This window comes from Sciurus carolinensis, chromosome 5, assembly GCF_902686445.1.
Source record: "Sciurus carolinensis chromosome 5, mSciCar1.2, whole genome shotgun sequence".
Taxonomy (NCBI): domain Eukaryota; kingdom Metazoa; phylum Chordata; class Mammalia; order Rodentia; family Sciuridae; genus Sciurus; species Sciurus carolinensis.
In genome coordinates this window covers 37,447,185-37,713,699 of record NC_062217.1, presented here as the reverse complement: position 1 = coordinate 37,713,699, position 266,515 = coordinate 37,447,185, and the positions used below count along the sequence as shown (strand labels likewise).

At 39.5% G+C, this 266,515-nt stretch overlaps 3 protein-coding genes and 1 pseudogene across 4 annotated transcripts; 2 read left to right on the top strand and 2 right to left on the bottom strand.

The window, feature by feature from the left end:
* The first annotated feature begins 23,976 nt into the window (after positions 1–23,976).
* On the top strand, positions 23,977–80,053 carry Fam124a (family with sequence similarity 124 member A). The gene is made up of 4 exons (XM_047554141.1): positions 23,977–24,256; positions 32,212–32,243; positions 54,786–55,519; positions 78,071–80,053. Exons 1-4 carry the CDS (start codon positions 24,189–24,191, stop codon positions 78,875–78,877), a joined length of 1,641 nt encoding a protein of 546 aa, XP_047410097.1. The 5' UTR covers positions 23,977–24,188; the 3' UTR covers positions 78,878–80,053.
* A 29,761-nt stretch (positions 80,054–109,814) lies between these two features.
* Positions 109,815–110,759, bottom strand: LOC124985554 (keratin, type II cytoskeletal 8-like; annotated as a pseudogene).
* Positions 110,760–150,065: 39,306 nt separating this feature from the next.
* Positions 150,066–180,717, top strand: Serpine3 (serpin family E member 3). Its single transcript, XM_047552293.1, has 9 exons — positions 150,066–150,126; positions 151,383–151,664; positions 157,048–157,293; positions 159,233–159,430; positions 161,547–161,745; positions 170,820–170,920; positions 176,923–177,009; positions 177,480–177,563; positions 180,236–180,717. Exons 2-9 carry the CDS (start codon positions 151,406–151,408, stop codon positions 180,277–180,279), a joined length of 1,218 nt encoding a protein of 405 aa, XP_047408249.1. The 5' UTR covers positions 150,066–150,126; positions 151,383–151,405; the 3' UTR covers positions 180,280–180,717.
* Positions 180,718–181,582: 865 nt separating this feature from the next.
* On the bottom strand, positions 181,583–266,110 carry Ints6 (integrator complex subunit 6). Of its 2 annotated transcripts, XM_047552291.1 has the most exons (18): positions 265,484–266,110; positions 265,035–265,112; positions 264,078–264,227; positions 243,039–243,128; positions 210,554–210,737; positions 205,676–205,801; positions 204,037–204,191; positions 199,861–200,013; positions 199,600–199,732; positions 198,243–198,337; positions 196,021–196,131; positions 194,837–195,052; positions 191,788–191,914; positions 190,872–191,014; positions 190,002–190,233; positions 185,435–185,803; positions 183,832–183,925; positions 181,583–181,925 (listed from the first exon to the last, which is right to left on the bottom strand). In XM_047552291.1, the coding sequence occupies exons 1-18, from the start codon at positions 265,592–265,594 to the stop codon at positions 181,832–181,834; spliced, it is 2,661 nt and encodes an 886-aa protein (XP_047408247.1). In that variant the 5' UTR covers positions 265,595–266,110; the 3' UTR covers positions 181,583–181,831. The 2 variants fall into 2 exon arrangements, with proteins under 2 accessions (XP_047408247.1, XP_047408248.1); XM_047552292.1 differs by lacking the exons at positions 243,039–243,128; positions 264,078–264,227; positions 265,035–265,112; positions 265,484–266,110 and adding an exon at positions 232,879–233,012.
* Positions 266,111–266,515: the final 405 nt, after the last annotated feature.

Sequence of the window (266,515 nt, the reverse complement as noted above, 5' to 3'; positions counted from 1 at the left end):
ACTCAAAGTGTGTTCTGAGGATGAGCAGCCTTGGCATCTGCTGAGAGATTTTAGGAATGGCCAACAGAACTGGTTCCCCTTTTCTCCATTCCTATTAACCAATCTGCTGACTTCTATTTAATTAAGAACATTATGTGGTACACTTAAATTCTATTTATTCTTCCTCTGTAACTTACATCAGATTTCAAATCCTGCCCTTAGATCACAAGAAAAAAAAAAAAAAAAAAAAGGTCAAACATTGTTTAGATTTAGTTTTCTATATTTAGATTTTTATATGACATAGTTATTGTACATATTCATAGGGGTACAATGCAATGTTTGGGTACATGTAGGCAATGTGCAATGATCAAACATTTATCATTTGCGTGGCAAAAGCATTCCAAATCCTCTCTTCTAACTATTCTGAGACATACAATAAATTTTTGTTAACTTTAGTCACACAGCCTCAGAACTTCTTAAAGGTCCCCTTGGATGTCATGTGGGCTTTATTTTCAGAAAAGTGTTCCCCACAGGCCTCACCATGGGAGGGTCCTGAGCACCGTCTCTCCTCCCGTGTGTCCTGCCCTTTGCTTCTTCCCCAAGTTTTGCTTCCAAAGCTGTTTGATCTTAGCTGTGACATCCTCATTCATCTCCTGCCACCTCACTTTTTAAAAAATACTTCTTTGACAGACTTTCTGGGCTCTTTTCCACCTTTCATCTCCTTTCCTGACCAGCTTTAATTTTGGATACCATGGAGGCCCCATTCTCTGTAGGCTCCCAGTCTAGCTGCAATGATCTATTCCAACTTCTCAATTTCATTTCATGGGAAGTGCCTGCCAGTATCCACTTTCCTGGCTATGCCTACCTGACTTCAAAATGTCTGACTAGGAGGGGAAATTCATCAATCGTGGGGACATTTCATCTTTCCACTGCTGATGCCTGGTGGCACCCAAACCACCTTCCTAAGGACCTTGGATTTTCCACTTTCCATCTGGGTATTTTAAAGATACATATATGAGGCAGATTGAAAATGCTAAAGCAGAGGTCCCCGTGTCAAAATGATAGTGGTAATGAGCAAGCAATGACAGAGCAGGATTTTTATGAATGAATTTGGCCTCAGTTTCTCCATTTCCTCAGTTCCTAAAATATCACTGCCATTCTCTTTCATGTCTCCCATGATCAGCCCCTGGACCACACCATCATCAGGAATCATCCACCTCCAACACCCTGAGTGCCCATTTCCTACTATCCAATCCAAAATCTTTTACCTGTCACCCTCACTCATGCCTGTTGACCTTGCTCCAGACCCAACACACCAGAACATGAGCTCAGCCTTTTAGCAGTTCCCACAGGAAATGAAATTACCTAGGAATGCCATCATTTCTGAGATCACTAATGAAGATTTGCAGAATCACAGAGAGAGGTCACGTCATACACTGTGTTACTGCTCTCCTCAGTCCAGATCTCCCCCAAGAGCTGTTCTCTCCACACTCCTCACCCACAGACTCCACTCTCAAACATTCCTTCTGTTCCCATCCCTTATGCAAGTCTTCTCCCATCAAAACCTATGTTAATATCTAATATGCTGGAACATTTCAGAAACACAAGAAAACATGTGAGTAAGAGATAAGACCAAACAGAAAAGAACATGGAGCAATTGATCCAAAGGAAGAGGGTTTGAGAATGAATCCACTTGAAATCCAGGTGCATAAGCACTGTTTATACCTTGACACCAAAGCTTTCTGAGGATGTACGTGAAAGAAAATCACAAGACAATCTAAGAAACACAGATAGAAAATTCCTAATCAAATACTATCCAATAGAATTCAGAGATACATATAAAGTATAATACATAACAGTCAAATATGGCCTACTGCAAGAATGTCAGGCACCACACAAATACAGAAAGACAAAACAAACTAACAAAAATACTATATCTGAAGAGATATGGGGGAAAGTTTTGTTAACATTTGACATGGTAGTACAAAAACTCTTAGTAGACTAGGGGTAGAAGACAGTGTCTCTAACTTAATAAAAAGTCTCTATAAACATCAAAACTAACACTGAAACACCAAAAGTTTATGCTTTGATATGAAGAACAAGAATACCAGCCAGTACCATTTCAATTCAATACTTCACTGAAGGTTCTAGCAAGTACAGAAGTCAAAACAAGAAAAGGATTATAAATTAAGGACTCAAGGGGAAAAATTATTTGAGAATAATTTGAGAATTATTTGAGAATGATTTGTGTAGAAATGTGTAGAATGATTGTGTGTAGAAAGTCCCAAATAATCTACAGAGAGATGATTAGAACTAATAATAAGTAAGTGTAACATAAAAATCAATATGCAAAAATCAATAGCACTTCACAGAACTAGAAAAAAACAGTCCTAAATTCATTTGGAAGAATTGAAGACCCAGAAGTGCCAAAGCAATCGTGAGCAAGAAGAGCAACACTGGAGGCATCATAAAACCTCATCTCAAAATATACAGCGTGGTAATGGCAACAAAAACTGCACGGTGTTGGCACCAAAACATACATGTAAACAAATGGAATAGACTAGAAGGTTCGGAGACAAATCCTCATAGATAATCCATCAGATACCCAACAAAGATGGCAAAAATATATGTTGGAGAAAAGATGCCCTTTTTAACAAATGGTGTGGGAAAACTGGATATCCATATGTAGAAGAATGAAAGTATCTTTTACCCTTTACAAAAGTCAATTCAAAGTGGATCAAAGATCTAGGAATTAGACCAGAAAACTTGCAACTGCTAGAAGAAAATGACCCAATTCTCCAACACATCGGTGCAGACACCCACTTCCTTAACAAGACCTCTAAAGCTTAAGAAATACAACCAAGAGTCAATAAGTGGGACACCATCAAATTAAAAAACTTCTGACAACAAAGGAAACAATTAAGAATGCAAAGAGAGACTACAAACTGGAAGAAAATCTTTGCCAGCTACTCCTCTGACAGGGGGTTAATACCCAGAATATAAAAAGAACTCATAAAGCTTAACACCAAAATAACAGATAACCCAATCCATAAATGGGCAAAATAACTAAATAGACATTTCTCAAAGGAAGAAATACAAATGACCAACAAATATATGAAAAAATATTCAATATCCCTAGCAATCAGGAAAATGCAAATCAAAACTACATCAAAATTTCATCTCATTCCACTTAGAAGGTCATTCATCAAGAATACGGATATTAATAAATGTTGGTGAGGATGTAGGGAGAAAGGTACACTATATATTGTTGGTGGTTGGCAGATTAGTACAACCTCTCTTGAAAGCAGTATGGAGATTCCCCAAAAGCTAGGCATGGACCTACCATATAACCCAGCTATCCCACTCATTGGTACTTATACTGAAGAACTAAAATCAGCTTACTATAGCAATACAGGCATATCAGTGTTTCTAACAGCACAATTCACAATAACCAAGTGTGGAATCAGCCTAGGTACCCTTCAACAGATGAATGGATAAAGAAAATGTGGTATATCCACACAATTGAGGATTTTTTTTTTCACAATTGAATTTTATTCAGACATAAAAGAAGAGTGGAATTATGGTATTGGCTGGTAAATGGATAGAACTGAAGAATATCATGATAAGTGAAATAAGCCAGACTCAGAAAGTCAAGGATCAAATGTTTTCTCTTGTATCCAGAAGTTAGAGCAAAATAAGGAGGAAAAGTTGGGGGGTGGGGTGTTAATGATAACAGAAGATCAGTGAAGGAAAGAAGGGGATTTAGTGGGAGGAACTGGAGAATGAAATTGACCAAATTACGTTACGTACATATATAAATATATCACGGTAAATCTCACCTTTATGTATATCTATAAAACACAAATTTAAAAAACAATAAATAAATAGAAGGAAGAGCACTACAGTGTGAGAAAGGGAAGAGCAGGAGGCAGGAAGGGAGGGAAAGAGGAAATACAGGGAACTGAAACAGCAAATTACATTCCATGCATATATGATCATGTCAAAAAGAACCCCACTATTAAATATAACTTTAATGTAGTAATAAAAATATTTTTTAAAAATCAATCACATTTGGCCATCTTGCTGTGTCAAAAAACAAAGAAGCACTTAAAGACCAAAGGGACAAATCAGAGGGACACAGGAGGCAGCTGACAAAAATTTGAGACAACATGAGCCTTGAAAATAATAATGACAATAATGAAATGAAAAGGATTTAGTAAAAATCTGTGAGCTCGATGTGTGTGTGAGAGAAAGACATGCACATGCACACACACAAAGAGAGGAGAGACTTAATGATAAAACCGCCTGCAAGGCTCACCCGGAAGCTGGCAGGGAACATGGTGGGGGCACTGCTGGGAAATCCCTTTGTAGATGCTGCTAAGCTCTTTGAGAAATTACCCTCAAGGCTGCTGTTGCAGCTTGCTGGGTGTGCATACCACTGCGTACCACTGGGGCAGGATGAGAAGAAAACACTGGAAGTCCTGCATGCACTGGGCAGCAATGAAGGTTTACAGTGTTAAGCCTCCAGGGGCAATAAGAGTAAGTGGGCCAACCCAAGGGGGACAAGAGGGACGTACAAATGACTGTGATGGTAGAAGCCAAACACCATGTTGATCTTGATTTATTAGGAAAACACTTTCCAACACAAAGGACTAACTTGTGAATCCCTCAATGCACTTATTTACTTAAAATGAATGTCATTTATCACGTTGCCTTCTGAAAATATCTGAAGCTATTAATTAAAACCTAGGTAAAACATCCTCATTAAAAATAACCAGGAAAATCAGGTGCATGACTGGCACCCAGCAGTTTGGGAGGCTGGAGCAGGAGGATTGAAGGTTCACAGCCAGCCTCAGCAACTTATCGAGTACCTAAGCAACTCAGTGAAACCCTGTCTCTAAGTAAAATACTGAAAAAAAAGGGCTGGGGATGTGACTCAGTGGTAAAGCACCCCTTGGTTCAATCCTCTGGCACCAAAAAAATAAATAAGTAAATAAAAAACAGGAAAAAAATATTTTTAAGAGAGAAGCGCAGATGTTATTTGAATAAATTGGTCACTGTAGTTGATGACACCATCTATTGCCAAGACTCTTGGCAGCTCATGTGGTGAAAAGCATGTGTCCCCTGCTTCCCCACAGGCCAGTGACCAGAGGACAGGTCAGTCAGAGGGGGCTTGCTGCTGAGGTCCCCAGGCAGATGCAACTTCTTTTATATCCTTGGGCCTCCTTTTTCTTCTACAAAGGTAGTGAGAATCACCAGATGACATTAAGGTCATTTTTAGTTCTAGATGATTGCAATTCATCCTTGATTGTGATCTATATTTTTCAATGTCCCAGTTCCTTGGGAGAAGATTTGGTTTTTCCTGGAATTGGTTTGTAGGGGGAATTTGTCATTCTTTATACGAAGAGCATCAGGTAACTCAACTTACAATGCACTTCCTACAGTTTTGCAAAGAATACAGAAATGTGCATTACAATGCTTTCTTTATATCTTCCTTCTGTAAAACTTAAGGACAAAAAAATCTGAAAGTTCGTTGCAGTAGTACTTAAAGATGCGACCTGAAAATTTTTAAAAACAGCGGGGTGGGGCGGGGAGAGGTAAGCTTCCTGGCATCAAATAAGGAGGAAAATGAACAATACCTACCAAGACATAATAAAGATAGGTGCTAAAGACTGTTTTAAACCCAGATTTTCTCAAAACTTTTCATTTGCATCAAACCAATTCATGCCTAATATAACTAGTGTTCTGAATAACTCACTTTACAAAATGCTAATGCTCCATTTCTCTTTGGAGCATTATGTTCAAGAGCTTTGACTGTAAAAGTTGCCTCCACCTTCCTATCCTCCCACTCCAATGGGACTTGTGGTTTCTCCACTCTAACGAAACAATGCTGATCGACATCTACCTTCATGCTCTCCACCCCATGGATTCGTGTCTGGGCCCATCCTCCCCAACCAATGAGCTGAATCCAGCAAGGGCTGCTCCTGCATTCTGCAAGCAAGTGCTTCTCTGAGAATTCATCCCAGTGTTGTAGATTTTTCTCTTCTACCACTGACCTACTTTGCATTCTCTTCTCCTTTTGCCCGTTAGACTTCTAGGTGGGACTATTTCTCTGTGTACTAGTTCTCATTTCTTCCCCGCTCCCCTAATCTTTGCCTTTCCCACAGTGTTAAAGACCATCTTTTGCACTGATGGTTCCACAAATTTATATCTGGTCCTGCCCTCTTTATCATAGCCTGCTCCCCTTCTCTCTATGTCCCTAGATTACACTTCATGATTTCCCACTTGTTTTAGACTTGCTGCCTCCTGTTCCTAAGACACTCTTCCCATGACTCTTTCTTATTGCTTTATTTGACATCTTAGGTGTAACTTCTTCAGAAAGGCTGTCTCTGATCCTCCCACCTAGCATGTGCATCCTGCCAATCATTCTCAGTCATATACCCTATTGATTCCCTGTGTGTACCTGTTACAAGCTGTCAGCATTTTGCTTATTTATTTGTTACTTTGTTGGTTAGTTGTCTTGCAAGCAGGAAGAATGCAGGACCATTTCTGTCTGTTCTTCCAAGTAACTGGCACAGGGCCAGGATCACAGCAGGTGCCTGATAAACTTGTTGAATGGATGAATGAATGTTGTTCTTTATTTCTTAAGTTAATAGAGTCCTCTTGCACTGTTTTATTGTTGTTGTTGTTGTTGTGTGTGTGTTTTGTTTTTTTTTTTTTTTTTTTTTTGTGATCTAAGCCAAAGAACAAACAATTGAGAAAATACTTAACAGAGCTCTAGATGCTTCTCTGAAGGATCGAATCCTCAAGGGAGGTTTGGGGAAGAACTAGATAGGGATCAATTCCCAGCATACTTTGAAGAGTTCCCTACATATCAGTTGTGCCACATATTTTTCCAAAGATGGTCACAAAAATACTTCCCATTCTACATAACTCTTCTTACAATGTGACTTTGATACTACTTCTTTCAACAAGTGGGGGTCTATATCATACCCTTCTTGAATCTGGGCAAGCTTGTAACTCCAGCTGAAATGATACTGTGTCTTACAAATTGCCTTGAGCAAAAAACAAACAAGAAACAAGGTTGCATCATAAAAGGCAATACTCCTTCCGCTTGGTTCTCTAGGGCAGCCTGTTTCTGCAGAGCAGCTGTAGGCAGAAGCCATGTTTAGATGTTCTGGTCAGCAGCCTCAGATGTGGTCCAGACAAAGCCAGTATCAACACCAGGCATGTGCATGAGGAAGTTTCTAGATAAATAAGGTCCTCCTTTTATCAAGTGGACTCCAGCCTCTGAGTTTTCTAATTGAAATCCTTATCACATCGCAGAGGTAAGCTATCCATAGATTTCTTCCATCCAAATTCTTGACCCACAAAATCTGCAAGCATAATTAAAAAAAAAAAAAAAATTGAGATTGATGTTTGGGGTTTTGTTGGAAGTATCTAAAACTCCACTGTTCTTTATTGCTATTTATAAAAGATTTCCAAGCTCTCAGTAGCAACTAGACAAGTAGCAATATTGACATAATTAAAAATTTGCAGCAAGACCTGAGTGTGCAGCAGTGCTCTCGGGTCAGGCCACGGTGGGAACATCCACATGATGGAAATGGACAAACACTACAAACCATGGTCTCCCTGTCCCCCTGCTATCCAGAGAATTGGCTTACCAGCATGCCACTCAAAATATGTGGCTTCAACACTTGATAATATTTTTGCCTTATTGCAAAAAAGGTGGGGTTTCGGAGTTTGGCTTTATCAACAGTTGCTCCACCAGATGGGTTTAAGGACTTTCTCAGAGCTACTCACAAGGCTGAGACTTTTTGTTTGATTCCTCTGCTCTTGGTATTCTCTTCAGGAACTTATGCATGAACTGTCCCAACCTTGCAGTGTCCCTGACACAAGGTCATAGGCAGAGGTGGAACAAGCCCAGATGTTCCACAAGGGGCTGAATGTCCCCATAATTACCCAGGAAAGAGGGATTTTTTCCCCTCTCTTGACTTAATGTGTGTCCATGAAAAGCTCCCCTGCTGGCCACAGCTGGGCCACCAAAAGCATGGCCACCAGGTTGAGCCCTGCTGTGGATGCAGATGGTGAGGCACAGCAGGTGCCCCATATTCCTCTCTGCAGTGACTGAGGGCCACACATGAGACAGACATGCTCAAAAGGAAGAATCAGGCCTGTGAATTGAGCCTTTCATAAAGCCTTGTGGAATCGAATCATTAAGTCAATCTCCTAGCGCGTAAGTGGTACTTTCTGCTGCCACTTTAATAAATTACATCTCCAGTGTATTATTTGCATAGCTATTAAATATCTTTGTTATTAGGATAGGAAATTGGGCGGCAAGGGAAGAAGAATCAAGCTGTACGTTAGTCTAACACAGAGGGAATGGGTTTTTGTTCATTTAAACTAGAGTTTGGGGAAGAAACATTTTAAACTCATTAGCATTCTGCTTCTAGCAATTTATTGTACAAATGCATTTAGATATGGACAAATTAGCACACAGTTACCATAAGGATGTTCATCAAAGTATTGATTGAGTACATCAACAGGTTACTGGTTTAAAATGTGGCAATCCATTCAAAGAAATATTTAAAAGAAATATTTTTTAAGAAGAGGCAGAAAACATTTTAAATGTTCTCACCACCAAAACAAAAATGTATTTGAGGGAACAGATGTCAGTTAGCTTGATTTAATCATGCCACAAGTATGTATGTATGTATGTATGTATATAGTAATGTTACTTTATACTCCATAAATATACAGTTATAATTTGTCAATATATAATAAAATTTAAAAAGGAAGCAGATCTATATGTATTCATATAGGAACAACTCTAAAATACATTAAGTGAAAAGATCAAGGCAAAAAGCCCAGGCACATTGCAAATGAGTGAAAAAGAATATATTCATATATGTAAATATATGTGTGGAAAATATCTAGAAGAATACAAAAGAAACTGCTGGAGGGAGTAAGCAAGTGGAATAAGAAGCTTGTAGTGGAAAAGAGTCCTACTTTGTGTTATATAAGGTTCTGCACTATTTGAAATGTTTTACCATAAGCGTGTATTTTAAGCTGAACAAATCACATCACCAACACATAATAACATAGTGTAACAAAAGAACATAATTTGTGCTAAAAGATCGAAATACTTTTAGACCATTTTGTCCTCTTCACTTGTATTGTCTTTGAGACAACATCTTGTTAACCAGTTCACCCCTACCCTAAGTAGCTCACAGAGGCATTTTTCCAAATAAAGATTAAGTCTGTTTTGTTTGTCTCTTTAGCAGAAAGGACAGGATGATTCAAAATTTTGCACCCCCTGGAACAAAATGGGGGCAAATGAACATTTGTGTCAGCTGGTGGCTAGTTCTAGTTCTGTAAAAATAATAATAATAATAATAATAATAATAATAATAATAAAGTGGGAGAGGGAAGGGGAAGTGTAAGTTTTAAAAAGTGGTAAGGGAAGGTTTTGTTGATAAGCTGATATTTGAGTAGAGCATAGAGCAAAGCAAAGCATGAGGCGACCAGGTGGAGGAGATTTCCCGGCAAATGAGTAGCCAGTACACAGGCCCTGCAGAAAAGGATGCTTGATCCAACAATGTGCTGGATTATTTTAAAGTTTCCATTCAAATGTGCACAGATCATCCCTGAGCTTGACACAAGACTTCAATATAATAGATGTGATCTACTTCATCATTTTGTTCATTGCTAAGGTTAAAGACATTAACCAAAAGGGAAAGAAAAACAATCTTACAATCTCGAGCAGATGGGGATTACTGTTCTAAAGGAACTGGATTAGGTTTCAAGGAGTAGTCCAAAAGAATTGGGGTGACGGGCCCGTGAAAGTCAGGGTGATTCCTCTGAGATTGGACATTGCTTCTTAATCAAAGGAAGAATTTGCTGATGACCCCAGGTAAAAAGACGTGACCTAGTCTTCTTTTCTAGGCACTATGCCAAGAAGGATCCCATTCCGCTCCTGCCTAATGGAGTCATCTCTCAGTCCATACACCCATATTCAGCTTCACATTGTTTAACTCTCAAGTCTGATTTGAGTCTGCAGCCCCCTAGCCTGAAATCAAGAAGTCTCTCAGGCTGCAGTTGTAGCTTAGTGGCAGAGTGCTCGCCTAGCATGTTTAGGCACTGGGTTCAATCCTCAGCACCACATAAAAATAAATTTCAAAAAATAAAGAGATTGTGTCCATATATGTGTGTGTGTGTGTTTTTTTTTTTTTAAAGAAGTCTCTCTACCACCTGGTTCTCTGCATCTCTGATCATGGGACCAGCTTCTACAGTCATTGTGACATCACCTGTCCCACTTTCCCAGCAAGGCTACTTTGTAGGTCTCATCCTACTTAACCTCTGCATAACACTTGACCAACCCCTTTCCCCCAACTCTTGCCTGTTTGGCTGTCATGACATGGTTCCACTGCCTTCGAGAGTCCTTTCCTAGTACCCTGCTTCCTGTACTCCTCCCTTAAATGGTCATGTTCCCAGGGTCTGTTTTTACTCTCCTCTCTCCTCCTGGCACTGGCTCTCACTTAGATGCTTCTAAACATTCTCCCAGCGTTAACTCATTGAAAGTTGGGCTATTTCCATCCCTACCTCATAGCCACTGCCATTGCAACTTATAAATAGTGTCACGGGCTGAGTGTTAAGCTGAAAAGCAATAACCCAGGAGATAATGTTAGCCATATATAGAAGGAAATACAGAGATTGTGTATGAAAAACAAAATTGATGCAATTTGTGTTTGCCCAAACTAGACTGACCAGACCTCGCAGAGCAACAATTAGAGTGGGATCTTTAACTAAGAAAGCTGGAATCTGAGTATAGTTTGCTCCTCCTGGAGAAAGACTTCAATGGAAGATGTGGTCAGTAGGTAGCCTAGAGAAAGAGTTGTGGGCCACACTGTCCACATGTCCAATGTACAGACCAGAAGAGAGAGAGAAGGCCATGTAGACTAATCCAAGAGCTCACATCTATCTATAGATCACCTGAAGTCAGGAACCTAAAACCATGGTACTTAAGAGAAGAGTCTCATTTTTTGAGTATGTGGGTAAGAAAGAAAAAACTTAAAAGGCACCAACATCCCAGTCTCTACCCAGATCCTGGGGTAGGACCCCTCCCTGGGTACATGCATCTCTCTCCTCAAGCAAAGTGTGGTTGACTGCAGATATTGTGTTGTTGGCTTCTCCTGGGACCAAGGATCATGAACTTAGGACACATTCCCTTCCAGGGAGAGCAAAAGGAAGTGGTCATCCTTGGAGACTGTGAACTAAGGAATCCCATCACCTCAATTCCAATCTAGCTCAGCCATTTTCTTGGCTATGTGCTTTAGCAAGTTACCTGCCTTGCTATCCATCAATTTCTGATTTGAGAATTGTGGGTAAAGCATCTAACTCACAAGGGTTTGAGGAGTCAATGAGTTAACATAGTTAAAGGATGCAAAACAACTTCTGAACCATGGTTAAGTTCTCAAAATTATCATAACGACAGAGGTGGGACAGGAGGGACAGCACAAATCTTAATAGTTCTCAGCTTAGAACTTTCATAGTGTTTCTTCAAATTTATGCTCATTAGAGCAGGGTTGACTTCTCACTGAGTCTTCTCCCCCAATGCAGCTGCATTGGGAGCCTGGTGCTTACCCCTCTTCATTTTTATTTTTTCTAATACTTAAACAGAAGAGAAGAATCAGATGACTATTTGCTAAAACTGTTCTATCTTCCTCAGGGCAAAGAGTTTAATAAATTAGAACGTTCTTCCAGCTGGTTCCTGTTTAGAGTACAAAGTTACCATGTGAATTATGATATAGTTCGAGCTAACTATTTCCGTCTAAGTGCTAAGCGTTTCCATAGCCTTGTGTTCTCCTTTTTGCTCTTTATTTCTTGTTCTGTTGTGTTTTTTGTGAAGGACCAAAATCATTTGTAGAAAAAAGAAATTCCTCATATAGTAGTCAAAACTGCTTCACTGTTTTTATCCTAACTTCAAGATCAGCTAAGTACACAGAATTCCAAACCACAGTCACAACAAGAACTGGAACTATGTGCTGGAATATTCCAGACCAATCATTCAATAAAGATTGTTCACTTCACTTCCTTAGCTTGGATTCTATGTTCACCAAGAAACCCTCTGTTTAACATTTGTCTTTCAAGAATTTGTCTTTAGGCAGAGAACATCTTAAGTGGTGAACTTAAGTCTTTGGGAAAATTCCATAGCTGCATTTCTTACTATAAATTAATGAATTGGCATATTGATTGTATATCAATCTTTTGTGACTTAAAAACATACAAATTAGCCCTTAAAAAACTGATTAAATCTAGGACTTTTGTAAGTTAGAATTTCCAGTTCTTTATAATCTCTTAAATGCTATAGTAACCACCCAGCTGTGCTTATGTGAGGCTCTGACTTCAGAACCTGCTATGTAGCATCTTCTCTTGGGTTCCTAATTACTACTGCAACTACCATATTCACATCTCTGTTACAAATTGTGTCCCTCCCAAATCCATGTTGAAATCTGAGTTGGTGATAATATTTGGAAGTGGGAACTTGGGTGGTAATTAGATCATGAGGGGAGAGTCTCATGAATAGGATTGGTGCCTTCCTAAGGAGAGATCAGAGAACCACATTGCTCTCTTTCTGCCACATAGAGATACAGCAAGAATTTGGCTGAGTGCAATCTAGAAGAGGGTCCTCACCAGAACCCAACAATGCTGCTACCTTGATCTAGGAGTTTCAGCCACCAGAACTGCAAAAGATGAATTTCTATTGTTTCTAAGTCATTTAGCTTATGGTGTTTTGTTATAGCAGCCCTAATGAAGACAATCTCCTACTGGGAATTTTATCTGCAACTGCCAAGTAGACTCTACTTGAATGACCCACACGTATTTCAGATTTAGTTTTTCTGACATAATGCAGTGCCTTGCAAGAGCATTCTTCCTTCTACTCCTAGAGGGGTTGGGAGATCATGGAAAGACCAAGAGGAGCAGCAGCAAGATCTGATTGGCATTTCTCCACCTTTTGTAGAGATAGGCTATTAGAGAGCCAGGATGGATGAAGGGTGCTAGTTAGGAGATTCCTGCAAGTCATCCAGGTGAGCAAGGACATTGGCCTAGACTAAGTGGGTGGCATTGGAAATGGAGAGAAAGGGACAACTCAAGTGATGTTTATGAGGTAAAATGACTGGATATGAAAGTGTAAGAAATGGAGATACCAAAGATGATTCCCTGGCTTCTGGTGGAGAGTGAAGTTATTTACTCAGAAAATGGGGAGAAACAGCTGATTTGGGGAAAGAAATCATAGTTACTGTTTGGGACATGATATATTTGGTACATCTCTGAGACACCCATGCAAAAGTGCTTTGAAGGGAATTAGACTTAGGATTGAAGTTCAGCTGGGAGAAATAGCCAAAGATATGAACGTAGATGTCAACATGTTGATGGTACTTATAGTCATGAGAATGTATAGACCACGAAGAAAACAAGTGAAGAATGAGAAGGGCAGGGGACAGGGACTAGAACAGAGACACTCTAAGACTAGAATTCAGACTTATCTGTAACATCTAGCAAAGGAATGTGAGAAACAGTACCCATTCAAGCAGATGTCATGAATGCCAAGGAAAGGGAGTACTCTAGGGAGGAGGGCATGCTGCTGGTGTGGGCTGCTGAGAGGTCAAGTTGAAGTTTCTACCTTCTTTCTCTTGGGAAAAAATATATGATGGACTGGGCATATGTTTATTTAAAAAGTCCTCTGGAAATGCAGTGTGATTTTCAGTTATATTTAATAAAGAAATTCTGCAAAAATAATTTATGCAGCACCAAAAGGGAGAATTGAAGAAAAGCACATAATTGTTCATCCAGAAATGTGTCATTCCAATGCCAGATATTTGAATGTTTTCAAATATCTCAGTGTTTGGCATCATGTAAACCAAACGAGCAGATGTTTAGCAGCTTTTATTCCCCTATGAATCATCCTGATATTTAACATCAAGTACAAAACAACCTAAAACTTTCCATAGTTCCTTGATCCATATTCCCACCTTTGTAACTTAAAGCCAGGGCTTGCACCTTGATCTTTTTGGTTTATGCACTGTTGGTTTCTTAAATCACTTAGAACATCATATGTCAGCATTCCAAAACTCACAGATAAAACATCACATGTGTTCCCTCACACCATGAATTCAAATCCAGATAAATGTTGAGTCAGTAGCATAAGCCCTCCCAGATCCACATATTGGGCTTTGCCTGTTTCCAAGGTGACGAAGTTCTGCAGCTAGTTACTATTCCAAAGCACACAGCCAGATTCCCATCACTATGATATATTCCATTTTCTATTCAATTTCATCCCCAGGAGAAAACTCAGGGTTATATGGAATTGCACAGTTAGACTTGCCCTTCTGTCAAACATTAATAGGATCATGGAATCATAATGCAGAATGAGACCTGGGGAACTCATGGAATCAATCTGTTCCCCTTCAGCAGGAGGACATTTAACCTAACCCTAAGAAACTGAGGAATACCCCTTTTTAAAAGACAATCTTTCTCCCCTTCTCCCCTCCAGAAGAGAAGATTCTACAATCTCCAACAAACAATCCCAGTGATTTTCAACCTCTACCCTGTGAGCACCCTGGGGTGATCAGGCACCAACAACCATCACATTTGGAGATTGTCAGTTCCAAATAGACTGGGAAGAAAGTGACCTAATTCACCTAAAGATGACTCAGATATAATACTTTGAATTCTGGAAAATATTATGAAAAAGCAAAAGCATCAAAGTACAGCCAGTTCACAATATAATGTTTTCCAGATTTGATTACTCATGCCTGGAAGAGTCCAGAGGTCACCCAGTGTCCACTTGGGTCAGTTCTCGAGGGGTTGTGGGAATTAATTGTTGTCACTCAGTGTCCCCTTTCTTCATGTCTCTTCCAGTAAATCTCCCAGTGGGAAGAAGCAATGGTTTGAAGAGTCTGATATGCCATGTATTCTGCCTTGCCTGTGATGAGCACTTCAATACAATTGTCTTTTTAAAAAAGAGTGAACATCTTTGGAAATTTTCCTAGTTTCCTTCAAGAAATTAGAAGAGGCATCAGAATGTTTACAGCCCATATGATCAATTCCTCTTTCAGCAAAGTGCCTACTGTGTGCTAGACTGGGTGTTGGGTGCGAGGCATGGAAACATTTGTTGGGATAACATCCATTTGACAGGCACCATGTTAGACAATGAAGTTTCAGTGATAACAGCATAGTCTGGTCTTCATGCAGCTTACAATTGAGACATGGAAGGAGGAAATGATCAAAGAATCACACAAACAAATATAAAATGATGACTTTATAGAAGTCCTCAGAATGCTTAAAATACAGGGATTTATTTAGTCAGGGAGGAAAAAAATGATTGAAAGGTGATTGGATAACCAAGTGGGAGGGAACCAGGTAAAGATGGGCCAGGAAGAGTATTCTCGGTACAGTAACTGGCAAATGCAAAGGCCCTGTTCATGGAGTAGAGACACACTTGGACCTTTGGAGAACTAGAGAAGGTCCTTATAGTTGGAGCACAGAAAATATGGAAAGAATGAGGTAGTGCTCCCGAGGGGCAGGACACCTGGCCAGAGGTTGGGTATATTCTGGTCTCCATTCTGAAAGATACTGCAATCCTTTCAGTTATGGAGGGGATGACATGGCTAGATCTGTCTTCCAGGAACAAAGAGCCTTTTCTCCGGCTATGGTATGGCGAATGGCAGAATGGAAAGAGTCAGGAATGGAAGTGGGAAGCCATTTGAGAGATGAATGCAATAAGCTGATCTGGAGAGCAGAGAATGGGCTAAGATGATGGAAAAGTGGGATTGAAAACAAGAGAAAAATTTTAGGGCACACCTAGGAAGCAGGAAAGACTGGAGTTGGCAATGAACTGATAAGTGGCTAAAGAAGAAAGAGTTTCCAAAATAAATGACCTAGATCACTGACTTCATACTAGGACTGATGGTGGCAATGCTCATGGAGATAAAGAACAGAAAATCATGAATGGGGTGGGGTGGAGGTGAAGGGGGGTGGTGATCATGAGTTTGGTTCTTATGACTTAAATTGGAAGTGCCCATAAGATAAGAAGATAGTAAGACCACAGTTCTGAGGCATAGAGGAGATGCTAGAGAGTCACGTTGGGAGTCACATGTGCATCAGAAATCATGGGCCAGCAAGAGTGTGCTGAGGTAGGAGAGAGACAGGTCTAAGAACGAACCTCAAGGATTCAGTCCATAACACTGTGTAGAGAAGGCCGCATGGGAGACACCACAGACACCACCAGAGGAGTGGGACAAAAATCGTGGGTCTTTATACCCTGGAACCAGAGGAAGACACCATCCCAAGAAGGAGGGAGAGGTCAACAATGTCTAAGAAAACTGTACCTCACCTGTAATGAAAAAGAAATAGAGGTTATTTTACAGCTTAATAAATTTTTACTGGTGCATTATGGTTATGTATAATAGTGGAATTCATTATGCCATATTCATATCTAGCATAATTGATTGATCTCATTCCCTTGAAAATAGAAATTAGAAATACAGACAACACTTTCACAAAATTTGTGGTGTAGTAGTAGCTGGTGAAAGAAGACACAAAGTTAAAAACCTTCATTTTTCCCTTTGGAAATAAAAAATTGAGTGCTTTTAAACACTGACAGGAGAGATGCCACGGAAGGTGGAAGATACACAGAGAGGAGGGGCACAACAGTTGGGCAATGTTTCTGAGGACAAAGGGCACAGGAGCTTTCCGTGAGCAGATTTTATTTTGAAGGTAGTTATGGTGGGGTGAGGGTTGACAAGGTCAAGTTCTCAGATCACATTAAAAACACAATTGTGAGAGCAAGTGGCATCATTGCCAGCACTGGGGAACCCCAAAGAAATGGTCAGTTGTCATTGCCACCCTAAGGACAGCCATTCTAGCTAGGGCACTGACTACTTACTGGTCAACCAGTGAAGTGGCTGTCTGAGGCTAAGACTTGCCTCTGTACCCCAGCAAGCCCAACCAGAGAGGCAACCTCTTCATTCAGTGGCCCATAAGACTTGTAAACCCACACCTCAGAAAAGGGCTCTGGACTCCCAGACAAGACTGGCAAGAGGTCAGCAAACAAGGTGAGTAAATCAATAAGTGATATGATAAAGTTATAGTTCACTGTTCACAGTTACAGGGGAATGAAACTCCCTCGGTAAAGAAAAATTATCACATCACTTTCAAACTGTCTACTCTTAAAACTCTTGAATAGAGTTGGCAGTTCCTCGGGGGTAAGATGGTGTCCTTTTTATGTGTGTCCCCAGTGCCTGGGACAGAGTAGTTGATGAACCAGGAGGAACAGGGTCCATTTCAGGAATAGGAGGGGGCTAGAGAGAAGAACCAGGAAGTATCTGAAGGCTGTGCTGTGGGGTAACAGCTCCTGAGGCCACAGTAAAAGACAGTTCAGTGTGGCTTCACTCTGAGAGGCTTAAACAGAGGTCTTCATGAAGTCAAGGAACAGGTGAGGAGACAGAAATGAGAGTAGGAAGGACTGGCACTGGTGGCTGTGGTTTGTATCTCAGAGCTTCAAACTGCATAGCTTGAGCAGGTGCAAAACGAAGACAAGAACTGAGGTGGACAGGAAGATCCTAAGGCAAAGGTCACGGTCTTCCTTGAGCCAGACAGAGGACCCAGGACACCTGCAAGATCATTGCACCAGCAGTGCTGAGAAGTGGTGCTGGGAAAGGCTGAGCAGTAGAAACTCAGAGAGGTGCCTGCCCTTCACCCCTGTCTCTTGGGTAACTCTATTCACTCATTAAAACTCAACTCATGTTATCTATTTGAGGAAATATTTTCCCATTGCTTCATCTTCTCCCTTCCTACCCTCCTCAGGGAGTATTGCTTTCCTCCTCCACTGGGTCTCAAAGGATCTCATATATGTTTCTGGACTGAGTTGAACACACTGCTGTCATAACATTAATTACATTGTACTGAGGTTTGGGAGTAACTTGCCTGGAGCTCCCATCCATGATAGTCAGGGTTCAAGGTCATGGTCTCTACCTAATTTGGACCAGATCCAGCAGGATACACAGGTTAGTATAATGTTGAGGAGTGAGCTCATGAGTGCATGGCATTCATGTGGAGAGGGCCAAAGAGCCATGGGACAGTCAGATGCAGAAGCTGATAGAGGTCATGGAGAACTACTGAGACTTGAAAACTGGCTACAGAGTAAAATTACAGCACCTAATACTTTCCATGTGTTAGGCACAATCTCAGTTCTCTGTATGCAGTAATTGCTCAGTCCTCACAAAGACCTTAGTATGCCTGTGATATGAACAAGGAAACCAAGTCTCAGATTCCAAACCTAGTCAAGTGATAGAGGGAGGATTCTGACTTGGGTGGTCTGACTGGAGGCAAAGCTCACAGTCCTCCATGTTGCAAGCTATTGCCTCCCACATGAAACAGCTACAAAAGCCATGTTGTAGACTGAATTGTGTCCCCCAAAATTCTACATACAGGTCCTAATCCCCCAGAATGTGATTGTATATGGAAATACTGCCTTTAAAGAAATGACTGAGTTAAAATGAGGGCATTAGAATAACCCAAATCCAATCTGACGGTGTCTAGAAGAGAAAAAATTGAACACAGAGAGACACTGGAGATATACATGCAGAGGAAAAGACCAAGCAAGGACACAGGGAGAAAGTGGACATCGATAAGCCAAAAGGAAAGGCCTAAGAAGAAACCAACCTTGATCTTGGATGTCTGACCTCCAGAACTGTCAGACAATATTAGGGTTAATGAAAACACTCAGGCTGTGGTGTTTGCTGGGGTGGCCCTACCAGGGTAAGACACAGGCAACTGAACCTTGGAACCTCTGTGGGTCCTTGGAAGGAAGGGTGAGCATGGGGGGGGCGGGGGCGCTGAAGCTTTCCACGTCTAGGTCTTTAGCACCACTGTAAGTAGGTGGCTCAGTACAATCCCCAGGAGGCACATCTATCCTCACAGGGGTCTGGAGGCCAGCACCTTGGTCTAGAGTTTCCTTCACATTCTTAAATTTCCACGGCCCTTTTCCAGAAGCCTTTCACTTTCCCCTCTCATTTTGCACCCCCCAGGCTGGCAGTTGGGAGTCGCTGTGGCTGGATGGGAGGGTGTCTGGCTGAACCCCAGATCGCACCCGCCGAACTTCGGGCCGAGAGCTTGAGAGACTCTAGGGGGGACCACTATTTCTGTTCTCCCTCATCAAAGTGAAGTCATATTTTAATGGGATTATTTTCCAACTCAACAGTTTATCTTTCGTTTCATGTATCCTTTTGCCATCTGGTCCCCTTATGCTTGTATGTGGGGCTAGTGGCTTTCTTTGTCTACGTAGATTTGTCAATAGTTTATAATTTTTCTTGTCATGATCATAATATTTATTTTTCACATCTGACACTTTTCTGGAGAGTTGGAAGAAAGTGATTTTTTTTTTCATGTCTCTAACCTGAAGTTTTTGTTTCTGGGGAATCTTTAAAAATTAATTAATTAATTAAAATTAATGAACAGAATTTTCCAAACCAATATGTTCTCCAGTTCTCTTTGCTGCTGGATAAGCTAAGTGTGTATTTTATTTAAAGGACTGTATCTGAGCAAGCTGGCCTTAAAACCAAGGGTACTGAGTCACACTGTGGAAGTGACCTAGCTTCTCTCTACCTTGGAAATTCAAATGCAGGCCAATCCCATTTCCTGGAAATTTTTATGTCTGATTTCAGTCTCTTGATACGGATTTTTTATCTTAAAGACATGGTGAAGCTGTGGTTGAGAACTTTGTCTCCCTCCCAATTACTTCCTACCTTCTTAATTACGAATTTCTCTCTTTCATCAGCAAAGTTGATGCCCTTTACCATTTTGAGCTTATTTCTCCAGTAAAATGCTTTGATATTCTGGCCCTACTCTGGCTCATGGTATTATGCAACTGTCAGGGTGCTTCAAGGAGCCATCTAAAACAGGCTAAGCTTGGTGGGAAGGCCAGCCATGCCCTCAGACCATGGGACATGATCAACTGCCTTCTCTGACCTCAAGAACCCCCAGATGACCAGGAACTAACTCTGGCAGCTCCCCAATGTCTCTCCACATCAGTCACTGCCTGGCACACTGAGTATACAATAAATAGATGGATGAATGGCCTTGTTTTCTAAAACAACAACATAAGCAATAATATCAGTGGAGAAAGAAAAGAGCAGTATGGGTGAAATACAACATCAGAGTGATGCTCAGAACTTTCTAAGAAAAAAAGAAATTTTTAAAAATCAATAACATTTTGCATTCATAAGCAATCATGGTTTCAAAAGGGATTCAAATCTCCTTTTATTCATATTAATGACCTCATTTTAAGGACAATGGAAGCCTCACAAGATATTTATGAGAGTTAAAGAGATCATGTGTGTAAAATCCCTAGCACAATGGTTGACATTCAAAGTAGTCTATGATAATTCAGGTCCAGAAGTCAGGTTTTATGTTTGCTGGTCTGTCACCCTTCTTGCCAAACTTCAGTGCTCTCCCAGAACTGTCCTCAGGCTCAGATGGAACACCTCTAGAGCATCAGACAGGGTACCCAAATTAGATCAGTGACACTCCTCTGTCCCCATCTTACAGGGCAAAGGAAGGGGGTATTACATCTCCATGTTTAGAAGATCAGCACTAAATAGCATGAATATAGAGCATAGGAACCATGTAAAGGTTATGGGTTAAATACTCTGTGCTGATCAATGTAAGGTTCTTATACTGGTTATCTGTGGAGAGCTTTATACCAAAAATATAATAAAGCAAGGTTACCAAGACCTAGGAACTAAAGCGGAAGCCCATGTATAACTAGAACACAGTGACACTATTCAAGCTTCAATTCCAGGTAAGACATCACCAGTTGCCATCCAACAGCTATGCCAATGATACATCCCTCCTCCCTCCGCCATGGAGAAGGGGAACCTGACTTAATGCGTCATTTTGAGATGTGGTGCAGGGTCAGGTCTGATATTTTGCTGGACATTGAAAGAGACTGAAATCACTTAAGTAGCATCTCATTTCCCAAGGCCTTTCTTCCCTAGCCTTTCCCTTAGTGCCATCTTCCTGAGGGTACAATTGGCATACCCACTAGCCCTACAAGTGGATGGTGTTAGGATTTAGATACGAGGTGTTCCCCAAAAGCTCAAGCATGAGACAATGCAGGAAAGTTTAATGGTGAAATGATTGGGTTATGAGAGCCTTAAACTAATCAGCGGATTAATCCACTGGCATGGATTAACTGAGTAGGAATGGTGTAACTAGAATAAGTAGGTCAGTGGAGGGGGGGGGGTTTGGAGTTTATATTTTGTCTCCGGGTGAACAGAGTTTCCTGGATGTCAAGTCCTGAGCTACTTTCCTCCTCCACACCCTTCCACCATGATGTTCTGCCTCACCTTGGGCCCAGAGCTATACAGTCAGATGACTGCAGAGTGAATCTCCGAAATCTTGAGCCAAGTAAACTTTTCCTCCTCTACATTGTTCTTGTCAGGTCTTTTGATCATAGTGATGGAAAAAGCTGACTCAAACAGGTGGTGTGGACTCCATCCACATTAAATGGACCACGTGGTTCCCCTACTTACTGCTCAGGTGATCTAAGAGAAGGCACTTGAACTCAAAGGGTTTAGTGTCCTTCACTATAAACTGGAAAAGTAAACTTCACAGAACTTCACCAAGATTCAAGTGAGATACATGTTTTAAAAGTATAGAAAAAATATGAAAAGGCAGAATCCATGTGGCCCTGAGGATAGCACGAAAGTAGAATGTTCGCTCTACTTACCACTTAGGCCACTTGTATCTCTCCCTTCAATATGAATTCATCAGCATTTCATTTATCCTTCTACTTTCCAAATAAGTTATAAGGATGTACTGGTGACTTCCTGGAAGTGACACACTTATGTTGGATTCTCACCGTTGCCTGTGCAATCTTACACAGCTCCAGTCACTTGGTTTTCCTTCACTTCCCCCCAGCTGAATTCTCAGTGCCCATGGTGCTTCGCACCTGCCTGTCTCTCTACCTGGACTGCCATCCTCACTCCATATTCTCATTCAGGGTTGCTTCCCTTTCACACCTGGATGCTCTGAGAACTGTTCCAGATGCTGGGATGTAGCAATAAACAAAGACCACTGAGCTCTCTTGGAGCTGGGGTAGGTGTGGGGAGGTAAGAGCAGGCGATCGGTAAATATATCTATCATCCACCAGGTACTGATGGGGTTATGAGAAAGAGCAGAATGTTGTGATGAAGGATAGTCAGGAAGGATTCTCTGATGAGGGGCCATATGAACAGAGCCTTAAGGGAAAAGTGGAGTCTGGCAGAAAATCTGAGAGAAAGTGTTCCAAGGAGAAGGAACAAAAGTGCAAAATTCCTGGGGCTTAGAGGGCTCAAACGAATAACCCTTCCTGAGAGAACTTTCCCTGACACACAATTTAAATTCTGTTCTCTCTTGTTTGGGAAATAATCATTGAATGAATTGATAACTTAAAAATGATTACTGATGATACCATGCTATATACCATCCATAATGTTCTTTGCCATTTTGAGAATTTTCTTTTAGGAATCAGTGCATGGAAATGGGGGGAATCCCACTTAAGGAACTATTCCTTTTTTTCAGCCAATGAGCACCACTCGAGTATCTTCTACATGTTTCTGAAATAGGTGCAAGGAATTTTAGACTCAGTAAGGCCTACATAGATTTGGGGTTGGGATATTAACCTGTGCTTTTTCCTGATGATGAGATTGAATTTCTATTCTGTTTTTTGTTAATTAGATTAATCTTTTGTGTAATTTACCTGAAATAAGAATCAGGAAGAGGTGATATTTCTGTAGATAAGTAGGAAGGAAGAGTAGGAGGGAAGGAGAAAGGAAGAGAGGAAAGAGACTACATTCCTCTTCCAGGTAGCATTCATCACCCCGTGTGACCCTGCTTTGCAAGCTGAGAGTGTGAATGCACCCAGCTTGTGCTGCCTGGTGCTTGATGTGCATAGGAAACACGCTAAGTGTTCTACAGACATTATCCCATGTCATTCACCAACAGAGATACAGGGTAGACAGCAATAACCCTATCTTACAGATGAGGCAAGTAAGATTCAAAGAGGTTAAATAACTTGCCTTAGAATAAAGAAGTGAGTGTCTTCCAATGGCTTGAATAGGGCTGCCAGAATTAAATCTGAGACTTGCAGGCTGCCACTTTCAACCACCCCACCAACTTGCCTCCACCTCAGCTAAGAGGAGGTGATGGTTAACCCAGAATGAGGTGCTGAGGGGCCACTTCACAACATCCATTACCCTCTTGCTGCTTCAATCCCTGAATGCAGGTTCATTCAATGCTCCTTACTGTTATTTTCCAAAGGCTCTTTTTAATAACAAAGGAATTCAGGACACCTATTGTAAGCTGCAAGTTGGGTGGTGAGAAGCCACTCAGACCCGCGATGGGAAAGGTGATAATAAATTCAGCGTTGGCAATTCTGAAGCAACTAAAATAAAACACCCAGGTGTTTGAACTGGTCCCAAAAGAGAAACAGATCCCTCCCCGCCTTCACCTTGCAGTCGGGAATTTCTCCATGCTGTGCAGCGCCAGGGTTGGAGAACCTCAGGCAATCCCTGGGACTCTGGATTCCCCCCCCCAGTGGCGCAGGGGACACCCCCGCGCCACCTTCCGCAAGCGGTCACATACCACAAACGGGTACGTGCGCCCAGCACAAACACGAGCATATGCAACTGTAAATACGCACCACACCCCAGCACATAAAGACACGCGACATTACACTTCTTCCCCACTCAATCGCTCGCACCACACACAAACTAGCGAAACGCCAGGGTTCACATGCGCTCGTGCACACGAATCCGTGCACACACGCTCACCCCCGTTCACACCCATCCTGACACACACACTCGCCCCGTACCACCCTCGCGCGCGCGCGCGCGGTTTCCTGGTGCACACGCACACACCCTAGCGCTCACCCGAGCGCCCCGCTCACACACGCTCGCACGGCCGAGCGGCGAGGGGCGGGGCGGGTGCGGCCGCTGGTGCCCGGCCGGGCGCTGCCGGGAGAGGGCGCGGCGAGGGGACCGCTGCTAGAGCCCGAGTTGTTTGCTGGAGCCGGGACCCGGAGACGCTTCCCGGGAGCGGGGCCGGCTGGAGCCGGGCTGCGCTGGGCTGGGTGGCCTGGAGCGAGCGCGGCCGGGTGGCGCGCCATGGACGCGAAGGTGGGCGGCGGCGGCGAGGAGGAGGAGTGCGTGGACTCGGGCGCCGAGACCGGAGGGTGAGCCGGGCCACGGGCGGGGGTGTTTTCTGAGTTGCGGTGGCTCCTCGGCCGCCTGGGACCCTCCTGATCCCCAGGGCGGAGCCGGCGCCGCTGCAGTGGCACAGAGGCGCAGCACCGCGACCCCGGGAATACTCTAGGGGCTGAGGGGGGCGGGGGACCAGCCCCTCCGGGTCGCCCCGGGGAGTAGAGCCCCGAGGTCCTTGGCTGCCGGGACAGGGCGGGTCCCACCTCAGGGGCTGGAAAGTGGTAGGACCTGAGGTTCAGTGTAATCCCATCGCAGTCCCACTTGCCCTCCGCCATCACGTGAGTGCTAGGCCGATGCAGTGTCCCTTTACCATCATCGTTAAAGACACTAAATAAAGATGCGCTTGCACTTGTTTCAACCTTCGGGGAGGACTTTCCTCCTGTAACTCCGGAGCCCCAGGAGTGCTGCTCTGAAGATGGGGGACCGCAGGAAGAGGGTGGGACGCCCGGCAGGCACCGAAGTCTTTCAGAAGTCAGCTAAAAGGATGGCATTTCTCACTTTACGACTTTAGTGTGGGACTTCATTCTATGCTGCTGAGGCTGCCTCCTCGACTTCCGCCAGCCTCCCACCCCGAACTTCCTCGCCTCTCAGGGCACCTGCCCCAGCAGGACCGTTTTCCCGGGTACCGGCGCAAAGGAGGAGGGGCTGTTATCTGACCCTGCTTGTTTGCAAAAAAAAAAAAAAAAAGGTCCTATTCGCTTCAACGAATTCAAATAATTAGCGCGAACCTTTGGAGACTTAATTAGTCCTCTGCCGACAGCACTGTTTTCCTGAATGGGACAAAAGGCCATTTCGGGGATGAATGTCCTTGTAATGGCCTCCACCCAGCCCCTATCTCTTGAGGATTTTCTCGTGCAGTCAGCGCAGAGTGCAGGATGCAAGTGCTGACCCGGGAGGAAAGGGTGTCTTTTCCTATCTGGAGTAACCGTGGAAGAGGGCAGGAGCTGCCCAGGCTACCGAAAGCCACATTCCTGAAAGGTCAGGGAGGTTTCAAGCTAATCTCAGTGTTTGGCAACCTTGTGAGGGCAGGAAGAGTGTGGGTCCAAAATGGACTGGGACTTCTGACCTGACTCCCACACAGTCCTTCCTGCTGTCAACCCCACCCTTCCTTACAGCCCCCTGACCACCCCTCGCCCAAATCTGGGACTTTACAGCTTCTCTGCAATGAGCTTTCCTGTTATCCTAATTTGGAATCACCCATGGTGGAGTAACCCAATTACTTTTTCTTACACTTTGCATAGATGGCATTTATCAACTTTATTTATTTGGAGGTGCTGGGGATCAAACCCAGAGCCTTGCTATGCTAGGTAAGCCCTCTACCACTGAGCCACAGTCACATCCTCAGCATTTATTATCAACTTTAATGGAAGAACCTTGACTTCCTCCACCCCTGAACCTTGAATGAAGGAAACAAAGCAGGATGGACGTGCTACTTTGTAGCTGAGTTAAACAAAGTTCATTTTCAATTTTACCTAAAACAGACCTTGAAAAAGTTTCCAAGGGCTCTGCCTTAGAGAAGGGGGAGAAAGCCCTGATCCAGGGGGTGACATCACCCCAGGAACCGGAACCAGGCATCAGCCTGACAACTGCCAGAACTCCTGGGAGGGGACACTGATCATGCTGACCAGAGCTTCTATTCTCTGCCTCTGTTACTACAAAGTATGGCTGTAACAGGACAGAATTGTTTAAAGCATCCTTACTGCATTGCTAGCATCCTTAAGCTAAAAATAAAGATAAAATGGCATGTTAAATAATAGAGTTGCAGTGCCTGCTCAATAGTCTTGTGCTTGCCATATATTTCTATATCTCTTGAATTGTTTCTAGTTTTCCAACTTTTCTGGAGCTTGCCCCGCCCCATTCTCTATCCAGCCTTCCTGTAGCGACCCGTGGAGACTGAGTATAAAATACGTGGAAAGCACCCAGTCTATGTTTGCTTTCACTATTATTTTTAAAACAAATCTGATCTTGTCTCGCTCCCAAACTTTTATGACTATTCTGTCAAGTGCAAGAATTTAACATGGCCAATAAACATGATGTTATGGAGTTCCTCCTTTCACTAGCCCCGTTTCTCTACACGTCCTTTACACCTGCACCTCGCCACATGTGTCAGGCTTTTCTGCAGCCTTGCCTTTGTCAAGCTGTCCTCTCTGCCAGCTGTGCCCTTTCTTCCTGGCATGCCTGTCCGTCTGGTGAAACTCTACCCTTCTTTTAAGACACAGCTCAAGTGACACATCCTTATGACAGAGATCCTTAATTTGGGGTCCACCAGTTGCTTCAAGTTGTGTGCAAAATAATGCAGCTTGCAAATGTTTATGAGAAGTTAGTTTTTATCCAATCCTCTAGGTAGCTGGTGGTCCCTTCCAAATCACGTTTGGACACAGTATGAGATGTTTCTTGTTCAACTCGGGTCTGAAGTCTTGAGAGATAGCCAAGTAAAAATGATGAGTGAGCAGTGTGGGTGGACTCAAGGAAGAAGAGGTCCACATGATGACATGACCTCTGGGAACTGTCTACCAAACACTGGGAGAGATTCAATCAACTCAAGGTCAGCAGGAACATCATTTAGCATTTACTAAGTGCCACCTACTGTTCTAAGGCTCTAAGTGTTTCATTGGCTCATTGACTTCTGTGACAACTCAGTGCCTCGGGTGGCCTTTAAGACTAGCCTTGAGAAACCACAGTGTTTAAATGTCAGGTACAGGAGAATGAGCTGGAAGGAACCCAAGAAAGAGTCTGCAGGAAATAAAAGAAGAATGTGATATCCTAGAAGCCAAGGGAAGTTTGAGTTTTGGAGAAAGGAAGGAGAGATCAGCTGTGCTACTAAGTCAAGATGTGAAGTGTCTTTAGATTAGTGGAGAGAAAGAAGTGGATATTTGACAATAGGATGGTCGAGGCAGAAGCCAGAGTAGAGTGACACCAGAAGGGAGTCGAAGATGAGGAAAAGGTGACAGTTAGAGCCATTCATCTGGAAAAGAGAGGCAGTAGAGGGTAGAGTGAGGCGAGGGGGGGACTCCCTCAACACAGGACCTAATTGGACAACTGTTGGTGGTTTCTCAAGTCTGGTCATAAAGAACCCACCGCACTGGGTTGTCACATGATTCAAAGAACTGACATGGGGATACCATAAAAAAAGGAAAGGATAAAGACATAGTAGAAAAGATGATTCTGTGTAATGTCAGCTTTCTGAAGAGGAGGAGGCAAGCAGTCTTCAGACCTCAGGGGGATGGATGGGCTTTGAGTCTGAGGGGCCCACCTCCCCTTACCAGCAGAGGGAGGGAAGGGAAGATGGGGTTTCCAGTCAGCGTAAATGCTGCCCACCACACATACAGAATGATGGAGACTTGAAATCATTCAGGCAGCGTTGAGGGAGGGTCAGTTGCGATGAGTAATTATATATTTACAGAGACAGGGATGAATTTGTTATTTATTTTTCTCTGGCCATGCTGAATGACGGAGAAACCCAGGGTCAGGTAGAGAGAGCTGGGGCTGTTTGGAATCATCACAAATTGGGGGTAGGGACATTGTTGCTAGGTGGCTGAGAACAAAACAGGAACAACAGACTTAGGGTATTGACTAAGATAATGGTAGGTCCTATTTATCAGAGCAAAGACAGTTCCAAGCAACTTTGTGAGTCCACTGGCAGTGACTGTGCTGGTCACTTTGCAAGTTAAATTACAAGAGCGCCTGCCCATGTTGAAATCCTAGATCCTCTACTTAGGAATCATGGAACCTTGAGCAGGTTACTTAACCTTTCTCTGTCCTCATTTTCTCACTCTGTGCTGTAGGGGCAGTGATAAGACCTCTTTCATTGGGTTGTTGTGAGGATTAAAGCCCTAAGACCAATGCCTGAAATAAATCAACCTCAGTCCACAATTATTTCTTATTATGTTATTATTATTGTCATAGAGAGTACTCCAAATGGTAAAACTAGAGTCTTATGTAATAATGGTGAACTCAAGATCATATATTCTTTATACTCATCTCAGTAGATGTTCTGATGCTTTAAATACCTTAAGCAATTTGATCATCATTCAGACTATTCAACAGACTGCAGGGTGTGCCTCAGTATTATCATTATTACTGTTTTTCAGAAGGCACATGACTCTCTAATGACTTGAATTGAAGCCTGGGTCTCTAGCATGCTTCCCATCTAGTGACTTTGCTTCTTAAGGAAGCTGTTTGACCTGTTTTAATTAATTTTTGTTTTCTGCTCTTTTTATTTTGCTTGGAAGGCCGCCTTTGCTATCTGACCCACCTAAAGCAGATGAAGACTAAAAGCCAACACTTGTCTTCTTTCGTGGTGATTGATGTCACTTTGAAACTGAAACTGAAAGCAAGGCTTGTGCTTCTGTGTACTTTGTTTGAAAGAACTGGCACATCAGCTGCAGATGGTGTAAGCCAGCTTCAGAAACAGAATCCCTTAATCAAGGGACAGGCAGTTCCTTGTAAATCCAAATAAAAGTCAGTGCTTTCTGATGACTTTCATTAGTCATGTCTCCAGGATTTGGCCTCGAAGCTGCTTTCTCACATGTGACCATACCCAGTGGATTATTTTCATTCAGGAGTTTGGTCTGGCACTAATGAACTTCCACTTCTGTGTCAGCTGTCACTGAGCTTCTGATCCATGGCAAGGTCATACCAGGCCCTGCCTCTTTGGTGACCTTCAACTCATACTTCACTGTAACTTAAGAGATTTTTAAAAATCCATCAGTTGGGAGTTTAAACACAGAATGGGAAAAAATTGGTGGAATAAATTTTAAAATGGGAAAGTTCTTAGGCCAAAATTTTCCTGGGAAAGAAAATTTAAGAAGATACCATTTTATAAAATTAATATGTGTTTAAATTGGCAAGTAGGCTGTTAACAGAGATAAACTACCATAAGTACAAAAAGTCTTTACACATATTTTCTACATGTATAATCATAATTGAAAAAACAATCAAGGGACCACATCTTAACCTTTTATTATTGCCACAGATATTAAATATTTGGAAATGCATCTCTATGTATTAGGTGTGAGAAACTATATAATTTTTGTATTATTGTGCCTATCTATATCATGTGTTCAGAAATTTCTCATCTTAAAATTCATGAATTCACCTTTCATGCTTCATTGTGGCAGGCTTGAATGTCATATGCAGAGCTAGCCAGGTAAATTCTCGTGATGTGAGAACAATAAACAAATCTTAAGGCAGGTACTCAAATGCTCTTCCTTCCCACCCTAAAATGTTGGGGAGTACAAACATTTGTATCTTGGTCAGATATCTGGTTGTCCTCTGAATTTACTTGCATCTATTTATGCACACAATTGTTGTAAGCTTTACAATTTGTCTTTTCCTGGCAGTATTTCCAGTAAAATGATCTGTCGGGGTTATTTGGAATATATTTTAAGAGCTATGAAAGTTTTCATATCTGGACTTAATCTGTATTCCCACTCATGGTAATTCTAAGGATAAGAAAAGAAATATAAAACTATATTCATAAATATCATTGTGCTTTGTAAAAGTGGACAATCTGGAACAATCATATAGCTAATAAAAGGGAAATGGCTGAATAAATTATAGAACATTACTTCCTCTAAAATGATAATTACAGGAGCTTTGTAGCACCATGGTGGGGTGGTGTTAATTGAAAAGAGCAGTTCAAAATCATCTCCATCATTATAGAAACTGTACAAATTACATCAACTTAGGATCGGAGGCTAAGAAGCAACACAAGGGTTCAGGTGACTCTTTTCCCTTTGCTTTCTGTTTTGGTAGTGGACAGGGATTGAAGTTAGGCTGCGGAGCTGGGCAGAGACCGTCTATCATGGACTGAGGGGTTTGTGTTTTAACTAGCTTGAATTTGATCCAGTGAAAGACACCACAATCAGATTTGTGCTTTGCAAAGATTGACTGCTGTATGGGGAAGGAATTGGAGCAGATGAGGGACTGTGGATGACTGACCAATTGGCGTGCCTAACCCAAGCAGTACCTTTCATCCCAAGAGATGTGGGGGGATTCTTGGAGGGGCATTAGTTATGCTAGCACTGGTCCTAAAATACTACCACTGCACTTTAAGATTCTTGAACTACGTTTCCAGTGTAAATTTCATTCTGCATACATATCCATCTGTATGCAGATCTTTAAAACGTCTGCATATGTGAATCCCATCTGCTTCAGGAGTATTTGGAAAATCCTAGCTGAAAAGACTGACACATTTTTAATACAAGAGAAATAGTAATATTGCACATTCTTATTACATGTTGTATTTGGAGGATAGTCATGAAATTTCTTTAAAGTCTGGCCATCTTAAGATGATCATATTGCAACAGAATGGTTTTGCTGTTGCATCTACCACAGTGGATGTTTTGTTGGGCATTCACAGCATTGCTCCCTAGTTCCATTGCTAAGTATTGTCTGAAAGCTCATTTATGCCCTGCCTCCTTCCAGAAAGAATTTAAAGTGCCAGTGCTGGGGTTACAAATGCTGGGTTTCAGGAGGTTGCTGATCACTGATGCTTCCGTTCCCCCTGAGCAGGCGTGTCTCCATGCCCAGGCCAAGCTATCCTGCTTTCCAGCTCATCCCCCGCCACCCACCCTGCACACTCAGTCCAAACCCTTAACAGTCCGCACTTCCTGTCTCCTTACAAATAGTACCTCATTTGCTTTTCACTTAACCAATTAAAAACTGAATTATATAGGTGCAAATGCAGTTTGTAATATATAAAGGGATATGCAAATGTTAGTGGTTGTTATTCTTTCCAGTTTTAAAATTCAATGATTCTATGACTACTAAAATATTTCATTTGAAAAAGAAAACCACATGCTGTTTTTCTCCCATTTGGCTCCTCTATAATAAATCAGTGCATCATTTGGTCTGAGAGATGCAGATTATTTTCACCAGTAAGAGGCATACTTCTTGTGATTTTTTTTTTTTTTTTTAAGTTTTGTATGTACTTTCTTAATGTGGTCAGAAGCTCAGTGGAAGGAAAATTGGATGATTCAAGAAAAGCAACATGAGTCTAAGGAAATAAAAGGAGTGTATATCTATAAAATTAAACATAATTAAGCAGTTTATTTGCATAACTATGTCCCCTCTCTACCCCGGGCAGAATAAATCCCTATGCGCTTAAGTGATTAATTTCCTACTGAGAATAACTATGGGGCACTGGGGGGAGAAAAGAAACAGCTTTTACACCAAATTCCTTGCCAGAGAGGGAAGTCTTAACAGCCACGCAAGTAGGGCAGAAATTTAGCAGAGATTAAGCAAGGCAGATCCTTGGCCAGATTCCCATTCTCATAGCGGCTCAATGCCAGCCGCGGATTTTTCAGGATAAAAATCCAAATGGGCCATTCACAGAGCCCTTACTCTGCCTTTCCCCTTCCCCACCACAGCCCATGTCTGGTTACTCTAAGATTCAGCAGGATTTCTTCTCAGTGGAACTGAAATCCATGGAAGCATCCCTGTGTCTTTGGTTCTGTGGGCAACTTGGTGGCCAAGGTTCTGTCCTCTCCCATGGGGATCCTTGGCTGACATCAGCAAATGAACACTCCCCACAGCGTGGGGGAACATTCAAAGGTGCTCATCTGCCGTATGTCAGTCTCTGGGGGGTTGTAAATCTGCTGAAAACTTTGGACCCTTCTCCCCAGAAAAACAAACCATCTGAAAATTTGCCAGCAAATTAAGAGGGTCCCACAGTATCATCGGAGGAATCCACAGAGCGCATATGAAGGACCCCCAATTTCTCAAGTGCCTCCAAAGTTTTGCTTTCAAATTCAGACATAACTTTAGTTTGCACAGAACAAACTTGAGCACTGTAGTTTTCAATAGTGACATTTCTTTACCAGTCAAATGATATTCCACACTGTTGAAACTTGTAGCTTGAATAAGTCATGCAGATAAGAAAAATGACATGTATTCCTACTAATACTGAGCCCTTGTGTTTCAGGTCTGACTACAGCCACCTGTCCTCCACCAGTAGTAAGTATCTTTTAAATGTCTTTCAACATTGTGTTGACAATCCCGGTCAGGGTCAGTGCCACAGAGGACTCTATGCAGTACATGTTTAATAGGAAGTAACGACCAACAAAGGGATCCTGTAAAGAACAATATAGGAAGCTCGAACCCTGGGAGTGGAGGCTTTTCCTGGAGAATTTGATCATACCTTGCTTTCAGTACCAGGTATGCCTCTCCTGCCCCTACAGAAACTCAGCCTGAAGGATGTGCCCCAGGCTTTATCAGCTGCTTACAGATGCTTCTAGGAGCATCTTCCCAGAGGAGCTTTAACTCATCCATTGGACACCCATCCATTCAGTACCTGCTTCCCACAGACTAACAGAGAGCTTGAAGCACAGGCAACTTGCAGCACAGCCGTTGCTCCTTTGGGCTGCTCTAACGGATCTCTTGGCAAATGTCTTCCCTTGTATTTCTGCCTCTGCAGGCAAATGTCACCTTTCCCAATACAGAGATGTCTACCTCTGACAAAAATCCTGCCACGTATGTTACCACCAACACCAGCATAGGCTATTGTTAGGTGATTTATCTCTCATTTCTCCACTTCAATGTGGCTAAAGGAATGTAGACATTTTATCAAACCATCTTTCTGTATTTGTAATTCCTGCCTTACAAGTATCATTATATATGGTAAAAATGATTGTGAATATGCTTATAAAGATGCTCTGAACATTTTAAAAGGTGTTTATATTTAATATTAAAGTACAAGTAAATGTATTCATGAGAAATGATGCCTAATGTCTATAAAGAACTTATAGTGATTAAAATCACTACATCAAAGTCATTCAGATCAACCCAACCCTTACTTTAAAATTTAAAATTTTTTTTAAAATAAGAGCCTTGATTTTTTTTTTAAATCAGTAAATACTGACTCGTTCTGCCCTGTCTCACTGTCCTGTTAAACTCTCAATTCTGAATAGTTCCCCAGTGAAGAGACACTTAATTGGATTATTCTATTTATTGATGTTCTGGCTTAGTTTCCCTTCACAATAAGGGACTGTGGGAAAGCTGCATGTCTGGAATTGTAATTTAGTGTCAAATTATATTTAGTTATTAGTATAACTGCAGTGAGCAATTTCTGATCATTTTTAGCCAACCAGAGACCCAACATTGCCCCATAGTTATTAAGAACCGTTAGTAATCATGAAAACAATGCTCCAGTGACTTGCGCTCATCCCCCAGAGCTTTTTTGTTCCTGAAATCAGAGACAGCCTCTTGAACTCTCTCTCTCCCTACTGCCATTTTCATTCCACTTAGTTTGGCCCAGAGGCTACATTTCTTTAAGAATGATTTTTCTAAAACACTTGCATGAAGCCTTTGCTCAGTTCATAGCTCTCAAATCAGTCCTCTGGGTCACAACAAAGCACCTCTCTAGTCAGCAAAACTGGTAATTTGGTTTGGGATGTTTTCCTCCAGTTATTTTAATTGCAGTCTGAGTTGGAATCCGTCTTAGTATAGCTGGGATCAATACCCTGTTATTGCTCTTCCTTTTTTCTTTAAATATTCACTGGTTGTAGTTCCCACCTCCTTTTTCAGAAATGGGACTTCTTGGTGACTGTGTATGTGTGAGTGTATGTGTGTGTGTGTGTGTGTGTGTGTGTGTATTTCAGTTAGGAAATGTATTTGATTACAAGTACAACCAAAAAATGGTTAAACAAGTAGGGATTTGTTTTCCTTTATGATTAAAAAAAAAAACAACAACAATATACTGAGGTAGTGCAGGTCTGGTGTGGAAGTTCCTCCAGTCATTCTGCTACACCACTCTCAGCTTTGGGCTTCCATCCTCAGGGTTGCCTCAGAGTTACAATAAGGCTGCCTGCACAATAGCCATTACATCCTTTTCTCAGCAGGAAGAAAGAAAAAGGAAGCTCAGAGAGCACTTGCCAGCTGGGTCATCCCCATTTTTAAGGAATTTTTCCAAAGACTCTACCCAGCAGTTACTCTTATCTCTTTGGACTAGATCTTGGTTACGTGTTTATCTCTAGTTACAAGGGGTTCTGAAGAACATTGTTTTCCATGACTGCATTGTTCCTCCCCAGGCATTTCAGTTAGTAAAGAAGGAGGGTAGATACTGCTGGGTCTTGCCTGCCTCAGCACCAGCCAGGAGCATAAATCCTGTCCCTACCCGCATGCAAGAGAAAACCCTTTGAGCAATCAGTGGAATATAACAGAGGAAACTTTCTGAAAAGAAAAAAAAATTAAATCTGGAGTCTTCTATCCACCCTTTAAAACATAGATTTGGCCATGCTGCAATAATATAAGAAGTATTTTCCAAGTAGATTGTTAAAATAACATTTCACCACAAACTGGATGATCGTACTCAAGGGTCTGAGTAGGGAAAGGGTGATAAGTTTGCATTTGTCCTGAAGGACACCAGTGCAAGGCCACTCTTCTGCATGACCAGCAGGGTTGAGGACCGCCCTGCAGCTGCAGGGTCACAGACCCTATTTGTTAGTCCAGGAACAGCACCTGCATCTCATTCTCTTCCCACCTCCAGTATCAACCTCTCTCAATGGAATGCTCTATTTCCGAATGATTCCTGGTTCCTGGTGGGGATTTAGGCATCGATGCTAATCATTTCTTACTAGAAAATGGATTTTACTATGTCTGTGAGGGGTTCTTACTCAACATTCCCTTACCTGTTTGTGCTTGAGAGCTCACAGGAGCTTCCTGGGGTCGCCAGCCTCAGTACTGAACTTGATGCCTATTTTTCTGCAGCTGGGTTTTCATTACTAGGAATTTCCTTGAGAGCTGCCTGCAGAGAACACCAGTCACTCTGTTTAGTTCTTTTCCTTCAGAGGGCAGGAAGGCTGCTTCTCATGCTGCCTGCCCTGACAGGAGAAAAAGAAAGGTCATTTCTAAGACAGAGGTACAGAACAGTGGTGTGGTGAGATGTTATAAGTTCTCACCCCTCAGGAAAATAGAAGGAAGACCAGTAGAGTAGAGGAAAGGGACCAAGGGGAGGGAGGAAGAGAGGGAAAGGGGAGGTACTGGGGAATGATATGGGCCAAATTATTTTGTTGCATTGTGTTCATATATGAATATGTAACAATGAATTCCACGATTATGTGTAACTATAATATACCAGTAAAAAATATGAAAAAAAATGTAAGTTCTGGGTCTGGTTTAACCATAAGTTATCCACATGCTTTCTGTCTTAGTCCATTTTCTTTTGTTATAACAAAATGCCTGAGACTGGTCACTTTATAAAGAAGAGGGGTTTATTTAGCTCATGGTTTGGGGGACTCAAGAGCATGCATCGGTATCCATTTGGCTTGGCAACATCCTCATATGACATTGCAGTGATGCATGTGGAAGAAATTGGCTGGTGAGGCAGGACCCAGAGGGCAGGATGTTGCTCTTTAGTAGCATCCCACAACTGGGGAACTAACTGGGGTGCCACAAGAAGTACATTAATCCCTTCTGAGCATAGCACCCCCAATGACCTGTTTACCTCCCAGTAGGCTCCTCCCTTAAAGTCCTACCACCTTCCTCATCCCCACACTGGGGACCAGGCCTCCTGCACGTGAACCCTGAGGTTTGCTCCCTACCAAGGGTAACCATAGCACCCTCTTTGGGTCTCTTTTTCCTCCTTTGTTGAATGAGGTGGTTGGACAGGATGCCTCTAAGGACCCTCCAGAAGCTCTAGGATGCTAAGATATGAACATCTTAGAAGAAAGAAGGGAAAAGAAAGAGGAGAGGGTGGAGAAGTCAGTACCTTCTCTCTTTCTTTGTTCTCTCTTGAATAAGAACCTGGAGGGCTGAGCCTCCTTTCCAGTGGCCTCTCATGCTCCGCCCTGAGCACTGCTAAGAACCCATCAGAGCTTCTCTGCTCTGTGAGCTGCCTGAGTCAGTGATGGTAGAGACAGGAGTTAAGATACAGCGGCTGCTTTTTGTCCCCTACCCCTCCAAGAAATGCCTGGGTCTAGAGCAGAAGAGGGCACGTGGATGGTTGGGCATCATTCTCTTCCTCAGCCTCACTGATCCTGGAATCCCACTTCTACTGCCTGCGTCCTCTGTCACTTGCTATCCAACTCTGGTGGGAGTGGCTGAGGCGCTTGGTTTTGTTTGGGTAAACTCTTTCCAGGTACAATTGGTCCATTTGCCTTTCTCAGATTACCAGAGAAATCAGGCTTTTCCTTTACACCTCCTGAAGAGCTAAACATACTGTTGGCACCCTGGAGTTCTCAGTAAGTCATGCTGTGTCCTAAGGAAGATGAGTTTAATTTATACTTCCAGAATTTTAGGTTGCTGTTCCAGAAATCCGGTGAGAAGATCATCAAGCCATAATACACAATTTGCATTATTAAGTGATTTGAATAAAAGGGGAACTTGTATAAGTAGGATGAAAGAAAAACAATAATTATGCCAACAAAAAATGTCAAAAGAATGCCACATAAGGGCTGGGGCAGTAGCTCAGTGATACAGGGCTTGCTTGCATGCATGAGGCACTGGGTTCGATCCTCAGCACCACATAAAAATAAATAAAACAAATGAATGAATATATTTTAAAAAGAATACCACATAATACTAATGAAATTCCCATCATGTGTGATTGACTATTTTCATTTAAATAAAGATTGTAATTAGATTGGAGAATTACTCTTAGAAGATGCCAGGAGCTCAAACATTTTTAGGACTGTATCACATGTCTTAAGGATATCTAGCCCCAGAATAATGCTGAGAAGATATCATCAAAGAATGAATAGTTCTATCTGAGGCTGTTCGGAAGGAACCTTTTCTACTTGTCCTAATTTCAGTCCTAAAATGGTTCCACCTCAAAACTCAGGACAGTCATTACTTCTCTACCTGGCACCTTACAAACTGCTGGTGACAACAGAAATGCCTTGTGGTTTTCTTTCTTTATACTGAAACTGGAGTTTCTGTACTGCTACTGGCAAGTGGGGCTGCACAAGCCGCAGACCTCTGCAGCTGAGAAACACGTTGCAGCCCTTCATGGTGGGCTCTGCCCTCCAGTGTTGCAGCAGACCCCAGAAGCTCCAATTTCTTCCTTCTGTGTTCTTGTCTCATGAATTTGAAGAACAAAATCCACAGACAAAGACAAGTGAGTGTAAGTAGGATTTATTAAAGTGTGAAAAGCAGCAGAACTCCCACAGGGTAAGAGGAGACCCAGCAAGGCTTGCCCACTGTGTGTGCTAATCTAGTTTGTGTAGCACTGGAGTCGATGCTGGTGGTTCCAATTTATGCTAATGCATTTGGCTAACCCTGTAATCTCATTCAGGAGAGCCTCACTTCCATTTTCCCACCAGTTACAGGGAAGCCAGAGGTTGAGATCATGGAATTGTGAATGCTTAGGGGTTCAGGAGCCATGGGTGCTATGCAGAGCAGGCCAATGCCCACCAGTCCAGGCTGCTGCAGTGCACAGGTTGGTGTGCCCTAGCTGGCCTGGTGGGCTCCACACAGCTGTGGACCCATGTCACTGTCCACACTCCAGGCCTGCTTGATCCACCTCTCCACAGCTCCAGGAAAACAACTTGGCTTCAGTACTTCTCAAAGTACAAATGGAAGCTGGGCATGGGGGGATACACCTGTAATCCCAGCTACTTGGAAGGCTGAGGCAGGAGGGTACAAGTGCAAGACCAGCCTGGGCAACTTAGCAAGACCCTGTCTCAAAATAAAATATAAAAAGGATTGCGGCTATAGCTCAGTTGCAATGCACCTCAGGGGATTCAGTCCCCAGTACCAAAAACAAAACCCCCGCAGATTGTCAAAGATGAGTTTAATTGATACAGAGGGTGTCTCCCAGCCTCTGTCTGGGCAATGTTCTGAGGAGTTCTATAATCTGTGGAAATTAGGGAGGAGTAGCCATGAACTTTGCTGATTTGAGCCCAGAAACATGTAATAAACTTAAAAAAAAAAAAAAAAAAAAAAAAAAAACAGAGCAAGAGTCTCTGAATTTGTTCTTCAACCTGCCTGGACCTCAAATTCTTTCTCTCCTCTCTTTTTTCCTTAGCTTTCTTTTCCCAACTTCCCGATCTGTCCTTCCAGTGACTCAGGCCCTATTCCCTGCTCATGTCCTCACTGCTGCCCCAGAGCTTCCGTGGGCTATAGATCCAATGAAGTCCTACCCTATGGCTTTCTTGGGGCTGCCATGTCTGTGAACTGCCCTTGAGGTCAGCTCCAAATAGGCCCAGTTGTGCTCTGGGCCTCTGGACACACTCATCTCAAGGAAAAAGGATCAAGTGGATCACAGGTATTTTTCAAATTGGAGAATCCAGGCATCCCAGCTGGTGGTGAGGTCCTGTAACTGGTTTAGAGCTTGTCAGTTCTTTGTCTCTGCTGTGTCTGGGAAAATACCTCATCGCTTTCTGGGGTCTCTCTTCTTGCAGGCATATCCTTCCACTTAAATGCTGTTCTCTCTTTAGTTTCTCACTAGTTTCAACTCTTCTTACAGTTTCAGGACACTGAGGTAGCATATGTTTGATCTCTGGCATTGGCCACATTTGTGCAACTCCTCAGTGTTTGAAGAGAAAGATGAGCACATTGTGGTGTAATTAGGAGTTTGAAAAGCAGCACACTAAGACACAATTGCATACTGTAGAACGTATCACAAATTGGGGAGTATTTGAACAGATGTGATCTGTTTCCAAGTCCAAAAGCTAAGCACAGTCTTGGTTTAATGAAATATGTATTATTTTCCTTCTGTTTTCATTATAGAAGATGATAACTTATTGACAGATTTTGCTCGCTTTGGAGCCAATTTTGATCATGTCTCCTGAAAAGGAAGATCAGTGTTTTGGGGGCAGTTTAATTTTGATTCATTTGTAAATGTTACAATCTTCATTTTTTCCTTCTGTGGACAATACGTTCTCCCATATGGTTCTCAGAATGAACATTCTTTTAGAATCTTATTCCATAAGATCTAGGCAAAGCTCAAATCTTTTCATTAATCTTCATGAAGAACAATTGTAACCATTGAGCTAGCTTAATTTGGTGGTTAGCATGGAGTTGGCAATGTGCTCAAGCTTTAACTAAAAACTCTACCTACTCCATCTGCAGCTTCACACCCCTGCTGCAGTAAAAGCAAAGTCACCAGTGTTTTCTAAATCAGAACATAGCCTTCTAGAGAAAGTTACTGGTGGAGAATCTCAGTTCAGCTCTCTCACTGCTTTCATTCATTTTCCTACTTCCTTGGTTTCCAAAAGGCTTATTAATAATACTAATGATGTTGTTTTTGTCAACTTTTTCATTGCTGTGACTAAAGGACCCGACCAGAACAACTGTTGAGGAGGAAAAAGTTAGGGCTCACGGTCTCAGAGGTCTCTATCCATAGAAGGCCAGCTCCATTCCTTAGGGCTTGAGGTGAGGCTGAATATCATGGCAGAAGAGTGTGGCAGAGGAAAGCAGCTCACGTGGTGATCAGCAAGCAGAGAAAAAGGTCTCCACTTGCCAGATACAAATATATATGCCAAAGCCACGTCCCCAATTCCCACCTCCTCCAGCCACACCCTATCACTTCAGTTACCACTCAGTTAATCCCTATCAAGGGATTATTCACTGACTGGGTTAAGACTCTTACGACCCAATCCTTTCTCCTCTGAACCTTTCTGCATTGTCTCACACATGAGCTTTTGGGGGATACCTCACATCCAAACCATAACATTCCGTCCCTGGCTCCCAAAAGCTCACAGTCATCTGGCAATACAAAATACATTTAGTCTACTTCCAAGAGTCCCCATAGTCTCAACAGTTCCAAGATTGCTCCAAGTTCAAGTCCAGAGTCTTCTTTGAGGCTCATGGCAATCTCACATTGTGAGCTCCTATAAAATTACAAGCAGTCTTCAAGTATCCAATATATAATGGTACAGAGTAAACATTTACATTCACAAAGTTAGAGGCATAGAAAGAAGGGATAGGACCAAAGCAAGACCAAAGTCCAACTGGCAAACAAGTCCTGTAGCTCCATGTCTGGCTTCTGGGGCACATGGCATCCTGATGTTCTCTCCAAAGGGCTTGTGTAGCTCCATCCCTGTGGCCTTGTTTGTTGCAACCCAAGTGGCCTTTATGTTGGCTTGTCTCTGCTCGATTCCTGCAACTTTCCTAGGATGATGTCCCGTGTTGATATTTCTTAATCACGGGGTCTACACTGCAGCGTCAGCTTCCTCCTCACATCTCCACGCTTTGACTTCCCAGGGGGTGCCCACAGGGACTCTGAGCCTGCTACACTTTGCCTGGCCTCCCAGGCCTTCCTCTGAAATCTTGGTGGAAGCCTCCCTGAACCCCTAACTCCAACATCCTGCAATCCTGCAGAAGCAGCGCCACATGGTTCACGCCAAGGTCTGCTGCCATCTTGAGCAGTAACCAAGCCTCCAGGGATCCTTGTTGCAGCAGCTTCTGAGTTTCTGGGTGACTGAGCATGTTGAAAAACTTCCTAGGCCCCCTTGTGTAAGAAGGATTCCCCACTGGTCTCTTCTCAAGAGAATTTTTACTTTTACTCCCTTGTGTCTGAGTTGAGTGAGACTCCTGAGATGCCCTCAAGACACCTTTCTTATTGTCTCTGGGCAAAGCCTTTAGCATTTCTTTAAGGGCACTAATGTCTTTAAAAACTGCAACTTCTTTAGTCCCAGTTTTACTCCTGCCTTTAAAGTTTTTCAAATATTTCTGCTCTGCTTTCTACCCTGGAATATCATAATAAATTTGGCTAAATGCTACCAGCAATAACCATGCCACCATCTGAATGCTATGCTGCCTAGACATTTCTTCTGTCAGATTAAGAAGTCCATAACTTTTAAAATCAGCTTCACAGAAAGTCTCAAGACCCCTGAAGAATGCAGACAACTTCTTGGCTAGAACATAACAGGAATGGCCTTTAGCCCAATTATCAATAGTGTATTCCTTTTTCTCTAAACCCTCTAGAGCCCTGTCTTCACTATTCACAGTCCTATTGGCATTGTGGTCTTCTGAGCTTCCACCACAATCAGCCATTAAGCTTCATACAACAATATAAAGCATTTCCAGCGTGTACTGCTAAGCATCTCAAAATTCCTCCCACCAATTCCAAAAAACTCCAAATGCTTATGAACCACATGGTCAGGTTAGTCACAGCAATGACCCTACTTCTAGGTACCAATTTTTGTTTTAGTCAACTTTTTCACTGTTGTGACTAAATGACCCAACCAGCACAACTGTAGAGGAGGAAAAGTTTATTTGAGGGCTCACAGTTTCAGAGGCCTCCATCCGTGGAAGGCTGCCTCCATTCCTCAGGGCTTGAAGTGAGGCAGAACATCATGGCAGAAGAGTGTGGCAGAGGGAAGCAGCTCACATGGTGATCAGAAAGCAGAGAGATGGCTCCACTTGCCCATATTCAAATATATACCCCAAAGACATGCCCTAATTCCCACCTCCTTCAGCCATACCCTACCACTTCAATTACCAACTCTGTTAATCCTTATCAGATTGGGTTAAGACTCTCACGACCCAATCGTTTCTCCTCTGAACCTTCTTTCATTGTCTCACATGTGAGCTTTTGGGGGACACCTCACATCCAAACCACAACAGATATCGTTTGACATGCTGTTATAAACCCAAAAGTTGACATGAAACAAATTTAAGCATTGGGGAGATGATATATATTTATTTCCACGTGGAGGAGAATCATAGGCTTCAAACTCCACAGAGTTGAGTATGCAACCTTTGGCAAATGAGCCCCAAATATGAAGTATTTCCATTTTTATTGTGTTTAAGGTCATGTTCTAGCACAGCAGTCATGTCCACATGCAGCATTATTCCAAAAAGATTCAGGGTGAGCTGCACAGCTAGAATGGCTCTGCGGTCCTAGATAGGGCTCTCTATGAGTGGCTGGGTATTGGACAATGGAGTCAGTGAAAACATGCTCCATCTTAATATATGGCCATGGCTACAGTAGACCAGTGGGAAACCATAAGATGCAGTGCACATGGACAGATCAATCTGATTTCCTTATCCAGTCTGCCCTCCAAAGTGACTATGGGATTAAAAATTTTACTTAGAAGTTTCTATTGTATTTCTTGGTCTGGGCATCTGGAGAGCTACAGCTGCTGTGCTATAGCTGAGTGGGAGAGCACCTTTAGGGCTGCTTCTTCCCACACCCGAGAACAATGGCCGCACTCCAGCTTGCCCTAACCAGGGAAAAGGAATCTGCCAGAGGCAGCTCTTCCTATGACCCCACATATTGAGGCCTTCTGCTACAAGGATGGCTTCGGGTTCCTGGACCTTCCTGTTAGGAATGGAGCCATATAACATGTAATTGTATGTGACACTAATAAAATAAAAAGGCCACAGGCCTGGATGCACCATTTGTGGCAGGTCTGGGTATTGCAACCACTCAAGAGGAGGCTTATCTGCAGCCTCAGTACCACAGAACACCAACAGATGCGGACTGGGATATCCCACTGGTCTCACATTTTGTCAACTGCCCAGAGAAGGTGTTCTTAGCATGGAAGAACACATAAAATTACCAAACTAGAAAACTTGCTGCTCAGAATGTGGTCCATGGGCCACCACATAACAGAGAAATGCAGAATCCTGGGTCCCACCCCTGAGTTAGGTGAATTGTATACAATAAAAGTTCGAGGAGTCCTGAACCAGCCTATCTCCTCATTAAGCAAAACTGCTCTTCAATCATCCCTGAAGTATGTGGCTTATCCAAATTTCTTACAGTTAGATTCTAATTTAATGGTATAAACTATGGACTCTAGGATCTGTATAACATCTGGATGGGAGTTTCTCATTTGATAAATATTTGAATTGTTTTATTAATAATTTTAGAAGAAAAAATTATGTTCCTTCACTAAGTATGATTTGTTTAAAACATGGAACATGTCTCTTATATTTAGGGACTTTTGAGAAGCAGGGGGCAGTGTTACTTGTAGGATCATGGAAGTTGCAATGAGATAAATGAAACAACAAGGCCAAAACTGTTTGTGCATTTAGACTGTGATTTGATGGTTTAGGGTCTATATTTTTCCTGAATGGAAGCCTGAAAAGCTAGACAATATTACTGTTTGACAGTTGATAAGAAAAAAAGCAATAACCAAAGATAGGCATCAGGAAATCAAAGGGCGAGGACAATATACCACACAGACAACCCCTTTGATGTTTTGCTACATTGACATCCGTTTCCAAAAAAAATATGGTGTAGTTCTTCTGGCTTCAAAGATAAGTTTTAATTGCGTAACTTCGACTACACAGAAGGTGTCGATTATTACCCAGGATATGAAAGAAAAATGGAGACAGATTCTCCTGACTTCATTTTCCCTGAGGAGTTGAAGTGCCACTTCAGAGACATCTGGTTTACCTGGGCAGTCAGTCCCCCAAGGGAGGGAACAAGGGAGACAACAGAGTGAGTAGCTGCCACCACACCTGCCCTCAATGTATCTGGTGCATTTCTTAATTTTAGAGCAATTTTTATTACCCAAATAATACATGGTAACTCTAGAAAATTCAGAAAATGCAAATTGACAAAGATAAAAACTCACCCAGAAACAACCATTATTCATAATTTGGTGTCTGCCTTAATAGATTTTTTTTCTGGGCATCTGTATTCCCATAGATATATTCATCATTACCCAAGTGGCATTTCATGCATTTTATAGTCTAATTTTCTCACCAGCTATATTGCAAGCATCTTTACATGTCAGAAAACTTACTTGTGCAGCTGTGTGTCTGGAGTATTGTGTTTCTGCACCATAGAAACTGGTGTAGGTCATATGGGCTCTATTCAGTCTTTCACTAGTACAAACACTATTGCCAAGAATATCTTTGTACTGAGTCTTTGTGAACATCCTTCATTATTAAGATAAACTTCTACAAGTGAAATTGCTGGGCTAAAAAGATAAGCAGTTGGTAAAGCCTCTGATATTTTCCAAAAGTGCCATTTTACTCTCCCATTGATGGATGAGCATGCTATTAATGAAATTAATGCTATTAATGAGCATGTGATTTAATGAAAAAAGGAGATATGCATGTGTATGTGTGTGTATATATGTGTGTGCATGTGTATTTCATATATATATACCTCATGTATATTTCATATATATAATACACAATATATATATGCTATATATAATGGACAGAATTGCTCCTCTGTGGAAAGTTAAGAACAGGGAGACTCTCAGGGCTTGGAGATCCTCAGGTTGAAGTCATTTTCCTTTCTCTCACTGACAGTACGACTTCACTCCCAATCCCACCTCAGGCAGCAGTAATGGCCATCGCAAAACCATCAGCACTCTGCACAGCCTTTATAGGAAGTGTTTCCACACCAGCAGTTTTTATCTTTATTCAGTATCTATACTGCTGTCTTTAATGTCTGATGGAATAATAAGTTGGGAGTATTTGGAGAATATTATGCAAAAAGACAGATCATAACCACTAAGGGCTTCCAATATTTTTAAAAATATTTTAGTTGTAGGTGGACAAAAACCTTTATTTTATTTAATTCATTTTTATGTGATGCTGAGGGTTGAACCCAGTGCCTTATACGTGCCAGGCAAGTGCTCTACCAATGAGCCACAACCCCAGCCCCCATGGACTTCCAATATTCAGAATAGATTAATAATGCTAAGAGGATTCCATCAGTCTCCTTCCACCTTTCTTTTCTCTTTCTGCGTATTTATTAAACTGCTATTTTGTACAACATAGTGGTTATGGAAGGGAAGGAATGTTCTCTCTGTGTTCACTCCCCCTCTTATTTTTATCTCACCCTAACATCTTCTGACATTATTATGAGCTCATAAAGGTAGTGAGGTTGAGCTGTTCAACCTGTGTTTAGAAGACTGATTTTCCTTTTGTGTAGTAAGAATAGTCACAAGAAGTCTGTTATAGGGAGAATTGGGCTTTCTCTGCGATTTCATGGTTCATCTGCCATTGCCTCAGTCTTGAGGCGGAAATGTGTGGGTCAGAGATCACCTGGACTGGGTTCTAAGGTCTATGCTATGTCACCATCAGTTGGTGTCTCCAAAAGCCTCTCTATTGCAATAGAGAGCCTTACCCTTGGGACTGTTTTCTCTGCTGCGAGTTCAAAGAAATAACTTCCAAAACCTGATTACTGGGTTTATCTTTCCCATTTTCCCTGAAACAGTGGACAGTCAGACCACTACAAGTAGAGGGTCACAGGGAGTGGAAACTTTCCTAGGAAAAGGGAAAGCTTTTGAAGTATCTCTACATTTCAAACTGTATCATTTGGAACTTACTCACCTTGGTGTTTTTCTTTAATCTGTCGTATGTGAATGCCTTGCCTTCTCAGGTAGTAAACTGTCCAGGATGTATCTCCTCCTACTTTGTGATCCTTGGAACCTTTAGCAGGATTAGGCAGCTTAGGGCTGGGTAGCTGAGATATGAAGGTCAGAGCCCCAAAGTAGGAGCTGGGAGATGGTCTACATTGGCTGTTGGCTAAATGGCCAACTTGGGCAAGCTGCCTAACTTCATGTGTAAACCAGGGGCCTGAGTGAGAAGTCTCACCTGTCTTTAACTTTCTAGTCATATCCAGTAAGCTTGCTCTTCAAGTGGACCCAAAAGTACATATTTTCTAAGGAGACTTAGCAACAAGGACAAGGGACATGCAGGATCATATTCAAATTGGCAAAGCATTTGAATATCCCACTGAATTTTAGGCCAAAAAAGTGAGTTCCCAGTTCCATTTCCTACATTACTAGTTTAATCATAGGCGAAGCCAATACCTGATTTCATTATTGATTTTTCTGCTATAGCATCCAGGATGTATCTTATTAGCACAGACATAATGTCTTTTCTTAGAACAGATGTAATAGATAATCATTGTTTGGTCTGATTTCTCAACATTCTGCCAGAATAAATTCCTTTTAAAAATAAGTCTTCATTAATATAATTGGTAGGATTCTCCACCTACCTCTAGTGTAAGACCCAGAGGTCTGGAGCGTGCTCCCTGATGAATAAATCCCTGGGAGAGGTTGCGGTTAACATCCTCTCTTCTTTTGTCTCTTGTTTTGTTTGGGAAGATTTATCATATTTCTTAAAACAAAATGAATAGTAATTCCAGTCCTGTTGTTTCCAAGCCCTGCTGTGTCACCTCCACATCTACAGGATTGTATTGAGATCTGGACTTTCTCGGGATGACTCTGCTACCAAAGAAAATGACAAGCACATAATGTGGTTCAGAAAGAATTAAGACCACTGAGCAGAAGAAAGGACCTGTGTAAAATGCCATGGCTTTATCAGGCCTTTCAAGCCCTTAAGTTTTTATACAAACGGGTCTTAGAACATCACTCAGCCTGGGACCTTGGTGTATCTCAGACCTGTGTTATCATCTCAGAAACCTTCAAAATCATTATAGTCCTAAGGACTTACACAAATAGGCTAGATATGTTTTTAAGTGTTTCCAGCAGAATTTGTTACAGACTCATTATATGTGAATCTTCTGGTCCTCTCGCAGAATCCATGTCAAGCGAAGTCAGAATTTAAAGTGTCTTTGCTGTATCTCTGATTGGTGTCTAGCTTTTGCTTCCCCTTCCTCCTCTCATCAGGAGTGTATTTCAGGAGTCGGGACCTGATGGACGTTTAAATGTGCCTCGAAAGTGAAATGGATGGTCCACCTCCGAGTGGAAGAAAACACAGGTCTCTAAAGTCCACCTTACCCTCTGTATTATGTCTTCCTTAATAATGTCCTGGTTTTGGAATGTGCTCAGGGATATGAATCAGACAGCCAGGTTCCTGTTGTGCTTCTGCAACAGATGATGAAAATGGAGAGCAAATAGCTGCAGTTATGGCAAAGCATCCTGCTTACAAAAAGCTTGAAAGGGCCCAAGCATCAGAAAGATCCTGTAGTGTTCTGTTCTGCCAAATGGAAATCCCGGTTTTGGTTTAACCATTTCAGTCAACATTCTACTTGCCAGTATGCAAAAGATCCGGAAATTCAGTCCAAGGGAGGAGAATCTTATTACCCATGTTATAAACCTAACGTGGATCCCCTGTCAGAGAGACCCTGTATGTCACCTCACTGCCACCACATCCCCAGTTCCTAACACTGCTCCTAATGCTGCTAGATCTGGCCTTGGGACCAGCCTTGCCACTTGCACAACCCAAATTTGCAGGCTGACCAACCACCTTGTCTAATTATAAAACTACAAAAATTTAAGAAAATCTGATAGTTTATCTTAAATCTTGGTGGGGTATGGGAATTGCCTACAATTTTCTCATTAGTTCCAAGGTTCAAAGGGCTTTAAAAAAGAATTGAAAAAAGCAAGGAAGGCAGGGTATTCATGGCATTCCAGATGAATAGACTCTCCCAGGAAGGATTTTGGAAGGCCCTTCCTGAGGGCATTTATTTCTGGCATTCTGGCTCAATGGAGGGTGAGGGTGAGGTGGCCCTCTGTGGATCTTGTGCTTCTTGTCCCTCTGGAGTCTTTCCCTCCTGTCTTCTGATCTGATCTTGATTCACAGGGCCAGCCTGCACATGTCTTGGCTGTGTGTCTGATCCCCCTCCCCCAGCTCACCTGGGTCTTCTGCCACCAGAACTTGTGGGTCTGGTTGGCAGGCCAGTATCCAAGGCCTGGGAGCTATTCAGCCACAGGGAGCAGGGCTTTAGAAATGCAAATAGAGGGTTTATTCACCCTCATGCGTGTGAAGTTACAGGGCCTCAATCTAGGATCTAGGACCAGCTCCCCTAAGCCAGACGGCCCCTAGACACTGGGCATGCCCTTGTGCAGGGTCTGGCAGCCTGGAGCTCATGCAGCACTGAGGTGTTAGCAGTAGTTTGGGCACTGGAAAGCTGTGTGGCCATCTATTCAGTGGAGGGTAGATGGTTATGGCTGCTGCCTTGGAAACATCTCATTCTACCTACATTGAACAGGCATTGGCTTAGTGAAGTATCTATAGCCACCCAACTTCATCTTATATATTTGTATTTTGTCTGTCTCCCCCACTAGATTATAAACCCTACGAAGGCAGAGGCTGTTTTATTCACCATTGTATCCCATAGTGCCTGGCACATGGTATGTGCTCAATAAACATGCCTTGATTAAATAAATCATTGCAACTGATTTGCAAAGCATCAGTGACAAACTGGGTTAAGAGGACAGTGATATCAATAGTTGCTTAAAGATTCTGGAAAGGTAGCTGAACTTGTCATATCCTGAGACAAGTTCAGGCAATCTCTTTGGAATGAGAGACCTTGACCTTCAACTGGACCTGCCTGCTATCGGGCAACAGGTGCTTTAGGGACAAAGCAGTTTGCCAGTTCTAGGAGGTGGACCAGTCTGGGAGGTACCAGATGGCAGGAGACAGTGCAGGTCCCAGGCTGCAGAAGATGGTGGTGTGGGGCCCTGGTGCAGGCAGTGCAGAGATTACCAGGTAGCAGTCTGTCGTTCAGAAGGGCCGTGATCCCCTGCCCTCTCCTCCATAACTTTCAAGTGTAGGATGCCCACCTAAGTGAAATGGTCCATCTGTTCACAGCAGAATCATTCACCCAAGTTGGCTGAAGGAGCAGAACCATAGGTGCAGAGCCCCAGCAAAGCAAGCTAAGGTTTGGAGGAAAAAAAAAAAAAACTGACAGGTTAATTTTAAGGATGGTGAGGTTGGGAGGTGACAGAGCGTGCCGCAGGAGTTGGGGAGAGATTTGGAGTTCATACAGATTTGGGGTTCAGGCAGCCCCTTCTCTAGCCAAATGGCCTGGAGCAATTCAGCTAACATTTCAGCTGCAAAATGGAGAGACTATGCCTCTATCATAGCATTGTTTCAAAGATTAAATGAGATAATGTATGTGAAGCATTTAAGACAGTACCTGGCAGATAATAAGATTTAATGAATGTTTGATATTGTCTACACTTTTTTTCTGTTGCTAAATTTAGGTGGCCAAAAAGATGTACGGGGAAGGATGAAAATATGACAAATACCCAGGTTCTCTGTGTACTTTCTGCCTCATAGAAGGCATGATCTTGTGCTGCTTTCCTTAAAGTTATTTTTGTTTTACATTCACAAAGGAAATTCTATGTGTCAATCACATGAGAGGCTTCCTCCTCCTTTTGGAAAATGCACACTAATTTGAAAGCCTGGTTGATACCGTGTGATTGGCTCCCATGCTCTAGCTGGCAGTGGGCAGGTCCTACCTGCTGCCGGTCCCTGTCTGGCCTGTTTTTCCCTGACTGAACAGGTGTTCTCTGAGGTCTCTGGAGAGGACAGGTAATAGATATGATAAAGGCAGAGTGCATCCCATGGATGTGTTGTCTCTGCTTCTCCGGGGAGGCCTAGAGGCTTTTCATGACAATTAATTATTCACATTTTTTCTCCTTCCCCTCAAATACTTGGTTTCCCATCCAGCTCCACAGAGGCAGATTTCCCTGGGGTGTGTGTAACCCTAGCACCCGATGACAGTTTGGAGCTGCTTTCTGTGGTTCTTTGAGTCTGTGTGCTTCAGGGTCACATGCAGTGGCCAGAGCATACTAATGCCACTGCCCATTCTCCTTAGCTCTCCTGGGGCAGGATTTTAGCCCCGTCCATCTCCCTGATCCACATGGTCGGGAGGAGATCGGGTCTTGCTTCTCCTTGCCTGCTTGTTCTTGGCTGCATCCAGGGCCGCCAGGCACACCGGGGCCTGATGGAATGCCTTGCAGCCCATCCCCTGTGCCGAGGCCGGGCATCCTGCCCTTTTGCTGAGCTGTAAACACTCACTCATCCATGCAGGCTTCACCATGGCCTTTGTTACTGCTCTCCGGGAAACCTTTGTGTGACTGCTAGAGGTGGCGCAAGGCTGAGCGCCCTGACAACTCTGTTTGGGAGATTCAGACACCCCCTCCCCCGGGGCCTCTTTACACCCAGGCCTCTCCCGCCCCTGGCAGCGGGCTTTCTCAGGGTCAGTGTTCTGCTTTTCTTTCCCCAGCGCGCCCACTGTGCTGCTGGCCTGTTTGAGCTGCCCTGGAGGGCAGTGCTGAGATCAAAAGACTTGGGCATGTGCCAGCAGGGAGGCAGCTTCTGGCCCTCAGAGACCCAGGAACAGAAGAAAGAGATGTTAATGAGTGTCCAAGACATGAAGCTATTGGCTGGTGGCTGGGAAGGCGGCCAATAGAAGGAGGTGGGAGAGTCATGAAGAGGGGCAAGGTGGGAGTAGTGTGGCCAGAGGGTGAGTGGCAGCTGGTCATTCTGCTAAGAAATAGATCTAGCAGAAAGAACGGGACTATGGGACCCACAGATCTTGGTGCTGCAGAGAGTATCCAGCTACTTCTTACTTCTGTGACTTCATGTCTTTGTGCCTAAATTTCCTGTTCTTTAAGATGGGGACAATAATAACACCCCCTTCCAGAGTTTTTGCAAGGATTAAAAAAGCTCATGTGTGTAGAACACCAGGAAAATATACTTGTTAGCAAACATGTCACTCTAGGTCCCTGACTGCATGCACACCCTGTGGGCGGGTCAGGATCTTACAGGGACCTGACCTGATGCTCCCAAGAACTCTTTTCCCAATACTCCTTTACTCCACATATCTTTTTGTCTCATAGAATTCATTCATCTGTCATTTTCTCAAGCAAATTTCTTCATCTTCAGATTGCACAAAGCCTTTCTGTCCCTTTACATTGGTTGATATTTACCAATGACAGGTCTCCAGTATTGAGAGTTCAGGGCCTCATGGAAAAGGGAATCTACCTGTTAGTGATGGTGGCACCTTCTTCCTTTAATGGAGTTACTGACGGGGGGAAATTTCCTTGGTTAGTCTGGTCACTACTCTTGCTTCCACTGTACTGCTGATGGTGGGGTTAATGTTCAATGAAATGGAAAGAAGCCAGGCAGGCAGGAAGAGCCAGCAAAGGGCCAGGTAATCCCTGCGTTTCGATTGTTCCCTAAGCCATTGTGATGGATTTTCAAGACACATTAATATGGGGGCACGCAATTCCCAGATAACTGTATAAGAGCAAGAATATGATCTAACAGTCCTTCCTTAAATTCAGTCCATCACCTCAGCAACACAAAGGTCTAATTGCCAAAATCCTGGAAGTTATCCACACATCTCAAGCCAAGTGGCCAGAATGGGACTCCTCTTTCCTGTGCGTCTGCCTCTGTTTCCTCTCTCAGTGATCACATCCGATCAATTACTTAGCCAGAATCATCACAGGACATTCCTCTCCTCCCTTTTCTGGGATTCCATCCCCAAGCCTGGGGGCTCCAGGACCTGCCACATGGGCCTCCAAAATGGTCTGTAACTCTGTGCCTCTTCTATTTGGCTACTGATTCTGTCTGCATCCGCAAAAATGCTCTGTAACATCCACCCCCTGCCCCAACTCACGCCTTGGAACAAGTCATCTGCTGTTCCTTATGCATCTTGGGTCAGTGAATCTAGACCAGACTGAGCCGGGTGACTCTTACCACATCTCTGAGTGTCTGCACGTCGTGGGATCGAGACTGGGCTTAGCGAGGTGACCACTCCAGGTGTGTCTCGTCCTCCTCAACCAGCAGGCCAACCCGAGCATGTTCTTGGAGAAGCGTCAGAAGCACAGGAGGTCAGCCAAAACATGTCACGACTCACTTTCTGCTCGCCAGACCTAAGCATGTAGCCTAGTCCCAGGTTAGAGTGGGGAGGAACACCTCACATATTTAGCAGGAGGACCTACAAAGCCACGTGACCAACAGCAGACATACAGGTGGGACAGAAAGCTCAGGCCAACAGTGTGGACTGTGGCCAGGACTTGGTCATTCCTTCTCTGGACCCTTTACTAATCCCTTAGCTCCTTATTTCATCTGTAGTTAACCTCCTCCCTGACTTGATCCTGACATCCCTGTACTGAAACCTTCCGTCAGGGACCAAACCGAGCTGACGCCCATACAACTTGGCTCCAGCCCATTTTTCCAGTTGCATCTGTCGCCATGTTTCAGAAGGACTCGCCACCCCCTTCCAAATGTGCTTGTGTCTTTTGTACAGTTGTGTGCCTTCATAAACAGTCTCCCTCTTCCCACGGGAATCTCTCCCACATTTGAGGTTATTCTAAGTGAGATGCCATTTACCCTTCAAGATCCAGTTCACAGGGTGCCCTCTTCAGAAAGCCTCTGTCAGAGTCGCATCATCATGCTTGTACCTAACGCGTATGAATTCTTTCCCAGAGAGAGGGAAGGAGAAAGAGGGACAGTTGAAATAATTCCCCTGCCACTGTATGCTATGATTCTGAGAAAACTGGGACTTTAGTCATCCTTAGGTTCCAGAAGGCTCTCAGCTCCCAAAAGCCTCTTGTGGAGGGAAGGAGGGCTTGGTTTGCTTAGTGCAGGGTCTGTTCTGTTATACGTGGCTCTGCAGCAAGCTGGCTACTTCATCTGGTGTTCAACCAAAGAAACATCTGCACATCTGGCTGTGTTATCTTGTTGTAGATCAGTACCATCCAAAACTTCATTGGAAGTTCAGGGGATTTTCAGTGGTGATATTGCCCTATAGATAGTCCTTATCTCATATTGATTTCAGAGTCTGACTCCTGTCCCAAGATGCTATTCTATTGCATTCCTTATTGGCATATGTCAGAGTGAATTTTAATCTTTTAGGTTTGTTTCCCACTTAAATAATGAAGTTCTCACCTGCAGCTTATGGTTGTTTTCAAGTGCTGCTGCCTGGGGTGGTGCAAGTTGCACACTGCACAATTCTAAGGTAGCATGTTTGTGCCAGAATCTACATAAACAGACTCCCTGCTGGTTCCCAGTGGTGCCAGCTTCCTTGTATCCCTAGGGCCTTGTACATATTGATTGCTCAAAAAATGTGTGAATAAGTGAGTGAGAAAGAAGGTAACAACAAAAGGAAGTATTTTCAAGTGAAATATTTAACAGGATGAAAATTCAGACATATTTGATCCTACAAAATCAAAGCCCTGTTATTGCAGGTGCACATGGACTCAAGCCCATTCATAATATCTTGTTTACCTCCCACGCACACACACAAAAAACCTTTGATCCTGTGAATGGATTGAGGTTTACAGTTCCTAAACGCATATCACACTTACCAGACATTACTGACCACTGGTTACTCTCTGCCTAACATCCCTTGTGGACATTATCAGGCAGATGAGTGAAGACAGGTCTAGATAACAGATAATCACAATTGGCCTAAAGATATCTTCATTGCTCTTAGATTTTGATCAAAAAAATTTATATAAATGTATGCAAAATGTATGTAAAAAGGCAAAGAAGAGCATCTTTTGACAGAGCAAGCTTTTTCCAGGTATAATTATCTGAGTTAGGAATGTGCCACTCTGGCCAGCACTATGTCACCCCATGGGAAAGTGTCGCCACATTATACTGTCAGCCTCACACTTGCATTGGATGCTTCCAGCTATCCTGACGGAGGACAGAGGAAGGTAGCTGACCCATTCAGAATGTACGAGGCTCTGAGGAGACGTGGTCCAATAAGAGGCCCTGAAGACAGCCTGACCTGGGTGCTACTGGTCTCCTCCTGCTCCCCACCCCTAACCACTGCCCCAGTGAGCTGTGACAGACAGCACGGACACGGCACTTGTCCCCTGGGTGTTCTTCCCCTCCAATGGGGGAGCATGGACAGGACACCTTATCTGCCAGACCTCGACCTAGCTAGTGATTGGAGTATACTCCAGGAGGGCAAGCACATGTCTCTCTTGTCCTCTTCTGTATGCCCTGTGCCTTACTCAGTGCTAGGCATAGAGGAAGGAGCCCCTAAGAGTCTGTTAAGTGAATGAACAAAAAACCAAGGAAATAACCAAACCAGGGAAGTGCCGTGGTACTAGAAATAGTTTAGTTAGCTTGTGTATCACAAAAGAATACCAACAAGAAAAGCTTGGAGGAGGAAAAGTGTATTTGGGGTTCACCGTTTCAGAGGTCTCAGTCCATAAATGGCCAATTCCATGACCCAGGACCCAAGGTGAAGCAGCACATCATGGTGGAAGGGACCAGCAGAGGAAAGCTGCTCAGCTGGTGTCAGAATCAGAAAGCAGAGACAGGGAGGGGAGAGAGGTCACAGGGAATCTGTACCCTTCTGGGGCACACCCCCAGTGACCCACCTACGCCCCAGTCACACCCCACCTGCCTGTTGTTACCACCCAGTCCATTCAAAGAGGGATGGTCAGATTGGGTTACAGCTCTCACAATCCAGTCATACTCCTGCATTAACACAGGAGCGTTTGGGGCTCACCTTATCCAAACCATAACCATTTACAGGGGAAGGCATTACGTTTATTTTAGGAAATACCAAATGGCCTGCAGGTGATGGTACCCCAGCCTCTTCTCTTTGGACTTGTTATCCCTTTCAAATCCGCAGAGCCTTGACTGTTAACCCACAGAAAGTGCACCAAGCTGATGAAGTACAGGACCCCAAGGTTTCCTTAAGACTCTCCAGCTTGGAAACCATTCCTGGCAATAGCCCTTTCTCTCTGGATGCTAGGATGCTGCCCTAGTAGTTTTTTGCATGTGAACTTGGGATCAGAAAGTCATAGATCGAAGATTCAGTTGAGTTAGAATTTTAGCTTCTCTTCCTGCCAAGATGGAACCCTAACGGAATAATCATGTTCATTTACTCATTCATTCTTGTATGTGTGCTCCCAGGTGAGCTTTCTGTGGAAGAGGCACAAGACCCTTTCCTGGTTAGCATCCACATCATCGCAGACCCTGGGGAGTCCCAGCCGCTGCAGGAGGCCATCGACAAGGTGTTGGCATGGATCCACCCAGACCTTCCGCTCTTCCGGGTGTCTGAGAGGCGGGTTGGTCGGCGGCGGAGGAAGTCCCCCAAGGGGGCTCAGCCAGCGCTGGCGGTGGTGCTGTTCCTGCAGGAGGAGTATGGCGAGGAGCAGATCCTGCAGCTCCACCGCATGCTGCAGCGGCCTCCCTGGCGCCACCACCACACGGAACGTGTGCACGGCAGGTTCCTGCCCTACCTGCCCTGCAGCCAGGACTTCTTCACGCTGGCCCCCGGGACCCCGCTGTGGGCCATCCGACCCGTGCACTACGGCAAGGAGATCGTGCGCTTCACCATCTACTGTCGCCACGACAGCTACGCCGACAGCCTCCAGTTCTACGAGCTGATCCTGCGCCGGAGCCCCAGCCAGAGGAAAGCGGACTTCTGCATCTTCCCCATTTTCTCCAATCTGGATGTAGACATCCAGTTCTCCCTGAAAAGACTGCCCTGTGACCAGAACCCGGTGCCCACCGACTCCTCTGTGCTGGAGTTCCGGGTCAAGGACATAGGCGAGCTGGTCCCTCTCCTACCCAACCCCTGCAGCCCCATCAGTGAGGGTCGCTGGCAGACCGAGGACCACGATGGCAACAAGATCCTTCTGCAGGTACCCGGGGAGCTCTGTCTGTGTGTCTGTCTGTCAGAACTGTGAAATAAATCAGTCAGTTCTGCCACAACCCCTGGTGCCTGTTAAAGAGCCAGGAATTAGGGACAAGGAGAAAGCAGTAGTTGTCTGTCTGTCCCAGACCCCATGACAATGTCTCCACACTTCATCCAAACAAAAGAGGAGGATGAAAACCTCTTCCCACTGTCTCTTTTCATTCTGCTGCAATGTACATGCCTCAGTGAACGCCCAGTTCTCCTAGGTACCTCCTCCGTTGCCCTCTGAGCACCCACTAAATGCTCCTGGCTCCAGGAGAATGTCACAAGAGCCTCTAACCTGGGGAACTTGCTATTAAAGGTTTCTGAATCTATTCCTTCACCTTTGGGGAGTCTGTACCAATGTAATCTTCACTCTGAAAAAGGAACTTCAGGAAAGCTCACGTGCTTGATAATTGTGAAGTACATGACATTGCATGCAGAAGACATCTGTTCCCTTCCTCTGTCACCTCCCCTGCCTTCTCCCCTTCCACCCTCTACTGCTGGCAGTAGTTGTTAAAATTCTGTGCTCCTGTGAAAAATGACTTCCTTCTCAACATTGGAGGTGTAAGTAATGCCTTTGGAGTTCCTGCATTCGCTCAGCTAGGGAGGGTTGAGTGAACACATTTAAGGACAGGAGATTGGCCCAGTTCTTCCATGGCCAGCATCTTGGTGGCACTACTGGCCACCTTTCTCCTCTCATCCTTTCAGTGGGTATTCCAAATTCATTAGAGCAAATTGATTACATTCAATAATGCAAAATTCAGCCTAGAAATTAAAGAACTTCCTATATCTGGCCTACCTGATATAGGCTCTTTCCAACTTAGGCCATTCCTGAATTAATAGGTAAGGCAGTTCCAGGCCCATAGGGCTCTGAAAAACCTGAAAAACCTCTGAAAAACCTCTACCTCTGTCATCTGGTTTTCATGCTTCTCTATCTGAAAAGAGAAAGCTGATAGCCACTTGGGGGACATTGCCTTCAGAGGTGCTGGTGCAGGTAGTGGAATCACAGGTGGTTTCATGGTATGCATGAGAACTATACTCCTCATGGCATGAGATGCAATGAGAATTTGGCACATGTCAGATAACTGGTCCAAAATGCAGCCAAGGCACATTGCTCAAGTCAGAAGGGTCACTTTGACCAAGAACGGTGGCACACACCCATAGTCCCAGCTAATCAGGAGGCTGAGGCAGAAGAATCACTTGAGCCCAGGAATTCAAGGTCAGCCTGGGCAACTTGGCAAGACTCTAGCTTTTAAAAAAAAAAAAGTTACCTTGAGATATTCACCTTTTATAGGAATCAGATAATTTTCAGACTTCCTTTTGAAGAAACTAAGTAATGTTGCTTTATTATTGAGTAAACTGAATTCTAGCATTGGATCTATAATCCCCTTTGAAATGTGAGAAAATTTTTCATTTGCACTCACAGACTGCCAATTCCTTATGCAAAATATAATACAGTAACACCAAGTAAAAGTTAATGAGATGCAAAGGATTATGTTTATACTAAAAGACCAAAATGAATGTGATTATTCCTGAAGTGATTCCTCCCTTTGTGTAGTAATGGGAGGGCTTTTTTCTCTTGATCCTTCTAATAACATAAATGAAAGAACAAAGTAGGGAAACTTGGCCTGAGCTCAGCTAGAGGAAACAATGAAAGAATATTTCAAAGAAAATCTGTGCATTTAAATGGCTATACAGGTGCAGGCTTTTGAAGTTAGGAGGATTGGTCAGAAAGTAAGAAAAAAGATTGGTATCTTGGGATTTGGGAATGCAGACCTTTATTCAATGTAGTAGTATGTTGAGTGGTAGTATGTCAGATTAACATGAACAGAAATAACAAATAGCCTCCTCACAGTTCTTGATAATGGCCATTAGAAGAGGCTGCTGTTCATTTGCATGGCTACAGAGAGCAGCCTTCTGTTTTACCATGGGATATACACATATCCATCTCCTTAAGTTACTTTTCAAAGTAAAAAACTTATATTTCAGTCTCCAGCAAAGTTAAGCTATGTAGGTCATGGGGTCAGGCCAGTCAATACCTCTTTATCCATGTTTTCTTTAGCACACTATGTTCCCTAAGTCTATTTTCAATTATAATGTTTAAGATAAAATTTTTGTTCAATTGGATACAGTTATACACTGAAAAAAATCTCGATTGAGTAGTTTTTCATTGCTTTGTTAAAATCTAAATTGCGTTTTACTTTCTTACCTGGCTGCATTAACTTTACATTCCATATAGTACCAGAGACCTTGTCCTCCCCTTTTAATTTTTGTGAAAGAGAAAAGCTGAGATGCTTTTTCTGGAAGCTGTTCAGTCTCTCATAAGAACTAGGAGATGCCTTTTACTAAGATCAGATAAGAGGGAGAAAGCTGTTCTTCTGAAACTCATCTCTCCTTCCTTCTTAGTGTTCCCCAGTCCAGAGGGAAGGCCGGGAGGCAGTGGGGAGTCCCTGGCCTCATCACTTGTCTGATATCCATCTGGAAAGTGCATCTTAGAAATTTGCATTGATGCTTGATGATACTGAACTACAGCTATGTGGAGTCAAAGACTGTAATGAATCTTTCCACCTCCCCTACGACTGAACCAGTGTTATACTTTGAACCCAATAGGTTCTCTTTTTATGTTTTTGTTTTCTTTTGATTGAAGACAATAAATAATACACATACTAAAAAGTGCACAAGTCATAAACATACAGCTCAATGAATTTTCACAAACTGATTTGTACAGGCAGCACAAAGTTAAAGAAAAAGAACAGACACTGAAACAGAAGAAAAGGCCTCTTTCCCTACTCCTGGGCCTCCCTGCCCTTGAATGAACTATGTTATTACTCTACAATATGCAAAAGGGAGAAGTAGAAGTATCTAATTTTCTAAAAAACTTGGGAATGAATGTCTTTTTTTTTTGTATTTATATGTAGATCTCACACTTTAAAAGAGATTTAAGATGGCTGATAAAAATATATGCTAAACAAAAAGATGAATAAAAACAAATACAGAAGAACTTGAAGTAAAGGCCAAATGTCAATAAGAAAAACCCAGTGTGATATCCAAAATGCATGTCATTTCCTATATATTTTCTAGAGTCAGGCCCTTCAATGGTAGCCACAAACTACATGTGGCCACTGGAATTTAAATTTTAAGTTAAATTTAAAATGCCATTCCTTAGTCACGTTAGACACATTTCAACTGTTCAGCAGCCACATGTGGCTAATGGCTACCATATTGAATAGTACAGATACAGAAAATTTCCAACATGACAGAAAATTCTGTTTGAGAGTGTTTTTTCATAAAATAGGCTCCAAATTTGACTTGGAGTTTTCTAGTAATGAAGCAAAATGGGAAATCATCGATGATGTGATGCAGAGTCCATAAGGGAAAAAAAAAAATCAACCCATTTAGATGTACAAGCATCTCTGGTTCTGGGTCCTGGAAGCCAAGTCCCCGTATTTTTTCATGTCCATAGTGGTGCCAACAGCCTTTCCTCAACTGCTCCTCTAAAATCACCACAGCAGTGGCTCATGAAACTCTATGTGTTGCCCCAGGGCAGACCAGGGCAAGTGCAATTCATAAAAGCCACTGCACAGAGAGAGCCTGGGCTAAACAAGGTAGTACTTGTCTGTAGCTCCGGGTGACTTTGCCAAGTCCCAGAGGAAGGAATGCATACTCAGATAATTCCCCAAAGTTTGTTTCCAAGCTAGCAAGTAACAATTAGTTTGCCTTTCTGTTCTCAACCAAGTGCCTGGAGAACACCTGTCCCCTGCAGGTAAAGGACAGTCAGATGTACTGTAACTTATTCAAGCTGAGTTGTGTACTGTCACCCCCTTGGGATCTCTGAAAAGCCTGACAAGGACACAACTCAAATGAAAGTCCACTCACTGCCACGAGAGTTCATAAACAGGGCCAGAGTTCTCCTTAAGAAGCAATTCCAGGGAACTGGAGACTATTGTGCTAAGTGAAATAAGCCACTCTCAAAAAACCAAAGGCTGAATGTTCTCTCTGGTATGTGGATGCTAATTCACTATAAGGTGTGTATGTGTGAGGAAAGGGAGAATAGAAGTACTTTGGATTAAACAAAGGATGAAGGGAAAGGAGTGGAATGGGAATAGAAAAGATAGTAGAATGAATTGGGCATTACTATCCTATGTACATATATGATTATATGACCAATGTAACTCTAAATCATGTACAATCAGAAGAATGAGATATTATACTCCATATATATATACATATATATGTATATAGTATATCAAAATACATTCTACTCTCATGTATAACTAATTAGAACAGATAAAACAATTTTTTTAAAAAAGAAGCCATTCTGGGTCTATTCAAGCTAGACAAAAGCACAGCTGAGGACCCAAAGCTCAAGTCCACAGTGAGGGAAAGACTTCAAATTTAGGCTGGAAAATCTTGAAAGCAGACTGTTCAGATAAGCAGGGTCATTAGTAATGACCCTAAGTCCCATGGAATACTCTGTAGAAGACAGTCATTGCTGCTCTCAGTCTCCTCCTAAGGCAAAAGGAGAAATTAGCTTCAACAGAAATGTTTCAAGTCTGATTTAAAAGGGAAGATGTCTTGACACCAGGACTTAATCACCAATGGAAACGAGCTGCTAGATAGAGTCACAGGACTGTCTCCAAGATCTAGAAGAGAGTTTCTAAGATCTCATCCCTGTCAGCTGATTTACTCTTCTTTAGGCACCAAGGCAATTGACTGGACAATCCACTCTGGAATACCGGGGACACCAGTTCTGTGAGGACAGAGAGACAGATGGCATTGAGAATGTGATGCAAGGCTGGGGTGGGCTCTAGAGATTTATTCTTTTGATTTTTAATCATGGTAAAATACACACATACATACAATCACAGTGGTAAATAGAATTTATCACTGTGGCTAATTTTAAGCCTACAGTGCTGCGCAGTCAGTACATCACATTGTTGTGCATCCATCACCATCTCCACCTCCAGAATGTCTTCATCTCAGAAAATCCAGAGTCTGTCCCCATTAACCACTCTCCATCTCCCCATTCCCCAGCAACCCCCATTCTATTTTTCTATCTTCATGATTTTGACTACTGTGTCAGGCAGTTTTTCATTGCTGTGACAAAAATACCTGATAAGAACAACCTAGAGTGGGAAAAAGTATAGTTGGAACTCACAGCTTCAGAGGTTCAGTCTGTGCTTGGCCAACTCTGTTGTTCTGGGCTTGAGGGGGAGGCAGGGTGTGGTGGAGGAAGCTGTCCATTCATGGCAGCCAGGAACAGGAAGCAGAGAGAGAGGAAGGGAGGGAAACAGGGACAGACACAGTTCCCAAGGCCACCGTCCCCAGTGACCTACATCCTCTAGCCATACCCCACCTGCCTACAGTTACCACCCAGTAGTCCATTCAACTCTCAAAGGATTAATCCACCTCTGAACTTTGTTGTATTAGGGATCATGCTTTCAAAATTTCAGGGAGACACCCCTGATCCAAACCATAACAACTCTCTGAATGCCTCAAATAAGTGAAATCATATAGTCTTCGTATTTTGGTGACTGCCTTATTTCACCTTTGAGGATATTTAGCATCATGTCCTCAAAGTTTATCCGTGTCAGAATTCCCTTCCTTTGTAAGGCTCAGTAGTATTCCATTGTATGCATCTGTCACATTTTGTTTATTCATCCATCAGTGGACACTTGGGTTGCTCCCACCTATTGGCTATTGTAAATAATGCCACTGTGAACATAGTGCACCAATATCTCTTTGAGTCCCTGCTTCTACTTCTTTGGGGTGTACACCCAGAAGTGGAATCGCAAGATAGTATGGTAATCGTTCTTAATTTTTGGAGGAGCGGATCTGCCGTACTCTTTCCCTTAGTAACTGCACCATTTTACTCTCCCACCAACACTGCACAAAGGTGAGGCTTGTTTTTCAGGGAAATAGAGAAAGATTTGCTATTAGGCAAAGCACATGGTTTTCGCACAGAGGTGACAGTGGGTGGAAAGACTAGAGTGAACACTGAGTGAGGCGTATCGGACTGTGCTTCACCCTGCGCACTCCAGGTCTAGACAGGCTATATGCATCACACAAAAGCCACATCATGATCAAGACTTTCCAAGGGCTTCCCGGGGCCCCTGCCACGGATCTTCCCCCAGGCCTAAGTTTCCATCAGCTAGCTGGTAGCTGCTGACCTCTGTGGCTTCATTCATCTCCTTCACTCCCCCTCGCTCACTGTCCTCCTTCCACATGGGCCCCAGTGCAAGCCAGTAGTAGTTCCAGTGTAGCTAAGGCCTTGATGTTATGCAACTGAAATGAGTAAAATATGGGGAAAGAATTGAGAGTAATGAATACTGGCCCACAGAAGGACTGTCAAGAATTTACTGCTGTTGTCATCATCATCATCACCACCTTTATCAGAGCTTCTAACCACCTGCCCCAGGCCGCAGAGCTAATCATGACCCAGTAAGAATTCAAATGCACAGAGACAACTCCACCATTGCTGAATTCAGTGACCCGCCTAGGGCTCCCAACATCAGGGGCCTCACTCCAGACCACAGAAAAGCACCTTCCCATCTGAGATGAGAATTTGAGATGCTTGATGGGCACCTGTGAACGTGTGCCCATCTCAGTCACATACATGGGATTTATAACATTCTTGGAAAGGTGCCACAAATTACTTTCAAGTGGTTCAGCAAAAAAAAAAAAAAAAAAGCATAGGTTTCTATTATGTATACATATTCTCCTCTGTCTACATATAGATAAATGATAATATATATGTACCTGTGTAGGTTGAAATAAGAGAACATAGCTGGGCATGGTGTCACATGCCTGTAATTCCAGGGAATTGGGAAACTGAAGCAGGAGGATGGCAATTGAGGCCAGCCTCAGCAACTTAACAAGGCTCTGTCTCAAAATAAAAAAATAAAAAGGACTGCGAATATAGTTCAGTGGTAAACCACCCATGGGTTCAATCCCCAATACCAGTGAACAAAAATAATTTTATATAGATGATAGATATAGGGATGTTTCTTGCTTTGTTCTTTCAACCTTTGTGGATATTTGAAAAGTTTTATAATAAATACTGGAACAAAGAGTGCATATTTTCAAATATTTTTAGGGTATAGTTTTGGGGACCTTTCACCTATGGAGCCCACTGACTAGACATTGCCAAATTTTTATTTAGAATTTATAAAAGCTATCATATGCTGGGTAAATATAAAACAATTTTTCTCCACTCCTAAGATAAATACCTAAAGCTGTACTTTTAAGGACCACACTGTCCATCCCCAAAGCCAATTCAGTGATGCTGTAAGAATGTATGAGCAGGTGTTAGTTTATGGCAGAACTCGACATCTAAATCTTAGAAGGTGATGAGGCCCCTTATGAGCCACGTAGACCAGTGGCTTGCTAATAACAATGCTGCGAATTTATAGCCACTGTAAAAATGTCTATAAGTAGGAGCAGAAGTGGCAAGTGCAAAAAGATTGAGCATGTCACTCTAAAAGGCATGCCACCTACTTTTGGTCAGGGGGGTGCCGGGGAGGGACCTGCCTCTCATGTGGCTGTGTGCCTTGTCACATAGGGCTCTGGCTGCCACCATGCACACTGCCCACGTACTGACTTAGGAACAAGAAAAGTCCTGCCATGGCATCTGCTACTGTAATTAATCCTTATGGCAGTTGCTGGCATCACACAGACCTGTAATATTTAGGTCATGAGGAATTTATATCATGCCTAAATTTAACCAGTTCTTCACTCAGCCAATTTATAGAGTGCCTGCTCTGCACCAGGCACTGTAAGCTCAGGATACAGCACACACAGAAGTCCCTGCCTTGGTGAAATCATATTCTAACAGGAAGAAGCAGATAATACAAAAGAGACATAACAAAAACCATGTAGTACATTGGGAGGTGCTGTGGGAGAAAATAGGTTCAATCAACTTTCTAAAATGTGCAGGGTGAAGCCCATCAAGTGTTGATCAAAACACTTGATTAAGCCATCCACACCTAAAAATTTTTAGTTACTTTAATCAAGGAAGAATTGTCCTCATACAGGTTGAGATTCCCTGATAACACAAGCCAGAAACTTCTGCCAACATGTAGATTAACCTCCTTTGGAGGAAAGTCCATATTAATATTCATATTCACTCCTTTTGCATATAATATATGGATGTATGACATATTATTTTGAAATTCCAAAATGTAGGTCCTTTTTATCTAATCCTACTGTATTGCTTATCTGGAATGTTTGTTGTAGGAATTGCAAATAGCTTTTTATCCCTTGAACCACTAAAAAGAAGAATTACTTTCTGAGATTGAGAAGCCAAGGAAATACCTTGAGCTACAAGAGCTGAGTTCACGCCTACATTAGGCTGTTGGCCTGTTCATTTCCTATTGATTACCAAGCAATTAGCTTTCACTGGTTTCTTGTCACATAGCTTTCATAGAAGTAAGATTTTTTTAAGTGTTCTTCTCTTCTGATTTCAAAGACACCCATACAGTATAAATGATGAATATAATTTAGCTGTTGATAAGAAACAGCTAGTGTTGAACCATCTAAACCATAGTCTGAGTGTAAAGGCGAAGTTGCCTTTCTCTTACTGTTCAGTGCTGGTCAGCTTCATATTGTGGCCAACCAAGTTATCCCCTTCCCAGCAGTCCTCCAGTAAGAGTACCCTTCCCCCATTCCTGGAGCTACAGCCAACATGCCATATTGGAATGGCCAATCCTGCCTCCCTGGCTGTAGTTGATGTACCCAGACTATCTGTGCACCCAGTGTCAGGTTGGTATTGAGAACTGATACTGGGAAAGAAAAAGTTGTTCTCCCTCCTGATGGCTAAAGTTCCAACATGTAAAGCTTGGGAGTGGTCTGCAGCTGTGGTTTCCATCAGGAAGGGGAAACCATCCCGTATTGAGAGAGAGGAGTGGCACTGGCCTGCAGGGAGAAAGCCAGAGAAGGGAAAGAAGGCAATGCATGCATCTGAACCTTCAGCTCCACCTATCCTGTGGCCTGGTTGCAATTCAGCAGCATGGGCGTCTCCTCAGTGTTGCTGTAATTTAATTTAATGGACACTAAATCTCCCTTGTTAAAGGTATGTGTTGAGTTTCTGTCTTTGATAACCACCAGAGTAGTATACTTGATCTGGAGTGGACAGAATTCAGTGCTGATCTCCATCCTTTATCTGTAAGAAAGAATAATGAAAACAGTTGAAGGAATAATAAACAGGGTAAGGAGGAAGTTTTCAGGGCTCAATCATCTTTAAATAAACAGTTTTACCACTTTCTCTTAGTGTTATAATAAGGTCTTTAGTCTCCTTTTCACCAGAGGAAATGTGGTTAAGTCAGAACTAATCATTTCTCTGTTAGACACAGCTTCAGGCTGCTACTGTGCTACTGGTGTGACCACCTTCCACTGTGTGTCTGTTCAGAAGGGAGAGTCCAGTTGACTTAGCCCAGTTTTAACTGCTTTCCCTTAGATCAGGTGTCCACCCTTGACTTGGTCACTTAGCTGGCAGGAGCAGAATGGTGTAGCATAAACATGTGAAACTAGGTCCTCAGGAGGAAGCAGACTCTTTGGAGACTTATGGACCTATTAGTGGTCACAAGAGGACATCATATTGTAGGGCCATGGAAACCAGTAAAGGAAATTACTAAGATCCCCTTCAGTCTAAAGGGATTAGCTGAGTTATGAGTAGTTGTATCATCTCTTCACTAATCCTGCTCCTCCTTCCAGTTGCCCAGCTGAACTGGAGGGCCCTCCTTTAGTACCATGTTTGAGTGGAACATTTCAAATAGTTGGGCCTTCCAGGTTCAACTCCATCTTTCTCTTCCAGTAACCCAAGAACACCTGGTTATCAGAGGACTGCAGAGGTAGAAAAGTCTTCAGAGAAATGTAGAATCCAACTGAATCCTCCTTTAAATGTTAAATATCTTAGGAGAAAAACACTGAGAACCAATGGAGCAGTAAAATGAGCCACAATCTGAGAGAGGCTTGCAGAAGTCTATCAATAGAGAGAAATTAGATAATGATTAAAGTCCAGAGAGATGGGCCAAGGGAACAATCCCTTTAAATTCTGGAATCCTTGTTATGGCAACCTTAGCAGAGGATTACCTTATCTCTCCTTCTCTGGACACCTCCCAGCCAAAATCACTGTCCAGATGAACCTTAGTCAGCTAGAAAAGCAACCCCAAACTGTTTGGAATGACATAATTGTCTCCTCAGTGAACACTTTTCTAATCCCCCCCCACCAAAAAAATGTATAACTAAGACTATTAGTACTGTAGTAAACAAAACTTACAATATAAACGTTTATGTGTTAGGTTAAAAATTGATTTGTCCAGGTTTAATATTAAGAATTTGTTGTTTTAGAGAAGTTGACCTCTAAAATAAGGTTGTTATTCCAATTTTCAAATGTAGTTTAGAATTGATTTAGATTTGTACTTTTAAGTTGAGGGCTATAAGAGATAGAAGAGGGATTTTAGCCAATTTGTAACACTGAAATATTAAGAGAATTTAATGACCACTTGCTTATATGTTTAATTGATTAGATTTATAAGAGTCATTTAAGTATTTCACAAGTTGTGTTTATTAATGAGACCTTCTTAGAAAGAAAGTCAAGGAGCTTGGTGTGCAGCTCAGAGGTAGAACACGAGGTCCTGTGTTCAATCCCCAGCAATGCAGAGAAAGAGAAAAAAATCGATACACTAAATATATAAATGCAATTTAAGATGTTGAAGGAAATTAATTAAGCTACAGAAGCTCCTTTAAAAATAATTATTAGGACTGGGATTGTGGTTCAGTGCTTAGGCCATGAGTTTGATCCCCAGCACTATTAAAAAAAAAAAATTAATTGTTCATATCTGCTAGATTGAAAAGAATAATGAGATTTATGAGTTGCTCAAATCAGTAAAATAGACTTGAAGTTGATAACTAAGTGAATATTATTATTATTATTATTATTATAATTATTATTTATGGTTCTGGGCATCAAATCCAGGACCTCATGCATGCTAGGCAAACAATCTACCATTGAAATGCATTCCCAGTCCTGAATATTAATTTTTTTAAAAGTAACTTTTGGATTTTTTTCTGTACACAAAGGCAGATCAGAAACCCTACATTGACATTCCAGAATTTTAACTGACTATGTAGACCCTCATCCTGAGTAATGGAAGATTAATTTAATCTAGCCAGAACTAGTCCATGTACAATTGGGGCTGGTCCCCAAGACTGTAGAAGTTCCAAGGACCTGACTATGGAACAGGGAGAGTTAAGGATGAGCTCTGGGGGCCCATTCTAATCCAGTGTTCCCAGAGAGATCCTGTTATACTCATATTCTGTGGAAATGGGGATCTGGCCTCGTGAAGGTCTTCTGCAACTCCAGGGTGGGCCTAACCTGAATTAGGGACCCCAGACTCAGATTTGTTCTCCAGCCCTCATGTCCCCCCTAGGTTAAAGTGGTTGGTACTTCAGGCAACTGGCCGGCTGACCATATGTCAGGTTGTTGCCATAACTGAAAATGTAAACCTGAGATAACTCATTGTTTATGTTACATTCACATTACAGAGACACTCACATCCCACCTGTCCTTGGTAAAGATGCTTCATTAATGGACATCATTGAACACGTGTCAAATTCTCCCTTGTCTTTGGGTCCTTCGGTTCCTGCCTCTGTGTCTTCAACAGTAATCCCTTCAAAAATGGGATTTTGAAACTATTTTTACTTAATTTTTTACTTGCTTTTTACCATCCCAGAAAGCCCTCACAGAATTCTTAGCCACGAGAGATCAGGACATAGTAAGGACTATTGCTTTGTGAATAACAGTGTGCTTGCTTCTTATTAACCTGGGACACTTTGAGGTGCTGGCCTGAATTCTGTTTGCTGAGTAGAGGTATTGTCCTTAGGAGACCAATCTCAACACTCAACACTTCCCCCAGTTGGGGAAGTTTTATGGAAGAGATTAAATCTGTCTTTGCTGTTTAGAATCTACAATGGCAATGACATCCCTGTTTTGATCTTTTGTTCAGCCTGGGCCTTTGTTCTGTGGGCCATCAGTTGATCTCTTCTGATGTAGGCAGCCTTGTGTTTCTGGTATACACATTACAAATATATTCACTCATTCTGTTTTAACAGATAATACTGTTAACAGATAATACTGCAAAAGCAAGCTTCTATAAGCCATAGAAATGGGCAGAACTGATGAGGATTCAAGGCTAAAGAGCAAGTTTTGTTATGGAAACAGACTTGCAGATAAGAACAAAGTAAAAAAATTTATTGACAGGGAAACACGGCTGTGGAAACTCATTCTCTGGAATTTCCATTATCTGTATCATTTTCCATACAGAGGTTAATTGGGAAGACAAGTTCAGTATACTTTAGCCAAAATAATTGTATGAAAAAAGGAAGAAAGTAAATGAATTAACATAGACAAGGCAAATATTTATTTTTTTAAAATATTTTTCTTGTTATCAATGGACATTTATTTAATTAGTTTATTTTTTTGTGTGGTGCTGAGAATTGAACCCAGTACCTCACACATGCTTGGCAAGTGCTCTACCACTGAACCACAACCCCAGCCCCAAGGCAAATATTTCTTTATGCTGACTTTGCCTCTCCCAAATCACACAAGGCATGGTTTTCTTTCTTTTTTTTAACTTTTTTTTTTTTAATTGTAAACAAATGGGTTGCAACTTGTTTCTCTGGTTGTACATGAAGTAGAGGCATACCATTTGTGTAATCATACATTTACATAGGGCAATGCTGTTTGATTTATTCTGTTGTTTTTTCCTACCCCCCAACCCCTCCCACCCCTCCCACCCCTCTTTTCCCTCTATATAGTCACTCCTTCCTCCATTCTTGTCTCCCTCCCACCCCTCATTATGTATCATCATCCGCTTATCAGCGAGCAAGGCATGGTTTTCTGAGTCTCAGTCTTCACAGTCTTCCAGAAGCACAGATTTGTAGAGCTGGAAGATTGCAAGACACAGAAAGCAATCAAGTTCTGAAGCATGCATAGTCATGAAAATATGTACTCATTCAAAACATCCTAATTTCAGTGGCCGTAAAGATAGAGATAGGCTCTTGAATAAGGGAGAAGGAGAGAGGCTTGGCCTAAGGAAAAAATCAGAAAGTTGGCCCAAAGCAGAAGTCCCTGTTTTGTCTGGACATTAAACTTACCTGCCTGGGACCCACCCACAGTTTTGGTTTCCTTTGCTCTGGAGTGGGGTATTTTTTCATTGCTTTCCAGATGATTCTTAGGGACAACCAGGATTCAAAGCACTGGCTCATGTTACAAAATATATTCTGCTCTCAATTCTTTTCCTCTTGGTACATTTTCATGACAACCTCAGTCCTGAGGTCTCTCTGTCAGTGTCTTTTCTGACAAATATATGTGTATTCACTGATTCAGAAAACGATGGGGGTGGTCACCCTGAGGGTGGTGGGAAGGGGACGGAGATGAACAGATATCATGAAAGCAGTGATATAAACTTGCTAAGTCCAGTGAAACATATTGAAGATGTTTTAGTAGACCTTGGTGGGAGCTCAATTTGAGTGTGGTTCCTCCTCTGATATGCTCAGCTGGCTCAGCCTTTCAATAGTACTATCTTTGAATTTTGATCACCCTTTTTGACAACTCGGTTGTCACTGAATTAATGGTTGGAGTCCAGGCCAAAAAGTAAAAAATAATATGTGTCCCACACTTGAGGTTCAGAGAAGCTCTTCCCACCAGACCAGTTTCTTCCTTCTCAAAGGCAGGCAGGGCAACCCAGTTTAGTAGGACCAGACCTCCTTCCAGCTCCATGTGAGGTGCTGGGGGCATGTGAGGACGGGAGGGTGATTCAGCAAATGCACATCTCCCCTGCTCCCTAGAAGAGCAGAAGCAGTTCTACTTCCGGGATCTCTGTGCTTCACCAGCCCAACCTTCTCCATGGCTGGCTTTGAGAGCACCTGCCCTGGCAGAAGATTGAGGGAGTCCCCTCAGGAAGAACTGGCAGGCTAGTGGCTACCATCTGTGCAGACACTGAACACTTCCTTCATTGCCCAGAGTTCTCTTAACTGAGCTGCTCGAAGAAATAAGACTCAGGGGTAAGGGTAGAACCATTTTCCTCCCCCAGTAGAAGTTTCATAGAACTACTTTGTTTTTAAAACTCTGTTTATGGATCAGTTTATAAAAATAAAAATTAGGTTTTAAAAATAATAGGAGGCATTCCCATAAACTTTGACCCCTGAGTTTATGCAAGGGCATTACAATTCCATAATACAAAAGGTTAGCAGCAATTCCCACTCTGGGGAGTCTGCACCTGTCTCCCACCTGGAAACACATCTGGAGACATTTTTTGGTTGTTGCAGCCTGGAGGTGGGGCGCTACTGGTCACTAGTGGGTAGAGGCAGGACAGCCATCCACAGCAAAGAACTGTCCAGCCTAAGATATCAGTTATGCTGGGCTAGAGAAACGCTGGGTTAAACTGAATCTCTACGATTCCAGCCAGGCTCCCAGATGTACATTTGTGTAATTTTTTTTAACTTAAAAAAAAATAATTCTTTGGCCTGGAATATAGTAATTAGTTAAAGTTCAATTCTACAAGTCAAAATTATACCCTCACCGAAATAGCAAACAAAAATGAAGGAGACGTTATCTGGAGTATTCACACCCAAAATACCCTTTCTCTTGATTATTGTTCAAATAAAGAACCAGATTTTCACCTGAGTTATTACTTATCATTTCAGGTAGCTAGGTCTAGGATCCAGTCATTGAATTGTGTCAAATATTTCTTTTGAAATTTCTTAAAATCAGTGATATTTAATGAAATTCTGGTGATCTTTTGTCCATATAAAAATCAGTTCTGTCTAGTCCTGGTGGGCAGTGGGCAGGGTAAATCACAAATCTTACTGACAAAATCCAGAGGAAAACGCAGAACTCGCACAAAGAGAAAGACTTGTATCTGGGCATGGTGCTCTTTCTCAAGTCTTCTCTTTCTGTTTGACAGATTCTGTCATTAGATCTGTTGGCTGCAGATGCCAGTGCTCAGACATGACCTTGATTTCACTGTTGTTCCTCTTCGACAGCCAGCTCTGTATTATATTGTGCATCGATAGCCTGGTTGGCTTCTAGCTCTTCTAGTCCCTTTCTACTTAGTGTCTCCTAAGAGCCACTCCTGATATTTCACAAAGTGGGTCCCTAAGGCACCCCTCAGGTATTTCTTAACTAGAAAAATCGCTCTTTATCATTTGATATTGCTGTCGTTCATAATACCAGAGTGCTCAAGATGTTTTTCCTACAAAACCAAATATCTGTTGCTACTTATGATATATGATATAGATGTAGATGTTTATACATATATAAATCACCTTAAAATTTCCTTGATAACAAGCACCATATATTTGTATATAATATATTTGTAATTCATTTGGCAGGAATTTATTCAATACCTGTTATGTGTAAATATGAATATTTGTTTTAATTCCCATGTAATTGCAGGTGCCAGAGGTCAATTAACCCAGCTTCTAAAAACCTCATAGCACTAAATGAAGTTTTCCCAATTTACCTAGTTCCTCTAAATATGCAAATGTACATTTCTGAAAAATGTCTTGTTTATTTATTGTAGGTGATTTGTAAGTTCAAGTTCAAATGAGGATGACAGAGACTTAAAAAATAATGCTTTAAAAAATTGATGCATAATTCTCTCTCCTCCATGTGGTAGTCCAGAGTCCTCAGGGATCCAGGCACTTTTTCACTTAGTCCTTCACCCCTATTCAGTTAGGCTACTAGATGGAGTAGCAAGGAATTCTTAAAACAGCACAAGTGCCAGCCTTGGAAGGAAAAAAAGGCAAATTACATTATTACATCCACCCAAAGAAACCAATAAGAGAATAAAAAGGTAAGCTACAGACTGGATAATTATATTTGCAATGCACACAGTTAAGAGGTACTGAATTCAGAATATGTATAAAGAGCAAATACTTCACTAAAGAGGGTATCCAGATGGCCAAGAAACAGAAAGATGTTCCTTGCCATCAGTCATGAGGGAAATGCTCAGACCATGATAAAAAAAAAAAATACCACCAGAATGGTTAAAATTAGAAAGAACAACAATACCAAATCTTGGTGAGAGTATAGAACAACTGAAATGTTTACCAATTCTGGGCAGAATTATACGTTGATCCCATCAGTTTGTTTGTTTTGGTGGTGCTAGGGGTTGAACCCAGTGGTGCTCTACCACTGACCTATATCCCCAACCCTTTTTATTTTTTTATTTGAGGCAAGATCTCATCAAGTTGCAGAGTCTGGCCTCAAATGTCCAATCCTCCTGTCTCAGCCTCCCAAGTTACTGGGATTATAGGCGTGGGGGTCTCTCAGCCACATCCCATGTGGATGAGAAAAGGGTTAACTGCCAGAGGATGTTGTTGGCTATAAATCACTCAATTACCCATAAACTTATCTAATCAATAAACACACGAGAGCCAATACTCTTTTTTTTTTTTTTTTTTGCGGCGCTGGGGATTGAACCCAGGGCCTTGTGCTTGCGAGGCAGGCACTCTACCAACTGAGCCACATCCCCAGCCCCCCAATACTCTTTTTAAATGAGAGGGGGCGTGACGGTTCTGGCCATACCAGCTCTGGCCTCTAACAACATGGAGTCTCCCAACTCTCTTTTATTTATAACACGCAAGTAAAGGGGGCCAAGACTGGGAGGAGTTTCTTCTGTGATGGACAGGATAGGGTGGAGTTAGGGGAGCCACTTTCTTAGGGGGACTATGGCAGAAGCAGACAGGGAACCACTCCCACAGTGCCACATCCCCCCGACAGTCTGCCAGTTCCGGGAAGTCAGTCCTCTGGGTCATGAGGCTCAGCTTAGTCTGATTCTGCAAGGTAAGAATGGTTTCCCACATACGGGTGTGGACCACCACACCTGACTTGGAAATATTTGAAGGCATCTATCTGTCAAAGCTAAAATATGCTTACTCTATGCCTAGAAATTCCACTTTTCGGTGTGCCCAAGAGGAAGAAGTTAGATTTTAGAAAGATCACTTCAGAGAGCTGCAGTGTGGAATGAGGGAGGCTCTGGGACTCTTGGCAGAAAGCCAGTCGGGATGGGTGACTATCACTCTACTGTCATTTTACCAATTGTGGAATATACTTTTCTGATGCCCTAAATTATACTACTGCCTGCCATTCTATGACAGATGGAATTGGCACATTGCTCTAACTGATGGATCTGAGGCAAAGGGGAAGGGAGGGTGGGCAGAGGACAGGCCAAGATTGCCAAGAATCCCTTGGCCAATCTTCATATCATCTATTTAAAACCATCACTGATTTTACAAAATGTGCACAGGCTCTGTTCACTTAAAGTCGCCTGAGAGGAAAACCTCTCAATCCTCCTCCTCTCTTTCTGCTGACCATTCAAAACAGACAACAAAGACTTCTTTCTTGGACAGTATCCTCAGCAAAGTGAAAGGAGAGGCAAAATATGAGGCTTTTCTTTGAAGCAAAAATCTGATTTCTCATGTGAACCCATTGCCCAATTTCCTTGAGATAGCCTCTGATTGTTATCATTCCTTTGGGTTAAAGGTCCATTACTGGTTCATTAGACATCAGACAGGGTCACCAGTCAAGTTTCTGCCAAGGACAGATCAGGAAATGGCCTTAGAAAGAGGAGGAGTGAGGCTAAAGGAGAACTCCTTGACCTTGAATAATGAGACACTGCAAGGGTTACTGAGAAGAGGCAGAATCACATTTACTGGGAATATTAGAAGAAACGATTCTACCCACATGCCAAGGAATGAGCCTCTTGACATCCGGATCCTTGAGAAAGATGCTTTGGCTCAGTGGACCCCTGCAGATCTCTTCACATCCCCAACCTCAGACTACCTATGCTCAAAGTTACAGGGAAAGTTCAAGGACCCACCCTGAATCCCACTTTTCTAGTGATGTGAAGAACATAATCAGATCTTCCTGGCTGGTTGCCCAAAACAGATTAATTTTAATGTAATGCTATCCCGTTACTTTGAGAAAGTTCCTTAAATAGCAATAAAGACAACATCTGGTTTCCAGTGAGGCAGCTAGCCTGCACTGCTTTGCAGAGAACGATAGGGAGCCTATGTCATGGCCATTGTCGTCACCCCTTGGAGGAACTCAGGAGGGCAGTCCCAAGAGCTGGAAGCCACAATGTCACCATGAGAGGGCCCAAAGAGGTCTCTCCAGAGGCAGAGAAGATCTCTACTCAGATCTTCAGGTTCTTGAACATGTCACAGAAATAAATTTAAGGACATGTCAGGTTTTAGCAAAAAAAAAAAAAAAAAAGCTTTATTAGACAGCAAAAGGTAGCAGTAAGCATTCGCAGGGCACAAGGTGGGCTATCTAAAGAGCAAGATACCACCGCCAGGGCTTGAAGTTCAAGTTTTTTTCAGGGTCCATAACTAGTTGGAATATACCCACAGGGGCTGGGCTTTCCTCGGGATTGGGAAATATTAAGCAAGATGGTATTTCTCCATTAAGGGATCTGGTCTGGCACGTAGGTGTCAGCTCCCAATGTCTCTGGCAGTTGGGTCGTAGTTTCTTGGTTGTGAATCTGGTGACTGAGCCAGAAGGTCATGGTCTGATCCAATGTTAGCCCCTAGCTTCACTAGGTTAATGGTCTCTTCCTATCCTTGAATGCTTCTTTGTTCATTTCATGAATTGGGCACAAGTCTCCCATTCCATGTTCCAACTGGGACATTTCTCCTTTACACACTCAGTGTTCTCTCCATATTCCTAAATATCGATCAGTGTGAGCAAGATACAGGTTCTTGTTTCATTGCAAGGGTTCATTGGGGGAGAGTCTCTGGAAACATCTACTATGATTCATTCTTAGCCTGTAGTGTTTCTGCTTAAGCAGACAAGAGAGACAGGAAACAAAGCCAATGCCAGGAGATGGCGTATAAAGAATCTCTGTCCTTTGCACATGCCAGTTTTCTTTAGGTCAGATAAGACCACACTTGTAGAAGTTAATACCCTACTGCCACTGGACAGAGCCAGGGAATACCACCAAGTCAGCTCCAGGCAGATCCAGCAGGTGCATCAGCCCTGGACCCAGATGGAGGTGGGGGAGGGAGGCTCTGAGTCTCCTCCCCACAGTTGCTGCCCCAGAACACCCAGTATTACCCACAACATGGTGCCAGCCCCAAACTCCACCCACCCAGCAGGCACCTCCGTGCATCTGGGCATCCCCCAGTGAAAAAGACCAGGTACCATCTCTCTTCAAAGCAGTAGAATACAGGGTTCCTCTGGATGCCTGTCTTCCTCATGCAGTGAAAAAAAGAATACAGGTGGGTTTCTGTTAAACAATCATCATCAGAAAAATCACCGCTAAGCCACCGGGTATTTGTCTGCAGTCAGTCATGCCTAAAGCCACTGTGCTTGGCAGTGGAAAGATTTGGGAGCTGATATCATGGCCATGCTGTTATCCCTTGGAGGAGCTCAGGAGGGCAGCCCCCGAGAGCTGGAAGTCCCATTGTGACCATGAGGGAACCCGAGGAGCTCTTAGAATCAGAATAGACCTCTACTCAAAGCTTCCAGGCTCTTGAACATGTCAAAGGAAAGAGTTTAAGGGAATGTCAGGTTTTAGCAAAGAGAGAAAGAGTTTTATTAGACAACAAAAGGTAAAGATTCCCTAGCAGTCCCTTGCATGGAAACCTTGACCTTTCGAGTTTCATGAAGCAGGACCCACAGAGGCTTCCTTCTTCATGCAGACTCAGGCTGCTCACAGCCTCACCAAGAGCAGGTTCTGTAATAAGACTAAAGATGGAAGTCACAAGGTGGAACATACTTATGGATTAGAAAATGATACTGGGAGCCCAGGAGAATGGATCTTTGGGAAAAATTAGCCATTCTAGTTAATAAACATTGCCCCTCCCCGCCCCAGAAGCCGTCTCCATCCACAAGAACTTCCTTCTCTCAACAGCTTCACCCCTTATTTTCTCTTATTCAGCCAGACTCAAATGATGGAGGAAACCAGTTTGTATCTCTAACAGCCACCCAGCTGTGATACCTCTTGGCACATCTGGGCCTTCTGGGGCTGCTCCTTACCCTGTTACAAAGAAGCCACTCTCCATTCTATACTTAAGCTCCTGTTATGGGCCAAGCACTAGGCAAAGTGTGTGCTGAGCAGGATCTCCCTTGCAGAGCCCAGAGCCTTGCAGAGCAGGACAGTACCTTCACAGGGCTGGGTTGGGAGTCTCAGGGACAATGGAGCACCAAGTGACAAGCTGGTGAGAAAGTCATACCCAAACAGGTCTCATCTCTACCCAAACCTTCCCATCACTTATTCAGTAAGGCTCCCAGGCCCAGAAAGTCTGGAGCTGCTCCAGATTGAAGCTCCATGGTAACCATGGCCCGTGGAGTGAGAAGACACACACCTTGCCCAGCACCTGCCCTAAAAGCATTTTCCATCATCTTATTTAAGGTCCATAATTCACATTATCAAAAATCTTAATTCTCTTTGTGTTTCACTTCTTAAGCTGCCCTTAGGAGAACGACTTGGGAATTTCAGTCTGCTAAGCAGAGCCTGAAGGGAAGGGCTGGTATCCGCAAGATATGAGGATAAAAAAACAAAAATACAAACAGTGCAGAGACTGAGGATCAAGAGTACCAGGCAGCGAATTCATAGCAAATGCTGAACATCTAATTCCATGACTGAGAAGGATCTCATGTAAATAACTGCAAATGTGGCTTATTTGTCTCAAATCTGAAGGAAAGATGTCTGCACGCTTTCTAAGTGGTATCCCTGTTTCCACGCTTATCTCCATCCAACCCATTCTCCTCCACCTGCTCCGTGCCACCATCTTGCTATAAAGCCTTCAGGATTTGAAGTGCAGGTTTATGGTATTTGCATGTGATCCAGGATCCATATGGTTCGAGAGCCATGACTTACTCCTCTTGCTTTTTTGGAGTCCCCTCTTGCTCTGGTTCATGCCCTCAGCCCCTGCTCAGGTGCTTCTAGGCCTAAGTGCCCTTCTGTACACACACTGCTTTTCATGCACCTGGACTCCAACCAAACCAAACTGTTGCTGCCTCTACAGGCCCCTCATTTGCCTGCCAACCCCCAGCCTCAGTTGCCAAGCCCAGTACACACCTTCTCCACTCATGCCATCCTCTAGGACCACAGCTGCCCACCCTCGAAGACTCACATGCAAGGCCACCTCTCCTGAAGAGAGCCATGTCCCACTGGATAGGTGTGATCTCAGTGCCCCCTTATGGTTCCTATCATTGCATTCTGTAGTCTCAACTATGTCTTTTTGTCTCTGATCCTTTCAATGAAGTATACATTTCATATGGTCAAAAATAGAATGTTTCTCGTTGTATTTTCCCCTCCTTTACCTGTAACAGAGCTAAATTTCCTTTATGACTATGAGAAAACCAGTTCCTGTGAAGGCCGTTATCTCAGTCTGATAAATAGTCACTCGAAGGAAATAGCCCTTCTAGTAAACTCCAGTCAGACCCTTTTTGTTACTTCAGGGATTCATAAATCAGATGGTTCTGTACTAAATAAAGCCAGACCTTCTGTCCTTGAACCCATTATTTAATTGAAATTTGCATCATGAGGTTGGCTGTAGGCTTGGACACAGACCAGAGGGAGGATTTCAGAGAAGCAGAACAGGTGGAAATGTGCACTGGAAGAGAGAAGCCCAGTTCTATGCAGCAGAAGCAGGTTTCTATGAGCCGCAGTGCAGGCAGCGGGGAGGGCTGAGTACTACAGGAGGTGGGGTGAGGTGTTAGAGGGCAAAACTATTTGCCCAACTGAACATCCTCAGGATTCATCAGTAGTTAGCAATTCTCTTAACCTGTACCTAATTCCTGGAAGGAAAAATATAGGGAGGAATCAGTAGTTCCTAACAGCAAGGAAGTAAATGCTGATCTCCTGATTGCCCCGCACTCATGGTGGAGTGAGTGTCCTGAACCGTGGGAATGCGTGTCCTCGCATTGTGTCCTGAAATCCAGTCTCATGTCAACGTGATCAGAAATTGTCTGTGCACAACCCATCCAGACCACTTCCATATGGTGGTGATGCTTTGGTGGGATAGACGCATAAACCCTGCACACACTCTTTCTGCATTTCATGGTAATTGTTAGCTCCATTCACACACAAAGCCTGGCCCTTATTCCTTTTTTTTTTTTTTTTTTTTTTTTTTTTTTTTTGCGGTGCTGGGGATCGAACCCAGGGCCTTGTCCTTGCGAGGCAGGCACTCTACCGACTGAGCTATCTCCCCAGCCCCCCTTATTCCTTTTGCTGGTTTGTTGGGCACTTCCCGTGAGTACTTCAAGAGGTATTATTTCCTATTTTGAAGAGGACTAGCTGCAACTAGTGGGTGCATTTGGTCTGCCTAAGGCTCCTCAGAACTTTGCTGCCTTTGTCTTTGAATTTGGAGAACGAAAGTTCTGGTAATGCTGTATTGCAGAGATGTTGCTGGAAATTTTCAAGGATTAGACAGTGTGTTTCATGCTGTGTTTCACAGCGCATCCCTGTCTTTACTAACAAGATATGCCCTCTGTCCTCCACAGGCACAGAGGGTGCACAAGAAGTTTCCCAAACCCAGCAGAGCACGCTGCTCCTCCGAGAAGAAAGCTCATTCCATTCCTTCACCAAGCGCCACTGTACCGAGCCATACACCAAGTGGCAGCCAACCGTCCCTGCATGACAACTGGTTCCTGGGGCCTGGCCAGACAGGCCTGCCTAGTGGGTACCAGCAAGAATTTGCCAGACAAACCAGCAGCACCCCCAGCGCCCCCTGGTCTTTCCAGAGAAGCAAGTCTTTGTTTTGTCTGCCCACAGGAGGCCCCTCCCCAGCCTCCTCAGCCGAACCACAGTGGTTTTCAAACACAGATCCACCAGGGCACAGGCCATCGAACTGTAGGCATAGCCACCTCCTCTCCATTGATGACTTAGAGGGGGCCCAGGAGACAGATGTGGACACAGGCCTGCGACTGTCTTCCTCTGACCTGTCGGTGGTCTCTGCGTATTCTGCACCCAGTAGGTTCTGCAGCACACTGGAAACATCCCTCCCCTCTGAAAGATGCAGCAGCCACTGGTCAACACGCAAGGGTCCCAGAGAAGGTCCACTGCCTGCCGTCAGCGGGATGGCCACAGAGGCCTCCTGGGCTTCCCTCCCTTTCTTCACCAAAGGATCTTCCAGATCCTCAGTGACAACCATCTCTGCTCCCCCAGCTTCTAGTGCCTCCTCACTCACAGAGCCATCCCCAAAGCCCCCTTGTGATGCTCCCAAAGCCACACAGACTGGCCAAGATGTGTCACCACCCCCAGGGTTGGCTGGTCCTGGGGATAATGACTTGGAGGAGTTCTACATCTGAACTTTTCTTGTTTTCCAAATACAAATGCAGACACCAAGACTCAGGTCCCCCCACCCCTCTGCTCTCTGTATACACCAGTGTTTCAGCCCTCACCCCAAATCGGTCTGGAACTTCATTATCCATCTCAGGGGGATCATTAGCACATTTGCCATGCCACTCTTTATAGCCTGGAGGTGGCATATTTCTAGGGACTCAGTGAAAGAATACTGACATTTTTATGCAAATGAATTCTCAACCAACTTCAGTCACAAAATATATTTTTGAATACTCAGTCTGAGACGTGGTTTAGTGCCCTTATACAATTTAAATGCTTCATATAATTATTTGAAAGGAAAAGAAAACCTAGTCAGCCAGAGTTGATTTGGCAATTTTTCACGCTGTGAAAGAAAAACAATTAAAGCCAAAATGTTGAATGTGGGGAAGATAATAAGGACATGTATGAAAGATCACTGCACAGAGAGAGAATGCACACCTTGTTGGATTCTCCAGATACTTACATTGCCAGGGAACAGTGGTCCAAGGAATTTTCAAGCCCTGCTTATCATGGACAAGTCAACTCGATAAGACAGCTATCAACATCTATCAGACTGCAGAATGCCTCACTTTGAAGCCATGCAACAGCTGAAAATCTGGATTTATGCAAAAGTAGCTAATACATTTTGTTAGATTTAGCATGAGTAATGGATTCTTGGTGCATTGAAAATGTGATTTGTGTTCCAAAACCTAGATTTGCATACACCTTTTCAACAACACATTCACAATAATGAATGAGGGGCTGCAGAAGACAACATTCTGGATTTGGATCATTGAGGAGGACTTATTCCTTAACTTTAAAGAATGAGAGGATATTAGGCATAAGGAGCAGATAGGCTTAATATTCTTCTACTTGAAAAGCACAATCTAAGGGCTGCATAGATGTCTTTATATAAATAACAGGAGCCACATTTTATATTGCTTTCTCCAGTAAGCACTCATGGCCACACAGTCTATGTTTTTCATTTTTAAATAATTTGGAACATTTTAGCTGGCATTTTGATTGCACAGATGCACAAAATGCCCCTCTCCCTCAAACGGGAAACTACACAAAATGTTGCCCTGAACAAACCCTGGTGTACCGCTAGCCTTTGGTAAGTGCATGAGAGCCTTAATTAAAGCTGGCGCTGCAGCCCGACCTTGGCTTTTCCTGTCTGTTGTCTGCTTCTGTCACAGTGTGAATGGTATTTAAAACCCCCAGTAAGGGTATGTTTACAGTTCCAACCTCAGCAATGCCAAGTGCTGGCATCTTGGGCAATGCCAAGCTGTCCCTGGATGCTGTTTATCTTTGGGGAAGAACATGGATCTGCATTGTTCACTTCCCAGCCGGTACTCCTTGCCTGAATACTCATGGCACAATTTTCATCTCCCTGGAAGTACCCAGATACCATTCAGATACAGTCCTTCCAACATAGCTTCCAGGCTGCCATCACCAACCGTCAGACTTGAGTGGCAGCCTCGGGTCAGCCATCCTCATAACAAGAGCCTTAGATCCCTGCCTCAGACATCCGGGACTTCCCAGGTCTCGGACTGGTAACACTCTGCTCCAGTGTAAATAACAAAAAGATAGTCTCTTCTAATTCTGGACCAGGAGTAAGCAAACGTTTCTGATAAAGGGCTAGATAACAAATATTTTAAACTTTGTCAGTCATATTTTAAACTTTTCAGTCTCTGTTGTACCTGCTGCCATTGTGACATGAAAAAATAAAATGTAAATGAACTTTGAGTGGCTGAGTTGCAATAAAATTTTATTTACATCCCAGTGACTCAGGAGGCTGAGGAAGGAGGATGGCAAGTTCAAAGCCAGCTGCAGCGACTTAGCAAGGTCCTACGCAACTCTGCAAGACTGTCTCTAAATAAAATATCAAAAAGGCCTGGGGATGTGCTTAGTGTTCAGCCCCTCTGGGTTCAATCCCTAGAACAAAAAAATAATAATAAATTTATTTACAAGGATAGACAATGGTAGTTGATGAGCCCTTTAGCTAGCCTCCTGCCTACAGTTGATTGAAGATTCTAGCCACAGTCAACCTCAAAAACATAAATCTTCACCCGCTGCTTTTGGTGTACGTAACAGCAAGAAAATGGGCTACTCAGGTCAAACTAATGACTACAGAATCACTGGACGTAGAACAATAGGGGCTTCTTCCTGCACACCAAGTTTCTAGAAAACTGCTCAGTTCATCTCCTTCCTGGAAATATGACTCAAAGTCAGTAGCTGGTGGCGAAAAGCAGCATGCTAACATCAGATGTCAGATTAAAGACTACTTAGAGAAAAAGACATCACCTTTGGTGAACAGGGGAGCAAGCTCATCAGTAGCAAAAGTCAGTAAGGCAAAAAAGAGTGAACCAGCTGTCAAGTAATGACTCCCGTCTTCGTCTTTAGTGGCTACCCCTATTTAAGTATATTTGCATGTCCCACTCTTTAGAGCTCAAGCCCCCTGCTCTATGGGGGTCTTCCCACCCTTTCTTGGTGACCCACCCTCCTCATGGTCCAGTCTACCAAACTGAGTGACCCCAAACTGAGTGATGCCTAAGACAAAATGCCCCCATAACACAAGGAGAGAAGGGAAGGGAAGGGAAGCCCACTACAGACCCCATGGGGGCATGCCTAGGCTGTTCTGGAGGAGTCACTGGCACGTGTTTAAGAAATGGGAGGTTGTGGCTTCCATTTCTGGCTGTACCACCAGCATTTTCCTCATCCAGGAATGCTCCTGACACCCACCAATGGATCCTTACTCTTGGAGTAGTATCCTTGTGATACAGGCCGGAATACCATAGCTGTGCAATAAATGTGTTCAATTAAAAAACATTGAGGTCGTCTAATAAGTTATTCCTCTCCTAAACTAGGCTCTGTAATGCAGAAAATCTCCATTTCAGCCCTAGCTTTATGTCGCTTAATGGAACCCAATCTTTCCTTGGCCTTGTACTTCTCTCCTGGCATTTCCTGGAAATCCAGGTTGGTAAGTGCCCTGGTTGAGTGCACATCCTATCCTTTGGTTGCCTCTTTTCCAAAGTACTGCTCAGGGTCCCACTTTAGCCCACACTAAGCCCCACCCAGTGTCTTCTCTGAAAATCAAATGTTTCTCAGTATGTCCCCAGCCAACCCAAGGAGCCCTACAAAAATCATCTTGGATCTTGGATCACCTTGATTGGTTAAAATGAGCATCAGAGGGGGCTAGTGATGTGGCTCAATGGTAGAACACTTGCCTGGAATGCAGGAGGGCCTGGGTTTGACCCTTTGCACCACACACAAAAGAAAGCATCAGAGGGACACATGGGGTCAAGGGACGAGCCTTTGTGACAGTGGGACAGGTGACATTTGGCAGAACAAATTGGATCTAGTGCTGGTGCTCTTTGAAAACTCAGAACCCAAAGCAGGGGATGTCCAGTGAAGTATTGGACTACACCATCTGGCATGTGCCCAGAGAGACCAGGGGACCAGTTGGAAAACTCCTGAGCACATGGTTGTCTTTAGCCCCAAGAAATTAGGAGAAATGCAGAGATCTTCCTCTCCCCCAACTTTCTGTAGATGCACAAATCCTCCAATCTGTCAACTAAAGGACACCTGAGTAGACTCAGAATTTCTGAAGAGAGTTCTTAAGGGAAAATAAAACTGACCATAGTGGTCTGGGGATGTAACTCAGTAGAAGAGTGCTGGCCTAGCATGCCCAAGGCCTGGGTTTGTCCCCCAGCACCACAAAAAAGAAAATGAACAGTTTCTACATCCCACAAACTTAGAACAGAATTGACAACCAATCCGGCCAGTGGACCCAGATCTGGATCTCGGAGAGCAGTGGAAATAGCTGAACACTGGGTGGCCTTCTTCTCTGTCCTGGGCCACCTTGCTCCATGGGCCCGGTTTAGACCAACATGCATGCAGTCACCCCCTCCCGCCTCACTCGTCAGGTTCTACTTCTCAAGCCTCTGGAGATGCACTTGATCAGATCCTGCAGGGTCTTGGAAGAACAGCATGAGAAGTCCATGTGAAGAAAAAAATGGATTATCAAAGGAAACACACTTTGTCACAAGTGATTATTATAACAATGAATTTGTTAGGGATCGAGAACCTAAGCATAAAGGTGATTTGTATTTTTCCAACTTTTACCTAAGGCTTTTGCTAATGTGGGGCATAGAGGTCTAGATATAAGATGACTATTTAAAGGGCGATTTTTCTGAGAGAAAAACGTAAATGGTGGTGTCTGCACACTGGATCTTTTCAACACTTAACTTCTATTTTAGAGGTGATGGTAACTATTGTCCAGTGATGTGCCACTATATTACAACCTTATGTTCATTTCAGAAAGAAGTCACTAGAATATTTGGTGAAGGTGAAAAGGCTCCTTCCATGCCCCATGAACCCTCCTGAACTCTCCATTTAGGATGAAGTTCTCCCCTCCAGGTGCCTGGAATGGGGTTGAGAAATGGAGCAGCTTTGTTCACTGCCCCTGATGGCCCTGTCCCTGGTGGGAATGGGCCAGGTTCATTGGAAGTATCAGCACCATTGATCTTAGAAGTTGAGTGTCTGAAAGAAGTCACACCAACTGCCTTAAATCAGCTCTGCCAGTCCCTAGGACTAGACCCAGAATATTCTGGACTTGGTGACACTCCAAGTGTGAGAGGCACAGTCCAAGAAAAGGCAGCAGCACAGAAACACTTGAGGCCAAACCATGTAGCCAAAGACAGCCGTCAGAAGGCTTTGGTGCCACCTGGTGGTCACTGTGCCCAGGAGGGTCGGTGCCTGCCCCTTTTCAATCAAGACGATTCCACTGATTGAACAGGAAGGAGGCACTTCACTTCCAGCTTTTCTTCTGCATTTCATTTTCCACTGTGTCTATTTCTATGAAATATTGAGGCAACTTCAATCACAATGAAATAAGACAATGTAAATAGAAAGTTCAGGCAAAGAGGAAGGAGTCTGTAAATATGTCAACCACAAGAAAAACCTAACTGCTGTTATTGAAAATCCTGGAAGCCAGGGCAGAAAGGGAAAGGTGAGTAGCTTTGGAGCTCACGTTTATGACTAAAGAATCTAACAGCATCGTCTCAATTCATTGTAATTTAAGTTTCCTCAATGCTGTTCCTCAGAGGAAACCAAGTTTTTCTTCAATTGCTAAAATTACCTTCTCGTCAGGGGATTTTCAGTAGGGATTTTCTCCATAGGGTTACTACTGTGGTCCAGGTTAATGATTTTCTAGCTTAGAGGATGAAATCAACAACACCTCAAGGAGAGGGAGCGCCCATGTGCTTTGGATGTGCTTCCCCAGAGGTCCTCCAGCTATGCTGTGGGGCGAAGGGGAAATTTTGCCACTGGCAGAACACTTGGGGACTGGCTTTCTCCTGAGCTTCAGAAGCCATATCTATAGAACCTGGAGAGCAGAAGGCAGGTGGTGAGGTCAATGTTGCCTTGTAGCTGGAGGCTCCTAGCTATGGTCGTAGCCTGTGTGGAGGAAGGGATCCCATCTACTGAGCCAACTCTCCATCCCTGTCCACACTCTGCAGTTGCAAAGCCAACTCAAAGTTTCTAAACTCCCCTTGTTAAAAGAGACTGCAAGCACTTGTGGTCTTCAGGTGAGTTATGAATCCCTTCACCTCACGCTCCACCGAGATGCCTAAAAATGAATAGGAATTTTTACTTCAATGATAGACATCCTCTTTATTCCTTGCTCTCAGTGGGTTTGCTTATTATCATTCATTCCATATTCAATAAGAATTTATTATGTCCCAACTATGTGTCAGTCAGCAAGCTAGGTGTTGGGGACACAGGAGTGAATGGGAGGGACATCATTCTCATCCTTGTGGAATTAACCTCCTACTCTGATCGTTATTATTTACCATTTACCCATGGGTTTTAGAATCCTGATAAATCTAATGGTATTAACCTCTGCTAAAATAAAAAATGGAGTCTCAGATTTTAGCATCAAACAGACCAGGCTTCCAATTTTGACTGTATCACTCACCATATGAGCCAAGGGCAAGTGATCTCACTCATCTGAGCCTCAGCATCATCATCATCTGTAAAATTTAGATAGTAATTTCTATCTTAGAGAGTCACTTTGAAAATGAAATGATATAATTTGTGCAAATGACCTGAGACTACCTGTACATAGTAGGTGTTTCACAAATGTTGATGTTCTTTTCCTTCTCTCCGTTTAAAGAATGGTCATACCTTTCCTAACAGACAGGCTTCAAGCTGCCCTTTCCAGACCTTTCTGGTGAAAAGGACAGATAAGATTTTGCTTGAATCCAGCATCCTACTGTCAATCATCTCCAGGCAGAATTCCACCCAATGAGAAATCATGGATATGAGGACCCCCTCACCTTCCATCACACTCTCTTCCTCCATTTCAAACTACATCCCGCAAAACCAGACCCTGGGACATGTTATTACTCAAAGTTGCTCTTTCTCCAAAATCTCCAACTCTATGCTTCATTTCCCTATCCACTGCTTTCTTGCTCCCTGCCCTCCCAGTGTCTCGGAACTGAGAAACCTGCTTCACCTTCTCTGAGTCTCCTCCCTGCCCACCTACTTGCCCTGGCTTCTAGACTTGCCTGCCCCACTGGCACCCAAAGCTGGCAATGCCCCTTGCCCCTTCTGTGGCCCTCGCCCGCCCCACACATGGGCCCCAAGCAATCCACTAGGTTGCTGTTTCCATCCCATAACTTCCTGACCACACTATGCTGAGTCACTTCCACCACCCGTCCTCTGCGGCTTTGGCTAATTTTCATTCGTGTCTTACAGGCTTCAACGATCCAACTTCCCAAGTGCCCTTCTCAGAAGTTAACCTTGTCTCCCTTCAACCAGAGCCAGGATTATCTATTCCCTCTGCAGGCCCTCTCTTTATCACATAAGGTAATGAGGTAAGAAGCCTAAGGAGACAAGAGTAGAACCATCTATGCCAGGGCTTTGCCTTTGACAGAGGTCTGAAGACTAAAAACACAACCTGGCAGAACAGAGGGAACTAACTTGGGTAGCAGGAGACTTCTCCTATTTCTTCTGCAAGAGTAATGTTTCACTTCCTGCAAAATGAGCCTCCTGTGCCCAGTACAAGCTAACTCACTCCATGTCAGAGGCTCTGGAATTCTCCTAGGCCATCAAGTTCATAGCTGTCAGGACCTGTATTCATCACCTGATCTAGTTCTGCAAAATTGCTGAGGCCCCCTTGACTTTTTTGGGTCAGTTTCAGAGCTTACAGCCTGCTCCCAGGAGTGATTCCTCTATCCAGCTTTGCCCTTGCTGGAAACAGTGAACCGGCTGCACCCCTGGATATCTGGCAGCAGAGTCAAGATTGCAACCAATTGCATGTGATCATTCCAGGGAACTCTGCTGGTCACGTTCTGATCTGGATCTCACCCAGCCTTTGCTCTCAGAGATAAATACTGGTGCTTTCCATTTGCTGTGGCTGGCCTTCCCGTTCTGTCCTGCATGCCCGCCTGGTCTCTCCCACACATTGGGTCATGCTTTCTTAAGAGCTAGACCTGGCTAAGGAAATGAACAGACACTTCACAGAAGAAGATGTACAAGTAATCAACAGATATATGAAAAAATGTTCAACATCCCTAGTAATAAGGGAAATGCAAATCAAAACTACCCTAAGATTTCATCTCACCCCAATTAGAATGGCGATTATCAAGAATACAAGCAACAATAGGTGTTGGCGAGGATGTGGTGAAAAAGGAACACTCATACATTGCTGGTGGGGTTGCAAATTAGTGCAGCCACTCTGGAAAGCAGTGTGGAGATTCCTCAGAAAGCTTGGAATGGAAACACCATTTGACCCAGCTATCCCACTCTTTGGTCTATACCCAAAGGACTTAAAATCAGCATACTACAGAGATACAGCCACATCAATGTTCATTGCTGCTCAATTCACCCTAGCCAGATTGTGGAACCAACCTAGATGCCCTTCAGTTGATGAATGGATAAAGAAACTGTGGCATATTTATACAATGGAATATTACTCCGCAATGAAGAATGATAAAATTATGGCATTTGTAGGCAAATGGTCGAAATTGGAGAATATCATGCTAAGTGAGATAAGCCAATCTCAAAAAACTAAAGGACGAATGATCTCGCTGATAAGCGGATGAGGACCTATAATGGGGGGTGGGAGGGGCTAGCATTAGGTTTAGGGTTAGGTTTAGAATTAGGCTAAGGAGAGTGGTAAGAATGAAGGAAAGAAGGACTGTGTAGAGGGAAAAGAGGGGTGGGAGGGGTGGGGGGAGGGGAAAAATAAAATAAACATCATTACCCTATGTAAACGTAAAAAAAATCAAAAAATAAAAAAAAATTAAAAAATTAAAAAAATAAAAAAAAAAGAGCTAGACCTGAGTTTACAGCCTATTACATGCCTATGATCTGAGGTTTGCCTGTGCCCTGAAGTCAACCTACACCAAAGCATCACACAATTGTACACCAAAAAGCATCTCCCCTGCCCCCACCAATTCTCCTCCTGAATTTCTCAGTTCTGTTAATGTTTTTTTTTTCTCTCTTCTCCTCATTTATTCAAAAACCCAGAGTGAAGCACCAATATAGCCAGTAGGAAAAAAAAAAAAAAAAAAAAAGCAGTTTGGGAGTCACACAAACCTGGATTTGAATCCCACCAAGGAGACTTACTGGCTGTGTGACCTTAATCAGGTAACATTGGTTCTCATCTGGGTTTCCTCATTTGCAAGGGAGTTGGTGGAGTTAGGGCTGGGGTGAGTGGTTGAGGTGCTTGCCTCTGGAACAAACCTTCAGAGCTGTCAAAACTCAGTCATCAAGATGACTAATATTTTCAGTAGTGAGGTCCTCTTGATAGGGACATTCTGAGGAATAAATGAGATCAAGAGACAAAACCAGACACAGCAAGATGCCATTTCCACCCTTCAAATTAGCAGATTATTAATTTTATAATTGAAAAGTAAAGATAATAAAACTGGAGAAACCCAGTTCCCAGAGTGTTCTCCGTCTTCACATCAAATCCGCTCCCACTTCTGCTCATTCGTGTTCTGCAGGTTTTCTGCGATTCTGTTCCTTCCTTCCTTTCCCACCCTAAATACACAGGCAGGGTAGACCAGTGGGTAGAGCAGGGTCTCCCATCCTCAACCTTAACAAGTTCCTTAACCTTATGTGTCTCAGTTTCCTCATCTGTAAATTGAGGACATTCCTGTACTTCCCTTCTCTGCATATGTGGCTTCACAGTACAGAAACTGCCATCATGAACATCATTACCCTATGTAAACGTAAAAAAAAAATAAATAAATAAATAAATAAATAAAAAAAAAAAAAAAAGAAACTGCCATCATGGACCAGCTGGCAGTGAGGACGTCTGCAGGAGGACCACGAAGAGACCAACCTATGCTTACCTCCCCCATGGCCCTCCTAGATGCTGGGGTAGCCCTCTTTGGGAGAGGGGCTCCCCAATTAAGACTGCAATGAAATTCCCCAGTGACATAAAGGATAATGACTTTGAGTCCGAATTAGTTTGATTTCAAGGAAAGGAAGGCTATTTTTCACCACTGGTTTTGTTGCCAGAGAGTCATGCCCGCCTTTCAGTCATTATGAGGTGTGTTCTTGCTCTCCTCAGCTATGGCCATAGACTCCCTGGCCCTGGTATCAATCCACCCCTGTCCCTCTACACACAACTGCCAATTACTTATTTAAGTACTTGGCACACCCCACCCTGGCCCAAGATCCTCCTCTGGCTTCCTCTTGCCAACCAAGTAAGAATTCCCTCTGCTCAGCACACTCTCAAGGCCTTCAACACTGGCTGGCACCATCTTAGCACTTATGATTCTATGCTTCAACCAAATGGGCTCTGAACTCCCCATGAAAGATTATCTTGTGCTTCCCACCTGCAGGCCAAAGCTCAAGCTATTCCTTAGCTCACCCTGCCTGCCCATCAAACTCCTACCATCTACCGAAGTCCAGGGCAAAAGCCACCTCCTTCAAGAAGCCTTCCCAGCTATCCCTACCAGAGCACCGCTGCTACCACAGAAATATGCTTGTCCTTGACTTGGGACAAATCACAGGACACCGATTCGTGTGGTTATTTAGGCATCAGACTTATCTATTCAGGCAAATTGTAAATCAGTCTTTAGTCCCAAATAGGACCTCGGTAAACAAGCTTTGAGCAAACGCATGAGTGAGTGAATTATTTGCATGGAGCTGAGTCTCTAAGTGCCTCACAGGTGTGCTTTTCCTGAAAAAAGCCAATTTCCACATTCCCATGTCAAGGCCCCGAACCCAGACCAGCTGCTCATTTCATGACACTCGATCCAAATGTCCTGGAGGGCTTCCAGGGAGAAATTGTGTGCAGTGAGAAAAACTCCTGATGTCACAAGTGAACATGTTGATACTTAACCTTAACCCCAGTTGTTTACTTTGTTTACATTCCAAGTCTGTGCGCCTTCATCCTCCTGGACCGAAGGGGCCTGACTTTTCTAGTCTGTCTGGATGGAATTTTCTCTCCCTATTTCCCCCCTTGCTTCTTTTTAAATTTTAATTATTTTTTTCTTAGACTTCTAATTCCCCCTGTGATGTATTTCTGAGTCACTCTATCCAGACCCCTGTACGAATCCAGATGCACCCTGGTCCAAGAGTAAGACTAATCTGTTACTTTGATTTCTGAAATGTTTCTTGTCTTTACTGACATTTGGGGTCAAACATTGAAGACTCTTGCTTATAGAACCTTTTTCCAACCTAGAATTTACCCACAATCCGCTGCAGACATCCTATGTATACATAACTATTTTTAAGCTTTTTACCCATAAAACTCTTGGCCAAAAAAACCCACAAACTGAATGGATTCCAAACCCATCTGGCTTGAATCCACATGTTTGTAGCTCCAGGGTAGCTCAAATGCGCTACTTGGTCTCTTCGATGTTTATTAGGTTAGAATTATAGTTTTGCAGATAGGCCTGGGAGTTCAGATACCCAGCCTGGTTCTTTGCCTCAGAACTGGAAATCATTTCCATTGTCACTGTCCACACCTTCCCTCCAGGTTCACCTTCTGCGCTGCCGAAGCCATATGTATAACATAAAATAGCAAATGGGGTCGCCTCAGTAGGGAGGGGCTATGCACTGAGACCCTGTCAGAGCAGTGGCTGTTACCTGGAGCTAAATTCCAAAATTTTGCATTTTTGCCATAACTGTGCAATGACTGAAATTATTTACTTATTTTTCAAAATCAAATGGGAAATCAGCAGACTCTCCAACACTGGGTTTCCAGGGAGGTCATGATGGGGGGGCCAAAGGAAGATGGGAAGGTGACCGCAGCTTGCCTGATTCAAGGTGAGCAGGTACTTCCCTGTGCTCAACCCTTGGCCATCCTCTGAGCACATCCAGGCTTTGAAGCCACCTTCCTCAGAGCCTGGTGGATACCTCTGGAGGACTGTTGTACCCCAGTCTGTCTTGAGAGAAGGGGTGTCATGAGGCTACTTGCAGGCAGAGAGTGAGGATCCCCTTTTAAAAAGCCAGATGCTATAGGGTCCCAGGGTACAGCCACAGTTCAGCAGGAAAAAATAAAAATGAAAAACAAAAGGATGAGAGAAGGTGACAAAATCTGTGAATTGGGTCATGTCACTTTCCTGCTTGTAGTCCATCAAGGGCTTCCTATGACCTTTGGAATAAAACTCAAATTGTCTGCCCCAGGGCCTCCAAGCCTTGCAAGATCCAGCCCCTCTACCCCAACCCAACCTCATATTCCACCTCTTCTGCCTCGCTCTCTGGAGCTTCAAACACTCGGGAAGATTTCTGCACATGCAATTCCCTCCACCACAGATGTGCTTTTCCCTGCTCTTTGCTGCCATACCTCCTTAACCTTTTGGTGTCAGTTTAAATGTCATCTTTTCTGCTAGTGGAACTGCAAATTAGTGCACCCACTGTGGAAAGCAGTATGGAGATTCCTCAGAAAACTTGGAATGGAACCACCATTTGACCCAGTAATTCCACTCTTTGCCATCTTCCCAAAGGACTTAAAATCAGCAAAGTATAGTGATACAGCCACAAAAATGTTTATAGCAGCTCAATTCACATTAGCTAAGCTATGGAACCAACCCTAGGTGCCCTTCAACAGATGAATGGATAAAGAAAATATGGTATATATACTCAATGGAATATTACTCAGCCATAAAGAAGAATGAAATTATGGCATTTGCTGGTAAATGGATGGAGCTGGAGACTATCATACTAAGTGAAATAAGCTAGTCCCAAAAAACCAAAGGCCAACTGTTCTCTCTGACATGTGAAAGCTAACACACAATAAGGGTGGCGGGGGAATAGAAGTTCACCGGATTAGACAAAGGGGAATGAGGGGAAGGGAGGGGGAATGGAAATAGGAAAGACAGGAGAATGAATCAGGCATAACTTTCCTATGTTCATATATGAACACATGACCAGTGTGACTCCACATCATGTACAACCAGAAGAATGGGAAGTTATACTCCATGTATGTATGATTTTCAAAATGCATTCTACTGTGATGGATAACTAAAAAGAACAAATAAAATTACTTTTAAAATAAAATTAAAATAAAAGTCATCTTCTCAAGGAGGATTCCTTGACCATCTATTCCTATCACCATCCACCTGTCCATCTCTCTACTCACACGTGCCTGCCTTCCCTTCCTTTGATTCTTCATGCCCACTTCAGGCCTCTTTTCCTTTGTAATATTGATCACAATTTATGAATTCATTTATCTGTATATGGCATTATGTTTTTATCTGACAATAGAGGCTGCCTCTAATTCACACACCATTGCCCCTCGAGGCCTGGCCTTTAGGAGCTGCTCAACAACTTTGTTCTAAAGGAATGAACCAACATTTTAGTTCGTTTTAGTTAGATTTTTCGTACTGTGACAAAAACACAAGAACAACTTAGAAGAGGAAAAGTTTATTTGGGGCTCATGGTTTCAGAGGTCTCAGTTCATAGACGGAGGCACCATTGCTCTGGGCCAAGATAAGGCAGGGAAGGGGCCAGCAGAGGAAAGCTGTTCCCCTCATTGTGGGGTCAGGAAGCAGGTCAGGGCAAAGGCCTGTAGGGAAGACGCACCCTTCCAGGGAATGCCCCCAGCGACCCACCTCCTCCAGCCATGCCCCACCTGTCTACATTACCACCCAGTCTGTCCATTCAAACTAGGATGAACTGATTAGGTCTCAACTCTTATAATCTATCATTTTACTTTGAATATTCCTGCATGAACAAAAGCTTTTGGAGAACAATGCCTGAATGCATGAGGAAGCTTCCCTTATGATTTCAGATCACAACTCTAGGGTACCTGCTACATCAGATTCCTCTGTCTCTACAGATCGACTGTGTTTCCCAAACCACCCATTGGGTCCCTGCCTTCACTGGGGCTCCCACACCCTATCTTGGGATCACATAGTCACCTGGGCTTATGCAGTAGTAGGAATTCAGGAGAGGAGCCAGCTGGTCCATGGTGGTGGCCACCATAGCCACTAGGGTAGAACTCTGGCTTTACCTGGGACAGGTACTATGCCCCAGACAGGCTCAAAAAGAAGTCCTCAGAGTTATCTATCCCACTGTCCCCAAACCCTCCTGGCATAATACAGAGACATAAAAATTATCAGAACCAGATCCATACCCCTTAGTGGTTGTCTTCCAGTAGAAACAAACCTTCAAATACACACTTGCCTCACAGTAAGGTAATGCAGTAATACAAATAAGAACAGTTCTGTGGTGGCCAGGTACGGTGGCACACACCTGTAATCCCAGTGACTCAGGAGGCTGAAGCAGGAGGATCACAAGTTTGAGACCAGCCTAGGTAACTTAGCAAGGCCCTACCTCAAAATAAAAAGTAAAATGGGCTGGGGATGTGGCTCAGTGGTAAAGTGCCCCTGGGTTCAATCCCTAGAATGGAAAAAATAAAATAAAAGAAGCAGAATGCTTGGTCTGGGAACATGAATGAGAGTTCACAATGCCTTGGTGAAATTGGAAAAGTTGCAGAATGTGAAGGGGAGGAATACTGAATCCAGCTCTTGCTTTTAAAAAATAAAAAATCTACAGTGAAAAAAATATTGCCTCCATACCATCATTAACAGATTCTCACAAAACCTACTTTGCTGTGGACCTAAGGGTTTCAGAGGAATTGAAAAGGCTTCAATCGACCGTAAGAAAATGAAGACAGGAAGAAATAGGCGTGAATTTCACTTCCCTTGGAGAGTCCTTGTAAAAGAGCAGAATACCCAAAGAATCCGACAAAGGTGTGCAGGGCTCCGCCAGCTCCATATGCAGTCCCTTTATAGCAGGTGCAATCACGTTGGCTGTAGATCAAATTTATGGCAAGGTCGAGTTGTATTTTGTGGGTGCGTGTTGAATGTATGCTTGAGAATATATTGGACCCTTCTGGAAACTACCCATTCTTGTACATAGAATTGGAAGCATCATTTTGCCAGTTGAAATGACTCTAGCTTTATTGCTGTTACTTTGCTTTTATGGGATACCATTGATCATATCTAACCCTCATTTACCACTGCACTTTTGGTCAGCAAAGAAATCCCCTACCTTAATGTACCTACTGAAGTACTTTATATATATGATCTCATTTGATCTTCAGCGTTGGAGGCTGTAGTTATCAGCATTTTACAAATGAGGAAACAGACATACAGACATACATTTCTCCAAGATCACACAACTAGCCAATACTAGAATGTCATCATTCATTCTTTCTTTCTTTCTTTTAAATGAATATATTAAGTATGTTCTGTTGCTTCTGAACGTGTGAAGTTGTATGTCACATGGACTCTAGATTTAAAGAGCTTATGATACAGCGGGTGAAGTAAAACAGCGCAGAGATATTCAGAAGGAAGAGCGAGGTATGTGGTGAGCGACCTGCGCACTTGGTTCTTATGGAGAAGCGGGAACTCACCTGCGAGGCAAGTAACAACTGAGCCAAATTTTGAATGGGGGAGGGTAAATTTTTAAGAATAAAATGTGAGGGATTCTTTCTAAGCAGAAATATTTCTTAAGTCAAGCTCTCTTTGTCTGTTTCATGTTGCTAAAATAAAGAATACCATGGATTGGATAACTTGGAATGAACAGAATTTATTGGTTCATCGCTCTGGAGTCTGGAAGTCCAGGATCAAGGGTCTTCTTCCTGTTCCATCCCATGATGAAAGCGGAGACAGAGAGAGAGAAAGAGAAAGAAGGAGGAGGAGGAGGAGGAGGAGGAGGAGGAGGAGGAAGAGGAGGAGGAGGAAGAGGAGGAAGAAGAAGAAGAAGAAGAAGAAGAAGAAGAAGAAGAAGAAGAAGAAGAAGAAGGAGAAGATGACGACAACCAAGAACACCTTTTTATAAGGAGCCCACTCCCTCAACAACAGCATTAATCCAATCATGAGGGAAGAGCCTCATGGCCTATCACCTCTTAAAGTCTCCACCTCTTACTACTGTCATAACAGGGTGATTAGTTTTCCAACTTATGCTTTTTGAAGAACACATTCAAAGCCATCACGTGCCCCCAATCACAAATAATAAAACCAGCATATCCAGCATTACCTATTTTATTATTTTATTTTCGTTTATGATTCTTTTAATAAAATATTAATGTATTTATCCATGTACGCACAATTCACAATCCTGTTCTTCTTAGAGACAACCCATTTACTAAGTGGATCTGCTAGAAGTAGCACATAGTTACTTGGAATTAAATTCAGATTTCAGACGTTCTAGACAGATTCAATGAAGACTCCATGCCTATGACTTATCTATGGTCATTAGCGAGGCTAACTGTTTTAAAATAGGAAAGTCCTGCTTGTGGTCGGTGGAAGCAGGAGTATTCCTGTTTAAGAATCTGAACTCTTTCATATGATGTGAAAGAGTTTTATGAGAGTCAAATATACAAAATTTCAGGCCCATTCTTGGTCAGTCAGCATAATTAGGGTCACAGAATCTGGTTCCACAGGAGACCAGCTTCTTTCCTCTGCAACCAGAGCACCTGAGCAGGGCCTCTAGGGGACTCTCACCTTCCTGGTTTGGGGTCAGAGAGAAGAAATGGGAAAGCAGCTGTACTTTCCCTCCATTCCCAAACAAGAGTCAAATTCTTCTACCACTTCAGTGTTTGGAACAGGACAGAGGAAAGGGAAATAAAAATGCAGAAGGGAAGAAGGACAGCAAAAATGTAGAAGAAACCAAAAGCTCCCACAAAGAAATTAGAGAAAAGCACCCATCTCCGCTCTCTCCGTGGTGTCCTGGGGGCAGGGGAGAAGAAGGCTCTGCAGGGTCCCCCAGCATGACTCCACTGTCCTTCAGGGGCAGTAAACACTCACACCCTCTTTGATCTAAAGAGGAGAGGCAATTTATACATCCAAATTTCCCCATGGGATACATGAAGGACAATATTTTAAAATCCTTGTCACAAAAAGAGTCTGAGCACAGCCAAGATCAGTGTATAAAAGTCAGATCTGCATGTTTAACCTGATTTAAACATTACACAGTACATACAAGTACTGAAACATCACATAGTGCCCGACAGACAGGTGCATTTTTATGTTCTTATGTATCACTTGCATAAATTTAATTTAAAAATTGCTCTGGAAAATAAAAGTCAGATCTCTAACACTTCGACTAGGTCAAGGATGTCCTAAATTCACAAAGCCGAATTAATATTAATTATCTCTATTTGGAATTAGGGAGGGCCGGGGGGGGGGGGGAGCAGAGCAACAACAGAGTCTGTTGTCAGAGGAGCTGCGAAGATGAGCCATTGGAAAACATTCAGACAACTGAGCCCTCTGGTCCACAGGTGGCTTTCACTCTGGAAGAAAGGTCATTGGTGCAGATTGAAGTGTGTTGCAGACTTTCCTCGAGTCATCACAGTTTGTTCCGTTTTTTCTCGGCTAACTAAAATCAATTTGGGAATGTATTTGATTTTATATAACCAACACGGATCTTCAAAGCATTGTCCTGCCTGTCTGGATTTTTGTCTGTCCACTCAATTATGCCGTCTGAGATTCCTTCCTGCATCATTTCACCTCCGACAGCACAGAGATGGCACCACAGTTAAGACCATTCTGCTGAATTGCAAATGTCTTCCACTGCAATTGGCAGCTCCCTCCCCATCATGTATCTCCAGCAAGGCACCATAAATCAGCATGTTCTAAACAGCTGAACCAGAAATAACCCAAGAGGATATCTGGACCAAATGGAAAGGGAGGCCAGGATGAAAGATTTAAATGCTATGGAAAAGTGCCTGATGAAGGAACAAAGAAATGTGAAAAAATAGAGGCTGTTTTTATATTACATGCAATAAAGTGATTTATTTGCAAAAGTCTTGCTGAAGTCATGCCTAACACTAATGTCTGTATTTTTCTACCCTGATCCACCCAAATTACTGTCTGCAAGGTCACCAAAGAGGTAGCCTAATTAGAGTCAGTGAGAAAGGCAATGTCCAGTGTAGAATGACCACATCACATTCTGGAAAAACAGCACTTGACCCACTGCTGACTTCCAGAGGATTCCAATGTCCCTTGGAACAGGACAGGTGGGAAAATCACCTCTACAGAGGAGGAGCTTTTACCTCCACCATTTTCACCCCTTCTTTTTGCATCTTTATGGCAGAAAAAAAATCTAAAATAATCAAATATGTCAGAGGGAATGTTTGCCCACCTCACTGGAATAGCTACAGTTTCACTCACTTGCCAAATGTATACCACGCATTGTGCTAAATGCTTTGCAAACGTTCTTTTTTTAACCCTCAGAGCTACCCAACTTGATTGGTTTTGTTTTTGTTTTTGATTTTATCCTTGAGAGGACAGAGACTTGGTAAGAGGAAGGCAGCTGCCCAATGGCATGCGGCTAATTGCAAGCTGGATCCAGTTTCAAACCAAGACCCTTCTCTAAATCAGTACACAGCACCATCCTCTCACCCCTTGGTTTGAAGTAGTTCTTAGCTGTAAACAATTCAGCCTCCTAGTTGAATGTAGAAAGACATTTGTGAAGAAATGCCAGGCTGATCATAGAGTTTCTAGAGGGGCAAGCCAGGCTTGAATGCCACACAACCAGGAATAATGCAGCCAGGTCTGATGCTGAACTGTTCTTTGGACTGTTTCCAGTAGAAGCACCACCGGTGCTCTGACCCACGGTTGACCTGAGCATGGCTGGAACTGGGCATCAGATCCTCGCCACAACTGCCCCAGAGAAGTCAGAAACCTCTTCCCCCATGTTTAGCAGGTGGGTCTCCCTGCATTGACTGTCAATTTCGACTCAGGTCTTATGTGAGTACTTCTAATAAGCCAACTGCACCTAGTGGCAAGGGACTCTGGGAGATGTCATTTGGGAATGTTTTCCTTGGGATGGTAAGACTCACTGGAGTGCGGGAGTGGAAGTAAGCAGAAAGATTTAAGTCCACCAAAAATAGTGTTGTCAAACCTTTCCTGAGGGTCTGCTATGGGAAGAACATGGTGCAAGTATGTAAGAAAATGATTTGCACTCTGGTCCTTGGAGAAGTAGAATCTGATAGTATAAAGTAAGGGATCAATCACCCCAGGCAGCCCATGTAAGGACAAAAGAAGCATTTCCAGAGTGGATGGGACTGGGTTCAAAGTCAGTCTTCATGAACTAGAGCATCAATTTGTGATGGATGAAAAGATACGACCAGATTCTTTGATCCTGGAAGGGACAGAGGTAATCCACAAAGCAGAAGAGACAGCCTTCCCCCTATCTGACCCAGGGTGGATGGGGCAAAAGGAAGGCCACATCCTTGCATGGGGCAAGACAGGGTCTAGAATTCCACTGCAGCAGATGGTGCAGAACCCAAGGATGCAGGAGCTTACTTACCCCGGAGTGCTGTGTCTTCAGGAATCTGTGAAGGAAGCAGGAGTAGCACGGGAGAAGGAGGCCATGGATTGGAAAGAGAAAGCACAGCGCTGTGACTAGGAGAGTATGGAAGATCTCCTTTGGAGATCTGTCCATCTTGGACAGTGGTCTAAGGAAGACAGGTTCTAAGATCGCAGGCAGGATTGGAGTTACAAACCACAGAACTCACTCCAGCAATCTGTGTTTAAGCAGCAAGGATTTGTAAAACAGTTAGCTCATCTAATCTCTGAGAGAGTCGATGGATCTGGCAGAATTCCTGCCCAGACACCGGCCTTCACTTATTGCTGCTGAGAAACAATCTCACAATCCCCTCAAATTTTGAAGTTCTTCCCCAAAGCCAGACCACCACCCTTTCTAGGAAGTGGATTCCATAGGTGCCATGTTCCTCCCACTGCTCTGAAGTAGGAGTGATTTTTTTTTGGTGACTTTTCCACATGCCATGAACCAGCTTTCAGGGTGGATTGGGAAATGAGCTCTGCCTTTTCCCTTGGGGAATCACACCAAGCATTGTGGGAAAGGTTGATCAAGGACCCAGTGGCCAATTCACAGCAAATGTCCGCCACAGATGCATGTTGTGAGCTGGCTTCTTATGCCTGTTAGGGCACATGACATTGGACTTGGCTTGGCATCTCCTCACCAGGAGGCAGCATCTCCTATAATCACAGAAAGAGACTGAAGGGCCCCAATTCGGGGCCTGGGAGAAGGTGTCTAGGGGCAATTAGACCTGGAAGAAAACTGATCTCTGAAAATTGATGGTGAGTTAACTCATCCTGAGTGGGGAAAAAGTGACCACCAATGCTCATATACACTACCTTCCCAAGGATAGCACACTTCAATAGAAAATAGTGGTAGTGTTTTAAGTAAAAGGGATAACTTACCTTGGCCGCTTTTTGGCATCAGGCAGTCAGTGGGACAAAAATTTGTAGGAAACACTTCCAGTTACCTGCCCAATATCGAGTCTCCCTTTCTTCCATATTAACTGTATTTCAATTTTAGTGGGAAGGAGACAACAATATACTGTATAAAATAGTCACTCTCTTGTAGCCTGGGTGACCAGTTTTGTCCTTTGGGGTATAAGCAAAAGTCTACTGAAAGGGGTTTCTAGGGAAACTACCATTTTGTTAATGAAAAAGGACAAACTCAACTGACCCATCATTTTTTATATATTGGCCTTCAAAAAAAATATGTCTTTATATAGTTTCAGTTTCACAGCAAAACGAGGAGGAAAATACAGAGATTCCTCATATGCCCTCTCCTCCCACACTTGCATGAACTCCCTGGTTACCAACATCACCCACCAGAGCGGCACATTCATCATAATCAATGAGCCTACATTGACCTGTCTTTATCACCCAGAGTCCATAGTTTACACTACAGTTCACTCTTGGTGGTATACATTCTGTGGGTTTGGACAAATTCATAATGACATGTAGCTTTCGTAGTAGAGAATAGTTTCGGTATCCATCTGTTCTGGTTTAGATATGAGGTGTCCCTCAGAAGCTCATGTGTGAGACAGTGCAAGAAAGTTTAGAGGAAAATGATGGGCTATGGGATCCTTGATGGAACCAATGCATTGATCCCCTGATAGGGATTAACTGGGTGGTAATTGCAGCATGTAGGATGTGGCTGGAGGAAGCAGGTCACTGAGGCCATACCTTTGGGGTTTATATTTTGTCCCTGGTGAGCAAGAGCTTTCTCTGCTTCCTGATTATAATATCCTGAGCTGCTTCCCTCTGCCATACCCTTCTCCCATCATGTCCTACCTTACCTTGGGCCCAAAGCAATAGAGTCAGCCATCTATGAACTGAGACCTCCGAACCATGAGTGGCAAACTTTTCCTCCTCTAGAATTGTTCTTGTCAAGTCTTTTGTCACAGCAATGATAAAGCTGACTAAAACACCATCATGAAGTAATTTCACTATACTAAAAAGCCTCTGTGCGCTACCTCTTCAGTCCTCTCTCCTTCAACCTCTGGCAATCACTGGTTTATTAGAACTTTATAGTTATGCATAGTAGTTGGGTTCATCCTGACAAACTCATACATGCATGGAATTCAATTTCAGTTCATGATCCCCCCTCTTTCCTCTCCCTTTTCCCTTCCATCCTCCCTCCCCTCTCCAATTCTCCTTCTCTACTCTTCTAGACTTCCTTTCACTTATCTGTGTATTTATATTTGGTTCTTTTTATTTATGCAGAAAGGTGAAGTTCCCTGTGGTATATTTATATATACATATAGCATGGTTTTTAAAGAGCTCATTCTCCTTTGCCTCCTCTTACCCATCCCTCTACTCTGCTTCTTGATCTCCTTCTGCATTACTGATCTTCTCTTTATCTTTATGTTGTCCTATCCTTCCCTCTCCCTTTAGTTTATTTTACTCTAACTTCTGCATATGAGAGAAAATATTCACCCTTTGAGTTTCTGAGTTGGGTTTATTTCACTTAGCATGATGTTGTCCATTTCTATCCATTTACCAGCAAGTGCCGCAATTTCATTCTTTTTAATGGCTCAGTAGAACTCCATCGTGTGTGTGTGTGTGTGTGTGTATACATATCGATTTCTATATATATGTATATGTATATAAATTTCTTAATCCATTCATCTATTGAGGGGCACCTGGGTTGATCCATAATTTAGCTACTGTGAATTGTGCTGCTATAAACACTGAGGTGAATATATCGCTATAGTACACCAATTTTAGGCCTTGGGGAAAATACAAGAGTGGGATAGCTGAGTCATATGGTGGTTCTATCCTTCGGTTTTTAAGGTATCTCCATAATGTTTTCCAGTATGGTTGTACTAGTCCATAGTTCCACCAACAATGTAAAAGTATACCTTTTTCCCCACAACCACGGCATACTGTTTATATTCTTGATCATTGCCATTCTGACTGGAAGATAAAATCTTAGCACAGCTTTGATTTGCAATTCCCTGATTACTAGAGATGAACATTTTTTCATATATTTCTTGGCCATTTATTTCTTTTTTTGAGAAGTTTGTTTAGTTTTTGTCCACTTATTGATTGGGTTATTTGGGTTTTTTTTTTTTTTTTTTTTTTTTTGGTATTAAACTTTTTGAGTTCTTTGATATTCTAGATATTAATCCCCCATCAGAGAAGTAGCTGGTCAAGATTTTCTCCCATTCTGTAGGCTCTTTTTCACACTTTTAATCATTTCCTTTGCTGTGAAGAACATTTTTAGTTTGATGACATCCCACTTGTTGATTCTTGGTTTTATTTTTGTGCTTTAGGGATCTCGCTAAAGAAGTCAGTGCCAGCACCTATATGATGGAGTGTTGACCCTGTTTTATTCTAGCAGTTGTAAGGTTTCTGCTCTAATTCCTAAGTCTTTGATCCATTTTGATTTGACTTCTGTGCAGGGTGAGAGATACAGGTCTAGTTTCATTTTTCTACATATAGCTATCCAGATTTTCCAGCACCACTTGTTAAAAAGGCTGTCTTTTCTCCAAAATAAATTTTTAGCACCTTTGTCAAGAATCAGATGACTATAGGTATGTGGATTTGTCTCTGTGTCTTTTTTGATGACAATACCATACTGTTTTTGTTACTACAGCCCTGTAGTATAATGTAGATCAGGTATTGTGATACCTCCTGCTTTGCTTTTCTTGCTTAGTAATTGCTTAGACTCTTCTGAGTCTCTCATTCTTCCAAATGAATTTGTGAATTGTTTTTTCGAATTCTGTGAAGAATGTCACTGGTATTTTGATGGGGATTGCATTGAATCTGTGTATTGCTTTTAGAGGTATGCTATTTTGACATTTTCTATCTATCCAAGAATGTGGGTTGTCTTTCCATCTTCTAAGGTCTTCGATTTCTTTCTTCAGTGATCTATAATTTTCGTTATAGAGCTCTTTTACCTCCTAGGTTAAATTAATTCCCAAGGTTTTTGTTGTTTTGTTGAGGTTATTGTGAATGGGATGATTTTCCTGATTTCTTCCTCAGTTGAATCACTATTGGAGTATAGGAAAGCTATTAATTTATGGGTGTTGGTCTTGTATCCTTCTACTTTGCTAAACTCATTTATAAACTCTAAAAGTCTTCTGGTGGAGATTTTTTGGAGGGTTTTCTAGATACAGGATCATGTCATTGGTAAACATTACTTCTTCTTTTCCTTTTGATTTTCTTTTCTTGCTTGATCATTCTAAGCTAATGTTTTGAGGACTATATTGAATAGGAGTAGTGAGAGTGAACAGCTTTGTCTTGTTCCTGATTTTAGAGAAAAAGGTTTTAGTTTTTCTCCATTCAGTATGATATTGGTTTGGGGTTTGTCATAAGTGATCTTTACAATGTAGGGGTAAGGTTTGGGGGTGTTGGGGATTGAACCAGGGCCTCGTGCTTGTGAGGCAAGCACTCTACCAACTGAGCCATATACCCAGCCCTGAGGTAAGTTCTTTGATTCCTAGCTTCTCCAACATTTTTAACATAAATGGGTGCTGGATTTTAACAAAGGTCTTTTCTGCATCTTCTGAGTTGATCACATGATATTTGTTCTTAATTCTGTTTAAGTGATGAGTTGCATTTATTGATTTACATATGTTGAACCAACCTTGCATCTCTGGAATAAAACCCATTTAAATCATGGTGATGTGTTCTGAATGAAGTGTGCTAATGTTTTATTAAGAATTTTTGCATCTATGTTCATCAGGGATATTGGTCTGTAGTTTTCTTTCTTTGAGGCATCTTTGTCTGGGTTTTGTGTCGGAGTTATACTGGCTTCATAGAATGTATTTGGGAGTGTTCCCTCCCTTTCAATTTCATGGAGTAATTTAAGAAAAACAGGTGTTAGTTCTTCTGTAAAGTCTGGTAGAACTCAGCTGAGAATCCATCTGGTCCTTTTCTTTTTTAGAAGGGTTTTAATTGCTGTTTCACTTTCATTACTTGATATTGGTCTGTTTAGGATTTCTATATCTTCCTGATTTCATTTGGGCAGATCATATTGAAACCACTGTTTTGAAATGAAACTGGATTCCTATAGCTGCTGGTGGGTGAGACTGGAGTTTCTGCAGTTCTCCTGTAGGTGGGATCTGCACCAGCTTGCAGGCCACTGCAGCCAAGGAGCATCACAGCTCTTAATGGTGGGCCATGCCCTCCAGTGTTGTGGCAGACCCCAGCAGCTCCCTGTTACTTTCTTCTTCTTTCTGGGTTCTTGTCCTGTGATTAAAGAATGAAATCCACAGTCCAGGATGAATGAGTGTAAGAGTAGGGTTTATTGACAAATAGAAATAAGAACAGAACCCTTGCAGTGCAAGAGGGGGCCCCGTAGCAGGCTTTCTCCATACGAATGTGCTAGTCTAGGAGTTTATCTAGCACTTGGGTCACTGTAATTGGTCCAAACTTATGCTAATTAGGGTTTCGAAATGTACCAATGCTATTGGTTCACCATTATGCTAATTAAGGTTTGGAACAGTAATAATGCTATTGGTCAGCCTTGAATACCATTCACGTTTGCCTTATTTCCATTTTCTCCCAGCTTTGGGAAGTGGGAGGTGGAAGTACTGAATTGCACATGTTCAGTGGGTGTTTGGAGCTGCAGCACTGCTTGGAGTCAAGTCTGCAGCAGGCATCTACACTATGTGCAGGCTGGGCCCCAGGGGGGTGACAGGTCCTTCATCCTGGCTCGCTTCCCTGCTGGCCCACTGAGCCTCGGCCGGCCCAAGACTGTGTCTCAGGCCTGTACCAACATTCTGCCACATCACCACTCCCCAGCTGCTTCTTGGCAGGCATCAGTGGGCCGGCTGCACGGCTTGGTGGCTGGGGAGCCATGTCAATATGTACCTGGAAACTTGTCTGTGTCTTCCATATTCTCCTGTTTATTGGAGTATAAATTTTCAAAATAGGTTCTGATAATCCTCTGGATTTCAGAAGGGTCTGTGGTGATATCCCCCTTTTCATCTCTGATCTTGTTGATTTGGGTCTTCTCACTTCTTTCTTTTAGTTAGTTTGACTAAGAGTTTGTCTATTTATCTTTTCAAAGAACCAAGTCTTTGTTGCCCTGATCCTGTGTATTGTTTTATTATTCCCAATTTCATTGATTTGGGCTCTGATCTTCATTATTTCCTGTCTTCTACTGGTTTTGAAGTTAGTTTGTTCTTATTCTAAGGTCTTGAGATGGAACTTATTTATTTGGGAGCTCGCTCTTTTTTTTAATGTAGGCACTCGGTGCTATAAAGTTTCCTCTTAGAACTGCTTTCATACTGTCCCAGAGATTTTGATATGTTATATCTCTGTTCTTGTTCATTTCTAAGAATTTCTTAATTTCTATTCTCATTTCTTCTTTAATTCATTCTTCCTTTAAGGGAGTGCTGTTCAATCTCCATGTATTTATGTGGTTTCTATAATTTGTCTTGCTGTTGATTTCTAATTTCATTCCATTATAGTCAGAGAGGATAGTTTTGTTTTGTTTTTTTTTTAAACAGGGTCTCACTGTGTTGCCCAGGCTGTCCTTGAACTCATAATCCTTCTGCCTCACATTCCCGGTAGCTGGGATTACAGGCATGTGCCACCACACCTGACTTCAGTTGTTTTTCTTTCTTTCTTTCTTTCTTCTTGTAGTGTTGGAGATCAAACCCAGGGCCTTACCTGGGTAAGCAAGCACTCTACTACTGATCAGTAGCACTGATCTTTTTACTGTCCATAGTTTTACCTTTTCCAGAATCTTACAGTATGTAGCCTTTTCAGATTGACTCTTTCACCTAGTGATACATATTTATGTTTCCTTCATGACTTGATAGCTCATATCCTTTTTTAAAAATTATTTTTATAGTTGTAGATGGACAATATGCCTTTATTTTTGTTTGTTTGTTTTTGTGTGGTGCTAAGGATCGAACCCAGAGCCTCGCACATGCTAGGCAAGTGCTCTGCCACTGAGCCACAACCCCAGCCCTGAGAGCTCATATCTTTTTAGTGCTGAATAATATTCCATTGTCTGTATGTACCAGTTTATTTGTCCATTCTGTCCTACTGCAGGACAACTTGGTTGCTTCCAAGTCTTGGCAATTATGAAGAAAACTAATCTAAACATCTGTGTGCAGGTTTTTGCATGGACTTAAGTTTTAATTCGTTTGGTACCTGCCAGTGAGTGTGACTGCTGAGTAAGTCCATCACATTTGCACTTTGCCTGTTCCCTTTGGTCCTGCTACAACTTGGGGGTAATGCCCAAGGGAGAAGAACCTCACCTGACACCTGGGGCAGCAGCAGTCTGTGAGGAAGAAAGAGGAGCTTGAAGGCCAGAGAGAGCCTGAGTCCACAGAAGCTTCCTTGAGTGGTGGCCGCCCTGAACGGCCAGACCCTTTTACAGGAGAATGACAGATCCCTTTTTGGTTATGTACCGTGGTCAGGTTTCTATTTCAGTCACCCTTGGTCCTAATAGACACAGAAACCTTCTTGATGTTCTTGAAATCACCTGGAATTAGCACCTTGTAGGCAACAGGCTTGGGTCTGATAATACTGTCAAACTAGAAACTACTGTGGAGATCCCTTTTTATTTTTTAATTCGTGATTTAAATTCCATCTAAAATCTTGAACCTTTTACGTTTTGTTTAAAATAGATATTACTGTACTGAGTGAATCTCAAAGAAAAGAATAAATGCTGCCTTGGCAGTGTTGATGGCAGAGAGGGAGGGGAGGGCTGGACCCCTTCCTTCCCCATTAAATACCCAATTGGGACTGTGAACACACCATCTGCATTTTGGTACCTGCTGGGCAGAAGATGTGCATTCCAAGCAGAGAGAAAATCCATTTGCTTTTATGAGAGGGATTTTTTTTTCCCCTTCCTGTGAAAGTCCTATTATAAAAACAATTAGTCTCATTGAAGGATTCTGCACTGCAAAAGAACTAATTCTCTGCACAGCTGCTCATCCTTAGAAATGGCCTAAGTACCAGAGGGAGGATGATCCTGATGCTTCTGCAGAATCAGCTTCTGGAGCCAGAACCAGCCTGGCCAAGATGGGGGCCAGCTTCATACCCGCACCACCAGAGAGGAGTGGTCACCATCAACCCGCATGCGTAGATCCTGCCCTCCCAGACAGGTAGTAAGGGAAGACTCCTCCTCCCCGCCCAGGAGCCAGGAAATAAGACTCAACAGCACTGCTCTGTGGCCAAGAGGCCACCGTGGCTCAAGTCCAGGGGTGGAAAGGGCTCAAGGCCAGCTGGATTACATTGAAAGCAATTCTTTGAGACCCCCAACACTTCCTAGTGTAATCAGCAGTTCTCAATTACAGTGGGCCCTTTTCAACATCTCTTGTTTTGTTGAGGTATGTAATTCAATTTCTGAAACATGGGACTGCAGTTCAGTTGCAGAGCATGTGCTTAACATGTGGGAGTGTGGAAGGTCCTGGGTTCAGCCCCCAGCACCAGAAAAATTTTAATAGAGAGACAGAGACACGAAACATTGCTTTTCTCATATACCATTATGTTTTGCCAGATTCAACTTTTTCTGCAGGGTAGCAGGCCCCCCCAAAGACATTTTTCATCCTGTGTAGCTTTTCAATCATTTTCTATCATTGAGATAGTCTCATTTTAGTTACAAGCTTTAGTCTAGTCCATTTTTAAGTCTCAGTCCACTTTGGCTCACATTCTTGCCCCACCCACATGCAAGGCTGATCCTGGGAACTTGGTTTGGCAGTGTGCTGGCGTGCTAAATACCCTAACACCCACCTCAGCTTGGGTAGAACAGGTGGCCATATTTGCTGCTAGACAGGTACATTCAGGGGCACTCACCTATGCTTGGGGAGTGGAAATGCTGCCCCTTTAAATGATTATTAATGCTCCTTCAAAGTTGTATCTGTTTGTTTTAGAAAAACTTAAAAGAAACTAGTCAAAATTGTGGAGTCACTCTGACTCACCCTTTTTAGGTGACCTAGAGTTAACTTTGCTCATTGCAATACTAAATTCTCCCTCCAGAGGCACTCTTGTCTACCATATTTTTGAACAGGGGATATACGACCTTGAACTGAGCATGCTCAGAAATGTGCCCTCCCTGCTCCGTACCCGTGATGATGAGTCTTTCCTACATGAACATGTGTCAGCTTCCCAGATAAAAGCCCCTTGCTCAATTTGTTCAGGAAAAGCCCCCTTTGAGAATAGCACCAGTGCACTCCTGACTTGCTAAAAGGAACAAAACTTCCTTCACTCACACTTCTCGTTGTGCTTATAAGCTTTACCCTTACCCAGGTGCAAGCCTGTTGCATTTGGCTACTGGGGAAGCATTGGTGTGGCCTCTGCTGAGGCTGGTGGGTAAATATTCCGACCTTGGAGGATCTCAAGCTACTAAGGTGATGTCACTCAACAGAGTTGTGAAGCAATCAGTTCTTACAGGCTGACGACAATGGAAGAGCAGAAGGCATGGAAGAGATGGCCGGATGTGGCCCCTCTTCCCATCCCCTTCCCTGGGCCTGCTCCTCTGATGTCAGAGCAAGGAGGAAGACCAGAAAGCCAAAGGCATTTCTACACAGAGCAATGATGGGACTAAAGTTGTTCTTCCTCTTTAATTGGTCATTATCACCAATCTCACTGTGGTCCCATGACCTCCTGGCAGGAACCACAGCCCCAGGCAGCTCCAGGGACCACTGACAGTGACGCTGTGGCATGGCTGCCCTTAGCTGGTGACTGCATTGCCAGGCAAGCAACTTTGTCCTACTCTGCAGCCCAACAAGCCCCAAGATGCCAGTTTTGTCTGCCTCTTGAGCCCCTGGGCAGATTACACTTTCTGTATGTCCAAGAACAGGGACCAGGAGGGGGCAATGGCGATCCCTCCACGGCTCCTCCCTCTGTTCTCGTAGACTAGACCTGACCATCACATGCTGCCCGCCTCCCATTCCCCCACCCTGGAGGAGCAGGCACCCAGCCAGAGGAAAGGAGGGCACCCTCTTGCATGGATCTGCCCCAGTCCACCCCCACGGCATCGCTCCCCCAAAAACGTGACCTCCCACTCCTCCCCCAACCTTCTTTTAGACCTCAGGGAGCGGGAGGAGTGTTAGAAAGCCCAGAGGAGCTGGCTTGCCTGACAGTGGGCAGTTTCAGGACTTAGAACATGAAATACTTCAAGCCATTTTTTAGTCTGTGGAATGTAGTCATGATTTTGAAGGGAAAAAAAAAGAAAATATGCAATAGAGAATGTTATCAACAGCACTTTCACACTCTTGATAGCATACAAAGGGCTTTCACCTCTTACCTTGTCTGATCCTCACAACCGATGTCTTTAAACTGGAGTCCACATATCACTAAAGCCCCCCCCCTCCCCGAAAGGCTTTCTAAGGGGAAAACACTGGACTTAGATGATTTTGAGGAAATCAATTTTCAGCCCTCAACTTTCCTCTGCCCTCTTCCTATAACTCATCTGCTGACATGCCCTTCAGCAGAGTGTTGTGAGGGGCCTCTTTCCCATCTTCAAGAGTGGGTGAAGGACAGGACTGAGCCTCAGGTGAGTCTCTTCCCATTTCCAGTCGACATCTCCCACTTTACAGGAGAAAGTTCTGCCTCCCACCCACTCCACACCTTACATTTGATTTGTATTATAGATCACCAAGTGCATTTTACCTCACAACTCAGACAGGGTCCAAGGAACCAATCAACCTTGCTACTCTAAAACACCTTTCATTCCCACCAACCTATTTTTGTGAGCAAGGGTACTCAATGCTTAACCCTATACCATGAAAATTAGAAAGCAAATGGCATTAACCTTATCTCATTCCAACAACAAGTATTCTTCTACCTTGCCTGTTTTAATTGCATTAGGAAAAAGATTTTTTTTGTTGGGGGGTGGGTTACTGAGGATTGAACTCAGGGGCACTCAATGACCGAGCCACATCCCCAGCCCTATTGTGTATTTTTATTTAGAGACAGTGTCTCACTGAGTTGCTTAACTGAGGCTGGATTTGAACTCACAATCCTCCTGCCTTAGCCTCCAGAACCACTGGGATTACAGGTGTGTGTCACCACACCTGGCTAGGCAAGAGATTTTTAACATAGTCTAATATATTTGTTTAATTTCATTGTTAAAATGTGTATATGTTACTTTGGTCAGATGTATACTGACAATAAGTCATAATAAGGAATGTCAATATCTCCCGGCATGTCCCACAGGGACGAGGGAAAGGGTCCTGTAGGAGGGATGGGCTGGCTGCAAAATAAAAGCTATGAAATTTATTTATCAGAAATAATGACAGAAAACAGCACAAGCAGTTGAGCTGTCCATAAGGGTCTGGCTCTAACAAAGGAAGGAGGCCCGCGCTTGCTTTATTTATAATGATACAGATCCAACGGGGACCAGTAAGGAGCTTCTTTGAGAAATACAGGATGGTGGGTGGAGTGAAGCCATTTGCTCTAGTGGGTCATTCCCACATCCAGGGCTTGCATTTGAATTTCAGCGGTGAACCAATGCAGGATAACCATGTGACTCAGGCAGTTCCCGAGGCCAGATCTTCCTGTGAAACAGCTCAACCAAACTTGGTTCATAGACAAGCCATGGATGGCTCCTGCGTCGATGGGCCTCCTGGTCACAGGGAATACATGTTTTTATATCTCAACTCACACTCATGTTTGGTTCAGGGATGTATGTGAGGCTCTTGGCGCACACAGTTGGCTACCTATTTATCGCCATGCCTGCTCCCAAGTGTCAGAGGCAGTTTCCCCTCCACGATAGACCCTCTCTTCCCCCATTTGCAACCAGGCACAGACAGTGTGAATTGTGTCTTGTCAAAAGAATCTGCAAAAAAATCTGCTAAGGATTTCTGGGAGATTTTTCCTCCCTGATAAAGAAAAGGAGGAGTTCCTTTTCCCTTCCTGCTTTTGGATCTGTGAGAAAATGTGAGCTTGGAGCTGATGCAACTACTTTATAACCATGAGGGAAAATCCTGGAGAACTAAAGCAAAGGAGAGACAGGATCTTGACATCTCTGAGCTACTAAACTAAACCAACCCTGGAAACAGCTTTCTCTAGATTTCTTATTATGAGAGAAGACCAGAGTTTGTTGGTTGATTTGTTTTCAGTTGGTATGGCCAAGAGGCTTTATTTTAGAAGAGAAGAAAAAAACATCAAAGGAATTGGTTTGGGGTTGAGGACTTAAGCAAGAGGGGTTATCTCAGGCAACAGGGTACCCCAAGAGTGGGTGAAGGATAGAACTGAGCCTCAGGTGACTCTTTTGTTCCCCATACACCCCTCTATAACTGTCTCCCCCACGGGCTCCAGGGCAACTGCAGTAGGAAGAAGGTTGGGAGGTGGATATATAGTGGCTGTCCACTTGGGACTCAGGCACCAACTTCTCATTGCAGGTCTCAGTCTTCTTCACAACCATGGCCTTAGTGCAGCTGAAAGAGCTGCAACAGAGCTGAAGCTAGGCTGGAAGGGACTCAGGCCGTAACTGAGGCCAGGACTTGAGCGGCCCCCATAGAACATGTTCATCCCTCCTGAGTAACCACTGGCGGTATGATATTCATGTTCCTCATCCCAGATTCCAGCCAGCTCCTTGCCCTCCAGAAGCTTGCAGTAGGTAGCCATCTCAATGTCCAGGTCCAGCTTGACGTTCATGAGTTCCTGGTATTTGCACAGCTATTGCATCATGTCCTGCTTGATTCACTGCAGGGCAGCCTCCAGTTTAGTCAGCTTGATGTTAGCAACCTTAATGGCCAGCTCCCCACACTGCTCAGCATCAGCAATCATGGCTTCCAAGGACGCATTCTGGCCTTTGAGGGCCTCCATCTCTGCTTAAAAGTGCCTAACATTGCAGTTCAACTCAGAGATCTCTGTCTCCATGCAGTGCACGTTACCCCAGAGCTTCCAACCAGCATCTGCAGCTCCTCACACTTGATCTCTTGGCCTTGGTCTGGCCAAAGGTTGTCAGTGTAGTACTGTTGCTCAGTGTCAATGTAGTACTGTTGTCCACATTACTGAAAGTCATCATCTGCTGCTGCAGGAGGCTCCACTTGGTCTCCAGCATCTTGTTCTGCTGCCCCAGGAACTGCACCTTGTCAAAGAAGGAAGCAAACTTCTTGTCGAACGTCTTGATCTGTTTCTTCTCCGAGTACATGCAGCCTGGATGCTGGGGTCCACCTCCAGCCTGAGGAACTCAGCAGGCTCTAGTTCACAGTGAATGCTTATATCCCCCATATCACAGACCCACCAGAGCCACCAACCAGACTTGCTAGTGCCCAAGCTTCACCAGGAGCTGCTGCTGCTCTGCTGCTGCTGCCCAGCTGGGAGAAGCTGGAGGAGCTGATGAGGGCATCAGACACACAGGGCCATAGTGGGCACCCTGTAGGACTTCTGGGTCACCCTGATGAACCTGGTGGAGGTCAGAGTGAAGGCAGGCAGGCTGAAGATGACTTGAGAAGAGTCAAACAGCTGCTTCTAGGTCAAGACCAAAGTCCTAATATTTCAATTATTTTGAGTCAAGAAGTATGTGGTTTTGGGTCAAAACAAATTCTGAAATGCCTTCATGCTGCATCCTTAGCCATGCTAAGTGTTTGGCATGTAAGGAGCTCAGGGAGCCAGCAGATTTTAAGTAGCAGACTGGCCTCTCTTTGACAATTGTTTGAGGATGGATTTGAGAAAGGAGAGGAGGGGGCAAGTTACCCTACCTTCACATATGCAGTTTTCACTGGATCTACTGTATTCTCTAGCAATAAACTGTACAAATGTTTAATATTTCAATTATCTACTATATTAAAGAACAGACCCAGGGGCTGTACCAAATATCCAGTCTACAGGTCTGGAGAAAGTGGAGAGGGGCATGTGGGGCAGCTTTATAGCCCTCAACAAGTGGGAAGATGAAAGAGAAGCAGGGGCTGCCTGTAATCCCAGTGATTCCGGAGGCTGAGGCAGGAGGATGGCAAGTTTGAGGCCAGCCTCAGCAATTTAGCAAGGCCCCAAGCAATTTAGTGAGATCCTGTCTCAAAATTTAAAAATAATAATAATAAAAATAAATAGGGCTGTGGTAAAATGCCTCTGGGTTAGATTTCTAGTACAAAGAAAGAGAACGAGAACAAGAGGAAGGAAGCAAGGAGAGGAGAGGAGGAAGAGGAGAAGAAAGAAAGAAAAGAAAGAAAGAGGGAAGCCAGGACAAACCTCATTAAGTAGAAACCCAGGAGTTGCCCATATTACATCAACTCACTTCTTATGGGCCCATATTCAGGTTGGGAATCGCAGTTTTGGAACTGGAGACTTCGTGCCTAGCTAGAACTCAAATAGCTCTACTACTGCAAGGCAGAAACTGAAAGTGAACATCAGGGGACATTTGAAAACTAACCATAAGTATAGTTGACAATACTTCTGAGATTTCCTTAAAATTAGTCAATTCTTTCAAGAGTAAAACAGGGTGTAAGACTCTGAGAGGTGGATAGTCTCACTTTGTTGCTTCATTACTATGATCACTGATTCCATGACATACAAATTGAATGAGCCTCTGAATAAAGAGCAGGTGTCAAGGAGAGGAAACCGGCCCAGTGCGGGGCCAGGCATCTCCAAAATGCCGCAGGAATGCGAGCAGCCAGCATCTGACACTGCCTTCAATCTCTATCACACGACGGTGACATAGAAGTGCCAAGAAAAGACATAAATTACCACACAGGAAAATCGAGTTCCCAAAATATAACTGAATTGGAAAATAGGCCTGTGGGTGTGAGCCAGCCCATGGCAGGCACAGCCCTCCACCGATCATCCTGACTCACCCACATCGCTGGTGTCCCCAGTGAAAGACTATCCACCTGTGACTTAGAAAATGCAAAAAGAAGGATAAGAAATTAGAGCAGGAAATCTGGACTGAGCAATTACAACTTACAAAAGAGCCGCTGCTTTGAGTTCTATGCTCCCAGCTCGAGAAACCATGAACACATCGAGAGAAAACTTGGAAAGAGCTGATAAAACGGCTTGTAATAGCAGAATAATGCTGTCCTTCCCGGTACAAATCAGTGGTCCTCCGTGAAGCTACGAGTCTGCTGGTGTCCAAGTATTAAGTAAAGGATCTAATTTAACAGAGGAAGCAATCCTGATGCTATTAAGCCCAATTTAATATTTATTTATACCCAAGGGAGCAGGGACACTAAGTAGTTTCCTCTCCTTGAGTGGATGTATTTGTAAGAGTGTTTTGTAAATTACAAATCATAGTGCAAATGCTACAGAGATCTAGGGACGCATAACACATACATATTAATATGCATTAACACTCCCCAGGAGCACCGAGTACTCTCCTCCACTTGCACTGTCTCTAGGAAATATTATAACAGTGCTTTATAAATACTGAAGCCAAATACACATATAACAAGTGGTAGAGTTTTTTTAGTTTTTTTTTTTTTTATTTTTTAATTGAGGAAGGAAGCATATCCTACATTAGACCTCGGCAACCAGACATGCCTGTTGGAAGCTATGTGCAAGAAACCATCAGAAGCATAAACAGAAGCCAGCACCCTCAAAGCAAGGGTGCTGACAAGAACCCCAGACCTGTCATCATTTAGATAAATAGGACTCTTGAAAGTTGTCCAAGAAGCTATGTTTTGTTTCTTTCTGTGCTCTGACAGGCCACAGGAAAGGATAGTCAGATTTTGTTCTTTGTTTAATGAGGTATTACATATACACCCACTTTTAAATGAACAATTAATAAAACATTTAGCATCTGATAGATGCCTGAAGATCAAAGGCAAATTGGACCATACAAGATAATTAAGTTGGACAGCACATTGACTACTATTATTTATTTCTATGTATAACCTAGGGACTCCTCTCCCCCACTGCCAAAGCTGCAAATAAAACAAAGAAGTCTAAAGGACTAGTAATAGAACACTTAAAGCACACTGACTGTCTTAAGTGACAGAGATACTGAGTTTAAAAAAAAAAAAGCATAGGTTCAAAGCATCACTGTAAACAGTCTTTTCCACAAGAGCAATTACAATGTAAATCTCCAAGTAGAAAAAAAAAAATCTCCAAATAGAGGAATTAAAATCAACCCCAGCCAGCAGTCCATTTATGTTAAGCAACATTAAACACTATCAAATTTGGGATCAGCTAGACCACGAAACACCCCTTGAAGTTTGCCATGACAGTACCTGACCCTGAACTCACAATTCATTGCTGCACACTTTATTCTCAAGGACCTCACAAAGACAACTGAACTGAAGCCAGTTCATCCCTTCCCATGGCCTGAGGACAGGAGGCCTAATCACCAAATAAAGGATCTGGCCTTCCTGAGACCAGAAGGCTGGTGAGAGTCAGGCCTTCAGTGTCCATGTCTGATTTTCATCACACCCAAACTCTCTGATGCCATACCAAGACTCTAAGCCCCCTTCTGAAACCTGAGTAGGCCTTCAAGTCGTACCTGAAGCTCATACCAGAAGTTCCCAGCCTCCACCACTGGATTCAGCCAAAATGTCACCTTGGCACCTCAGTGATTGTGCCATTATTTGTGTGGTTTTTGTATTCTTCCTTGATCTTATAAAATAACTACTGGAAAGTAAGAATTCAAGTGTTGTATAAGTGCCACAGGAACCATCTCCACAAAGATTAATGTTACGGGCTTTTTCTTCAGCACCATCTCCTCTGCCCACCTTGGTCATTGAGGATCCCAACCAACTTAGGGATTCTAGCAAGGTCCCTGGAGCATTAGAGAAAGGGGTGTCCACATAGGACCTGGATCTCAGTACCAGAGTAAGCATCATGTCCATCCCACCTCAAATATTCATGAGAAGAACCTGCATGTCCCTCCTTCAGCACAGGCGCATGCAGCCTCCCTCACTAGCCAGCAGAAGGTCTCCAGGCCTAGGCTCCCCAGTGTCCTCAATGCACCAGGCTGGGCCATCCCCTGATGCTACCCATATCCTCTCCTTTCCTTAAGTTGCTATTTAAATCACTAGCCATTTCAATTCAAAAAAATCAACTCTCTAGGCGTAGTTGCACATATGAGAAACAATTTATATATTGCTTACAGTAGCAAAAATCAAGACTGAAAAGAGGAATTAGAGAAACAGAGAAAACTAGTATGTTCTTAGAGACCAGACTTTATCATACAGATGTCCTCAGGTCTCCCAAAGATAGTCCATAAATTTAACATGACTCCAAATAAACACCAATAGGATTTATTTATTTTATTTAATTAATTTATTTATTTTTAGTGGACAAGTGTTCATAGGGAAAAATCAACAAAAGTAGCCAGGACACTAATAAGGGAGAACTGTCCCTCCCTGATATTCAAATATAAAACTACTTAATAATGTAGCACTTGTACCCCAATAAGAAATGGACAGATCAAAATCATTAAAATATATATATATGTATATGTATTACATCTTAATATATATATATATTACATCTTAATAAAGATAATATTTCAAATCAACGTGAAAAAGATAATTTTGGATTAACTGGGTGGTCATATTGGAACCACACATCACATCTTGTCCCAAAATAAGCCCTAAGTAGTTCAATATTTTAATATAAAAACTAAAATGAAACTATAAAGGAAGACCAAAACAGGAGAATTCTTTGATAGCCCCAAGAGCAAGGAAGTCCCAAGTAAGGTGCATACGTACACACACACACACACACACACACACACACAGATAAATTTTATTCTATAAAACTTAAGATTTTAAGTTTTTAAATGTAAAAGTAATCACAAGCAAAGTCAAATCAAATGACAAACTTTAAGGGAGGATCACGGCAAATCATATCTCAAACAAAGGACTAATTGTTCTAATAGACAAAGAACTCCTACAAGTCAATAACAAAGACCAACGGAGCAAAAGAAAAGCAGGCAACACACAGATAAGAAAATGAAATATGAGCATGCCCAATTGCAGAGGATATTAATGTTGCTAATAAGCTGCCCTTAAAGCTGGCATGAACTCAATATAATTGGCATAATCTCAAAAATGGAAGAAGAGAGTCAGAGAAAGAAATGTGACAACAGAAGCGAGGTCGGAGAGATGCATTCATAATGAAGGAAATGCATGTTAAAATCACATTTAAATGCATTTTTTAAAAAATCTATCAAACTGGAAAGGTTTAAGACAATCTGTGTAGGCTAGCATGAAAGGAATGAAACATCGTTAGTTACCCACTGCAGATGTGAATGGACCAAGATGACTTCTGTGAATGCAATATCTAACAAAAGTCACATGTCCCCTTTACATATCAATTCCAATTCAAAGAATTTATCCTAGACGCATACTCACATGTATGAGAAATAATGCCTGCATTGAAGTTTTGTTTATACAAGCAAAAAGTGACAAATGAACCAAATGTCCGTTAATAGTTCAATGAATTCTGAAAAAGGATCATGGCAGTTGCACAACAAGGAACAAATTCTGACATTATTAAATAAGAGGAAGGACCAGGATAGTGTCAGTAGTAGGCTTGTGTTTATTTTTTTAAAAGAGAAAAAAGATCATAACACATTGTTACGGTTTAGATGTGAGGCGTCCCCCAAAAGCTTATGTGTGAAACAATGCAAAAAGGTTCAGAAGAGAAAGATAGGGTTATGAGAGTCTTAACCCAGTGGATTAATCCCCTGATTGGATTAACTGAGTGGTAACTGAAGGCAGGTAGAGCGTAGCTGGAGGAGGTGGGTCACTGGAGACATGGCTTTAGGGTATATTTTGTATCTGGTAAGTGGAGTCTCTCTGCTTTCTGATCATCATGTGAGCTGCTTCCCTCTGCCATACTTTTCCGCCATAATGTTCTGCCTCACCTCAAGCCCCAAGGAATGGAGCCAGCTGTTTATGGAGTGAGACCTCTGAAATCGTGAGCCTCCAAATAAACTTTTCCTCTAAAATTGTTCTCGTCAAGTCCTTTAGTCACAGCAGTGAAAAAGCTGACTAAAACACACACACATCTATAGTAAAAATTTTTAATTAGAATATGAATAGGACTATGTATAGAGGTAAATATTTGCATGAATAGAACTGGATCACAAGAAAACAGTCCTATTGGTTGTCTTGAGGTCATATATATGGATGTAAGGGACACAGATATGACTCAGGGTCATTTCAATGTGTGATCTTTTGCACATTTTGTTTTGTTTTGCGTCCTTATAAATATAATACCCTTCCTAAAATTAAAATGTAAATTAAAGATTGTACTTTTAGAAAGAGAACATATCATTTGAGATTTTATTATTTTTGAGTCCTCTAAAATCAGGGTGTCTCCTCTGCCCATAGAACTCCTAAATCCATACTTTCATTTTCTCACAGTCAGCCTTTTAGCAAGTTTTCAGGAACATTTTGTATGAAGAGGGAACTGACTTCATGTCAGTGTCTCAGATTTTTGTCTCACTTCAAAATAAAGACATTTCACCCACAGACCGAATGATTTCCCCTGGATTCTCACCTGAGCAGCATTTGCTGAGAAATGCCTCTTGCTCACGTAGGCTCTTCCCTGGCAACCTGTTCATGTGGTCAAATACTTCGGTAAATTTGCAAAATTAAGCTATTTTAACCATGAGTTTTAGATGTGCTTTACACCCCCATTTCTCCTTCATTTGTTTCCTGATTGGTGTATAAAGAGCATGTGAGTATTCAGGGATCCCACTAAGGGGGAATTAAGCTGGGGAGGTATTAACTTTGGGTCTGGTGGCTATTCCTAAACTTCCATATTCTCTTACAGTCTCCTCCACATACAAGTTAAGTCACGGCTGGTATCCCTGCACTAAGGATGGCTTCCAGAAAGGCCCCCATCCGTCACTCTCTCAGCGTGAAGACACGTGAAGACACAGGGCTAGGGTCCTGCTGGCATCTGAACTTCTTTGGTACCTGCCCTTGCAAATACTAGGGTGGTGGAGCAGAAACAAGGTTTTCAGTGTTGCAAGCCAGAGCTTATCTGAGGAAAATTCTTCCAGTCCCCCAACATGTAAAAATGTGAGGGGAGATCTCAGTTTTGTTAAAGAAAAACAAAACTGGAGGCCACAGTTTAGATATATGCCCAAGGCCAGCAGCCCAAAAGTACAAGTCATTCTGATTTCCTGGAGACACTGTCTCTAATCACAAACAGGAAACATGAACTTTCCTCCATATCAGCATAATTCCTTGAAATTAAACCAGTTCAATGGAGACAATTTGATTTAAACAGCTCTGTTCACCCTACAAAACTGTTACTGTGTAACAACTGATTGGAGAAGAAGTCAGAATACTTCCTCTTTTATGCTTTAACTGTTGTAGGTCAAGCTTCTTCCCATCTAGTTTGAAGATCTGTCCTTTTTGTGTAGCAACAAGTTTAATTTTTTCCTAACTTATCTGATTTAATTTTTAGCAGTTCTCATAGATGCACAGTCAAAACAGAAGTTTTCTCTCCACCGAACTCAGTATACACACACATACACACACACACACACTCAGTAATAAAATACATATAATTATAAACATATTGTGCCTCATTCTTTTTTGTTCCCCTATGGGAATTAAATAAATGGAATTTATGAGGATACTTGCATGTAACATGCAAACCTACAGATCATAATATAATAATAGAAATTGTTCTGTACTTCAGGATGTGACATCATATACTGAATGCATCCTCCCTGTCAGTTTTAAAACAAATTTTTTTTAACTATGCCCTTTCCAATCTTACAGAAAATGATATTGCAAAATCATTGTTAAGAAGAGATGGCATACATAGCTCAGTGGTAGAGCACGTGCTTAGCATTTACAAGGCCCTGGATTCAATTCCCAGCACCAATAAATAAATGAATAAATAAATAAATAAATAGTAAATACACTAAACAATTTCTTTGAAAGAAAAGGTGACCAAAATGTATGCAGCTAAAAAAAAAAAAAAAGTAAGAAAAAGATATCACAAAGATGTCTCAGGTTCATTTTGTGAATTCTGTGCTACTTATCAGATAGTTCCAATCTGTAATTTGTTGTGATTCTTTTTCTCATTCTAAATAGCTATTTTCCTCTCTAATTTGTTTTTATTATCTATCATTTTTCTAAAAGGACCTCCCCCCAGAAACTATGTAAATGTCATGTCCCACAAAACTTGGACCACATCACGTTTTCACTATCAATTTAAAATTAGAATTTGTCAGTCTCCCCTGTGAAGATTAGAACCAGCAGTGCAGGGAGATTCCCTTTTTTTATTCTAAAGACTCTGGCATCCAGATCGGCCCAGTAACTTGAGCCAGTGAAAATGCTCACAAAGCCCAGGTTTCTAAATCCCCCATTAACTCTCCCTTAAACCTTTGTCTCTTTCAGGGCTTGGAAAACAAAAATAGGTTTCTCCCCCAAATCTCCTTAAGCCTCAGTCTGCTAATCCCCAAGTGCTGTCATTCTCCCGACGTGCTCAAGGCCTCAGTGAACTTCTCATTCCACGTCTCAAAAGCGGAGAATTAATTATCAGACTTAATTCACCCAGCGATAGAACCTTCGCCGTGTGACACACTTTGCAGTCTCATCTGGAGGCCTTGGAATTAACCCAAGCCATCCTGAATTCTCAGGCCACACTGCTGTGCTGTTTTGAATTGTATTACTTGGGAGGCTTTTTCCACCTACTAGTTATGTTGCAAAATCCTATCTGTCCTAGGGGGACTTTGTACCCGTTTGTTTTGCCCTGGTATGGAAGGTTTGGTTGTTAGCTAGAACCTGAAATCAATAAGAAAATCTCCACAGACAATAACAGTAGAGGCTGTTGCTGTTGGGTTTTCTGTGTATTTGGGAAAACACCTCCCCCTCTATCCCTGACAACTGTGCAAAGGTGTGGTCCATTTCCCCCTTCCACAAGGAACCTGCTGCAGGCAATGTAGCTGACTGTCAGTGGCTGCCCTTCCCATGCAAAGCAGCTTGCAAGGCCACCTCTCTGCTGGCTGCTCCCAGAGGATGACCCGAGACACAGTGGAATTTTAGAACCAGGCCATTCCTGCCCAGGGCAGTATCCTCTGATAGGCTGTCTGGTCTGGAGCTCCCCACTGCCTGGCCAAGACTTCCCAGCTGCATCAAACTCTTAAACTCTTCCTACCCATCCTGCCCTCTCCCTCTCTCCTCTCTCAGGTGTCAGATCACAGCGGAGGGCCCTTCCTGCCTCCTCCTCTTCTTTCTCCTTGCTCCTCACAGGTACCTTCCCAATAAATCCTCTGCATATCTAACTTATTCTTAGTGTGTGCTTCTCAGAAGACCCCAACCAACAAGCCTGCCCTACAACATTTGAATTGTGTGAGCAAAAGGAAGGGAAAAAAAATCAATGCTATATTGTTTTTGCAATGAAAGAAAGAAAAGAAGATTTATGGGGCATATACTAAATGTCAGGCATCACTAGGCATTTTTAAATACATTTTCATTTAATTCATAAAGGTAAGCATTATTCGCTCCAGATTCAAAAAAACCTATCTGAAATTCTGCTTGGCTGTGGATGCATAGAACTGCCAACTCAGCTTAACTTTCTAGAGAAATTTGAGATTTAGGATCAGGAGGCAGTTTCGTAGAGTTTTCATGAACTTGGGGGAAGGTAAAATAAAAACATCTTGTTGGCAGTTGAACGGAAGAAAAACTACTTTTAGTGATCACATATCTATTCGTCCTTCACTTCAGTCACTCTCAAAGAGGAATTCTGCCTGGGGGCCTTTGTCTCGTGGATATGTCCACTACTCTGGTTCTGAGAATTCTCTGCTACAGTCCAAGCTGAGCCTGAATCCACGTGCAGGAGTCTCAGTCTTCTCACTGTAGCTTCGAACTGGCAATGAAAATATCAAATGGTGGTTATAGAAATCACTGGTGAAAACAATGTTTATGCTAGAACTCCCTAGACTTTTCATCATAAGAATAACTGGTTGGGTGTGGTGGCACACACCTATAATCCCACAGACTCAGGAGGCTGAGGCAGGAGTATCCCAATTTTGAGGCCAGTCTCAGCAATTTAGCAAAACCCTCTGCAACTTAGTGAGACCCTGTCCCAAAATTAAAAAAAATAAATAAAAAGAACTGGGAATGTACTTCAGTGGTAAAGTGCCACTGGGTTCAATCCTCAGTACGAAAAATATATATATATACACATATATATATATATACATATATATATAAATATTTATATATATATGTATATATATATATATGTACATACCATCAGAACAGTATGGATACGTTAATTATGATAACACGAAGTCCTGGAACAGACAGACCTTGATATATGTTATGGTTTGGATATGAGGTGAAGCTCATGGTGAGACAATGTAGGAATATTCAAAGGTGAAATGATTCAATCAGGAAAACTGTAAACCAATCAGTGGATTCATCCATTTGATGGATTAATAATTTGAATGGCTTGATAGGTGGTAACTACAGGCAGGTAGCACATGGCTAAAGGAAATAGGTCACTAAGGGTGTGGTCTTGGGGATTATATTTTCCCTGGTTCCTTGCACTCAAGCTCTCTCTGATTCATGGCTGTCATGAACTGCGCAGCTTTCCTGGGTCCCTCCACCATAATGTTATGCCTCACCTCACGCCCAGAGCTATGGAGTCAGTCAACCACAGAGTGAACCTCTGAAATAAACTTTTCCTCCTCTAAATTGTTCTGGTCAGGTTTTTTGATCATAGCAATGAAAAACTGACTAACACATCTCATGGGTTTAACACAAAAGTAGTTTGTTTCTTGCTTGTGTGAAGCTCCTCGGTAGTGGTAATAGGGTGGACTATGGGATCCATGGCCACATGTAACCATTCATGAATCCAGCTCACCAGAATTCCTGCTGTCTTCATTACCTGGCATTCCCAAGGTGGCCTTAGGTGTTGACGTCCAGGTCATACAGAAGACAGAGGAGGCACATTTGCTTCTGCACGTCTCACAGTCCAACAATTGATGAGAACCACCATGTGGCCACACTTAGATGCAAGGGAGGCTGGGAAATGTGCTCCTGGCTGGGCAAGATTGCAACACCATGTTGCAGAGCGGGGCACTAGCCATCTCTGCCATATCAGGTATTGCCACCTAGGGTGACTACCATCTCTGCTTGCCCATGAGCCTCCAGTTTGGGCACTGAAAGTTCCATGTCCCAAAAAGCCCCCCAGTCCCAGACAAACTGGGATAGTTGTTTTCCTATTAACTGGAAGTGAATTAACAATTTAAAATAATACCAACTTAAAAAGTAGATTAAATTGCTTTTATATGCAAAGAGTTTTGTGGATGGAACAAAAACCTGAGCAGGTGATTAGAAACTTTTTGTTTTGGGTCAATTTTTTTTTTTTTAAGTCAGAAAATTCACTAACAGCTAAATGCAAAATTTAAAGAATTCATGAAAACATTGACCAGTTAGTAAGAGTCACAATCAGCCGAAATTAAATTGGAAATAAAATAAAACAAAATAAAAAAATCTAAAACTGTTAAAAATCTTTCATAGTCCAGAAAATAAGAAAAATGTTTAAGAACACACAAACACAAATTGCTAAAATGCCCATCTGGAAAATAAAATTATCAATATTTTAAAAAAGAGCCATATTCATTTTTACCAACCTACCATTTTGGCCAATGCATTATTTTTATCATTGTGTCCCAGACAGTATTTCTGCCCTTTTGTTTTATGCCACTTTAGCTGGCCTCTGTTCTGTGTTAATTGGAAGGTGGGTCCTGATTCTCTGAGAAGCCCTCCAGAAGCCTTCCACCCCATAGTATCCCAGCCTTACCTCCTCGCCAGCTCCTTTCCTGTTCAACATCTGCAAGCAGCTTTGTCTCACAAGTTCTCTTTCTCACCTGAATTACCATTGCTCTCAAGTACAAAGTCAAAGTGTTTCCTTTTGGTATATTCCCTTCACCCATAGTCTTTCCTTCCGAAACACAAAGGAAGAAATAAAGTCTAAAATCCAGTTTCCATATTCTCTCCAGAAGGAAATGATGCTTCATTGATTACTCCCCCATGCATATTTCAGAATTAATCTCTCCCTTCAGCATACATGGTACTTCCTTCTGACTCCTTTGAGTGCTATCATGGACTGCTGGGAAGTTCCTTGCTAGTCTATATTCTTTAAGGAATTCCTTAGGAATTCCATGTTGCACCACACTCCTCTTAAGAGCTCCAAAAATGTATTGTCTTGAATTGATGTTTGTCTTAAAAATGTTAGATGAGGAATGGATCTACAAACTTAAGTCTCATGATAAACTCTCCAGGGAGCCTGGAATAGCTATAGCATTTGCATTTAAACAATTTGGCAATTTTTGTGAGAAATTTGAGCTCTAGAAGGCTACATGAACAAATCAATAAATTCTGGCTTGCAGCTTCAACTGTTGGGAACCATAAAATTTTCATTCTGTCTTGTGCCTTTCAGTTTTCAGAGCATTGACTCCAGCTAAATTTCCTGGGCATTGGGGTTCGATGTTTAGGTCATTGCTGATTTAAAGAAAGTGAGTGGGGTTGAACCAGCTTTTCACAGCTGTGATTCACAGCTGTGAATCCCTAGGGTGCTGAAATAACAGTGCCTGTGCTAATCCAATCTGTGCTTTTCCTGGGGGCTGTCATTACTGCAAAATGAGGTGAACTTGGTGGATGTAAACCTCTGAGACTGCAAAGCTGTGAGTTAGAAGTGATGCAAAATCATGTCTGGAGCATAATAAGGGGTTATGATCAGAAAAGAGTGTAACCCCAGAAATTTAGATCTAGGGATTATATACTATAGACACCATATGTATTACTACATATATACTATGTACACACATATATACTATGTATGCACATACACACACACTATTTGTAATATATGTGTATTAGGGTTAAAAATAATTACTGAAGCCAGGCACAATGATGCACGCCTATAATCCCAGTGGCTCGGGAGGCTGAGGCAGGAGTATTGTGAGTTCAAAGCCAGCCTCAGTAATTTAGGGAGACCCAAAGCAACTTAGTGAGACCCAGTCTCTAGATAAAATATTTTTAAAAGGGTTAGAGATGTGGCTCAGTGGTTAAGCACCCCTAAATTCAATCCCTGGTACCAAAAAAAAAAAAAAAAAAAAAAAAAATCACTGCAGCCATTACTATAGCTACTCCCTACTATCAATCTGTACAGTATTTAGCTCCCCTGCTCCCATCAAACTGGTCTCTTTCAGAACCTGGAGTGTGTCCTGTCAGCCCCTAAGCCCAAGTTTATAGATAAGCTCCTTCCTTAGAGTTCACTTAGCCATGACCAGAGACAAGCTCCTTTGACAGTACTGAATATCACAGTGATTGCTGTATGTCTGTGATAAGCCTTCTTATCCCCAGTGTGATGGGGGAATTGTGAACCCCTCCCAAATTCATATGCAGACACCCTAACTCCCAGTACCTCAGAATGTGAATGCCTTTGGAGACAGAGCCTTTAAAGAAGTAATGAAGTGGACTGGGGTTGTGGCTTAGTGGTAGAATGCTTGCCTGGCATGTGTGAGGCCCTGGGTTCAATCCTCAACACCACATATAAATAAATAAAATTTAAAAATCCATTGACAACTAAAAATATAGTAGAATAAAAAAGAAGTAATGAAGTTAAAATGAGGTCATCAGGGTGTGCCCAAATTCAATATGACTGGTTTCCTAGTAAGGAAGAGGCTTTTGGGACACAGACACACTCAGAGGAATGACCATATGAAGACACAGGGAAAAGATTGCCATCTGCAAGCTGAGAAGAGTGGCTTCAGAAGACAACAATCCCACCAAGCCCTTGATCTTGGACTTCAGCCTCCAGAAGGGTGGGACAATGCGTCCCTGTTGTATAAGCCCCCAGGCCCTGGTACTTAGTCATGGCAAGGCACTCACACAGTGCTGCTCAACACCTCCACCTGGCACAGAACTTTCCACTGCCCTGACCTACAATGAGCTCCACTCAGCTGAAGGACACTCAGCTGCTCCATCCTGGGTCAGCTAATCTGCCCAGGCAGATAATCCAGACCCATTAATCTTCTGTACCTGGCAGCCCACTTCTGTGCAGAGACCAAATATTAAGAGGTAGGGATTGATTGGGGCTCCTGTAATCCATGCTGACTGCCTGTCTCTGTATACAGGGCAGGGAAGGTTAAAAAGTATTAAGAACCTTAACCATGAACTTGACTCAAGCTCACTTTACTGGCAAAGCAGGTTTCCAGGGTTACAGACTTGATGCCCAATCCTATCCTCAAAACATAATACTTGCTTTCATCCCTGTGTCCTGGACCCAACTCATGGATCTGAAGTTTCTCAAAGAGAAAAGCTTATCATAAGACTGATCAGCTGTCTGATATCAAAGCCTTTCATGGGGATCAATCAATGATTATTTATCAGTTATTCTTGGCACTGTGGGAAGTCAAGGAAATAGTATATGTAGTTCATGCCCTCAAAATGGTGACTGTGTAATTGAGATTGATGTGGTTTAAGATCTTTGAAAGTTACATAAAAATAAAAGGCCTGAGTAACTAAGCAAGAATCAAAATTGATTCCTGATCCTGTGCCTCATCAACTGTGTGATCTCAGCAAATGCTTCAACCTCTGAGTCTCAAGGCCCTTCTTTGTCAAATGAGGGTAAGAGAACTTTCCTCAATGCAAATAAAAACTCATCTCACACCAGTCAGAATGGCAGTCATCAAGAATACAAAGAATACAAATAAGAATAAATGCCAGAGATGATATGGAGAAACAGAACACTTTTACACTATTGATGGAACTTTAAATTAGTACAACCACTATGGAAATCAGTATGGGGCTCCTCAAAAGACTAGGCATGGAACCACCATGTGACCCAGCTATACCACTCCTCAGTATTTATCCTGAAGAATTAAATTCATCTTAACTACAGTGATACAGGCATACCCATGTTTATAGCAGTATAATTCACAATAACCAAACTATGGAACCAGCCTAGGAATCCATCAGTTGATGAGTGGATAGAGAAAATGTGGCATATATACACAACATAGTTTAACTTAAACACAAACAAAGTTAAATTATGGCATTTGCAGGAAAATGGATTGAACTAGAGACCATCGTGTTAAATAAAATAAGTCAAACTCAGAAGGTTAAGGGTTATATGTTTTCTCTCATATGGAAGCTAGAGAGGAAAAAAGAAAACAAAGGTGGAGGTGGATCTCCTAAAAATCAAAGGGAGATCAGTAGAGGAAAGAGACCAGGGGATCAGAGGCAGGAAGGGAAGGGGGAAGTTCAGGGGAGTGATATTGACCAAATTATGTTGTTATATTGTGTGCAGATATGAATATAACAACAAATCCCATCAATGTATACAACAATAATGCACCAATAAAAAATGTGAGGGAAAAAAAAAAAAAGAGAACCTTCCTCACAGGAATACTGCAAGAATGAAATCAAACAGTATTTGTAAGAAGTGTCCAACTAAGTATCCAGCACCAGGAGTATCAGTAAGTGCTCCTTTTTTTTAAATAAAAGGAATGAACATGTTAGTCCATGTAAGCAAAGAAAACCTCAGGAACAGGGAGCATAAAATAGGAGGACAGAGAGTATGATAGTCAGCTTTCCATCACTATAACAAAATCCCTCAAAAAATTAACTTATAAAGCAAAAAGGCTTATTTAGGGGTTCCAGTCCATGACTGGATAGACCCATTGTTTTTAGGCCTCTGGTGGAGGTGCCAACTGGCAATGGCAAGGAGCATATGGTGAAGCAAAATGCTCATCTTATGGTCAGGAAGCAAAAGAGGAAGAGAAAAGGGCAGGGTCCCAGAATCCCCTTTGAGAACACAACCATAATGACCTAAGGACCTCTCGCTAGACCCTATCTCCTAAGGGTTCCACAACTTCCACAACCTCCCAATAGCACCAACCTGGGGACCAAGACTTTGACACAAGGATCTTTGGGGGCCATTCAATATCCAAGCTGTAGCAAGAAGTACTGAAGATGGCAGTAGTGACTATTGGTGGAGATCGTATTCTATGTCAAGATCTTTATTACCTCACCCTTACAGGTGAGGAACTGGAGTCTGAGTGGGGTTAAAAAGCAGCCCAAGATCTCAGAGCCAGTAAGAGAGATCAGCAACCCAGTTCAAATCTGACTACAAAGATCAAGTCTTTAACCTCTACACCTCTGCAGACTATCAGCAAACAAAGGTTTGTGCCAGCAACCATGCAGGTGAGAATACTGTGTCCACCTTTCTCACACCGGGAAGGGCTAAGCAGCCCAAGGAGAGCACTTGGACTGAAGGCTTCAGCTCTTTGGAGCAGTATTAAATTATGACCCCCCAATATCTCAGGATGAAGGGCTCTGAGGTGTCGTGTTTTTCAACAACCAATAAAAAAGGCATAACTAATTTCCTCCAAGAGCACACATTTGCTGAAACCAACCCTGAGTAGAAGCCAGCTGCATTTTAGAGCTTGACAGTCCATCAAAACAAGGGTTTTAAGTAAAAATGAATATTATAGAGAAGATTAAGTCTGACTCAACTTTCTACGAGACAAAACAGGAGATCGCAGCCTCATCTCATCTAAGGCAAGAGTAAAGCAATAGAAATCTAGACTGCTGTGACAAACTCCTTAAACATTTAGAGGCCTGATTGTGTGCAAGTCAAAATAATTTTGCTCTATTTTTAAACACTGTTGAGATGAAAACTAAATTAATATGGACTCAAATTTGAATGGGAAAAAAAGGTACCAAAATCCATAATAAACTGACAGGCTGATTAATGCATCTGAACAGAGGAAGGAAACCATAGAAACAGACTGGAAATCATGTGGATTTCATTCATATGAGGGAGAAAGCAATTGAAATATTCTTGCACAAATTAATTAAATTTATAATGCACCCAGCGTGCGAGTTGTTCCAGCTTCCTGCCGAGTCCCATGCAAAAGCCTGATAGCGCCTCCTGGTCGACCAAAAAGAATTTCTAAAATGTTCTGAAAATGTAAGGAAATGATGATGAACACATGATAGGATCATTGTCATTGGGCCTCCATGGTTCTGAGATGACAGGACCCTCAAATTTAAGACCTGGCAGAGTCTGAAGTGTGGGCACATGTGGTGAGGTGAGACCCACACTGGCTTCTCTTTCTGTCTATGCCCCCATCCTCTCCTCCAGGCTGAGCATGATCATATTATACCCTGAGCGTAACAAGGTCCCATGGGATACCAAAGCCAGCATACACAGCCCATGACAGAGCAGGTGGATGGGAAATGGGCCTTGAAAAACACATAGTTCGTTAATATAATTTTGGTTACAAACAACAAAAGCCTACTTAATATAAAAATAAAAGGAATTTTGGGAAGGATAATCTCAAAAATCTTTAAGGAAAGTTGAATAACTGGAGTTCTGAAAAGAGGATCATGACAGCTGGAGACCCACAGCAGGAGATCCAGAAACTTCCCTCTGATGTTCTACCCTAGCTGGGGCTCATTACCCACTTCCAGTCATTGAGTTTCTCAGTTCCAGAGAGCAAAGGTAACAGATCAGTATGGGCCAGGTGTCCTATAGCTGATCAGCAGAGCCAGGTTCCCTGTGTCCCACGCAGAGGACTTAGCTGTCTGCTGATCAACAGGGGTTGGAAGTCAAAGTTAAGTGTGCCATATGCATTTATGTCCTTGGTCATGCAGGAGTTCTCCTCTGCCTGGGGTGTGTCCTCACTCCAGCAAATTTTCTAGCAACTCCCAGGGAAGCCTGACTCCAGCCCTCCAAGTCAGAACCAAGCTTTCCTTCTTGGGACTCCCACAGGTCTTATTTTGTCCCTGTTTAGAACCAGTCTTAGCCCAGTGTCAGACCCCTGTGTGGAAAGGTCTCAAAGCCATCCCTCACTCTGTTTCCCATGACGTATCTCACAAACAGTCTGACGAGGTCCTGCTCAGGCACTTCTGGGATGGGATGCTCTTTCCCTGTAAGAAAGCAGGACCCCTCACTAAACACCCACTACCTTATCTAAATGGCCTCTCCTCCAGGAACTGTTTTCTGCCTGACGCTACCCTACTGACATTAGGTGCCATGTTCCGTGCTCCGGAAGATCCCCAGGCATGATTCCAACAGTGCACTTGGCACATGTTGGAAATGCCACATATGTGCTGTCTCCTCGCCCGCAGACTCAAAGGGGCACACAATACCTTGATTTTTTTCCTTCAATCTCTAAAACCTACTCTAGTGCCTTAGCTCATTTTTTAGATGAATGAATGAAACATATATGGATGAGGAAATATTTTTTTTGGTTATTGTTAACTAATGTCGGGTCTATCTTCTCCATAAAAATTCTAAGTTTTTAAGATCAGAGATGGCGTCCTAGTCAAGTTCATTTTCAGCCTACAAGTACTGAGGGAGTACAGGGCACCCGCCCCTGTCCCATTTCCCTGTCCCTTTGTTGTGCCCTGCAGCCCTGGAGCACTTTATAAATATTAGATGAAAGGACACACTCTTCTGAGATTCTGTAATTGGTACAGATGTGGCCCCTGTCCTTGAGGACTATGTCTGGGCAGGAAGCTCCTTGGCTAATGCCAGGTTAGAAACGGCCTAGGCTGGAATGTTCAGACTCCACCGCTGTTCAGCTGGGGATTTTCCTAAAGTCACAGTCATGGGTCCAGGAAATTGTTGCCTCTTCAAGTGTCTGACCCCAGTCACTCAACAGGTGTCCACACCTCCCACTTCCTTACCACATAGCAAGCAAGACCGGAGGCTCAAGGGACAGGTAATAGGGGCTTGATTCTCACCATCTGGGGGAGCTTAGCTGACACCTCCAGATGAGGGTAGAGCCCCAGTTAAAAGTTCTCATATTCCTACCAATATACTAGTATTTCACTGCATAATTGTCGCCATTGCATAATTAGCGAAGCCTGGGGTTTTTTTGTTTGTTTGTTTTGTTTTTCTTTTGTTTTGTTTTGTTTTTTGTTTTCAGTCCAAAAACCGGCTTGTAACCTTTCATCGCATAATTGTCGCATGGTATAATTCTCTATGTCTCACTGCCTAAAAGGTAAACAGCACAGCAACTGTATTCACCCATGGCATATGGATGCACATTTGTAGTCTGGGGCACTGCATGCCGCAGGCCTAGAATTCTCAGCGCATGCGCATTGTTGGTGTATTGCTGAAGGCTGGCTTTCGTGATTGTTTAGAGTTCTGCGTACTAACCAGTAAGCACATCTTACAGGAGTGGTCCTGAGGACTTCAAATCAGACAACAAAACCAATGATAGAAGTGCAGAATCTTCAGACACAGAAGATTAAATTTTATTATTTCTATACTTGGCAATACTGTAGATTTTCTCAAGTGTTAATATTTCAACTATCATGCACAACTAATAACAATTAATAACAACTAATATGTTAACTTTAATTTTTCACACCAGAAAAAATGTTCGCTAAACCATCACAAAGAAATGATGTGCATGAATTTGAACTATTAGATTTTAACATATGTTCACAAAGTTCTTTACATTCTAATCTTGCACCAGACAGTTTAGTAATGAGTGATTTTTAATCAACAATTTTTAAAAAGTTTCACATAATGATTGCACCCCACTTTTTGCCAAAAAAACTGGCATAAAACCTGCAATAATTATGTGGTAAAATATGGTAGCTGTCGTACTTTTATACTGTCACTTGTGTGTGGACTATAATTCCACTGGACTGTATATGCCCAAGAAGACAGAGACTATGTGTATCTTGTTGTCCCTATTAATTCCCAGCACCTAACATAGGACATGGCACTATAGGAAATGGGAGGTGCTCCAAAAATATTTGCTTAATGAAAGAAAAAAAGGAAGAAAAGAAAGGAAGGTGCTATGGTGAGACCATGGGACAGACAGAGACAAAAAGAGGAAAGGGACAGAAAGAGACAGAGAGAAGGTAGGCAAGAAGGAAGTTTTCCTTACCTGTTCCCACACCTGTAAAAATGGGCAATCAGGCTGGATTGGTGGTGCAGACCTGTAATCCGAGCAACTCAGGAGGCTGAGACAGGAGGATGGCAGGTTCGAGGCCAGTCTTAGCAACTTACCAAGTCTCTACGCAACTTAGCAAGTCCTTGTCTCGAAATTAAAAATAAAGAAAAAGCCAGGGATGTAGCTCAACAGTAAAGTACCCGTAGGTTCAATCCCAAGTATCAAAAAAAAAAAAAAAAAGGAATCATTCTTATCTCCCAGGGTTGTTGTTGTTGTAATGATATTAATTATTTGTACCTTCATCTGTCTTCCCACAACAGGGCATTTCGTTTACCCCTTGGTACTTTCTGTACGTGTGAGGCATCTGGCGCATGGTGAGCTGATAACACCACCCCTTTAGTGCTGAGGTCTGTCACACACTTACCCCAAAGGCACTTTGGTAGAGGCAGCCCTACCCCCAGCCCTCCACCCCACATCTCCCAGTTCTCCAGCCCAGTTCTGCCCAGGCCCAGCTGCCTCCTTCATGAGACCCAGTAAACACTCTACCCAGGCAAGCAGAGGGGAGTACACTGAGAGAAACAAAATGGAAGAGAATAGAGGGGTTTGCTGTCGTGGTGGGAAATACCCAGACTCCTGGGTCCACCTTCTACTTTGCAAAGGGCTTCTCACAACACTTGTCAATAAAAGTTGGCTCTTGTTTTAAAACTCTAAGAAGAGTACATTTAGAGAACTTCTTGGTTTACCAAGTACTTTCATATGCTTTGATTGATTTGGATACTGACAACTTGAGATGGATATGTTACTCCTCTTTTACAGAAACTGAGGCTCAAAGACATTATAAAAATGGGGTTGGACAATCCAGTGGGTAGCAACATGGCAGAGGGAGATGGAGCTGTGGGGCCAAGATGGGGCCAAGATGGTGGCCCTGCTCACAGATTGACTTGCCAGGCCACAATGCAAAATAGGCCTTGGCTCCTGCCCCTTTAATGACACTGCAGCTCACACGGGGACCTCTCCAGGAAAGAAAGCCAGCATTGCCTGGCACTGATCCCTGACTCAGGGCTCCCTGATAACCCTTTAGTTTAGAAACCTAGTTGCAAGCCCCCACCTCCCAGCAAGCCCTAGAATCTGGATGAACCCCAGGCCTGAGAGATACAGGAAGGAGGCCAGTTTCCTAAGTGCGATTGGCAGGACCCCAGGACGGGCCTGGAACTAGAGTTGCCTGGGACAAGGAGCCAGGAGACCCTACTTTACCACGATTCTACCTGGGTAACCAACTGAGGGCAAAGCTTCCAAAGGATTCATTTATTCTTATTTATACGATGGTGCAAATACTTTGTTTTCTTATCTCAAAGGGAAGAAGTTTGAGTATAAAGGAAAACCAATATAGCACTTTGAACTCCTTGGCGTGGAGAGGTGGGTGACAAAGTGTCTGTTTAAAGGTCAGATGTCTATTCATTCACTCTTCCATCCATCCATCCATAGGTGTGAAGGGCTTTCCACATGCCAAACTCTATTCTCAGAAATGAGAAGACAGTTTCAATAAGAAAAAAATTCTCCATCCTCATGGAGTATATTGTCCAGAAAATCTAAACCCAAACCACCAATAGCCAATACAGTCAAATCTCCATTATTTTTCTGAGGATTTTTGCTGCTTTTCAAAAATGAAATACACCCAGACGAAAGCAGCACTACCCTGCTTCTATGAGGACAAGTCTAGTATATTGAAAAATCCAAATTAGGCTGAACACACATTGAAGCAAACAATAGGAGTCAAGGGTAATCCTTCATCCAGTCTGCGACATGCACCATGGATTTTTGTAAAGGCGGCCTCATCCTACATTTTAACAGGTATGAATGAAAACCAGTTTGCTGTTTAAAACTGGTAAACCACTTTTCCATCAAAACTGTTCATTTGCTTGTAAACATGTTTTTCTCTAAAGTAGTTAAAGTTGTAACCATGTTTATCCCTTTACTGATAAAGCATATGGCTCCTACCTTCAAATGAGATAAGCATTGTTGAACTTCTAAGTCATAAGCATGTTTTGGACTGTATAGAAAAGTTATGGAGTATATTGGGAAGTTGTGATATCACTTGGAAACATCAGCCAATAATACAAAGGCTTAGGTGATTTGGGGGTCATCCAATAGGGGCAACTGCAAACCAATAGACCATGAGGAGAGCTCAGGTCACTCAGGCACCCCAGTTTGCATACGGTTGACTCCATACTTCTCCCAGGAGTGGCATGAGCTGGTTGCTGTCCACCACGTGCTGACCATAAGTGACACCTGCTCCTGGGGAAGATGGAGATGGAGACCTCTGCCAGCCTAAACCGTGAACATGCTGACTGATGTGAGACAGAGTGGCAGACAAAGCTGTGAGGAAGACTAGTCAGTCCCCAGAAGGTGGCAATGGCTCCCCACCTCTTTAAACAAGTGACTTTCCATGTGTGATACTTCTGCTCCTTAACATCCTGAACTTAGCTTCTTGTTTGGGCATGAGGAGTTCCTTGGAACTACAAAAAGTTGTCACACCATAATGTACTCTGCCAAGTCCTATTAAGAGGTTCTGGGAAACCCACTGGGCTTGAAATTCCTGTATCTTCATGCACACTCAGGTTTAGGCTCCATTGGAGTGGGGATGCTCCAAGGGTTAATGCACTGGGCCTTCAGTGAAAGGCATTTTCCCCAAAGCGATAACCTGTGATAACCTCTGAATTGTCCACCAAGACCTCCACCCTGAAAACCCTCAGCTAAGAGGCCAGCAGGACCCACAGGCCTGTAGGGTCAACTCCACTGGTCTTTTGGGAGGCTTTATGTCTGTGATCCAGCTTCAACACTCTGCCCTTCTCAATTGGCTTGTTGGATTCAAAGCAGGGGGTGGAGGGAAGGACTGAATCTTCACTTTTTTTTTTTTTTTTTTATTGCTGTTCATATAACATTGTGTCTCAGGCTTATGCATCCAGAACATTCCAGAACAGTGTCAGCCTTTGTGGTTTCTTCATACTGCTCCCACCCCAGACTCTTCCACTCCGCCACCAACTGAACCAAGTCACTATCACCATCAATAGCACTCACATTTTGAAACCAGAGTTTTTCAATCTCAGTCCCACACACATCCCCAATTCCTCTCCCTCCTGATCACCTGCTGGTATATGTGTGTGTGTAATTTGTGTGCAGATTTCTGCCTCTGTTTTTAAAACACCCTCCTCACCCTTCAGGGTCTGCTGAACACAGCAGAACCACCTGGGGAGTAGATGGAGGTGTGGCCTCCCTGTACCCCAGGGGCAGAATATTCACCCTGCATCACAGCCCCAAGGACCTGCTTGCAAAGTAAGCACTTTCACAATGCTTTAAATCTATTTTGACTGTTGTCATCCTCAACTCCCCCTTTCCTTATTTCCCTCGTCACTCCGCCCCCCCAAAAGTGAAGTGGTTATTTTGCTTACATGTACAATGTGAACATAGAATTGATTCTGTTATTGTATCCACATCTGCTCCTAGACTCTCCCCTGAAGTTCTTTTGAATATTACCATTTTACATGTTATAAGTTTTTTAACAGAAAAAAGAACTAAGAGTTGAAGAGATAAGCCACAAACTAGAAAAAAGGACTTATGTCCGAATTATATAAAGAATGATTAAAATTCAAAAGTTAGAATACAAACAATCCAATTAACAAGTAGACAAAAGATCTGGACAGACACCTCACAAAGAAGACTTAGAGATGGCAAATACACTTGACAGGATTCTCAGCATGCTATGTCATTACGGAATTGCAACTTAACATAACAATGAGATGCCACTACTTACCTATTAGAATGGCTAAAATCCAAAACACTGACAAAATCAAAAGTTGGCAAGGACCAGCAGGAACTCTCTCATTCACTGCTGATGCAAATGCAAAATGGCACAACCACTTTAGAAGACAGTTTGGCAGTCTTAGGAAGCTAATTATAGTCTTACCATACAATCCAGCAATTGCCTCTCGTTTACCCGATTGAATTGAAAACTTTTGTTAACATGAAAATCTGCACACAAAGTTTGTAGCAGCTTTATTTATAATTGCCCAAACCTGGAAGCCATCAAGATGTCCTTCAGTGAATAAATCGATAAGTGAACTGTGGCAAATTTATACACAGGAATATTATTCAGTGATAAAAATGAATGAGCTATCAAGCTACAAAAAGACATGGAGGAAATTTTAAATACATATTGTTAAGTGAGAAAACCAACCTGAAAAGACTGCTTACTGTATAATTCTAACTATATGACATTCCAGAAAAGATAAAATTATTATTATGGTTTGGATATGAGGTGCCCCCCCAAAATTCCTATATTACTGAAGGAATGTTCAGAGGCAAAGTGATTGGATTGCGAGAGCCATAACCTAAGCTGTCCCTCCTAGTTTGAATGAACAGGGTGGCAACTGCAGGCAGGTGGGAAATGGCTGGAAGAGGTTGGTCTCTGGGCACATGCCCTGGAAGGGTTCACTTTCCCTGAGGCCCCTTCCCAATTCTCCCTCTCTGCTTCCTGACCGCCATGAATGGAGCAGCGCTCCTCCACCATTCCCTTCGGCCATGACATTCTGCATCACCTTGCACCCAGAGCAATGTCAGCCCACTATGGACTAATAAACTTTTCCTCCTTTAAGTTGTTCTTGTTGGGTGTTTTGTTACAGTAGCAAAAAGCTGACTAGCACAACTCTAAAGACAGTAAAAATGTGAGTGGTTTCCAGGGGATGAGGGGAAGGAAAGGAGGGAGGAATGACTAGAGCACAGGTATTTTTAGGGCAATGAAACTATTTTTGAATGTTATTACCATAATGGTGGATACATGATATCATACATTTGAGATAAGCTATAGAACAATAAAACAGAAAGAGTAAACCTTAATGTAAACTGTAGACCTTAGTCAATAATAATGTATCGGTTATAACAAACATGCCACACCATTGCAATATGTTAATAGTCGGAGAAATGGCAGGCAGGAGTGGTGGGGTTGTACAATGAGCCCCCTTATTGCAGTTTCACTTTCTGAGTTTGTTACCTGTAGTCAACTGCAATCCCAAAACTATTAATGGAAAATTCCAGAAATAAATAATTTTTATTTTGGCATGTTGTTACAATTGTTCTACTTTATTATTAGGTATTTCCATTAATCTCTTACTGTGCCTAATTTATAAATTTTATCATAGGATTTTTTCCTATGTGGAAAAAAAATAGTACTACACCCACAGGGTTTGATACTATCTGCATTTTCAGGCATCTGAAAAATGTCTTAGATCATTTGTTCTGTGGACAAGAGGGCACTACTGTACTTTCTGCTCAATTTTCCTAGAAATCTAAACTGCTTTGAAAAATAATCCATTAAACATGGCAATAAGTATAAAGCATGGGAATTTAATGAAGAATATATAAAGTCTTACTAAAATAATCTAATATAGAAGATGATTTTAATAAATGGAATGATATTCCACTGTCTTGGATAGGAAAATAATATTATTAAGATATTAATTCTTTCCAGATTAATCTATAGATTCAGTTTCATCATAATCAAATTTTAGTTGGATTTTTGGAGGTACTTAATAAATTTTTTTAAAAAACTATTTGGAGAATCAATAAAAGTTTGTAGAAAGCTGAATAAACTTTTAAAAAGAACAATGAAGACAGGGGGACTCGCCCTATTACATAGTAAGGTTTCATTTATTTATTTATTTTTGGTATTGGGGATTGAACCCAGGGGCGCTGAACCACTGAGCCACAAACCCAGCCCGTTTTTGTATTTAGAGACAGGGTCTCACTAAGTTGCTGAGGGCCTCACTGAGGCTGGCCTACATGATCCTCCTGCCTTAGCCTCCTGAACCGCTGTGATTACAGGTATGCTTGACCCCACCACCAGTAAGATATCTTTTAACAAAAACAGTTTGATAAAGACAAATCAACCAACAGAATGGAATGGACAGCACAGAGACAAACCCATATGTACATGAGAACATAATATATGAGGAAAAAGACACTACAAATCAATGAGAAAGAGCAATTTAAACACATCAAAACTGAGTATTTCTCTTCAACAAAGACAGCATGAGGAGGATCCAAGATGGCGAACTGAGGGAGGCTGCATACCTGTCGCTCCATGACTCAGGATTCAAGCAGAAGAAATGCTGTTTCTCTGTGCAGCAGCTGGCGCTGCCCACTGATCCCCTGCTTTACCCCCCATTCATCCACAGTGATGACTGCACCATGTGCCAGCATATAGCCTGCCTTTTGAGTACAGATCGATTGCTGACTGCTGCCTATTGTCTGCCATTTGCCCATTTGCCCACCTCTTGCCTGCCTCTTGCCTGCCCATTGCCCTTTTCACCTCCCATCACCTGCTACCTGACGTTTACGCGCCAATCTCCGGCCCAGGCTGCAGACTGCCCACAGACTGCCAGTGGATTGCTGGCTGCCCATTGCCCACTGCTGCCTGGAAGTCCACTGTCACTGTACCCGCAGATTTGATTACACACAGCCCCTGCCATCTAGGGGAGCAGCCAACTCAGTCTGGGGACATTGGCCAGAGTCTGGAGATATATTGGGGTGCCTGCAGGTCTGGCTGCCCCTGAGGGTTTCTATTAGATGTGCTACAGGCCACCATCAGGCTGACTCTTTGCAGCGTCGCTCTTTCATGCAAGCACATCCCTGGTGGTCTCTCTGCAAGTTGGAAGGGCATTGAGCTCTTGGGACTGCAGCAAGACAGGGCCTGGGGAAACTGAAGCCCAGGTCCATCAGATTGCAGCTGGGTTTGCATGGGCCAGTCTGTGTTTGGCAAGCCTGTGGAAAACCGAAGACTAGGGGCAGTTTCCTGGGGGAGCACAGGTTGGAGAAAACTGGGCTCTCTCCAGTTTAGTGAGTCCTGAAGTGCATAGGGAAGAGGGACCAGCTACAACAGGGGGGAAGACTGGAAGAGTGTGTGAGGGCATCTTGCTATTGGCTCTCCCACCCAACTGGTCAGGCACCCATTGGACTGGCGCTAACATCAAACTTCAGACAATCCCACCTATCAGTAGAGAAGGGAGACAGAAAATTTTTGAAAGCCAATGGAAGCAATTGTTCAATTTTCCATTGAGACTTTCCTTTTTCTTTTTCTTTTTCTTTTTTTTTTTTTTTTTGCCCTCTCTCACCTCTACCATCTTTGAAGCCAAATATTTTTCATGCATCAATTTACTGAGGAAGAGACAAACCCCCATAAATACAGTTACCTCATACTAGACAAAGGAGCCAAAAACATACAATGGAGAAAAGATAGCCTGTTCAACAAATGGTGCTGGGAAAACTGGAAATCCATATGTAGTAAAATGAAATTAAACCTCTTTCTCTCACCATGCACAAAACTCAACTCAAAATGGATCAAAGACCTAGGAATTAGACCAGAGACCCTGCACCAAATAGAAGAAAAGTAGGCCTGAATCTTCAGGCCTACTTAGGATCAGACTTCCTTAGCAAGATTCCTAGAGTACAAGAAATGAAAGCAAGGATCAATAATAGGATGGATTCAAACTAAAAAGCTTTTTCTCAACAAAAGATACAATCAATATTGTGAGAAGAGAGCCTACAGAGTAGGAGAAAATCTTTTCCACACACACTTCAGATAGAGCACTAATCTCCCAATTTATAAAGAACTTAGAAAACTTTACACCAAAAATACAAAGAACCCAATCAATAAATGGGCTAAAGAACTGGGCAGACACTTTAGAAGAAGATATAGAAGCAATTAACAAATATATGAAAAAGTGTTCAACATCTCTAGTAATTAGAGAAATGCAAATCAAAACCACACTAAGATTTCATCTAACTCCAATTAGAATGGCTATTATCAAGAACACAAGCAATAATAGGTGTTGGCATGGATGTGGGGAAAAAGGCACACTTGTACATTGCTGGTGGAGTTGCAAATTGGTGCAGTCACTCTGGAAAGCAGTATGGAGATTCCTCAGAAAATCTGGAATGAACTCACCATTTGATCCAGCTGTCCCACTCCTCAGTTTTTATCCAAAGGACTTAAAATCAGCATACTACAGTAATGCAGCCACATCAGTGTCATAGCTGCTCAATTCACAATAGCTAGATTGTGGAACCAACTGAAATGCCCTTCAATTGATGAATGGATAAAGAAACTGTGATATATATATATATATATATATATATATATATATATGAATACTATTCAGCCATAAAGAAGAATAAAATTATGGCTTTTGCAGATAAATGGATGGAATTACAGAATATCATGCTAAGTGAAATAAACCAATCCCCAAAACCAAAGGTTGAACATTTTCCCTGATAAGTGGATGATGATATATATTGGGGTTGGGGGAGATAAGAATGGAGGAACTTTGGATTATGTGGGAGGGGGCCTGAAAGATGGTGGAATGAGACACACATTATTACCCTATGTACATGTACAATTACATGAATGGGTGTGAATCTATATCATGTTCAACCATAGAAATGAAAAGTTGTACCCCATTTGTGTACAATGAATCAAAATGCAGTCTGTAAAAATAAAATAAATTTTTAAAAATATATTGAGGAATGGAATGTCTGAATAGTATATTAGTTTTGTTGTATATTCTTATAGTTTTACTTTTTTTTAAAAAAATGGTATGTATTTTTTTCCCACCTATCTGTCTCCCTGGATTCTCTTTCTCACTTCCCTCAGACTAATAGTCATCCTCTATTAATTCCTCCCTCTCTCTTACTATAAATTTTTACCTCTATCTTCTCTCTTCCCTTATAAACATCACACATCTTACACTACTTCTGTTCCCTCATTGTTCATCATTTGAATTGGTAAACACTTTTAGCAAACTTAGTGTTTATATTGTAAACAATAATTGAACACACCATTTCTGTTAATTGCAACAAAACTGTAAACACCTTAATGGGCACTATTTGGTTTAAGATGGTATATTGTTTGCATTGGGACCTGTTAATATTGGTCTCCCCCTTAAAGGTGAGGTTCCGAAAGCTTCAGGGACACTACAAGACTACAGGGTAAAAACTGTACTGCCTCAGATCCATACTGGTAGATGGGAAGACACACAAATGACATGAAAAAACAAGGGAGCAAAGTGCCTCAAACAAACCAAGATGTACCAACAATAGAATCCATAGACAACATAGAAGAAATGTCAGAGAAGGAGTTTAGAAAATACATAGTTAGATTGATCTTTGAAATAAAGGATGGTATTGGAGAGAAAATACAGGAAGTAAAAGATCACTTCAATAAAGAGGCAGAGATTATAAAAAAGAATCAAGCAGAAATCTTTGAAATGAAGGAAACAATAACCAAATTAAAAATTCAATGGAAGACATCACCAATAGACTAGACCACTTGGAAGACAGAACCTCAGACAATGAAGGCAAAATATATACTCTTGAAAATAAAGTCAACTGCACAGAAAAGATAGTAAGAAACCATGAACAGAACTTCCAAGAATATGGGATAACATGAAAAGACCAAATTTAAGATTTATTGGCATAGACAAAGACATGGAGACATAAACCAAAGGAATGCACAATCTTTTCAGTTACCTAATATCAGAAAATTCCCCAAATCTAAACAACGAAATGGAAAATCAACTACAAGAGGCTTACAGGACCCTAAATGTACAAAATTACAGCAGACCCACACCAAGGCACATTATAATGAGAATGACTAACATATGGAATAAGGATAGAATTTTAAAGGCTGCAGTAGAAAAAAAAATCAAATTACATATAGGGGGGAACCAATTCAGATCTCAGCTGATTTCTCAACCCAGACCCTCAATGCCAGGAGATCCTGGAATAACATTTATCAAACTCTAAAAGAAAACGAATGCCAACCAAGAATTTTATATTCAGCTAAATTAAGATTCAGATTTGAAGATGAAACAAAAACCTTCCATGATAAACAAACGTTAAGAGAATTCACAACTAGAAAGCCTGTACTAATACAACATTCTCAGCAAATATTCCATGAGGAGGAAATGGGGAAAAAAAAAAGACAATGAAAACCAGCAAAGAGAGGAACCACAGTAAAGGAAAGATCAATCAAAGGAGAAACTAAGTCAAGTTAAAAAATAAAAATAAACCAAAATGACCAGGAATACAAATCATATCTCAATAACATCCCTGAATGTTAATGACCTAAATTCATCAATCAAAAGACATAGACTGGCAGATTGGATTTTTAAAAAAGACCCAACAATATGCTGCCTTCAAGAGACTCACCTCCTAGGAAAAGACATCTACAGACTGAAGGTGAAAGTTTGGGAAAAAACATATCACTCACATGGACTGTGTAAATAAGCAGAGATTTCCATTGTCATATCAGACAAAGTGAACTTCAAATCAAAGTTAGTCAGAAGGGATATAAAAGGACATTTCATACTGCTTAAAGGAATCATACATCAGCAAGACATATCATAAATATATATGCCCCAAACAATGGAGCATCTATGTACAACAAACAAACCCTTCTCAATTTCAAGACCTAAATAGACCACAACACAATAATATTAGGTGACTTTAACACACCTCTCTCATCACTGGCTAGATCTTCCCAACAAAAACTAAACAAAGAAACTATAGAACTAAATAATACAATCAAAGATTTGTACTTAACAGACATATATAGAATATTTCATCCATCATCAAGCAAATACCTCTTTTTCTCAGCAGCACATGGATCCTTCTCTAAAATAGACTATATGTTATGCCACAAAGCAACTCTCAGCAAATACGGAAAAAAAAAAAAAAAAAAACGACACTGCATTCTATCAGATCATAATGGAATAATATTAGAAATAAACAATAAAATAAAAAATAGAAGCTACTCCAACACCTGGAGACTAAGCAGCGTGCTACTGAATGACAAATGGATAGCAGAAGAAATCAGGGAAGAAATAAAAAAAATTCTTAGAGGTAAACAAGAACACTGATACAACATATCAAAGTCTCTGGGACACTATGAAGGCAATGATGAGAAGAAAGTTCATTGCATTGAGCTCATACATTAAAAGAATAAAAAGTCAACAAATAAAAGACCTAACTATATCCCAAAGTCCTAGAAAAAGAAAAACAAATCAACACCAAAATTAGTAGAAGACAGGAAATAATTAAAATCAGAGCTGAAATCAGTGAAACTGAAACAAAATAAGCAATTGAAAAAACTGACAAAACAAAAATTTGGTTCTTTGAAAAAATTAATTGATAAATCCTTAGCTACACTAAGAGAAAGAAAGAAAACTCAAATTACTAAAATTCGTAATGAAAAAGGAAATATCATGATGGATACTACTGAAATACAGAAGATAATTAGAAACTATTTTGAAAATTTATACTCAAATAAAATAGAAAATCTCAGACTGGGATTGTGGTTCAGTGGTAGAGTGCTAGCCTACCGTGTGAGAGGCACTGGGTTCTATCCTCAGCTCCACATAAAAATAAATAAATAAAATAAAGATATGGTGTCCATCTACAACTAAAAAAATAATAATAATAACATATAAGTCTTAAAAAAATAGAAAAGAAGAAAATCTCAAAGACATCAACAAATTTCTAGAGACATATGACTTATACAAACTGAAGTACAATTTAAACAGATCAATTTCAAGCAATGAAATAGAATACACTATCGAAAGCCTACCAACCAAGAAAATCTCAGGATCAGATGGATTCTCGGTCAAGTTCTACAAGACCTTCAAAGAAAAATTAACATCAATACTCCTCAAATTATTCCATGAAATAGAAAAGGAGGGAACACTTCCAAACTCATTCTATGAGTCTAGTATCACCCTGATACCAAAACCAGACAAAGACACAACAAGGAAAGAAAACTTCAGACCAATATCCCTGATGACCATAAATGCAAAAATCCTCAATCAAATTCTGTCAAATCACATACAAAAGCATATTTAAAAGATAGTGCACTATGATCAAGGGGTTTCATCTCATGGGGCACAAGGTTAGTTCAACATACGGAAATCAATAAGCATAATACATCACATCAATAGACTTAAAGACAAGGATCATATGATTATCTCAATAGATGCAGAAAAAGTATTTGACAAAATACAGCACCTGTTCATATTCAAAACACTATAAAAACTAGGGATAGTAAGAACATACCTCAACATTGTAAAAGCTATCTATGCTAAGCCCAAGGCCAACATCATTCTAAATGGAGAAAATGTGAAAGCATTCCCTCTAAAAACTGGAACAAGATAGGGATGCCCTCTTTTACCACTTCTATTCAAAGTAGTCCTTGAAACTCTAGCCAGAGCAACCAGAGAGACAAAAGAAATTAAAAGGACACGAATAGGAAAGGAAGAACTCAAACTATCACTGTTTACTGACAACATGATTCTATATTTAGAAGATTCAAAAACTTCTACCAGAAAACTTCTAGAACTAATAAATGAATTCAGCAAAATAGCAGGATGTAAAGTCAATACCCATAAATCAAATGCATTTCTATACATAAGTGATGAATCCACTGCAAAGAAATTCAGAAAACTACCCCATTCACAATAGCCTCAAGAAAAAAAAAAAAAACTTGGGAAATCAATCTAACAAAAGAGGTGAAAGACCTCTACAATGAAAACTATAGCACACTAAAGAAAGAAAGTGAAGACCTTCCAAGACGAGAAGATCTCCCATGCTCTTGGATATGCAGAATTAATATTGTCAAAATGGCCATACTACCAAAAGTGCTATACAGATTTAATGCAATTCCTATTAAAATTCTAATGACATTCTTCATAGAACTAGAAAAAGCAATCATGAAATTCATTTGGAAAAATAAGAGACCCAGAATAGCCAAAGCAATCCTTAGCAAGAAGAGTAAAACAGGAGGCATCACAATACCAGACCTCAAACTATACTACAGAGCAATAGTAACAAAAATGGCATGGTATTGGCATTAAAATAGACGTGTAGACCAATGGTACAGAATAGAAGACACAGAGAGAAACCCACATAAATATGGTTATCCCATACTAGACAAAGGTAACCGCCAGTTACCACCTGCTTCCTCAGATGTTGAAGTATAACATCAGAAGCACACGGAGGTAAGTGTAGAGTAGAAAGTAAGAAGCTTTATTTTTAAAAAAGTAGAACAGACTTCTCCAGGGTAGAAGAAGGGGACCAAAAGGTGGAAATTTTGGGATGAGCAAATCTTGCCCTTTTTATAGGTTTTGTTCTCCTGTTCCTTCCCCCCTTATCTCTTTCCTTCCCACCTACATGACAAGGCCCAGGAGAGGCAGGTGAGATGGCAAAAAGGTGAGAAGCAGATGGGCTGGGGGGAAGGGCCAAATGAGTGATTCAGGCAGGTACAGGGGCATTAATCAGCAACCCCTCACCTGCAGTCTTTTGAAAAGGATGGTAAGGGCAGGTAAATTTGGTAATTCCAAGGCCTCCAGAGGTCTTTGACATTCCATTCTCCCAGGGGTGGTCTCCAACTTTCCAGACACAGGTGGGCTCCATTTTCTCAATTTGACCCTATTCCCTATTCTAAACTAACTGCCTGTTCTCAATTCTGGCTTCATTACATTGGAGAAAAGATAGCCTATTCAACAAATGGTGCTGGGAAAACTGGAAATCCATATGTAACAAAATGAAATTAAACCTCTCTCTCTCACCCTGCACAAAAATCAACTCAAAGTAGATCAAAGACTTAGGTACTAGAACAGAGACCCTGTACCTAATAGAAGAAAAAGTAGGCCCAAATCTTCATTATGTCTGCTTAAGACCTGACTTTCTTCACAAGACTCCTATAGCACAAGAAGTACAATTAAGACTCAATAAATGGGATGAATTCAAACTAAAAAGCTTCTTCTCAATAAAAGAAACAATCAATAACATGGAGAAAGCCTACAGAATGAGAGAAAATCTTTACCACACATACCTCAGATAGAGCACTAATCTCCAGGAGATATAAAGAACCCAAAAAACTTAACACCAAAAAAACAAATAATCCAATCAATAAATGGGCTAAGGAACTGAACACTTTATAGAAGAAGAAATACAATCCATCAACAAACATATGAAAAAATGTTCATCATCTCTAGTAATTAGAGAAATGCAAATCAAAACTACTCTAAGATTTCATTTCACTCCAGTCAGAATGAAAATCATCAAGAATACAAGCAATAATAAATGGTGAGGATGTTGGGGGGAAAGGTACATTCATACATTGCTGGTGGGACTGCAAATTGGTGCAAACCCTATGGAAAGCAGTGTGGAGATTCCTCCGAAAACTTGGAATTGACCCACTATTTGACCCAGCTGTCCCACTCAGTTTATACCCAAAAGACTTAAAATCAGCATACTACAGTGATGCAGCCACATCAATGTTTATAGCAGCTCAATTCACAATAACTAAGCTATGGAAACAACCTAGATGAATGGTTAAAGAACAGATGAATGGATAAAGAACATGTGGTGCATATACACAATGGAATGTTACTCAGCCATAAAGAAGAAATTGTGGCATTTGCAGGTAAATAGATGGAACTAGAGAATATCATGCTAAGTGAAATAAGCCAAGCCCAAAAAACCAAAGGTTGAATGTTTTCTCTGATAGGCAGATGCTGATCCATAGTGTGGGGGCGGAAGAAGGAAGAATGAAGGAACTTTGGATTGTGCAGAGGGGAGGGAGGGGAGTGGTGGGGATGGGAAGGTGGTAGAATGAGACAGACGTTAGGACCCTATACGCATGTATGATTACACTACCAGTGTTACTCAGCACCATGTACAGCCAGAGGAATGAGAAGTTATGCTCCACTTGTGTACAGTGTGTCAAAATGCATTCTACTGTCATGTATAACCAATTAGAACAAATAAAACAAATAAAAAACTTGAAAAAAAAAAAAGCCACAACTGAAGATAGATAATAGATAATGACCAGAAAGGGAGAAAGTATTTTTGAAACCTAAAATTGGCAAGAATTTTATGTTATATGGACTGAAAATCAACAAGGAAAAAGCCCACAATATACAAAAATGGATAAAGGATATGAACAGGCATTTTTGGAGGAAGAAACAGAAGAATAACAAGCATATTATGAAGTGTTCAACATCACTGCACACAACCAGAGTGCAAATTAACACAATGGCATACAACTCTGCATTTATTACACCAGACAAATCAAAGAAATGGGAAATACCCAGTATTGGCAGAGATAGGAGATATGGGATGTTGGTGTGGTGTAATGAATGTAGATCTCTAAAGCTTAGTCCAGAGCTCCATATTCAAATTAGATGTATGCATAACCTGTGACCCTGTCATTATCTTCCTCAGTGAACATCCTAGGGAAATTCCCACATCGTCCACAAGAGCTGTCCAAGGGCTGTCTGCACTGGGGACAAGGTGGAGAAAATCTGGATGATCTGCACTTGGAAAATGGATAAAGCAAACGAGGCAGCTACATTCTGCGCAGTGGTACCCAGCAGCCAGCAGCAAGGATCAGATGCATACAGAACATCACATGGATCTTAAAAGGGTGTTTCCTGAAAAACATTAGGACAATTAGTAAAATACATAAAAACAGTTATGCAAATTCAAAATGCATGCACACAAAATAACGATATGCCTTTTTCAAAGCACATTCCTCAGAGGAAACAAAAGAAGAGACAAGTGGATGCTGACATGGCATGAACTGAGGAGAAGGATCAACTCAACACTCAGCACCTGGGGTAACTACAACAGTGAAGTACTTGCTTTTTACAAGTTACAAGTTAGATAGAAGTTTTCACGAGTTAGGTAAAGGTTTGCTCTGAATTCAGAGGTCTTTGTAAAGTTTCCAACCTTTTTCTTTTAAGACATTTGAAAAGATACTTGTGATAAATAGCACAGATTCACTCCCAGCCTTGGTCTGCAAGAGCCCTGACTATGTAGGCATGACAATGACCTCAATTGTCCTCTCTTAAGATGAGAGAGAGAGTGGTGGTGCTATAGTTTAGATCTGAAATGTTCCCCAAAGGCCCAGGGTTAAGGATTTGGTCCTCACACCATGGCCCTAATGGGAAGTGGTGAAATCTTTAAAAGGTGGGGCCTACTTGGAGGAACTTAGGTCACTTGGGTGCATGCCCTTGAAGGGGATATTGGAACCCTGCTCCTTCTTCTCCCTCGCTCACTCTCTGATTCTCAGCTTGAGGTAAGCAAGTTGTTCTATCACAAAGTTCACTACCCTGATGTTCTGCTTCACCATAGGCCCAGAGAAAACAGACCCAGGAAGCATGAACTGAAACCTCTGAAACTGTGAGTCAAAATAAAACTTCCCTTTTTATAACTTGATTGTCTCAGGTATTTGTCAGAGTACCAGAAAGTTGACTAGCACATGGTGGCACAATACAAAAGAAGTTGATGTTCTTAGCATTCCTACTTATCAGATTCCATGTTAGAGGCTTTCCAGAGGCTGTCTCCTTGCCTCTGCTCAGTGAGAGGTAGGTGTTATAAGCCCATTTGGCAAGAGTTAACTAAAGCTCAGAGCAGCTCAGTGACTTGCCCAAGGGCTATAGTTTGTAAGAGGCAGTGATTAGAAGCCAGGCCTATGTGCATTCTGCACTAGTCCATCCTGAATGGTGTTGAAAGTTGGAGAAGGCCCACTGTTCATTTTCATCCTGTCTGCACACTAGATACCTAAGAAGAAGATGAGAGCCATGTAGAAACTGTCAATCATGACAGCAGGAAGCCCAGAGGCAGTCCTCTCTACCCTTCTCTTCTCGGAAGGACAGGTGGAAGTCCAGCTGCACAGTTTGCCCCAAGAGACTTGCCAGTCTTGTTTAACTCTGTGGTTCTGTGTGCTGGGGACCCTTGCATTGTTCCGTGGCTTAGTCTGGCCAAGCCGTGGCACTTCTTTCAGTGGCATTCCTTGTCATCCTTTGAGTGGCATCCTGTGGTCTCAGTCAATCAGCATACTTTCTCTTCCATGATGGACTCCTCAAGGGCAGAGGTACAAATGGAGACTCTCTCTGTACAACCCCATATGAGCAACCCACACAACAAAGAGGAGTGGTCTGTGTGTTAACTGTGCTCCAAATGAATTAAAATGCAATGTTAAACCCACTGGTAGACCTCTGGGTTTGAAAGTGATTTATCTCTGCCTAAGAAATCAGTCGGTGAAAAATTAAGCACCATAATTAAAAAGACACTGTGGCTCATTGCCATCTGTCTACAGGTGATTCAACACAGCATCTCAAGTGAATGCAAGTGGAGTAGACACGCATCACGAGCCAATAAAATCTGGGATGACCACCAAATGCCTTTGAATCCTGCTTCCATAAAGGATTTCAAGACACCCAAATCTTGACCCCTGACAGGCACCAAGACTATGATGAAGAACATAAGCCTTGGAATCAAGGTGAACCTAGATTCAAAGCCCAGCTCAGGCTGGCAGGACCTTGGGCAAAATCTTAAACACTTCCGACTTAGTTTCTTTATCAACAATATGGGAATAATATACATTCTTCATAGGATTGTTGTGATATTTTGTTGCAATTGTGCATGGGAAGTATTTAGCAGGCCACCCAGAACGCTCCAAGTGCTCAACAATGCTCACCATTTTTGTTGTTACAGTAACAAATAAACATCTCCAAGAATGGAGCCTGCCTTAGCTGCCTAGCAAATATCCATCCCAGCATGGTAGAAATGAATAGGATAATCTCTGCCTAAATGGTCAGAGACATCAATGGCCTACCCAGGTTCACAGCTGAATACACCAAGGGAAATCAGTCACCATTCATTCACACTTTGAAATATTTAATCTATATAAGAAATATCTCTTGAATGTTATGGTTCCTTAAACTGTTTTTAAAGCAATTTAGAATGGTACATTCTTAAAGTTAGGAAAGGATATTCATAAAAGTCTCAATGTGGGAAGCTGTTTTACAAGTATCTCTCCACTGTACCACTGGCAAATAATGAACAAGCTTCTGCTCAAATAATTCTAGCCATGTGGACCCAATGATGTTTTGAGACAGCTCTCATAATCAATATGGCTCTTTCTTCTTGTCACCATCAGCACCGACATCTCAAGTAATGTGTTCAGTGAACAAGACTCAGGTACCACGAGAGTTAAACTCAGGTGACCGGTTCACAGTCATTTCCCCGGGACCCAGTTCAGAGCTTCGGCACCTAACAGGTGATCAGATGCTATTGGTCAGTTGCAAGAATGGATAGATGGATGGAGGGGTGGATGATATGACTTCCCTAGGTGCTATAGAAGAAGTTGAACATATTTATTCCCCTATCATACTACTGTTTAAAGTCCAAGGCATGCAGTAATGAAATTAAATCCAAATTAAGGATTTGGGAAGAGTTGTTTCATGTGAAACAATTATAGAACTAAAACAACCTTAAGACCTATAATTTATCCCAGGCATAGGTGTCAGCAATACAACTCTGCTTTAATAGAACCCTGCAGAGCTCAGTGGCCCACGCCTGTAATCTCAGCAACTTGAGAGGCAGAAGGTTCACAAGTTCAAGGCCAGTCTGGGCAGCTTAGTGAGATCCTGTCTCAAAATACAAAGAACTAGGATGTAGCTCAGTGGTAGAGTACCCCTGAGTTCAATCCCTAGTACTGCAAAGATAAATAGATAGATAGATGATTGATAGATAGATAGATGATAGGTAGATAAATAGGTAGATAGATAGATAGATAGATAGATAGATAGATAGATAGATAGATAAATTTACCCACTGATTATAAGGGTATAGGTAGTTAGGTTAAAAATTGTCCTTTAACTTTTCAATTTTAACACCAACAGATGCTTGAGAGATCATTACTAAAAATTGCTTTTGTTTCCAAATCCCTTCTTCTTTCATCTTAACAACATGTAACCCACCATCTATTCTGAGCTTAATGCAATGCCTAAGACCTTAATAAAAATGTAAGTAATTCTGAATTGGTCATGGGAACAGGCTTTTGACAGAATCTGTTCATACTTTTCTAAAATGTACATTTATTCATTAACAACAAGGCCTCCTTCTCAAACGAATTCATTGTACTTTTTAGCTGTTGTATCTGAGAAGATTGTAAATAATGCTTTTTTATCCATAAGTGAGTGCACTCCCTTTTATTAGTAATAAATCAGGCAAGACACACTGCTCCAACCTGATCATGCCACATCTTGCTTTGTTTTCCTTCTCTATGGCAGAATTTCATTTGCTAAAAGTTTCAGGTCATACCCAAAGACTGAATTATTGTTCTCTTCACAGGAGGAGGGGAGAAGCATTAGGTACCTGGTACCCAGCAAAAGCCCTACACAGAGTTATCAGTGGAATTCCTCAAAGTGACAAAGGACTGGATGAGGGGTTCCTTGCTGGTACAACCAGGTCACAAGCCTAAGAAGGCTTGACGGGTGTGGCTGGCTCCGTCCCCAGGGTCCCACTCTGTTCCCGATCTGGGCTTTGCTGCTCAGGGTTGGGCTGCTTCTCCTGGCTCCCTTCAGTACCTCCAGGCTCTAGGAATTTGGACCGAGTGGTAGAGACATCGCCGGCAGAGACGGCCGTCGCCAGTTTCCTCCCTGTGCTGTCTTGTGATTCAAAGCAGATTCTGTTCCACTTTTTTAAAAGGGAGCACATTAATGCTGGAGACCCACAAGAACAGAACCAACCAAGGAAGCACAACCGTTTGGTCCAGGAGTCCGTGAGTAAGCAGCTCCTCCCATGGTAGGGCTTGGGTCATGGGGAGCCCGGGGCACTGAGGTCCAGGTCCACTTGCTGAGAGCTGAGTATTCCTGTGGGAGGTTATAGGAGCTGCAGGAGCTGTTGAAGTGGGGCTTGAGGCTTTCACAAATGACCCTGGGCTGGGACCCTCCACCTCCAGGTGCGTGCACACACACGCACATCCTCACTTCTGTGGTACCAAGGACATCCATCTGCACTGCGTTTGTGCTTGGCTGCCTGCAGAGAGTTGAAGAACAAGAGATTGGCTTTCTGTCGTGGGTCTTTATCTAATGACAACACTGGTAGTCTTGCCTGCAAACTTCTGTAGGAAGTTCCATCTGATTTCAGAGTTAGACCACTTAGCAAAAATTGCTGCTGACTAGGTATGTGGCGTAGCCATGGAAAACACTTGCTTTCTCTTTTGATATGAACTTCTAACCTGTGGATGTTCTGGCTTCCCTGGAAGGGTACAGTTCTGGGGTCAGAGTTTACTTTGTTTAATTCTCTTTGTGAAAGTGTTCTTTTTATGAGAATAATTCACATCCCAAGAATTCTAGCATTCCAGTTAACAGTTAATTCATGTATCAATATTTTAATGCACTTATATATATTCTTGATAGTCAACCAGGATTTAAGCTATAGCACTGTTGCTTTCCCCATGGAAATGAGTCACTGAGTTTTCTTAACCTCAGTCACTATCCGTACAGGTGAAATAAAATAACAGGTACTATTAAGATTTTTGGAATAATTGAAAATGTACAAAGTCCTTTTTAACATGCTAGATTATTGTTATTAGTAGTAGTAGTAGTAGTAGTCGTCGTCGTCATAATATTTGTGATAAACAAGGCACAGCTATAAGTTGGTTAAATACAGAAGAAAAGAGTATATGCACTTCTTACATTTCTTTTTCCAACATAATGGTTTGCTTCAGGTATTGCCAAGGCCACATATCCAGTGACAGAAGCAGGTCTTCCAACCCACGTTCTGGTTTTCAAAAGCATCCCAGCAAGTGTGAATATTCCCAATGCTAACACAACAGAATGCAGTAAAGCCACCTGGGCAGGTGGGACCGAGGGTGGGTGACCAGGGAAGCTGGATGAATGCCTCCCTGCCCTGGCCTTTTCCAGCTGCTAAATACAGAGCGAACAGAGCCGTGCAGCGCGATTCTCTGTGGGATGAGCTGGTTGCATCGCCAGCATCCCTCCTCATCCTGCTTCTCTGCCCGCTGAATTGCAGGACCAGCAGCAACAGCGATCTCCATGCCGCCTCTCCTGCATGTCACCCTCTTCCTCCTTCACTTCTGCTTCCCCAGAGGACACAGCCACCTCTCCCAAAGCCTGCTAATGCAGAAGACTGAGTTTGCACTTCGCCTCTACCGGAGCGCAGCAGCAGGTAGAAACGGGACAAACTTTGTCATCTCTCCCACCGGCGTGTCCCTGCCCCTGGAGATCCTGCAGTTTGGAGCCCAAGGGAACACTGGCCAGCAGCTGGCAGGTGCCCTGGGGTACACCGTGCACGGTAAGAGACCAGCCACATGCACGCTTCCTCGCCTGCTCACCCTTCACACCTACTCTTCTCATTCTCTCTCTGCTCAGGTGATGGGGGTAGGCAGGCAGGAGCCCCCAGTGGCACTGTCATGCAGAAGGACGACCACTGGGCAGGAATGCAACAGAGGCATTCAGACTTTGGAATGGTGGTTACCCTTGATTTTTAAAGTTCATTTCTAGCATCAGATTCCATGGCAATATTTTGGTTCCATGGCCTTTTATAGTCCCAGAAAGTGTTACAAACACCTTTTAAATATTAATTAAATTAATTGCCACAACAACCCCACTGAGGATGGTGATTTTATTATCATCCTGATTTTGGAAATGAGCAAATAGGCACAGAGAGTGGAAGCATCTTGTTAGAGGTCACACAGCCAATAAGAGGAACCGTTGGATTCCAGTCCAGAATCTCTGGTTGCAGAGCCCATGTTTTCTATGAATCTGTGACTTCTGGCCAGTGTCCAGTCTGCTGGTTTATTTTTATGGATTCTGTATCTTAGAGCATCTCTGCCAACAGCAGCAAGTCTCTTGAATGTAGCTCAGTCTCAGCTGAACTATGCTCGGGACCAATGAAAGACCTGGTTTTGTTGCCCACCACCAACTCCATGCTATGGCACACGCGGGCTTTTCTTCTCTATCTCAGAATAAGATGTCAGTAGAAAGGATGGGAGTGAACTTTGCATAAATTAATATTTGCCAGAAAGTGTAAGAACCATACCAAGACAGCCTGGCAAGAATTTTGAACTAGCAAGTAAAGGTCAGCACCCAATATGTCAGGCCCTAAGGCGCCAGCTGAGCTTCTGACCCTCCAAAACAATGATGGTGACCGTGCCAGCTGACAAGTGTGAGTTCTCTCTGGGGATACTGAAGCTGAAGATAGTTTATGGAACTTAATTGTTCTCCGCAAGTATGTCCCAGCAGCGCACAGATTCAGACTTATTCTTCTACTCCATTAGGTCTGGTGCAAGGCAATTCACCCAGGCTGATGGATTGCCCACTGCGTGTATTGGTGCAGACATGTAAGGAAAACCCTGAAAACAGGCAGCTCAGCCTCAGAGGAGCGAGACACATAGAAATACACTCTAACCCTGCACCATAAGTGCATTTGTGTGAGATAAAGTAGTACAGGAAAGGGAATGATTTATTCCCCTGGCAGATCTGAAGCCTCCCCAGAAGTCATGACATCTGAGATGGGTTATGAAAAATAACAAGGAATATGAAAGAAAGGGCAGGCATTTCAGTCTTAAAATAGAGACTCACTGAAGTCAGGATTGGGAGAAAGATGGAGATGCAAGAGCTGCTATCCTGCAGAGAAAGGAAACAGTGTGATTGACTCTTGGTTGTTGTGTACAGCGTCAGTGCCTGGTAACCAGATGGGAGGATGATCAGGATTTCCTGTCAGCCCATTCAACAATCACCAAAGGTCAAGAATGTCCAATAGTCAAACTCTGTGGAACAATGATGCCATTTGCCTGGCTTGGCGGCACATGCCTGTAATCCCAGCAGCTCGGGAGGCTGAAGCAGGAGGATTGTAGAAATTTAGTGAGGCCCGAAGCAACCTAGTGAGACCTTGTCTCTAAATAAAAATAAAAAGGGCTGGGGATGTGGTTCAGTGGTAAAGCACCCCTGGGTTCAATCCCCAGTACCTCCCACCCAAACAATAATATTAATAATATTAATATTCTTAATCTTAAACTGCTTTATTTGTCATATGGAACCATAACTGTTGTGAACAAGAATGTGCCATTTTCAGAGTTCTGGTTAATAGAACATCTCTGTGCTTTGGTTTGCATCAGGATAGCTCAGAAAATCATGTGGGCACTACTTAACACTACACACCAGTGCCCACTACCTACCCCAGGCCAATCTTTTCTTCAAGACAAAGAGCACCGTGTAAAGTCAGCAGCAAAACACACCCAGGTTCAGGAGCACTGTGCCTGTTAAATCAACAGAAAGATCTCTCCAAGTCTGCAGTGTGACACAGCTGCATTGTCCTCTTGCTGTGCATTCAGACACTGTGTGACAACCAGGAGCTTTGCCAGGGTTCCTGCCTACTAGTCTTGAAGCACAGTGTGAGATTCAGAACAGACACCAGAGATGTGCCAAAGAGCTCCCTGTTTTCACTCCAGGAAACACAATTTCCCAATGTCCCAGCTTCTCGGGATCATCGTTGTCCTGCTAGATTAATAAATTTAGAACACTTCAGTGTTTTCTATTAAGCACAAGAATGGTACTAGGAACAGAGACCTCAGAGAGGAAAGGTGGTCTGGCCCTGGAAAGAATTGTTTCCTGATGCATATGGAGTTACTTTTATCATCATGATGTTATTTGATCCTTGCAGAAACCATACACAATATTAAGCCTTTCTTTATATTTCTAATTTATAAATAAGAGCAAATGACTTGGCAAAACTCAGCTCACATAGGCAAATGCCAGAGCCAGAATTCAGATTACATATTTTCTGACTAGACATCCTACATTCTTTTCACAACCCCTCGGCTCTACTCTAAGCCGTGGAGCAGTTGCATAAATATATAAGCACCCTGCCTTCTCTGTTGCTTGCCAAGCATCCCCATTATCCTCTCAGCCCAACCAAACTCGCTGGAGAGCACTCTAAGCCCTCTTTTGCTTCTCTGGCAATTAAAATGTTAGCATCCAAAAGAGTATTCTTGTAGTTTGAGAATTTTATACACCTTAACCTTACAAAGTCAAGGTCTACCAGATTCAGTGTCCTATTTAAGAAGGTTAATGTAGCAGATTTATTTAGAAAGGAAGGTACTCTCCATGCCAGTCCCTCAAATGAGCTGAAAGACTGTTTTGCAGCAGGATCCTTGACTTCCTTCTGGCACTTTCCATTGCTCTGTACCCATCCCAGGGACCCTCTCCTCAAACCCTTCACACCTCCCTCACTATACCCCTGGTGTCCCACAGCCCCTGTGGCTTTCTTTTCTTTGTCTTTCTTCCCTCACTCAGCATTTTGTTAGAACCATCTAATTATGCCCCCTCTCGAAGCAAGAAAGGCAGCTTTCTATTTCAGAGGTAAAAGGCAGAGAGAAGGCAAGCCAGTAGTGACAGGAATCTGCTTCAAGGGCTGTGGGAGAAGCGGGTTCTCGCTCTCACATCATTCACGTCTGATCCATCACAGAAAAGGAACTGGAATACAGCAAACGCTGCAGAACAGGAGGGTGCTGGCTCCACAGCCACCTTCACCCCCAAGAGAACAAAGCACTCCCAAGCAGTGTGTCCATAGCTCCTCACCCTGTGGGCGACAGGACGTGCACCGTCTACCCACAACTTGGTGATACTGAGCCCGTGAATGGACTTCTCTGGCTCAGCTCCCTCATCTATAGATGGCGATCACAACGTCATTCATTTACAAGACTGTTAGAAGAACTGGATGTGATCAGGAATGCAGGGCACTCTGCACACTGTCTGTGGACACTGCCAGCCTTGAGTTGTTCTTATTTTTGGCAATGCATATCCCTGTGTGCCAATGGGCAAAGCCAGGCCAGACTCAGGTGGAGATAAGATTTTATGCTAAAATTGACTTCAAGCCAGTTTACTTTGCTCTGTTTGTTTGTAAGAACACTAGCTCCTAGCCCAGAGAAGGTAGGGGGACAGAGAAAAAGCTCAAGACCACCCCTAAGGTCACTCTACACTATGGACTAGTGAAATGTCTCAAGGCTCCTCTGTGACAGTCAACGTTCTGCAGAGATAGGATCCAGAAACACAGATGACCTTCCTGGGTAAAGTAAAATCTGACTGTGAAGACTTTCATTTCTTTTCCCACTATATTATAATGCAAGAACTCATGTCAGACTGAAATTCATGTGATCAAGTACTTTTTTATAGTTGTGGATTCTAAGAAGCAGTTTCAAAGATTCTAAGCAGGATTCTAAGTATGAATGATTTGTAGATGAATAACATCTGTCCAGTACTGTGGTCAGCAGCCTGGGAACCATAGCCAGGATGAATTCTGGGTACTATGCTCCCTCCCAAAGGATGTGAACCAAGTTACTCAGAGATCTGCTGCTGCCTCCTGGCTTGGCCTCTGCAACCTGAAGGATGTCCGAGTGGACAGACCCCAAGCTGAGTGAAACAGGTATCCTGGTATATGACATGGCAAGGTTAGCTGGGGAGGTGGTGTGAGAAGAGGGATCCAGCATTGTGTCTTGCAGGGAGGGTTTGGGGACAGCTACAGGGATGTGCCTGACAGCAAGGAGAGGCACAGAGGAGAACAGGAAGAAGGTGTCCTGCAGGCAACCTGCAGGGCAGGGAGGCTTCACCTCCGGGAACACCAGCTTGTGGGATGCCTTGGGAGTCTAGAAGCTGCAGCTTGCAAACAGGAGCATGAAAACAAAATCCACTATGGATTATGGAGAGAAGGTAGCAATCTCCTGTGTAAAGAGTAAATAAATAGAAATCTAGCTGCCATCAGGGGGTGGAACCTAGTCACTCCCTAATTGCTTATTTCCTCAACAATCTTGCAGCTTCTCGCTGATATAATAACACAAGCTGGCTGCTGAGTTGTAGGAAGATGGGGGATGGGAAGAGTTCTTACCTTTCCTCTGTATTTTTTCAAATTGAAAGCGTAGTTCTAAAAGAGTCTGCTTGGGTTTATGACATGCAGTCACACGAGGCCCCAGGAAAGGTATCTTGACAATACAACATCCTGACCACTGCCCGTCATGGTTACTTGTGTCATTGCATGTAAATCTCTTGACCGTGTAAATGTTTGAAAGCCCTTCACCCTGTGCTTTGGACCTCATTTTCCCAGCTCTAGACCCTCTAGTCCAACGTTAGTCAACAGTCCTAAATCAGGATGTTGGGAAAGAACGGCTCCTTATGTTAGTTGACTTCATTGCAGCCAGATTTTTTTTTTTTTTTTTTTTTTTTTGGTACTGGGAATTGAGCCTAGGGATGTTCCACCCAGCCCTTCGGTCTCTCTAAGTTGCCTAGGCTGGCATTGAACTTGCCGGTCTCCCAAGTAAGTGGGATTACAGGCGTGTCACTGCACCCCACCACAGCTGGATTTCCTTCAGATCTAGCATGGTCTCTTCCTAGCTGTTTTGGTTTTTTGGGTTTTATTCTAGGAATCAAACCCTGAGCCTCAGACATACTAGGCAAGTGCTCTACCACGAGCTGTGTCCCCAGCAGTTTCTTCCCAAACAGCCAGACTGATTCCTGAGCGGGCTGAGCTCTGACTTTTCCCGATTGACTAAGCACCAGATTTCACCTTATGAATCAAGAGTGCGTAGCTGGGGTAGCGTCTCCATGCAACACGTAGACGGGCACTGTGCTAACTCCTTCCTCACATTCCCCATTGAATGCTTGTCCCGCCTTCTCTTTCACAGACCCAAAGGTGAGAGATGCCCTGCATGCCGTTTATGCCACACTGCGCAACTCCAGCCACGGCACTGAGATGGAGCTGGCCTGCACCCTTTTTGTGCAAGCTGGGATGCCACTGTCTCCCTGCTTTGTGGAGCAGGTCTCCTGGTGGGCCAACAGCAGCCTGCAGCTGGCGGACCTCAGCGAGCCCAACAGCACTGCCATCCAGGGCAACGAAGGGGCATCCAGACCAACCACAGGTAAAAGAAACCGTCCTTCTCCACAAGGCTAAAGCGAGGGCTGCAGAGGCAGTAACACCCCATGCTTGCCAGAAGCCATGGTGATGGGCGCGTGTGCTGGGCTCCACAGCAGCACGGGTTTGTCTTCTTGGGAGAGCCTCCCCTTGAACGACCTGCTCTGTGAAACAACTGGAGTTGACTTTGTCCCCATTCCTACCCCACATGCACGCATGCGCACAGAAAAGTGCTCCTCAGAGCCTCCACCTCTGACACACCCTTCAGGCTTTGTCCCATGCCATTGTTCCCACTGAGCTCTGCATTCATCTACAGTTAATTAACCCCCTGTGATAGCAAAATGTAAGAGGGGCTGAAAAACGGGATTTTGGGGAATTTTGGGTAAGGAAATAATTCAAAAGAAGAAAAGGTTATATGTAATAAGATGATTAGTTCAGTTTCATTGAAGAAAAATACATTTATAACCTAACTGTCCAGCAATGAGGGATGATTCAGGGAGGTCTGGCACCTGCCACCTTGCCATGTAATTCTTAGTGAAAATGACAAAAATCATAATATTTACCTAGCCCTTAATTTATTTCTCTAGCACTGTTTGAAATTCATTATCTCAGTTCGGTTTCGCATCAATCCTAGGAGGTGGTAGTACTGTCCCATTTTAAAAATGGAGGAACTGAGGCACTGAGACTTGAGCCCTCTGCCTGCCCAGGGTCCACAAAACCAGGATTCTAACACAGGGGTGTGACTCCAACGTCCTTGGTAATGACACTTGTTACCCAGAAATATCAAGAATGCTCGACACACAAAGCTGTTTAAAAAGCAGAATAGGAAGTGACAGGATGTACACCCATTGAACAGACGTACTTGCGATACTCCCTCCATCTTCTCCAGGGCTTCATGACATCAGGTCAATTTAATCAAAAAGGAAATTCCTTCTCACCTCCTTGTGCTGCCAGGACACTCCCACTCCTGCCCTCTGCAATCACTAGCTCTTTCTCAATTCCTGAACAAATTCGTCCTCTAAGAAAGGGTGGCCATTAGTGCAGCCATCCTGGATCTGAAGCCAAGTTCATCCAGTCTGAATTCAAGGTTTCTCTCCATCAGGTAACTAGATCGATGGTGGCTTTGCCCATCACAAGTACCTGGCATTGACCAACTTCTCCAAGCATCTGTGAAGTGAGGAATAACAGGGACCAATCAGTGAGAATTTGTTCAAGTATTTAGAACAGAGCTCAGTGCAAAGAATGTGTTTATTAAACAAATGAAGGGTCAAAACAAAAACTGTCCCTGTAGCAGTGATCTGCCTGTCCTCTTTCTGGTAATGCATGAAACTTTAACCACAGCCCTCCAGAGATAATGCTCTGGACATTACAGTTCAGCAGTGGTCAGTGGAGATCTAGGAGTGACATGATGTGGCACCTCCCTGTCACTGCACCTAGTTCCTCAGAGTCTGCCTAGAGAGGGAACAGCTCCAGACAGAGCCAGAGAGAGCCCTCCAACCTGCTCAGAGCAGAACAAAGTTGTGTCCTCAGGAACAGCTCTTCAGAAGCCGGTACATATTCCACCATTAATGGATATTAACAAATAGGCTGCAGCTCACCTTCTGAAATGCCTCACTGTCCCCCAGAGCCTGTGGGCAGGTGTCAGGGACTCAGACTGACTTCTGAGTTCTCACTTTCTATTCCCACCACCCCACCCCAGGGCAGCAAACTGAGAGCAGCCCGCTGTGACTTCAGGTCTCTTGGCAGTACAAGCAGTTGAGATAGGGAATTAAAGCATTTTTAGTAAATTGAAAAGACACTGGGAAACATGAGAGAGAGAGAGAGAGAGAGAGAGAGAGAGAGAGAGAGAGAGAGAGATCTTGCTTTTTTGTGTTTTAACTCTGCATTCCTTCTCCACACACATACTGTGTTTAGTTCAATCATAACATACTTTTACATCCTTCCTCTGCTGCTTGCAGGTAAGAGCCCAGGTGGCCTGCCGTGGGAGCAGATCAGAGCAGCATCTGCTCAGCTCGCACTGGTGAGCACCATGACCTTCCAAAGCACGTGGCGGAGGAGATTCTCCTCCACCAACTCACAGGCCCTGCCTTTCACCTGTGCTCGTGGCCGCGTCTTCCAGGTCCCCATGATGCACCAAATGACTGAGGTCAACTACGGTGAGTCCTCCTTCCTCTGGGCTGTCTGAAGTGGGAGGAAGCACCAGCTGTGTGGGCAGGAGAGGGAAGACCAGGCCTCTGCTCCCAAAGGACCAGGATTGAGCTGTGTCTCCATGTGGGCCCATCCTCTGGGCCACAGCTTTGGCCAAAGGAAAGTCCAGGGTGGCAGGAGACTTAGAGAAAGGGGTCCGTGTACCATGTGTGCTGACAAGACAGTGTGGACACAGATGTGGAAGAGAAATTGGATTCATTTCATGCTTGAAATTTCATGCTTGAAATTTCCTTCTGCACTTAGTAAGAATGGAGTTAATGTGAAACCAAAAGTGTTTGAAACGAACTGCCTCCCCTGGCAGGCACTCTGATAAAATGGGAGCTGAACAAGGATGAATATTGAGACTACAAGGCTCCCCAAAGCCTCCCAGACCAATGATCCCATTGGTCCTGAGATGCTATGGTTCTGTGTACCCACCTGCTTGACGGTCACTCGTGTTGGTCAGGGAGGGGTGCAGGGTGGGCGTGCCCAATGCTGGTACATGCCTGGCCGTCCCCATCCCAGCAGACGGCCGTGTGCAATGCACCTCAGTGAGCCCTGCACCACAGAGGAGCCCAGGCCCCACCTCTTGCTACATACTTCTCCCCAGCCACGTCTCTCAATTTTGCTTGAGGTTCAGTCTCCAGTGGCCCGTGGGGCTTATTATGTTCTTATTCAGGGAAAAACAGTGAGATTTCAATCAGCGTCTTTGGAACTTTGACATTTAGAAAGCGCAAGTAGTCCTGCTTTGGTTCCATCCAGCTGCATGTGAGTGCTCAGTAAAGGTACTCATCTGTTTATTCAACCAATAATTACTTGTGGAGGTCAAGTAAGATGAGAAGAACGTCTATTAGATAAACAAATATGCAAGAACAGTTTATTATAGTTCTTACTCTTATCATTTTATCATTGCTGTTGTGACTGTGCTAGTTGTTTTGACTGTTGGCTTGGTGATGGCAGGCAGGATCTGGGTGGCTTTTGATCTTCCCAGCACACACAGAGTGCAGTGCATGGTGGTAGACACACCATGGACACTGAATAAGTAACTACAGAGTAGCTGAAATATGTACTAGAACAGGGTCCCCACCTTTTCCGACTGAGCCTAAGATTCTGCCTTCACAGCCAGCCAGCTCTGCTGTTCCCCAATACACGCCAGGGCCTCATTCCTGAAATCCTCCCAAGGAAGAGATCTGGGCTGGGGTCCACCCGAGGCTTGCTGCACCCTGGATTGCCTACATGACTCACTCTCCTTTCCCTGTCACTGGGACCAGGCACTGTCTGTTTGTTCACTAGCAACTCTTGCTAGGTCTTCCTGCCAGGTCATTTGTGTCTGCTGCCACCTGCCACCTGACCCAACACACTTTTCTGAAATCATGTTCTGCCTGGCAGCCTAGACTTGTCCTCAGCCGGATTGTCCATGGCCTCCCAGTGGTCCTTCCTGGGACCTGTTTGTTTAGTTCACAGGTTATGATTGGTCAGTCTCCAGGTCAAATGTAGCCTGGACGCATGGTTTTTATTTTGGTCTGTGTAGTGCTTAAAAGGTTGGGAAATCTCATAGGAAATCTGGACTTAAACTTTTAATTGAAAGACAGGGAGATCTGGCACAAAAGGCCTGGGTCCCTTAGGCTAGGATTGAATGAGCTGCCCCTTTAAGACAGGGTATATGGGGGCTGGGGTTGTGGCTCAGTGGTAGAGCACTTGCCTGGCATACGTAAGGCACTGGGTTCGATTCTCGGCACCACATATAAATAAGTAAAATAAAGGTCCATCGAAAAATAAAAAATATTAAAAAAAGAAAAGACAGGGTATATGGTTCTACCCTGTGCCATCATCCCCATCAGACCCAGCCACTGCAGGCCTGATGGCTTAGGCCCTGTGAGAGTGTTTTAGAGACTCTGAGCCTTAGGATCAGTGAAGGGACCATGTCACCCGACAGTCTTCAGCTTCAAGCTGCTCTTCGAGAGCGAGGAGATATTTTATTTCACTATTTGCAGTCCTATAAACATTCCTCTTCCCATGTTGTGGCACCGTTTGGTCCCTCTGGCTCCTGGGACAGAGATAAATTCTGACCCACTGAATCCCCAGGCCAGTTCCAGGACTCAGTGGGCCATCAGGTGGGAGTCCTGGAGCTACCTTACCTGGGAAGCACAGCAAGTCTATTCCTCGTGCTGCCCCGCGACAGAGGAGCCCCCTTGGGCCACATTGAGCCACACCTCACAGCCAGAGTCATCCACCTCTGGACCACCAGGCTGAGAAGAACCAGGATGGATGTGTTCCTCCCCAGGTAAGTGACTACTTCCCCTTTAAGGGCCCGGCTATAGAGCCAAGTGGTCTGATTCAAACATCTATCCTTACCCACTGGGCTGGCTTGTCTAGTGCACCTCTAGAGCTTAGGACAATGGGAAATTACCCTAGAGTCTGAATCCATTTTAGGGTCACTGCTGACCAGTGCTTGGCACATCCCAAAATGAACTCACTTCCTGGGGTTTTCCCCACGACCAAATACTTTGCCTCCCCTGGGTCTTTCTGCCAGGGCCTCTGTCTGCTGCCACCTGCCACCTGACCCATCACACTGTTTTGAAACATGCTCCCACACCCCCTGCTCCAGCTTCATGCCACTACCAGTTTTGGGGACAGCAGAGGAAGCCAGTGCTGTTCCCTTGAAAGAATGTGCCCCAAATCTTCTCACATCTAATGAGTAATACAATTATCATTTCCTCCAAATTAAATAGGAAAGATGGCTTATGAAACTAAGCAAATAAAATTCTGATTATAAGTCAAATTAAGGCATAAAAATGTGAGGCCTAAAGTCTCTGCATTGAAGTTTCTCGTTTGTTCTAGATAGAGGGAACCCCTTCTTTAAGAAACCCCAATAAGTATACATACAAATTTCCAAGTTAAATGATAGTACTAGATTTTGCTTTTCCAAAGCATAGTGTTAGCTGAACTCATTACTTTATAAAGGGATTCCACCAAGGACTTCTTTAAATGATGAGCTTCTCTGGTGCAGTTGAGATCAGAGTGAATTTATCATGAATTTGTAGACCAGCAGTAAGGAAGGACGTGGTCCAGGGCCTCCTTTGCAGTGTGTGATGTCATGCTCCCATCCACCGGTGGCTTAGCTCTCACTCCACGGCCAGGGCTCTCAGCAGGCGAGGGCGGTGGCCTTGGCAGTTCTTCCTTGAGCAGTTAAAAATAAGTCTGTGTGCTGGAACAAAAACACACAAAGAGACCCAGGGAGTTAGGGCCAAGGTCTAAAGTGGGATCAGGCATAGCCTGGGGCAGAAGGTCATCTGAACTCTAAGACAGAGTCTATCTCTCAAAACTAAATATTCAGACCCCAAAACCAAAGCCCCAAGCCTGGATATTTCAACAGATCTCTGGGGCATGGAGCAGAAACAGACCCCTGTCTTCCTGTTATATCTGAGAGAAGCTTAGTGAGGAGAAGAAAAGGAGCTGTTACTGTCAAATGTAGAGAGAAAATGCAGCCTGCTGCAGGGGTTCACTACAGCCTTAGGATAAAGATGACTGCCTCTTCCTGCAACAGCTGATGTAAGCAAGGGGACCCAGGGAAAAGCCGAGCTCCATTGAGAACTCTCCAGTCTCCTCCCAGGATCTGGCACTGTTTGATCTCCCTGGCTCCTCCAACAGAGTTAATTCCTGACCTGCCAAATCCCCAGGCCAATTCCAGGACTCTACAAGACCCTGGGAGGAGACAGTGGAGAGTTCATTTCAGAATCACTGCTCATGGCACAGTTTGAAGTGAACTTGCTTCCTGGGGTCTTCCCAAGACCAGATACTCTGCCTCCACTGGGTAGACTGGAGCCCTCACGACCCCTGCTCCACCTTCGTGCCACAACCAGTTCTCAGGACAGGGGAGGAAGCCCAGTGCTGCTCCCTTGAGAGAATGTGCTCCAAATCTCCACTGTCTTCTAATTCTGTCTTCAGGAATCCCAAACCTTCCAGCAATGATCCTGAAAAACACTGGAGAACAGGGGAGGGGGGGAGGGAGGGAAGGTAGGGATCTTAGTGAACTGTTGATTAATACTTGATTTCATTCTGATCAAAGTTTTTAGAATCTCCCTAAGTCTATCAAGCCTCTTACTCAAGAAGAATAGAAGTTTTTAGGAAAATAAGACCATTTCACCAACAAAACTAAGTAATTTTTTAAATTTAGCTTTAAAGCCTTTAGGGAATAAACTGACAATAAGTAAAAACTATTTTAGGTCTAGCTGTAGATATGAACTTTGGACCAATGGTAGACACAAAGTCAGCTTTTGGGCAAGAATTTACCTTTAGTTCCCTCAAATCATTCATTCACAATTTAGTATAACCTGCTCTGCAGTCGACATGCCATTTTCATTGAAAAAGAGCAAGAAATTATACACACTGTGGGTAACAATGCAGAAATTTTGTGACACTGAGATGTGTTTTTGGGTTAAACATCGCCAAACAGTACATTGGTAGATTCTGGCTAAATTATGATGTCTAGCTTCCAAAGTAACCCTTTACTTATAAAAAAATGAAATTAAATGCATAGGGACCATTAGTCTTCATTATGAATGATTAGCTTATTAAAGAAATAATCAGAAAACTAAGAATGAGTATTTAAGGATCATGTACATCCATAATCATATAATGCTCCACAAAGACTAATAATGCCAAATACGCATTTAACAAAAAAAAATTTGGTGATTAGGTTTACATGGTAGGAAGTTGAACATGAGCATTTTTTTCTTATATTAGGTATAATAATGTATTAGCCTGTTTTCTATCGATTTGAAAAAATACCTGAGGCTAGGTATTTTACAAAGGAAAGAGGTTTATTTAGTTCACAGTTCTGAGGTCCAAGAACATAGGACTGGCATCAGCACAGCTCTGGTGAGGGCTTTCTGGCTACATCACAATATGGCAGATGGCATCATGGCAGGAGCCCATGCAAGAGAGAGAGATCACATGGAAGAACAGGATGCTAGAAAGATTCGGGGTCTAGGCTTGCTTTTTTTTTTTTTTAAACACAAATTGTAAAAAGCTGTACTAATGTCTTTCAAGGGTCTTGCCCCAGTGACTTAGTCTTCTTCCACTAGGCCATACCTCTTAAGGTTCTAATACCTCACCACCATCACACTGTGGCAAACTTCTAGCACACAAGTCTTTGGGAAACACACCCAAACCAATTCTAAACCACAGTAGATATGTCTTTAAAGTCCACCAGGTCTCATATATTCAAAGCAAGTTTTACTCCTTCAAGGAGTTCTTAATCATCATCATGGGTGGTCTATGCTTTTCTAAGAAATTTTTTAATCCACATACCTTAAAATTCATTCTCAATATGCACAATTCATAGGTTTTTAATATATTCACAAAATTGTTCAACTATCACTACTATCAAATTCCAGAACATTTTTATCAGGTAGAAGAATCCCCACACCCATTAGTGATTGCTCCTCAGAACCTTCCTCCCAGACCCAGGCAACTAGTCCACTTTTCTCTGTGAATTTGCCTCTTTGGATATTCCATGTAAATTATGTAGTCTTTTGTGTATGAATTCTTTCACTTAGCATGAAGTTTTTAAAGTTCATCCTTATTATAGCATGAATCAGTACTTCATTCCTTTTTATGACTGAATATTCAGTCGCATGGATACTACATTTTGTTTAATTTAAATTTGTTATAAATTCATTAATTCATAAATATTTGAGTTCTGAGACACTTTTCAGTTAGCTTCCACTTTTTGTCAAAAAAAAAACATAAACATCTTTGCATTTGTTTACATTTCTCTGGATTGAAAAATACATGCATATGAAATTTATGTATTTTGTGTGGCTATATATTTTCAAGTGTCTTGGATATACACCTAGGAATAGAATTCCTGAATCACTTGGTACCCCATTTTGAGGAACTTCCAGAATGTTTTCTAAGTGACTACACCATCTTACATGTCTTCAAGTTATCTGTGGGTTACAATCTCTCCACATTCTTATCAACTCTGCTACTGTCCATTATTTCTTATACAGCATCTTAGTTGGTATGAAGTGGCATCTCATTGTGGTTTTTATTTGTATTTTCCTAATTATTAGTAATGTACAGGATATTTTATGCACATGTTGATAATTCATGCATTTTTTTGAGAAAAAAAAATCTATTTAGAGCCTTTTCCAATTTTTATTTATTTGTTTGTTTGTTTGGCTGGTTTGGTATTGGGGATTGAACCCAGGGGCACTAACCACTGAGAAACATCCTCAGTCCCATTGTATATTTGATTTGGAGACAGAGTCTTGCTAAGTTGCTCAGGGCCTCACTTTTGGCATTGAACTTCTGATCCTCTTGCCTCAGTCTCCCAAGTCGCAGGGTTTACAGGCATGTGCCACCACACCCAACTCTTTGTCCTTTTTTAAATTGGTTGTCTTTGTTGTTGAGTTGTAATCATTTTTCATTTATTCTAGATACTAGTCCCTCATTAGATATATGCTTTATAAATAGTATCTCCCATTCTGTGTGTTGTCTTTTCATTTTCTTCACCTTCAAAGCACAGAAGTTGTTCATTTTTAAGAAGCTTAGTTCATTTTTTTTTTCTTTTTCTTGTGCTTTTGATGCCATATCTAAGAAACATTGCCTAACCATGGTCACAGAGATTTATGTCTATCCTTTTTTTCCTAAGAGTTTTATAGGTTTATCTCTTATATTTAGGCTTTTGATCCATTTTGAATTAATTATTATACAGTTGACCTTTAAACAACATGGAAGTAAGGGAAACCAACTCCTTTGCAGTAGAAAATCTGTGTATAATTTTTGATCCCCACAAAACTTAATAACTAATAGCTTGTGGTTGACCAGAAGTCTTACCAATAAAGTAGAGTTGATTAACAAATATTTTGTATAATATGTGTATCACATGTGAAAAATCTGCTAGCAATCACTTTTTACTGAGATACCCAATGTAATGGAGAAATGACCTGCTCATGCAGAGATGAAAGGGTCATATGGTTATTTCAAGATGATATAATACTTGAGTTCACCATAATAACAATGGGAGGCATTACAAAAGCATTACATTAGAACAGAGTGTTCTACAGTTAATTTTATGTTGTTATGATTCATACTCCATCTTTGCATTTGTCTATGTTTCTCTGGATTGCAAATGGTACCATATACAGCGGTTTGTAATATGTCAAAGTTGTGATAAATTTTAACTTTTATAATGGATTTGCATACATCTTATGATAGTAAATGGTAAAATAGACTATTATTTATATATATATTGTGCATTCATGACATTTTTCTTAATGTTTTTGGTATTTCTAGACTATATATTTAGACTGAGATAGATTTTTTTCCCCCAAATTGTCACAAATCTCCAGAAAAGAAATGAAATGAAAATCCAATATAAGTGGACCTGTGCACTTCAACTGATATGTTCAAGGTTCACTGTTTATGGTATGATGTAAAGGTTTAACTTCATTCACTTACATATGGCTACCCACTTAATCTCAATATCGTTTGTTGAAAAGACTATCTTCCTCGACACCAGTGTCAAAATTAATTGCCAAATGTATACGTTTACTTCTGGACTCTCAATTCTGTTCTATTGGCATAAACATCAGTAACATACAGTTTTGATTACTGTAGCTCTGAGAAAGTTAGAAATCAGGAAGCATGTGTCCTTCAACTGTATTCTTCTTTTTCAAGATTATTTAACTATTCTTGACCCCTTGTACTTTCATATGAATTTTAAGATCGATTTACCAATTTCTTACAAAAAAGTCAATGAAATTTAGATAGGGATTGTGTTGAATCTGCAGACCACTTTGGGAAGGTATTGCTTTCTAATAAAATAAGTGTTTCAAGCCATCAATGCAAGAGGTCTTTCATTTAGGTCTGTTTCTTATAGCAATATTTTGTAGTTTTCACTGCACACGTCTTATACTTACACTGATGAATCTAAGTATTTTATTCCTTTTGATTCTATTGTAAGTGAAATTGCTACTATAGTTCTGTAGTATCATTTAAAGTCCAGATGCCTCTTGCTTCACTTTTCTTGCTAAGGATTGCTTTGGTTATTCTTGGTCTCTTATTTTTCCAAGTAAATTTCATGACTGCTTTTTCTGTTTCTATGAAGAACATCATTGGAATTTTAATAGGAATTGCACTAAATATGTATAGCATTTTTGGTATTATGGCCATTTTGACAATATTAATCCTGCCTATCTATGAACATGGGAGATCTTTCCATCTTCTAATGTCTTCTCCAATTTCTTTCTTTTCCATAGTTTTCATTGAAGATGTCTTTCATCTCTGTTAGATTGATTCCCACAGTGTTTTTGTTGTTATTGTCATTGTCTTTATTTTTCGAGACTAATGTGAATGGGATAGTTTTCCTAATTTCTCTTTCAGTTGATTCCTCACTGGTGTATAGGAACACAGTTGATTATGGGGTTTAATTTTATATCCTGCTACTTTGTTGAATTCATTCATGAGTTCTAGAAGTTTTCTGGAGGAGTTTTTTGGGTCTTCTAAATATAGAATCATGTCATTGGCAAAGAGGGATAATTTTAATTCTTCTTTTCCTATTTATATCCTTTAATTTCTTTTGCCTAATTGCTATGGTTAGAGTTCAAGGACTATATTGAATAGAAGTGGTGAAAGAGGGCATCTTTGTCTTGTTCCAGTTTTTAAAGGAAATACTTTCAATTTTTCTCCATTTAGAATGATACTGGCCTGGAGTTTAACAAATGTGACTTTTACAATGTTGAGGTATGTTTCTACTATCCGTAGTTTTTCTAGTGTTTTGAACATGAATGGATGCTATATTTTGTTATTTTCCTGCATCTATTGAGATAATCATGTGATTCTTGTCCTTCAGCCTATTGATGTGATGAACTACATCTATTGATTTCTGTATGTTGAACCAATCTTGGAATTATTTTCTCAATCTCATATTCACATTGTTCATTGCTAGTGTACAGAAACACAAAAGATTTTTATATTTCCATTTTGTATCCTGACACTTTGACAAACTCATTTTTTAGTTCTAATAGAGTGTGAGTGTGTTCTTTGGGACTTTCTGTATATGAGACCAAGACATCTATGAAAAGAGGTTTACTTTTTCTTTATAAATGCCTTCTATTTCTTTTTCTTGTGTAATTGTCCTGTACAAGGTAAAACAAGAGTGGTGAGAGTGGACATCCTTTTCTTATTCCTGATCTTGGAAAGATTTCAGTTTTTCACCACAATGGATTGTGCTGTGAGTTTTTTGTAGATACCCCTCATCAAATCAAAGAGTTACTTCATATCCCAAGTTGGTTGAGTATTTGATGTTTGATTGCTTTTAATCATGAAAAAGTATTGGATTTTATCAAGCTTTTTCCTGCACCTACTGAGATGATCATGTGATCTTGGTTCTTTAGTCTATTAATCTGGTGCATTATCTTAATTAATTTTCATGTGCTGAACCCAGCTTGAATTCCTGGGATAAAACCCATTTGGTTCTGGTGGGATTTATATGGTATGGATTCAATTTGCTAGTATTTTGTAGAGGACTTTACATCTATATTCATAAAGGATATTGGTCTATAGTTTCTTCTGATATCTTTTTCTAGTTTTGGTAAATGACAATTTTTTGTTTTTCTTTTACTGAAGCTATTAATATAGCATTTCTTCTTGATCTACTTCTGTAGTCATACAAGAAAATCACTTTAATCTTTTGTAGTCACAATTCACTTTCACTGCTGTTCTTAGTTTACTAAAAATGTTACTATTAAGTTTTATCATCCACCTTAATCACCGTACTTGGTTTCCAAGAGACATGAACTCTTTTTCAATATCATTGAGAAACAATAATAAGACCACAATGGCCACAACAGGTGCATAGGTTGTGCTGGGCGTTGTTCTGAACACTTGACAAGGATACTTTATTTAATCCTCACAACCCTACAAGCAAGAACCCCTATTATGCTCATTTTATAGATGAGGACATTGAGACAAAAAGAGGTGAAGTCACTTGCCCCAGAAGGGAAATAACTACTCCCTTACTTATAAAGAGTTTGGGCCAGGATTCAAATTCAGGCTCTGGATTCTCGAACACATGCTTTTAATCACTACGTTTTAGCATTTAGAGTTTTTCAAAGTGTTTCAGTACTTAAGAAAATTTCAGAAGAGATGATCCAAAGGTTTTTGAAAACTGTCAGCATACTTGGAGGAAGCACATACCTTTTTTTGAAACTATTCTGAAAGTCCAAAAGACACTTTGATGAGAAAGTCTGCTACTTTTGCTTAAAACATTAGTCACATTGTCTCATAGAGCAATGAGACCTTTGATATTAAATGGTCCTGTCCAGTATTTTTACTCTCTGGTGAATTCTGTCTGGTTTATAGGAAAAAACCATCTAGATTCCACTTCAAACTTCTTTTCCAAAGAAAAATAGCAGCCCACTGAAAGGATCTTACAGTGGTAAATCTTAAAAGGCCTTGCCCTTGGGGAAATATTGTAAAGTTAGTGTGCTGATACTTGCTGCTCACAAGGATAACCAAGGTCACATTCCTTTTCTGTTCTGCATCAAGGCACACACAACACACAGCAAACATGAAAATGTCTTATCCAATATAAACATAGTAAGAAAGACACTCTACTAATTGTCAATTGGTCAATCACTTCTTTTCTGCACCTATGTGTGTGATGCCATCTGGAATGGGAGGTAACAAAGTGCAGATGATCAGAACTGGGACTCTGCACTCACACTGTCTTGCTCTGAATTGAGGTTCCCCACATCCTCGCTAGATCATCTTGGGCAGCCTCAATTTTTCCATCTATAACATGAGATAATAATAGCATAGTTATATGAAGATGAAATGAGATAATCTATACAAAGCTCCATCATGGTGCCTAGAACAATGTAAGTGCTCATTAAATATTACTAAGAAAGAAAAATGAACTTGGATAACCTCTCTTCATGGGTAGTTTATCATGAAGAATGGTAATAGGAAGCAGAATGTTCTATACGACATTAGAGTAGAACAAAATGTTAATGGAGCTTTAAGAACCAAGGTCACAAAACAGCTGGAGAGAAGAGAAGAGGGTAACAATTGAGGAATCTTTAATCATTAAAAGGTAATCAAGGGAAAAGGGGGAAATATGGAATGAACAGCCTGGGCAAAGGCACAGAGGTGGGAAACAGCTGTGAGCAGTCAGACTGGTCAAGGGGTAGTGCTTATGGGAAGAAGCAATGGAAGATAACAGCTGAAACTAAGTCTGGTGGACCTGACTTCCAGGTTAGAACTCTGGGCTTCGTGAGGTGTGTATGAAAGCATATTGAGTTGGAATTGCAAATGAAAGTTGATGATTTGCTCTTATTTTTTTAGATTTAGGATCCAAAATCAATTCGACTTAAAGAGCATTTTAAGTTCTTGGGGAGTCACCGATCTTTTTGATCCACTCAAAGCTAACTTAAAAGGAATTTCAGGTAACAACAATTCTTCCAAGTTTTTTGGTGTTACGTTTGGGATGGTTTTGTTATACTTCGATTAAGGGGCCAGAATCAAACAAACAGCATATAAAAGGATAAAATGCTTGGCTTTACATAAGAATGGGCTGCTTTTGATAACAGTCAAATTTGTTAGACTTGGTGGGGGCAGGATATGCCTTGAGACCTCTCAGCACAGATTTCAGAGACCATTCACAATGCCATCAGTGGCCATGGGGCTCTGCTCATTGTCACTGGGCCTGTTGAGAGGCACAGGCACGCTGTCACACCAGCTCAGTTGCCCTCCTCGTTGCCTCCTCTCCCATCCTCAATCCCTATACCTCCTCAAGATGAGCTGAGCTCGAACTTTCCCCACATCTTCCAAATATCATTTCCTCAAATTACTCATTCTCTTATAACCTTGCTCTAAAATATTCTTTCCAACATATGCTTTGAATTTCTTTGCCCATAGTTGACATGCTTTTACCAATCAAAAGGGCTGTGTTTGCTTGTGATCTGAACTTACATCAAACATAAAAGAGAGCAGAATGCCAGAACTTATATTCCAGAATCTTCTCAGAAGACCATTGGCTAAACTATTGCCAACTCAAAGGCTCAGGTTTGTTTCTACTCTGGATGGTAAATTATCTACATGAAGATGAAACCATATAGCAGGCAGGCATTCTCATTGGCCTTGACATTCCCCTTGTCTGATAAACTTGAGAATCACTATTTTGAATGTTAGACCCTCATAACACAGGCAAGTATTCTAAATCTTTGTTCAGAATCTCCTTCTTAAGCAATCATAGAGAATAACAGGAGTTTGATGTATAAGACAAGACATGACTTGGGCTTTAGATGTAACCAGTTGAATGGCAGTTACTTATCAAAGAGAACACAGGAGGAAGGGTCTAAAGTGTTAAAAATTCAACACTTTGGGATTGGGGGTGTAGTTCCATGGTAGAACATTTGCCTAACATGTGCTAGGTCCTGGGGTAACCCCCAGTACTGCAAAAAGAAAAAGACAAACAAACAAAAACCCCTCTGTCCTTATTGCCTAAATATGCAGAGATAGTAAAAGCGATAGTCAAGTTTGGCCACAATGCCCAAGACAATATTGTTGACTTGGCAATTGACTCAACCAGAAATATTCCTTAGTGACACTTCAGGGAAAGGAAAAATACTACAGTGAAAAGATCAAAGGACAGAAAGGAGCAAGGGATGAAGAACCTAAGTGAAATTTATCTTCAATAATGTGCAAAATCTAATTGTACTCTCTTCTTGAGACTCCAGAGTTCTGCTATGGCATCCTGTTGCTGACAGCAATTCTACTTTTCTTTTGATCATCCAAATTCAACTTTAGGACCTTGAGTGTAATACCCAGCTGCTCCCTGCCCCCACCCCACAAGAGAGGGTGTGTGACATTTTGATCTTTTTGTCCACACCACTATATTCAATTAATCGCTACAGCTTACTGATCGTTCCTTCATAACTCATAGATCTTTCTCCTTTATGTCCTAGAAGGACATGCTAAAATGCCATCAATCTAGTATCTTCAGATAGGACTAACCTTAACTACATCCTGTAGCCCCCACATTGGTAAAGACATTCAAGGTTCATAAGCTCTAACAAGTCACCCAGTTTTAAAAGTAACTGTTTGGACTCCTCACCTTTTATTCTTTTTTTCCTAATACAGTTTAAGTCTGCTTTTATCTGTTCAATCCAACAGAAATATAGGCTTATGGATCTGGTTTATTAAATAGTTACCCAGCAGTTTCCACATGTCAAATGCAAAGCTCATATTCATGTTTCCTACTGACAAGACACACCAGTCTTATAACCTTCTCCCATTAAGTTTTGGCCCTTTAGGACAGGAGTCAGCAAATGATGGCCAGCCACCTGTTTTTATAAATAAGTATTATTGAAACCCTGCCATTCACATTCAACTACAAATAATTTATGCTTTACTACTACAAATGTGGAGTTGAGTTGTACCGACAAACACCTCAGGGCTCACACTAAACTTTCAAAATCTGGCATGATATAGAAAAAGTTTGCCAACTACAGTATTGTTTTCCCATGACCATTTTTAAATATAATCAAAGACTAGTCACATCTGTGTCCAAATGGGCTTCTAGCTTCGTTCTTGGGACAGGGCCACTGAACCTCTCCAAGAAAGTTCCTTCATTTCTAAAATGGAGGTAGCCATCACCGACCTCACTTCTTAATTATAGAAATGAAATGACTTTATAACAAAACATCTGCAGAGCATTTACCAGAAAGGACGTGATGGGGAAATGCTGACCTGCCTTCCTTCAATTAACAAGGGGTCACCAAGCAGTTTTGTACTATTGATGGAAGTCCAACAGTCACAAGGAATATTTGGCCTTTTTTCATTTAGTTCAAAGTCCTGAATCGTTTTACTCAAGTTCTCCTTCCCTATCTAAAAGTCACCTGTCTCTTCTTTGTAACAAATCCTTTTTTGCTGTTTGAAAGAACTGACTCAATATCATTTCAAGACTCAATTGAACCCAAGGCACAATTTCCCCCCCTAGACACTAGGTGTTATGAAGCTTTTGAGAGTAATTCTAGTCTCATTCACAGTAAAGAGACCAAGCAGAATCTTCTTGAGTACTTCCTTTAGGATCAGCAGGTTTTGATACAAATAGATCCATGTCCTTTAGTCCAGGAAACATTCCTTGTATGCAAACACGAAAATCTAAACTTACTCTTTGCTTTTATAAGTGAGTAATCAGTTTCCAATCTCTGCTCAGTTAACAAGTAGAAGTTCTCTGTTACTATGGCTTCAAATGAGCAAACCCATGAGTTAATATATGCCACACCAGCTATTTGGTCAGAGTTTCACAGAGAGAAGTAATGAGTGAACTAGAAATGGAGAAAGAAACTAAGCCACAATCTAAGTTCAGAGGCCATCTCAGATTCCTCTTAGCTCTGTTCCTCTGTATACTGGGCTAGGTCCTACGTGAAATTCACACACATGCATCCTCTATCTCCTAGGAGCTAAATGACAAGAAGATGAGAAAGGTAAGCTAGAAGCAAGTTCTGGCAAAAAACAAACAAAAAACAAAACACCCCAAACTTTTTAAAAGCCACTACCTGTACAAAATAATTGGAAAGACAAAAGAAACAGCAAATTATGCTTGATGAGTTGAGAATCATTAAATATGAATATCATTTTGCAAATCTCACATTTACAGAGTCACATTATAAAGACTCCTAAACCTTTTGTGAATATGAGCAACCATACACAAAATAATAATGGTCTCCATCAACAAAGTAGGTGGGGGAACTGAAACAATCACTTGGGTGAGGCTTGCTGTGCCCTTGTGGTTCTACACACTAATCAACCTTCCGTTATAGGTGTAATCCCTTTAAAGAACATGAAGGACCATTCCTTTATGGGGGAAATGAGACAAATGAATGGTTGTGAGGGTTGTCTATTATTAATTCATCCAATAACTTACCACATATACCTTAACAAGATTATGCAAGTTCAGCAAAGAAGTATTTAAAGTAACTAGGACATCATTTCTGCTTTCTAGTGCTGACAATCTAAAAAGGAGGGTAAGCACTGGTAGAAGATGTTAAGGAAGAGGAGTGGGAGTATGACAGAAGGGAGGGCAGGAAAGGGTCCACTCCTCTGCTTTGGATATTGAAATGTATTACAGGAGTGAGTGGGTTTATGGTGGCCTACAGTTTCCTAGAATGCTAGTCCAGTAAATCTGAAGACAGGGGATGGTATAGTTTTATGGTTAAACACTAAGTACTATAAACCTCCTGAAGACTTTAATTGTGAACATCACAATTCAGTAGCTCTGAGAAGTGCCCTAACTCAAAGCAAGAGTGCAAAACAGTTTAACCTATGTCTCTCACATTTAACTGTGGAAAAGCACCAAAAAATGATTTGGAGAAAACAGGTCTATGTGGTCTTCAATGACACTAAGCTGCCAACACTTCAGAGAGAAAAAGGCCAGGAAATCCCTTCATGTTCAGGTTGATTTCATGAGTTGCATAACATTTCAGTAGCTACTTAACAAAAGTAAGCAAACAGGGATGTGTAATCCAAGATCAAAAGACAAACTCAAACTCACAGAATCTCCCAAATTATCATTTTTATCATGCTTGTTTTTTGAAATGTCAGCTCTTGACAGAGAAAAAATGTAAGAGATGCTGATATTGAGATGATAGGTTAAGGGTCTTGGCTTATGGCTGACAATTATTGTACTATTTCTGTAGTAAAATTGAGAAAACCTGTTTAAATGAAACTCTTCACTTACAATTTCAAGACATTGGAGTAACCCAACCTATCTTCCTGAAGACATCCATACCAGTTGGCCCCATTTCTCACACTGTGCTAGGGTACCTAGATATGTGCTGACTATATTTTAGCCTAGGGGGAATTTCATAGTGAGACTCTGCTCATTTCATCAACATTTATTTAAAATGTTCAGACATCACACTCAACAGTAACAAAGTCACAGTAACCTTGTCATGACTATCAACGCATCATTCTTTATCCAGAAGTTCTTTTTAATTCTGGCACTGTGCTTGCTCAATGAGCTTGTAGGAGGGGCTAATTATTGACAAAGAAATTTCTTTTCTCAAAGGTCCTGCAGAAAAAGACCAACTGCTAAATAAATCAGATTCTTCACTGGTGCCAAATGAACTGTTTTTCCCTTCCTCTGGCCCTTTTCTGTCCCTTCCCTGAGGCTGGCAAATGATTGTTCCTTACAGGGACTATAGCTAAACTCACAGTACCTAGATACACCTTAAATACAAGATGGGTAAAATGCTGCAAATATTCTGGGGTGGTTTTCCCACATGACATTCATGAACCACTTCCGGTAGGTGCATGACTGAGGCAAATGAAGTAGTCTTAAGAACAAACAAAAAGCTCCCTTGAAATATATACATTAAAATGACTATTCTAATACTCAGGCTACAGATTCCTCTCTGTTGGCATGCTAGAGTTGACTAGAACACTTTCTAAAAGGTGGCAGTGTTTGAGTGGAGGGAGGGGTGGGGTGGAAATGGGCTTTGAGTCTTAAAACCTGAATGTTTCCAGTTCTGCTTATCAGATATATGATCTCAGATGTAACAGTTGCTAAAGTTTCTTCTTTAAAGATGCTGTCTTTCATTCTCTATTCCATAAACTACCATTTCATCCTTAGAGAATTGTTTTAAAATGGTTAATTTTTAAATTATAGAATTCTGTCACTTCCTCCCAAGTTATCACTCACAGTCCCAGTTGCTAAGCTTAAATCTTTGAGACTGTTAGAGCACAGAACAATTAGACATTCCTATTTTCTCTGCAGATTTGGGCCCAAGAGGCAACTGATTCACAGAATGCAGCTGTGCAATATTATACACATTTTTAATACAGTGAATTATGCCTCTTAAAGCTAAAACCCTGTAACTTTACCATTTAAAAGTAGCTCAGTGGTAGAGCACTTGCCCAGCACACACAGGCCCCACGTTAGATCCCCAGCACCACAAAATAAAAAAATAAACAGGGTTGCATAAAAGTGACTGTTAAAATGCAATCCAAGAAGGCATTCAAGTGAAATCATCACAGTAGCTTAATGAAAATGATTACTGGGCTACACAATCTGCCTTTTACACCCTGATGATTCTTATCATTAAAGTTTTAGAAATATTGGCTGAAGGAAAGATTTTAATGTTAACTTGAAGTCCCTTTTGAAAATTAACTATTGAAAATGTGGGACAATGCCTGAATATTAATTTGGAGGGGGGGTGGGAGGGAAGTATTAGATAAATTTAACAAATTGAAGTTTTTGAAAGTTACATAAAAATATTGAAACTTGATAATTTTCTAAACAATTTCTCCCTAATTACACAGTAAGCAGTAATGGAAACTAAGTTTGAAGTACATTCTTTCAAAATGTATTCAAATATTTAAGACTAAATGCCTGGAAATGTGTAAATAAGTGAATCACATTTTTATCCTTTCCTGGGGCCAGGCCAGGATGGCATTTATGTTTCTGAAGCAATCCACAAAGCCAAGCTGGAGGTTTCAGAGGAAGGCACCAAAGCATCAGCAGCCACAGGTATGTCCAGAAATCCCCATCACACGCTTGCCCCTACCTTTGCTGAATGTGGCCAGTTGCATCCGTTCTAAATCTTTCCATTAAAAACCCCAGTCCAGAAGTTAGTATTTTTCAAAAAGAAATGTGGAACAGAAGGCAAAATCTTTTTGAAAAATGATGGGAGAAAAGGGATTCATTTTGAAAGGGATCTATGGCATCATCCCATAAACAAGGAATAGAATCATTTTAAAAATGTCCTTCTATAAGGAATTTATTCCATGGAATCTTTGGAAACAAGAGGCTTAGTTGTTATCTTTTATTCTTATTTTTCCCTTTTGCACCCATGTTAACACTAAACAATGAAATGTCATAAGGATGCTTTGATTTCTTTCAAAAAATCAAGATATATAATTGACTTTTTATCCAATTTAAATAGTGATATTCTGAATAACAAATACAATAGGATTCTTTCATTCTTACTTTTCTTGCAGCTCTGTTGTTACTGAAAAGGTCTCGGATTCCTGTTTTTAAAGCAGATCGGCCATTCATCTTTTTCCTGAGAGAACCCAGCACAGGTATTTTTTTTATAGGATTGAGATAATTAAATATTTATCAGTATCTCTCCAGCAACAAAGGCTCATCTGTTCACTACAGCCTAAAACAGGCATTCTTCTAGCTGTTTCTATAGTGTTTCAGACAATTCTCAGTTGCTGCGTCTAATATCCTGAAAGACTATTTCATAAGTACAAAGGAAACTATTATCCTCCATGTTTTCTGCATTTTTGTTCTCAGTTTATTTGTAGTTAATGTAGATTTTTTAAAAATTCCGTAGGTATCTACTTTTGGGAGACTAAGAAATCATGATGAAAGTTAATTTTTTTTTTTTTTTTTTTTTTTTTTTTTTGTGGCACTAGGGATTGAACCCAGGGCCTGGCAACTGCTAGGAAGTACTCTACCATTAAGCCTCACCCCCACCTCCAAATCCTGGCTTTTCTTCCCTAGCTTTCTTAACATTTAGTTGTCCCCTAGCTTTCTTAACATTTTAGAAAAAGACAGTTTCCTCAGGATCTGAGAATGTCTCAAAGAACTCCCCTAGTGACTCCAGAATTCTAGTGAATTCATCTGGATTTTTATGTTGTTCTTCTGTTTATCTTTCTCAAAAATCAAGTATTTATCTTAGAACTTTTAAGTCCCACTATACAATCAAAAATCCAAAGATGGCATGATATAGGCAATGCCTTATTTAGCACATCACAAAGACAAGCAGATGTCCCTTAAGCTTCAACAACATGAAACAAAATCTTTAAATTATTTCTCTTAATGTTCCTCCTCCCCCTCTGACAATATTTATCAGCCTAGGAAGGAAGAGATTCTCAGTAAAGAGTTGTTGGCAAGTCTAAACAGTGTATTAAAAAGCAATAGGATGGAACAAGACTAACAAAATGAAGCAAAGGTGGATCTACTTTAACTAAACATCAGGCATTACTTTTATTTATGGAGAGGAAAAAAAGTCAAAAGTTAGAATTATGAAAATTAAGCATAGTTTTACACAAATTAAGGAAATACTGTCAACATCATTTTATCTGAGAATCATTTGCATACTGCTATAACTTGCACTAGAAATGAACATTTTTGTGACAAAAAGGATGAAGATACTCTATTAAGGGATTATTTGGGGAGAAAAAGTCCATTGACAGAATATATCCACTTAGTATTTCACCATGATCAGCACAACCCCATTGTGATTAGATGAAAATGTCACTTATCACTTAGGAGAAGCAGCAGAGAGCCCTCTCTTAGAATACATGTCCAAAAAAAAAAAAAGACAAAAATGACAGGTTCTACTCTCGAGAAACCAAGATAAGGCTAAACTTGAACAGAAAGGTCATTGCCAAGCTGATAGCCAATAAAGATTGATGACAGTTGAAAGAGATTGTTTTTGGAATTCAACTGCATAAAAATGGTATACAATTCTTGAACTAGGAAATGACACACCACTGTTTCAATGGTATGAATTTTCAGAACTGCCTTAGCATTCAGAATGAAAATATAAGGCTAATTCAAAACTAGTTCATTAATCCACCACAAACCTAAGCATAGCCTTTGTGAATTTGTTTATATTTCTTTCTGGAAGGCTTTTGGTCACATCACACAAAGCAGAGAGGTTACTGACAATTACTGAGATTAGAAACTACTCCAAACTGACAAAGCTTAATGATAAGAGCAATTAATGAATCAATAGACAAATGGGACACACAGAAGAACACTTTTAAAAAGCAATCTAAAAACTTCAAGATTAACCTTTCAGAAAATATCATTTGTCCAGTGTAAGATCATTTAGGGATCTAAGAATTTAAAAGACGAGATATACCTGTCCCAGATATACTCTCCTCTCCTTTGCTGACAAGAATAATTCTCTTAAGTATTTCACTAAGTTAAACAACACATCTGTAGTTTTGTTTTGTTTTGTTTTATAAATGAAAGAAACCTGAGAGACATGAGATATTAAGCTTTGTTGTGATGGGTTTCAAACCCTGTCACTAGATTTTTGGCATGAGGTTGTGTCATGGAAGAGAGATAAAGGACAAAAAGAGATAGAATAAACTGATACTTCCAAGTCCCTCCAGGGTTTATTCTGAAAAATGTATTAAAGGTCAAGGGTCCAAAGAATTATTACCCCATAAGCAATCTGTGAAATGGAAATAACTGATTAAGAAAAGTTCAGTATTGCTGGGCATGGTGGCACATGCCTGTAATCCTAGCAACTCTGGAGGTTGAGGCAGAAGGATCACAAGTTTGAGGCCAGCTTCAGCAACTTAGCAAAGCCTTAAGCAATGTGGGGAGACTCTGTCTCAAAATAAAAAAGAGCTGGGGTTGTAGCTCAGTGGTAAAGTGCCCCTGGGTTCAAACCCCAGTACCAAAAGAACAAACAAAAAACTTTTTATTGGAATAATCTTTTTCATATATATTCTTATTAAGTATGAACTTCTTTTGAATGACTTCTAATGTCTTCTATTATTCAGAATCTTAATACATAAAATTTAAGACCAGACAGTACATTCTGGATTTTGTTCAGCTCTTGCTGAATTTAGCAATGTAACTGTGGGCAATTACTTTAATAACTCCAACTATTAAATTGTATCTTGCTTTACTTGAAGTTATTTTGTAAAGGTTAAAAAAAAGTTTCAGAGAATTGCATATGAAAATACTATTTAATGTTACAGTAAATGCTTCTTTTTCTTGACAGGGTTTGTCTTCAGTATTGGGAGAGTTTCAAATCCCCTTGACTAAATTAGCAGATCTCAAGAATGTTCTACATTTTCATGTGTTTTTCTTCATAAAAAGTTACAATTTCATTTTGCTATACCCTTGACATTTAAAAAGTATTCTGATAAAAGTGTAAAAAGATAAGGGTATGTGATTTTTGAATATTATGAACTTAAAAATACTTCAATTTTATAATTTTATAGATATATTTTGCCCTCTCAATTCAAATCTAAAAATTTAACCTTTTCTACTAGTTACCCTCAAAACCACTAAAAGGCACAGCAGTGATCTATGAATGGTGAATCTGTCAAGTCACAGGATGGCATCCTCAATATGGATAAAGGTCACATTGGAGTGAGGGTGGAGAATGGATGGGTTCGGTTTTCTTCAGCCTGTGTAACTCAGAGGGAATGCAAAATGAGCAAAATCGTCTTAAATTGGTTTCCTTTCCAATTAGCTTCTAAATAAAATTGAGAGTTTAAGTCTGAGAGTGCAGAGCAGAATGAAGAGTTTCCCTTCTAAACCTCTAATACTATGTCATGCACTGACTTTTGTAAACTTCACATGGCATCAAACTGCTAAAGGTTAGCCATTTCAGAGTACATAGTATTCCCCAAACTTACCACTCCCTAACTAACAACTTCAAGTTAGTACCAGCCACAATCCTAGTGAGAAAGGAAAAGGGGTTCAAGGGAGATAAGGAAATCAGTAACTTCCAAAGTTGTCCGCTTTTTAAAATAGCTTTTAGAGTCTGTCTATCTGCTGCCACAGGCATAGTCATTTCCATTATGCAGACAGAAATGGGAGTATGTTGATGTGGCCAACAAAAGCTATGAACATATAGTAAAGAGACAATGTAGATCATGTAACAAGTAATTACAGTTAGGTTTAACAAATATGAACTTTGAGTGGTGTGTATTCCAATGCTATAAAGCAAGGCCTTTAAAATTTTAAATTCCATTGTCTAATAAGGATGTTTTAAAATGATGATTTTGAATGTGATTATTTCCTAAACCACACAAGAGTAAAATAGAGCATTTATTGATGGAATAACAAAAGTGCTTTTCTTAAATATTCTTCAAAATACATTTGTACAACTTACAATAATATATCCAAAATAACTGTATATACAAAACATTACCTAGTTTTAACGTATGTGCTTTTTTCCCCAAAAATTACAAAGTAACTTCTTTTTAATTTTTTTTTTTTTTTTTTTTTTTTTTTTTGGCAAAGTTCAACCTTAACAGAGGTGACAATTTTAAAGGTTGGTTTAAGAAAATAGAACCTGAGGGAAATTGACACGCAAGAGTCAATGACAAGCAAGAGATCTGGAGGAATATTTTTAGTTTGTTAAATAAAAATGTTTTTTAGAGTGATACTTTTCACATTACAAAAATAAACCAAAATGAAGAAAAGGTCACTGTAAAATGATGGAAAAAGGATCTGTAGATTTGCTTTTAGTATTTCAAATAGCCAACAATGCATGTCAAAAAATGAATGCAAGATCACAACAGTCTTGTATTTACTTTGTATTTGGAGAAGATAGTGAAATAAGTGGCCACATTCTTATTTTCCTTTAATTGCTATTAATATGGTTGATCTGATTGGCTCTTCGATGAATTTCATCCAAGAAGTTCTCCAGTTGTTCTATTAGCATTCGTTTTTTAAACCTGTTTGAAAAAACAAAAACAAAAACAAATAATAGTGTTCTCAATTACTTCTTAAAGGATAATATATCCCAGAATATACATTCTGAAAACGAAAAGAAATCTGCTTTTGGGAAGATTTTTTTAAAGTGAAATGGAAAAAATCGACACTATTACATGTCAAATCTATTGATGAAGATTTGTAAATTATTATTTATACCCAAACAGTATTATAATTTGTTTCTTCAATAAATCTAGACCTTCAAATAGAGAGAAAAAGGTTATTCTTCCTACAACCAAAGAGTAAAAGGGGGGGGCAAAGGGGATACTAACATATGCAAGCATTCCAAATACTCAAAATAGTAAAATTTCGGCTTGCAAAGTAATTACTGCACTATGTTTTTCTGCTCTTTAAAAGCTGAATGTTAAAAGGAATGTGAACAAAGCATGAATAAAACTCCCCACAAAATGGGAGAAATGAAAATTGGGCAGTTGCATTTATAAACAAGGATATTCTACTATCAATTTGGAAGTTAGCAAATCAAAGATAATAGGAAGCAATTAAACCTGTGTTAATTCTTGAAATTTTTAAATAAGTATAGATAGACTAAATTTGCACTCATCTACATAAATATAAATATCACTGATTTTTTTTAGAGTATCCCTAAACACTAGGCATTCCATTCTTATATTTGTAAAATAACACAAATAGTCACCATATTACACAACTCTCTAAAAAAGTGGAGTTCAGGTGCCAGTATTCTAGCTAAATCCAGGATAAAGTTTGAGTTCACCAGAAAAAAAAAGTTATAAAAAGCAGATTATATTAAATAGTCAAATTTGTATGAAAAATTACGGCCTTATCCTGATAAGCCCATGCTCTAGTCACTCAATAAAAGAAGAAGAAAAAATTAACTGCTTTGTCCAAAACTTTTATATATAGCATGAAAGAACCAGGGGACTATTAAGGATAGGTATATTTACATTTGAATTAGATGAAATAAATCCTAATGTTTCTCATACTAAAATTTAAGACTTCAAAGAAAAATAGAAAATGTTTTTAAGCTTGTACAACTATGCACTTCATAGTTACATTTACAACCTTGATCCACATTCCTTGTTTCTAAAGTACATAATCCTAGGCTACTGAAACACTCTGAATAAGGACCATTTGTTCAACTCTGGTCCCTTTGATTACATGTCTTCCCATGTATAAATATTGCCTTACTAGATTATTTCTAATCACCAACTTCTATTAATATGGAAAGGTGAAAAATTAAATGCTGTAAAATATAGACACAAAAAGCCACAGAGAAGGATGAAAAACAATATAGAAAATGTCTAGTCATTTGCAAGGAGAAAGTTTCATAATTCCCGAAGAATTTATGTATGGCTCTTTTTATCTCCCTGGGTGGTAATGGGTATTAAACCATTAAGCTACATTCCCAGCCCTTTTTTGTTTTGAGACAAGGATCTAATTTGCCCAGGTTGGTCTCAAACTTGCTATCCTCCTCCCATAAGCCACTGGGATCACAACTGGCAGTGTGACTATGTTTTAAGAGAATTTCTTATTGGGCATGGTGGCACACATCTATAATTCCAGCAGCTCTGAAGGCTAAGGCAGGAAAATTGCAAATTCAAAGCCAGCCTCAGCAACTTAGTGAGGCCCTATGCAACTTAGGGAGACCCTGTCTCTCCATAAAATATAAAAATGGGCTGGGGATGTAGCTCAGTGGACAAGCATCCTGGGTTCAATCTCTGGTACTCCCTGCCCCCCAAAAAAAGAACTACATGTCTATCTCTCATTGTGCCATATACATGGATAAACAACAAAAGTGCATACATAACAAATACTGTTAAAATACTGCCTATGTAAACTGGAAACTCATTTCAAAATCATCACTTCGTAATGCATAAAACTTAATTTTACCTTGAAGCTTCTTTAATGACGTTTTGTAAAAATATTAGTCTTGTTTGTAAACTGCCTTGCACATGCTTCAGTAAAGTGAAGATTCTTTCATATTCTTCAAACAAGAAAAAAAAATCAAATGGCTTTCATGTATACTCTTATTCAATACTTTTCCTCTTGCAGTTTTTTATATTAAGGTATACTGAGACAAAAAAATTCTACATAAAAATATCAGCATTCTTTAAAGATTTTATAGTGCATTTTAATATACATGTGAAAGAAAATATGTATCAATAAAGACTAACCAACTTGTCACGTATTTTGGCAAAAGCTCTCATTAAAGTTTTAAATATAAAGCTTGGACGGATGAATAAAGAGTTTTTCAGTAGTACCACTGAAAGATAAGAGGTGAATGGCTTTTACAAAAACCCCTCCTTATTAATTTAAATTCTAAATTACAACTACGTGTGGAGGTAAATGGAAGGAAAAAACACAAAAGATTATGGGTACTATTTCAATCTCAATTTTTCACATACAACTCTACCAAGGACTATAAACTCCTATAAGCCAAGAACTGAGTCTTAACCACTTCTGGCCTATCTACAGGTCATTGTACCATTACCATCATAGTAGGCAATTTGTTTACATCTTCTAAATGAGGATCAGTGATATTAAGATTTTCCCCCACAAAGTTCTTTTGTATTCATATAATACAAAGTTTTCATAATTTAAGTTTTTTGGCCTAAACATATTCTTGGTCACTACCATAGTTTAAATCTCAAACTCTTTTTCTTTATAATTATTTATTTATTTTTTAATTTTTTACAGACTGCATTTTGATTCATTGTACACAAATGGGGTACATCATTTCGTTTCTATGGTTGTACATGATGTAGATTCATACCATTTGTGTAATCATATATGTACACAGGATTGAGACATTTTATACCTGTGCCTATTCTAGACATTTCACATAAATCAAATCATAGAAAAATTGACTTTTGTAACTAGTTTTTTTTTGTCTTAACAGAATATGCTCAAGGTTCATCCATGTTGTAGTATGTATCAGATTTCTTTCTGTTTTAAATTTTTTAAACTTTTTATTTGTTCTTTTTAGATATACGTGACAGTATGTTGGGACTAATGACACGTTAACTCAGGCTGACTCCTTACTCCCTGGTGAGTGAGCAAGATCAAGGCCTCAAAGTCGATTTCAATAGTTAATGACGATAAAAATCTCAAACTCTTGATAGGCCTTAGGATGAGAACTTTACAGACATGAAGTTATTTAAAATTGACTATCTTTTTGGGCAATTTGCTGTATTAAAATTCCAGTTCCTGGTCAGAAGAATACTCAAGACTTTAGGTCCCTATTATAGTAGGAACTACATGTAATTTATCTGCATGGTCTTTAGCTTCTGGTCCTTGCTGCCTACCACACCTCATATCTTGGACATAGTCAAATATTCTGTTCGTCAGCTGAATAAAGAATCAAATTATAAGTAGCTCAGATATTGTTCAAGACTGATCTATAGAATCAGATAATATACTTTTAGTTAATTTGACTAGTTTTTTTGAGCACATACAGAAAATAAATCAGAGGTTTGTCTCTGACTATACATACTTCTTCCTGGCTTTCGTATCTCTTTCATTATTTGTGCTTTTAGTTCAGTATTGACCTCTTCATGGCTTCGACAATGCATCAATTTCTTTCCTTTATTGAGTGAAGAAGCTGGTATATTCTCTTCAGCACATTGTTCTTTATCTCTTGGCGGCTCATGATTTTCTAAAAATCCACCAACAGTGAGGTCATTCGTTCCTAAATGATCATGACCAAGAGCCTCTGTATGATTGGTTGGTCGTTCCAGTAAACTGCCTGAAGATGTTGAAAATTCAGTATCCATAGCATTTGGTGTAATGTCTGATGAAAGTTGGTCTGCAACATGATTTTCAACCACATCATCTATTGTTGAATCATTAGTGGTTTCTGAAACTAAATACAAAGATAAAGGGAAAAAAATTGAGAGCGAATATGAATATATACAATAAAGAAAGCTACAAAGAAACATCACTAAAGCAAATCACAACTGACTTCCTTGACAAATGCAAATTAACAAATAATGTGATTCTTAAGCCTTGCCAAAAATATGGTGGATTTCAATGTGAAGCATCCACAATACTTACAAGATCTGTACAACTTTTGCCCTTAAGGAAAAATATCAAAAACAAAGCCAATTTCAATCAGTTTTTAATTATCTGCCTTATTCTTTGGCAATTTTATTGAACAAGTAGCTTTTCAATAATTTAGAGAAAAAATGACTAAAATTATCATGATCATCTTTACCTTAGAGAGCCCTAGCTCATTCCAATCTACCTCTGCATTGTATCTCTACCTATTATCAGAGACAAAAATAAACAGTTTATACTATGACCAGTTTATACTATTCCAAATTCTACAGGGAACATACCAAACAGGTCATATATATTTCATAGTACATGCTATTCTTATAACCATCCATCTAGACCACAAAAATTGAGCAATGCAAAGCAACCCGGTGCCCACTTCAGCTCATTAGACCTATATGCCTGAAAGCTTGCCCCTGAACACCAGATAATTAGACTTGCTCCCCACAGAAAGCAGCTGAATTCTAAGTTCTCTGATTGTTCGTTCACCAACTTCCAGGATACCATCTGAATTCCTCTCTCCTGTCCCAAATGTAAATGTCCTATTTACTACCTGGAATAGAACTGCTTTCTCTCACACTGTCTCCAAGGGTGATTCCTTCATGTCCCAGTGTAATTTCAAGATTTCTCCTATGTACTCTTGCAACAACTCTTGCTTTTTTGAGGCTGAATATTGCCACCTATCCTCTCTCTTCTCATCACTCCGTCTTCATACTGAATCCAGGACACATGCCCTAGCCACTGATATTTCTAATACCTGGTTCACAGTCTACCTGCCAAATCCCTCCTGACATAATTCTAGGTCCTTACTACTCAAAGTGTGGTCAGTGAACAAGTGACAATAGAATCATCAAAGACCTTCCTAAAAATGCTCATCTTGAGTCCCACCCCAAACTGAATGAATAAGAACTGGTAGTTTAACTCTCTTGCACATTAAAGTTAAGAAGTGCTATGGTGACCAATGTCTAAGAGTTCACCTATCAAGAACCTGGCCTATCATTGATCATTTGATGTCATTGCAATTGTGATGGATGTTTGTTTTTTTTTTTTAATTTTAAATAAACTATGAAAATACTCCCCCACCCCACCCCACCCCCAAAAAAACCTGGCTTCATCAATCCCCAGTTTCTTATCTCCAAAGAACTTTCTCCACTTAACATTTTTGCCTTTCCTATCCAACACAAATCACAAATTCAGGGATGAAGGTGCATAACTCTGACCTCTGCAGTACTCATACCTCTGGGTCTTTAACACAACCACACTTTTACTCTAGCAATTCCTCTGCTTTCCCCCTGTTAATCACATCCCTGCAAGATAGCCACTTTCTTATCTATCAGGCTGATCTCCCATAATCACTTTTTACCAATGTTCCAATTCTCTACTTCTATTGTCCTTGTATAGCATTTGCTAGGCAAAACCCTAGATTTGTTGACTTGCTCATCTGCTTGCTCCAGACATGCATTTGGAATGACCAGCCCTGCCTAGAAAAATAGGGCCCAGTTCTACCAAGTGGTCACACAATCACCATCCGTACTTGGATCTTCAGCACTGAATAGCAATCACGACCAGGTCTCTCTCCCAACAAGTAATACATTCCTCCACTCTTCAAATCTGACTTTCCCAATCTCCCCTTCTCTGCAGTATATCACCTCCTACTGCGCAGAGGAAAGAAAAGCAAAGCTGTGGACCAGAAACTTTCCTCTACTTCCCCTTAATCTGTACCCAGACCCCTTCTGTTCAGTGGAAGCAGCATTCTTTCATAGCACTCTGGATCATTTCCTCTTGCCCTCTCAGTGACTTTGCACAGATTAGGTCTTCGATTGTCTTCACTTAACCTCTCCTTTTCTACTGGTTACTTCATATCAGCACTTAAATACTTAAAAACAAAAATCACTACTTTAAATCAGATGAGCCCTTCTAGCTAGCATTCACTTTCCCCATCTACCCTTTACAGCTAAACTTCTTAAACTGGTTGTTTATACTCATTGTCTTTATTTTCTCACTTCTCATTTCTCTCTGTACCTTCTTTTTTAAGGCTTCTGCCTGCTTTATTCCACAGAAATTGTGTTAAAACAGCCAAAGAGCAACAGATCTAATCTCTCAAATGGTCTCTTTTTTAAGTAAGTGAGATCACCAACTATTCAATTCTCTTTCATTTTAGTTTTCACAACATTAAATTCTTTCCTATGTTTTCCTATCTCTTGGATTCTTCCTTCTCAATCTCCTTTTCTGTCCTCTCTCCTCTTAACTTGGGCATTTTCAAAGTTCTGTTCTCGGCTCTTTTTTTTCTCTACTGTTTTCCTCACTGCAATGGGTGGTAAGCTATCTCCCAAACCTACCCTTCTAGACCAAATGTCTTCTGTGTCCCAAATTCATATTCATCTTTGGATCTTTCCTTGCCTATCTAATATGCATTTCTAAACTAAATTCAGATGTCACCTCTTCTTGTCTACCCAGTGTGTTTTAAGACAGAAGCCTGACTCCTCCTTTGCCCTGACCCCAACATTCAATCAATCACAATGTCCTTTATTGTATGTCCAACTACTCCTCAAGCTTATATTCTTCTCACAAACCCACAGTCAGGTCACAGTCATCTCTTCCCTGGGTTTCCTAACTAGTCCCTGAGCATGCACAAAATTATTCACTAACATCAAATATTTAGTCAGTGTCCATATTCTCCAATTACTTTTTATGCATTTTGTTTGTGGAAAAGTTTGATTTTTGTTTGTTCTGGATCCAAATCAGGCCTCTACATTGTAACCTGTTTATATGTCTCCTATCTTTGCATCTATAAAATCCTTCTATATCTCTTTTTACTATACATTTGGTGGTGGGGGCGGGACCACGACAGATTTGTGGTCCTACAGTGTTTTCTACAATCTGGATTTTGCTGTTGAATCTCTGGTTTTTATCATTTAACATGTTTCTCCATCCCTTCTATTTCCTACGAGTTGGTAGTTAACATTCAATTTCTTTTCTTTTGCTGGGAAGTAGAGGGGTAGTAAAGTCCACTTCAGAGGGAATACTGTGTCATTCTATTAGGAGGTATATAATATTTGTTTTCCTATAACTAATAAGTCCATTAATTCATTAAGAGTTTCCTACATTCATTTTTGCTTCTCCCTGATAATATTCCACACACTAGTGACCCTGGTCTTTACAAAATGCTAATTATATCAGGTCATCCCTCTTTCAAACTTTCAACAGATTCTCACTGTCCTTAGCATAAAGCAGAGAATCTTTACAATAGCTTCTGAGACCCTCCAGGATCACTTCTACCTTTCAGTTTCATCCTACCACATGCCCAACATCCTTGTTGCACTGGAATTCCTCAGGTCCCCATTCTCTTTACTATCTTTACACATATTCTTCTCAGACTACTATTCTAGCATAGGCAAATACACAGCTTTATTTAACAAATTCCCATTCATCCTTCAACATAATCCTCCATGTCTTGCCCTCAAAGTAAGTTAAATACTCTTGCCAAATGCTTCCACAATATACTTAACACTTCTCTTTTGTAACCATTCATCAAACTTCTAATTAACTATTCAATGACTTTCTTTCCTTGCTCATTATAAATGAAGGCAGAGATCACTATCGTCTTGTTCACCACTATACCTCAATGCCTAGTGTTGTCCAAAATAATACGTGTATTTAATAATTAGTTTCTGTATTTAACTGTAATGGAAAGTTGTTTTTCTGTTGGTACCGATAACGCTCCTTTCAAAACCATTATTTTTAAAACTTGGGATTTGCTAATGCCATTTTAAAGCATGACAGCTAACAGAGTTATCATGGATATATAAAGTTTCCAGCAAACACTCATTAAAGGCATTCAAAAATTATTATGTGCCAATTTAAAACTTAAAAAAAATATAATCTGTTCCCTAGGCATTCACTGGACTCTACTGATCAATTTTTTTCTATGATCTATTACAAAAACCCCTTTCCTCAGGAAGAATCAAAAAGCAACAACTAATTTTTTTAAAAGTCAGAACTCTTACTTTTATGAAGAGGAAGGGGTTTAATAAGATCTGGCTGTGCTTGAGTTATGGGTGCAGGTGGTCCTTTTCCTCCAATATGATTGTTTACAACAGGATTCTGCTGTCTGCCTCTTAGTAGTGGAGACATACACCGGCGTCTTTTAGGGATCCCTTGCATATTTGGTTCTCCAGGTCGTTTATGTTTATTCTGAGGTCCAGCCACAAATTCATCTGCTTCATCTATCATCATACCCTATGACAAAAAAAAAAGAATATAATTTTCTTGGACTTACATATATTTTTTCTAAAGTTTGTCATTTATTTATTTACTTTGATAAAAAATAATTGCATATATGTATGGCATACAATGTGATGTTTTGATCTATACAATGTAGAAAGATTGAATCAGTTAACCAACATATCCATCGCTTCATCAGTTTTTGCTGTGTGTATGTGGTAACCAATTTTGAAATATATAATACATTACTATTAACTACTGTTACAAGCAGTGCTATAGGTCACTAAGACTCCAGTCTACCTGATGAATATTTTTCCTTTCCTTATCCCTCTCACCATATCCTCTGCTATCTGCCTTTCTACTCTCTGTACCACCCCCTCTCCCAAATAGTGTGTGTATGTGTGTGTATTTTTTTGGTACAGATTATAAAATTATGTAATTTTATAAACATAGAATATATAGATACAATTTTCTTGAATTTACATAATTACACAACCAATCCCAATTCCACTTAAAACAATTACACTTTATGTCGACATTTATTCAATACTCTACCAGAAAACAGCTTCAGCTTACCTTAGCTAAATTTGGAATCATTAAACAGATAAATGCCTACTACAAGCAAATTATATAATAGAACATTTCAAAATTACCTTTTTATCCAGCTTAAAGGGGTTGCCAAATGTATGCAACCTTCGAGGCTGATCAGGATCAAGTTCTCTTAGTGGAGAAGGTACTTGCTTGAGGTATTCCTGGTAATTCCCCATTTGTGCTATAGGAACACTGTGCACTTGATCTTTTCCAAGAAAATACAACAAAAGTTACCCTCACTAGAATCATTCTTTATATTGTTATCAACTACATGAATGCTAACTAGTATTAGTGGACATTCTTCCCTTTTTTACATATTCTAAATTAGTTTGTTGCAATTATAAGTTCTATGATAAAGTCTTTGAGATTTTTCAAGTTTAAAAAACTGATTTCACTTTCTAAGCAAAATGAAACAAAAATATTAGTTAATCTCAGTAAATAGAATATGTAACCTTGCCATAAAATGTTTCTTCTACTCTATTCCAAATAAACAAAATTTAATTATAATATAATATGTACAAAAGATAGTATAGTAGAAAATCAAATAAAGTTATAGTCAGCATGCTTAAATCCCAAATGACCAAGGTTTAAACTGTCAGGATATTTGATTTGTGATAGGTGCCACAGTATATTAAGCAAACATTAGAACATGCCATGCTATAACCACACAGAGTTAAACCACCATATAATAATATATCACAAAGAAATAAGTATGCGTAAGAGTCTATGTGTATGAATGTATGAAGAAAGCTAAAAAGGAAACTAAACCAAGATTGCTACCTCTGGGAAACAGAATTTGGGGCAACAGTGATGTTAGAAAGGTAGAAAAATTAGGGATGATTCATCTTTTACTTCATTTGTTTAAATCTACAACCAGAATATAATAATGCTTAAAATTTACATTACCATACTATGCTTTTTCAGATGACAAAGAAAAAGTTATCAAAAAAATTCCAAATATTACAACCATAGTCTAACCTTCATCCTGTCCTTTAAGAAATTTGCGGGTGCTCTTCAAAAGATTAGATCTCATTCTTGTTAAGTGATCCAAAAGATTCCGTCTTGGTATGTCATAAGCATTTCTAAATGTCTGAGGCTTCAAATCCTATTGAAAAACATTAAGGACAAAATATATTTTCAACAGAATTAAGAGACTAAAATCTCCAGCCTGCAGCACAGGTTTGAAAAAAGATATTTACCAAGTTAACTAGTTACTTTACCAAAAAAAAGGGCACATTGTGATAATCTCAATGTACTGTTTTGGTGGGGTGGGGAAGGAAATTTGACAGTGAATGCAACCAAATAATTTCAAATTCACATCTAACTCTAAAGATATTTTTTATATGTTCTGGATAAGAGTAATGAATTGATTTGAGTAAAAACTAATTTCTAAAAATTTTTAAATGTTCTTATTAGTGCATTATAGTTATGATAGGTTCATTCTTTTTTTTTTTTATTTTTTTTAATTTTTTTACGTTTACATAGGGTAATGATGTTTATTATATTTTTCCCCTCCCCCCCACCCCTCCCACCCCTCCCACCCCTCTTTTCCCTCTACACAGTCCTTCTTTCCTTCATTCTTACCGCTCTCCTTAGCCTAACTCTAAACCTAACCCTAAACCTAATGCTAGCCCGTCCCACCCCCCATTATATGTCCTCATCCGCTTATCAGCGAGATCATTCGTCCTTTAGTTTTTTGAGATTGGCTTATCTCACTTAGCATGATATTCTCCAATTTCGACCATTTGCCTACAAATGCCATAATTTTATCATTCTTCATTGCGGAGTAATATTCCATTGTATAAATATGCCACAGTTTCTTTATCCATTCATCAACTGAAGGGCATCTAGGTTGGTTCCACAATCTGGCTATGGTGAATTGAGCAGCAATGAACATTGATGTGGCTGTATCTCTGTAGTATGCTGATTTTAAGTCCTTTGGGTATAGGCCAAGGAGTGGGATAGCTGGGTCAAATGGTGTTTCCATTCCAAGCTTTCTGAGGAATCTCCACTGACATATTCAAAAATGTGGGTAAAAATTTAATCCATTTCAATCTCATTTTCCCTTCTCTTTCCTTTCCCTGATTCCCTTGCTCTACTCTACTGTCTTCCTTTTATTTACTGATTGATTTTTAAATTGGTGCATTATAGTTTATACATAGAGTTCACTGATATATTCACTCATGGGTACAGAATGGTTTGGTCAATTTCATTCCATGGTTCAAAGTTTAAAATCATCAAGTTTTTAAAAAACAGACTGATATATAATTCATACACCACAAAAATCACCTAGTTTGATGAGGTTTGGTAAATTTATAGTTATAAAACTATCATCACAATACAGTTTTAGAACATTTTTGCCATCCCAGAAAATTCCCTATACTGATTTGTAGTCAATTCCTATTCTCAGCCCCAGGAAACCACAGATTAGTTTCCTGTCTTTCTGTATTTTGTTTTATAAATGGAATCTTGCAATATCTAATTTTTTTGTATCTGGCTTCCTTCATTTAGCATGTTCTTGAGATTCATCTGTATTGTTCATCTACTAAGTTTGTTCCTTTTTATTCCACAGTATTTCATTTAATGGATAGACAATATCATTTATTAGTTGAACACCTACACTGTTTTTGGTTATTGAATACAAATAATGCTGCTATAAATATTTACATAGATGTTTCAATTTTCTTGAGTAGATATGTACAAATAGAATTGCTGATTATATAGTAAATATATATTGAACTTAAGAAATCAGCAATGTATAAGAAGTCCAGTGATTTTACATCCTTACCAACACTTGATACTTTCCAGCATTTTAAATTTTAGCCACTCAAGCAGGAGAAATGGTATCTGATTATAGTTTTAATTTGCATTTCCCTAATGGCTACTAAGTTTGGGCCATCTCTTCATATGCCTATTTGTATATCTTCTTTGGTGAAGTGTATGTTCAATTACAGTGCTTTGCCCATTTTTACTGTAATGTTTATCTTTTTAATATTGAATTGTGTGGGCCCTTTTTTTTGGATAAAGTACTTTATTTGATATATGCTTTTCTATGGGTATAGTATGCTGTTCATTTTTAAAAGTTTCTTCTGAAGAATAAAATATTTTAACTGTGATGAAGTTCAATTTATTAACTTTATTAATTTGTTTTGTGCTTTTTGCATTATATTTTAGAAATCTTCATGAATATTTTCTCCTATGATTTTTCCCTAGAAATTTATGGTTTAATTCTTATATTTAAGACCCTAATAACTTCAAAAAATATGAGGTAAAAGTCAAGTTCATTACTTTGTATATGTGGCATTAGCATAAGAATAAACATACAGACAAACAGAAGAAAGTCTAGAAGTATTCGAGCTTCACATATATAGTCAACTAGTTTTTAACAAAGGTGATAAAATCATTTTTTTTTTTTTTTCAGTGCTGGGGATTGAACCCAGGGCCTTACCAACTGAGCTATACCTAGTCCCTAAGTTGATTTTTAAAAAGTTTTTTAAACAAAGGATGCTGGAACAATCAGATACTGTGATTACTGTAGCTTTAGAGTGAGTTTTAAAATCAAATGGTGTAAGTTCTCTAACATTATTCGTTTTCAAAATTGTTTTAGCTATTCTAGAATCTTTACATTTCCATATAAATTGTAAAAATTAGCTTGCCTATTTTTACAAAAAGACTTCTGGGATAAAGTTAGTTTTAGTAAGTTCATAAAGCATTTTAGGGTCATCAGCATAGGTACCAAACTATATTGAATTTTACCATTAACTATGTGACTCCATTTCTAAGCCTCTGTTTTTTTAATTATAAAATGAATTAGTTAGTTCAGGCTTCATCAATTCAATCATTCACATATTATGTATAATTTTATTTAATTCTAAAATTCAATGATTCAATGATAGATAATGATTATTATTCTGCAGAGGTAAAGAAGTACTTTTCAAAGTCTGAACAAACTGAATGTCAACAGAAAATTTGATTTATTCAATTATGCAACAGAACATAACTATAGTAGTGCTAAATTGAATATTACCTTATTTAGTAAAGCAACTTGGAACCCAGTGTATTCCTTCATATTAAGGTCTAGCAGTCTGTGAGGGATATCCTCTGAAATTCCCTGGAGCAGTTGTTGAAAATCTTTCCTATATGCCATTGATAAACCATGTGATCGGCTTCGGACTTTAATTCCGGTTTCCTGTACTACTTTTTTGCCTACAGATCCAATGACTCGATCAGATTCTATTTTGGCCTAAAGCAAAAACAAAGAAGAGTTTTCTTGATAAAATATAAACTGATAAATCAGATGCCAACAGCCATGGTCTTCTATATATTAAGTATTTATTGCATTTTTCAAAGTAAGAAATGAAAACCTGAAGTATGCATAGTTTATGTCAAGTATTAGGGAAACTAAACACATTTTAAATAGTAAGGTCTTATGATTCTGTATCATTACAATTTTAAACCTTTGGAGCAGGACAAATACAACTTTCTTTTTTAAATTAATACCCATTATAGTTCAACTTCATAGTGTAAATGCTCTATAAATAAAAATGTATATTCCCAAATCAGAGGTAATAGGAAATTAGGAAGAAAAATCTCATCAATATTTGCTTAAAGACATTGTTATCAGCACATAACTGAGCGTTCACAGATATGGCAAATAGTGATGCAGCTTTTCACTAGAAAGTAAACAGCAATATGTTGATTCCTCTCAAATTACATTTTGATTAGCAATTATGATAGAGATGTCAGAAGTACAGAAAAATTATGTACTGCATAAGACATTAATAATTTGGCTGGCAATTAAACTGTATACTGCTTGACAATCACAGTAATAATGTGGTTTATAGACAGAAAGAATTCAGTGTTTTTCAAACACTTCAAAAGAAATTGGCAATTTTTTCCTAAGAAAAATAACTTTTTAATACAAATTTCTCAAAAGAAAACATACATATCATCACATAAAAAAAATCTATGACCACATTAATGAAGTCATGTCATAAATTAAGAATATAAAACTTAAATAGTTCAAAACACTAACTTGAGACAAATTATTTTAATATATGATATATGGTTTTAAAATGTAATATATTAACATAAGGGAATTAATATAAGGGACCTTCCTTAGAACCATTTAGAACTAGCTTCTTGCCTATTAACTAGGTTAGTTAAATCCATTCAATTACTTAATGGCTGACTTCTAGTTTTTGACATTACCTGTTGACTCAATTTTTTGAGGTATGAAATGACACTATAACTGAGTCCATACTCCATACTGTCTGCTATTAGGTTAGGTGCTCCCATCATTCTAACAGCTTTTTTCAAGGGCTACAAAAGAAAACATAAATCAATATTAAGTGTGTCGAAAATGTATGGCTCCACGTACATACTTTATTTTTAAAACTTCTCCCCAAAATTTCTGCTTCTTTTCCTCCAAAAGTAAATAATATAGCCATATTTGTATTAAAGTAAAATGTATGTCAGTAGCAAGAAGTGACTGAAATAGTTAAAAGGGAGTAGAGGTCACAATAATAATTCTCAAAGCAAGAAGGAAGTACTAGACTATTTAGTACCATTGGGAGACATTCACTTGGAAGAAACAGGAAACACACTGTAGAGGAAGATGTGATAAAAGTTGGGTATTAAGTGAAAAGACACTCAAGGAAAATACCAGATTTTCACCTTAGGTAACTGGATGGACTATGACTCAACCACTAACAAGCTATATGACCTTGAACCAAGTTATGTAATTTCTTTGTGCCTCGAATGGGGATAATAATACTACTTGCTCTTTCTAAGGTTGTCATGGGATTACATGAGTTATGACATGTAAATCACTTATAAAAGCATCTGGCATACAGTAAGCATTCAATGGGTACTCACAATTACTATTACTACCATTGCTGAAAAAGAAAACAAGCTCTGAAAAAAATATAAGTAGAAGGAAAAAAATTCAAATGAGTGAAAATTTTTCAATTGTAAGAACAGACTAATTGAGAACAACTTTGTGCAATTAAAAAAAATCTCTTAGCAGAATATTCTAGCATATGTGAATAGGACATAGTCAGAAAAAGAAAGATAAACACTGATAAACTAGAAACAGTATAAGCACTGGTATCAATCTAGAATTAAAACCCAGTTCTGATATTTAATAACCATGTAGTTTTGGCTAAGTCCTCAGGATTGCTATGAAAAATAAATGAGTCAACATATGTACCAAAGTCTTTCAAAGTTTTCTTCCTTTTCACTCTTTTACATGGAAGGTACCGTGTACTAGATGTTCAATATACATTATTTCTTATAATCATAAAATGTTATGATTTTCAAAGCTCGAGAAATTATAATCTTCTAATTATATTAGGCACCATTTAGACAGAACTGTTAGAGCAAAAAGCTGTAGTAATTCTACAAAAGCAGAAGTTGGGGCTGGGGATGTGGTTCAGTGGTACGGCACTTGCCTAGTATGTACAAGGCCCTGGATTCCATCCCCAGCACCACAAAAAACAACAAAAGGTGGAAGTAATATTTAAAAGTGGTTTAGTCTCTTTGTTAAGAAGTTACTTTTCACAAACTAATAAATGTATTTAATAAATCATGTTATTAGTCTAACCTACTATGATCCGCCGGTTTTAAAGTAATCTAGTCTTCTAAAAGTATATGGTTCTATAGGAATAACAATTCATTTAAAAAGGTATTTCTAGACATTTAGAAAATAATGCAACATATCATTTTTCACCCTTAAAGAGAAATAATCATAAACCTACAATTTTAAAAGGTAGTACAACAATCAAGGTTAAAATACAAATTCTTTTTCATTTTTCTGATAGCAGGGATCAAATCCAGGGGCACTTAACCACTATGTCACATCCTCAGCCCTTTTTATTTTCTTAAATTTTGAGACAGGATCTTGCTAACTTGCTGAGTCTGGCTTTGAACTTTCGATCCTCCTGCCTCTGCCTCCCAAATTGCTGGGATTATAGGCATGTGCCACCACACCTGGCTAAAAGCATAAATTCTAAAGCCACAGACTCCTAAAGGCAGACCAAATTCTATTATCTCTCATTCCCCCATACATTAGCTATGTAGCCTTGGACAAATTAACTTAATCTTTTAGTGCCTTTGTTTCCTCATCTATGAAACAGGAAAAATATATATTCCTAAGAACCTCATGGGTGACTGTGAATTAAATGAATTAACGTGTAAAGAGCTTGAGATAGTACCTGCCCCCTAGGGAAAGCACTATATAAATTTTCTCAAGATCAAGATCATTATTTTGTAAATCACTGAATCTCGTCTTTATCATTACAGCTATACCAGTTATTTGTATAATCAATTTTCAAGGCATTTAAACTATAATGGCAATAAATTTATAACACCTACAATAAACCACTAGGCCAATATAAAATTTAATAGCATTCTACTTTTAACAATATTCTTACCCCAAGATAGTAGGGAGGCATTGTCTTCAAATAACTTTCGAATGACTGTCTCCATTTCAATGTTGGTTTTGCTTTATGCACTTTAAACAAGTCATCTAGAAATACATATTTGAATAAACTATTATCACATGTTGTTTTCACACATAAAAGTCAAATCAAAGAGGTCTCCTCTTTGAAGTCTGCTTTGTTACTTATGAGATAGTAACATCAGTCAAAAGTTTTTAACAAAATTAAAAGCAGCAAAAATCTCTAGATTTGGTGTTTGTAATACCATTTTGAATATGAAAAAGTGCTAACTATGGTTGAAAGATCAGATTTAGTAAGGAAGTACAATAAAAATAAACAAGGAAAATCCATGCCTTGTCTGACCTAGACACAAAACAATTTGTTTGAAGAAAGAAGTGTGCACAACATTTTCCATTTTTTTATTTTTAAAATTTTCTTGGTACCAGACATTGAACCCAGGGGCACTTTACCACTGAACCACACTCCCAGTCATTTTTTTTTTTTCTTTTTTAATCTTCAGACAGGGTCTCGCTAGTTGCTGAGATGGGGTTCAAACTTGGGATCCTCTTGCCTTAGCCTCCTAGGATTATACGCATGCACCACCATGTCTAGCAACATTTTCTATTAAAACATACCTACTAATATTTTTACCATAACCTGAAAATCTAATGCTTTTCATGGAGAGAATAAAGTTTTTTTTTCCAATAGTACTCCTCAAAAAATGATATCGAGGGCTAGGGTTGTAGTTCAGTGGTAGAGCCCTTGCCTAGGATGTGTGAGGCACTTGGTTTGATCCTCAGCACCACATATAAATGAATGAATAAAATAGATGTCTGTCAACATCTAAAAACATATTTTAAAAAAATAATAATATCCAGATGGTACCTAGAAACTAACCTCAGGCTTTCTCATAACATTTTGGAACTAATTCCTTTGCTAAATATTTGCTAAATGAAAATTAAAAGTTAGATAAATGCTTAGAAAATACACTCAGATTTTGTGAATGCAGTATGTACCTACAAAATGTCTAACACACCAAAAGAAATCCTATATTATGAATTCTGTGTAAGAACTTAGTTGCAGAAGAGTAAAATATTTAATATTAAAAATTAAATATAATACCTTCATTAGTTTGTAGAAAAAAATACATTTCAATATCAACTTTCAATTTATCACAAATATGACAGGTTATTATAAAATTTTCCTCAAATAAGCTTAATATTTTAAAGTATTAAAAATATTTTCATTAATTTTCAGAAGGAAAATAAATAACAAAGGAATATTCTCAAAGTTTGTCCTCAGGAGTAATTTTATATGTGCTGAGCAAGTGAGAACATGACGAGCGACTTACCTAAAAGGGGAAGAAGGACTGGATAATTGTAAGGCATCACAAATAAGTTGACACAGTTCAGTGCTGTACTGGCTTTCAAGTAACCAAAAGGATGACCAAGTTCACTATATTTTGCACTATTGCTCACATATACCTGTTAAAAAGAGTGGTTAATATTTCATATTTAATAACTTTCAAAAAATGTTATGCAAACCACTGGTTCAATTTAGCTTTTCATCTATTTCATTTAAAATGTTTAATCACTATAATTATTCAACTCACCTGCCAACATGTTTGAGGAGATTTCCTTTCCAGGATAAACTGAGTCAGTGGTGAAGGTTCCAACTCATATTTGTCAAAAGGCAGTTTGTCTATAACCATTGGTTCACAGTCTGTACAGGAAAACTTCACTACAGGATGAGATGTACGAGGTGGCTACAAGGGAAAGTCTTCGTATTAATATTTACACAAAATACCAGAAATGAACTCACTTTAAATACTCTTGCCTATCAAAACATATTCAGTTCCTTAGTGTTGCTATTGAAAGTTGTCTACTACTAAAAAAACAATTGAACTGAAGAAGGGTGGGACAGGTGGTGGGGGGGGAATAACAGCACCATCACCCTGTGTAAATTTATGATTACACAAATGGTATGCCTTTACTCCATGTACAAACAGAGAAACAACATGTATCCCATTTGTTTACAATAAAAATAAATTAAAAAAAAAATATATATACATGGGAAAAAAATTGAACTGAAAGAAAACTTAAAATTTTTTGAATTATATAGTATTCACAAGAAAAAGATAAAACACTTCAAAATCTGTATAAAATGAAAACCGTTTTAAGTCTTAGAATCAAATTTATCAGAAGCTAAAAGCAAAATTTTGGAATTAAGTATTCAATTAAGTTTTATATTCAAGAAATAAGAAATGTACAGAAACTCCAAGTCCTCATTTGTAGCAATTTAATTACTTATACAGAGTAGTAGTTTCCAAACTAATTATATACCTTGATCAGTTTTACAATAACATTCAGATATGTATATTGATGTTGCTAATATAGATGTACCTTATACATAATATATAAGTAACAAAGTAACCAAAATGATGACCACCTCACTATATTTTGCACTACTGCTAAGAAATCTCAAGATGTAACCCTCTAGCTCATATTTTCTTCACTATTGATGAGGTTTTCAGGACAGGGACCATAAAGGATAAAGAGAATAGTGTACCTTTTTAATCAATATATTAATTAGGAGAAAATAAAACACTAATCTAAGTTCTAGTGTTTCCTTCCCTATTTCCTAGTATATTATTCAGTTTATCCCTGTGATATATGCACCTTGCTTTGAAGACACCTGTACTAGAGGTATAAAAAACAGTATTAAAAAAAAGATATGTAGGGATGGGGATATAGCTCAGTTGGTAGAGTCCTTACCTCACATTCAGAAGGCCCCGGGTTCAATTCCCAGTACCACAAAAAGTAAATTAATTAATTTTTAAAAAGATATATAACTCTACTTATTTATTAATTCCATTGACCTCAGTTACCACCTGTACCCTGGTGACTCCCAATTCTACTGTGGGGGATCAGATCTACTTTATTTAAGTATCCAACTGTTTATTTGATGTAAACTGAATCTTCTAAGGTCCCTCAGATATATTATATACTATTTATTATTTTTCCCCAAATCACAAAACCTATTCTAAAACCCTAGATTCTGTCCTTAATATCCCCCCCAACATCTATATTTAACTGTCACAAAGACTTAAGTAAATAACACTAATTCTAAAACACAGCAGGTACATAGTACTAGTTGCTGCCTTTGGCTAAAAACAAATAACTCTCTTGTAAGTAAGTAAGCCTCTCTTGTAGTGTAGTCAGCCCCCTCCAATCAATCCTGCTGCCTTGAAATATAAATATGCTCATATGATTTCCCTATCTAAAATTATTTGGTAAAAATAATACCAATCATCTAAAATCGGGTCTCATACAAAGATCCTTGATGATCTGGTCCCTGTCTGCCTTTCCATCACCAAAACATATAGACAGACCCTGTGTTTTCACATATCAACGCTGACTACTTTATTATTTTCTCCTTTGCATATTGCCAATATGCTAAATTCTTAAGAATGATCTGGGAAGAGCCAATCTCTAATAGACTTTCCTGACACTGGTCCCCAACCTGTGCTCCAAACACACAGGCAGCAAGGACCCCACCTCCTCTGGCTCTGCCCTACCCCTATCTTACAGTTGAAACACTGTATTCTAAGTTATGTGTATGCATGATGTCACTGAGTTCAGTGGCACACACGTAATCCCAGGGACTCAGGAAGCTAAAACAGATGGATGGCCAAGTTCCAGGCCAGACTCAGCAACTTAGTAAATCCCCGTCTCAAAATGAAAAGGACTGAGGATACAGCTTAGTGATAAAGCATCCTGGGTTCAACCCCCAGTACCAAAAAAAAAAAAAAAAAAAAAAACCAAGTAATGTCGTATTTCTGTTGTGCTCCTGTGCCTAGTTGCATCTAATATGTTTCAGTCCATGAAACGTACTTATTTTTTTAATGAAAATACTGAGACCCAAAAGGGAAAGTAGAAAGAAAAATTCTCTAAAACTTGGTAAAGAAATCTTGTACATATTTCATCTCATCCCCTAACAATGCTATGAGATAGAAGCTATCTCAACAGATGGGAAAATGAGGCTTAGAGAAAATAATTAACCAAAGACACATAGCCATGATTCAAATTCAGAACCAATTTCTAATAAATCACATTTAACACTTCTTATCTAATATAGTTATAATTTACAAACATTGTTTCCCCTGAGAACCTTCAGTTACTAAATTTTTCCAGGTTTTTCCCCAATATTATCTCATTTTGATGATTCTTCTGTCATCAAAACTCTTAGCATCTCTTATGTGATACTATATCATTAGCCCTATATGTAATCTCCCTGCCTTCCACCTCACTCATAATTTTGCCACACTTAACAACAACCGTATTTATTTTTCTAAAGTGACACTCTGTTAAAAACATCTTCAATTGTTTTTGGAATCCCACTAGAAAAAAGCTCACTTTCCTTAACCTTGCTTTTAAAGTCATCAGCAATTTAGCTAACAGCATTCTCAATTTCCTACACATGTGCAGGACATGCCCAGCTACTTGTTACTCCTCTAAATACATCATGTTCTTTTTTACTTCCATAGTTTTTTCTCATACTATTTACTTCTGCAACTGAAATCCTACCTACTTTCTCTGGCATGTAACAATTTGCAATAGACCACCAGAGAAATATTAATAAGTAAGGATTTGGATTTCTTTTCACTAAGGTCTGACAAGTACCGTATATACTGCTATAAGTATTAAATACAATAAAAGGAATAACCAACAAAACAGCACTTTGTACGAATATGAATGGTAAGAGTTAAAAGGCTCCAGAAAATAAAGGAAAACTACCAAAGAAACTGAAAAGCTTCACTAAAAGACCAGACTAAAAAACTACAATGGTTCAATTTTAAAAAGAAGAAAATAGACAAGATGCCTCAATAAAATTTCTAAGACCTTAATTTCATGTGCTACTTCATTAAATCCCTAAATGAATAAACCTTGATAATGGACCTAAGTTTATAAACCTTATGTAACTGATACAAGGTTTAGTTTACAAAAGGTTTCAAAAGGGTTCCACTTATTTCATAAATAATAGTTGTATGGAACATTATTCAAGACTGCTTAATGCTTTTTGAAATGTAACTCTTATTATCTAAGTAAAATCAAAGAGAACTATTGCCATGCTCTCCCAACAGAATATCCCTTGGCGTCCTCAGATATTTGAAAGAAAAGAAAGAAAAAAATAAAAAACCCTAAGATTTAAAAAAAAAAGTGCACCAAGACCCCCCAAAATATTAATTTGTAAAATGTACCCTATTATTATTAGAACCATATAATGAAAACTGGTAATTCACCATAATCACTGCATAAGCTTCACTGTTCCTAAAAATAATTCATAAAACAACACTGAATATAACTAAAATCATACAAGCCAACATGAATTTCTTAGACCTGAAAGATCGCAGGCAAATGGTCAGAACTACTCCCTAAGCCTTCATTTAAATTTCAGATTATGTCCCAGAGACAAATCCTCAAGCCTACATTATGTTTAGAGTCCAAAAAGGAAATCTTACTGCATTTATGACTCTGTATCCAGATGATAATAATAAAATGTGAGCACAATATTAGATTCTAAAGGGAACAGATGCCTTTTTTTCCTATTGGTTCATTATGAACAATACAATATACTAAAGCAAGAAGTAACAGCATATCATAGCACTTTGAACATCTGTCTAATTCCTGCAAATGAGCCACACCTTTAACTGACAATAATACTTAGAAATAACACAAGGCAGCTAAATGATTAACACTACTATAGTCACCATCTCTCTGGTACTTACTAGTGTTGGAGAATTCTGATCTGGCCAAAAAGATTCTGGAACAGGCCAATGACCTATAGGAACCCCGGTTTTAGGATTTGGTCTGACATATATGAGTTTGTGACAGCTATGCCAAGGCTGAGATCCAAAAGGCCTTGATATATCTGGCTGCCCATCTATAGCAAAGAAATTAAGACAAAGAAAGCACATATCATTAGGGGGTAAAAAACAAAAAGCTAAATTATTTTTATTATTACTTAACTATAATATACCCTAAAATTTGTACATTTCTGGATTTCCCTTTTTCTTAAATGGCAGAATACTGTGACTGCTTAACATTCAGACTAGACTGCAATTCACTAGACAATAAAGTCTGTAAATTCCAAGTACAAGTTCACCAGTTGAAAGAAGGTCCCAGAGCGTCCTCTGCTTGTCTATCAGAACATGTAAAAAATACTTTATGGTACTTATCTGTTTAACGAATGATGCCATTTCCCCACCAAATGATGAGGCCAAGCAACCAATATGCCACCTTCATCATCTTGCAATTATGTTTAGAGTTCAAAAACAGCATCAAAACAAGTGCTAGGGGTTGGGGTTGTGACTCAGTAGCAGAGTGCTTGCCTGGCATGCAGTAAGGCCCTGGGTTCGATTCTCAATACCGCATAAAAATAAATAAAAAGGTCCATCAACCAAAAAAAAAAAAAAAAAGTGCTAACTGAATATTCCTTACAAATCATTTTAAACTAAAGCCTAAACACTTAATATGCAAATCTAGATTCAAATCAACTGCCCTTAATCTAGAATTCTAGCAAAATATTGACTCTCTTCAACAATTCAATAGACATTCACTTAGTTGCCTAAGCCAAGCATTAAAATAATTTTAAAATGAATATATTCTAACAATTTAATTAAAACTTTTTAAGTTTTTTTTAAACCAGATACAGTGATACAACTTAATCTTATCATCTTCTGCTACTTCCCTTTAACACCCTCTGAATGTACCCATTCTTACATCTCTGACCTTTCTCTTCTTCCATGATCACTCCAGTGTATCACCTATATCACGTGTCATTAATGACTTTCTAATTTTTGAAATAAGTTTCATACAATACAGAAAGTTTCAGTTATAAAATATTCAACGGTTCTTAGACCCACTGGCTATTGCAAATAGTTCACAATCACAGAAGCTGAGAATACAGCCAAGTGGGGCTAAGTTAGAGTTAAAAGGATTAAGTTTAATGGCAAAGGCTGGTTCCCCATTTTTGGATCCACCCAAACAATTAGGTTCTAATCAACTTGATCCTTTAAAAACAGTAGCTAAGGAATTAAATATCTACAGTTGAACACTCTGAGAATTAAGGGACATGGTAAAAGCAAATATAATAGAAAGAAACAATGATATAATATTAAAATGTAAAATTAAAATTTGCTTATTGCTTATCTGTAAAGGCTTAAAAAGGTGTTTGGCTCTTACTCAACTTTCAGGCTATAAACAATAACTAATATAAAAAGGTAATCTACTAAACCACCCATCAGTTTACTTGACATTCCTATTTAATAGTCCCTTCTCAATAACTTGGCCTTATTAATCTTAAGGTCAATATATAATAATTGATAAAGCACATTTAGAATGTCTGTAAGAAAAGTGCAATAATACCTTCTACAGGGGAAGGATCTGGTCCTGCTTTTTCAAAGTTTATTACCACCCCACTTTGTACTTTCTGCACCAACGACTCCAGACACTGATTAAGCATTCTTGGAGAACATACGGAGTATGAGCGGCCTGAGATAAAAAAAAAAAAAAAAAAGAATAAAGTAAACGAGTTAGTTGTAAGAATTCCTGCCTTTAACAAGAACTATGGTGAAGTTTCTGACAACACTAACAAAAAAATTCAATGGTAAGGTTGACTTATTCTATAATCTTAAAGAAGAACGAACAAAAAATTATTATTTCCAACCAACCAAAAATCCCATTTTGTGAGAATAGATCATTTTTTTCTTCTAATTACAGGTAGACTGAATATAAAATCTTGGTCTCAACAAACCACAGTGTGGTGGTGGAGAATTACACATTTTCTCTAGCTCCAATTATTATCCAATATAATTTGTCTTTAATATACACATAAATAACATCTAGTAGGACAAATTCCCCCCAAATCTTATTCTCACTTAACAAAGATTTATCCCTAAGATGAATGCAAAGCACATAGCCGACAGTTAATAATTACTTAACTGGTTTACTGGCAGTCACTATATATTTTAAATATTGGATTCTAATATATAAATGGTAGCATGTACATTTCTGAATTTCATTTGGCTTATATACTTTAACATTACCTATCTTAAATTAATTCTCCTTTTGAATATTTTAATCTACACACTTTTAATTCAAAAGCACTAAAATACTAGCAATTACAAAAACAACAACTTAGGGCTGGATATGACTCAATGATAGCATGCTGGACTAGCATATTACAAGGCCCTGAGTTTGAGCCCCAGAATTGGGGATCAAAAATCCAAAACCTCCCCCAAAGATATACTAGTTAGGATCATTTAAACAGATTTTCAACACAAGCATCTAGATCTTTGAAGTCTGATATTGTGGACAAGAGACAGATGTGGCAATTTAGAACTTCAAGCATGGCTAGTCCAAAATGACAAGTACAGTAAATGTAAACTATATGCCTGATTTTGTAGATTTAGTGTGAAAAATGTAAATTTCATGTTGAAATGATATTTTGGATATATTGACTTAAATAATAAAATCTCATTAACAATTTCACCTGTTTTTATCTTTAATGTGGTCACTATGAAATTTATAATAACATATGAAACCTGAATTATATTTATTCTACAATGCTGATCCAGACCAACACTAAAAACCTTGACAGCAAAAAAATCTTCAACCTACCATCTTACAATGTTATTTGTAATAAGCTTAGAAGTCCTACCCTTACACAAATCAATCAATAATTTCAGAATACAAGCTACATATATTTGACATATTAAAGTACTGATATCAATTTATTTTTAATGTGATTTATAATGGTGGCTAAAAAAAAGGCAGTAGTGACTCAAATCTTCAAAGTTAGCTTTACTTAGTAAGTATTATGTAGCAAACTCACCTGTATGCAATAACTGTAATCAAAAAACCTACAATTACTGAGAATCAATGTGTTTGACACTGTTCTAATTGTTTTGTCATTTTAATTTATTTAATCCTAGCAACAACTGTATGGGTTATTTCTCCATTTTACAAATGAGAACACTTAAGTCACAGAGTTTAACCAACTTATTCAAGTTAGTACAGTGGTACAGCCAAGATTCAAACCAGGGTACTGTAATACAAGTATCAGAAATTTATTCTGGGTATAATCTCTATAACCTCCACCTCTCCCTAGTGCACCAATCTGAGTTTACGGCATAGTCATTCATCTCTAGTTGTTCAGGCCAACTGAACCATCTGGGAATCATGCCTGATCCTTCTTCCCTCGCTGTCCTCAATGAGGACATCTGTTTGCATCTGTCTACTTCTTACCACCTCTAAGTATAGCACTCTCAACCAAAGCACTGTCACCTCTTACTTGTTTCCCTGTTTCCATTCTTGCCACTCTATAATATATTCTTATCTAAAAGTTGACGTGATCTATTAGAAATAGATCACTTTCCCTCTAATGGCTTCCCATCACACTAGGAAAATAATATTCATTATGACCTAAAAGACAGTTCAATATTTGTCCCTGCCTGCCTATTACAGTGTGGATGATGAGGTTCCCCCTCTTCCCCACCCAAGCTCCTGTGTTAATGCAGAAATATTCAGAGATAAAATGGTAAGATTGAGAGCTGTGACCTAACAGGTCCATCCTATTTGAATGGGCTGACGGACAGGATTCATAGGCAGGTGGGGTGGGTCACTAGGGTATGCCCTGGAAGAGTTCGTCTTCCTCGTGGCCCCTTCTCCACTCTCTGCTTCCTAGACAAAATTAATGGAGCAGCAATGCCCTCCCACCAAGATGTTCTGTCTCACCTTGGGTCCAGAGCAATGGAGTTGGCTTACTGTAGAATGAACCTCTGAAATCATGAGCTGAAATAAACTTTTACTCTTTTATTTTGTCCTGTCAGGTATTTTGGTCACAGTGACGAAAAGTTGACTAACACATTGCTTCTCTCTAAACCTAGATGTTACTTTTTCTACTCCTATATACATTCTGGCCACATCAGCCTTCCTGTTACTCGAAAATATTCCTTCTCAGTCTCAAGTTGCTCTCTACTCCCAAATCCTTAATTTTTCCTCTTCATAACAGCAGCACCCCCTAAAGTATGATTTATTCATTTGACATGATTATTATCTGTAACCCAGTCCAAAGATACAAGTTTTCTGACTATAATTCCTAATGTATTCCCAGCATTTAGAACAGTTAACAGGCAGAGGAGGCACTCACAAAGTTACCTGATAACAAAAGAACAATGCTTACAATGACAATTGCACATTTTTAAAAGCATAAATAAAATATAACATTTATTATTTTGACAATACAGGTGAATTTCTTTCCAATTTTTCCTTAATAAACATGTATTACTCTTTAATGGGAAAAATTAATGAACATAGCCTTCCTCGCACTAAGTTAGAAAAACAACAACACAGGAATTGTTAGTACTGTTCACATATTTGTATAGTACAATACCAATGGATTTTCACTTTTTGTTCTTGCTACTTTTCTGGTGCTTTTTCTCCAAAATCTTTCTTTAGTGAACATTCTTTCTTTTAAATTAAAAAAGAAAGAAAACACATTATTCAGATATATGAAAAGGTGAGTGGCATTTGTGCAGTTTCCCACTGTTCCTTGCAAGAGCATGAAAAGGGGCAAACGAACTACTACATGAGGAAGGATCCAGGAAGTATATTTAGGGAAAACTTCCTAATTTCTTGACTAAAATTTTGGGTCATTGAAAGATATTACCAAGGGTGACTTCGGAATCTTCTCCTCTGGAGATGTTCCTTTCAAAGAATAAACAAAATAACTTTAGTACATTACTGCCCAAAGGCAAGGATATCAACTAATACATGATTTTCAAGGTTCTTTTCAGACACTTTCTGACTGTACCACTCACTTGATTTCACACTCTGAATATTCTTGATCACTGAAGACAAAAGTTATAGTACATATAGTGCCATAACTTCATCATAATTCTAAGTTCAAACCAAGTAATTCAAAGAAAATAATGTCCAATGTGAGAATGTCTAAAGTACAGCCTTTAAGCCCTTTGCAATCTGTTAAGTAAAAACCCTAAAGTTAAAAAAAAAAAAAAAAAGATATTAACAAGTAGGTCAGTTCAAAGCTGAAAACTAAAATTTCATGAACACAAATGTGGATTCCCCAAAGAAACCACAGGGACTACTGCTGAACAATGTTATACATGTATAGGAAATTGCTAGCAGTGAATTTTCAAAATGTAGATGACAAGCTGTTCCTCAAAAAAATACACACATACTTTTTTTTTTTAATTCTGTAAATTGTGAAGGCATTACAACAGTTCAGAGTATTTCTATAAAATGGGAGCATTAATAGTGTGAATAACAATTACCTCATTCTTGTCTTTGTATATGTGTAGGGTGTGTGTGTGTGTGTGTGTGTGTGTGCAAGTATATATATGGATACACACACACAATCCTTTTTGCCTGAGAATTTTGCAAATTTCTGAAACCCATAGAATTTTAAAAGAAAGGCATCTAAAGTATTAATTAGAACTTGTATTTTTTCTTAACTTATGTAGCTAGGCTCTCACTAGAGCACTGATTGCGTCTAAAGCCTATGTTGGAGGTCCCTCTTACAGTTCAAATAGTGGGATGCCAGACTTAGACAATTGTAATATCAAATTCCTTAAATGAGAACTAAAATGTTCCCCGAAAACAAAAACCTCTTGGCATTTCTTATTCATTACTGAAGCGCTAAATCATGGAACAATAGTTGACGCACAGTAGGCATTTGATACATATCTATATGAAATTAATCTATGCCTATTATATACGATATTCATTTATGTTCACTAAGCATGGTGGCTACCTGACTTGATGAACAAGTGACACAAAAGCTGGATAAAACCTCTTACCCATTTCCTTCACCTATCTACCTAACCTCCTTACCTCTGAGAAAAACATCACTTAACCAGGTATATCCCATCAAATGGGTAATGAAAGGCTTCTAAAAACACAGTTCACAGAAAATAATGCTTTAGCACTTCAAAAATCATTGACAATTTTTGTAGGTAGGAAAACTTAACTTCAAATATCAGCATTTTCTATATGGATAAAAAAAATACCATTCATTATGAAAGTCAATAGTAACCACAAGTATTCATATCAAGATCATACACCATCATACATCAATAATGTAATTTTAAAACTATATGTCTATTAATTCCTAATGTTCAACTTATTAAACAAAAACAAACATGGAATTTTTGAAACTTACATTTTAACACAAACAGATAAACTCTGCTTTAAGTCCTTCAATTACTATCAGCAAAAACTTACCGCCTGTCACTTCACACATTGGTGTGATTGCAGAGTCATCCAAAGGCACACCTGTCAACTGTTCTGATTCTACTGACATGGTGCCAGGCAACCGCAACACTAATGCAAACAGTCTCTGATCCCAGCGAAAAGGTTCCTTGGTCAGTTCACTTCCAGGCAAAGGGGAATTAAGAGGTAAGTGAAGCTGAAAGTAATGGAGGGGGGAAAATTAGTAAGAATTCCACACAGTATTACTTTTAAAGCCCTTTTAATAAAAAGTCACTCTATACTAAAACTCTGTTGAGTCTCTCATTACTCCAAAAATGAGCTTAAAAGTAAAAAGACACACCCCAATATAATTCATGATATTATTGCTTTAGTTTTCTTAAATTTACTCTGAAGACCTAATTTGAAAAAACAAATTCTATAATACTGTAACACACTTCAGATTAAATGTAACTAACTACCAGGGTCTAGACTGCTTCCAAATGAATCTTTAATCATTAAAAACAATCCAATAATACATACTATTATTTGTGTGTGTGTGTGTGTGAGAGAGAGAGAGAGAGAGAGAGAGAGAGAACACGCACGTGCGCAAGGGAGGGAGGGAGAAAATGATTTGACCTCCCAGGTTCATGTCAGCACTTTTTCTGTTCTACCACAGCAGCCTCAAACATCTCTACAGTTCTTAATAATTCTAAATATGCTTCATTTTATCCAGTAGATACACTTCCAAAGCATTTGCATAAAAGTAAATTTTTTCACTAATTGCATATTAAATGTATTAAAGGTATTGATTCTTATCATATCTGATTAAATGTAGAAGGGTTTGAGATTTTTTCTGTTTTTTAATAGATGTTTTCCCTACTCTCACCAGACATAAAATGATTCTAATGGGTATCTCTATATCAACAGAGAAAGTGAACCAACAGAATTCTTACATCAATCTTACTATGCGCATTTTTTGTGTGAGGCAATAAAAAGTTCATAATACAAAAGATCTTAGGGAAGGAAAAATGAATGAAAGAGGGAGGGAAGGAGAAGAAAACAAAGGAAAAAAAAAGAAAAAGGGAGGAAAAAGTAGAAGGGAAAGAAAGAAAAGTTTGAATCAAAGCCAGCCTTTAGATCTAAAAACCAGTTTTACAATGAATTTTGGTAATACAGGATCAAGTTAACCACCACTATAACAGAGATTCAAATCCAAAATGTATAACATTCTAGAGGACAAAACACCTGATTTCTCCATACCATCGATAGCATGAAAAAGTCAAGGGTATGGAGTAGGGAGGGTTAAAACTGTTACAGGAAAAGAAAATGGGGAGGGGGGCAAAAGCAAAGATTTTTCAGAGAATCAGAAACATAAGTTGTATGGTGCTTAGGGAAATATCCAGGATCAACACACTCAGGAACTTACATTCTACAAACATTTGAGAATTTTTTTTAAAATATAGAATATACTTTTAAATTATCACTTCCAAAGTAATAGCCAGAGTTCATACCAATTTGTTCATAAAACAAGACATGACTATTTCTTGGGCTGGGGTTGTGGCTTAGTTGTAAAGCACTTGCCTGGCATGTGTGAGGCACTGGGTTCAATTCTCAGCACCACATATAAGTAACTAACTAACTAACTAACTAAATACTTCTTTACATCCTTCTTAAATCTCATAGAGACTTCTGACTTTAATAAATTGAGGATTTTAGACATTCTACACTGATTTAAGACTTAAATTTCTTCATTAACTTCTATCAAACCCTTAAAAAAAAATCTGATTCTATTCTAGGAAGAGGTTCCTGGTGAAGCTGTGCTGTGCTGGCACCCCTCTCCCACAGTTCCTGCCAAGAGAATATGCTCAAACCTTCAGCAAGATCAGCCAAGATTCTGTGACCATGGACAAGAATCATGTGCTCTTCTTCTGGCACTGGTCCTATTTAAGTCAGAGGCAAGAGGGAAGAAATCTGGGCCAGGATGTTCTTTGAGGAAGGTTCCCCAACCTCAAAGACTCTGTGACACTTACAAACAGCTCAGGAACTCCAGGCCCTTGCTGTTTTTACTGCATCTTCCCAGAAGATAAATAAGAAAGCACTGCTTAAATTATCTCTTTTTACTCCAGACCAACTATCTTCTGAATTTGGGAAACACAGCTATTAAATGCTTGGCTATTTTCTAAAGTCACAGAAACAATAAAATTCAGTGGCACGGCTAAAGAGGTTTTCAACTGTTAATGCAGTTTCTCTGCAGAAATAATGGATACACAAAACTGGAGAATTCAGAGAATAACAGGCACCTATGCACAACTAATCATGAAGTGATGAGGATCTGCCACTTATGGTGGGCCTAGAAATATACAACAATTTGGACAACAATATTGATGAAATAATTGGCCTTTGGCTGAACAGTGCTAAATCTAGAATGTATCTCAAATAAAAAGTAAAGCCAACCAGAGTCACAAGAATATTTTCAAGCTTTCTACATATAGCTATAATTTTACACTTGTCAAGATATCATTCATTTTTCTATTATTTTCCCCTTCCTCATATCACTTCCAAAAGATGGTTGGAGTTGGGGAATGTATTGGTAAAACAGGAGGGAGTAATGGGCAGGCAAACAACAGAAAAAAATATAAAAATCTGAAGGAAAAATATTCTTCAGAGGCTTGAATTACTCTAAATTTTTAGCTGAAATTCTAACAGCTTAAAATCACAAAGTGGAGGAGCCTTCATGAATATATGGACTGCTAATCAAAGAAAACTGCATATAAATATAAAATTAATCATTAGAAAAATGTGCAATAAAAATTAATAGATACTTCCTAAAAGTGAAAATTTTAAGAATACACAAGAGGAAATTCATATGAACTATAACATGTGGAAAGATATTCAAATACACTGGTCATCAGGTAATGCAAGTTATAAATAGCATTTCATACCCATAAGATGAACAAATATTTTAAAATTCTGATAGTAAGACTATAGTGTAATGAAAACACTCCAACACTCCTGAAGGGCTTATAAATAAATAATCATTTAAAGGACTATATGATATCATCAGTAGAGTTGAACATAAGCATACCCTGACACAGGAAAGTTTCCTACAGAAACTCATATTTTCATGAAAAGTCATATAAAAGAATATTGCAGGGCACAGTCAATGGTAGTGCATGTACCTAGCATGAACCAGGCCCTGAATTCAATTCCCATCACCGCTAAATAATAAAACACCTTGACTACAGCATTATTTGAAATAGAGAAAAAAATGGCAACAACCTACAAGTCCAATAAGGTAATCAATATACAAACTATGGTCACTGGTATGAATAAACGATCTCTAAGATCCATCATGGGTAGACCTCAAAACAGTATTTTTTGGATAATATAACATATACATAAAATAACCTATACTTAGGCTCCCCCCATCACAGCCCCTGTTCAGTTTTGTGTGATTTGGAACTTTATATAAACGGAATTATAGAGTATGATCTCTTTGGTTTATGGTTTCTTTATATTACATAGAAGTGAAAGTCATGCATAGTATTGCATATAGCTGTAGATCATTTGTTCTTACTGCAGCATTGTGTGTGAGAGAATATACCATAATGTATCTATCTTTTTTGTTTTTGAGAGTCATTTGGGTTGTTTGGGTATATTATGAATAGTTGTGCTACATATGCACAACTATTCATAATATATGAATGAATACACACACACTCACCTTTATGACAAAATATGCATGCATTTCCTTGAAATTGCTCCATCACAGGGTATAAACATGTTTACTTTCAGCAGATACTGCCAAATGGTTTTCCCAAGCGGTTGTACTAATTTGTACTCCCTCCAGCAGTGTATGAAAGAACCATTGCTTCATTACTCTCTTATCAACTTAATACTAGTTGCCTTTCATTTTAGCCATTTTGGTGTGTGTGTATATGTATGTGTGCAATAGTGTCTCAGAAGGGTTTCAGTTTCCCTGATATCTATGGAAGTTGATCACCTTTGCATACACTTACTGTCATTTCAATGTGCTCTTTTACAAAGTGCCTGTTAAAATGTTCTGTACCACCCACCCCCCTTTTACTTTGAGTTACCTGGCTTTTTCTTACTGATTTGGAGAATCATTAATGTATTGGAGAACTGTTAATATATTATAGGTATCAGTCTCTCATTGGATACAGGTACTACAAATATCTTCTCCCATTCTGTGACCACTTTCATTATGTTAGTGCTATCTTTTGATAATCCTTTTTTTTTCTTTTACGTTTAACATTTTTTGTGTGCTAAAGATCGTGAAGGCACTCTCCATTTTCTTCTAAAAGCTTTAATATTTTTATTTATAATTAAGCCTGAAATACATGTGAAATTGAGTTTGGAATATGTTTAAGAGATGGGTGCAGATATGTTTTTCCCCAAATAGATATCTAATTGACATAGCATCATTAACTGAAAATATCATCCTTTCTTTGCTGCACTGTAACATCACCTCTTTATTATGCTGGGTGACCATATGGGATTATTTCTGATTCAAAAACAGTATCAATGTTTAAAAAAGACAAGATATAAAATGATATGAACTGAATGGCATCTCTAATACACTATTATAAGTAAACAATATTTAGTGTTATTTTTCTATTTGTATAATATATACATGTAGTAAAGTAAGAAAATATGGACCAGAAGACTATATGCCAAATTCACAACTATTGTTTCTGGGAAAGAGAAGTATGAGTGTTTTTGTTTTTCAGGGTTTCTTTTCTTTTTTTTTTTTTTGGGGGGGCGGGGGCACTGAACCCAGGTGTGTTCTACCATTGAGCTGTATCCCCAGCCCTTGTTGTTTTTTATTTTGAGACAGGGCCTAAGTTGCTGAGGCTGGCCTTGAACTTGCAATCCTCCCGTCTCAGCCTTCTGAGTCACTTGGGATTGTAGACAGGTGCCACTGAGCCTGGCAGAAGTGGGCTCTTCAGCACTGTATTATACAGACTATTATTGAAAGCACAATCTGCATTTTAAAAAACTGAATATTGACCTATTAATATAAAAATAATTTTACTAAATGGAAAATACGAAACTTTATAATCACTTTCAGAAAAAAGCGTTAAATCAATTTCTGAACCATAATAGCAATTTTAAGTCTTCCTTGCACATGCTAGACAAGTACTCTACCACTCAGTAGTCCATCTCACCAGGTACTCTTTTATCCAACAGAAAGGAACAGCAATATATTTTTCTTCCTTCTTGCTTTCCCCTTCCAATTATCAAAACATGGATAATAATAGCAAAAATAAACAATAATTATAGCTAGCATATTTTCAGCACCCTTTTATGAACTTTACATATAACATTTTATAATAAATGAATGGGGTAGATACTTTCATTATCTCCATTTTAGAGATAAGATATAATATAGGATTGTATGGTAGGAAACATTTGTTTTAGAATATACTCAAATAATCCCTGCAATACAAATTTAGAACATCTAAGGAGGACTGTAAATGTTAAGAACTGGATAAACCATGTGTGATCCAATAACTCAGTAATTTTCCCATAACCATGGTATTACTGGACTTTATAAAGACCTTCAAAAGATTATATTTGGCAAAGCTTTAGTCCAATGAATAAATAAGCAAAGAAAATTATTATTTATACTCATGAAGTTTTTTTAACTTGGATATAATGGAAGTTTTCTGTTATTATTTTTTTAAATAATTAATTTCAGATATCACCAATTCAGCTATTTTATGTAATTATCTTAGTAGCTCACAGAAAATGAAATGTAACTCCAATTTAAAGTTAGAAAGAAATTACTCTTATTTTTCCTTCTTTGAAGACCTTACTATTACTACTCTTGCACTTGAGTCCTGCCTAACTTCTTACCAAAAAAGTAAACAAATCTTATTTCTAACATTAGTATGAAAAATAATGACAGATTAGGTTGGTCTATTATTAGGCATGCTCAAACTTTATTTATGAAAGCAGAATTTCCTCTTTATTTGATTATCTTATATGATGATGGTCCAGACCCTAATTAGTTACTTTGCTAAAACTGAACTAAAAGCTCAACTTCAACTTTAATTATTTAATTATCTGTGAAGCACTACAACAAGCATGGCACTCTTTTAAGCTCTAATAAGGATATAACAAGTCAAATAAACAAGACTGTAGATAACATTTTAGCACTCACTTTAAGGAAAAAAACTATTCTAAAGCCTGAGCTAACCAGGATTCTCATATATTAAATGGCAGAGTATTAAAAAAAAAAAAAAAAAGTTAGCAAATAGGAAAGACATCTTCAAATTCAGGAATCTAAATATATGTCTGCTGACATCCAACTTAATTGGCTCCTAGATGAGGATCACACCACAATCCACCGGGATTGATCTCTACCAGCACTTAAGATTTCTCCTTCAACATGCATTTCTGCCAAGTGGTTCCATTACTAAAGTCACTAAAATTATGTGCCCATTCTTAATAGTACTTCCCACTTAGGTTTTAATGATCTATTAGCTGCCTATCCTCTAATTTGGGAGAAGACAGGGAAGATGATCTGTTTCTTGTCTGTCTCTGTATTTGTCAAATTGAAGAATTAATGAAGTCTCATTCCCACAGTCTATACAAAGTACAAGAGAAAGAGGGGCAAAGAAAGAAAGGTAATCAGAGAGCAACCACCTATCCATGTCCTGCCAAGAACTGTGGTCCCTCCACCAACATATACATGTATGGATAAAAAAAATTTCCATGGAATATGAGGTCACAGAACCAAGTACCCCTATCTCCAATAGCTATGAGTTTTACTCTCTCCCTGTTTGTCTGTCTAGTTCATCTGTATGACCCATGGATGTGCTAGACATGGAGAATACAAAGACGAGCAGTAAAACCTGCCTATCATCTGGAGCATAGGTTGGAGAAATAAACATGACATGCTGGTGCCACAGCAACTAGTTCATCCAGGTCAATGGACAGTACTCATAATGAAAATTTATATGCAGACATACTTTCACTACAGCCCACATGAAATATAACCTCAAATTCTTGCTTTATTAAAGGATACACAAAACTTGACCAAATAAAATTTCTTGTAATTTTTTTTACCACGCACACCAAACCATAACTTTTCTTTATAGTTTACTGCACTGAACCAGTACCAATGAATCTGGCAAAGTATCAAAGAAGTAACTAAGTCATTATAAAGGTATACATTTTAATTGTCATCATGTGAGACCTTTTAAAAAAAATTAGAAGGCAGACTGCAAATCAAGCTATAATTTGGGTTATTTAGTGAAGATAACACATTAAACATTTTACTTCCCTGCCTTCAAGAAAATATTAATAAGTAATTGTAATGTGCACAATAGCAGAAGTATGCATAAGGTACAGAGAAATAAATGATTATCTGGAGGAGGAATCAGGGAAGGCTTCCCAGAGGACATAGCATCAGAGCAAGTTTGAAGAGTAAAAAGTTTACTGAGAATCTAGAACACTGTGTAGCTTGGTGGGGAAAGCAGAGTAGAGACTACAATCAAAGACACAGGAGACACAAAAAACAAAAACCAAATACTAGGTTACAAAATAAACTTCAGATCTGTTGGAGCATAAAAAGCAGAGGAGAGAGATTAAAGACTTATAAAAAGCTTGAATCCTTTACAAATGGGTAGAATTTTAATATGGGGAGATGGAGAAACAGTGGTCAGGGAAACAGCATATGAGAGGAAAGAAACAAGCATTCAGGAAATCAGCAGCCCAGATTTGGGTCAAGTTTAGAGAAAATATGGAAAAAGGACAGAATTTTTCTTCACCTAATCATTTCCTAGTCCTCTCACTCCTCTAAAACAAGTCACACTAAGTCTTAATGGTCTTTTTTGGGTCAAAGTGGTCAACAGCACAGTGGGGCAAAATCATGCTGGGCCTTGCAATTCATTTTCACCTCTGTGGAAACCAGCCACCATATAAAGAAGCCTGAATTGGACTACTGAATGGAGAGAAAGTCACAGAGAAGAGTGGCAAGGTGCCTCAGCCAAGTCAGGTATACAAAGGAGAACAACTTGTTTGTTCCGGATTCAACTAAGCCTGTATGTATGTAGTCAACCTGTAGAATCTTAAGAAATAATAAACTGTTGTATGTAGCCAACTGTAGAATCTTAAGAAATAATAAACTGTTTTAAGCCACTAAGTTTTGGGATGATTTGTTATATAGCAATTAATAACTAAAGGTGATATTAAACCTAGTGGAGACTTTCACATTTGACATCCAAGCAGCATTCAAAACTATTTGCCACTCTTTTGAAGCATATTTCTTTGGTTTTCACACTCAAGTTTTCCTCCTCTTCTCTAGTTGTGCTGCATCTGTCCTTTACCCTCACTCCCAAACCAGACTTGACCTCTCATACCTAGCTGTTAAGTGTTGTAGATCCTCATGGCTCAGTCTCAGGCCTTGGTCAATTTATACTCTGAATCTTTAACCCACCACCTACTCACAGCTTCATACTTTTATACCAGATAATGTTCAAAAATTGTACATAACTCTCCTCAGCAAATTATTCTTACTTGGCATTCATTCTTGAATGGCTCAAAGGTACCTCAAAAACTATAAAAATACAAAACTGAACTCATGATTTTCTCCATCCAAAATAGTCCTCTAAAATTCTCTAGGGTCAGTAAATGGCATCATCATCCAGTTTTGCAGAAGTCATCTCTCTGTTCCTTAAACCACAAGTGCGATATGTCATTATATTCTATTGATTTTAACCTCCTAAATGTCTCTTCAAATTCTTACATCTTTCCATCTTGTCTATTAGTGCCAACCTCCTTATTCGAGCTAACTGATAAGACTACCGATAACAATGCCTACCTGGTCTTCTAACATCCACTTTTGTCTCCCTCTCCTCTACCCATTACCTCTAAATAAAATCCTCAATGGCTTCCCTATTGCTTTTATATTAATAATAACATTATCAAGATGGTCTCAAAGTCCTTTGTATGGTCGAGTCCAATATTCTTTTCTATTTTGTACTATGTTCCCCCTTTTTTTTTTAATTCTCTAAACCATATCAGCCTTCTTTTAGTTCTTCATTCTCAAAACACTCCCTTCAAAAAACAAACCTTAAGTCCTTTGGGTATAAACCGAGGAGTGGGATAGCTGGGACAAAAGGTGGGTCCATTCCAAGTTTTCTGAGGATTCTCCACACTGCTATCCAGAATGGCTGCACCAATTTGCAACTCTACCAGCAATGTAAAAGTATGCCTTTTCCCCCACATCCACACCAACATCTATTATTGTTTGTGTCCTTGATAATAGCCATTCTAATTAGAGTAAGATGAAATCTTAAGAGTTGTTTTAATTTGCATTTCTCTAATTACTAGAGAGATGTTGAACACTTTTTCATATATTACTCGCCTGTATGTTAGCCAAAGGACTTAAAATTAGCATACTAATTTTACTAACAGTAACACAGCCACATCAATGTTAATAGCAGCTCAATTCACAATAGCTAGATTATGAAACCAACCTAGATGCCCTTCAACAGATGAATGAATAAAGAAACTGTGGTATATATATATACAATGAAATATTATTCAGCCATAAAGAATAATAATATTATGGCATTTGCAAATGAATGGGAATTGGAGAATATCATGCAAAGTGAAATAAGCCAATCCCCAAAAACCAAAGACTGAATGTTCTTCCTGATAAGTGGATGATGATCTATAAGGGCGGGGGGTGGGGGTGAGTGAGAGAAGAATGGAGAAACTTTAGATTTTGTAGAAGGAAATGAGGGGGTTTATGAAAAATGGTGGAATGAGACAGACATCATTACCCTATGTACATGTATGGTTACACGAATGGTATGAATCTACATCATATACAACCATAGAAACCAAACGATGTACCCCATTTGTGTACAATGAATCAAAATGCAGTTGTAAAAAATAAATAAATAATAATAAAAAGAACAAGCCTTTGTACATGCTAGCCCCTCTGCATGACTTTCCTTTGTACTATTACGGTAGTAAATCCTACTCTTCAGATCTTAATCCATGATGTCACTGAAAATAAATAGAAACACACACACACACACACACACACACACACAACACCTTATACAATTAAAAGATGCACAAAGAAGTATTTATAGATGAAATGGTTTGTCTACAATGTGTATATAATCCCCAAAACAGTATGCATAGCTGCAGCAAGCAGGTTAAACAAGACCAGCAAAATATGGATAATGAAACTGGGTAAGGGTTCTTGAGATTAGTTTTTATTTTCCTTGCATCTATGTATGTTTAAAAGTTTCCACAATAAAATTTTTTAAAAATATGGATATATATGAGTAATCCACACAATCATTGAAAATGCAAGACAAAACCTCTGGAAAGGAAACGAGAAAAGTAAGGGAAGCCTGTTTTTATTAGTACCCTTCTTTTAAAACTTATTAGCTAAAAGTTCCTATTAAAATATTTAAGTCTTTTAAATAGAATATAAAAATTTCACCACCATGAGCAAATAATTCAGCCGGAGTAATAACTAAATGATTCCACACTTATGTCAAAACATGCACTGACCAGATATGACAGTTCCAAGTACATTAGGAGTTACTCCTCTACCTAAAAGCTGGCAAATTTCTACTGTCAGTAATTTTTAGACTCATACTAACTTCAGAAAGAGGGTGGGGAATGAGTGAATAGTATTTTGTAGAATGAAAAAAATACATAATTATTGTTGTGAAGATGAGGAGGGATAGGAAAACTTGCCACAAAAAGATTAATTTATTTGTTCAAGTTAATTTGGGTCCTGGAAGAAACACATTCTTTTCCCTTTCCTACATGCCTGTTAAATATATGGATTTCCAACTAATATTTACCCTTGGCTTACTAAATACATTTTCTGTTTGATTTTATGGTAAACAATCCAAAATTGTAGCTTTTTAGATTCCTATGACTGCTTACTTATCAGTTTACTCATCTACAAAATATAAACAGGGTTCTTACATATATTTATAAAATGCATATTAATAATATAAAACAAAGTTGGTTCAACATTCAAAAATTAAAGTTATTCACCATATTAGCAGGATTAAAAAAGAAAAATCATGATTGACTCAAAAAATCAAAAACTTTTGACAAAACAATACCCATTCAAGTTTTAAAAAAACAAAACAAAGGGAATTTCCTTACCTAATGAAAATAATTTATGAAAGCCTACAGTTAACATCACTTAACTGATAAAAAGCTAAATGCTTCACTCCCCACCCGATCCCTGAAGATCAAGAAAAAGACAGAGATGTCCACTCTCATCATTTCTACTAGTATCTTAAGGCAAGAAAAATAATAAAACCACAGGCAGATATTAGTTTTTATTTTTATTTTTTTTTGCAGTGCCAGGAATTGAACCCAGGGCCTTGTGCTTGGCAAGCACTCTACCAACTGAGCTATCTCCCCAGTCCACAGGCAGATATTAGAAAGGAGGAAGTAAAACTGTCTACATTCAGACGTGGTTGTGTGTAAAAAAAATCCAAAGAATCTAGAAAAAGCTACTAGATAAAGTAAATTTAAGAAGGTCACAAGGTACCGGGTCAAAACACACACACACACACACACACATACATATACAAACTCTCACCTATACATAACAATAATCAGAAATTGAAGATAAAAAGTCCAACTTACAACATATATACAAACCCTACATACTGACAACTACAAATATTGTTGAGAAAATTAAAGACAGAAAATCTAAGAGAAATGCAATGCTTGTCAATCAAAATAACATATAGTGTCAATTTCCCCCAAAATTATTTTAGCAGATTCAAATCAAAACTGCAATTGACTCATAAAAATTAACACGTCTGATTTTAAATTTAAATGTAAATTCCAAGGATCTAAAGAGTAGACAAAACAATTTTGCAAGAAGAAAACAAAAATTAGAAACTTTATCTGATTTCAATATTGACAATAATAAAACCCTATGTTCCAGCCTTGATTAATGCAGATCAGAGCCTCTGGTAAATTCCTTGCCCATGTACGTCTGACTGAACATAGGTATCCCTCTTATAACCCCATCTTCCCTGATAACCAAGTGTTATCTTCAAAGGTCTTTTTGAAGCCCTACAAGAAGAATGAGGTGTTTCTCGTTTCTGTACAGTGACAGAAAATAATTACTTCAGTGATATCCCTTGAGTATTTATTGTCTCATTTAATCATAATAATCATGTTACTATTATTATCCCCATCTTAAAAATGAAGACATTAAAACTTAGAACAAGAGAGAATAAGGTTTCCTTCTAGTTGCAAAGTCAGGAATTGAAACTTGGTTTTTCAACATAAATACTTTCTTTAACCAATACATTTTAAATACTTACCTTAAATTTAAATTGGATATAAGCATGAATTCATGACCTATTTTCTCTTTTAGAAAAAAATATGTAAATATGTACATATATCCTATCCATGTCCAATTAAAAAGTGTAGAAACAATGACCAACTCAACAGAAATGATCAAATTACAACCTAAAGCCCAGGTTAGCGCTTCCATATACCATTTGCTAACACATGGAACCTGAGCTGATTCATATCTGGGACAAAAATACATGAGAGAAGCTTAAAACAAGTTGTCACGCTAAAAAGCAAAACAGCTTTCAAATTTTTAAGTTTAGTTTCTTTGTCGTTATTCCTTTAATTTTAGAAACCAATAGCTGCCCCTCCAAATCTAATCTCTCCTCCTTCCTACCAAAACTCCCAATTAGTTTGGCTCATAGTGACCCACACAGAGAGATTAGTTTCCACTCTACCTTGCAGTTCAGTGTGGCCAAATTCCAGTTGATAGACTCTGACAGGTACTGTTATGTATAAATTTTAGGTCAGGTTCACATTAGGAAGCTGCCTGCCCTCTATTATAGTCTTCACTGCTTTTCGCAAGCTGAAATTTAGTTGCAGAATATGCTATAAAACCACATCAACCATTCAAATAAGAGCACAGACTGATGAAAAATAAAGTACCTGGGACACTAAACAATAGCTTAGAGCAGAACCACCCTACTTTCCCTACTACTAACCAGTTCTTTTTGAAGTGAGAGGAAAAGCTTTCCATCTTTTTAAGTCACTAACATTTTTGTCCCAATTACAGTAACTGAACCAATATCCTAAGAAAATCTAACTTGCCAGAAGCTTTCTAAAATCCTTGGAAGATTCAAACAGATGCTTGTCAATTTTTTTTTTTTTTTTCTACAGAAAATATGCACTCAAAGAGGCACTGTGTTGTTAAGGGCAGGATTGCACACATTTTAATCAAACTAATGCTAAGTGCTTTTGTGATTTAATAAGTAGAAAGCTGGCATCTCTAGTCTCTAGTCCCACTCTAGTTCCAATTACTCAGACTTTCCTGGATAATGTATATGGGGAAAAAAGCTTCAAAGAAAGTGTTAGTGTTTTTGATGAAACAGTATTTTCTTAAATCTTATTACTCAAATAAAATACAGTCTTAGGTCCTACTTACAATATAACAAATAAAAAGAAGAGAAGTATAAGTAGTTGGGCCTTTGGAGATTCATTTTGGTTTCCTCCTTCAGAAAGACACGTGAATGATTCTAAGATTCAAAGAGTCCCTCAACTTCCTTTCTCTCACTAATATTTCACCTTTTGAAAATTCAAATCCCCTGCATTTTCTCTAATAATTTCCAAGAACAATTCAAAATTCAAGTATATCCAACCTGAAATGATCTGGTCAAGGACAGGTACATGAAAGAGATCTGCCTATTCTAGAATTTGCTGTATTTGTTATACTACTTCACACACTGTCAAATATGTCTTATTTTAACAGATGGGCTGGGGGTTGGGAATGTAGCTCAGTGGTAGAGCACTTGCCTAGCCTGCACAGTGCCCTGGATTCAATTCCTAGCAAGAAAAATAGACATACTAAATGCCATGGAATTGTTCAAGTGGTTAATTTTGTTATGTCAATTTCACTCCAATTAAAAAATATACAAACCTTAGGAAAAGGTTAAAGTAAACTCTCAGAAAAAAACAAAGACAGAAGGAGGAAAAAAAAAAAGAGATTAAAAAAATAAGAATAAGGAATCAATTGGGAAGTCTTATATCCAGAAGAAAAGGATACAGGAGACAGGAAAACTGTGAAACAATACATTTCTGAAACTTAAACACATAAATTTCCTAATTGAACGACTTTCCAGGAGCCCAGCGCAGCAAATGAGGACATACCAAAGACCAACATCTTTTTATCACTGGTAAAAAAAATAAAAAATCTAAAAACTTCAAGACAAAAAACAAAGAACAACAACAAAAACAGATCACCAACAATAGAAAAAATTATTTTATTTTGCTACTTTATTTCATTTTGTTTTACTTTTGTTTTGCAGTGCTGGGTATCAAAGTCAGGGCTTTACACGTTCTAGGCAAACATTCTATCACTGAGCTACACTTACAACTCCCCCAAATCCCAGACCGGGACTTTTAAATAGCAACATAGGACATAAAGTCACATGAACAATGTCTGTCTTCCAAACTCCTGAATGGAAACCATTCCCAAATTAGGAATCCTAACTAACAATAACAAATTATCAGTCAAGTATAAGGTTAAAACTGTTACTAGCAACCCAAGGTCTTACCTCCCATGAACTTTCTCAGGAAGCTACTAGAGCATATGATGAAAATATACCATCAAAAGGAGGGGGAAAAATCATGAAAGATGATGACATGATGTATAGAAACACAGAAGACCCAACAGTATAGAGATGTAAGATGAATTCCCATGATTATTTGAAGAAAATTCCTTAAAAATTACTCACCACACATCTAGAGAACAACCCTACAGACTATAGCAGATAGCTAGGACTCGACAAGAGATGACATCCAAGAATAAATAAATGATGATGATATCTAAGAATAAATAAATGATGAGGAAACCAATAAATTACCTTGTAAGTCTGTCTGACCCTAATAGGGAGGCATTTTATTATTCTAGGGAAGAGTATGGGTATGAGTACTTATTTTTCTTAGGAAAAATAAAAATAGATGAAATGAATAACTACATTGGGAATATGGGCCAAAAACAAGTGTAAGGAATCCAGTTCTTCATATCATACAGTAGAAAATCAATATACCTGCAAAAGAGAATGTAAGGAATATAAGCATGATTTCTGGAAACAGGAACTTGAACACCTAAAACCATTAAAAGGAGGAACTTTGAGTGGTGAGGAATAGGTAAGTGTCTATTTCTCATGTTAAGTAGGGTATGACCATGCCAAGCATACATTCCGCCACAGAGATACTTACATAGATCCTAAATGTAATCTTAAAAAGTGTCCCTTTCTCTTTTAAAAATGTCAATTTTAGAATATCAAATTATATGACCATTCAACTTATAAGCCTAATAGTGCATTTAACCTTTAAAATTATTTGTACAAGCCAGGTGTGGTGGTGCACACCTGTAAACCCAGTGGCTCAGGAGACTGAGGCAGGGGGACTGCGAATTCAAAACCAGCCTCAGCAAAATCGAGGCCCTAAGCAACTCAGTGAGACCCTGTCTCTAAATAAAATACAAAATAGGGCTGGGGATGTGGCTCAGTGGTCAAGAGTCACTGAGTTCAATCCCTAGTACCAAAAAAGAAAAAGAATAAAGAAAAAAATTTATTTGCACAAATTACTTTGACTAAAAAAAATTGTAATTTAAAAAAGAAAATGTATTAAAAATATATTAGGAAAGTAAAAGTAACAGGATTAAGTGATAGATTAATCTGACTCAGAAGTCAAGAATGATGGCTAGGGCAACTAAACAAACATTATTTTCAAGAAGAAGGAAGGAAAGATACAAATTCAGCTTTGAACATGTCAAGTTTGAGGTACCTCTAAACATCTAAGTTGAAGTAACCAGTACATAGTTGACTAATGTGACTAAAATGAAGGAAAATGTTATAGGCTTGTTAGTTATCAGGCCATGGGTTATATAAATAAAGACTTGAGTGTATGAGAGTACTCAAGCTACAATAGATTGTAGTCAAGAGCAAAAGACTGAAAAATATTTAACTAATTTAAAAATTTTTTTAAAGTTTAAGTACTTTTTTTTCATATTCAAATGTATATAAATTTGATGGCTGCAAACTACCGTATTACACATACCACTCAGACATCCCAGAAGATGTCATTCATTCCACAAGTATTTATAAAAGGCCTATCTATACCCAGAAATTCAAAAAGGCATAGGAAGTAGATCTTGCTCTCCAGAGCTCAAAGTCCAGTAACAGTAAGGTAAGCAAACAAGTAACATAATTCAAAAAAAAAAACAGTGGTAACAAAGTGCTATACCCTAGAAGTAGGAAGAAATCAGTAGAACCAAGTGTCTAAAAGCTTCACAGAAAGTACCACTTCACCACTATCTCAATAAATAAATGAGTAGGTACAGGAGATTGAAAGAAGAGGAGAAATAGAAAGCATCCCAGAATTAAGGAACAGGCATGGAAAATAAGATGTCCTCAAGGAACAATGGGAGAGTTCATTGCTGGTAAAGCACTTAAAAGTAATATGAAGTTAATAAACCACAAAAAATTGAAATTAAATCATAAGGCATTTTTATGCTCTATCAGGGAGAACAGATATCTCAAAGTTTGAAAAAAAGAAGAGGGAAAATGCCTAAATAGCATCAAAATTCAATTAGAAACAGTAAGGGCTAGCAAAACAAACCTAATCTGTTTGATACTGATGGGTGAATGAAGCCATAGGAACATGTGAAATTGCCCAAGAATGTATCAGCAAAAAGGTGAGAAAAATCTAAGATTAAAGCAATAACATTCAGGGACAGCCAAACTACGGTCAACAATGGGTACACTAAAATAGAACTGAAAGCCACAGGAAAGCTAGAAGAGTGTAAACACAGAAGTCAAGAGAAGCTTTAACAAAGAGTGTTCAATAGAGCTAGCAAAACATCATGAAAGACAAATTAAAAAGCAAATTTGTTTTAAAAGATGAAGAAGTTATTATTGACTTTATTATGAGAAGATAGATTTTAATAGAGTAAGGAATAAAAAGGAGGTAGGGAAGTCAAGATGCTATTAAAAATAATTTCTAAATTTACTGCAAAAGAAAATAAGGGAAATAGTCACTAGAGAGGGAAGGAGGACATGCAAGAGTTTTTCCACTTGTTTCCTTTCATTTCTTTAGAGTGGTTGATGCAGAAAGGCAGTTATATTGCCATCACCACCGTTTATCCAGAACATTCTCATTACCCCAAATGCATGAGCAGCCTTCCTTTACCCTAAGCTACAGGCAACCACTTTTTTTTATTATTCTGGATTTCCTTTTCTGGACAATTTACATAAACAGAATCCTGCAGTAAGTGGTCTTTTGTGTCCAGCTGATTTCACTTAGCATGTTTTCAATATTTATCCATGCTATGGAAAGTTTCAGAACTGTATTCCTTTTTAAAGGCTGAATAATAGTCCACTGAATAGATATGTCACATTTTATTTACCCACTCATCAGCTGATGGACACTTGGGTTGTGTCCACCTTTCAACAATTATCAATAATACTATTACATTCATTTGTAGATTTGTATGTAAAGATAGGCTTTTGGTTTTGTTTTGTTTTTCAGATACATCCCGAAGGACAGAGCTACTGGGTCACAGAATAATGTCTACTTTTGAGAAACTGCTAAATTATTTTCTGACAAGAGTTTCATCACACATTCTCATCAGTTATTATATGAGGGTTCTAGTTTCTCTACATTTCTATCAGCATATGTCTACCTTTCTAATTATAGCTATTATAGCAGGTGTTATATGGTATCTAAATATAACTGTGATTTGCATTTCCCTCATGTCTAATAAAGGTGAACATCTTTTCATTTGCTTATGGATATTTGTATATCTTCTTGGAAAATATGTGTTAATTTTTGTTATGAGTTCTTTACATATTCTGGATAGAAGGTCTTCATCAGATAAATAATCTGCAAATATTTCTTCCCATTTCACTAGTATCTTTCATGTTCTTGATTGTATCCTTTGAAACACAAAGGTTCTTAATTTTGATAAGGTCCAATTTACCTACTTTTTCTTTGGCTGTGTTTCTGATGTAATGTCTAAAAATGAATTGTCTAATTCTAGGTCATGTTGTTAGTTCTTACATATTTTATTCAATTTTTTTCTAATTGTCTAATTCTAGGTCATGTTCTTTTTTTTTCCTTGCGGTACTGGGGATCGAACTCAGGGCCTTATGCTTACGAGGCAAGCATTCTACCAGCTGAGCTATCTTCCCAGCCCTCATGTTCTTGATTCTTACATATTTTATTCAATTTTTTTTTTTTTTTTTTTTTTTGGTCTATGGTATCAGGTAAGGGATTCAACTTTATTCCCTTCCATGTTAATAATAATCAGCTGTTCTCTCTTATGCAGAAGCTAGAGAGAGGAAAGAGAAAAAGAAAGGTGGTGGGGGAACCAGAGATCTCATGAAAATTTAAGGAAGTCAGTAAAACAGGGAAAAGGCACCAGTAGGTAGGAGGAGGGGAAGGAGAAAAAAAGTGCTGGGGTCACCATATCAAAGGCCTTGGGTTCAATCACCAGTACTGGGGGGGATAGGGGAATTGGTCAAATAATATTGTTATATTATACGTATGTGTGAATATGTTAACAACAAATCCATTATATGCAACTATATGGCATCAATAAAATAACGTGAGAAAAAATAATAATAATCAGTTGTCCCAGTATCATTTGCTAAGGTGGTTATTTTCTCCTTAAACTCTCTTGGCCCTGTTATTAAAAAAAAAAAAAAAAAAAAAAAAAAAAAAAAATCCACTGTATGGGTTTATTTCTGAACTATTAATTCTATTCCACTGACCTATTCTTAGGTAACACAGTACTATTTTTTGTTCAGATCCCACACTAAATAAAGCACAAAGAGAAACAGGGCTTAAAGAAATAGGAAAAACACCCACAGTCAAATCCCAACTTCACCTTACTTTGGCAATCAGCATTACTAAGACCCATTTTCCTCACAGTGAATTAAGTGAAATGTGAAATTACCTTATAAACAATGAAAAGTCACACAATTAAGTTCATACATGTTTTCTTAATGAGTTAACTCAACTTCATATATTGGGTTTGGCAGCCAGGAATAAAAGAAAATAACAGTATGAATATTATTAAATTTTTAACACTTTAACATAATAGTAAAATTTTAATATTTAAAATACTACTATCAGGCTGGGGCTGTAGCTCAGTGGCAGAACACTTGCCTCGCATGTGTGAGGCACTCGGTTCAATCCTCAGCACCACATAAAAATAAAACAAAATAAAATAAAGGTATGCTGTCCGCATACAACTACAAAAAAAATTTTTTAATACTGTTATCTAATGTAAGCACTGAAAAAGGTTTCTCTTCATATCATACTTAATAAGGAAAGTTGAGAAATTATTAAATCAGAGTATATTCTATAAAATATACCAATAACCAGGTTAATCAGTAGTTACTACACTGTTTCACTCTACAATTACAATGTATTTGTAACAAGTCAAAAAAACAGTAACCTTTTTTAGTTGCAGTAGTTGAAATACTTGCTCAGAAGTAACAATCTCATGACAACCAGCAATATGAAAATTTTCCTCCCAGTTTTGAAGATTGAACGAGGTCTTGCATATTGTGGACAAACACTCTATCACTGTGCTGTATATTCATAACCCAATTCTTTCTCATTTTTACACATCTACTAGACAAAAAGTAAAATCTTGTTTTCAGTTTTTTGGGTGTTTTAACTTCTGGAGAGTCTGCAATTTTAACAATGTTTATTGACCATACATATTTCTTCTTTTATGAACTCTCTTTTCATGTCTTCTGACATAAAACATTGAATTCTAATATTTCTGTTATTGAGCTTTAAAAGCCCTATCTATGTTTAACACATATAATATATACATGCCCATTCCCTATATAGGATTATATATGTCCTAACTAGTTCTCTCCCAGTTTGTCTTAAAATTTTCTATGCAGTAATAATTTTTTTAGGTAGTTAAATATATGTAGGTGTAGGCATGTGTGTGCGTGTGCGTGTGAGAAAATATATATTATTTTTTTTTTACACCTAGGGCTTGAACCCACAAACCCAGAGCCTTGTGGACGCGAGGCAAGCATTCCATCACTGAGCTACATCCCCAGTTCTTTTTTAAAATATTTAAATCTGAGACAGGGTCTAGTTAAGTTGTTAGCCTTTGTAATTCTCTTGCCTTAGCCTCTTGAGTTATGAGCCACCATGCCCAAATGGAAGTATTCTTTTAAACAGTTTCACTCAAATTATAACAGTGTTCTAGTTTTTAATAACTTTATTGAAGTTTAATTACCATAAATTTCATCCACTTTAAGAGTTCAATTCAATGATTTTTTAGTAAATTCAAAGTTGTACAACCATCATTGCTATACAATTTTAGAACATTTCCAATATCCTAAAAATGATCCCTGTGACCCCTTGCAGACAGTCCCCACTCTATCTCTAAGCCACCTATAATCTACCTATAGGCATTTCCATTTTTAAGTGAAATCAAATTATATGTGAATTTTTACATGTAGTATGTTTCTGAGATCCATTCTTCTTGTAGCATGTCAGCAGTTCATTCCTTTTGCATTGCTAAATAGTATTACAAGTTTCCTTATTTTATGCCTGGTATAAATCAACCCATAAACTACTGTAACCTCTTTTATGAAGAAGTAAAATTAGATGAACTGACCAAAAAAAAAAAAAAAAAACACCAAAGGGTGGGGGAACTACTACCCTACTCCTTGTATATTCCACACTATCACCACTGTTTCTAAGAAGCAAATCTAATCACTTTTTTCCTATTCTAGAATCTTGTCAATGATTTCCACCAACCTACATATCAGAATCCAAGTTCATTAGGTAGAACATACAGAGAAGGGTCATGCCAATCTGTCCGGTCTCATTGCTGCTGCTTTCTTGAACATTTTGCCAACTATCAATACTGAGGTACATATTGTTACCCAACCAAGCTCTCTCCTAGCACTTCATATCTCTACAACATCTACCTCAAAAACTTAATCTTTCAAAGCCCAACTTGAGACATTTCTCAACCAGTTCCTGTCTCACTTTCTCAACTGTACCATCTTGTCAGCTTGTTCTTAATCATTTTACTTCTTACAAAATGCCAAAACTTTACCTATCTCTCTTACCAAATTCATGACTCTGCACCTAACCTTATATCTGAACTTCACTGCTATTCGATAAATATTTGTTAAATTGAATATATTCTAACTACTAGTGTTATTCTTCCTACTTCATGAAGGAAGACCAACTGCATGGATAAATCTACTCTAAAATTAATGTGGAAAAGACCTAACAGAAGTAGTACAACACGACTCCAAAGACCATATAGGCTGAAGCCTAAAATGTTAACTATGACTCTTTAAAGAAAAAGTTTGCCAACCCCTGGTATATATCATGATCTATGTTATGCAGGAAGAAAAATTCAGAACTTCCTTTGTATAATTTTTTTCATTTCACCTTTTTTAAGTATTATTTTTATGTTTCCTAATATATTAATACTAGCACAGTAGTAAAATAGATAATTTCTAAACTTAAAAATGTAAATATACAGGGATGGTACAGGACCCATTTTATTTAATACTAGTATAGGTGATTAAAAAAAAAGACTAGTAAATCTCAGGACAAGTTTTGAGTTTACTTAAATTTAACAAGTTTATCAATATGAGCAACTGGCTTCTATAAGTGCTTCAAATCACAAGGAAAAGACCTAAAATACAAATTTTTCCAACTGAAATGCTCAAAATATCAAGAATATTTTTATGGTGCTAAAAATATTATTTAAATGAAGCAGGTAGTACTAATAGTCTTCAAGTTGAATGCAATAAACTATGAACTACATAAATCAAAAATGCTTCAAAGACAGCTGTTATTTAAGTTTAAGACAGAAAAGTCAAATGCAAACTTGTCCTGCCAACCCCTGATGTTCAATTGATAAATAACCGGTATATGACAAATATAAAACTAAAAGAATACCTAATTAGCTATTTTTTAAATCAATTTATAATTAACAATGCAATTTTGTAACCAAAAGTGTTCCTTAGCTACAATAGCAAGGCTGTATCTGTGTAAGACAACAAATACTAACCTAAGGCTCTGAAGAGCCTGGTAAAGAGCTTAGAAAGGTAGTTTCTAATAACTCAAAAGTTGGGGTCTGACCATCATCATCAACAAATTTATAAGCTTAAGTTAATTTACCAACAGAACCTGGAGTTATCAGGTTAGGTTGTCATTCTGTGTTGAATCAGATTCTTCAACAAATACAGCCCCCAGAGAGAACTACACTCTACTCTGCTCACCTTTAAGGCTTTTTCTGAGGCCTTCCGAGATGACTAGCATCAGACTTTTGAGGAAGGCTAGCCATTAGACAAGGCTTTTCCCCACGATCTGACTGCTTGAAGTGACATCCAGGATCAGGTCGATCCTGTATCCAGGAATCATGACCCTCCCTGAGGCACCAGTCATCATGAGACAGTCAGTGCACTTTAGCACTTCTTGATAACCACTGGGCTGCTCCTTTAGCTGAAAGGAAAAAAAACATCAAAACCACAACAAACAAAACAAAGGGGGAAAAATCAGTAATTCAATCTGAAAAGACAGAGCGTGGGGAAAAATATACCAAAACAGCCTTGTCTAAATCAAAATGTAGCCTTGCCTTGATGTAAAGACCATAGTTTCAATATTTTTCCAGTTGCTGCAAAGTTTATTCCTAATATATAAATCTAAAAAAATGTAAAATCTACTGTATTACATCTGGAAAGAACTGAAAGTGGAAGTTAAATAAAATAACCTTGGAAATACAGCTAAATAAGTATAATCAGGTACTTATAAACAACTTGCAGCCTAATGCTTATGAGTGTGCCCTGTTAGGAGACCAAAAACCTAACATTTTTCATTCTCTAAAATTGTAATCTGTTTCAGAGAGACACAAAATACCCAAACAGCTGAGTTTAACAGAAAGCTATCAATACAGTTAGGGCCAGTCCACTAGTATTTGTAAATAATTAGGTTAACATCTTCTTTAACTGACTTCATACTGATACAATGTATACCCCTACAAACACACACACACACACACACCTACAAGTAATGCTCTTGTTCTTACATTGTTTAATTTGTATGCTAATGCCTGCTTAAAACAAGCTATATTACATGTTCATATCATTATTTCCTTAAATAAAGAATAAAACAATTTAAAAACCAGATGAATAAATACTAGGATGATTTAAGACTTATTTATTTACTTTGCATCAAAATGAAAATTCTATCAGAACTCAGAGATAAATTTGGTTCATATCTATTTTCAAATGCAAATGCTTTTCCAAAGATAAATGTTAAAAGAAAAAGTCTTCGAGGTTATTGTTTTAAAGATTGGCTCATAATTCCTTTAAAACATCCTTATTCCAAAGGTAATGATATTTTATCTATCAATTATTTACCTTCCTTTCTCCTACTTTATTCTATACCCCCCATATCTTAATACTATTAACATTCAAGTAGATACTTAAGTTGGAAACCTGGAAAGATATCAGTTCCTTTGTAAGTTGTTTGAGAATATGAATAAAAGCTACGGACCTATCTACCCTGAAAAATAAGCTTGTACATGGACAATGTTTAAATATGATTTCAAGAAATATACAGAACACTCTGAAGTCCATGGATCATGTTCAGAACCCCTGTGAAATACAGGGGCTTTCCCCCCTATCCTCCATATCACCTTTGAAAACCTGCCTTGTATAACTCCTAATCTCTCAATTTTCTGCCTTCCCCATCCAGCAGTGGCTTAGTTTGGGCACTCTATTTTTTGTGGGTTTGTTACCATTAATTTGCAAATTTTTCTCATCTTACCATCCTTCAATCCATCTTCACCTGGCTGGCAGAGCAACATTACTAAAATGCAAATCTGATAATATTGACTCACCTTAAAATCTTCCCTAAACCTCCCCTGCAAATGTTAACAGAATGAAGTCCTATCATATTTCAAGCATTCTCTCTTCTTACCTCCAGTCTCCACACTTCAGTTATACAGTCTGCATTCTCCCACTACACTTTTTCATGTTTTCATATTTTGGTATAGTGTTCCCTTTTCCTGAAATACTGAATTCCTTACTTTTCCCTTTAAAGTTAGCTCCTTTCTTTATGCTCTCTTAGAACCTTCAGTTTACTTCTGCCATGAAATTTCTCAAGGTACTAAAAAAAATGCTTATTCCTTTCTTGTCTTCAAATACAATGCTTTCTAGGGATAAGAACCTTGCTCGATTCCATCTTTATGTCCCCAGTACCTACAATATAAATATAGAACTAAATATATATGTACAGCACTGCCACTATTCTTGTTCACAGTCAAATTTAGTGTTTCACAGGTAAAAATTGTTGCTGAAACAATAAAAATATATTTTAACAACTCTAAATCTGATGAATTCAGTCTCGAAGATTATTTTACAGCAACTCTCTAGAAAATTGTTAAATGGTATCAACTATTTAAAGTATGCCCTCATCAGGGTCAAGGATATATATTTTTTAAATGATGTGAATTACATGGACATCCAAACCAGAATTATAGTTTAGTAAGGACAGCAGAATAATAACATAATCTGTTGGATTAAACTCATAAGCCAGGAACAACAAATACATACATATTCACAGATAATATGAATTAATTATTCCCCTTTTCTTAGTTGCTCTCTTCCTCTATCCCATCTCATACTTGGGGTTTAAAAGTCCTCAATACAGTACACTATAAGCAGCAACTTCAGACTGACTTCAGTCAGCATGAAAGTTAAATACTGTAACTATCCAATAATCGATTCTAAACCATATCAAACAGATATAAAATCAGCATACTACAGTAACACAGCCACATCAATGTTTATAGCAGCTCAGGTCACAATAGCTAGATTGTGGAACCAACCTAGATGCTCTTTAACAGATGAATGGATAAAGAAACTGTGGTATATATACACAATGGAATATTATTCAGCCATAAAAAATAATAATAATATGGCATTTGCTAATAAATGGATAGAACTGGAGAATATCATTCCAAGTGAAATAAGCCACTCCCCAAAAACCAAAGGCCGAATGTTTTCCCTGATAAGTGGATGATGTTATATAATGGGGGTGGGGGTGTGGGCAGTGAAAGAAGAATGGAGGAACTTTAGATTATGTAGAAGGAAATGAGGGGGGTATGAAAAATGGTGGAATGAGACAAACATCATTATCCTATGTACATGTATGATTACATGAATGATATGAATCTACATGGTGCACAACCACAGAAACGAAATGATGTACCCCATTTGTGTACAATGAATCAAAATGCAGTCTGTAAAAAAATAAATAAATAAATATTTTTTAAAAAAATCCACATAAGGCCAATTCTACAACCCTTGGAAGCCTATTCCCAAATTTAACAATCCTAAAAGTCAAGAATTATTAATTTTATTTTATTTGGTAGTGGGAATTGAACCCAGCAGTGCTCTATCACTATCAGTGAATATAGCTATCACTGAGCTATATTCCCAGCTCTTTTTATTTTAAGACAGGGTTTCACTAAGCTGCCCAGACTGGCCTGACTTTGCAATCCTCCTACTTTGGTCTCCCTATAGCTGGGCTTATACGTGTGCACCACCATGCCTGACTAATTACTTGTATCTTAAAATAATTTCATGCTGGCTTTGTAAATCAAAACTATTTCTATACCGTTTTGTTAAAAGTTGTACATTCTCACGTTTTTGTGTATTTTAAAAGATATTTGTGGTTATGTTGTATTCTAAACTAAGGTTTCCAAATTTGATTGTAGATCAGAATAAACTAGGATAATTTACAAAATACAAATTCCCAGGTTCCTATCTATCGACTGAAGATTTCCAGAATTAGAGCTGAAGCATGTATTCTTTATAAAGTACAGTAGGTGATTTGATGCAGCCATTTGAAAGCTAGCATTCTAAATTTCATAGTAGTTTATATATGGAAGAGCTAAAATCAGAGAGTAACAGAAATGTCTCTAAATGAAACTTTCCTTGTTTCCTTGTATAGAGTCCCTTATTGCTTATTGGTTCTGACAGGCTAATAAATGCATGGTGAAAAAGTTTAACCCTATGAATAAAATCTATTTTGATGCACCTTACCACAGAATTCTAGATTACCAGTTACTGTAGTCATATAGTTTAATTATATCTGCCAGCATTTCTTTTTATTACTCCATTGTGTTTATCTACAAATATTCCTTAAGAGTTATTCTTACCACATAACCTTTAAAAAAAGTATATTCAAGGTATTACTGCAGATAAAGAAACTGTGGTGTATATATATATATAAAATGGAATATTACTCAGCCATAAAGAATGATAAATTATGGCATTTGCAGGCAAATGGATGAAATTGGAGAATATCATGCTAAGTGAGATAAGCCAATCTCAAAAATCCAAAAGACGAATGATCTCACTGATAAATGGATGATGTCACATAATGGGGGGTGTGAGGGGGGCAAGAATGGAGGAAGGAGGGACTGTATAGAGGGAAAAGAGGGGTGGGAGGGGTGGGGGGGAAGGAAAAAATAACAGAATGAATCAAACATCATTACCCTATGTAAATGTATGATTATGCAAATGGTATGCTGTTACTCCATATACAAACAGAAACAACATGTATCCCATTTGTTTACAATAAAAATAAATTTTAAAAAAAAAGAGTATTACTGCAAGTGTTAAATGCTAAAAATTCACTATATTAAATCAAAAATATTTCAACTTCTTAAAATTATACATTTTATTTCATTTACATACTTTAAATAAACTAAAAATTGCTGATATAGTTTCAATAACACACCAGCAGTTATAAACCTAGGGGTTGAGAGAATAGGGCCAAATATATGGATAGAGAAAGAAAAGGTAAATGATCTGTAACCAACAAATTCTTACTAAAATGTTGTTAGAAGGTTGAATTGATAAGACACTAATGTATACTAGAAAGTATGTGTTTAGAATATTTGAGTTACAAATCAGAAAGATGCCAGTCTTGAGACTGTTGTAAGTGCCTAGTAATATCAATGTGAAAAGGATATGAGAGAGTAAATATAAAATTCAAGAATACACTTAATCAGAATGTTTGATACATTTGATCACACTACTGTGGCATCCTCAATATTTTTTATAGGTCTTTTTAAAAAGGAAAAAATTTCCCAAAATTCTAAGTATCCTGGGGAAACAAAAAAACACTTCTTATGTGTTTAAAGTCTTTACTTACACAATTGAAAGAGTTTTGACAGGATTTTATACATATTTTAACATTATCAATAAATAAAAAAAATTATAGGGGGAGGAAACTGGTTTCTGAATCATTTCAGATACCACATTTCAAAAAAGTCTTTTTTATCATTAAGAGTTACACGTAAGTTATAATTATAGTATAAAACTGCTTATTCTGCCTAGAATGATCCAGAAACTGACATCTCAAAAACCAATGAACTTTTGTATCAATTTCTGAGAACAAGTTGGATCATGAAAACCCTAATATACATAGCTGAGATTACTCAGACATTTTTCTGTAAACGTGTTCCCTAACTGAACATGTATCCAAGAAACTATAAAAGTAGTTGTCTTAGCTGGCCTTAAAAATATGGAAAAGCTAGTTAAGAAAGCAACACAATAATTGGTTTATAAATAAAGCCAATAGTTTATTCTGTAAGTGTCTTCTCCAAAATGTTAGCTTCCAGGGCAATCCTAACATTGATGAAGAAATGCAGAATTCTTCAGCATATAGAAATCCCAGTATTTGAAAGCTAATACTACTATTAGCACTTTCAAGGAAGAGAAAAATAACTGCTACACTATCCTGGAATGTCATTCACCACTGAGAAGGTGCTGGCAGGATTTCTTCTGGGCTACTTTATTGAGCAATATAGTTAGTCACATGTTTCTGGAATCACAGTACAGAACAGTTTTCCATTGCAAAACAATACTACAGAGGATCTTTGCAGGAAATAAAAACAAGAAAAAAATTATTTGAATAATTCTAATTTAGTTAATCCACAAAACATGACACATCAGTAATATACTATGATGACTAGCACTATGAGGCCACAGTATGTTTATCAACATTGAAAACACCTACTATGAGGATAAGGAATAGTTTCCTTGGGTCTAAGAATTCAAAGCCAAATCTAACCCACTGCCCATAAGCTGAAAACATTGCAGAAAATCAGTTTTGTCAAATACCTATTTTTTTTTAAAAGGTCAAAAATAACACACTTTCAAAAGAGACAGTTATCAAAAGTCCTAGACACAATTATCCAAAAATACTTAACTAGAAACAAATTCATGATACCACAGACAACTGTCAGGACTTTTTTTAAGTGAGGCCTAAGAACATAAAGTCATGAATTAAGATAATTAGATACAGCTCAAGATTTTCATCCATAACACAAAGCTGTTACTCTTCTATCCTAATTCATAACATATTGCTAAGTGATGACCTGTTACAGAGGGTGTGGTATTCCTTTTATTCTTCTGATAAGCAAATTATAAGAAACTGAGTCATTCTGGCCTGCATACTTAGGTTAAGAGATAATTTGGCACTGGGTTTTTTCATTAAGTATTTTCTAGGTTCATAATAACATCACACTGGGATTCGTTATAAATTCCACAGATTTAAACAATGAGGCACATACTATATCAAATCATCCCTAAGATCCCTGAATTTAGTTCATCAAAAATGAAATTACACTATAAAACTTATTACACAGAATCTAACACATGCACATGATAGGTAACATTAACCCTTCCCACCTCTTCAGTGCTTCCATGACTCAAGTATCTGTTTTATCACTCATAAAATTACTTAACACATGATCTCCCCATAAGGTTTTGAGATTAAGAACCAGAAATCCATCTTGTTTATCTTTGTTAACTTCACTATGAAGAAATAGTCATTGATGGAACACTGAATGAGTGAGAACAGAATATCTATGAATACCTATGTCACACTTGTATAGAAAGTTAAAATGGACAAACAAGAATTAGAAAAAGTAATTTTTAAGAACACACAATAACAAGATCAAAGAGGCAGTTGGTGTATCAGGAAAAAAAGCACTGGAATATCTTCAATTCTAATCTAAATTTTGGTAACAATGTTACAACTCAAGCAAATTACTTTGCCTCCCTATATCTCAATTTCCTCCTTTGTAAAATAAAAAGTAAGCCTAAATAAGCTCTGTATTTCCTCTTACGCTACAAGAATGATATGAAAATAGCAAGATAACATAACTCCTGAAAAACAACACTAACAATAAATATTATATACCACAGCAGATAATATGACTCTCAAGCAAAGGATTTTAAGCAGGTGGAACATGCAAATCCATAAATGCTAAGAGGTCACATTCACAGTCAACCAAGAATTATATACACACATCCCACAAAATGGAAATTACCAACACATACACTCATTCTGTAAATATAAAAAAGAATCAAAGACAAAAGTGATAAGATTTAGAGAGAGAAATATAAAGGCAAAATGATTTGTTATTCTCCAGTAGAAATGATAATAGATCATGTCTAGCACACATGCACCATGAATTGAAAGGCTCCTTAAAATGAATCACATGAATTATTTAGGCTAGGATATTTCACAATATGTTAGCCAAAATTAAGCTTCAACAACATATTTATCTGGGGTACATTTTCTCTCTGCCCCAATGAGATGAAGCTTTTTTTCAATATTACGAACGAAACATGGGCCAGGCGCAATGGTGCATACCTGTAATCCCATCTACTCAGGAGGCTAAGGCAGGAGGATCACAAGTTAGAGGCCAGCCTTGGGAACTTACAGGTAGGAGGACTGCCAAGTAGGCAGACAGCCTCAGAAACTTAACTAGACCATGACTCAAAATTTAAAAAATAAATAAATAAAGGGGGCTAAGGATATAGCTCAATAGTAGAGCACTTGTACAGCTTCAATCCCCACTACCAAAAAAAAAAAAAGGAAGAAAGGTGGAAAAAAAAAGAACAAAAAATGACAGGGATCAAAGAAATTCCTAAACCTGAATACTACAACAACTTCATTATCAAAATGAACCTTTGCTTTAAAACAAATGAACTTTTGGCCTCAGAAAAAAAGCAACAAGAGTAACCAATTTTGAATTTGATTACAGCAGACTCAATATAAAATATCTATAATCAATATTTTTAAAAATATAACTATTCTCAGTACTATAGCAAATATTGTAGAAAATTCTATAAAAGAGGGAGCTAAAAGGTCTGGCCCACAGGAAAATCTTCCCAACCTTATTAGCAAGGAAGTTTGGGAACTGTAAAGATACAGCCACGTGTCTCTAATAGTCTTACCAAGAAAGGAATCAAAATGAAGAGCAATTCCAATATGTATGTATATTTTAAGATGTTTTTAAGCTAGAGGAGATCCCCCAAAACAAGTTTTACAAAACAGATCCAGATCTATGGGAACAAAATAAATTGTACCCCAAAGGGCATTTCTACAAAGGCAACACAGACCTTGAATGGATCATCTCAGAAATATTTCACAAAGTAACTTTTCAACCCAAATCATTAAGGGCAACAACAAAACACTTTTAATTTACACAAAACAATCTTGAAAAATAGCATTAATTACTATGAGTCCTATTAAGAAAGCAAAATCAATCTGACATTTTCAAATCTGAGGTTAAGTGACATTTCTATTTTTTGTATTTATGGATATAATCAAGAACGGGGCTGGGGAGATAGCTCAGCTGGTAGAGTGCTTGCCTCACAAGCACAAGGCCCTGAGTTCTATCCCAGTACCACCAGAAAAAAAAAAAAAAAAAAAGAACGATCTACTCCTGCTAGTGGCAGAACCCTAATTGCCCATACATGTTAACCATGTCTAAGAAAGACCAATGACTGATTAAGTTCAGTTATCAAGCATTCTAAATATATAGAGATGATAAATTAGCTCTCTATTCTCCATAAATTATGTCCTAACTCTCCTTTAACAAAATAATTCTAGGTCTCTTCCCCAAATCAAGGTCAGGAAGTCACAATTCTTTACTGGTTTCAATGCTTCAAGATAAAACAATACTTTTCTTTACAATCTATCATGTACTTTTACAAACATTATTTCATTTCAAATTTCCAACAACCCTATGAAGTAAGGCAGGAATTATTACCTTTATTTCATTGATGATTTAAGGAAGTTAAGTCACTGACACAAAGATCACTGCTAGAAGAGCATATAAACCAAGCAAGAATAAAACCCACATGCCCTGACCCTATATAATTTACATTCCACAATGTCACATAATAAAAATAATTCTAAAAGTTACTGAACTTAAAATCTATACTTTTCCCACTTTATTAAACCCTAATAAATGCCACAGGAATTCAAATTAAGATTCAAAGGCAAATGCAAACAGTAAAGAGACTCGTCTAACAATCACCTTTCTGTATTAACAAGTTAAACACCAAAAGTAATGTTCAAGTGCAGTTCAAACGCTATAGTACAAAACACCTAAAAGTTAAAAGAAAAAAAAAATTATTCTAGCCACCATATCACACCACACACAACTGTTAAAGAACAGTTAGCTCTAATTCATTTATATATACTTCATGACTTACTTAAAATAAAAATGTCCAAAATCTTCACTTTTCCTAGTTTTAACCTCCTCTTTGCTATGTTATACTTTAGTCTATCGGTCTCCAGAGTGAAATGCATAGAATTTGGGTCTGCAATATCCCCCAAAGGGCCATGTTTGTTAACGACTTGGTCCCCAGTTCATGATGCTATTGGGGGAACCTTTAAGAGGTGAAACTTAGGTGGAAGAATTAGGTGACTGAAGTCATGTCCCTGTAGGGGATGCTGGGACACAGGTCTCTAATTTCTCTCTTTCGCTCTGCTTCCTGAACACTATGAGGTAAGTAGTTTCTACCTCCATAAGCTCATACTAAATAATGTACTGCTTTGCCACAGGCCCAAAAGCAACAGGGCCTTCCAAATACATTCAAACCTCCAAAACTGAGAGAAAATAAGCCTTTCCTGTAAAAGAGTTCATTTCTCTCAGGCATTCTGTCACAGTGATAGAAGTTACTTTAAGAATTCACTGGAATGTGGGAAGAAATTATTAGAAAATCGTTTCCATTATTTTAAACCTGAAAATAAGAATTTGTTTTACTGATATTTACTATACAAACTGACACTGTTACCCTCATGTAAATTTATAAATACATATATTTGGGGTGGGAGGTATACTCAAAAACTTTTCAAAGAAGAAATTCCTATTTAAGAAAAGATGGCAAATACTCCTAAAAAGCAATAAAGAAGATGGACTTTAGAAGACAGACAACTCTGGACTGCAGCAAATAATCAAAAGATAATCTATTAGAAGGTGTTCAATACCCTATGGTGCATATTTTCAAAAAATTTTTCAACTATATTTGCATAATCCAGTGATACAAACATAACTTACCTCATCTTGGACTCCACTGGTGGTAGTCAACTTGCTCCCATCGGTAATTGTAATAATTATTGCTGGCTCCAAGAAAAAAGGGTTTCTTCCCTAAAGTCGAAAAACACAGTATTCATATTAAGGTTCAGACTTTGGCTTTTTTTTTTTTTTTTTTTTGAGTAAAAAATCAATTCTCAGGGCTGGGATTATGGCTCAGTAGAAGAGCACTTGCCTAGCATATGTGAGGCACTGGGTTCAATCCTCAGAACCACATGTAAATAAAATAAAGGTCCACTGACAACTAAAAAATACTTGCTTAAAAAAATCAATTCTCAGAACAGAATATATACAATCCCCTGAATATACACAATTCTCCTGAATATGTATGAATTTTACATATAATATACGCCTGCTTTTACATTTTTAAAAAAGGCTGAGGACATAAACAGTAGTTAACCCTGGAAAAGCAGGACTAGGTAGAGAAATACAGATTTTTCACTTTTTAATATATTGTATTAATTTTTACAGTGAGAATTTACATAATGTAATTTAAAGTATTTAATTTCTTAATGGGGACCCTACTAGGCAATTCTAATAATCTGACTTTTTTAGCTATTACAAATTACCATAACCAAAAGACAATACTTTCTGAGAAACTCTTTAAAAGGCAGGCAAGACAGTAGGTGAACATTACTACATGTCTATAATCAAATGTCTAAACAAGTGACTAGCTATGTGAACAGAAAGATTATTAGAACTGCCTCCAAGGAAATACTAGGACTATTCTGAGCTTAGCAAGAGTGCAACATGAGAAAATGCATGGAGAGAGGAGTACAAAATCAATGGTAGCAGAGACAATGGAACAAAATGGCATGTGGCTCTCAAATACACTCTATATGAGGAAAAATAACTTAAAATACCTTCCTTTCAAATTGGTCTACTCTGAGTAATAGAAGTCATATTTTGTGAGACTTAGACAAACATAAGCTTGATTTTTACATATACATGGTTCCCAACTGAGCCATTAAGCACATTCAGTATAACTCTTTAAAACTGAAGAGCAAAAGCATAAGACCAAAGCATGGAAGTTTCAAGAGGGTAAATCTTGTAATTGAAATTGAAGGTATAGCCCTACTTGGTGCCTACAGTCTCAGCAACTCAGGAGCCCAGTAATTCAAGGCCATCGTGGGTAACACAGTGAAACACACTTTCCCACTTTCCCCAACCCTATCTTAAGCAAGGAAAAAATTTTTTAAAAAGAAAACGAAAACTACCACATTCTCTGCTACTAATAGTAAAACAATAAACTATTCAGCAAGATCTGAATAAAGTTTTATTGGCTATGAAGCAGATCAGTGTGACAAATCTTAAAGTATATAGGAATCACATGCAGATCTTGATAAAATGCAATTTCTGATTCAGTAGGTCTGGGATGAAGACCAAGATTATGTACTTCTTTTTTTTCTTCAGTACTGGAGTTAGAACCTAGGACCTCACTTTAGGCAGCACTCTACCACTGAGCTACATCTCCAGCCCAGAGTCTGCATTTCTAACAAATAGGAGATAACACTGTCCATGGATCACACTTAGAATACCAAGAATGTATAGGGGTTATATGCATAAAATAATCTATGGTTCTATAATCTTTCCCTTGCATTTATAACTTTCAATTCCTAACACATTATAGTACATCCACAGTATCTGTTGAATGATTTTACATAGTAATTAAGTGAGTATAACCTAATCATCTAAGAGGGGGTGTAGCTGGATTAAACATTTTGATCAAATCATGCAACTTACAAGTGGCACACATAATTCTCAAATCAGTGCCCAAGAAAAAGGAGAAAGTTTCCAATGGTCAAATAACATTAAAATGTTAGATATGTAACTTCTAGAAGATTCTGAATGCATAGCAACATCAAAATGTCACAAGGGACTTACTGAAAGAAAACACGAATTTATAATCCTTCCCTTCTAAGGTCAAAGAGAATGCCATTTTGGGAAATACTACATGACACTATGCCTCTCATTCCATGCACCCTCAAAATGAATAATGAATCCTAATACAGATCTTCTCATGAAGCTAGATCCTGGCAATATTCATTTTCATTTCAGAGCTACCTCCCTCAAGTATAATGCTGTTAACTTTTCCCTGCTCACAACCTATCCAATTCCTACTCATTCTCTAAGGTCCAGTTTAAATCATTCTCTTCTGTTAAATCTTCCCTTATTATCTGGGTCTTCAATAATCACACTCTCCACTGTCCAAATTCTAATAGTGGAAATTTTCAAATTGTAAATTAAATAAGATAAAGTGCTCCTTCAAATAAAAATCATTTATTTGAAATTAAATATGATAAATTGTTCCCCCAAATAAAAATCATCTGAATACTACTTACCTAGAACACCTGTCCTCTTACCTTCTCAAATATTTTTTTCTGTCTTTCTTCCTTTTTTATTTGTTTGCAGGGCTGGCATTGAATCTAAGGCCTCACAAATGCTAGGCAAGTGATCTACCACTGAGTTAAACCCCTAGCCCAAATTCTAATTTAAATAAAAACTGAAAGCCAGGCACAGTGGTACACACCTATAGACCCAGGTTCTTGGAACGTTAAGGCAAGAGAACTGCTTAAGCCCAGGAGTTCTAGACCAGACTGGGCAACTTAGCAAGACTCCATCTCAAAAATAAATTTCAAATATAGTTGAATACATTCACAACATACAAATATGTTGTACAACAATGTGAATATACTTAACACTACTGAACTACAGACAAAAATGGTTAAAATAGTAAATTCAGGAGTCAAAGGAGCTCGAGTTCAAAGCCAGCCTCAGCAAAAGCCAGGCACTAAGCAACTCAGTAAGACACTTTCTCTAAATAAAATACAAAATAGGGCTGAGGACGTGGCTCAGTGGTCGAGTACCCCTGAGTTCAATCCCTCGTACCAAAGAGGAAAAAAAAATAGTAAATTCAGGGCTGAGGATGTAAATTAGTAGTAGAGTACTGTCTGACATGCACAAGGTCCTAATTCAATCTCTAGTACCCTCCACACCCCACTTTCGCCAGCACCATACACACACAAAAAAAAAACCCTCCCTTTTGTGTTTGTCTAACCATGTGAGTCATTCCAATACTAAAGTGGCTACTATACATCAGGAACTATGTTAGGTGCATAATCCACATCTCTAATGCATAATAAATGCGTGTACACATAATTTCCCTCTTTCTCGGTCTCTAATAATCACATTTTAGTTCAAACACTGGCAAAGAGAGATAAAGAAAACCAAGATGCCCTAATAGCTTCAAAACTATTTAATCTTTCTTTCACCCTTAGACTAAAACTACTTTTGTTAATTTGCTGTCTTGCAAAAACAAATCAGCAAAGCTCTTAAATCTACCACATTGTATACCAAATTCTTATAAGTATGGTCTTCTATATCACTTCTTTATTATAATATAAATTAAAGGCAAATTCTCCAACCAAAAGTCTGACACTTATCCATTCTTGTTCCTATAAGCACAGTGACAATTATATTTCAGAAGCAGAATTAGTTGTATTTGTAATTTTTTTTTTTTTTCCGATGCTGGGGATTGAACCCAGGGCCTTCCAACTGAGCTATATCACCAGCCCTCATATTTGTAATTAAGCAGCAACTGTCTATTGCATAAGACCTTTACAGATGAAGATGCCACCCCAAAATAACAGTCTACTGCATAAGACCTTTACAGATGAAGATGCCACCCCAAAATTAAGACCGCTGGTTGGTCTTCTGTATCCATGGGTTCTGTTTTTTGTTTGTGGTGCTAAGGATCAAACCCAGATCCTTACACATTAGGGGTTCTTTATCTATGAATTCAACCAACCACAGAGGAGACTATTCAGAAGAAAAAAATTGTCCATAACATCTAAGAAATAGTTAAAATGTATTAACACTTAGCAGAAAGTTGCAGTTATTAATCTAAAAATTTAAACACTAAACTCAGTTACTTTTTCTAAGACAGCAAAACAAAGCTTTTAGTTGAAACTTTAAGTCTTATAATATACATAATACTCTGCAGAAGCTGTGTGTGAAAGTACTGTAATAACCTAGCTCTCAATAGTAACAATAAAACAATTATCTAATTTGACACAAATTTGGTGAGGTAAAATACTCAGGGAGATTAAATGATATAACTCAAGGTGGTCTAGCAGGTTAAATTGCAAAGTCAGTACCTAAGTAAGAAGTTCCAACTCAATCACAGTCTTTCTGGAGCGTCAATAAATACTACAGGTAATAACCAAATCTCTTGGATACACTTCTACACCAACCTAGTTTGTGCCATATTCACCCAACAATGAATGGGGTGACAACCAGATTATTTTTCTTTTTAATATATTTATTTGCAGTAAAAGTAACTAATGGTAGTACTATTCCTTTGCATGGTGGTTTCCTGTTGTTCTGTGATTTTTTACCCAATTTTAAAAAAAATTTTAGTAAAGTTGAAATATCATCCCTAACACATGCTTCAATAAAACACAATATACAGGAACAATTACTTTTAAAAATATATACTTTTTAAATTATATATAATTTGCATAGTCCTATAAACATGTAAAATATAAAATTATATAATTTTAACTTTTAGAGACTATATATATGAACACAAGATAAAATAATGTTTTATAATGGCTTTAAAATTTAGAAAATTCAGATAAAGATCAAAGATAGAAAAAACTAAAAATATGATCAATCTCTCTGCACCAATTTAATTAACCCACATGATAATGCCTAAGATCCCTCCATCTCTCTAAGATGGAATAGTCAAGAATCATTCATTACTAGAAAAATTAGAATAGGAATCAGGTACGGTGTCATGTACCTATAGTCCCAGATCAAGATTAGCCAGGGCACCATAACAAAACCAGGTCTGAAAAAAAATACATAAAACTAGAGTAATAATGGCTAAATGAATGAAATTTATACATAAAAGGATTTTTGTTTCTCTAGGAAAAAAATCATTCCTACCACTATTATATAAATATTTGAAATTAACAAGTTTATTTCAGCATGAACTTCTAAATCACTAGCAGAAAGTAACCAGAACATATTGCTCCAAGAAAGTTCCTTATATATAGTTTTGCACTATTCCTCCCCTACTTTTATAATACACTTATTCTTGGTGGCTGCATAATAAAAATTGGCATCATTCTGTCAATACATGGTTTTAGTTATCTGCCAGTATTATTAGGTTTTTTCATGTTTTACAGAAAACAAAATTTTAACATTTCAAATAACTATATTAGAATTAAAATTTAATCATGTAATACAATGTCATTACCTTTATGGTGCCAATTCTATGCAGTTTAATGATTCCCCAATCCTTATATTTAAGAGGCACTATTTCCCTGGGTATGTAAGCTCAGTAGTATAGTACTTAAGGTAGCATGGATGAGGCCCTGGGATCAATCCCAGCACAACACCACAAAAAAAAAAAAAAATTAATAAACACTATTTTACATTTTTATTCTTAATAAAGATGTTTATATAAAGTCATTCAATTTGGGGAAAATCCACTACAATTTCCCCTCCATATTCACCTTGGTTATTGTAATAGCCTTTTATCACAACTATAAACTATGGGGGGGGGAGCTCTGCTGCAACAAAGGCAGCCAGCAGAGGGACTAAAAGTTTACTTTTGCCAGTAGCAAAATAAACTCACAAGTTTTACCATCAGAGCAGTGGTTCTTGGTGTAAAGAAATTCAGACATATCACTAGAAAATATAATGCCAAGTAGAATATTCTGTAGAGCTATTCACAAATGGGAATCTTTTCATCATTTAGAAAATTAGATTTTAATATTGGCCAAGATATTATAAAGTAAAAACTTTCATTTAAGATTTCTCATTATAGGTCTCTCAACAATTGATTATCATGGTGATAAATCATTCAATAAAGGCATAAAATCTCAAAACATTTAAATAATATAATTGAGGTAAACAGATACTATCCACTAAAACCTATTTTATTTTTGCAAAGAGCATGCATTTGAAAATGTTAAAATACATTATTTTGAAAAGAAAATAAGTTTTGAAAATGTAAAAACAAGGTAATTTCTCCCCAAATATAAATTAACATCAATCTCTGGATCAGATGCATTTTCATTTTTACTCAAAAGCATGGAAATATAGGAGAGGAGGCACAAGATTTTTACTGTACCCTCAGGTAGGTCATAACTAATCTTCTGAAGAAAAGGAAAGCAGCCCTGAGTATTCAGTACAAATTGCAGTGGCTACATTTGCTGTTAAACCATGGTTCTGCCATGTAAGCTAGTCCTCTGAACAATCCTGTAAAGCGTTGTTAGTGCCTATATACACTAGACTTCTCCTGTGGTTTAAGGTTTCTATTAAAGAAAAACTATACTCCAAGGGTTAGTTCTTTGACTCTCTTAGGGTAGCATCTTCAGTTAACCTATACCCATGATTATTATTCTGTCTCAGTGTTTTGCTATATACCAAGAAAGTGATGACCAACAGAATTTAACAAATGAGATGTTAGGCTGTACATTTTATGCTATAGCTATCATCAAGTAGGAAAACATTTTAAATGTACAGAAATAGCTTGTGCTCTTTTCAAACTAAAATTTTCTTTTCAAGTAAACAACAGCAACAAGCAAATTGTGTTTAAAGATGAAAAGAGCTGCCTTAAGAGATAAGTAGCATATCAGTAAAGGCTAATAACCATATACTGGACAAGTATTTCATAAGACTGTTTAAAATCTTGTACTGGTTCAACTGCTAGACAAAGTAATCTCTAGGTTCCTTTTATTCACATCTTTGTAGAATCTACATATAATAAATATGAAAGAAATGAAGTCTGCATCATCTTTCCTTCTATTACCATGGCTAAAAGAGGTGACTAAATATATGTTACTCTAAAATGAGAAACCATCTCATATTCATTTAGAAACAGTTGCTGGCTCTTAGCTATAAGTCTGCCAAATTTCAAATTCTGTAGAGCAAATATTAAATTATAGAACTATTAATATTAATCATAATATTATACTTTACTTCCAGAATTCACATCCAAAAACTTATCAATCATATTACTGATAATAAGTACTGTACTACACAGACTAAGGAAAAGAATCTTCTCTTAATACTTTGCAAATTAAGTCAGTTATAATAACATTTCTTAGATCAGTAATGCTTAAACCTCAGACACTTGCACACCACAACCAGAACTTTTTCTGCTTATTTCCTGTACATATATATAATTTTTCTCAAAATCAGTTTCATTTTGTTAGCCTCAAACTACATCAATAAGATCTATGAAATCAGTTTTGATGTGCTAATTATATTTGCCTATCCAACAATTATCGTCATTAATAGTGTTAATTTTTTAAGGTGGGGTTCAATAAACTATGGAGATGAATACACAATTGGTTAATTACACATCCAAACAAAATATAATTATTAAACCCAATACAGGCCCAACAGGTTTATATTTGAATTAACATCCCAAAGTCAGAATTACCAGACTTGTTTGTTTTAGAATCATCAAGATTATTACTTTTATTTTTAAGATCACAACTGGTGTGGCACAAGTGAGTCTTTTGATGTCAAACTCCAAAATACTCATTTTAAGAAATGACTGCTTTTAAAGTAATACCTTTGACTATATACAAAAGATCCCTGGAAGATATATTAGAAACTGATAAACATGGTTGCCTCTGAAGAATGAAAATGAGCAACTTTGTAATTTTTTAAATGGTTCACCTTTTTTTTAACCATGTGCATTTATAAGTATTCCAAAATAAAAAGTTTTAAAAACCTGCTAGTGTATAGAAATTATTATCTTAGGATACATTAAGATCTAGAACTACAAAAAAAATGTGAAAATTACACATTAAAATATATTTTTAGTTTCACGTAATTCCATTATACAATTGTATACCAATACAGTTCTTTTTTTTTTCCAATCGCATAATCTTTTATGTGAAAAATATAACATTAAAAACAGAATAAAAAAGCTTGAGCAAAAGCTGGGAGGAATCCTACATGTTTATTTTAATATAGTGACTAACACAATCCTAAAATTTGATTTAAATAGATAAAATAGTAATGTAAGAAAGAGTAAGAAATATTCACCACAAAAACTGACTTGGTGAAAAATTAACATTAAGGAAACTCTTTAACAGATAGGGCTAAGTATAACTGCAAGTGACAATTACAAACTCAATATATCTGAAATATTAACATTTAATAATCTGGTGGAATTTAAAATTTACATTTAACTGTACTCTAAAGTTTGAATGACTCCAACAAATTGGTGCTGGCAACCTAGAAGGAAGTAGTAGGCAAACAGTGCTTATACTAGCAGAGAGCAATATGGACATTAGAATAATTTTACTTAAATACTAACATTTTTGGATAAAGAACCTAATACATCCATTATATTAGAGGAATTAAATAATATCAACTTAGGAAAAAAATTCATCTAATAAAACATGCAATAATAAACATTCAAGAAAGATGAAAGAAAAAATAAAAGCAAAGATATAAACACTTTCAAAGATAAGTGAATAAAGATATACAACAATAAATGCTAATCATTTGACCTCAACAAATCATCTAGATCTGCCTATTCTCAAGATTAATCATCTCCTTGGGTTGCCGATTACCACAGAAATCTGCAGATATTACTCTTCCAAGTCTGGTTAAATCACATCTTGAATGTAGCATTGAATAAGTTTAAACGCTATGATAAGCTGATCTTGAATGTATGAAAAAGAAGTAGAAAAGGACCCATTCTGGTTACTTCACTCAAAACATCCACATCCACACTACAAACGTGCTCTAAGTAAATTCACACATACACACAACAGGCTCCTCTTAAAAAAAAAAAAAAAAAAAAAAAAAAAAAAAAAATTAAAAAAAATTTTAAATGATGGAATTCTATGAGTCTTCCCATAGAGACTACAAATAAAAATGAAGAGGAACTGCCTAATAAAATGTTTTGGATCAGAATAGTTATCAATAAAGTATTATGTTTTCAAAAATAAGAAAAAAAGCATTCACAATGGGAAGTGGTACCACACACCTATAATCTCAGATACCTGAGAGGCCTCAGCCTCAGTTGAAGAATTACAAGTTCAAGGTCAGCTTCAGCAACTTAATGAGACTTTGTCTCAAAACAAAATTTTAAAAGGACTGGAGAGGTATGTAGCTCAGTGGTAAAGCACTTTGCTTAGCATGTTTGAAACCCTGGGCTCAATCCCCAGAACAACAGCAACAACAGAAGGAAAAAAGATAAGACATGCATACGTTAATGATAAGAACCTGGGGAAAACTTTTGACAGTATATCATTTCCCATATGCTATGGATAAAAGTCAATCTTACTTTAATTAGATAAGACAATGTAAGATTAGCTCCAGGGGCCCTGCCTTGAAAACAAATGTGGATGTTTATTTTTCTAGGAATCAATTGACTAAGATTTTTTTTCAGAAGGAAATACTTCAATTTCTCTAAATGTGTTATGTTAAGTATTCCTGGTAAATTCCAATTCAAATATTTATTGACACTTGTGCTAAATATAGCCAAGTGTTTAAGAATTTAAAATTTTTCAAAATAGGTTAACACTTTTGGAAAACAAAAATCCTGTCATGATATATGGCCTATCCTTCAAGAAAGAAAATTTTATAAGCCTTCCTAACTGTACATACAAACCCTCCAATGAATGGTTTTATCATAGAAATATTTCTCATGAAGAAAATGTCACATGACTGCATACTGCTACATATTTTAGAACATTACTATAACTCAGTAAAATGGAAACTCTATAGACATAAGATAACCCTTATTTACATTAGGATTTGTAGTCAATATAATCTCATCTGAGATTGGACATTACCCGTTCTGAATTATCAATAAAGACCTTGCACTTGTATTAGTTCGGTTAGGCCCAATTTTCTGGATGCAATCTCATTTTTTTTCTAATTTATTGGTCTGAGAAATCAGATTGCAGGACTAAAATTCAAAAATGTTACATCCATCATTACCTGCCAAAGTACATAAAAGATCAAGAACTATCACAACTCACACATTATGAGAGGCCACCAAGATATCATTTTGCTAATTCCTGATAATCCAAAAGTCATTATCATGGATCCAACATTTGTAACATCACTCAGTGTTACTGGCAGCCTAACATTTTCAGTACACTGAATACTCAACTATCCTCAATTTCTTCTTTAAAATAATAGTTTGTTTTTAACTTCTTCGAAATAATTCCATTTGGATGTTTCCAGTGTAATTCCAAAATAATCACAGGACTTTGTTGATGCTTCCTAATTTTCTATGAGGTTCACTAGCATTAAGACAAAGCAAGTTTTCCTTTAACATGCCAACATCACTCTTTTCATTTATTAATTAGGAACTATCATCAATATATTACAATTATTGTTCTCATATATTCAGTATTATTTTCAGGTTCATAACAAAGTTTTGTAGATGATATAATCCTTCCAAGGTTCTTTACTACAAAAAGTTAAATTTTCATGTACTATCTCTCTCAATATACCAATAATCAAATTTCATATCGCATATGCCCTAGAAAAAGAAATATCTTCATATTAAAAAAAAAATCCCTCTAGGCTTATCCTATTGACTTTTTCACACAAATGTATCTAACAAACAGTAAGGGATCAAACATTTTACACTTGATCTTTGCTATGGACAAGAACATCTTCCCTTACCCCCATTCCAACTATTACCAAATGAATTCTAAAATACACAATTGAAAAGTCCTAGAAGTGAACTCTGCTCTTAATTTCCTCAGAGTTAAGACTTTTCTTGCTTTGAAAATCAAAAACATGTTTAATAAGTACTCACTGTTAGAAAAGTGTTTTTAAAAATAAGTTGAGATTTTAGGAAAAAGATTTGTAACACCAAGGGAAAAATATTTTGAAACAATCTTACATAGAGCTTCAACTCAAAACCAAAGCAAGAAATACATCAAGAAATTTTACTCCAGCTGGAAATAATGGACAGTTTATTTTAGCTTCTTGGGATGGACACACATTGGATTATGGAAGATTATGGGAATATGTATTTTGTTTCTTGTCACATTTCAGATTAGAAAGCTTTTATCCTACTAAGTATTTACTATGATATTGGAGATGCTAATCATCATCAACTGAATTCCATGTGCCAGGTAGCCACTTTGTTGGAGGTTGACAAATATTTTTAATTCTTAAAATAATTTTCAAGATTGATATTATTGACAACACTTCCTGGGTGAGAAATCTGAAGCTCAAAGAGGTTAAGGGGCTTGTCAATACAATATATGCTGGTATACAGCCAGTTCTAATAAAGTTCCATCCATATCATCACACTGCTTGTTCTGGAAAAAAAGATAAAACAAAAACTCCTTGTTCCTATAATTTTAAAATTCAAAGGGAAATTCATAAGAACGATTATAAGCTGTTACAATAAATTAGGTTATATATCACTTAATAACCACAATCTTGCAAGATAGGTCCTTTAAGTTCATTTTCTTAAACAAAATAAGAGGTTCTGTGACTTGCAAGATCTCATGGGTGGAGTGGGAATTCATAAATCAAGTCAGTCAGATTTTTCTGAATCTTAAAGACACAATGCTTAGAGACTTTCAAAACAAAAGAAAAACATGATAGTCAACTAATTACAAAACTGCCAGGGGAAGTTATCATTGTAGAACTAGTATTGGCTAGCATACCACTTTGGAAAAGTGAACTAATTAACTGACAGTAATAATACCTCTATATTAACTAACTACATCAGAAAATTAATAAACTATGAAATACAAAATCAAAAAAGCCATTAAGTAGATACATGTATTAGAATCTAGGCCTTAAAATAATGATATAAAATCTTGTCACCCATCCCCTCATTCATATTCTTACTTTTCTTCCAAAGGAGAAAGAAAGGAATCCAAATGAAATTAATGTAACCAACAGTATTTTGTCAGTGTTACAAGAAAGACTAAATAAATGTAACACAATGACAAAATGAAATGCTCCCAGGGAATTGAAAGAATTCATATAGCACTGATACAACCCCACAAAGTGATTCAGATCTTTTTATACCTTTAAATAAAATTTATTGAATATATAAATTACTAATAAATTCTGCATAAGCATCCCAAACCAATTATGAACCTTTTAAAATTTTATAAATGTGAAAAAATTAAACATTTCAACCTAAGTCTTGTTTTCTTCACCTTTAAAATTACAAAGATGAAGTAAACATCTAAAATCACTTTCATTCTAATGCCTTTTACAACAAATTATGTAATTATACAAATTATATAATCTCTTTGAAGATATCCATGACAAAAACAGGGCTAAAAAATTCATTTAGCTATTTCTGGCCATCCCAGCAACTGAAGAGGCTTAGGAAGGGGTATCTCAATTTCAAGACAGACTTGGGCAACCTACAGAGACCCTATATCAAAATTAAAAACTAAAAGAGACTGGGGATATAACTCAATGATAAAGTACCCTTGGATTTAATCACCAAAATAATTAATAATAATAATAACCACACACAGAAAGTCCAATGTTGTGTCAGTAGATAGAAAAGTTCAATAGTAGCTGCCCAGGGTGTGGTGGTACACACCCATGATCCCTATGACTCAGGAGGCTAACACCAGAGTTATTGAGTTAGAAGCCAGCTTTAGTAACTTAGTGGGATGCTCAGCAACTGAGTACAACCTTGTACCAAGATTAAAAAATAAAAAGGACTGGGACTGTACCTCAGTGAAGTGTCCCTGGGTTCAATCCCCAGCAACCCCACTCCAGAAAAAAAGTTCAATGCTTCTTTTCAAGAGTATATATTAAAATATCCTAAGCTTCACACTTAGGATATGGTTTTCAGTTATATCTCAATAAAAAGTTTGGGAGTAGGGAAGAAAGAAAGAAACACAAACCAAAGCAAAACCAAAAAAACAAGTGAAAAAAATTTCAACATTTTGTTTATAGTGCATAAAGTATGTGTAAATTATATGTAAATAAACGTACTATGTAAGAAAATTATTTTTTAAAAATGGACAATAAACGGGTCAGTATTTGTGAGCATTGGTCAACTAAGAAAAAAATAATTTAGAGTATAAATTTGAGTGAAGGTTATAATAGTCAAAAATAACTTTAAAGAAACATTTCAAATAAAAAAATTATTTAATCTCTTTGAAGATATCCATGACATAAACAGGGCTAAAAAATTATTTTAGCTAATTCTGACCACAAATGACCTTAAATCAATTCATACTACTTAAATAAGTGGAATTCTTTCATTCAAATTAGATTTATTCGTGATCTTTAAATTTTCTGTTGTATATAATCTAAGGCATAAAATACTGACATTCTCTTGTAAGAAGAGAAAACAATCTTTAAAAGAGAAATAGAACCTATTATTTTTGCCTTTTGTACCTAAGGCTTATTTTACACAATCTCTATTAAGAATGCACCGATGCCCTTAGAATATTGTTTTCATTTTCTTCTGAAAGAGCCTGACCAAGAAATTTTTTTGATTTTTAGAACAAGAGATTTCAAGTGTAAGATTATAAAGAAATGTACCAAGTATTTTGAAAGAAAATAAAATCTGGGACTTGAAATATTTTTAAATTTACCACCATTAAAATTAATGTTCAACAGGAAATAAATCATATCTATTTCATGCTTCTTTGAGCTCAGTCAAATCTTATTAAAATTTTACCCAGACATGGAAGGAACCTGAGAGGTTCCTTATAAATCAAACTTGTGTAAATCTCATCTTAAACACACTAGGGGGAGCTCCCTAATTAAAAGAATGCTAAAACATGCTTTTGTCACATTTCTGACTTACCTGCTCAACTATTTACATCCAGTTTTCCTTTCATAAATTTCTTTAAAATTCCATCCCCATATTTTACCCACATCTTCATTTAACCTATTTTTTTAAAAACACCATCTCATGCTTACCAACTGCCAATGAGACAACTTTGATCAAGTTACATTATTTTCATTCATATCTGCTTCTCTAAAATGAAATACAAAGCCCAAGGAATATGCAACTAATAGATTTCAAAACATGTAACAGAAAGCAGTTTTAAATCTTACTAGACTTTTATAATTTCAAACTTAAAGCTGAAGAGAGGTAAACTAAAGAGAGGTATTATCCAGTTTGTCTACTGAGCACTTCAAAAAATTTAAGTGTATTTTAAATATATATCCCACTTAAACCTCTCATTAATTCTATAAGAAAAAGGGCATAATGGTTTCATTATTGCCAATTTGGAATAAGAAGAGGCTGACTGCCCAATGTTACATAGTAATTCAAAGTCAAGGTCAAAATTAGGATACCAATTCTCACATCTCTAGTCCTTGCTTTTCTTTTATGTAACAAAGACGGGGAGAAAACATTAGCTTTGACTGTACAGTTCCCTCTCTGTATGTATAGATAAGGGGGGAGGGTTATCTACACCTACACACACAGAGGCATATTTTTTTTTTTTTTAAAGGACCTGGGGACTGAATCCAGGGCCTCGTGCAAGTTAAGCAAGCACTCTATCACTGAGCTACATATGTATCCCCATCTCTCCACCAAATTAAAAATACTTTAAGGAGACTTAAAAGTTCAAGGACTTGACAAAACCAAACAGTAAGGAAATTAAGAGATGAACAAGGACAAGAAAAGGTGAATCCTTCCGTCATAAAATGAGCTTGAAACAGATTTAAGACCCAAACATAGATCTAACACTCTTAAAACATAGAGAAAAGTTTCAATGATACTGCACTTTGCAATGATTTTTGTGGATACACCACCTTTAGCACAGGCAACAAAAGTGAAAATAGATAAAAAGAACTATATAAAAATGTAAAACTTCTGTGCAGCAAAGGACACAATCAACAGAGTGAAAATACAACCCACAGAATGGGAGAAAATATGTTCAAATCAAGGGGTTAAGAGCCAAAGAAATCCTACAAATCAAAACAAAACAAAACAAAACAAAAAAAACCCTTTGAAAAATGGAAAAAAATTGATACTTCTTCAAAGACTGTATACAAATGGCCATTTGAAAAGGTGTTCAACATAATCTACATTAATGCAAATAAAAATCATGAGATGGCTAATATCAAAAAAAAAGGAAAGAAAAAACAAATGAATGAATACAAGTGTTTGCAAGGATGCAGAGAAAGTAACCTTGTGTACTGTTGATGGGAATGTAGAATGGAGCAATTACCATGAAAAACAGTATGGTATGGTATGGTACTTCCTCAAAAAACTGAATATGAAATTACCATATGATCCAACAATTCCACTTCGTGGTATGCATCCAAAAGAACTAAAAGCAGAATCTTGAAAAGATTTGCACAACCAAGTTCACTACACCATTATTCATAATAGCCAAGAGGTGGAAGTAATCCAAGTGATCAACAAGTGAGTACACAAGCAAAATGCGGCATTCACATAAAATGGAGTGTAATTCAACCTGACACATGCTACAACATGGATGAACATTATGCTAAGTGAAATAAGAGATTCACAAAATGACTAAGACAAGTCACAAAATGAAGAATGGAATCCCTCCCTTGGTATCCATGGAAAAGTGGTTCCAGGTCTAATCCACCCACCCCTCCCCCTACTTCCAAGATACCAAATTCCAAGGATGCTCAAATCCCTTACATAAAATGGCATATTTGCATATAACCTACATTCTACTGTATAACTTTAAATCATCTTTAGATTACTCAGAATACCTAACAATGTAAATGCTATGTAACTAGTTCATGTGGTATTGTTTTGGGAAAAATGACAAAGAAAATTCAGTTCTATACAGAAGCAAATTTCATTCAACTGCAGAAGCAAATATTTTTTGACCTGCAGTTGGTTAAATCCAGATATGGAACACTTGAACAGGGAGGTTCAACTGGAGTGTATGATTCTACTTACAGGAGGTATCTAAAATAGTCAACCTCATAAGAACACAAAGCAGAATAATAATCTACAAGGGCTGGGGAGAAGAAATGGAGAGTTACTGTTTATGGGTACAGTTTCAATTTTGCAAGATGAAAAAGTTCTGGTTATCAGCTGCACAACAGTGTGAATACACTTAACTATACTGAAGTGCATGCTTATTGTTTTTTTTAGCACTATTAAATTTTTTTCTCTTAATTAAAGGACTTTTATAAATTTACAAAATAGGACAGGCATGGTGGTGCACCCTGTAAACCTAGCTACTTGAGAGGCTAAGGTAGGAGGAACTCAAGTTTGTGGCCAGCCTGGACAATTTAGTAAGAACTCACAAAATAAGTATTTTTAAGAGTGAGGGAGTATAGATCAGTGGTAGAGCACCTGCCTAGCAAGCATGAGGCCCTGGGTCCCATCCCCTATACTACTCAAAAAAAAAAAAAAAAAAAAAAAAAAAAAAAAAATGTATACTATTCACTAATGTTTCCATTTCATATTAAGCAGTCACATATTCATGTACACTAATCTACTTTCATTTAAAAATACTCTAAAGCCAAAATACAAAAAACCCGATCAATAAATGGGCCAAGGAACTGTACAGACACTTTACAGAAGACATACAGGCAATTAATAAAAATATATGAAAGTGTTCAACATCTCTAGTAATTAGAGAAATGCAAATTAAAACAACTCTAAGATTTCATCTTACTCCAATTAGAATGGCTATTATCAAGAACACAAACAATAATAGATGTTGGCGTGGATGAGGGGAAAAAGGCACGCTTTTACATTGCTGGTAGAGTTGCAAATTGGTGCAGCCACTCTGGATAGCAGTGTGGAGAATCCTCAGAAAACCTGGAATGGACCCACCTTTTGACCCAGTTATCCCACTCCTCAGTTTATACCCAAAGGAGTTAAAATCAGCATACTACAGTAACACAGCCACATCAATGATTATAGCAGCTCAGTTCACAATAGCTAGATTGTGGAACCAACAACCTAGATGCCCTTCAACAGATGGATAAAGAAACTGTGGTTTATATACACAATGGAGTATTATTCAGCCATAAAGAATATTATGGCATTTGCAAATAAGTGGATGGAATTGGAGAATATCATACTAAGTAAAATAAGCCAATCCCCAAAAAAACCAAAGGCCAAATGTTTTCCCTGATAAGTGAAGCATGCTATATAATGGGGTTTGGGGGGTGGGGAAGGAGAGAAGAATGGGGGAACTTTAGATTATGTAGAAGGAAATGAGAGGGAGGGGGGTATGAAAAATGGTGGAATGAGACAGACATCATTACCCTATGTACATGTATGATTACACAAATGGTATGAATCTACATCATGTTCAACCATAGAAACCAAATGATGTACCCCATTTGTGTATAATGAATCAAATTCAGTCTGCAAAAAATTCAAATAAAAAAATAATTATCAAAATGTTGATAATCTAAGGGAACAAAAGCCCCAAATAGGAATCACTACTTCACCAAACAAAATTAAAAGGAAAACCTGAATTTTGTACCTGAGTACTAAATAGCAACTACTCTGAGGGGGGAAGCCCTACAACTCTACCTGGTTTATTTTCTAAATTCACAAAAAGACCTTTATGCTCAAAAATAAAATGGGTTAAAATATTCTCCACTAAGCAGCATTCATTTTGACCTTACCCAAAAGCCATCAGCCCTTAAAATCCCACCAAAATTAAAATACACTGGGTATGGTGATGCATGCCTATAAACCCAGTAACTCTGAAGGCTGAGACGGGAGGATCACAAGTTCAAGGCCAGCCTCAGCAACTTAGTGAGACCTTGTCTTAAAATAAAAACATAAAAAGGACTGGGGATGTAGCTCAGTGGTAAAGCACCACTGAGTTCAATCATAAGTACAAAAAACTAAATATATATTTTATCTCCTTTTAAGATATCACTCAAGAATTATCTGTACCCAGGACACATTGTAGGTTAGATACCATTCTGAATAATCAAATCAGTACTAGTTTATTAGGGAATAGAGGTGTAGAGTCAGGCCAGTAGCAAAAATGATGATTTGTAAGTCACAGTGAGATTCAGTAATCCTAACTGGAACCTAACTTTAAAAAGAAAAAAAAAGACAATGGTGAAAACATTGATAGAAAAACAGAATAATCTAGAACAGTATGAAAATAAAGCCATCTACATATAAAACTTTAATAAGACCTCTGAAATTTTATACATTTCCTAGTTTTAGAATCTTGGGCTGATTCAGATTTTTAATGGCATTATTCAAAATTGTTGAACATGTGGAAAAATATCAAATTTAATTAAAAAGATCAAATTTATCTGCAATTATAAGAAATTTAATAATGTGCTCCTATAATGGGAAGGAATAACTAGAGGCTACATTATTCCACAACCATATACATATCAGCAAACAGTTCAGATATCAAAATCAAATATTTATAAAGACTTCAACAGGAAGAAAACTTTTAGTGAGATATCCTAAGTGCCTGAGGAAAACATTCACCAATAATCACTTTTTTCCGCTATTTTAAACTTACTGATGTCTTGCAAATTCTGAGCATCCAAGCTAATACTTAAAGAATTAGGTATACTGAGCTGGAGTTGTGGCTCAGTGGTAGAACACTTGCTCAGCATGTGTAAGATACTGGATTCGATTCTTAGCACCACAAATAAATGGTTCATCAACAACTAACAAAAATCTTAAAAAAGAATTAAGTATATTAAGTAAATTAATAAATGCAATATGAATATGGTTTGGTTATGGAATATCACATATTTGCCTGTAAATGGGGAGATCATCTGTGTAAATACACAAATATATACACATTAATCCCAATTTAGATAGTTAGGAAAATAATTCAGAAACTTAAAGTTTCTTAGATACTCTAAAATAGACTGGTCTGCCTTCCAGCTAACTCACCTCTTCTCATTTCCTTCAACTAGTGAGATTATATAGAATTTAGTATTGTGGGCTTCACATCTTATTTTAGAGTATAAAGTTATTTGTATAAAAATACTAAGGTTACAGAGTAAAGATATTCCACAGAAAACACACAAAGAAAACTCATGAATGACATTATTAAATATTTAAGACATCCAAAATTCCTGATAGCTTATATGCTTTGTATGAATAGAAAATATGAAATATTTACATCAGTAAGAAAAAGTTTTATGATGAAAAAATCTTCTGGAAGGATATTCTTCTAAATGAACACTTTACTCAAATGATCATTTCATTTTTATTCAGAAATTGCAGTTTCTTAAATTATTTTAATGCTAGCTGCATTTTTATGTGCCAGTTCAAAACACAAGCATTATTATTGCTCCTTGCATCCTTGCTTATTCATCAAGATAACTGAGAAGCATTATCCCTGCCTATTATTGAGTTAATAAACCCTGACATGTAAAAACATTTTCATCTTCATGCTCTTCTCTTGGTCAAAGTGATAACAGCACAGCAGGACCACCTTCAACCTCAAACTTTTTGTAAGATTTATAGATAAGAAATAAAATGTTCTCTGGTGGAAAATGGCAACTGGGAAAAGGAAAATACAGGTTTAAGTTATAAATGTCCTCAGTCCCTCTATGACAAGCAGTTTTTCTATGGAAACACTCTTAGAAATATTTTTAATATGGTGTAGAAGGGCAATGGGTCCAAATGCCTTTCCCACTTACAAAACGTGATGTAGAAAAACAGGAAATTAAGTTCTACTATACACTGACAACCTGACAACCAACTAAATAATGACAAGTTTCAAATGTGACACTGAACTCAAAAAAGTTTGAATCAAAACCTTAAGCAACAAAAGATCGTGTAACATGTACCAATGGAGTATGAAAGAGATTATTTTACAGAAACAGACCAACACAGTTGCAAAGTTACAAAATAAAGCAGAGAAGAGATGGGGGGAAGGGATGTGGTCCAAAAAAAAATTTACCTAATTAAATGACAAAAGTGCAGTTCTCTGAATTGCAATGTATATTTTAAATGCTGTGAGACCATATTCAACTACTTCTAAAGATGCCTAGGAACTGAAAAACTTCTATAAAAACAAAAAAAACTTCTACAACGGAACATTTCCATTTCTTTCTATCTAAGGCAAATAAAAGTTGTATTCACAAGACAAATTTCCTTGAATGTGTGAATCTCATGAAACTTGTTGATTATGGAACTTGGTAAAGAACACAATGTATACCTAAACATATCATTATGGTTAATACTGCTTTGTACTACAATATAAGAACTAAATTACTTGGGTATAATATTCCTTTATTATGTATACCATTACACATTCTTCAGTATCCTATATTTCAGAGTAACATTATAAAAAGTTATAATGGACCACCTCACATTATTCCATAATGAATGAATGATTATGTAATTTAAATCTCTTGCCTCATCCTCAAGTAGATAGAAGAGAGGGACTTCCTTACTGAAGGAAGAAAGGGGTTACTTCATATTTTCAAGACAACCTATTTTCCAAGGGTTAAGAATTTAAAAACAAAACTCTGGACCTGCCATTTAACTCAATATTCATCCTGCCACAGTTGCTAACGGTGTAAGCTTCAAGAGATGAGAAATCTTAATGTACCCAGTCAGTTACTGCCCTCCAAAGTCTTACCTTTCAGAGTAGTTACACAATATGGTTAAACTAAATCCTGATGCAACAAAGAGAGTAACTTTCTCCAACATTTTTACTAATAATATAGAAATGAAGACCCACTCATCAATGAAAGTCTATAAGCCATTTCAGTAGCTGTATATCATGTCTGCAGGTAAACCACGGAGAGTGAGTATGCTGAAGCAAGGTATTTTCCCTTTTATGTCTTTAGTGAAACCAAATCCATGTCAACTTTACAGCAAAGAATTCAGATTCTAATTCTGAATACAAATGCATATGGGGGGGGTGGTAAAGGATACAAAACCATATACTGTAGGATGAGTTTCACCTCTGAACTATGTGCACACTGTTTTTCAATCTGAAATGTTTTTATACTTGAGTTGTGTTATAGTTTGTACTGAACTATTTTTCTACCAAAAAAATAATAATAAACTACTTTCCACCTTAATATTCAACCTACCTGCCCATAGTTGTCTATGCCAGTTACTAATCTATTTAAATTTAATAAATCAAAAGCTGTCCTTAGGGATTGGCCAAGAGTCGTAAGTCCTTCAGCCTGAAGGTTTTTCAGTTCATTCATAAACGTTGCATGATTTTCTTTCCATCCAGCCTGAAAAGAAAAATGTGAGATTTTTTTTTTTTCATCTTTTAAACCCACATACACACGGACAACCTTTATAATCTGACATTCACTAAATAGGTGTTTGGTTAGCTTCACTTTTTGGTTGGTATGGCTTTAGTTAACCTGTTAATACTGTATCTCTGCTGAGGAAACTCTCTTCCAAAGGTAGCCAAGAATAACCCTGCATGCTCCATAGTTTCTGGTGGCTAAGGGCCTTAATACTTTATAACTTCACCAAGAAATTTACTACCTAACATAATACTCAAAATCCAGGGGTGCGAAGGTATTAGTAGAAAGCAGATGACTTCTGAAGTTGGCCCAAGGCTGTCCCATCAGCCGGTCGCCTTAGGAAGACTCTAGAGATGACCAAGCCTCGCAGCCCCCCAGAGGGCTCCCTCGCTCGTCCGGCCCATTCCCCTTTAATGCAAACCGGGGCTCAGCGCGGCCGGGCCCGGCTGTCACTCGGGCTAACTTGAATAAATATCCCCCACAGTTCATTGCTGCCGCTCACGCCGCGGAGGGGAAATGTCGGCCATGTTGATCGCAGCGCCGCCGCCGCCGCCGGGCCGAGCCGGGCCGGGGAGGGGACGGCGGTGGCCCGGAGACTCTGCACCGCGCCAGGACGCTCTCGAATGGGGGAGGGGGTGGGAGCCCGCAGGGGAAGAGACCTCGGCGCCCGGAGCGCAGCGGGTGGGGGAGGGGAGCATAATGAAGGGTGAATGGGGGGGCGGGGAGGGCGAGCGAGGAAGGAACAGGGAAGGGAAGGAAGGGAAGGGGGAGGGCGAGGGCTGTTACCTTGATAGCATAGGGCGGCTCTTCGAAAGTGACCAGCATATACCTGTCTCCTCTACTGGCAGGGTCCCGGGCACGGAGCTGCGGGACAGGAGGAGGGACGGGGCGGGTAAGAGGGAAGCAGAGGCGAGGTTAATAGGCAGAGAAGGGGCGCCCAGCCGCCCCACCACCCCCACAGTACCGCACACGCAGCGGCCGCCCCTCCACGCCGCCCCACACACAGATCGCTCCCCACACACCGCCCGGGGCCGGAACCCGGGCCCCGGCCGAACCCAGCTTGCAGCGCCCGCCCGCCCGCCCGCGCGGTGGGGGAGGGGGTCCCCGAGCCCGGCAGCGCCCGCAGTCAGGTCCCCGACACCCCCGCCCCGCTGCCCCCGGCCGCCCTCCCCCCACACCCTGCCTCCCGCGGGCCACCGGACCAGGGTCGCCGCCCGGGCTCGGTCAGTCGGTACCTTCATGAAGGTCTCTACCGCGCCTTTGGCCGTGTCCAGGTAGGTGGTGCCCAGATGGCTGCGCTGGTTCATAGAGGCAGACGTGTCTATCAGGAACAGTAAGATGGGCATAGTGCTGGCCGGGGACACCGGGGCCCGAGGTGGTGGAGAAAGAGATGGTAAAGGTGGAGGCACCGGTGGCGGCGGCGGCGACCGCCGCTACGCGGGGCGGGGGAGCGCGGCCCCCAGGAGGAAAACACCGTCTGGGTCTTTCCTCCGGCTGCGGGGAGTTTCTCCCCCGATAGTTGAGAGGAAACTCCCCAGACCCAGTCCTCCCCGTCGTACCCCTGCCTCCGCCTCCTCCTGCCTGCCTGCCCGCTGGGGCGGGAGCCCGGCCGTCTGTCTGTCGGTCCGTCCCCCCCGCCTGGGGGTCCCGTCCCCGCTCCCGGTCCCTGTGTGTGTCCCCGCGGGAGACGGGCCTGGCTCCCCACCCCACCCCCGGTGCAGGGAGTGGGGACCAGGGAGCTGGCGAAGAGGGGAGTGGGCTGAGGGGAGATTGGCCCTGGGGCTGTTGGGAGAAGTTTCAGGGACTCCCTCCGCACCCCGGCGGTGTCACCACTTTCTCAGCCCCTCTCGCTACTGAAGCGCTTTTCTCTCTCACACTCCGGTTTTAACTTGGGCAGGGGCTGCAGAGGCTCCGCCCCCTGACACGTCCCCGAGCCACGTGATACACCGCCCCGCTGTTCTATTGGTTAGTCCCTGGCTCTTCATTAGCATATTCAAACAGTTCAGAGGCGGAGAAAGCTTGTAGGCCGGCTCCGGGGACAGTTATTGAGCACGCGCGGAGGCGGGGCATCGGGTGCGCGCGAGAGCGAGCGCGAGGGGCAGGCAGGCGGGCCGGCAGACGCGGAGGCGGGCTCCGGGAAGGGGCGGGGACGGGCCGCGGAAGGACCGCGAGGTGGGGGCGGGGGCCGCGTCGGCGCGCGCAGAGCGGCCGTGGCTGTGAGCCTGCGCGGCAGGGCTGCTGGCCTCCTTGGCTGTTGGAGGTGATAG

What these genes read in the sequence shown, in the direction of transcription:
- Fam124a (XM_047554141.1), top strand. Translation starts at nt 24,189, where the DNA reads ATGGACGCGAAGGTGGGCGGCGGCGGCGAGGAGGAGGAGTGCGTGGAC. An exon ending in TCGGGCGCCGAGACCGGAGG is followed by an intron (nt 24,257 to 32,211) that starts GTGAGCCGGGCC and finishes CTTGTGTTTCAG; the next exon opens with GTCTGACTACAGCCACCTGT. An exon ending in GCAACAAGATCCTTCTGCAG is followed by an intron (nt 55,520 to 78,070) that starts GTACCCGGGGAG and finishes TGTCCTCCACAG; the next exon opens with GCACAGAGGGTGCACAAGAA.
- Serpine3 (XM_047552293.1), top strand. Translation starts at nt 151,406, where the DNA reads ATGCCGCCTCTCCTGCATGTCACCCTCTTCCTCCTTCACTTCTGCTTC. An exon ending in CCTGGGGTACACCGTGCACG is followed by an intron (nt 151,665 to 157,047) that starts GTAAGAGACCAG and finishes TCTCTTTCACAG; the next exon opens with ACCCAAAGGTGAGAGATGCC. An exon ending in ATGGATGTGTTCCTCCCCAG is followed by an intron (nt 161,746 to 170,819) that starts GTAAGTGACTAC and finishes TTATTTTTTTAG; the next exon opens with ATTTAGGATCCAAAATCAAT.
- Ints6 (XM_047552291.1), bottom strand. Translation starts at nt 265,594, where the DNA reads ATGCCCATCTTACTGTTCCTGATAGACACGTCTGCCTCTATGAACCAG. An exon ending in TGCCTCCCTACTATCTTGGG is followed by an intron (nt 196,132 to 198,242) that starts GTAAGAATATTG and finishes TTTCTTTTGTAG; the next exon opens with CCCTTGAAAAAAGCTGTTAG. An exon ending in TCAAAAAATTGAGTCAACAG is followed by an intron (nt 195,053 to 196,020) that starts GTAATGTCAAAA and finishes TTTTTGCTTTAG; the next exon opens with GCCAAAATAGAATCTGATCG.